The 288,358-nt window shown below is 42.7% G+C and overlaps 2 protein-coding genes and 1 non-coding gene across 3 annotated transcripts; 2 read left to right on the top strand and 1 right to left on the bottom strand.

Annotated features, from left to right (window-relative positions):
- Window positions 1-46,614: 46,614 nt before the first annotated feature.
- Window positions 46,615-82,175, bottom strand: LOC126248820 (uncharacterized). Its single transcript, XM_049950233.1, has 2 exons — window positions 82,004-82,175; window positions 46,615-46,945 (listed from the first exon to the last, which is right to left on the bottom strand). Exons 1-2 carry the CDS (start codon window positions 82,134-82,136, stop codon window positions 46,683-46,685), a joined length of 396 nt encoding a protein of 131 aa, XP_049806190.1. The 5' UTR covers window positions 82,137-82,175; the 3' UTR covers window positions 46,615-46,682.
- Window positions 82,176-94,308: 12,133 nt separating this feature from the next.
- Trnas-cga (transfer RNA serine (anticodon CGA)) lies at window positions 94,309-94,383 on the top strand. The gene has a single exon. It is a non-coding gene; the product is annotated as a tRNA-Ser (tRNA).
- Window positions 94,384-111,513: 17,130 nt separating this feature from the next.
- LOC126249769 (O-glucosyltransferase rumi homolog) lies at window positions 111,514-286,882 on the top strand. Its single transcript, XM_049951456.1, has 6 exons — window positions 111,514-111,876; window positions 133,673-133,841; window positions 147,938-148,139; window positions 173,623-173,901; window positions 191,986-192,218; window positions 286,579-286,882. Exons 1-6 carry the CDS (start codon window positions 111,741-111,743, stop codon window positions 286,766-286,768), a joined length of 1,209 nt encoding a protein of 402 aa, XP_049807413.1. The 5' UTR covers window positions 111,514-111,740; the 3' UTR covers window positions 286,769-286,882.
- The last annotated feature ends 1,476 nt before the right edge of the window (window positions 286,883-288,358 follow it).

The following is a 288,358-nucleotide window of genomic DNA, read 5'->3' as shown; positions in this document are numbered from 1 at the left end:
AAAGTAATGTAAAATGTATTTATTTTAAATTTACTCTCGTGGATTTTTTTTTTGGGTGGGGGGGGGGGGGGGGGCGCACTAAGGCGTCAGTGGCATTATCAGGCCACATCTGTAGCGGGTGGCCATGGACGCGCTAGTGCGTCTCATTTATTTTTCCTGAAAATTTTGACAGTTTAGAGTAATACATTTTTATTTTATATTCAAAAAATAAAACGAAACATACTACTGACAAACGACATATTTATTGAACAAAAAATATAGTGGAAACAGCATTCAAAAACGAACTCAAGGTCTTGAAGAAACTTCTGCAACACAATGTATGTCAAATCTCAGAAAAGATACAATGAAGAACTTTAACGATTACACTCAAACAAATAAAATAAATACAAAGTTCAAGAATAGTACCTACACATAACTGTCGAAAAATGAAAGAAGAACGAAAGTGCTATCTGCCTTTAGAGGTGGTGAATAACACCATTCAAACAATACCCTTATTTATTTGGGCAATCTGGACAATCGTAAATCGTGTCTGTTCGTTGTCCTCGGCTGGCGCATGATCTGCACTTTTTTCTCGGTGGTTTTGATTTTCCAGTTGATTCTCGTTTTACCACAACATGTTGGGGGATTTCTGACTGGCCGCTCTTCGTGCTTTTGCGGCAATAGTGCTCTTATAATACTGTGTCTGAATTCTTGGAGGGGCATTTTTGTGCCAGAATAATTATTGTGTACGGCATGTGCGTTTGTCAGCATCTTTTTCATAACGCGGGATAAAAAAGTTTTTGTACCAGCGTATGGTTTCTCGTTTAGAGAGGTAATATAACATCTGATCGTGCCGATCAACTACCGACATAAATTTATTGTAGTTTACAATGGCCAAGGGCTTAGATTTCTTCTCCTTTCTTTTGTTTTCAAACTCAACCATTTCATTTGTAAATGCATTAGAAATGTAGCAAACCTCCCTCTTATCACGCCAGTTACCTATCCGCAAATCTGGCATGGGCTTCACCTTTTCGTAATTTTGCTTTCTGCATTTCCTTGGATGTATCCTTCCTATTCGCCCTCAGAGTTCCGTGCAGTGAGTCTTTTTATCCAGGAGCAACTTAACCAATGCGAAGCTATTATAGTAATTGTCAATGTACACGTGGTGACCAGCACTCAACTTTTCATCCAGTAAATGAAGAACAATTTCTTGCCCTTGGCCTCTTCCTCCTAAATCGTCCAGCATGCCAGTGTATACCGCGAATTTTAGGACCATTCCAGTGGGAGTTGTCAAAATATATAGCTTTATGCCATATTTGTGCTTTTTATTTTTGATGTATTGGCGGAAAAGTAATCTTTCACGCTAGAGGATCATTGATTCGTTCAGCGACAGTTCCCGTCCAGGGTAGTACACTTGGCACATCCTTTCATTGAAAAAATTGATAACTAGACGTATTTTATGCAACCTGTCGGATAGTTTTGGTCCGCCCTGTTTCGGATTTTCAGAAAAATGCAATGCACGCAGTATTAGAAGAAAACGATTTCGTGAAATACTATCGGCAATTCCTTTCACGTGAAGTACATGGTCCTTTTTCCTATAGTCCTGCAACTTCCTCGTCTTTACATTTCCCATGTGCAGGAAAATTCCCAAGAACGCTAACAATTCGCCAACCGTCACATCTTTCAAACAATTTATTCGTGATTATTCTTTGGTTCCCACAGAAAGGAATAATTCAATTGCGTTTGTATTTGTTCCTTCTACAACTCTGAATAGAAATTCGTCTGTCAGCAAAAGACCAAAATAATGTAAGGGAGTGTTTCCTGTTGGTTGAATTAGCAGTCCCTCATTTTCTATAAACGGGCAATTTACCATTCCAACTGGCTCGCTTTCCCATGCAACACTTGTATCAGCTACGTTACCACTTGTTACCACTCCTTCCCTTTCCCTGTCGCTTGGGTTCACAGCCATTTATAGTCTCATCTAAAGCAAACTCGGCTCCGTCAGACTCCTCACTGGATTCCACGCGTCCTCCCCACTGGCCAATTCCGTTTCCGAATCGCTTGCTTCTAATATTCGTAATAATTCCACATCCGTTAGTTTTTGTACGTTTATTGTGTCCCGTATTTTACGTTTCTCGGGTTCTGAAGGGCCTGCCTTGTCACGATTGTTTTCCATTTTCAGTCCCATAACAGAGAAAAACTGCAGGGTAAAAAAGCGAACCGCACCCGTAAAAATTAAAAACAATACGTTCTTAGAGTGCCTGCGCAATAAACGTTACCGAATGGCTGTGTCCGACTAAACCGAGGTGCCTCGCAACAGCTGAGTCTCTCGCCGCGCAGGTGCGTCCACGGCATGTGCACCAGTATCGGCCGGACGCGCTGGTGCACCGATGGCAGCGAACGTGTTAAACTTCTGCCTGTCTGTCCAACGTAGAGTTTTGGGCATGTATCGCATTTGAGCGCGTATATTCCTGATTTACAGTAGGGACTCTTGGAGGTATTTAGAGCATGGATCACATTTTGTTGTAATTTATTATTTGCGGAAAAGCCGATTGTGGTATTTCTCTTTTTAAATAAGTTTTCTATTTGGTATGACACTGGACTCGCATCCGGGAGGACGACGGTTTAATCCCTCGTCCGGCCATCCTGATTTAGGTTTTCCGTGATTTCCCTAAATCGCTCCAGGCAAATGCCGGGATGGTTCCTTTGAAAGGGTACGGCCTACTTCCTTCCCCGTCCTTCCCTAATCCGATGAGACCGATGACCTTGCTGTCTGGTCTCCTTCCCCAAACAACCCACCCCTCTATTTGGTATGGTAGTGGGATGTATGGAAGGGCAGAATATTTAGGTTTACCTTCTGTGGAACACTGATTTGTTTTGGAGTGCATGTTGTGTGGATCACTATTAAGTGGATCCGTGGTTTTTGTTTGCATTTTGTTGTGGAGTTTTTCTATTATTACGGGTTTACATCTATTACTATGAGCAACTGTCTTAATTACATTGATTTCATTTTGTTGGTCTGTGTCACTGATTGTTAATACTGACATCTGTAGTGGTACGTTTTATGTAAATACTACATTGATGTTGATAGTAACTACTATTACAAATCGTCAGGTCAACAAAGTTTATGCTTTTATTAGTTTCATGTTCAACTGTGAATTTAATATTTGTGTGCATGTTTGTAATGTAACAGTATTCACTCTAAAATTCACAAAATCATTGTCTCCCTGTACTAGTGTAAAATGCGTTTCAGTTGCATAAATGAATGTATGATCCCTTTTCAGACATGGGACATCTTTATAATGTTACGATACATCATAGGATGTTTAACACTCGTGTAGTTGTTAAAACTTTGCGTCTATCAAAATATGTGATGTATGTTAGAAATGTATTCTGCGACAAATCTAAAGTGCTCAATGGTACAAATTTGTGTGTGCAACGATAAGAATGCGTTGAAAACTACGAACATCATTTGTTGGACGAAAACCGTGAAGAACTCCAGACCGACATTTCATATAAGTCACATCCCAATGCAAATCTGTAACGCAAGCATCTGTGTCTCGTGCTTATATTTTAGGACAACTAAGAAATAAAAAAAAACACCTCATGTTCTAATGAAAGCATGAAAGCCGTCTGACGATGAATTTTAATGATTCGAAACGGGTAATGGTACCATTTGAATAAAGGAACTTAAATTTGTGGCTGGTTGCTGTCTCAGCATCAAACATTTGTTTTCAAATAACAGCCACGTTCTCCACCCATGTCATCATATGATGAAATTGCATACTGAAATATTGTTGTGTCATTGGATGTTCCTCTTTTTTCGGAGATCGCGGATGTATTCAGATTTGTTTTAATACTTCACTCGCTTCTTGAAGAGTTATAAGAAGCCATCTTTCAGCTCTTCTGACACTCCACCATGCGAGCAACAGCCCTCCGAACTCCCAGTTTTTTTTTTTTTTTTTGGGGGGGGGGGGGGGGGGACTCGCTCATACTGGTCACGTAACTGGAATTGCTGTGACGCGCCCTGACCCCTGAGCCCGCCATTGTTCTGGCATACAACAATTTCATTTTACGTCATAACAATACTGGACGGCTGTTAAGCGCGCGCACGCACACACGCACACACACACACACACCTCTACTTAATAAAACACATCAACTCACTAACTTGAGTCGCACCAAATGTGACATACTTACGTAATAAAGAAACAACATTTATAAATAAAATACCCTACATGCGTGTAAATACAGTAGTGTAGGTATTTTAGTGGTGGTGTATGAAACAGCATGAACGTCCTGGGATACGTCATATCATCATCAGCATAAATTTACTAAATCTGACAGTAATTATAAAATTTATGACATGTTACTTAAATGTTCAAATCCCCTTAGCCATCTGCGCCGAACGTGCGTCAATCCGCTATCACCATCAGTGCTGAAGGACGATAACTGTCGAAATATGATTGTAGTGTAGTTAGCAATAGTTTTACGGCTTCCCAAGTCCCCATAGATGAGGCACTGAATGCCTTCCCCGGTGAAATTAATACATTCAGAAACAGGATACAAGTACAAATTGATTTAGAGCATAGGCAAAATACATTTGCTTCAGCTCGATATTTTAAATACAATGCCCTTCTTTCCACTAGAAAACACATCTTTTCTGCTATGAAATTTGTTCAACACCATAAATCAAACATTTCTCTACAATTTTCCAAACTCTAATTAGAAATTTTAAAACTAATACTCCCCTGTAAGGAAATCGTCCATTTAACTCTTTCTCATCAGCTGAACGGCACTATAAATTCAACATCCTGCTTTCATAATAAAATAATCGTCCTTAGAATTATTTTCTTAAACATATCACGAAATTCCAGTTTGGAAGGTAGGAGACGAGGTACTGGCAGAAGTAAAGCTGTGAGTGCCGGGCGTGAGTCATGCTTCGGTAGCTCAGTTGGTAGAGCACTTGCCCACGATAGGCAAAGGTCCCGGGTTCGATTCTCGGTCGGGCACACAGTTTTAATCTGCCAGAAAGTTTCATATCACGAAATTGTTCCCAAAATTTTACATAGAAGTAAGACACATCATAGAATTAATCTACATGATATACCCCCAAAAACGTTGCTCATACTTTGCAATTACATGTTTTACTTCCATAAGCAATTACAATTTTAATGAGATCTGCTGATCTCTATGCACGAAATTGTCAGAACAATAATTACAACTGCCGGCCGTTGTGGCCAAGTGGTTCTAGGCACTTCAGTCTGGAACTGCGCGACCGCTGCGGTCGCAGGTTCGAATCCTGCCTCGGGCATGGATGTGTGTGATGTCCTTAGGTTAGTTAGGTTTAAGTAGTCCTAAGTTCTAGGGGACTGATTGTAACGCTACCGCCCTTAAACGGACGTGCGTTAGCTGTATAAAGCCTGTACTGTAATAAGTTCACGGGCTTCACCTTATAAACAAGGATTTTAGTACATAAGTTGACCGCGTGTACCTAATAGAAGCAAGATCGGACTTGTAATCAGTCAATAACTACAGTGGTTCATCAAGCATATGTAAAGTATAATTGCTCGTTCGCATGGACAAGAAGTATACACAGTAGATGCTACCTATAATTAATGATTCGGTCGCCAGCCTACTTAGGCAATGAGTGAGCTTTTCCTTGTACAAGTGGGTGCATGTACAAGCATAGTAACACGTAGTAATGATGCGTTATATGGCAAAGTTTAGACCCGGAAAAATCCACTGAACTAAAGCTTTCTCTTTTTTTTTTTGTACTAATTTGGACGAGCTAAATTCACATAACACCACACAGCAATGATTATTACGAACTGCATTTCGTATATTGATCAGACTGAAATCGGGCATAGATTTTCCTAGAGTGCACAGTTTTGAAAACACACATACAATGTCACTATTGAACTTGGGAAAACAACACTAATACACTTAGGTTCAATAAAGGACTTAAATTTACTGGTCAAATATGATCAGCACATTTCAAGGTTTGAAAGAATGAACAAGAGAAAGGGGGGGGGGGCGGCCTGAAACTGTTATGGACGTTATACTGAAACTGTTAAGTACTAAAAGGCAAATTAACACTCAAATTTATCAATCAATGGATAACTACTCTTTTGTCTTACTTCTGAATAATTTAACTGTCATTAGTTCTGTCTCAAGTTAATTAAATAGCATCGCTAACTCAATTCAAAAAACTCTCTTTCAGTTTAGTCATACTTTTGTCCTTTACCAACATTTGCAATAATTCACAGAACTTTTAAATTTCTTTATAGCAAAAGTTTGACTGCTGATAATTCTCATTTACACTAATTATAAACTTTCAGTTCAGGATACTCGGGTTGCACAATACGAGGTAAGGATCCTGTCTAGGTCAGTGATCAGGATAAGTCATGGCTAAGGCAATTCTGGTAAAAGTCACGTTATTATTGAACGGTTAGAAACATTTTCGACACTGGTCCACACAAATACACTTCTAAAGATGAAATAAATGTTTGACCTGTGCAAGTCGGTGCGGCGGTTGGCGGGCAGCGAGGTAGCGGGCAGCACGGCACACATACAAGCGCGGCTAAGGCTCACGCTACACAGGCACTTTCCATCTTCTTAGAGTCGTAATCTTTCCAATTTTGTGCCTCAGAAAATAGCCATGCCAAGTAGTCGTCGGAATCGGTGTACCCGAGGCTCAATGGAATCCACTTTTCCTAGGTAGCCGCCTCGGTACAGTATGTGTTCCTCTGACCAATTCACCACTCCGACTCTTACTGATGCTCGCCTCCGACTGACTACTGAGCCCGTTGTGCCGAACCGCGCCCAGTGTGCGTCTTCCCGCTCTCGCCTGCCTCCACCTTTTCCCGCTCCCCTACAGGTAGGGTATTCACCACAGGTTTTCTACTACACATATCCTAATGCATTACCTACGTATGGACCAAGTGTTTAAATTACAATTTCCACATTTTACAATAGTTTTAACATTAAGTACACTTTCTTTTGATTATCACATCATTTGAAATCTAACATAATTAATAATATTCATTTCAAAAGTTACTCACAGTTTCTTTAACATCACGAAAAGAGCAAGGAATTAAATCAACCATTTTTCACACTAATTTAGAGAAATTCATAAAGAAAAAAATTATTATATGTACTGTTGTCGTTACACATGCCCCTGTTTCCAGAAAATTTTGCTTAAGTCCAAATTTTATGGGAACACTTAATCTTACAATTATACAGTGGTTCTGAATCTTTACTTAAATGTCCAAAAGGTTTACACTACATATGTCCTTCTACTCCCTGTATATAAGTTTACACTCTTTTAACACTTCCAGAATAATTATTTATCATTTACTCAAGTGCCTTTTGCACAGTCCAACTTCTCATCATAACATTACTAAAATAGTAATTTTATTAATTCTTCTAATTTTCTCAAAGAAATAATTTAAATTTTGGAATACAAACATTTAACTACAAAAACAATTGCATATTTTGTACACACTATAAGATAATTTGTCACTGCTTGCTTTGAATAGCAGTCCATTTCCTTATTTACTAAACAAAATACACACACATATATTCAAAAAAATTAACTACACATATTTGCTGCCTATTGTGCGGATTTGGGCAGTCCTTTTCACTTCATATTATCACATCTCCTGGATCATATTTACAATTTTCCATCGACTATTTCTCTGCCCTCATTGGTATTTGGCAGTCCTTCATATCATGGTTCATACACTGCCCATTTTCATTTTTGACAGTCCCATCTTTTATCTGGCTGATAGCATTTATCCTTTCATTTCAGTCCCTTTCTCCATATCTTTTTACAGTTACAGTACAATTGGTAATCTGAAACTCACATAACTACATTAGCACACTTTCAAGGGTATACAGACATTTACAAAGATTAGTTACATTTAGAATAACTTGGGTTCAGCATAAGATACAGCACATTTACTGCCAGTCGCTTTCTGATTATTCTTATCTCACTCATTTCTAGGAACATACAGTTTCAGGTCCACAATATTTCTTACACCTAAAGGTCTTTTGGATTTTGGGTAGATCAGGTAGTAAGCATTGTCGTGTGGAATATTCTGTATTATATATGGTCCATTATAAATATATTTAAATTTTGAAATTTCATGGTTTAGTTCACTAGACTTTTTGTGGGTTTTTAAAAGAACATAATCTCCAATTTTAAATTTCGGAACTTTTAAATTTTTATTGTGTCTTTTAGATCTAGATTCAGCTTTTTGCTTTGCCCTTTTTATCACCAATTCTTTCTTTTGATCCAATCGCAAACTTGTACAAGGTGGAAACTCTAGTTTTTCTTCAATTAAACTTTTACTACTTCTGTCTAACAAAATTTCTTCCGGTGGAAATCCTGTAGTTTCATGATGTAATGTGTTCATGACATTCTCAAAATCCGATATAAATCTGCCCCAGGCTCTATGATTGTGACTGCAGTATGTTCTACACAATCTCCCGATTTCTCGCATGTACCTTTCAACCGGGTTGCTTGCAGGATGGTAGGCGGCAAAATATTTAACCTCCACACCAACTTTCTCCATTCCCTCCTTCCAAATTTTGGATATGAACTGGAGTCCATTGTCAGATAGTACTGCTTTGGGTTTCCCGATGGTCCTGAAGTATTCGACCATCCTACTAAATACAGCTTTTGCTGTCGCTTTTTTCAAGAGGTATAATTTCACAAATTTTGAAAATACTTCCAAATTCACCAAAATATATGCACAATTTCCCGAAGTCTTTGGGAGGGGACCATATAAATCCACCGATAATAAGTCTAGGGTGTCTTCAGGCAACGTACTTTGCATTTGTCCCCTACTAGTTTTGTTCGGCACTTTGGCCTTTTGGCAGACATCACATGACTTAATTCGTTCCTTTACCTTCTTACTCATATTACCAGTTATCACTATTACATTATTCAATTTATCTGAACACTTCTTTGGCCCACTATGCCCCAATGCTAAATGAAAATAATCTATGACATCGGTGTCAAACTGGGTTGGCCAACATACCCTCCATTCCTCAGTAACTAAATCTTTCTTCCTATATAAAATGCCCTTATAAATTTTGTAATACTTCTTAATTTGAGGATACTGCACACTGTCAAATTTTACCTTCACTGATTTCCAGGTTGAATCCTCATTCTGATGGTATCTCATATTTTTACATATCTGCTCAATTTTCCTCTTTCCTGAAACCTCATTCATATACCTTATCTGAAAAGTACCCTCTTCCCCATTTTCATTTGGCACTTCACTCATACCATTAGGCAATCGAGATAAAGCATCTGCCACATAATTCTCAGTACCTTTGACATAATAAATTTCGTAATCAAATTGTTGTAGGTATAAAGCCCAACGAGTTAGCCTACCATTTAGTAAACGGCAATCTTTAAGAAAAGTTAAAGCTTTGTGGTCAGTATGTATGATGAGCTTATGGCCCCACAGATAATTTCTAAATTTCTTTAGCCCCCATATAATGGCTAAAGCTTCCTTTTCCGAAATAGTGTAGTTTCTCTCATATTTCGTTAGAGTTCTACTTGCAAACGCGATAGTCCTGTGTTCGATTTCTTCGTCATTACAGATTTCTTGGAAAATTTCTATACCAATTCCATAAGCACTGCTGTCAGTACTCATATGGAAAGGTTCTGAGAGTATGGGGTGATGCAAAATACTGTCATTCAAAAGTTCGTTTTTTAATTTTTCGAAATCCCTCATACACCCTTCAGTCCACACAAAAGCACTATTTTTCTTAAGTAGATTATTCAAATGAGGACTATTAAAAACTTGTCCCTTGACGAATTTTCTATAGAATCCACATAAACCTAAAAAGGCTTTCAACTGTTTTCTATTTCTAGGAGCTGGACATCCTGATATTGCACTTAACTTTTCCGGATCCTTGCCAATGCCGTTTGTAGTAATAATGTGCCCCAGAAACTTTATTTCCGATTTTACAAATTCACTTTTCTTCCACTTAAGTGTCATGCCCCCTGCTTGTAGAGCAACAAAAACTTTCCGCAATAACTCGCAATGCTCTTGCCATGTTTCTGTAGCAATTAGTAAATCGTCTACATAAATGGTTAGCCGGGAACTTAGTTCTCTCCCTAACACAAAGTCCAGGGCCCTAATAAATACTGCCACAGATGTGCTAAGCCCAAATGGCACTACTTTATACTGATAGCATTTCCCGGCGAACAGAAAAGCGGTATATTTGCGGGATTCTTTACTCAATGGGATTTGCCAGTATCCGGCGGTCATATCCAGACTGGTTAAATACTTCACGTTATAAAATTTTTGGAGCATTTCGTCCAGATTTTCAGGTCTATCTATTTCCTTCTTTACAATTTTGTTCAAAGTCCTGGCGTCGATAACTACTCTCACTCCCCCATCCCTTTTGTTCACTATGATAAGGGGACTATTATACTCGCTGCTACTTCGTTCGATTACCCCCCACTCTATCATTTTATCTATTTCCACTTGAACAGCCTGCCTCTTTGATATGGGTATCGAAAACGGTCTTACGAAAAAAGGTTTATGCTCTATGGTTTCAATCTGGTATTCAAAATCCTTAACTAGGCCAGGTTTGTCCGAAAATACGGGGCTGTTACTATTTAAAATTTCAAGCAATTCTGCTTTCTGTTTGGGAGATATTCCCTCTAAATTTTCCACCATTCCCTTAAATTCATGCCCTGCTCGTCACTCTCATTCAATATTCTCTGGACATGGTACACCTCATACTTGTTTGTCAACCCATCATTCCCTTGGTCGATCTCCAACAACAAAGAATCGATTTCTGAATCAAACACTTTCCCACTTTCCTCAAAATTTAATTCCACATTCCTAAATGTACTATTAATTTTGATCACTCCCTGGCTACAATCAATAATAACCTTTTCTTTATCCAACCAATCTATCCCCAAAATCATTTCAGTACTCAATTCTGGCACAACCAAAAAATCGTGTTCAAAGTTCTGTCCTTTTATACTAAATTCAACCAAAATCTGGTTCTTTACCGGCTTACTAGCCTTACCAGTTGCACCAACAATTTTTACACTTGTCACTGACATAATTACTAGCCCAGGCTTGTCACAAATGTGTTCGAAAAATGACTGAGAAATTGCACTTATCTGAGACCCAGTATCAAGAAGTACTTGCAATTTCACGTTATAAATTTCAACTGGTATTATAGTTTGTCTAACCGTCGCATGTTTTTCATTATCGTGGTCTTCCTTGAGCAAATCCGGGTCGACGATAACATCGTCCCAAGATATGCTTTTCACATTCACCTTGCATATATCTGGCGGTTTCTTGGGTTCCGGAAGTTCAAAGTTATTAATAACCTGAACTCTCTGCGAAATAAACCCTGAGTCGTCTGGTGGTTCTTTCTTTCTCTGTTCTGTTTCAACGTCTGGATTTTGTTTTGATACGTTGTCATCGTTAGGTACAATATCGACATTAATTGCATCCCCTTTACTTTCACTGATTTTCTCATACCCTCTTTCAGTAAAAGTATATTTACTTTCGTCTACACCTAAAAATTCATCTTCACTAGAATCACCACTACTTTCTTCCTCAACATCAGATTCACTTAAGTACGCTACTTTTGCACAATAGGGAGAGTTAGTACATTCATTTTCGTCCGTATTTGCGTACCTTTCATCATCCGAACTATCGTCGGAATCCGACCATTCCGGATCGCTTTCAGGTTCTAACATAAAAGCTTTTCTGAGACAGGCACTAAGTTCCTCCTCTGTATTGTCGTCAGGCTTGGATTTTAACTCAATCTCCTCTTTTGGCAATACGGCCTCATCCTCAGCTTTATTCACATCCACTGTGACTTCATATTCGGTGTAATCCTCGTGGACTTTGATTACTTTCAGGTAATCATCTGCCCCTTCTCCACGGTGCCTCTCGGTAGCAGCTTGTACCATTGGCGGACTGTTAGCAGAAGTTATTTCTTCGTCAATGCTGAGGATTTCATCCTCCAAATACTTCCTACCCTTAATCTGCGTCCTATTGGCGGCACGCGTACTTTGCGCAGCGCTATTTATTCTCTCTTCTTCCAATTCGGGCCACGTCACCTTATCGACGTCCCTACTATCTCCTTTTCCACTAACTAATTTCTTTGCCTCATACTCCTTCTTAAAATCCTCCCACTCACATTGCTTTAGGCCCTTGTACAGATCATCGATCTGCACACGCCAATCAGTTACTTCTGCTAATTCATCCTCGCCTTTAATTTCATTGCAAACACTGCTAACCGCATTTCTCTGTGTATTCACAGTTTCCTTTATCGTTTCCTTTGCCACGGAATTATTAGTCGCAAAGTTTTCATTAGCTCTGACGGCTATATTCGTATCTACTGCTGCCGTATTTCTAGCGGCTTCTTTCTTAACAGATGTTCTGCTAGGCTGGGCCGTTGCCCTCTGATGCTCCACTCGCCTGTTAACCTGTAGCGTTCTGTGCGGCAGAAATGACTCATTCTGGCTCGCAGCTGACGCTTGTTTCGCCACCACACGCCGCGGCGTTCCATTCCTGTCCCTAGCCTGTCTCATTACATTACGGTCGGTCCAGTATCTTTTTTCAAATCGGGGCCGGTATGTATTGTCCGCTTCCGTTTGGCCCGCAACGTTCGCGGAAATTAGTTTCCCGCGTCGTTATTATTTTGCGCGGTATACCCTCTACCACGACCTGAATTATTTCCTCTGCCTCTTCCTCTGCCTCTTCCTCTCTGTATTATATTGACGCGAAATCCATCGCCGTCATTTCTTTCGTCATTGTTTTGGTTATTACGGTTACCAAAATTTCGATAATTGGCACAACTTGCGCGCCAATGGTCTTCGTCTTCGACCCTTTCTAGAAATGCTTGGAAGCTACGATGATTGCTTCCTACATACCTCTTTGAATCTTCTGGAAGCTTTTTATATAACTCCCAGATAATTTCTGAATCTGATCTTCGGCCTCTTAAATGCGTCAATTTCCGGTACCAATGCTCGCAGAAATCTTTCAAAGAATTTCTGCCCCTGTTATCATGAAGCTTGGCCATGATAAATTCGCGCCATAAATGATCCTGCTTTTGTTCGGACCAATATTCTTCCGTAAATCTCTGCCTAAATTCTTCGAACGTCATTCGTTCGGTATTTAAATTTATTCCCCAGCGCTTAGCATCACCTGCTAAGGCGCTAATTACAACATTTATCTTTTCCTGATCAGACAAGTGCTCAGGAAATACTCTCTCGCAATTTTTGATAAAATCTAACGGATGCCACCCGTTATGTTTCTTGGCTGGATCGAAGCGTTCCTCGCCTTCTAACAGCTTTGTAATCGGTGTGCCATTACAGACAACACCAGGCCTATCTTTAATTTTATTTTCAAGGTCAAAAATTTTGCCTTGAATTTTCGAAGAATTTTGTTCACATTCGGTAACTCTCTCGCCTAAATCTTTTTCAGTGTCTGAAACTGCCCTTTTCAACTGTGAAATTCCTTGTTGACATTCGTTTACGATCTCAGTTTTGAGACCGAAAACTTTTTCGTCTACTTTTGTTTCTACCAGGGGCTCTACTTTCTCTTGTATGTTGAGAATTTCAACATCGAACCTACTGTTAATGTTAACAATTTCCCCCTGCATAGTGTCCATATTTTTGTTAATGGTGTCAATTTCAAATTTCATAGTATTTACCACAGAACTTAAATTACCCACCTTTTGTTCTACCTGTTCTATTTGTTTACTAATTTTAATTCCCTGTCCGTCGACCTGTGCTTTAATTTGATCCACCTGGGTTTTGAGTTGCTCGTCAACGTGTGTTTTAAGCTGATTAACCTGATTGCCGACTTGTTTTTGAAGCTGATCATTCTGTGTTTTGATCTGCTCGTCAACGTGTGTTTTAAGCTGATTAATCTGATTGCCGACTTGTTTTTGAAGCTGATCATTCTGTGTTTTGATCTGCTCGCTCTGTCCTGCAATTTGTTTTTGAAGTTGATCATTCTGTCCTGCAATCTGTTTAGTTAATTGTTCAAATAAATCGTTCATGCTTAAAATGTTCACACTGTTTTGTTCTACGGAATCGGTGTATTCCGATCCTACTTCAAAAGTTTCTTTCGGTTCTTTCTTTATCTGTGGTGACTCAAACATGTCAGTGGATTCATTCACATACCCACTATCATCTACAAAGTCACCCTCTACTTCCTGTTTCATTCCTTGCTGCGTTCGAGGCGATCTCGCCATTTCAATCTGTTCGTTAACGTGTTCGTGGTACTGTATGTACGCCAATTGTCTTCTGCTAATGCCATCTGTTATCTGGCCGCGTAAACTCCGGCTACTGCCAGCCGCATTCTCCATTTCGCTCGGCGCATCTACCCTGCCTACATTCCCGTCCATATTGAATGCCAACTACAACACACTGTCGTACTTGACGTTCACTGCAGTTTACTTTACTGACTTTTATTGCTATTCGTGCCACTGGACATCCACTGATCGATCTTTACGTTAATTTGTAACCGACAACAACTGAAAGTCCTGTCACCGGGAAGCCACGTGTAACGCTACCGCCCTTAAACGGACGTGCGTTAGCTGTATAAAGCCTGTACTGTAATAAGTTCACGGGCTTCACCTTATAAACAAGGATTTTAGTACATAAGTTGACCGCGTGTACCTAATAGAAGCAAGATCGGACTTGTAATCAGTCAATAACTACAGTGGTTCATCAAGCATATGTAAAGTATAATTGCTCGTTCGCATGGACAAGAAGTATACACAGTAGATGCTACCTATAATTAATGATTCGGTCGCCAGCCTACTTAGGCAATGAGTGAGCTTTTCCTTGTACAAGTGGGTGCATGTACAAGCATAGTAACACGTAGTAATGATGCGTTATATGGCAAAGTTTAGACCCGGAAAAATCCACTGAACTAAAGCTTTCTCTTTTTTTTTGTACTAATTTGGACGAGCTAAATTCACATAACACCACACAGCAATGATTATTACGAACTGCATTTTGTATATTGATCAGACTGAAATCGGGCATAGATTTTCCTAGAGTGCACAGTTTTGAAAACACACATACAATTTCACTATTGAACTTGGGAAAACAACACTAATACACTTAGGTTCAATAAAGGAGTTAAATTTACTGGTCAAATATGATCAGCACATTTCAAGGTTTGAAAGAATGAACGAGAGAAAGGGGGGGGGGGCCCTGAAACTGTTATGGTCGTTATACTGAAACTGTTAAGTACTAAAAGGCAAATTAACACTCAAATTTATCAATCAATGGATAACTACTCTTTTGTCTTACTTCTGAATAATTTAACTGTCATTAGTTCTGTCTCAAGTTAATTAAATAGCATCGCTAACTCAATTCAAAAAACTCTCTTTCAGTTTAGTCATACTTTTGTCCTTTACCAACATTTGCAATAATTCACAGAACTTTTAAATTTCTTTATAGCAAAAGTTTGACTGCTGATAATTCTCATTTACACTAATTATTAACTTTCAGTTCAGGATACTCGGATTGCACAATACGAGGTAAGGATCCTGTCTAGGTCAGTGATCAGGATAAGTCATGGCTAAGGCAATTCTGGTAAAAGTCACGTTATTATTGAACGGTTAGAAACATTTTCGACACTGGTCCACACAAATACACTTCTAAAGATGAAATAAATGTTTGACCTGTGCAAGTCGGTGCGGCGGTTGGCGGGCAGCGAGGTAGCGGGCAGCACGGCACACATACAAGCGCGGCTAAGGCTCACGCTACACAGACACTTTCCATCTTCTTAGCGTCGTAATCTTTCCAATTTTGTGCCTCAGAAAATAGCCATGCCAAGTAGTCGTCGGAATCGGTGTACCCGAGGCTCAATGGAATCCACTTTTCCTAGGTAGCCGCCTCGGTACAGTATGTGTTCCTCTGACCAATTCACCACTCCGACTCTTACTGATGCTCGCCTCCGACTGACTACTGAGCCCGTTGTGCCGAACCGCGCCCAGTGTGCGTCTTCCCGCTCTCGCCTGCCTCCACCTTTTCCCGCTCCCCTACAGGTAGGGTATTCACCACAGGTTTTCTACTACACATACCCTAATGCATTACCTACGTATGGACCAAGTGTTTAAATTACAATTTCCACATTTTACAATAGTTTTAACATTAAGTACACTTTCTTTTGATTATCACATCATTTGAAATCTAACATAATTAATAATATTCATTTCAAAAGTTACTCACAGTTTCTTTAACATCACGAAAAGAGCAAGGAATTAAATCAACCATTTTTCACACTAATTTAGAGAAATTCATAAAGAAAAAAATTATTATATGTACAGTTGTCGTTACATGATGACCTCACATGTTAAGTCCCATAGTGGTCAGAACCATTTGAATAATTACAACTAAACTACACATTACACGAGAAACGCATCCAAAATACAGTAACGAATTTAAATAATCCCTTGAAATTTTCCTCCAAGTATTACAAACAATTAATATTCTTCTCTTACATAAATAACGAAATTAATTTTGTTCTGCTGACTTCCTCGAATCAAGATTTATGCGGCCAATTTTAGCCCACTTCTAGCGTTGACTTGTGCCTCCAGACATTTTACAAACATCAAATATTCACAATTTTTACCCTGTACACAAGCAATATAATCCCCAATATGCTTGCGTCTTACACATGAAATTACAGTTTGGAAAAAAAAGTGGAAATTTGTGGTAAGGTCTTATGGGATTAAACTGCTGAAGTCATCGATACCTAAGCTGACACACTTTAATCTATCGTAAACTAACTTACGCTAAAGGAGAACACACACCCATGCCCGAGGGAGGACTCTAACCTCTGACGGGGAAGCCACGCGAACAGTGACAAGACGCCTAGACCGCACGACTACCCCGCGTGGCCGAAATTACAGTTGTGTAGATACTTATACACACCCTGTTGTTCATTCATAAGGTGCAACGCTGCCACCATTGCCTCTTACACCACCTTCCTCGCCAGTGAGAGAATCTTTTAAATCTCATTTTTTCCTCCCCTTTTTCACCTGCTTAAATTCGAGTTCTCTTTCCCCTCTCGCCAACGGACTTTTCCATTTACAGACAAAATTTATGACTACTGCTGGAACATCACTTTTTGTTTTGAAAGACAAACTCTCACTTCATTAACATAGATCATTTCACTTGTATGCTGCACATTTTTAATTTCAACCCTCTTTCAACATTGCCCCCTCAATGGGTCAGTTTCAATGTCCCTTCCTTCTTCCCCCATGTTTATGTGGTACACATTACAACATCAGACCAACTCTCAATCTCATTATCACCATCAAACATTTGATTAAACACTTCCTTTGCTCCAGTTTTGTCTTTCCTTCCTTAAAGACCTCTTGCTACTTTATACATCTCCTGTGCTCACTAGTGAGCAAGTAATGACTTCAGTATTTTTCCATAATATCTCCTAATCACTTACGGATTAGTACTCTCTTTCGTCGATAGGCTTTAAATCATCCTCATCCTTCATTTCATCATTCCGATTAGCATTAAATATACTGTTCCCTTCCTCTGAAGTCTGCAATATTCTAACAATTAAGAACACAACTTAAAACTTCGTCTCTCTTAACCAAGTCCCCTCTCATTACCGCCAAAACATAATCTATCACAGTTAACTCCATTAATATCTGCTGATAACTCACATGCTTCACTTCTTAACACATACATTGCATCTGTCAATACATAATAGAATTCACCATCAATAACTCCATCACTCTTTGCCTATACACAATATAAATTAGGTGTTTGGACAACATGGTCATGGAGTAACAACGATTAGTATAAATTAACATCGTATTACGAAAACAATCTTAATCGCGTTTTTTTTATTTATTTATTTAGTGCCGCCCGGTTAAAGCCCATCGCAGGGGCCATCTTCAGAGCGAACATACTGTAAAATTGCAATATATGTCTTAGACAAGATTAATGATAACTATCTTAAAAGCGTGGATTACGTAAATACGTTTTACCCACTGGTCGACTGCTGGTGGCGTCACATCTACCAAGGTGTGGCAGGAGACTGCAAGGAATTTACCATATGTCTGGGTTTATATAGCAAGCTATGACCACGTGAGCATAAGCAACGCCTCTAGCGGTGACCAATGGTAGAAGTCTAGTATATATGCAATTTGTGTTAAAATTACAGTGTAAGATTAGATTAGATTAGATTAATACTAGTTCCATGGATCATGAATACGATATTTCGTAATGATGTGGAACGAGTCGAATTTTCCAATACATGACATAATTAGGTTAATTTAACAACATACTTAAGTTAATATAACAACTTTATTTTATTGTGTTTTTTTGTTTTTCTTTATTTTTTATTTTTATTTTTTTAATTTTTTAAATATTTTTTGTTTTTTTTTCTTAATTTATATCTAAAAATTCCTCTATGGAGTAGAAGGAGTTGTCATTCAGAAATTCTTTTAATTTCTTCTTAAATACTTGTTGGTTATCTGTCAGACTTTTGATACTATTTGGTAAGTGACCAAAGACTTTAGTGCCAGTATAATTCACCCCTTTCTGTGCCAAAGTTAGATTTAATCTTGAATAGTGAAGATCAACCTTTCTCCTAGTATTGTAGTTATGCACACTGCTATTACTTTTGAATTGGGTTTGGTTGTTAATAACAAATTTAATAAGAGAATATATATACTGAGAAGCTACTGTGAATATCTCTAGATCCTTAAATAAATGTCTGCAGGATGATCTTGGGTGGACTCCAGCTATTATTCTGATTACACGCTTTTGTGCAATAAAAACTTTATTCCTCAGTGATGAATTACCCCAAAATATGATGCCATATGAAAGCAATGAGTGAAAATAGGCGTAGTAAGCTAATTTACTAAGATGTTTATCACCAAAATTTGCAATGACCCTTATTGCATAAGTAGCTGAACTCAAACGTTTCAGCAGATCATCAATGTGTTTCTTCCAATTTAATCTCTCATCAATGGACACACCTAAAAATTTGCAATATTCTACCTTAGCTATATGCTTCTGATTAAGGTCTATATTTATTAATGGCGTCATACCATCCACTGTACGGATCTGTATGTACTGTGTCTTATCAAAATTCAGTGAGAGTCCGTTTACAAGGAACCACTTAGTAATTTTCTGAAAGACAGTATTGACAATTTCATCAGTTAATTCTTGTTTGTCAGGTGTGATTACTATACTTGTATCATCAGCAAAGAGAACTAACTTTGCCTCTTCATGAATACAGAATGGCAAGTCATTAATATATAATAAGAACAACAAAGGACCCAAGACTGACCCTTGTGGAACCCCATTCTTGATAGTTCCCCAGTTTGAGGAATGTGCTGATCTTTGCATGTTACGAGAACTACTTATTTCTACTTTCTGCACTCTTCCAGTTAGGTACGAATTAAACCATTTGTGCACTGTCCCACTCATGCCACAATACTTGAGCTTGTCTAGCAGAATTTCATGATTTACACAATCAAAAGCCTTTGAGAGATCACAAAAAATCCCAATGGGTGGTGTTCGGTTATTCAGATCATTCAAAATTTGACTGGTGAAAGCATATATGGCATTTTCTGTTGAAAAACCTTTCTGGAAACCAAACTGACATTTTGTTAGTACTTCATTTTTACAGATATGTGAAACTACTCTTGAATACATTACTTTCTCAAAAATTTTGGATAAAGCTGTTAGAAGGGAGATTGGACAGTAATTGTTGACATCAGATCTATCCCCCTTTTTATGCAAAGGTATAACAATAGCATATTTCAGTCTATCAGGGAAAATGCCCTGTTCCAGAGAGCTATTACACAGGTGGCTGAGAATCTTACTTATCTGTTGAGAACAAGCTTTTAGTATTTTGCTGGAAATGCCATCAATTCCATGTGAGTTTTTGCTTTTAAGCAAGTTTATTATTTTCCTAATTTCAGAGGGAGAAGTGGGTGAGATTTCAATTGTATCAAATTGCATAGGTATGGCCTCTTCCATTAACAGCCTAGCATCTTCTAATGAACACCTGGATCCTACTATATCCACAACATTTAGAAAATGATTATTAAAAATATTTTCAACTTCTGACTTTTTGTTCGTAAAGTTTTCATTCAATTTGATGGTAATACTGTCTTCCTCTGCTCTTGGTTGACCTGTTTCTCTTTTAATAATATTCCAAATTGTTTTAATTTTATTATCAGAGTTGCTGATTTCAGACATGATACACATACTCCTGGATTTTTTAATAACTTTTCTTAATATAACACAGTAGTTTTTGTAATTTTTGATAGTTTCTGGGTCACTACTCTTTCTTGCTGTCAGATACATTTCCCTTTTCCGGTTACAAGATATTTTTATACCCTTAGTAAGCCATGGTTTGTTACAAGGTTTCTTACAAGTATATTTAACTATTTTCTTGGGGAAGCAGTTTTCAAATGCATTTACAAAAATGTCATGAAATAAATTATATTTTAAATTGGCATCAGGTTCATGGTACACCTCATCCCAGTCTAACTGCTGTAGACTTTCCCTGAAATTTGCAATTGTTAAATCGTTGACTGAACGTACTACTTTGGAGGACTGTTTAGTATTGCTGAATGGAGCTATGTCATATATTGTAACTAGCTGTGCACCATGATCAGAAAGACCATTCTCAACAGGCTGAGCATTTATCTGGTTAAACTTATCTTGGTCTATAAAGAAGTTATCTATCAGTGAACTGCTATCCTTTACCACCCGAGTAGGAAAATCAATAACGGGTGTCAAATTGAAAGAACCGAGTAATACTTCAAGGTCATTTTTCCTATTACCCTCTTTCAGAGAATCCACATTGAAGTCCCCACAAATAATAATTTGTTTCCCCCTGTCTGACAGATAGCACAACAAGGAGTCCAAATTTTTCAGAAATAGATGAAAATTTCCTGATGGGGACCTATATACAGTTACAATTACAATTGTGCCTTTATTAAATTTAAGCTCACAGGCACATGCTTCTATATGTTTCTCTATACAAAACCATGTTCATTTTAAAGAACACTGTTAGATAAATAAACATAAAAAGTATGAGAAAAAACTTTTCAACGTCAAACTTATAAAATAACGTTAGTAAGTTAACTTATCTTCATTCATGATGTATTATGGGAGAAGGATAACAATTTCCTGTCTGTATTCTATTTACTTTGTGCTTATTTATATCCTATTTCTATTATTTAATAACGTAACAAGTTGAAGTGTGCCTATCTGTAATCCTATATACAGAGCCCTCTAGTCCAGGTACTATGGACGCTGTTGCCATGGTAGCGGCCCAACATGGCTGTCCTCTCTGCTACGATGTTATCTGTTGCCTAGTCCAGGCCCTACGGACGCTGTTGTTATTATACAGAGCCCTCTAGTCCAGGTACTATGGACGCCGTTGCCATGGTAGCGGCCCAACATGGCTGTCCTCTCTGCTACGATGTTATCTGTTGCCTAGTCCAGGCCCTATAGACGCTGCCCTATGGCTGCCCCCTTTGCCACGCTGCTGTCCGTCGTCTAGGCAACGACAGGATCGATACATACTTTGGAGGGAATCCATCGTCATAGTGCAAAGGATATTGCCAGCCTACACTGTGTATAAACGCATCCGCCAAAAATACTAACATTTTGCCTTAATATTTAGTATGATTGTATAAACGATATTTAGGGAGTGACGTGTATTGATTTTTATTTTAACGGATGTCGGTTGTCGTATTGCTGTCAGCTGCATTAAAAAAATATATTTTCTAAGTAGTTGTGTTGTTGTCAAACTGTACATTATGCTGAGAGAAATACCAGCTACGTCCATTACTGGGTTATGGTATGGATATCATCATTAAAGCATCGTCGCGCTACATGTCACATATGATTATCATAAAACTATGTAAAACTTAAAAGTAAATGTATTAAGGTCATAATTAGATGTCATGTAACTAGAAAACTTATGGACGTCAGTTACAAAGAAATACATAATGGCAATTGTCGTATATATAGGCTGCTTTTTTTAAATAATTAAAATCAGATTTACAAGAAAGGAAAAGTATCATCCTTACATGCAAATAATACTTTCGAAAAGCTCAAAAAATGTTCCATCGTAAAACTCCACTTGCTCATACAGTAGAATGTTGGTTCCTGTTTATGATGTATGAAGATCTCCAAATTTTCTAAAATATCCATCATCGGCCCTTTTTGGACTACATGTAGTATCTTTAAATCTTCATCAATATTTATTTCAGTGTGTTTGTCTGTATCTAGGTGCTGTCCAAAAACTGATTTACTGCGTGATAATCCTAAAGTGTGTTCTTTAAACCTTGTCTTGAAGTTTCTGCCTGTCTGCCCGATATAAAGTTTCTTGCAGTCCTTACATGTCAATTTGTAGATTCCCGATTTGGTCAGTATTCTACTTTTGAAATCTTATATACTATGTCTTAAACTATTGCCGAGTGTTGGAGTAGAAGACTACTGTGATGTCTGAGTTTCTAAAGAGTCTATTCACTTTATCAGATATGTTACCCGTATCCATTAGTTATCGCTATTTGCTTCAATATATTAATTTCTTTCTGTCTTTGATCTGGTGCTAGCGGTATCCTGTTCAGTCTATTTCTACATCTACATCTACGTGATTACTCTGCTATTCACAATAAAGTGCCTACCAGAGGGTTGAATGAACCACCTTCAAGCTGTCTCTCTACCGTTCCACTCTCGAACGGCACGCGGGAAAAACAAGCAATTAAATTTTTCTGTGCGAGCCCAGATTTCTCTTATTTCATCGTGGTGATCCTTTCTCCCTATGCAGGTGGGTGACGACAGAATTTTTTCGCAATCGGAGGAGAAAACTGGTGATTGAAATTTCATGAGAAGATCCCGTCGCAACGAGAAACGCCATTGTTTTAATGATTGCCAGTCCAATTCACGAATCATGTCTGTGACACTATCTCCCCTATTTCGCGATAATACAAAACGAGCTGCCCTTCTTTGTACTTTTTCGATGTAATCCGTCAGTCCCACCTGATGCGGATCCCACACCGCACAGCAATACTCCAGAATAGGGCGGATAAGTGTGGTGTAAGCAGTCTCTTTAGTAGACCTTTTGCACCTTCTAAGTGTTCTGCAAATGAATCGCAGTCTTTGGTTTCCTCTACCCACAATATTATCTATGTGATCATTCTAATTTAGGTTATTTGTGAAACTTCCTGGCAGATTAAAACTGTGTGCCAGACCGAGACTCGAACTCGGGACCTTTGCCTTTCGCGGGCAAGTGCTCTACCAACTGAGCTACCCAAGCACGACTCACGTCCCGTGCTCACAGCTTTGCTTCTGCTAGTATCTCGTCTCCTACCTTCCAAACTTTACAGAAGCTCTCCTGCGAACCCTGCAGAACTAGCACTCCTGAAAGAAAGGATGTTGCGGAGACATGGCTTAGCCACAGCCTGGGGGATGTTTCCAGAATGAGATTTTCACTCTACAGCGGAGTGTGCGCTGATATGAAACTTTCTGGCAGATTGAAACTGTGTGCCGGACCGAGACTCGAACTCGGGACCTTTGCCTTTCGCGGGATAGTTCTGCAGGGTTCGCAGGAGAGCTTCTGTAAAGTTTGGAAGGTAGGAGACGAGATACTGGCAGAAGTAAAGCTGTGAGGACGGGGCGTGAGTCTTGCTTGGATAGCTCAGTTGGTAGAGCACTTGCCCGCGAAAGGCAAAGGTGCCGAGTTCGAGTCTCGGTCCGGCACACAGTTTTAATCTGCCAGAAAGTTTCATATCAGCGCACACGCCGCTGAAGAGTGAAAATCTCATTCTGGAAACATCCCCCAGGCTGTGGCTAAGCCATGTCTCCGCAATATCCTTTCTTTCAGGAGTACTAGTTCTGCAGGGTTCGCAGGAGGGGTTCTATAAAGTTTGGAAGGTAGGAGACGAGATACTGGCAGAAGTAAAGCTGTGAGGACGGGGCGTGAGTCTTGCTTGGGTAGCTCAGTTGGTAGAGCACTTGCCCGCGAAAGGCAAAGGTCCCGAGTTCGAGTCTCGGTCTGGCACACAGTTTTAATCTGCCAGAAAGTTTCATATCAGCGCACAATCCGCTGCAGAGTGAAAATCTCATTCTGGAAACATCCCCCAGGCTGTGGCTAAGCCATGTCTCCGCAATATCCTTTCTTTCGGGAGTGCTAGTTCTGCAGGGTTCGCAGGAGAGGTTCTGTAAAGTTTGGAAGGTAGGAGACGAGATACTGGCAGAAGTAAAGCTGTGAGGACGGGGCGTGAGTCTTGCTTGGATAGCTCAGTTGGTAGAGCACTTGCCCGCGAAAGGCAAAGGTGCCGAGTTCGAGTCTCGGTCCGGCACACAGTTTTAATCTGCCAGAAAGTTTCATATCAGCGCACACGCCGCTGAAGAGTGAAAATCTCATTCTGGAAACATCCCCCAGGCTGTGGCTAAGCCATGTCTCCGCAATATCCTTTCTTTCAGGAGTGCTAGTTCTGCAGGGTTCGCAGGAGGGGTTCTATAAAGTTTGGAAGGTAGGAGACGAGATACTGGCAGAAGTAAAGCTGTGAGGACGGGGCGTGAGTCTTGCTTGGGTAGCTCAGTTGGTAGAGCACTTGCCCGCGAAAGGCAAAGGTCCCGAGTTCGAGTCTCGGTCTGGCACACAGTTTTAATCTGCCAGAAAGTTTCATATCAGCGCACAATCCGCTGCAGAGTGAAAATCTCATTCTGGAAACATCCCCCAGGCTGTGGCTAAGCCATGTCTCCGCAATATCCTTTCTTTCGGGAGTGCTAGTTCTGCAGGGTTCGCAGGAGAGGTTCTGTAAAGTTTGGAAGGTAGGAGACGAGATACTGGCAGAAGTAAAGCTGTGAGGACGGGGCGTGAGTCTTGCTTGGATAGCTCAGTTGGTAGAGCACTTGCCCGCGAAAGGCAAAGGTGCCGAGTTCGAGTCTCGGTCCGGCACACAGTTTTAATCTGCCAGAAAGTTTCATATCAGCGCACACGCCGCTGAAGAGTGAAAATCTCATTCTGGAAACATCCCCCAGGCTGTGGCTAAGCCATGTCTCCGCAATATCCTTTCTTTCAGGAGTGCTAGTTCTGCAGGGTTCGCAGGAGGGGTTCTATAAAGTTTGGAAGGTAGGAGACGAGATACTGGCAGAAGTAAAGCTGTGAGGACGGGGCGTGAGTCTTGCTTGGGTAGCTCAGTTGGTAGAGCACTTGCCCGCGAAAGGCAAAGGTCCCGAGTTCGAGTCTCGGTCTGGCACACAGTTTTAATCTGCCAGAAAGTTTCATATCAGCGCACAATCCGCTGCAGAGTGAAAATCTCATTCTGGAAACATCCCCCAGGCTGTGGCTAAGCCATGTCTCCGCAATATCCTTTCTTTCGGGAGTGCTAGTTCTGCAGGGTTCGCAGGAGAGGTTCTGTAAAGTTTGGAAGGTAGGAGACGAGATACTGGCAGAAGTAAAGCTGTGAGGACGGGGCGTGAGTCTTGCTTGGATAGCTCAGTTGGTAGAGCACTTGCCCGCGAAAGGCAAAGGTGCCGAGTTCGAGTCTCGGTCCGGCACACAGTTTTAATCTGCCAGAAAGTTTCATATCAGCGCACACGCCGCTGAAGAGTGAAAATCTCATTCTGGAAACATCCCCCAGGCTGTGGCTAAGCCATGTCTCCGCAATATCCTTTCTTTCAGGAGTGCTAGTTCTGCAGGGTTCGCAGGAGGGGTTCTATAAAGTTTGGAAGGTAGGAGACGAGATACTGGCAGAAGTAAAGCTGTGAGGACGGGGCGTGAGTCTTGCTTGGGTAGCTCAGTTGGTAGAGCACTTGCCCGCGAAAGGCAAAGGTCCCGAGTTCGAGTCTCGGTCTGGCACACAGTTTTAATCTGCCAGAAAGTTTCATATCAGCGCACAATCCGCTGCAGAGTGAAAATCTCATTCTGGAAACATCCCCCAGGCTGTGGCTAAGCCATGTCTCCGCAATATCCTTTCTTTCGGGAGTGCTAGTTCTGCAGGGTTCGCAGGAGAGGTTCTGTAAAGTTTGGAAGGTAGGAGACGAGATACTGGCAGAAGTAAAGCTGTGAGGACGGGGCGTGAGTCTTGCTTGGATAGCTCAGTTGGTAGAGCACTTGCCCGCGAAAGGCAAAGGTGCCGAGTTCGAGTCTCGGTCCGGCACACAGTTTTAATCTGCCAGAAAGTTTCATATCAGCGCACACGCCGCTGAAGAGTGAAAATCTCATTCTGGAAACATCCCCCAGGCTGTGGCTAAGCCATGTCTCCGCAATATCCTTTCTTTCAGGAGTGCTAGTTCTGCAGGGTTCGCAGGAGGGGTTCTATAAAGTTTGGAAGGTAGGAGACGAGATACTGGCAGAAGTAAAGCTGTGAGGACGGGGCGTGAGTCTTGCTTGGGTAGCTCAGTTGGTAGAGCACTTGCCCGCGAAAGGCAAAGGTCCCGAGTTCGAGTCTCGGTCTGGCACACAGTTTTAATCTGCCAGAAAGTTTCATATCAGCGCACAATCCGCTGCAGAGTGAAAATCTCATTCTGGAAACATCCCCCAGGCTGTGGCTAAGCCATGTCTCCGCAATATCCTTTCTTTCGGGAGTGCTAGTTCTGCAGGGTTCGCAGGAGAGGTTCTGTAAAGTTTGGAAGGTAGGAGACGAGATACTGGCAGAAGTAAAGCTGTGAGGACGGGGCGTGAGTCTTGCTTGGATAGCTCAGTTGGTAGAGCACTTGCCCGCGAAAGGCAAAGGTGCCGAGTTCGAGTCTCGGTCCGGCACACAGTTTTAATCTGCCAGAAAGTTTCATATCAGCGCACACGCCGCTGAAGAGTGAAAATCTCATTCTGGAAACATCCCCCAGGCTGTGGCTAAGCCATGTCTCCGCAATATCCTTTCTTTCAGGAGTGCTAGTTCTGCAGGGTTCGCAGGAGGGGTTCTATAAAGTTTGGAAGGTAGGAGACGAGATACTGGCAGAAGTAAAGCTGTGAGGACGGGGCGTGAGTCTTGCTTGGATAGCTCAGTTGGTAGAGCACTTGCCCGCGAAAGGCAAAGGTGCCGAGTTCGAGTCTCGGTCCGGCACACAGTTTTAATCTGCCAGAAAGTTTCATATCAGCGCACACGCCGCTGAAGAGTGAAAATCTCATTCTGGAAACATCCCCCAGGCTGTGGCTAAGCCATGTCTCCGCAATATCCTTTCTTTCAGGAGTACTAGTTCTGCAGGGTTCGCAGGAGGGGTTCTATAAAGTTTGGAAGGTAGGAGACGAGATACTGGCAGAAGTAAAGCTGTGAGGACGGGGCGTGAGTCTTGCTTGGGTAGCTCAGTTGGTAGAGCACTTGCCCGCGAAAGGCAAAGGTCCCGAGTTCGAGTCTCGGTCTGGCACACAGTTTTAATCTGCCAGAAAGTTTCATATCAGCGCACAATCCGCTGCAGAGTGAAAATCTCATTCTGGAAACATCCCCCAGGCTGTGGCTAAGCCATGTCTCCGCAATATCCTTTCTTTCGGGAGTGCTAGTTCTGCAGGGTTCGCAGGAGAGGTTCTGTAAAGTTTGGAAGGTAGGAGACGAGATACTGGCAGAAGTAAAGCTGTGAGGACGGGGCGTGAGTCTTGCTTGGATAGCTCAGTTGGTAGAGCACTTGCCCGCGAAAGGCAAAGGTGCCGAGTTCGAGTCTCGGTCCGGCACACAGTTTTAATCTGCCAGAAAGTTTCATATCAGCGCACACGCCGCTGAAGAGTGAAAATCTCATTCTGGAAACATCCCCCAGGCTGTGGCTAAGCCATGTCTCCGCAATATCCTTTCTTTCAGGAGTGCTAGTTCTGCAGGGTTCGCAGGAGGGGTTCTATAAAGTTTGGAAGGTAGGAGACGAGATACTGGCAGAAGTAAAGCTGTGAGGACGGGGCGTGAGTCTTGCTTGGGTAGCTCAGTTGGTAGAGCACTTGCCCGCGAAAGGCAAAGGTCCCGAGTTCGAGTCTCGGTCTGGCACACAGTTTTAATCTGCCAGAAAGTTTCATATCAGCGCACAATCCGCTGCAGAGTGAAAATCTCATTCTGGAAACATCCCCCAGGCTGTGGCTAAGCCATGTCTCCGCAATATCCTTTCTTTCGGGAGTGCTAGTTCTGCAGGGTTCGCAGGAGAGGTTCTGTAAAGTTTGGAAGGTAGGAGACGAGATACTGGCAGAAGTAAAGCTGTGAGGACGGGGCGTGAGTCTTGCTTGGATAGCTCAGTTGGTAGAGCACTTGCCCGCGAAAGGCAAAGGTGCCGAGTTCGAGTCTCGGTCCGGCACACAGTTTTAATCTGCCAGAAAGTTTCATATCAGCGCACACGCCGCTGAAGAGTGAAAATCTCATTCTGGAAACATCCCCCAGGCTGTGGCTAAGCCATGTCTCCGCAATATCCTTTCTTTCAGGAGTGCTAGTTCTGCAGGGTTCGCAGGAGGGGTTCTATAAAGTTTGGAAGGTAGGAGACGAGATACTGGCAGAAGTAAAGCTGTGAGGACGGGGCGTGAGTCTTGCTTGGGTAGCTCAGTTGGTAGAGCACTTGCCCGCGAAAGGCAAAGGTCCCGAGTTCGAGTCTCGGTCTGGCACACAGTTTTAATCTGCCAGAAAGTTTCATATCAGCGCACAATCCGCTGCAGAGTGAAAATCTCATTCTGGAAACATCCCCCAGGCTGTGGCTAAGCCATGTCTCCGCAATATCCTTTCTTTCGGGAGTGCTAGTTCTGCAGGGTTCGCAGGAGAGGTTCTGTAAAGTTTGGAAGGTAGGAGACGAGATACTGGCAGAAGTAAAGCTGTGAGGACGGGGCGTGAGTCTTGCTTGGATAGCTCAGTTGGTAGAGCACTTGCCCGCGAAAGGCAAAGGTGCCGAGTTCGAGTCTCGGTCCGGCACACAGTTTTAATCTGCCAGAAAGTTTCATATCAGCGCACACGCCGCTGAAGAGTGAAAATCTCATTCTGGAAACATCCCCCAGGCTGTGGCTAAGCCATGTCTCCGCAATATCCTTTCTTTCAGGAGTGCTAGTTCTGCAGGGTTCGCAGGAGGGGTTCTATAAAGTTTGGAAGGTAGGAGACGAGATACTGGCAGAAGTAAAGCTGTGAGGACGGGGCGTGAGTCTTGCTTGGGTAGCTCAGTTGGTAGAGCACTTGCCCGCGAAAGGCAAAGGTCCCGAGTTCGAGTCTCGGTCTGGCACACAGTTTTAATCTGCCAGAAAGTTTCATATCAGCGCACAATCCGCTGCAGAGTGAAAATCTCATTCTGGAAACATCCCCCAGGCTGTGGCTAAGCCATGTCTCCGCAATATCCTTTCTTTCGGGAGTGCTAGTTCTGCAGGGTTCGCAGGAGAGGTTCTGTAAAGTTTGGAAGGTAGGAGACGAGATACTGGCAGAAGTAAAGCTGTGAGGACGGGGCGTGAGTCTTGCTTGGATAGCTCAGTTGGTAGAGCACTTGCCCGCGAAAGGCAAAGGTGCCGAGTTCGAGTCTCGGTCCGGCACACAGTTTTAATCTGCCAGAAAGTTTCATATCAGCGCACACGCCGCTGAAGAGTGAAAATCTCATTCTGGAAACATCCCCCAGGCTGTGGCTAAGCCATGTCTCCGCAATATCCTTTCTTTCAGGAGTGCTAGTTCTGCAGGGTTCGCAGGAGGGGTTCTATAAAGTTTGGAAGGTAGGAGACGAGATACTGGCAGAAGTAAAGCTGTGAGGACGGGGCGTGAGTCTTGCTTGGGTAGCTCAGTTGGTAGAGCACTTGCCCGCGAAAGGCAAAGGTCCCGAGTTCGAGTCTCGGTCTGGCACACAGTTTTAATCTGCCAGAAAGTTTCATATCAGCGCACAATCCGCTGCAGAGTGAAAATCTCATTCTGGAAACATCCCCCAGGCTGTGGCTAAGCCATGTCTCCGCAATATCCTTTCTTTCGGGAGTGCTAGTTCTGCAGGGTTCGCAGGAGAGGTTCTGTAAAGTTTGGAAGGTAGGAGACGAGATACTGGCAGAAGTAAAGCTTTGAGGACGAGGCCTGAGTCGTGCTTGGGTAGCTCAGTTGGGAGAGCACTTTCCCGCGAAAGGCAAAGGTCCCGAGTTCGAGTCTCGGTCCGGCACACAGTTTTAATCTGCCAGGAAGTTTCATATCAGCGCACAATCCGCTGCAGAGTGAAAATCTCATTCTAGGTTATTTGTGATTGTAATCCCTAAGTATTTAGTTGAGTTTACAGCCTTCAGATTTGTGTGACTTTTCGCGTATTCGAAATTTAGCTGATTTCTTTTAGTACTCATGTGAACAACTTAACACTTTTCTTTGTTCAGGCTCAAATGCCACATTTTGCACAGTACAGATATCTTATCTAAATCATTTTGCAATTCCTTCTGGTCATCTGATGACTTTACAAGATGGTAAATGACAGCATCATCTGCAAACAATCTAAGACGGCTACTCAGATTGTCTCCTATGTCGTTAATATAGATTAGGAACAACAGAGGACCTATAACGCTTCCTTGGGTAACGCCCGATATTACTTCTGTTTTACTCGATGACTTTCCATCTACTTAACATGGAAAAGAAGAAAGCTCTTTTATATCGGTTTGGGTGGCATGATCCAGCATGAATAATAGCATATGTTGTGGTAGGTTTCCTATAAATACTAAATATATGTTGTCCGTTAACATTGGAAATGGTAAGGTCCAAACTACCGCTGCTGCATAGTTCTACCTTAGAATTCACAGTACACTCGAATTGTTGCGCCAAACTCGGATCTACCTTTGACTCTGTTACATTTTCTCTACTCTCAGAGTGCTCTGACACTCTGCATTCTGGTCTACTACCGAACACATTAGTTTCACATTCAGGACACTTAGAAAATGTAACAGATCTACTAAGGAGACTGCCTACAGTACGCTTGTCCGTCCTCTTTTAGAATACTGCTGCGCGGTGTGTGATCCTTACCAGATAGGACTGACGGAGTACATCAAAAAAGTGCAAAGAAAGGCAGCACGTTTTGTATTATCGCGAAATATGGGAGAGAGTGTCACAGAAATGATACAGGATTTGGGATGGACATCATTAAAAGAAAGGCGTTTTTCGTTGCGACGGAATCTTCTCACGAAATTCCAATCACCAACTTTCTCCTCCGAATGCGAAAATATTTTGTTGACACCGACTTACATAGGGAGGAACTATCACCAAGATAAAATCAGGGAAATCAGAGCTCGTACGGAAAGATATAGGTGTTCATTCTTCCCGCGCGCTATACGAGATTGGAATAATAGAGAATTGTGAAGGTGGTTCGATGAACCCTCTGCCAGGCATTTAAATGTGATTTGCAGAGTATAAAAAAAATGGCTCAAATGGTTCTGAGCACTCTGGGACTTAACATCTGAGGTCATCAGTCCCCTAGAACTTAGAACTACTTAAACCTAACTAATCTAAGGACATTACACACATCAATGCCCGAGGCAGGATTCGAACCTGCGACCGTAGCGGTCGCGCGGTTCCAGACTGAAGTGGCTAGAACCGCTCTGTCACCAAGGCCGGCTGCAGAGTATCCATGTAGATGTAGATGTAGATCCTTCCACATCCACTCATAATTCATGCTTTCATAATGAGGGTTTGGTTCTCTTCCATAAAAAGAAATAACTGCACAAATACCTCCCTCGCAGATATCTAGAATAGTCGCTTCAACCTTCGAACTTCACACTTGAAACATCTCCCTTTAACAGTAAATCACCATATCTGCCGACACATAATAAAATCCATCACCAGCTGACGAGGCTATTGGTATGCCATCCTCACAAATACCTTCACATACTTCTCAAAATTCTTCTCCAGCTGACGATACTGCAGTATCGCCGCTTCACAGACAGCTTCGTGTACTTCTTCCGATACAAAATCATCAACACTACTTTTATCTAAATTACTATAATTGTTGCTACAGACTAGTAGTGCCTCATCAGAATTCGTCATATATTCTACCTCCACCAAATTCCGATCCACCTCAGCCTTTCTTCTGATCACAGAATCTTTCAAAAAACATAGATTCATTCCATCGTTCACTTGTGTTCCACAAAATAAATATTTCAGCCGCATATCCTCATCAAATTTCTTTACACATTTCACAACCTCTGTTGCTCCCTCTTTATGGTTGCGCTGCTTAAAATTATTCATTTTATTCTTACTTGTTATAACCTCCAACATTTGTGGTTTCTTTGCCGAATTTTTGACACCCACAGAATTTTTAAAATAAGGTGTCTTTTTCAACAGCGGTTTATTCCGCCACCTTCGGACCTCAGATGCAGCGATCACTAATTTTCCCAGTTCGCATTCTGACATAGCATTTTGTGAGGCTCCTGACCCTCAGATCTTCGTTCCCGGTTTTGATTTCCGTTGTGGGAATTCCAATTTCCGTTTCCCCTTTGAAAATTATTATTATAGCGATAATTATTTTTGCTATTATTGTCATAATTATTGTCGATATTACTATTCTTCCTGTTCTCGTAACCATTTGCCTGTCTACTGTTCCAATTACATAGTTTGAATTTTAGTGCCTGTTCAAGTTTCTCAGTAAAATCTAAAACCTTGTCAATGGAATTTGTCGGACTGTGGACAAGATCCCATTATTAAAATTCTAGTAGTCGCCTCTTGAGAGTAGTAATCTCCGTCCAAACTCCAAGCAGACATTTTATGTGTGTCAACTTTAGCCAGTTCACACACACGGAAATCCCGCATCGATCTACTACTGTGTCTGAAACTTGGGCCGTTTGGGAACTCATTTCTGAAGTCACGTTTGCTTCGCTTTACTCCAGCATTTGTTCAGGAAAAAAATCTCAAACGCTTAATAAGTAGTAAATGAAGCACTCAGTGAATTTGCCCATGATTGTGCATTGCACTCAAGATGCTTTTAGCAAATTTAATTTTTACCTCTTCCGACATTCCTCTCACAAAACCATCTCCATATGCACCAATAAAATCAACTAGATGGTAGTTTTCGTTGTCTGCAACTTATTTTGTCGTTCCTGAATTACCCTATGGAACACCTGTCACAGTAGTAGCCTGATTTACTGCAAAGGAATTTAATTCTGCCCTCTAGTCTTTAAACTGCTGTTTGTGCTGTACAGCTTCTTCACTTCAAAATGTGCTCTCTTCTTACGCACCTTTTTCTCACATTCTACTACTCTTCCTGATAAATTGTTAACCAAGATAGTGGTCACTTCCTGAAGCGTATTTTGCCTCAGCATACAATTCCTAATACCGTTATCCAGCTCTTCCCATAACTTTTCCAACTTTTCTCCGAAATCTGTTTCCACTGTATCGATTCTGATGTTTACTCGGTCAACATCCTCAGAAATCATGCCCACATTTGCCCTTATACCAGATTTTGAATTAATCATCCCTTCTATGCCAGATTTAATTTTTTTCCACCTCAGCTTTTACATTTTCTGCCGCACTTGACCCTACATTTTTAATCTCCGTGCCTAGTTATGTTTTCACAGGTTGTATCTCAGTTTTTACAGAACCCACCTCAGTACCCAACCCCCATGTTCTAGATTACATTGCGTTCATACTAGCGTATTTTGCCTCAGAATATAATTCCTAATACCGTTACCCAGCTCTTCCTATAACTTTTCCAACTGTTCTCCGAAATCTGTTTCCACTGAATCGATTCTCATGTTTACTAGGCCAACATCCTCAGAAATCATGCCTACATCTGCCCTTATACCTTCTAATTTTGAATTAATCATCCCTTCTATGCCAGATTTAATTTTTTCCACCTCAGCTTTTACATTTTCTGCTACACGTGACCCTATATTTTCAGTCTTCGTGCCTAGTTCTGTTTTCTCATATTGTGTCTCAGTTTTTACAGAACCTACCTCGTCCGTACCCAACCCCCACGTTCTAGATTACATTGCGCTCATACTAGATTGCATTTCTAGCAAAATTTCCATTAATTGTGAAGATGTACTGTCTGAAAACTTGCTACCCATCTTTGATTTTGGATTATTTGCCCTATCAGTAAGTTCCCTTTTGGCACACCCACATTCAGCCGTAGGAGTAAATGGTCCGATGATATTATCTGAACCACTCAGACTTGGTGGTTGCTCATTCATTAAGGCTCAATTACAAAAAATGACTGTGAAGTTTCATGCATCTTAATGCTACCAGTGCAAGTACTTAACTTATTGGTCATGCTGACTGCTACTGCTGTGCTGCTGCTGAAAGCGTAGATGCTGCCAGTGCTGATGCTGATGACTTGAAGTTGCCTCTGGTAGCCTGTGTTGTTATGACTGTCGTCAGTCCCCTCTGCTGCTGACTCGAACCCAGCATGCCTCTGCATAGCCTCCTTCTTCTTTCTTGAAGTTCTGTGTCTAACTTCCCACACCTAACTCTTCCTGCCAATCCTCAGACTCGCAACTGCTGCAATTCGTATGCTCAGAGCCTTCATGAAAACTACCTATCATGTAGTAGTCTGCATCATACAATATTGTGAAATGTTAGAATTACAGTTGTAATTCTAAATCAGGGCTTCACAACATACGTGCTCGCGGAGCAAGCTGTGAGCAGCAAGGCGCGAGCACTGAGCAGCGCGAGCACGCTACCCCCACTACCGGACCAGAGTGGAGAGTAGGGAGAGTCATGTGGGGCACACAACAGCTGCCGCCAGGCAATGTAAATCCGCGGCCAACTGCAGGGATATCACTCACGCATTATTACTGCGGCAAATGAAACAAATAAAGGAGAATGTACACGTGCCACATAATTTTATTAGCTTAGTGTATGCCTCTACATATGTATTAATTTGTGAACTGTTACACAATAAAAGGTGTCACTGAAGTGTGGGATTCTCGGTTATCTTGTACTTTTTGCCCTTTACAATTGCGACTATGATCGGAGTAATTGTTCTTGTGCATTGTAGGCGCAGCGTGCAGTTTAAATTTCGATCAGACAATGCGTTTCTCAGGCGCGTCTTGTTACATTTCATTGCAGAGAACAGTTGTTCACAAACATACGTGGAACCGAACATTGATATTATTGTAGCCGTCAGTTTGTGCAAATGAGGAAATCTATCCTGAGGGAAGTGTCTGTAGAATTCCAAAATGTTTTTCTTGTTCTGAAATTTGTCTCTGTATTCTCTGTCACACTGCAGGTCAATAATTTCTAGTTGCAGCTCAGGACGAATCTCTTCAATATTCTCTGAATATGGAGAGGGGAACATATAAAAATCACTGTCTGGTGCTGTCAGATCTTGAAAGCATTGATCAGATTCTTGCTTAAGGGCAACTAAACTATGTGAATAACGTTCACAGTCTTTGTGAACATCTTGCATGGTTGATAATTTAGGAAAATGAGCTAGATTTCCTGTTGCCAGCTGACTCACCCAAAGTGTCAATTTCATTTTAAAAGCTCGTATGCGATCTATGAAATGAGTAATTAGCAGATCTTTACCTTGTAGTGAAATGTTCAAAGCATACAGATGGCTAGTTAAATCTGCTAAAAACGCGAGATCACAGTTCCATGAAGGCTCTTTCAATTCAAGAACACACATGTTATTTATTTCCATGAACATATTTATCTCATCTAATAGGCAAAAAAATCGATTTAATAATTCGCCACGACTAAGCCAGCGGACCTCGCTGTAATGAGGCATGCTACCATACTGGCTTTCTACATCCTCAAGAAAGATTGTAAATTGCCTGTGTTGTAGCCCATGTTTCCTTGTATAATTAATTGTACGAACAACAACACTCATCACATTTTTTAGAGTGATACTCTTTGCACATAAGTTTTCCTGTTGAATGACACAGTGAACGCCCCTTATTTCATTCGGCACGGTCAGTTTTTGCATTTTCTCCTTCAACTGCGCAACGAAACCTGATTTTTTCCCTGTAATCGCTGGTGCACCGTCTGTAGACACTGAAACTAAAGAATTCCACGACAATCCTATATTTTCAACACTTTCTTCAACACTACTTAAAATATCACCTCCGGTTGTAGTGTTCTTCATCGCTACTACATCGAGGAGCTCCTCCCTCACCTGAAGATCTCTATTAACACCTCTAATAAATATGGCAAGCTCCGCTGTTCCAGTGATAACAACACTTTCGTCCAGAGCTAGAGAATACGCTATAAAATCGTTACAGTTATTTGCAAGCTGGCTCTGGACGTCGTCTCCCATGTCCTGTATGCGACGCATAATGATCATGTTAGATAATGGCACAATACAAAACTGTTCAACTTGAGATGGACACAAATGTTCCGCTGCAACTACCAAACATTCTTTTATTAAATCGCCATCAGTGAAGGGGCGCAGGGATTTTGCTAAAATCCAGCAATTTTGTAACTCACTCTGAGAGCTGCCTCAGTTGATTTTTCTTCGTCGTCCAGATCTTCTTCGGTTAGCTTCCTTTTAAGTTTAGTAACTTCCTGTGCACGATCTGGTCCATCACATTTTCCACTTCCGCAGTCTTTCGCGTGGTACGGCATATAACGTCGCTGCAAATTAAATTTCCTAAAAGAATTCAGCGTTTTGTGACATACTAAACATTTTGCAACACCATCTTTTTCTGTAAACAGACACAATTCCTCCCAATGGGGGTTGAACTGCGAAAGCATGATTGGGGTTACAGAACGGCCACTTGACATGATTCTTAACCATCGAAGTGACTGTTAGAGCTGATCGTAGTACTTTAAACGTTACACAGTCGGCGCGAATTCAATAGGCAGGCTGCGGCCCTATTCAAACGTGCGCGCGCATTTCCCCTCCTTCCCCTCCCTCCCTACTCCGCGACCTTGCACCTGCTCGCGAGCACATGCCTGAGCAGATGCGAGTACTCGCGCTCAAAACCGGCCAGTTGTTAAGCCCTGTTCTAAATGGATTAGATTCATATCCCAAACGAGATAATGCCAACTGCGATGGCACCTAACGGTTTTCTTCTAGTGTAGGTGCTCCTCCAAACAGCATCCCACACAAGTAAACTAGTTGAGTATTTACTTGTGTTACTCAAGTAGTAGGAAAAAGTGGGTTCTGGGACAATTTGTTTGTATGCGTTGCATATATTCATCAGCAAACTTGATTGATTTATGACTCCCTGGGGATTGTCAGTCCTTCTGAGAAACCCTTACTTCTCTCCATGCCCTTAACCTGTTGTTATACTAATTGATGTACAATCCCCTGGGTGTAATCACTCCTTCTCAGAAACCCCAGCCTTCCCCTGCCCCCTCCCTTTACCTATTGTTATGCTAATTGATTTATGACTTCCTGGGGATAATCCATCCTTCTGAGATACCACACACCGCACATCACATCCCCCTCTCCCTCCTCCTTCCCCCTCTGCGAAATCCTCAACTCCTCTCCCCTCCCGTCGCTAATATCAAATTACTTGACTAATTAAATAGACAAATTAATCAAATGCTGTCCCTCTAGGAAATCCCTTAGCCTTCCTCTCCTCTCGCCCATTTTCCCCCTCCCTGCCTCCACCTGTGAATTGGCAGAGAAAAGACTCTATCTGTGATGGAGAAGAAGGATCTCACAACATGAAATTCAAATCAGTGTCAATAAAATTTTGATTTATGTTCTTTATTTAAACCTTTGCAAATTTTTATAATGTGCCATTTGTTGTATCTTTTATATTATGGTTTGTAACCCTTTTTATCCTGTTGTAGGCTTTAAAGGACTGTAAATACAATAAATGATGATGATGATGATGGCTCTTTGTTTAAACAGTTTGTAGGAGACAGGACTCTCCCACTTGAGTAGAGCTTTATCTGCCCCAACCTCTAATGATGTAATACCTGTAAGCACTGAGGAATGGATTGAAGTGTGGTGTATTAGTCAGCATTTGAGGTCACCCATGCACCTGTCTGTCATTCAGGCACGAAGCACAAACGTCTGTATGCCACGGATGTCGGCAGGGGGTGGCATCACCAGACGCTGGGTGGAACACCAAGCTCTGATAGCTCCTTCTGCTGTGGCACCTGTTGGGTGCATCACAGCCTGCTGCAAGTAAGTTATTGTCGGAGGCCTCACAGCTAGCCTCCACATTGGCTGTGACCGGTCTGACTGGATGCATGTGCATCACCCCCTCTCAAGTGACTGCCTCCTGTCGAACAAAGGCAGTGGCAACATTCCTTTCTGGAATTTGGTACCCTCAAAAACCATCTCCTCTCCCCCTCAAGTGGCTACTTCCTGTTTGTACATGAGCAAGCATGTCAAAAGATGCAGACAGAGGTTTTCATCCCTCCTCAGAATACAGCATTCCTATTGGTTAATGATGAAGCCTACCCCCTCCACTCTCGCCCTCATTCTGCTGTTGCATTACTTTGATTGTCAGTTTGCCTGTGTCATTGTTAATTTTCTTACAAGATGAAACTTTTTCAAGCAGCACCAGTGGCAGTGCCACATGCCCGAGGCACAGAGAATTACCAGCTAAGCACACATTTAAGTTCTTGGCACAAGATCAGATTTCATAGTGCATACTTTCGTAAAAAAGATTTGTAGTATCAAATCACAGTGTATTCAGATTTCAAAGTATATATTCATTATAAAAGTTTCGTAGTATCAATTCACTGTGTTCAGATCTTGAAGTATATCTACTGTTAGACATATTATTTTCAAAAAATTTCATTGTTTACATAATATGTTGCTTATTCTTTGTGGTTGTAGATGATTTCGAGTAACAGGAGCAGGGTGGGACAGAGCTTGTGATGCCATCCACATCACAGCTATTGGGTAAGTAGATATTTGTTCATCAAATTTTTTCCTTAGTTTTGTGTGTGTAAGGGTTTTGTTTCTTTAATCAATGCATTGCTGTTTTAGGTGATTTTGGAAGCCTTGATCGATTGATACATGGTGGTTTGGGGGAGGAGATGCCTGATTGGGTGGAGGAGATTGAGAGGAAGCTGCTTTTCTGTGAGGAGATGCTGGTTGGCCTGACAGATATGTCACAGAGACAAAGTGATATACAGAATTTATACATGTACTGATTCTGCTTACAATTAACCAGTATTCTTTCTTTCCTTGCAGCAGCAGGTGATGTCCAGAATGTTGTACTTATTTGTCACTATTTTTTTCCAGTACTTGCACCTGTGGGACAACAGCAATGCGCACAGTGCACTGTAGTGTGGGTACTGAGGACAGTGAAGGAAACACCAACAAGATGTGGTCCTATGTGGCATGCTCCACTGTGTAAGATGGACCCCGTTGTTGGGGAAGCCACTTCAGAGCAAGCAGCCACAGCAGTGGCAACCCCACCCCTCGCCTCACACCATCTCCTCTCTGTATCCAAGATCAACCCTCCATCAGGCAACTGACTCAGGGCAGTGGCAACAACCATCTCTGCAGCCGCAGCCACAGCCAGGCTGCTCACACTGGGGCAATGCATGTTCTCCTCCTCCCCTACTTTCATTCCCAAACCACAATGTATGCAGATCCTCCCTGCTCCACACAGCATGCAGCAGCATCGTCATCAACTAGTTGTACTTATAGTATTAATAGTAGTATTCCTTTGACTAGTGGCAGTTATCTCTCCCATCTTGTCCATGAAGGACATCAGATCAGTAACCACAGTTAGAATACTCGATGATTGCGGACTCCTTTGAGGAGCCAACCTCATTCACTAGGATCAAGGGCAGGAGGGTACTGAGACCCTGTAGGATCTCTGAAAGTATGCCTTCCTGTTCTGGAAAGGGAGCTCCTCAAGGTTGTTATAGATCTACAGTATCCCACCACTAAATTCAGTGCTGTGTTGTGCAATGAGCTGTCGCACCACCACAAACAGGCCTCTGTCATTTGGTCCACACTGAGTTCTACGCTGGACTGGTTTTCGAAGATGGAAGTTAGAGCGTCAGCTAAAGAACTCAGCCAAATACTACGCCTTGATATCAGATGCATGTCTGTGATCCAGTATATGGAGGGGCCAGCTATATCAAGCTTCCTAATGATATAGCTGACAAGAAAACATTGGAGAACCAATAATTTATGAACCAAATTATCCAATACATATTGTAATTCCTGAAAGTATTCAGAATTTAGTAATTACTGTAAAAGATGAAAACTACAGTTTAATTTTCTTCAATGGTTCAACTGTTACAGTTACTTTAAAATGATTTAATAACATTTTTTAAATAAATCATGAACAAAATGGTGAGTTATCAGTTTTACTCTCTCCCAGTTAATGGGAAAACGAAGAATAATTTAAATATTCCAACAAAGAAACAAAAATTCATATTAATGTTGGTGATGGATGGGTTCATCCAAATCACACACAATTATATTTGATATTTGATGTTGTTCATACAGAGGGAACAGATTTTTTAGCATATGATGGTAAATCAAGTCTTAGACTAATACATTATTATGTAATAAAACGGTTTGGTGTTATTAAAATAAAAAAAGGAAACAATAATCTGTCTAGAATATAATATCTATTTATTTCTTCATCATTTGTTGTTTGACTAAGTTCGTCTTTATCAAATGAATTAACTATGGAAGATCATATTCTTCACAACAGTAAAATTGAAAACAAGCAAAATGAAGTACTTTATCTGTTAGAATTATTGGGTAAATTTTTTAAAGATGTTCAAGAAATAATTTGAGAACTATATTTAACACTAATTTTCACTTGGAGCTCAAGTTCTGACGATTCTATTCTTAGATGGACAAGTAATAATGATAATAGTACACTTCCAAAACAAGGTAAAAGTGTCGTAAAAAGTATGGAAATACATGTTCCAGTTGTTAAATTTGAATTAGAATATTCACTTGAATTAGGACAATAAAAAATCCGAAAATTCCAATTTTTTTTCTTTCAACCACAAACTGTAGTGTTTGCAGGACTGAATGGAAAAAGAAATTTTGAACTACACACTACTAATTTTTACAATTATGCAAAATTTTATATGCCTTACTTTAAATGAAAAAAATAATCAGTTCTACATCTACATCTACATCTACATCTAAATTTATACTCCGCAAGCCACCCAACGGTGTGTGGCGGAGGGCACTTTATGTGCCACTGTCATTACCTCCCTTTTCTGTTCCAGTCGCGTATGGTTCACGGGAAGAACGACTGTCTGAAAGCCTCCGTGCGCTCTCGAATCTCTCTAATTTTACATTCGTGATCTCCTCGGGAGGTATAAGTAGGGGGAAGCAATATATTCGATACCTCATCCAGAAACGCACCCTCTCGAAACCTAGCGAGCAAGCTACACCGCGATGCAGAGCGCCTCTCTTGCAGAGTCTGCCATTTGAGTTTGCTAAATATCTCCGTAACGCTATCACAGTTACCATATAACCCTGTGACGAAACGCGCCGCTCTTCTTTGGATCTTCTCTATCTCCTCCGTCAACCCGATCTGGTACAGATCCCACACTGTTGAGCAATACTCACGTATAGGTCGAACGAGTGTTTTGTAAGCCACCACTTTTGTTGATGGACTAAATTTTCTAAGGACTCTCCCAATGAATCTCAACCTGGTACCCGCCTTACCAACAATTAATTTTATATGATCATTCCACTTCAAATCGTTCTGCACGCATACTCCCAGATATTTTACAGAAGTAACTGCTACCAGTGTTTGTTCCACTATCATATAATCATACAATAAAGGATCCTTCTCTCTATGTATTCGCAATACATTACATTTGTCTATGTTAAGGGTCAGTTGCCACTCCCTGCACCAAGTGCCTATCCGCTGCAGACCTTCCTGCATTACGCTGCAATTTTCTAATGCTGCAACTTCTCTGTGGACTACAGCATCATCCGCGAAAAGCCGCATGGAACTTCCGACACTATCTACTAGGTCATTTATATATATTGTGAAAAGCAATGATCCCATAACACTCCCCTGTGGCACGCCAGAGGTTACTTTAACGTCTGTAGACGTCTCTCCATTGATAACAACATGCTGTGTTCTGTTTGCTAAAAACTCTTCAATCCAGCCACACAGCTGGTCTGATATTCCGTAGGCTCTTACTTTGTTTATCAGGCGACAGTGCGGAACTGTATCGAATGCCTTCCGGAAATCAAGGAAAATAGCATCTACCTGGGAGCCTGTATCTAATATTTTCTGGGTCCCATGAACAAATAAAGCGAGTTGGGTCTCACACGATCGCTGTTTCCGTAATCCATGTTGATTCCTACAGTGTAGATTCTGGGTTTCCAGAAATGACATGATACGCAAGCAAAAAACATGTTCTAAAATTCTACAACAGATCGATGTCAGAGATATAGGTCTATAGTTTTGCGCATCTGCTCGACGACCCTTCTTGAAGACTGGGACTACCTGAACTCTTTTCCAATCATTTGGAAGCTTCCGTTCCTCTAGAGACTTGCGGTACACGGCTGTCAGAAGGGGGGCAAGTTCTTTCGCGTACTCTGTGTAGAAACGAATTGGTATCCCGTCAGGTCCAGTGGACTTTCCTCTGTTGAGTGATTCCAGTTGCTTTTCTATTCCTTGGACACTTATTTCGATGTCAGCCATTTTTTCGTTTGTGCGAGGATTTAGAGAAGGAACTGCAGTGAGCTCTTCCTCTGTGAAACAGCTTTGGAAAAAGGTGTTTAGTATTTCAGCTTTACGCATGTCATCCTCTGTTTCAATGCCATCATCATCCTGGAGTGTCTGGATATGCTGTTTCGAGCCACTTACTGATTTAACGTGAGATCAGAACTTCCTAGGATTTTCTGTTAAGTCGGTACATAGAATTTTACTTTCGAATTCACTGAACGCTTCACGCATAGCCCTCCTTAGGCTAACTTTGACATCGTTTAGGTTCTGTTTGTCTGAGAGGTTTTGGCTGCGTTTAAACTTGTAGTGAAGCTCTCTTTGCTTTTGCAGTACCTTCCTAACTTTGTTGTTGAACCACGGTGGGTTTTTCCCGTCCCTCACAGTTTTACTCGGCACGTACCTGTCTAAAATGCTATTCACAATTGCCTTAAACTTTTTCCATAAACACCCAACATTGTCAGTGTTGGAACAGAAATTTTCGTTTTGATCTGTTAGGTAGTCTAGTTAATTGATTCTTCTCAATCCGATCATATTAAATTACAGAATATCTATATAAAGAATGGAATAAACGAAATGTTTCCTCAAGAATTATGGAATTTAATGTCAAATAACTTTTTAAAATCTTTAAGAGATTTTAAAATAATAACACAGTTAAATAATGATGTCAATGTAAGACCATTCAATTTTATTCAACATTACCCTACCTACGTCATAATATGACTAGAATGAATATTTTTACCACACAAAAACAACAATGAAATTATGTGCCACTTTTAATGAAAAGTACCCAATGATACAACTGCATATGTAATTTTCTATGGTGAAGAGAATTTGACTTATGATTCACAGTATAGAATTTTAACTGAAAATTTTTAAGCTGGAAAATTTAAATTTTAAAATATTTAAAATCTAAATGTTTTGTATGCAAATAAAAGCAAACAAAATGAACATGAACGATAGCATTGAAAATCCAATAAGTGAACTTAACAGTTACAGTAATCATTATGCAGAAGTGTACACTAAATTACTTGAACTGAAAAAAATAAATCTTACAATATTTCAAAAGTTGAAATTCTGAAAATTAAATATGGTAAAAAGTTTTATTACTTTTAGATGATCAATTTAAAATTACTCTCGCAGACCATTACACTAAATTCTTTTCAGAAGATGAAGATAAATTCGAGAATATTATTAGATTAAATTTTATATATCGAGGTGAAACACAAAATAAAGACTGTTCAGTTTATGTTATCGAACCTGAATGATTTTTTAATTTTTTCTATTTTTTAAAATTTCAGCCAAATAAATTTACTTTGTTGAATATTTTATTTTAAATGAATAATTTTAGTTTTTTTAATTAAATGATCATTTTGTTCATGGGTATAGATACATTTTTTTAAATGGGGGATACAGTAAAACTAAAATCGTAGTTTCATATCGAGGATTTTTTTTAAAAAAATGTGCTCTTTGGTCCAGAACTCTCATACATACACTACTTACATCTTTATTCCCCATTCCACGCCATATGTACCGTGGTGGGTTCTATTGTTTATGTTTCACCAGATCACTACTGGCGACCGACACATGTACCCCTGTGTCCAATAATAGTACCTCTGCATAGAAGTTCGTAGCATCCAATCTCACTGGAAATGACTGTAAGTGGACCCAGGGTTCCCACTGACGTTTAACACCTTTTTCTTCCCCCGTCCTCTGTTTCTATGACTGTTACATGCTCTTATTTTATTCACATCGCCCTGAGGCTGGCAACACTGCCTGCTTACGTACCCTGTTCGTCCACACCTGAAAATCTCTATACTAGCTGCAAACACTATCCATTTACCCTGCATTCCAGTCGACAGATCGATTTCCTCACATTTTATAGCTAACCATATTACTGTGTGCAAATCCGTCAGGCCCTCTGTCCTTACACCTCTTGACATTTCCACATGGAACCCTCTTAAAAAGCATCAAGCACCCTCTACTCATATTCTTGCAAAATAATTTGATTGACTACAGCATCCTATCCTAATTCATAGGTACATCCATTAATTTTCCTCATTCTATTGGCAAATTGTTTTCAGTTTCCGTATTTTTCTTAGTTATTACCCCTAATTGTGCTCTATAGTTTCTGACTCAATTTCATTGTATATACCTCTGAAATTACCTGTCTTTAAATTTTCTGAATTTTGTGTCTCACTTAAGAGATTTTTTATACCAGACATAAGTTTTAGCTTTCCCTGTTAGTCTCAGTTTTGCAACACTCAATAATTCCTTATCAGATCAACCTTCCATCTCAGCCAGATTTCCAAGGTCTCCCACAAAGATCTAAAGATCCTCGGTTGCCTTACCGGATAAAGTAGCAGTTTAACTTGCAACTGACAAATCTACACTCCGTTGTGACGATTCCGATTCTACCAACCTATGCAATCCTGTATTATCCACTGTTAATTGTGCTACCTTTTCTAACAATATGCCTACAGCTTCCAGCTCTGGCCGGTGGCGGATACAGAAAAACCTCAAGGAGGAGGGCGCTAAAGATATCCTGAGCTACCTTTACTTTTACCATAATAAAAAAAATCAAGTCATATGCAAAGTTTAAGAAAGTTTTGTTTAAACTGATTATACACATTTACAAGACAATGCCATCTTATGATATAAAAAAGTTACAATTGTGATTCTCCTCCTTAAATGATGATTTCTATCCGCCTATTCTTCCTGGAAAAATTGATTAAATACGTCGTCAATAGGACAATCAATGTCAGGGTGAGTGTTCAACAGAGGTAAGCCATTAAGTCGATCCTTCTTCATTGTCGACCTCAGCCATGTCTTTGCACGCCGCAATGTTGAAAAACTTCTTTCTACTGTAGCAATAGATGCAAGTAGACAAGCAAATATTTTGTACAGTGTATGCAAAGTAGGATAGTCAGATCTAGGACAAACAGACAACATTTGCATAACAGAATCACGACCATTAAGGGCGTTTATGCTCTTTGCTTGTACTGAAGATTCTCTCCCATCAGTCTCCTTTTAATCACAAAGTGTGATTCTTCTTCGAAGAATGGTAGTTCGGTTAAGCACTGATACAGTTTATGTGCCAGATCATTACCATCATGTTGCAGTAGTTGTGAGAGGAAAAGTATGTTGAATTTTAAATGATAAATATTTTCGTCAGAAAAATATTCTTTCATGTCAGTCGTAACATGGTCCAGTGTTGGAATAAAAACAGTTCTTTTCCAATATGTCATAGCTACATAGGAAAGCATAACTACTCTATAGCTCGACTCAGTCGAGTCGACTGACGAAAGAAACGAACGAATAGCGTGCGGGCTGACTGGCGAGGGCGGTGTGGGTGGCAATGTGTGCGGCCCCGCAGGTGACGCGGGGGGTGTGGGGTGGGGGCCGTGTACCCCCAGTGTGTATCCGCAACTGGCTCTAGCATATCTTGCATCTCATTTTCTGTCGAAGCTTTGTCCTTGACAACACTCATTTAGAGAACTAACATTCACAAGCCAAGAAAACAAAATACATTAACTTAACTGTTACATGTAATCTTGAGCCTGTATTGCGTAGCCGTATGCCCCCAACGATTACATGTACGACATTTTACTGAAAGTACCACATTTTACTGAAACTGATTCCGTACAAGGTGCTGAGTGGTCCTCATATTACAGTGCGCACATCTAACAGGCACTAACCAGTTGTGACTTCCATTACCTCCAAAACAAGGTAAATCCACTGGTTCTCTATTAACAACAAAATCTACTTGATAAAATGCACGACTGTCAAACCTTTCCTCCATGACTAATATATAATCAAAATTTTTGGACTCACCATATCACAGGCTGTAGGTTCATACATTGCTTTAAGAAGGTAATGTCAATGTTAGGTCTTGCCCACTCGTCTCGTATAGGGTGCCTAAGGGATACTGTGTCCTCCGAATGCTACACAACAATTCAAGCAAATAAAATTAGTAGTTTTATCTCTATAAAGCAGATTGACAATGTTTAACTCTAATGTACAAAGGTGTCGCAAGCGTTGGCCGACATGCAACATAAATCCGAGTCCTGGCTATACACAATGTTCAAACAAGCAATGGATATGGATCACTACAATCTGATATCGTAGCACTCTCTGTTAGACTGGCAGGAGCGGCGCTTATATTCACTTCTTGCAGGCGTCGCTCCTGTCGTGGCGCGGCCCTAATCACAAGCTTCCGGTCGTACCCCGCCATCCGGCCTGCGCTCTTGCGAAAACGTCCCCTGGCAAACGACCAGAAGGGTACGCGTCCACCTCCTGCTGCCATGAACCGGGTACAGAAGGTGGCGACTGCTGCTGTGTGGGCGGCTCCAGCTCCATCGGTAGGACGAGAGGAGGCGAAGGCTCCGTCTCCATGGGGTCGTCCTGCTGTGTCATGCTGACAACCTCTGGCGGCTGCTGTGACCGTGCTGTCTGCTGGACTCGTGAATCTGGGGGAAGAGAGATTGAAAGATCATCGTGGACATGGCAGAGACAAAGTTGAATTTGATGGCGGCGCTGCAACCCATGTGGTCCTGAAAGAAGATACACGCAAGCGCCAAGTCGACGGACGATCTCGCCTCGCACCCACCGTCTGCTGCCGCTAAAAACCCTATAAAAGACAATGTCATGCAGCGTGAAGCGATACTTGCGGCCTTCCTTTGGCTCTAGATGCTGAGGAGGGTGGAGCAGGTGGAGCAGTGTCCGATGGCGGCGACCGTGAAGAAATTCCGCCGGCGATGGGTCATCTCGTGGCAACGGCCTTGCATCAGTGATTACACCGGTTCCCGTGAGATCACCGAAGTTAAGCGCTGTCGAGCGTGGGATGGGTGACCATCCGGGCCGCCATGCGCTGTTGCCATTTTTCGGGGTGCACTCAGCCTCGTGATGCCAATTGAGGAGCTACTCGACCGACTAGTAGCGGCTTCGGTCAAGAATGCCATCATAACGACCGGGAGAGCGGTGTGCTGACCCCACGCCCCTCCTACCTGCATCCTCCACTGAGGATGACTGGCGGCCGGATGGTCCCGGTAGGCCACTCGTGGCCTGAAGACGGAGTGCATGGGCCATCTCGTTGGTGCAGACGATATGAGGCTTGGTCCCTGGTGTGTGCAAAGCATAGTTTAGCCATCTGCTGCTTGAAGGTTCTGACAGAATGTTCCGCTTTGCCGTTTGACTGTGGAAGAAACGGTGCACTAGTTAGATGCTGTATGCCATTACGTCCACAGAATGTTGCAAATTCATTTGACGTGAACTGAGATCCATTGTCTGACACTATTAGTTCAGGTAAACCTTCTAGGTAAAATATCGATGACAACACCTGAGCGAGCGAGGTGGCGCAGTGGTTGGCACACTGGACTCGCATTCGGAAGGACGACGGTTCAATCCCGCGTCCGGCCATCCTGATTTAGGTTTTCCGTGATTTCCCTAAATCGCTCCAGGCAAATGCCGGGCTGGTTCCTTTGAAAGGGCACGGCCGACTTCCTTCCACATCCTTCCCTAACCCTATGAGACCGATAACCTTGCTGTTTGGTCTCTTCCCCCAAACAACCAACCAACCAACAACACCTGAATTGTGCTACAAGACGTCGTCTCGTTCATTGGCAAAGCGAAAGGGAACTTGCTATTCTACTAGTTTGTCAGGATTAAAGTGAACTGAGCAATGCATCTTTAAGATTTTGAAAAGCTACTTGGCACTCATCTGTCCAAACAAAGCGTTGCAATGGAGCCGCGATTTGCGCAGCATTCGGTATGAACCGAATATAATCGTTCATTTTCCCTAAAACTGACTGCAATTCTGTGATATTGCGAGGAACTGGCAAGTCTCGTATTGCTAACAAATGCGACTGAAGAAGATGTATACCTTGACTGTTTATGACATGACCAAGATACTGCAATTCAGGTTAAAAGAAAAAACACTTTTTGAGATTCTTCACCGAGCGGTATTTGAAGATATGTGTCGCGCCAATCAGTTTTTGAAAAATAGCGTCCAGCGCCTAATTTGTCCAAGAGATCCTCTGGGCATGGCAGAGGATCAATAACATGTCCGTTGGTTGACTGTAGACTTCAAGTCAACACAGAGGCGAATGCGACCTGAAGGTTTGGGGAGCCAAACCAGTGCTATTGCCCACTGACTAGCTTGTATGGGCGCAATAACTCTGTTATCTTGCAATTCTTTAAGTTCAGCCACGACTTTGTTCTGTGATCCAATGGGAACAGTTGTGACCCAGCAAAATTCCTGCTGAGCATCGACTTTCAACGTAATATGTGCAACAAAATAGTTAGCTGTGCCTAAATCTTCAGAAAAGAGTTCCAGGAATTCTTTTAGCAAGCTAATTACACTGTCTTTGGCATTGAGAGTAGACACCGACAACACATTGTCCTGAATATTAAAGCCAAACAAATCAAAAGAATAAGAGCAAATACGTATGTTCTCACACTAGCGTGATTATAGCGCTGTAAAAGTTCTGCGCTGTAGCGCAGGGAAAGTACATTTTTCGAGAATGGGAATGTCTTGTCCATTATTAGGCGTCAGTTGTGTGCTAGTTTTAGACAGGGGTGGGGAGTCTAACAGCTCATATATGTGACGATTTAGTTATGTGGCAGAGGCCCCCGTGACCAACTGAAATTTCCCACATTTCCTACAAAGAAGTAAATGAACAACAAGTTTGTTTGACTGGTGTATCACCGAAGACTTGGAATCTTTCTTTCTTTTTTCGCTTACGCCATAGTCCCACAGCGATCGCAGGGTCGGCGTGGTTACAACGGATTTGGCAGTGTTAGTGTTAGGGATGGCCGGATGCCCTTCCTGCCGCCACCCCGTACCCCCCAGGATGGGATCAGTGTACCCCAACTGTCTGCGTCGAGTGTAAATCGTGAAATAATGCGGTCGTGTTTCAAATGTCTGCGACGCGTGTAACTGAGGCGGAACGTGGGGTCCAGCCCGGTATTCACCTAGCGGGATGTGGAAAACCGCCTAAAAACCACATCCAGGCTGGCCAGTACACCGGCTCTCGTCGTTAATCCGCCGGGCGTCGACCCGGGGCCGGCGCGGCTACCAGAGTCCAGGAAGCAGCGCGTTAGTGCGCTCGGCTACCCTGGCGAGTTTTTTGCAGACTTGGAGTATACTACATTAATGTCATGGGCCTTGTGACCAGATTTTTGTGAGTCGGCCGAATTATTATGTGTGTTCCATTGTAAACATACAAATTGTACATGTCCTTTACTACAAGTGTTCTGAGCTTGTCAGGAGGAGCAGTCTTGGCGTTTGTGCCGTGAATAACACAGAGGGCACCACTTACTTCTGTTCGTCTGTGTAGCCGCTTGTTTAGCGAACTGCTGACGCAGCGTGGCGAGGCGTTTACTCGACGTGCGATGGGGCGATCGAAAGCAAGGGACTCAATTCGGCTAATACCTGGTTGCTCAAATGTATGAGCCGACAAGGCACCGGAATCGTACTGATCTAGTATTTGCACTACCTGCTGAAATGATAGATCTTACTGTTTCAAAATTTGTTCTCTGAGTTTGACATCAGGTACACTGTACATGATCGCATCACACAACATAATATCTGAATATAAAGCACCACGGGCATATTGAATTTACATTTCTTTGTCATACCCTGCAAATCTGTTACCCACTCGCGATAAGATGGTTCTGCCGTTTTTTGCAATTTAAGAATTGATATCTAGCTGCTACCACATTCACGTGCTGGTCATAATAGTTTGTTAGTGAGTCTATAACACTGTCATACGCAATTTCACTCAGAGTGGCGTTAGGAAAGAGTTTTTGAATTAATCTGAATACTGCACTTCCTACCTTGAATAATAGATACGGAAGTTTCACAGTACCTGGGATGTTGTAAGCTGGCATATGGGCATCGACCTGGAGCAGCCACTCGAGCCATTCCTCGTCTTGTTTAGTATACTGTCGAAAAGGTGGTATGTCAGCTGTAGCAGGCGGTGCTTGGTCTGTCTGGTGCGCAGCGTTGGCGAGTAGCTGCTGCACCGTGTTGAGTAGTGCAGAAATCTGCTGCGTGTGAAACTGAAACATCTGCATTAGCTGTGTGGCATCTAACGCTTGCGGCTGTGGCGCCTGAACAGGGGGCGGGACAAGATCGGTGGGCATATTGAAAGACACAAATGCAACAAGTAGACAAGCAAGAAATCTAAATAACGACAAAATCAGAGAAAATTTCTGCAACGCCCACCTGAAAACACTGATTAGCAGAAACAAGAAACTGTGAAAGCAATGAAGCGCCCCAGAAAAGTAAGGACAAAACAGAACTAAGGCGCCAGCACAATATACACAAAATGCCGTAGTCGTCAACACGGAGTTCGAAGGAGACTCGTCGCTAGTTGTTGGGTCTTGTCCACTCGTCTCGTATAGAGTGCCTAAAGGATGCTGCGTTCTCGGAATGCTATACAACAATTCAAGCAGATAACATTAGTAGTTTTATTTCTATAAAGCAGATTGACAATGCTTAACTGTAATGTACAACGGTGCCGAAAGCGATGGGCGACATGGAACATAAATCCGAGTCCTGGCTACACACAATGTTCGAATAAGCCAGGCTCATCCAAGGCTCCGCGGGCGCAAGGCGGTATAGTTCAGCGCCCTGTACGCGACCGTATGTCTCTAGTGTCCGCATAGGAACGAGAGAGAGAGAGCTGCGGATCGAGTGAGACCGCACACCACTGCTCTACGCTGGACTGTCCCGCGGTCAGATTCAACGTAAACAAAATAACAGAGGAAGTGCAGCTCTGTAAAAGTGGTCGATGAGCGGTAAAAATGTGTGTGAAATCTTAGGGGGCTTAACTACTAAGGTCATCAGTCCCTAAGCTTACACACTACTTAACCTAAATTATCCTAAGGACAAATACACACATCCATGCCCGAGGGAGGACTCGAACCTTCGCCGGGACCAGCCGCACAGCGTGTAGACCGCTCCGCTAATCCCGCGCGGCTGAGCGGTAAAACAAGCAAACCATTTACTGTTTAGGTAACAATTAGTGTTCGTGTATCAGAATTCCTACGGAAAGCTTTAGAAAACAATATCCAAAGCAACAACCGAAGAACAACTTAGTACTTTTCTGACCAACAGGTTGAGTCTATTAGTATTGCACATGCACACTCGTCATATGTGCAGTAGGCGTCTTTTGAAAGATATATCAGTTTCTTAAATGAACTAGTGTCATAAATATTCTATTTTAGAAATAATTTTACGTAAGGGATTATAGAGTCTCATTCTTACTGTTAGTAGTTACAAGTAAATATTTGTTGTTGTACTTCGTGCTACAGCTGTTTTTATCCGTTTTCAGAGTTTAGACATCGTATCGTTAGTTTGCTGTTTTGTACGCAATAATTTTAATTGACCAAGTTTGAAAACTTATTAAAAATAGAATTAAGGTTATAAAGACATTTAATCCTTACAGTCAACATTGTTAAAAAAGACAATTAACATTTTACACATTTTTCTTTTTAGAGGAAATGATTTTGTCTAGGTTTGGTACAATATTCCGGACTGCTAACCTCTACGAATTAGTCACATTTTCATCACTAAGTAGTGAACGGTGCTTAGCTTTAGCAAGCCTTAAAAGGGAGAAAAAGTGCTAACAAATTTACGTGGAACCAAACACTGAGAGAACTTTGGCCGCATGCTTGTGCAAAAGAGGATACTTCTCTCGTGGAAAACAGCTGTAAAAGTCATCCAAAGCTTTACACTTAAGAAAGCGGTCCTTCAGGCGGATATCGCACTGCAGCTCAATCATCTCTAGTCGAAACACTTGTGAGACGTCCTCTCCCGGAGGGGAAGTGTCCACAATTCTCCTCGCGCGACAGTTTTTCCCACAAAATAATTTTTTTTATTTTTTTAATGCTTGAATCGTCTGCACTAAATCAACAACAGAGTGATTTTCGCCTTGGAGTGAAATGTTCAAAGTATTTAAATGACCAGCTTGGTCACTCAAAAAAGTCAAATTGGCCACCCACTTAGGATCACGAAGTAATTCTTAAAAGGTATTGATCTCGTCCCTCAAGAAGAAAACCGATGGAGGACCTCAGCCATCGAACTTCGGGGTGGTAGGGGATGTCCGGGTATTCCACTTCGATATCAACCAGAAATTCTTTAAATTGGCGTTGTGTGAGTCCATGCGAGCGAAGATAATTAACCGTTCAAACAACTGTGTCCCTTACATTTTTTTATGTTGACAATCTTCGCACAAAGTGCCTCCTGGTGTATCAGACAATGGACTGCCGCGAATAAGAAACAGCCCACTTCAGCCATTTTTGACCTAACCTAACCCAGGAACCCAGTGCGTATCTCTCGTAGCGCAGAGGCTTCGTCCGTTGTTACCCTGGTCAGGCGTTCCCATTTTAAAGGCATTGACTCGAACTCGTTCTCCACGACTAGAAAAATATCAAAACCCGTGGTTGTGTCCTTTAATGGTATGAGGTCGAGAAATTCTTCGGTGACACGCAGATTGTCGTCGACACCTCGAATAAATATGACAAGCTGAGATATATTTGCAGCGTCTGTGGACTCGTCAAGGGCGATAGAAAATGCAACGAAGTTTGCTGCTCTCACCATTAATTGCTGCTCATTATCTGAGGCCATATCTTCGACTCGGCGAGCAAGGTTTGAGGCGAAAGAGCTATTTTTTCTAATTTTTTCAAGAGGTCTGCTGGACAAATGCAAGCAGCCGAGTCGACCAGGCAGTCCTTGATGAGATTCCCAGCCGCAAAGGGTTTCCCTGCTTTCACATTTCTCAGCGAGCATTTGTAACTTGCGCGCAAACTTTGCCCATCTGCCTCCTGTTCCTACCACGGCAAAAAAAATTTAGAATTAATTTTTTACAATCCAGTTTTTAAAACACTTTTATCATTTTAACAATTCATTGTTTTATTCATTGAAAAGTCCGCAGCTCGTGGTCTCGCGGTAGCGTTCTCGCTTCCCGAGCACGGGGTCCCGGGTTCGATTCCCGGCGGGGTCAGGGATTTTTCCTTCCTCGAGATGACTGGGTGTTGTTGTGTTGTCTTCATCATGATTCATTACGGTCGGAGGAAGGCAATGGCAAACCACCTCCACTAGGTCCTTGCCTAGTAAGGCGGCGCGGTTCTCCCGCGTCGCTCCCCTACGCTCTGGAAAGGAGTATGGGACTCATCATCATCATCATCATCATCATTCATTGAAACCTAAATAAAAAAACTAATAAAAAAGGTTGGTTTTATGTGCGTTTTCCCCCAGTTCCACTGAAAAGCGGCCATAGACTCTAGCAAGTACAGCGAAATGTGGTCGTAACATAAATCTTTATATATTGGAATATTTGCGTTTTAATTAGTTGAAAACTTAGATCAAATTACAACATAAGTTTTCCCATCCATCAAAACACAAATACAAAGAATGACACTTAATAGCACTTTGTTGTCCGAGAGAGTTTGTGGCGGCTTTTCAGAAAGTGGCAAAAAATAAGGCACTGGAAACTTTTTTTCATGTCTGTGCGACGTGATTTAGTGCAACCCAAATATAAAAATTAACCGAAATGTTCCTCGTTGCTGACGATCCGATATTCGATAACTGGCACATTGATAACTGACATATCAGATTATAAAATATAGTTTTATTTATCATCTTTATAAATAATAAAGAGTCAAACGATACACAACACTTACTTCACTGTAATGCCGCTTGAGATTTTCTTTCAGTTTTTCAAGCTTTGACTGGCTTTCCTTTTGCGACAAATTCTTGAACTGATGACAGGTATTAAAGTGCCGTTCAGTCGAGTACTTTCTTAAATACGTGAGGTTCCGATGACGTACGAGACATTTGGCATGATTTTCGACACCAGTACAAAAGAAACTAATTTCCCACTCGGGTTTAAACAGTGCGGACGCGCCGCTCCTTCTTCTTTTTTTGTCTGTTGCTGTTGACCATCCATTCCGGTCCACTGTAGTCTCATGTCTGTTGAAATGAAATGTCGTGTGGCTAGGCCTCCCGTCGGGTAGACCGTTCGCCTGGTGCAGGTCTTTCGAGTTGACGCCACTTCGGCGACCTGTGCGTCGATGGGGATGAGATGATGATGATTAGGACAACACAACACCCAGTCCCGGAGCGGAGAAAATCTCCGACCCAGCCGGGAATCGAACCCGGGCCCTTAGGATTGACTGTCACGCTGACCACTCAGCTACCGGGGGCGGTCATGTCTGTTGACTAACGGCTTTGTGTCGTATCAATGCTTTTGTCCGCTGCTGGCATGGCGTCTTCCGTACGAAGCGCGCGTACAGCTGTATGGCGAGGCGCGGCGGGCGAACCACACGGTCAGCTAAGCGACACGGCACGAACACTGCAACATACCAATTCGTCCAGAGCGCTGGCCTCGAGCGATCGCGGGCGCTAGCGCCCCAGGGGCACAGTTTGGGCGAGCCTGAAATAAGCAATGGATATCACTACAATCTGTTATCGTAGCACTCTCTGCTAGGCCGCGCTAATACTGTCCACTAACGTCAGGCCGAGGCTGGCAGGAGCGGCGCTTATACACTCCTGGAAATGGAAAAAAGAACACATTGACACCGGTGTGTCAGACCCACCATACTTGCTCCGGACACTGCGAGAGGGCTGTACAAGCAATGATCACACGCACGGCACAGCGGACACACCAGGAACCGCGGTGTTGGCCGTCGAATGGCGCTAGCTGCGCAGCATTTGTGCACCGCCGCCGTCAGTGTCAGCCAGTTTGCCGTGGCATACGGAGCTCCATCGCAGTCTTTAACACTGGTAGCATGCCACGACAGCGTGGACGTGAACCGTATGTGCAGTTGACGGACTTTGAGCGAGGGCGTATAGTGGGCATGCGGGAGGCCGGGTGGACGTACCGCCGAATTGCTCAACACGTGGGGCGTGAGGTCTCCACAGTACATCGATGTTGTCGCCAGTGGTCGGCGGAAGGTGCACGTGCCCGTCGACCTGGGACCGGACCGCAGCGACGCACGGATGCACGCCAAGACCGTAGGATCCTACGCAGTGCCGTAGGGGACCGCACCGCCACTTCCCAGCAAATTAGGGACACTGTTGCTCCTGGGGTATCGGCGAGGACCATTCGCAACCGTCTCCATGAAGCTGGGCTACGGTCCCGCACACCGTTAGGCCGTCTTCCGCTCACGCCCCAACATCGTGCAGCCCGCCTCCAGTGGTGTCGCGACAGGCGTGAATGGAGGGACGAATGGAGACGTGTCGTCTTCAGCGATGAGAGTCGCTTCTGCCTTGGTGCCAATGATGGTCGTATGCGTGTTTGGCGCCGTGCAGGTGAGCGCCACAATCAGGACTGCATACGACTGAGGCACACAGGGCCAACACCCGGCATCATGGTGTGGGGAGCGATCTCCTACACTGGCCGTACACCACTGGTGATCGTCGAGGGGACACTGAATAGTGCACGGTACATCCAAACCGTCATCGAACCCATCGTTCTACCATTCCTAGACCGGCAAGGGAACTTGCTGTTCCAACAGGACAATGCACGTCCGCATGTATCCCGTGCCACCCAACGTGCTCTAGAAGGTGTAAGTCAACTACCCTGGCCAGCAAGATCTCCGGATCTGTCCCCCATTGAGCATGTTTGGGACTGGATGAAGCGTCGTCTCACGCGGTCTGCACGTCCAGCACGAACGCTGGTCCAACTGAGGCGCCAGGTGGAAATGGCATGGCAAGCCGTTCCACAGGACTACATCCAGCATCTCTACGATCGTCTCCATGGGAGAATAGCAGCCTGCATTGCTGCGAAAGGTGGATATACACTGTACTAGTGCCGACATTGTGCATGCTCTGTTGCCTGTGTCTATGTGCCTGTGGTTCTGTCAGTGTGATCATGTGATGTATCTGACCCCAGGAATGTGTCAATAAAGTTTCCCCTTCCTGGGACAATGAATTCACGGTGTTCTTAGTTCAATTTCCAGGATTGTATTTACTTCTTGCAGGTGTCGCTCCTATCATGGGGCGGTCCAAATCAGCGCACCTTTGGCCGACATCGTTTCACCACCTTCTCTTGTCTCGCTTTCTCCGTCTTCCTTCCGGCGCTTGTGCTTACGCCAGAGCAGTCAATGATCTGACACAGTATTAGATGACCCATCGATTGTCGCCCATGGACGGTGAAATGAGACGTCAGGAGAGCAGTGGATTTGTTTAATTAACTCTTTTATTCCAGCCCTCAGCCACGGCACATCAGGAAAAGCTTGGTGAAGGCGTCCAGTTGCCTCTCATGAGAAATAATAGATGTCTTGCATCGCTGAAAGCGAAAAAATTAGGGCCGAGTGTGTCGTCGCTTGACTGCCACTGTCAGTTACGTCTCCAACTGTGACCGTGGTGACAGCACAGCAGCTCAACTGACGATACTGCTTGGGTGGCTGAGCTCCCTCGAGCCAGCTGAAGGCTCTGTGCTCTGGCAGTGGCTTTCTCATGACTCAGGGCAGGCTGCCCTGTCCCACGGTCGAACAGTGGACCCAGTACTACATTCCAGGATGTCTCTCCAGGTGTCGCAGATTCGTGTCGTAGGCTGTCATACTGAGACAAGAATATTTTAGTACACGAACGGCTGAGTTCTTACATGCTCCAGACTGTATTTGTTTAGGGCTTAAGGCACACACTCTAAACACTTCCATGGTGCCCAGTGAGGAAAGGCTTCCGTCCTTCCACTAGCGTACTGCAGTGTATAACACTGTTTGTTTATAAGTCATCTGAAGTTTTATAATATTTTTGCTTCAAAATTTTCACACATAGGTGTTATATTTTCTGTATATGTAAAGTAAAGTGTGCTATACTGGAGGTTGAAATTCTTTGCACTGTATGTGAGTAATGTACATAAAATACTATGTAAATTGTTTATTACGTTAATTAATTTTCTGATGACATTTTGTATTTAAAATTACACTCCTGGAAATGGAAAAAAGAACACGTTGACACCGGTGGGTCAGACCCACCATACTTGCTCCGGACACTGCGAGAGGGCTGTACAAGCAATGATCACACGCACGGCACAGCGGACACACCAGGAACCGCGGTGTTCGCCGTCGAATGGCGCTAGCTGCGCAGCATTTGTGCACCGCCGCCGTCAGTGTCAGCCAGTTTGCCGTGGCATACGGAGCTCCATCGCAGTCTTTAACACTGGTAGCATGCCGCGACAGCGTGGACGTGAACCGTATGTGCAGTTGACGGACTTTGAGCGAGGGCGTATAGTGGGCATGCGGGAGGCCGGGTGGACGTACCGCCGAATTGCTCAACACGTGGGGCGTGAGGTCTCCACAGTACATCGATGTTGTCGCCAGTGGTCGGCGGAAGGTGCACGTGCCCGTCGACCTGGGACCGGACCGCAGCGACGCACGGATGCACGCCAAGACCGTAGGATCCTACGCAGTGCCGTAGGGGACCGCACCGCCACTTCCCAGCAAATTAGGGACACTGTTGCTCCTGGGGTATCGGCGAGGACCATTCGCAACCGTCTCCATGAAGCTGGGCTACGGTCCCGCACACCGTTAGGCCGTCTTCCGCTCACGCCCCAACATCGTGCAGCCCGCCTCCAGTGGTGTCGCGACAGGCGTGAATGGAGGGACGAATGGAGACGTGTCGTCTTCAGCGATGAGAGTCGCTTCTGCCTTGGTGCCAATGATGGTCGTATGCGTGTTTGGCGCCGTGCAGGTGAGCGCCACAATCAGGACTGCATACGACCGAGGCACACAGGGCCAAAAAATGGCTCTCAGCACTATGGGACTCAACATCTTAGGTCATAAGTCCCCTAGAACTTAGAACTACTTAAACCTAACTAACCTAAGGACATCACACACACCCATGCCCGAGGCAGGATTCGAACCTGCGACCGTAGCAGTCCCGCGGTTCCGGACTGCAGCGCCAGAACCGCTAGACCACCGCGGCCAGCACACAGGGCCAACACCCGGCATCATGGTGTGGGGAGCGATCTCCTACACTGGCCGTACACCACTGGTGATCGTCGAGGGGACACTGAATAGTGCACGGTACATCCAAACCGTCATCGAACCCATCGTTCTACCATTCCTAGACCGGCAAGGGAACTTGCTGTTCCAACAGGACAATGCACGTCCGCAAGTATCCCGTGCCACCCAACGTGCTCTAGAAGGTGTAAGTCAACTACCCTGGCCAGCAAGATCTCTGGATCTGTCCCGCATTGAGCATGTTTGGGACTGGATGAAGCGTCGTCTCACGCGGTCTGCACGTCCAGCACGAACGCTGGTCCAACTGAGGCGCCAGGTGGAAATGGCATGGCAAGCCGTTCCACAGGACGACATCCAGCATCTCTACGATCGTCTCCATGGGAGAATAGCAGCCTGCATTGCTGCGAAAGGTGGATATACACTGTACTAGTGCCGACATTGTGCATGCTCTGTTGCCTGTGTCTATGTGCCTGTGGTTCTGTCAGTGTGATCATGTGATGTATCTGACCCCAGGAATGTGTCAATAAAGTTTCCCCTTCCTGGGACAATGAATTCACGGTGTTCTTATTTCAATTTCCAGGAGTGTATTTGTGTGTATAAACTGTTTATGTTGATATAAACTTGACAGTTGTGAGAAATGGTCGCCGCGCGGGATTAGCTGAGCGGTCCTAGGCGCTGCAAATGGCTCTGAGCACTATGCGACTTAACTTCTGAGGTCATCAGTCGCCTAGAACTTAGAACTAATTAAACCTAACTAACCTAAGGACATCACACACATCCATGCCCGAGGCAGAATTCGTACCTGCTACCGTAGCGGTCGCTCGGCTCCAGACTGTAGCGCTTAGAACCGCACGGCCACTCCGGCCGGCCTTAGGCGCTGCAGTCATGGACTGTGCGGCTGATCCCGGCGGAGGTTCGAGTCCTCCCTCGGGCATGGGTGTGTGTGTTTGTCCTTAGGATAATTTAGGTTAAGTAGTGTGTAAGCTTCGGGACTGATGACCTTAGCAGTTAAGTCCCATAAGATTTCACACACATTTGAACACATTTGAGAAATGGTCACGCTTAGAAACGATGTAAGAAATAAATTTTATGTAAAAGCCAGTGTACTTTTGTTTAAAACGAAAGTGGAGAAGGTGGCAAAGGCGCATTGGCGCGCTACCTAGAGCAAGCGCGGCAAGTACGTCACACAGTCTGTAGGCAGCAGTGATTGAGGAAAAAAACCTTTGTGCAGCAGGAGAAACTTTACCTGCAAATTTTCCCAAAAATGCCTCGGATGAAAGCTGCAAACGGCTTATGGCATAGCTGCGAGTTGTTGGGCTACTGTACGAAGAACTCAACAACGCCAAGAAGAGAAATTGAGCTCGAACAACAAGAGTTGGCAGCCCTGCAGCCAGGCGACTAGCGCGAGTTTTGATGTTCTCGTAAAGATAAGTCATTTTAGATTATAAAAATATATAGTTTAGTACTGATAACGTGGTAAATAGGTGTATTAGTGTGCCTTTTAAGCGTACCATTAAACGTTTCATTTTTGTTTACGTAATACAGCAGAAAACGCAAAAAGATCGTACAGTCGTATTTTATGTTTACGTTTTGCCGCAGCAAACTTATAGAATTCCGTTTAGTCGTTCTTTGCTCTCTCCAGAAATTTAACTGTAGCGTACCTCTTCATTATTTAACTCACATTTCCGGAAAGTAGAGTAAAGTTTAAGTTGTTGTTTCAGAAACTACGCACTGTCGTTTTTGTTTACACATAGTTGCATATAGGTCAAATTTGTGGAACCATATTTTCGTGTTTATCTGTAATTTAACTGACTTATTCTTAATAAACTATTACGTTTATCATGAGTGAAAAGTGCCAGACTTGCAGTAGAATTGTTAGGTCGGGGCTTTGGTGTGATGGGTGCTGTAGTTTTTTCCATGTGGGTGACTGAAGTGGCGTGGGAATTGGGGAAGTAAATGAGGCTCATCTTTGATTTTGTAGGATGTGTAGTAGAGATAGGAAAATACTAGAACAGGAGGGGAAAATAGCCGCCCTTCAGGCTGAGTTAGACAAGGCCAGTGGAGATCTTGATATGTTAAGGAGGGAGAAGGGTAAAGAGAGGTGGGAAGTGGCAACAGGCAACAGGAGGAACAGGCCTAGAACTTTGTCTGACAGCTTCGTGGTGAATGTGGAAAATAGATTTGACCTGTTGCTTCAGTCAGAAGCTGGTGAGCCTCAAGCAACTGCAAGTGTAGACAGGTCACAACAAACTTTCAGCAGCAAATTGAAAAGTAAGAATGTAGGGAAATCAGTAAAGAGAAAGAAAGTTGTTAGGTAGTTCCCATGGAGAAGGTGTTGGCTAACTTTTGAAGGATGAACTACAATCAGAATACCAGGTCACCAATTTTTTTAAACCTAGTGCTGGTCTATAGGATTTAGGATCACTTTGCAAAGATTTCACTAAGGAAGACACCGTGGTTAAAGTGGGTGAGCCAGGTAATAGTACTGAGAGAGATCCTGGGTACAGTATAGAGTGTGACTTGGCAAAGATTGCATCAGCATCGAAGCACATTAGTGTTGAGTTTGTATCTGTTCTTGGGCGCCATGACCGACCTCATTTGAACTCCTCTGTCAAGAGAGTTAATTTGGAGTTGGAATGGCTGCTTATGTCAGGTGCAGGGTCACACACTGGCGTGGTTCCTGTTGATTCTCTCAATAGGTGGGATTATATTAGGCATGGCCTTCACCTCAACAGGAGAGGGAAGGGTAAACTGGCTGGGAAAACAGCAGGAAAGTTAAAGGGGGGAGGCACTGTCATGAGTGGTAAAATACCAGTGGTTATAGGGTTCAGAAAAGGCCCTTTTTAGGGTAGGGAGGACAGAAAGAAACCAAATTTTAAGAGAGGTTAGGACTGAGACAAACCTTCAGTTTTAGAAAGAAACCAAAAACCATAATTCTAGCTTATTACATCGGAATAAACAGCTATTGGTTAACAATTTTCAACAATCAGCAGATATTTCAACTCTACCCAATTTTAATTCAGTCAATGGGAAATGTCAGCTATCTTTATTGCATCAAAATATTCGAGGACTGAGAAATAAAATTAATGAACTAATTATCTGCATACATGAATTAGAGTCCTCAAACTCAGCTGACATAATCTGCCTCTCTGAACATCATGTTACCACTGGTATAGAACTTTTAAGTGTTACAGGGTTTAGGTTAGGATCTCACTTTTGTAGAGCAGAATTGGAGAAAGGAGGAGTTGCCACATTCATCAGGAACTGTCATAAATTTAAGAACATAGACATTCATAAATTTTGCCTAGAACAGCATATGGAAGCATATGCAATGGAAGTAGAATTTGACAAAAAAAATCCTTCATAATATTAAGTATATACGAGCACCTGCAGGCAACTTTAATCTGTTCATAAACCACCTTGAAGCTGTACTGGCCCATTTAACTATCACAAACAAAGAAATAGTGGTTGCTGGTGATTTCAATGTGGATTTCCTTAAAGACTCTCCCAATAAGAACTTATTTGAGTTAGTAACACTATCGTTCAACTTAATTCCCACTGTAAAGATCCCCACTAGGGTAGCCAATTGCTCACAAACAGCCATTGATAATATGTTTATACAAAAGTCCAATGAACAAAATCATATTACAAAACCAACAGACAATGATCTCTCAGACCATGACACACAGTTCTTTCTGTTAAATGTTAATACTGAACAGGATATAAAATCTGTTAAATCTGAGCTCAAGAGGGCAATCAATAAGCCAAAAATTGATTATTTTAGGACACTCCTCAGAGACATTCACTGGACTGATGTTTACAGTGGTCATGGCATGAATGAAAAATATAACACTTCTGCTAATAGAGTGCTTACCTCATTTGAGCACTGTTTCCCCCCCAAAACTGACAGGTTGAAGCAAAGTCTACAAAGAAGTTATGGATTACTCAAGGAATAGGGGTATCTTCTAAAACAAAAAGAAAACTGTATCTGTCAATCTGAAACAGTTGTGATGTTGATGCTATACCACATTACAAGAAATACTGCAAAATATTAAAGACTGTAATACGAATATCAAAGCAAATATATTACAAGGAAAAGATAGTCATATCAGATAACAAAATAAAGACAATATGGGATATAGTAAAGGAGGAGACCAGTAGAACCAGGCATGAAGAGCGACAAATAGCACTGAGAGTAAATGATACATTGGTAACAGATGTGTACAGTGTTGCAGAACTTTTTAACAAACATTTTATAACTGTTACTGAAAATATGGGGTGATCAGGTTCTGTAGGTTCTGCTATGGAATACCTCTGACCAGACATTTCAAGTAACTTCCATAACATGAATTTGACCCTCACTACCCCAGCAGAAATAATGTCCATCATAAAATCTTTAAAATAAAAAAAATCTAGTGCGTATGATGAAATATCAACACAGCTAATTAAAGAATGCGATTCTGAGTTAAGTAACATATTAAGCTACCTGTGTAACCAGTCGTTTATCAGTGGAATATTTCCTGAATGGTTAAAATATGCTGAAGTTAAGCCACTGTTTAAGAAGGGAGATAAGGAAATAGCATTAAATTTCTGTCCAATTTCACTTTTGCCAGCACTCTCAAAAATTTTAGAAAAATCTTATGTCAAATACCATACTGTTAAAGTCACAGTTCGGATTTCTTAAGGGTTCTGATATTGAGAAGGCTATCTACACTTACAGTGGAAATGTGCTTAATTCATTAGATAAAAAATTGCAGGCAACTGGTATATTCTGTGATCTGTCAAAGGCATTTGACTGTGTAAATCACAATATCCTTTTAAGTAGATTAAAATATTATAGTGTAACAGAAAATGATGCAAAATGGTTCAAATCTTATATCTCTGGCAGGAAAAAAAGGGCGTTATTAGGAAAGAGACATGTATTAAGCTATCAGGCATCATCCAACTGGGAACTAATTACATGTGGGGTCGCACAAGGTCCCATTTTAGGGCCCTTACTTTTCCTTGTGTATATCAATGACCTTTCATCAGTAACATTACCAGATGCCAAGTTCATTTTGTTTGCCGATGATACAAACATCGCAATAAATAGCAAATCAAGTGTAGTCTTAGAAAGATCTACTAATATAATATTTGTGAACATTAATCACTGGTTCCTAGCCAATTGTTTCTCACTAAACTTTGAAAAAACACACTGCATGCAGTTCAGAATTTGTAATGGGTGTCCCACGAGTATATGCCTAACATACGATTACAAGTAGAGAGAAGAAGTGGACAGCGTTAAGTTCTTGGTATTACAGCTCGATAATAAATTCAACTGGGAGGAGCACACCACAGAACTGCTGAAGCGTCTTAATAAATCTCTATTTGCTATGCGAATTGTGTCACACCTAGGGGTTATAAAAATTAAAAACCTGGTATATTATGCTTACTTTCATTCCATGATGTCATATGTGATTATTTTTTGAGGTAATTCATCAAGCCAAGCTAAGGTTTTCTGGGCACAAAAACGTGCAGTAAGAGTTATATGTGGTGTGAACTCAAGAACATCCTGCCTGTTTAGGGAACTAGTGATACTACCTACTGATTCCCAATATATTTATTCCTTAATGAAATATGTCATTAAAATATATCATTTTTTCAAACCAATAGCTCAATTCATGGAATAAATAATAGAAATAAGATAATCTTCACAAGGATTTAAAGTCACTTACTTTTGTACAAAAAGGTGTTCATTATTCACGAACACACATTTTCAATATCTTGCCAGCAGCCATAAAAAGCTAAACAACCAATGAAATTCAGTTTAATAGAACCCTAAAGGACTTATTGGTGGCCACCTCCTTCTACTCCATTGATGAATTTGTCAGTGTGTATGTGTGTGTGTGTGTGTGTGTGTGTGTGTATACACCTATTAAATGTTTATTACCTTAATTCAGTGCATGAAGTGTTTGTAAAATGATTCTTTCATATCGTGTTCATTAAAAAAATGACGATCAATCACTTGGGATCTGTGGAAGGTACATTAGCTTTTTTGTTTCAGTTGTAAATATTTGTCATGTATTATTGTTTTTATGACATGTTCTACATCCTGGTGGACCTCCTCACTATGGACCAATTGGAATGAAAGTAAATCTAATCTCTAATCTAATACTTGCAGGCCGCACTGTGTGACTGTAGTTGCTATAATTTTTCGCCATTCTCAAGCCTACAGCCACCAGATAAGATTTTTTTGTATTCTATGTTTGTACAACGTGAACCATTAACTGAAACTGTGAATAATCATTCTTGAACTTAAAAGAAATTGGTTCACACTGTTGTTTCATCCTAATCATACACCTATATAGGGCTCCTTCCTCGTGTTCGATTAATCTGAGTATTCTGTTGTATTCTCGTTTGAGAAATGCAACACCTGGAAACAGTCCTGAGGAGCGATGGGTACTCCACAAATTATATTAGAAGTGTAACTGAGCCAAACACTCGGCGAAGTAAGGAACCAGAAAAAGAAATGTCGGGTACAGCCTTTCTGCCATGCATTCCCAGAGTGACGGACAGAATCGGCCGTATATTGCGCAAACATGGCGTAAAGACGATCTTCAAACCGACAAGGAAGATCAAAGAGTGTCTTAGATCGGCGAAGGAGAAAAGAGACCCACTTGCAATGTCGGGAATATACCGCATACCATGCACATGCGGAAAAGTTTATGTCGGGATGACTGGACGGTCCATTAACACCAGGATCAAGGAGCATAAGCGACATTGCAGGTTGGGGCAGGTGGAGAAATCGGCCGTGGCAGAACACGCACTGAATGAGACCGACCACGTAATAAAATTCGCCGACACGGAAGTTCTGGCTGTAGAGAACCACTATCACACGCGCTTGTTCAGAGAAGCTGTAGAAATACAAAAACACGCGAACAGTTTGAACAAGAAAGAGGAAAGCCTTAAGGTAAACGGATCCTGGCTTCCCGTACTGCAGGTAGCAAGAGAACCGCACCGGAAATGACCGCGGAGAAGCCCTCGGACGTTGGCGCACCAGGTACATATAGTCTGCGCCCCGCGAGCTCGGCTCCAGTTCACCACCGGCAATGGAGGGTGAAGCTTTGACAATGCCAGCCACTCGTGCTGGCGAAACGTCAGAAAAATCATTAGATGAACGTCGGCCGAAGAACCCGAGACAGAAGCCAATAGGCAGTTTGTCAACAAGTGGCCACGAAAGCCTCAACAATTTTGTAACATTACATTTGTATGTTACAGTTCATAATTTTTTTATATCATAGAATGGGTTGGCTACTAACAAGTCATGCAGTGTTATTTTGAATGCTTGTTCTGGTAGATCTTGTTCAGTTTGTGGAAGCTCATTAAAAGTGATATTGACAGTCTGTGGTATGGAGTATAAATACATCTATTGCTTCATGTGTTGTAACAATATGTATTTTCTCTGTGTTATGCTTCTGGTGCTTTGTATAAATTAAAATGTAGTATATATACAGGGTTATTACAAATGATTGAAGCGATTTCACAGCTCTACAATAACTTTATTATTTGAGATATTTTCACAATGCTTTGCACACACATACAAAAACTCAAAAAGTTTTTTTAGGCATTCACAAATGTTCGATATGTGCCCCTTTAGTGATTTGGCAGACATCAAGCCGATAATCAAGTTCCTCCCGCACTCGGCGCAGCATGTCCCCATCAAAGAGTTCGAAAGCATCGTTGATGCGAGCTCGCAGTTCTGGCACGTTTCTTGGTAGAGGAGGTTTAAACACTGAATCTTTCACATAAACCCACAGAAAGAAATCGCATGGGGTTAAGTCGGGAGAGAGTGGAGGCCATGACATGAATTGCTGATCATGATCTCCACCGCGACCGATCCACCGGTTTTCCAATCTCCTGTTTAAGAAATGCCGAACATCATGATGGAAGTGCAGTGGAGCACCATCCTGTTGAAAGATGAAGTCGGCGCTGTCGGTCTCCAGTTGTGGCATGAGCCAATTTTCCAGCATGTCCAGATACACGTGTCCTGTAACGTTTTCTTCGCAGAAGAGAAAGGGGCCGTAAACTTTAAACTGTGAGATTGCACAAAACACTTAACTTTTGGTGAATTACGAATTTGCTGCACGAATGCGTGAGGATTCTCTACCGCCCAGATTCGCACATTGTGTCTGTTCACTTCACCATTAAGAAAAAATGTTGCTTCATCACTGAAAACAAGTTTCGCACTGTTCGCATCCTCTTCCATGAGCTGTTGCAACCGCGCCGAAAATTCAAAGCGTTTGACTTTATCATTGGATGTCAGGGCTTGTAGCAATTGTAAACGGTAAGGCTTCTGCTTTAGCCTTTTCCGTAAGATTTTCCAAACCGTCGGCTGTGGTACGTTTAGCTCCCTGCTTGCTTTATTCGTCGACTTCCGCGGGCTACGCGTGAAACTTGCCCGCACGCGTTCAACCGTTTCTTCACTCACTGCAGGCCGACCCGTTGATTTCCCCTTACAGAGGCATCCAGAAGCTTTAAACTGCGCATACCATCGCCGAATGGAGTTAGCAGTTGGTGGATCTTTGTTGAACTTCGTCCTGAAGTGTCGTTGCACTGTTTCAAGCACGACATACGCTTTCTCGGCTCCTGTCGCCATTTTGTCTCACTGCGCTCTCGAGCGCTCTGGCGGCAGAAACCTGAAGTGCGGCTTCAGACGAGGAAGACTTTATGAGTTTTTCTACGAATCTGTAGTGTGTCGTGACCATATGTCAATGAATGGAGCTACAGTGAATTTATGAAATCGCTTCAATCATTTGTAATAGCCCTGTATATAAGTTTATTACTGTCAAGACTTTTTGTACATAAAACAAATGATATTATGTTTTGCAAAAACGAAAAATTTATTGTTCTGATGTATATTTGAGGTACACAATCCCTAAGTCACCTTGAAAAATAAATTGCTCTTGTCAACTTACCACTAAAATACTGTACATGTTGATCCCAAGACAATTTGTTGTCTACATATACCCCCCAAAAGTTAACATAACTTGTCTTGCCTGATGGAAGCTAGTCTTTTAGACTAAAAACTATGTGATGTGTTCTGTTGATTCAGTAAGAATCCATTTGCTTTAAACCAGTAGGATGCTTGATCAATCGTCTTTGCAACACAAATTTTAAGGCTACTAAGATCATTACATTCAAATTCTTCAGAGAAAGCTGGAACTATAGAAATTCCTTGTAACTTGAAGGTGAGTCTGTATCTCCATTTGTGTGTACTGGAATTACCCTAGAAAATTTAAACTCATCAGGAAAATATCCCTTACATATACTCTTGTTTATACAATATGTTATGGAGTACACAATACAATCAACTACTTTCTTTTGCCTGTTACAAGATGTGTCATATACATCTACACTGATGTTTTCAACTGTTTTACTACTCTTAGAGAGAAATGAGGTGAGACCTTGGAGAAGGTAAATATATTTGTATTTGTTTAGTACCTACAATTTTTTTAAAAAGTAGTCCTGATGGATTGATAACAGGTTTGGTAACAGCATTTCTTACTTCTACAACTGATTTAATAAAAAGATCACCTTCAAAATTTGGCAGCTGATACATCGCCATCTACATTAGCAACATATGGACAATCATCTGAGGATTCAACAGAGACTAGTGGCTACAACACAAACTCATGTCAAACCAGGGCAAGTGTTAAGAAAACTGCATCTCTGGAAAAAAAAAGAAACCAACAATTAGTGTCTTTTTAATGTTTTCACAGAGGGGGAAGATGATTTTCTTCAAAGTCGTGTTGCTTCCCACAGCATCAATTGAACAGATACAATCTTAAAGATTTTTATTTAAATCGCCTGTGCCTTGGAGTTTGTTAATCCTAGGTATGAGGTGGAATAAAGGTTCTATCTCTAAATGTTTCTCAGACGCCGGAGTTTCTCATACAACCGAGGCGGCTGATGGAAGTGGTTCACAGGCCTAGTTTCAGTATCGGCACACATAAAAACTTGTGAATTTTTATTACACGTGGCCCTGCACACAATGCCCGGTTTATAGACTAAATCCTTCAGTTCATCGCCCCCAGCCCAGGCTTCTGCCGGCGCCACGGCAGGTAGCTCAGCATTGTTCTGCTGGAGACCTGTCTCGATGACCGGCTGCCCTGTCTGACCTGTACAGCTGTGGGCCTGTCCAGCAAGATTTACTGAGGGATGGACTCACTGCCAATTGCTTTCAACTCCCAACATGCCCTTTCTACGAGCTATGAACCATAAAAATACCTCTTGCTTTTAGTGCCCTACCAGGCTCCATCAACGTCTGCTCAGGCCATTAACTTCTAAAGTCTCTCTCAAGGTGCGGAAATTAGGTGAGAGAGTAACTTGTCCTCTCTCACTGCTCTGTACCTGTTGTTGATTTCTGCATGGGTGGTGTCTCACTTCAGTATTGTTTAATGTGACATGAACCAGAGGAAATCATTGAATATAGTAGGAGAATCTCATCCTGATATATAAAAGGTAACTTTGCCAATCAGGATTGCCCATGGCTAAAACACATCCTAGCTTGACCTCATTCATTCCGGGGGTCATTCACTCACATGAAGCTGCAAGCCAGCAAGAGTACATGAGAACTTTACTGTGAATAGTATGAATTACATCAGACCCAGGGGGTCATTGCTACATCACAGACTTCCATTAAACATTTGATAGGCGGTTAAAAGACCTTGCAGCAAAGAAATACATCCATTCACACCATATCTTGAGGTCATTTACAATGTTCTGGAGTATGAACTGTTCTCTGCCCATTGATTTACCCCTGCTCTGTCACTCATTTGGTGTCAATCATCAAGTACATAATTCTCAAATTCTCAGTGAACAAGGAAATCGCATGTGTAATCTGTTTGTCTTAGATCCTACATTGTGAAAATTTGTATATTATTTTTTACGGCATGGAAACAAATACAGGCACATAATCATAGCATTAATAAATGTGCAGAAAAATATATATCTGACGATCAAGACAGGTCAATTGATACATACAAGAAAACCGCAATTTGCGCCAGAGTGGAATGGCCTCTCACTCAGCTCATGACACGGAAGAAGTGACAGCAGACGTCTCTGGAGTTACCTCTCATCTCAAGGCAGCATCGGGCGACTGGGCAACAACCGGTATCTTTGGCAGCTTCTGGATCGCAGCTGGACTCTTGGCATCATCCTGATCAGGCAGCTGTTAGCTGTCAGCGACTGGCGTGACAGTATTGCATTTGACATGCAGCCCACCCCCTGGCGTAGAAATCCATTCAGCGTTAGTGGACAGCCCTGCTCTTCCCATTCGTCTCTGCATTGGAACACGCACCTGCAGGCACGGGACATCGGATTAGTTTGCCTTTTGTCGACGGGACACCTTACTCTCAGCACCCCACTGAGTTGGTTAGGCTCAGTGTGCGTGTCGACTGTGGTGGCACGCTACTCGCTTGCCCCTTGATTAGCAGCCTGGCGGGTCGTTGGCTGCTAGGGGGTTGTTGCCGGGGCGAGGTGGCATCCCCCTACCTGCGCTGGCTTGTGACATGCCGCATACAGTGGTAGACGACAGGGCTGGGTGACGTAGGCACATCAGCTGGCAGTGGACGGTCGCAGTGGGCGGTACAGTCCCTGCTCACCTGGGCCGCCACAGCTGATTCATTCCGACTGTCTGCTCCCTTCGCCCCTCAGGCGGGCCACAAGATGAGACGCAGGCCCATGAGGTGATGCAGGGGGGCTGACGCCAAATTCCTCATGGCAGCGTGAGCCACGGTGACAATCATCGCAAGTTGGATCGCAGTTTCAATACGCCATTTGCTGAGGAACTTTGGCTCTGGCACAGATGGCGACTACTTCTGCTATGTTAATAGATATAAGTTCAGAATCGGATTCCGATTCTGAGTTTGAGTTCGAAATGGTGTTTTACATCGCTTTGATGAAACAAAACCCAGAAAAAAGTGCGTACATGAAATCGGGAATTCGCTTTAACTAAGGAATTTGATGATGAAAAATTCACGAACTATTTTAGATTAAGGCGTGGTCAATTCCAAGAAGTGCATGGTCTCATCAAGAATGAAATTGACAGACAGGGATGCAGCTCTACAAGGCCGATTGGAAACAAGGAGAAGCTAGCTGTGTTTTTAAAGTAAGCTATTATGATTAACATATATCTCTCTATATATAGAAATGTTCTCTTGGTTTGTGTATAGCCACTAACGTCCGAAAGCTCTTGACCGATTGCTTTGAAATTTTGACACAACGTTCCATTCTAATACAGGATGGTTTTTAGGTACCTGTTCCTTTAATATATTATATATAACCTATATACATGTATTTTTTCACGATTTTTGGTAACAATAATATAAAATTGTATAAATTCATATATATATATATATATATATATATATATATATATATATATATATATATATATACTCCTGGAAATTGAAATAAGAACACCGTGAATTCATTGTCCCAGGAAGGGGAAACTTTATTGACACATTCCTGGGGTCAGATACATCACATGATCACACTGACAGAACCACAGGCACATAGACACAGGCAACAGAGCATGCACAATGTCGGCACTAGTACAGTGTATATCTACCTTTCGCAGCAATGCAGGCTGCTATTCTCCCATGGAGACGATCGTAGAGATGCTGGATGTAGTCCTGTGGAACGGCTTGCCATGCCATTTCCACCTGGCGCCTCAGTTGGACCAGCGTTCGTGCTGGACGTGCAGACCGCGTGAGACGACGCTTCATCCAGTCCCAAACATGCTCAATGGGGGACAGATCCGGAGATCTTGCTGGCCAGGGTAGTTGACTTACACCTTCTAGAGCACGTTGGGTGGCACGGGATACATGCGGACGTGCATTGTCCTGTTGGAACAGCAAGTTCCCTTGCCGGTCTAGGAATGGTAGAACGATGGGTTCGATGACGGTTTGGATGTACCGTGCACTATTCAGTGTCCCCTCGACGATCACCAGTGGTGTACGGCCAGTGTAGGAGATTGCTCCCCACACCACGATGCCGGGTGTTGGCCCTGTGTGCCTCGGTCGTATGCAGTCCTGATTGTGGCGCTCACCTGCACGGCGCCAAACACGCATACGACCATCATTGGCACCAAGGCAGAAGCGACTCTCATCGCTGAAGACGACACGTCTCCATTCGTCCCTCCATTCACGCCTGTCGCGACACCACTGGAGGCGGGCTGCATGATGTTGGGGCGTGAGCGGAAGACGGCCTAACGGTGTGCGGGACCGTAGCCCAGCTTCATGGAGACGGTTGCGAATGGTCCTCGCCGATACCCCAGGAGCAACAGTGTCCCTAATTTGCTGGGAAGTGGCGGTGCGGTCCCCTACGGCACTGCGTAGGATCCTACGGTCTTGGCGTGCATCCGTGCATCGCTGCGGTCCGGTCCCAGGTCGACGGGCACATGCACCTTCCGCCGACCATTGGCGACAACATCGATGTACTGTGGAGACCTCACGCCCCACGTGTTGAGCAATTCGGCGGTACGTCCACCCGGCCTCCCGCATGCCCACTATACGCCCTCGCTCAAAGTCCGTCAACTGCACATACGGTTCACGTCCACGCTGTCGCGGCATGCTACCAGTGTTAAAGACTGCGATGGAGCTCCGTATGCCACGGCAAACTGGCTGACACTGACGACGGCGGTGCACAAATGCTGCGCAGCTAGCGCCATTCGACGGCCAACACCGCGATTCCTGGTGTGTCCGCTGTGCCGTGCGTGTGATCATTGCTTGTACAGCCCTCTCGCAGTGTCCGGAGCAAGTATGGTGGGTCTGACACACCGGTGTCAATGTGTTCTTTTTTCCATTTCCAGGAGTGTATATATAGGGTGAGTCACCTAACATTACCGCTGGATATATTTCGTAAACCACATCAAATACTAACGAACCGATTCCACAGACCGAACATGAGGAGAGGGGTTAGCGTAGTTGGTTAATACAAACTATAAAAAAATGCACGGAAGTATGTTTTTTAACACAAACCTACGTTTTTTTTAAGTGGAACCCCGTTAGTTTTGTTAGCACATCTGAACATATAAACAAATACGTAATCAGTGCCGTTTGTTGCATTGTAAAATGTTAATTACATCTGGAGATATTGTAACCTAAAGTTGACGCTTGAGTACCACTCTTTAGCTGTTCGATCGTGTGTATCGGAGAGCACCGAATTACGTAGGGATCCAAAGGGAACGGTGATGGACCTTAAGTACAGAAGAGACTGGAACAGCACATTACGTCCACATGCTAACACCTTTTTACTGGTCTTTTTCACTGACGCACATTTACATTACCATGAGGGGTGAGGTACACGTACACACGTGGTTTCCGTTTTCAATTACGGAGTGGAATAGAGTGTGTCCCGACATGTCAGGCCAATAGATGTTCAATGTGGTGGCCATCATTTGCTGCACACAATTGCAATCTCTGGCGTAATGAATGTCGTACACGCCGCAGTACATCTGGTGTAATGTCGCCGCAGGCTGCCACAATACGTTGTTTCATATCCTCTGGGGTTGTAGGCACATCACGGTACACATTCTCCTTTAACGTACCCCACAGAAAGAAGTCCAGAGGTGTAAGATCAGGAGAACGGGCTGGCCAATTTATGCGTCCTCCACGTCCTATGAAACGCCCGTCGAACATCCTGTCAAGGGTCAGCCTAGTGTTAATTGCGGAATGTGCAGGTGCACCATCATGCTGATACCACATACGTCGACGCGTTTCCAGTGGGACATTTTCGAGCAACATTGGCAGATCATTCTGTAGAAACGCGATGTATGTTACAGCTGTTTGGGCCCCTGCAATGAAGTGAGGACCAATGAGGTGGTCGCCAATGATTCCGCACCATACATTTACAGTCCACGGTCGCTGTCGCTCTACCTGTCTGAGCCAGCGAGGATTGTCCACCAGTAATGCATGTTCCGTAGATTCACTGCCCCGTGGTTTGTGAAACCCGCTTCATCGGTAAACAGGTAGAACTGCAACGCATTCTCTGTTAATGCCCATTGACAGAATTGCACTCGATGATTAAAGTCATCACCATGTAATTGCTGATGTAGCGACACATGAAACGGGTGAAAGCGGTGACGATGCAGTATGCGCATGACACTACTTTGACTCAGTCCACCGGCTCTCGCAATGTCCCGTGTACTCATGTGTGGGTTCATGGCAACAGCAGCTAACACACCAACTGCACCCGCTTCTCCTGTGACGGGCCTGTTACGGACCCGTTTGCGTGCTACGACCATACCTGTTGCATACAGTTGGCGGTAGATGTTTTGCAATGTGCGGCACGTTGGATGCTCTCTGTCCGGGTACCGTTCTGCATACACCCTGCAGGCTTCAGCTGCATTTCGTCGACACTCGCCATAGATGAGTATCTTCTCCGCCTTTTCAGATTTCGAATACACCATGGTCACAGTTCCTACAACACTACACTATCACAGACGTCTGATAACACGGTGTACTACAGTTGGTCTGCGTGCGGAGACGAATGCAGAATAACAATAGCAGCAAGCGCTACATGCGGACACTGAGACAGCTAGACCAAACCACAACAGTGCACTACAGCCACACTCGTAAACACGGTCGTCATCGTAAACATGTCCCTGCAGATGCTGCTCGCCGACCGTGGCCCGTGTTTGTTACAACACGCAACTGAACGTCGGAGGTTTCAAGCGTCAACTTTAGGTTACAATATCTCCGGATGTAATTAACATTTTACAATGCAACAAACGGCACTGATTACGTATTTGTTTATATGTTCAGATGTGCTAACAAAACTGACGTGGTTCCATTTTAAAAAACGTAGGTTTGTGTTAAAAAACATACTTCCGTGCATTTTTGTATGGTTTGTATTAAACAATTACACTAGCCCCTCTCCTCACGTTCGGTCTGTGGAATCGGTTCGTCAGTATTTGATGTGGTTTACGAAATATATCCAGCGGTAACGTTAGGTGACTCACCCTGTATATATAGAGCTGTAATGTATGAATTTATACAAATTCTACTAGAATTTACATGCGCGTAGTCCAGTGCAACGTTGTGTCCAAATTCCAAAGCATTGGAACTAGGGTTACTATATATCCAAATGAAGCAACCGAGGGTATTATAGTCTTTATGTGAACACAATGGCTTAATTTTTTTAATATACAAATATAAAAGCATATTTCTCGCTTCCTCGAACTTTCTTAAGTAACTATTCCTTGGATTAATTGTATCATAGATTGGAGAACATGTGAGGTCTTTACATGATATAAAAGGCACTGTCCTGATTGACTGAGTGATTGACTCATAACGCCCAGTCGAAACCATTGACGATAGTGTAGGATGTATACACATTTCCCATCCCTATTTAGCAACTGCGGAAGTATAGCCGGGTCCGCTGATTGCCTATACTTCTGTATGCGATATAATATTGCCATCACCGATGGCAGAGGGTAACAGTTTAGTGTTCATAGAAAACTCTTTATTGAATAAACATTATAATATTCAAATGGCCAAAATATTCTGTAATAACACACAAATACCGTCTGCACAGCAAATGTAAATAGCAAAGTTTTTACTAACATTCAGTTTTCAGAGAAATCATTAATAAGTGTGAGCAGATCATGCCGATTTAAGACCGTAGTAGAAGTGCTTTGTTGCAACAATCATCTTGTGTAGTAAGCGATGGACTGTTGGAATGTAAAGAATGGGATGGAGTTGATGAACTAGAGTAGGATGGACTGGGGGATTGGTTACTGTGGCCGGCCGAAGTGGCCGTGCGGTTAAAGGCGCTGCAGTCTGGAACCGCAAGACCGCTACGGTCGCAGGTTCGAATCCTGCCTCGGGCATGGATGTTTGTGATGTCCTTAGGTTAGTTAGGTTTAACTAGTTCTAAGTTCTAGGGGACTAATAACCTCAGCAGTTGAGTCCCATAGAGCTCAGAGCCATTTGAACCATTGGTTACTGTACAGGGACAACTCGTGATATGATGGCCGCTGAACTGTGTTAGACTGTGGAGTTCTCACAGGAATGTTGAGCAACGAGGCCTCCATTTCTGTAACCACACGGAAAATGTCATTTCTGATGACATACTGAGATGACAGTGGCCTGCATCTGGTCATCTGGTACATTGACATGAAGAAGTGGTACAGAGGATCGTTTGGAGCACTCGTTTGTGCCAACAGATTTCTTCTTTCTTCTGATCTCGATCTTCTTCGTTCTTCATGTTGTTCGATGCTTCGTTTGAGTAATCCAGCAATAGTGTCTTTCTTCTTTTTTTTTTTTTTTTTTTTTTTTTTTTTTCAGATGTCGGTTCTTGTGGCGGAGGTGAAATTTCAGGAAGTGCCCGTGATTGAAGTTCGTCCTGCGCACTTCTGATTACCTGCTGCATGTTGAGTGATTCCTCACCCTCGTCGACTACATCAGTTGGACTACCAGTGATACAATTTTGTGATGTGGTTTCATTATCATCAGTGATTCGTTTAGGTTCCCTTCTCGTGTTTTATTGGCCATATACGATTGTAGAAATCCCATCTGCTTTTGAAATTTCCATTCTTTAACCGATTCAGCCGGTGCCCCACTTTTCATGGATTTTTGCTGTCTTCTGAGAGCATCTCTCAGCGAATGTCTCAATTTCTCCCACAACGCTTTCGCTTCAACACCTGCAACAACGCTGTCAAAAGAGAATTTCGCTATTTCAATTATTCACTTTTTAATTAAAAAATAAACAAATGCAGCTACAAATCTATCACTCCTTTTAATTTTTTTCTTTTATGTTGTAGGTATTTGGCGACAGGAAACACATACAGAACTATTGCATACAGCTACAGAATGGGAGAACGAACGATCTCTAACATCGTATCGGATGTATCTCAAGCTGTATGGAAAGTAATGCAACCAATATTTATGCCAGAACCCACAAAAGAACAGTGGGAATCAATCGCAGCTGGTTTCCAACGAAGATGGCAATTCCCACACTGCATAGGCGCCATTGATGGGAAACATGTAGTAATAAGAAAACCTGGTAAAACTGGATCCTCCTATTTCAATTATAAACACACTTTCTCCATCGTGCTAATGGCTACCGTAGACTACGAGTATAAATTCATTACTATTGATGTTGGGGCACAAGGGAGGTTCAGTGATGGAAGCATTTTCAATACAAGCGTTTTGGCAGAAAGAATGATGAAACGCACTTTACACCTTCCGTCACCTGCAGCACTACTTCCAATACAGGAGGCAATGCCTTTCGTATTTGTAGGCGATGAGGCATTTCCTTTATGTGAGAATTTGATGCGACCTTATCCAAAACGAAGCATCACTGACAATTATGAAAACAAAGTGTTCAACTATAGACTGTCAAGAGCACGCCAAACGGCAGAGTGCGGTTTTAGTATACTTGCTTCGCGTTTTCGAGTTTTTCGAGCATAATTTGAAATTAAAGTAGATAGTGTTATCAGTGTTGTGAAGGCAGCCTGTGTGTTGCACAACTATTTAATTACTTCTAAAGCTGAAATAAGTGGAGACGACACTATGGAGGATATGCCAGAGGATCAAATGCGACCATTATTACAATCAAATTTAACACGAAGTTCACAGAAAGCTTTTACAATTTACAGAACTTCACTATATACTTTAACAGTACAGGAATGGTTACTTGGCAAAGGGAAAGTGTTTCGAAAGGAAAGTGCTGAGAAACTAAGAATATCCATACAGCTACGACATAATGTTTCAAATACGTAAATTAATTCATAATATTTATGTCATGCTTCCCCCCATGAACCATGGACCTTGCCGTTGGTGGGGAGGCTTGCGTGCCTCAGCGATACAGATGGCCATACCGTAGGTGCAACCACAACGGAGGGGCATCTGTTGAGAGGCCAGACAAACATGTGGTTCCTGAAGAGGGGCAGCAGCCTTTTCAGTAGTTGCAGGGGCAACAGTCTGGATGATTGACTGATCTGGCCTTGTAACATTAACCAAAACGGCCTTGCTGTGCTGGTACTGCGAACGGCTGAAAGCAAGGGGAAACTACAGCCGTAATTTTTCCCGAGGACATGCAGCTCTACTGTATGATTAAATGATGATGGCGTCCTCTTGGGTAAAATATTCCGGAGGTAAAATAGTCCCCCATTCGGATCTCCGGGCGGGGACTACTCAAGAGGACGTCGTTATCAGGAGAAAGGAAACTGGCGTTCTACGGATCGGAGCGTGGAATGTCAGATCACTTAATCGGGCAGGTAGGTTAGAAAATTTAAAAAGGGAAATGGATAGGTTAAAGTTAGATATAGTGGGAATTAGTGAAGTTCGGTGGCAGGAGGAACAAGACTTTTGGTCAGGTGATTACAGGGTTATAAATACAAAATCAAATAGGGGTAATGCAGGAGTAGGTTTAATAATGAATAAAAGAATAGGAGTGCGGGTTAGCTACTACAAACAGCATAGTGAACGCATTATTGTGGCCAAGATAGACACAAAGCCCATGCCTACTACAGTAGTACAAGTTTATATGCCAACTAGCTCTGCAGATGATGAAGAAATAGATGAAATGTATGACGAGATAAAAGAAATTATTCAGGTAGTGAAGGGAGACGAAAATTTAATAGTCATGGGTGACTGGAATTCGTCAGTAGGAAAAGGGAGAGAAGGAAACATAGTAGGTGAATATGGATTGGGGGGAAGGAATGAAAGAGGAAGCCGCCTTGTAGAATTTTGCACAGAGCATAACTTAATCATAGCTAACACTTGGTTCAAGAATCATGAAAGGAGGCTGTATACATGGAAGAAGCCTGGAGATACTGACAGGTTTCAGATAGATTATATAATGGTAAGACAGAGATTCAGGAACCAGGTTTTAAATTGTAAGACATTTCCAGGGGCAGATGTGGATTCTGACCACAATCTATTGGTTATGAACTGCAGATTGAAACTGAAGAAACTGCAAAAAGGTGGGAATTTAAGGAGATGGGATCTGGATAAACTGAAAGAACCAGAGGTTGTAGAGAGTTTCAGGGAGAGCATAAGGGAACAATTGACAGGAATGGGGGAAAGAAATACAGTAGAAGAAGAATGGGTAGCTCTGAGGGATGAAGTGGTGAAGGCAGCAGACGATCAAGTAGGTAAAAAGACGAGGGCTAATAGAAATCCTTGGGTAACAGAGGAAATATTGAATTTAATTGATGAAAGGAGAAAATATAAAAATGCAGTAAATGAAGCAGGCAAAAAGGAATACAAACGTCTCAAAAATGAAATCGACAGGAAGTGCAAAATGGCTAAGCAGGGATGGCTAGAGGACAAATGTAAGGATGTAGAGGCTTGTCTCACTAGGGGTAAGATAGATACTGCCTACAGGAAAATTAAAGAGACCTTTGGAGAGAAGAGAACCACTTGTATGAATATCAAGAGCTCAGATGGAAACCCAGTTCTAAGCAAAGAAGGGAAGGCAGAAAGGTGGAAGGAGTATATAGAGGGTTTATACAAGGGAGATGTACTTGAGGAAAAAATTATGGAAATGGAAGAGGATGTAGATGAAGATGAAATGGGAGATAAGATACTGCGTGAAGAGTTTGACAGAGCACTGAAAGACCTGAGTCGAAACAAGGCCCCGGGAGTAGACAACATTCCATTAGAACTACTGATGGCCTCGGGAGAGCCAGTCCTGAAAAAACTCTACCATCTGGTGAGCAAGATGTATGAGACAGGCGAAATACCCTCAGACTTCAAGAAGAATATAATAATTCCAATCCCAAAGAAAGCAGGTGTTGACAGATGTGAAAATTACCGAACTATCAGTTTAATAAGTCACAGCTGCAAAATACTAACGCGAATTCTTTACAGACGAATGGAAAAACTGGTAGAAGCCGACCTCGGGGATGATCAGTTTGGATTCCGTAGAAATGTTGGAACACGCGAGGCAATACTGACCTTACGACTTATCTTGGAAGAAAGATTAAGAAAAGGCAAACCTACGTTTCTAGCATTTGTAGACTTAGAGAAAGCTTTTGACAATGTTGACTGGAATACTCTCTTTCAAATTCTGAAGGTGGCAGGGGTAAAATACAGGGAGCGAAAGGCTATTTACAATTTGTACAGAAACCAGATGGCAGTTATAAGAGTCGAGGGGCATGAAAGGGAAGCAGTGGTTGGGAAGGGAGTGAGACAGGGTTGTAGCCTGTCCCCGATGTTATTCAATCTGTATATTGAGCAAGCAGTAAAGGAAACAAAAGAAAAATTCGGAGTAGGTATTAAAATTCATGGAGAAGAAGTAAAAACTTTGAGGTTCGCCGATGACATTGTAATTCTGTCAGAGACAGCAAAGGACTTGGAAGAGCAGTTGAACGGAATGGACAGTGTCTTGAAAGGAGGATATAAGATGAACATCAACAAAAGCAAAACGAGGATAATGGAATGTAGTCAAATTAAGTCGGGTGATGCTGAGGGAATTAGATTAGGAAATGAGACACTTAAAGTAGTAAAGGAGTTTTGCTATTTAGGGAGTAAAATAACCGATGATGGTCGAAGTAGAGAGGATATAAAATGTAGACTGGCAATGGCAAGGAAAGCGTTTCTCAAGAAGAGAAATTTGTTAACATCGAGTATAGATTTAGGTGTCAGGAAGTCGTTTCTGAAAGTATTTGTATGGAGTGTAGCCATGTATGGAAGTGAAACATGGACGATAACCAGTTTGGACAAGAATCGAATAGAAGCTTTCGAAATGTGGTGCTACAGAAGAATGCTGAAGATAAGGTGGGTAGATCACGTAACTAATGAGGAGGTATTGAATAGGATTGGGGAGAAGAGAAGTTTGTGGCACAACTTGACTAGAAGAAGGGATCGGTTGGTAGGACATGTTTTGAGGCATCAAGGGATCACAAATTTAGCATTGGAGGGCAGCGTGGAGGGTAAAAATCGTAGAGGGAGACCAAGAGATCAATACACTAAGCAGATTCAGAAGGATGTAGGTTGCATTAGGTACTGGGAGATGAAGAAGCTTGCACAGGATAGAGTAGCATGGAGAGCTGCATCAAACCAGTCTCAGGACTGAAGACCACAACAACAACAACATGTCATGCTTCTATTTTGTGAAACAATACATTGGTACATGTTAATTGCAATAAAAGTCTTTATGTTGGGATCAAAATTTTAATTGATTTACTCGAAAAATGCTATTATTATAAACCATCCCGTACAGCCTGCAAATTCAACCACCTCACACTAACACCACCGATTTCCAAACTTGACCCATGGCCATCCCTTTCATATCGCTAGGCCTGCTACAAGTGGGCCACGTAAACACACAGTACCTACTGCCCCAGTGTAACGACTGTACAGCATGGGCCACGTAAACACACAGTACCTACTGCCCCAGTGTAACGACTGTACAGCATGGGCCACGTAAACACACAGTACCTACTGCCCCAGTGTAACGACTGTACAGCATGTGCGCCGACTACGTGCATGTGCCAGTGCCGGAGCAACCACAAACATGCCGCACCCACAACATTTTTAGTTTGATAAAAATAAAATGAATATTTCTCACTTGCCTTTATAAAAAGTAGAGAACTATTATACCACTGAGATAGAAGTTAAAATTTCTGACCACTAAACAATGTCTTTTTTTTTCCCAGAAGGGTTTGCACATAGCATGGAATCCCTTGTTTTCGGCTTGCTTTCATTTCCTGATAAGTGATACGATACAAGACGCCTGATTCCATTCGTCAACAGTTGTTTTTAAATATGTCCTTGCCAATATTGAGCAATAATAAAGAATAATCCGAAATACAAAGAAGCCGATTACTATTTTTTTAAACATAACAGCGGTGTCGTTTAAGATTTCAGTGCAATTGTTTTCACCTAATATGGATTGTTATCGTTTTGTTTGTTGAGACCATGGTTTGAAGGATACCGGAGCATTTGTTGTTGACTGACGTGGTTGTAAGCCCTTATGTGGGAGAGATTTTTATTAAATTTTCTTTTTTCCATGTTTAACAAAGTTTGGTAAGAATGGCTGACTAGCTGTCTGGCTACAGGTTCTCACGCCGAAGAAGGCACGAGGAGGACCATATGGCGTGAGTCAGAGTAGCTGGTGAGAAAAGCCCTTGCTGTCGCCAGGACTACTGTATATATAGCGAGAAGTGGGCAAATTTCATTATTATCAATTAACAGAAACAGTATTTTCGCATACAGACATTAGCAGAAACAGACTCCTATTAGGCATCAGGACTATCCAACAACAACTCAATTTAAACAGTGCTCATAGAACTTCGTGTCATTCTCTTTATATATCAGAAATGTACTCGGACGACAGTTTCGATTCTATATTGATATCAAAGACGTCGTTAAATCCATCTATTCCGTTTTCACTGGTAGATATGGAGGGCTACACGCTAGTAAGGAATGATATTGTAAGGAAGCCAGGCATCTTTTTTGATAAACATTTAACCAGGACAGAGCACATCACGAAAATTTGCTACAGAGTTTTAACAATGTCAATGTAGAATGTTAACAACTAATTACAATGCAACTGACCATTTCGTATGTCCGTTTCCTTGGCCACTTCCTTCCACTTCTCAGCTTTCAGCTTCGTTTTCAAGTAATCTTCATGGCTTGTATCGTACAGAACTTTGCGAAAACGTACGGCTTCAATTAGCTTTTCCTCCATTTCGAACTACCAACAGTCAGAAGCACCGTGAGCCTCGCAGTAAACTGCGTACAGGAGACTGCGGTCCGCAGGGTCACCAAGCGCAGGAACTGCGTCACGTCACGCTGCGCTCTAACGTGCGCCGGACCATTCAGTTGTGTGGTTCGCAAAAACTCACCGTGAGTCACCCTGCGTCACCTCACGGACCTGCGTCTCATCTGAACTGGCTGGCGTGGGCAGTAACGTCCTGTCTGCCATGTTGGTTCCGGAGTCTGCACAATCCTCAAGTGTGGTCAAGTGCCGTATTCCCTTGCAAATGTCATTACATCGGTGTAATCCATTTACAGAAAAAGAAAATAATGATGAATACAATTTTTTTCTTTACTTAATATATTTATTTATTTTATTACTAAGGACACAGATCAAAAAATAAATTTAATGACTGCAGGGTAGTGTTAACGTTGTATGTACGTAAATTTTGTGGTGTGAGGTGTCTATACTTGTGTGTGCTCGTGATTCTGTTAGGTTTTTGGTTAGTTCTACTCCTGTCATGCACTCTAATTTTACGCAGGCGTTTCTTCTATACCTCCACCAAACGTACAGACTTCTTCCAATACTAAATACTAACTTATTGTACTACCCTATGCCTTTGCTAATACTACCAAAGCGAATTTTCATGCATTTTTATTCCGTGTGTACTCCTCCTTTATTTTTCGATGTCCGGCGGTATTGTCGCTGACGCTAAGTGGCCAGGAAGTGCGTCTACTCACGCAGGTGTTGGTGACTTGCCTGAAACCTTTGTAGCGGCATTTATGGTTATATAGTACAAGGATGCCTCCGGTCTCCTGTGTCAGGATCGCTGCTGCTGAAATGAAACACAAGCATACTTCATTATATAGATACACTACAGGCCATTAAAGTTGCTACACCACGAAGACGACGTGCTACAGACGCGAAATTTAACCGACAGGAAGAAGATGCTGTGATGTGCAAATGATTAGCTTTTCAGAGCATTCACACAAGGTTGGCGCCCGTGGCGACACCTACAACTTGCTGACACGAGGAAAGTTTCCAACTGATTTTTCATACACAAACAGCAGTTGACCGGCGTTGACTGGTGAAACGTTGTTGTGATGCCTCGTGTAAGGAGGAGACATGCGTCCATCACATTTCCGACTTTGATGAAGGTCGGGTTGTAGCCTATGCGATTGCAGCTTATCGTATCGCGACATTGCTGCTCGCGTTCGTCGAGATCCAATGACTGTTAGCAGAATATGGAATCGGTGGGTTCAGGAGGGTAATACGGAACGCCGTGCTGGATCCCAACGGCCTCGTATCACTAGCAGTCGAGATGACAGGCATCTTATCCGCATGGCTGTAACGGATCGTGCAGCCACGTCTCGATCCCTGAGTCAACAGATGGGGACGTTTGCAAGACAACTACCTGCACGAACAGTTCGACGACGTTTGCAGCAGCATGGACTATCAGCTCGGAGACCATTGCTGCGGTTACCCTTGACGCTGCATCAGAGACAGGAGCGCCTGCGATGGTGTACTCAATGACGAACTTGTGTGCACGAATGGCAAAACGTCATTTTTTGGGAGGAATCCAGGTTCTGTTTACAGCATCATGATGGTCACATCCGTGTTTGGCGACATCACGGTGAACGCACATTGGAAGCGTGTATTCGTCATCGCCATACTGGCGTATCACCCAGCGTGATGGTATGGCGTGCAATTGGTTACACGTCTCGGTCACCTCTTGTTCGCATTGACGGCATTTTGAACAGTGGACGTTACATTTCAGATGTGTTACGACCCGTGGCTCTACCCTTCATTCAATCCCTGCGAAACCCTACATTTCAGCAGGATAATGCACGACCGCATGTTGCAGGTCCTGTATGGGCCTTTCTGGATACGGAAAATGTTCGACTGCTGCCCTGGCCATCACATTCTCCAGATCTCTCACCAATTGAAAACGTCTGGTCAATGGTGGCCGAGCAAGTGGCTCGTCACAATATAAGTAGGCGGTTTAGGTTCTTATATTGGTAACGCCACGTAGCGCTCTGTATGAAAATCACTGGCTGTGCTGTGTGCAGTCTGTGGCTGGGTGGCATTGTTGGAATTTGCTATTGTAGTGTTGCGCAGTTGGCTGTTAACAGCGCGTAGCGTTGCGCAGTTGGAGGTGAGCCGCCAGCAGTGGTGGATGTGGGGAGAGAAAGGGCGGAGTTTTGAGAGAGGATGATCTGGACGTGTGTCCATCAGAGACAGTAAATTAGTAAGACTGGATGTCATGAACTGATATATATATTATGACTTTTGAACACTATTGTTTGTTCTTTATCAAAATCTTTCATTTGCTAACTATGCCTATCAGTAGTTAGTGCCTTCAGTAGTTAGAATCTTTTATTTAGCTGGCAGTATTGGCGCTCGCTGTATTGCAGTAGTTCGAGTAACGAAGATTTTTGTGAGGTAAGTGATTTGTGAAAGGTATAGGTTAATGTTAGTCAGGGCCATTCTTTTTTAGGGATTATTGAAAGTCAGGCTGCGTTGCGTTAAAAATATTGTGTGTCAGTTTAGTGTTGATCAGAATAGGTGAAGAGCGAAATGTCTGAGTACGTTCAGTTCTGCTCAGCTGTTTGAAAATCAAATAATGTAAGAGGTTTATCAGCACAGTACTTCATTAATTTTTCTAAGGGGACGTTTCAACAATGCGCCAGTCACTACTCTTGATGAACTTTGGTATCGTGTTGAAGTTGCATGGGCAGCTGTACCTGTACACGCCATCCAAGCTCTGTTTGACTCAATGCCCAGGCGTATCAAGGCCGTTATTACGGCCAGAGGTGGTTGTTCTGGGTACTGATTTCTCAGGATCTATGCACCCAAATTGCGTGAAAATGTAATCGCATGTCAGTTCTAGTATAATACTGTATATTTGTCCAATGAATACCCGTTTATCATCTGCATTTCTTCTTGGTGTAGCAATTTTAATGGCCAGTAGTGTACATATATTTTTTCTAATATAAGTCTCATCCATGGACCATCATTTCGTCTTTGCTTCCTATTTCCGGGTCTGGGGTTCGCCACTCTACCGTGACTTGCATTTGTCCGTACTAATTCCCCATACACAATGTTTCGCCGATGGCGCTCACACAGCTCTGGCAAAATGCCACCACGAAACAGGCTACAACGCACGACCGGCGATGGCTCATATCGCAATGAGTCTTAGCGTCGACACGCGCCAAAATTGTGGACCGCTAACACCATACGAAACACACCCGAAAATCGAGACGCACGTGCTCTATGGTACGATTTACCGTCTTGGCCGGCCGCGGTGGTCTAGCGGTTCTAGGCGCTCAGTCCGGAACCGCGCGACTGCTACGGTCGCAGGTTCGAATCCTGCCTCGGGCATGGATGTGTGTGATATCCTTAGGTTAGTTAGGTTTAATTAGTTCTAAGTTCTAGGGGACTGATGACAACAGATGTTAAGTCCCATAGTGCTCAGAGCCATTACCGTCTTGACACTACGAAAAACATAAAGTGACGTATATCCGTCCCTTGGGCAGTGTACAAGAAGCCACGGAAAGTAAAGAGAGACAATTTCATCGACCATGGTGATAATTGTGAAGGCTCTTTTACGAGAATGCTATGACAGAGTACGATGCTCAATTGGGGAAATCGGACAACAATTGTAAGGTATAAAGAAATAATAACAGTACCCAGTTGTTTGGAGTATTCAGTATTGCAACTTGCATGGTTTGGCATGCCACAAAAAGTGGCAATTGTTGATGACATATCACTTACAACGGAATTTTAATTCAACCTGCCACATGCCAATGAATGATGGCGGGAAGATGTCACAAATACGCCACTCATTTGACCATGTTCAACAAGGACTCATGATGAAAACTAATCGAAATGACAAATAAACAAAATAATACAGAAATAGAACAAATTTAAAATTACGCCAAACAACACAATATCAGTATTAAATTACATTAAAGAATTCATCCGTGGAGACTATTTACATACTGTACCTTTTCTTCCCGTTGCAGTTCTCTTGTATCTTCGTACTCTAACAGATTAATATTACTCGTTCCGATAGTTTCTGCGGCATTGTATTGAGATGTGTCCACAGCAGCTGTGTATCAGTTCCTGTTCGAATTTTCTCTGCGTGACCCCTGCGATGGGTTAGGTGGACTCAATTCCACACATTCTCTACGTTGGTCATTCCATTGACCTTGATCCTTGTATTCCTGACATTACTTTGGTGTTGGTCCCTAGAATCCTGTTGGCCCTTGTTCGAGTTCTGTTGCTCTCTCCAGTTTCTGCTTCGTCGGTAGTAGTAGTTGTTGTTATGGTTATAATTTCCTCGTCTTCCTCTATTTTCCCATGACGGCTGGTTATTCCCATTGAAGTCTGAATTTTTGTTTCGATTCGATCGATGTTTTCTCCCATTTCGTCAATCGTCATTCCTCTCTGCCGAATCTGACCAGTTACGGTCATTATTTTTACTTCTTTCCCGAGAGTTGTGAATTTCATTCACGTACTCGAGTTCGCACAGCGCACTCTTGAAAGCTTCAGTTAAATCGCTGCATCTACCAATGAGCAGTTGCTGGTAACGTAAAGGTGATTTAATGTAGCAGTGCCTTATAATTTCCTTGGGACTGGACGGTTGATCCAAGAATCGGTTCTTTTTGACCAGGGATTCGAAGAATTTGATCGGACTGCGGAACCCTGACGCTTCTAAGTCCTTTCCTAACATGATCCCCAGATTTATCGTTTCCTGTTTGTCCTGCGACCAGTATGTGTTAAGGAATGCGTCCTTAAGTTCTTGGTAGGAGCGACAATTCTCCGCAACTCCAGGCATATGTTCTGCAGTCGACCCTTCTAAGAAACCACAGTTAAACTGGAGCTTCTACTTCAGTGACCAAGATTCTGGTAGCACGTGATCGTACTGTGCCATCCAGGTCTTTGGATGTAATGCGTTGTTTGCCTCCTTGTAGACTTGAAAATTCTGGGTGGTCAAGTAAAGTTTGTGGTGGAAAGGTTCGACGTATCCGCCGTACGAATTTTCCCTCTCGTCTGCAGCGCGCGATTCCATGTATCCGTGGCCGTACGATCCTCATGTACTGTTATGGTATCCCCTCGTGTTGTCAGATTCACGTAATAACGTTTCTGACTACGGTAGACGTGTACAATTCGGGCTCGGTCTCTGACATACTGCGTGATGCCGACGGAGCGTGTTCTATTACGCGTTTCGCCGCGGCAGGAGCATATTCCTGCTGCGTTCGCCCATGTGCAGGTGGTGTGTTCTCATATAGCGGTTCGGAGAGTCGCAAAACATTTTCTGCACTCCTGTGATGCTCGCGATGGCGCTCTACCGGACGAGACTGTGTTTGCAAATGCGCGACCCGCTCATGTGCCTGCCGTTCGTCCTTTGCCAACTCGTTTTGTTGCGCGGCGACTCGGGTCTGCTGATCTTTTAACTTCAGAGGTTTCGGCCTGTTTGATTTCTATTTGTTCGATTCGCTTCGTCGCCTCACTCATTTTTTCCTGGGTTTCTTGATCAATTTTTTTGCCTTGCTTTTGGAGAGTAGCAAGTGCCTTTTTTCTCATACACACCTCAGTTCTTGCCAGTGTTATTTGTTCTTTGGCCAAATAATGCGTCCTTTCGTGCTACTTCGCTACCAATCGCGCTGTTTTGGCATCGTGCTTCGCCTGGTCCGCCACCTCACGCGTTTCTGCAGTCGTTTTCTTGACATTCTTTAGCTCTTCCTGGATTCCTGCGGTCTCTTTCTCGACTTCCGCCTGTGACCGTTCTTATGACTAATTTGTGCCATTTTCCCTCTTCCTCCCCCCTCTTTTTCCCTGCCTCATGCATGAATTGCAAGAAAGCCTCAAACTGAGATCCACCACTAACACATCCAGGACTAAATGAACGAGATTCCATCATTCTGTGACGTTTCGTTCGTGATTCTGGTCTGCCAGTCTCACTCATGGTGCGTCTCGTACCAGGAGCGCCTACATTTCGTTCTGCTGCGGTCTCCCGCTCACTTTCGTCGTGTGCCTGAGCCATGTTGTCATACTCTGCAGGTTCTACGTTCGACATTTCGGTCCGGTCTGCAACTGCATTTACCTGAGAATCCCGTGTGATATTCACCTGGTCACCGCCAATAACTTGACGTGGATCCATGGTTAACAAAACACAATCACTTTCGTGTTCTGAAGCAAACGTGCCTTGCTTCTTGTAAGCATGCACTTTAATTCTGACCCAAACGAATTTAAAAACTACACATTCCTGTGCCACACATATTCTACTCTAAAGTACGCTCCCTTGAGCTACTGATTCCTAGTTCCTGACAACGAAATCAAATAATAGCACGCTTGTCTATGCTAACAAACAAAAATCTCAATCTATCCTATCAAATCAGCACAACGCCGTTCGCCGTCAGAAACAAACAATCAAGTGACACAGAAGTCACAACCAAAACATGAAAATACACACATACAACAATTAAATATTAGTACTATGTCTAGGCAACAGCAATGCGGATCTACTCTACCCAGTACACCACATTAAACATGGGAAACAGAAATTTCACTTGGCAACACCATCTACGATCTGACGGTCACAGAAGGTGCCATCAATTCAAAATTCTGCACAGTGGACGTCAAATTGAATGTCTACGCTAGGCGACTCAGTCTGTCGGTCACAGAATATGCCATCAACCCGAGATCCTGGCAGGGGATCCTACAATGAAAGGTAACCCTGTGGGGATTATATAAGTGATTGAGAATGAAACAAAATTTACTAACAACATTTATTTTATTAAACCAGAAATAAATTACGCTGAACATGTTATTGATTGAATACTGTAAACAACTAACAGGTGGTTTGAGTATACTGGACAAGGATCCAGGGTGGTAGAAGTGAGTCAAGAACTCTGGCCCTAAAAAATGAGGATTACGCAATCTGAATTTATCTGACGCTGAGCAGACTTTGATTGATCAAATCTACTGTAGTTTCACTGCAGAGGTGCAGCTGAGATTAAGTGGCGATTGAGATCTGTACACCCTGACAATACTGGAATGGCAGTACATTACCCTGTTTCCTTCGTGCAGCGATGTAGCTTGCAGCTGGCGAGATGTGTGCGTTGGAGGTGAGACGTCACGCGGCACCTGTGAATCGATCACGGCCACGAAAGAAATGCAAAAGTCTCACGGTCTACCAGAGCCCTGAAGTCATGGTAGATTTCAGTGCGTGACACACCCGTTCGCTGGTTGTACGAAGGACCAATTTGACTCACTTATACGACAGAGCACACAAGTACACCAAACCTCAAGAATGGTAAACCAAAAATGAATAAGTGTGCCCTCGGCAAATGAGTAGTCCTAGACGTTTGAAGTCACACTGTCAGTACAATATGAACTTCACCACAGGCTCCCCAGTCTAAACTACTCGCAAGTGAAGTCAGTCTCAGGACAGGTCCCAAGCACCAACCACACATGCCAGAGCATCGACAAGAAGTCCTTCCCGACTGAAGTCCCACACCTGAGTGCTTCGCACCTCTTCAGAAAAAAAAAACCGTTTTTCCACAAAGTGCATGAACGACACCGCCTTCAACCCATCTTGAACCAATCACAGGGCTCTAGAGGCGCTAAATTTCCCTTCCCACATGACAGCACTGACTCATGTCAAACTAGGGCAAGAGTTAAGAAACCTGCGCCTCTGGAAAAAAAGAAACCGCCGATTACTGTCTTTTTTAAATTTTCATAGAGGAGGAAGATGATTTTCTCCGAAGTTGTGTTGCTTCCCACAGCAACAAACGAACAGATACAATCTTAAAGGTCTTTATCTAAATCGCCTGTGCCTTGGAGCTTGTTAATCCTAGGTATGAGGTGTAATAAATGTTCTATATCTAAACGTTTCTCAGACGCTGTAGTTTCTTATAGAACCGAGGTGGCCGATGGAAGTGGTTCACAGGCCTAGTTTCAGTATCAGCAAACACGAAAACTTGTGAATTTTTATTACACGTGTCTGTGCACACAATGCCTGGTTTATGACTCCACTGTGTAGATGCATTACTTCAGTACGTCGCCCCCAGCCCAGGCTTCCACTGACGCCACGACAGATAGCTCGGCATTGTTCTGCTGGAGACCTGTCTCGATGAGTGACTGCCCTGTCTGCCCTGCACAGCTGTGGGGCTGTCCGTCAAGATTTACTGAGGGATGTGCTCGCCGACAATTGCTTTCAACTCCCAACATGCCGTTTCTATGAGCTAAGAACCATAAACGTACCTCATGCTTTTAGTGCCTTACCAGGCTCCGTCAACGTCTGCCCGGGCCGTTAACTTTGTAAAGACTCGATAAAGTACGTCAGGCTGTAATAAAATCTTTAATAATTTTCCGAATGCGGAAAATAGGTGAAAGAGTAACTTGTCCTCTCTCAAAGTAAAATTAAATTATGGACTTACTGTGTGTTCCTGATCCCTCATTAATAGCACTGTCTTGCAAACTGTCAAAAGCTCGCTTCCTAGGTAGAGGTTGTAATATTTTATATTATTTTATTTATTTATTTATTTGTAATTGTGATGGAAAAGTAAAGATAGATGGTACCGCTTTGACAAAAAACGTCTCTGGTCATTCGTCTGATACGTATGTTTATGGGCGAAGTGAATTGAAGAGAGTTAAGGCCAGTATTATACTATCATATTTCTTTGACAAAGAAACATGATCAAATATTCGTAAATTTCTGTGACAAAGAGCTTTGACGCGGCGCTGAAAGGGGATATTACGCTGTCGTCATGTTTTTCATCAAATTTCAAGATGATTGAAGACAACTTGTTATTATGCGCTGCAGTTCCTAGTAAAACAATTGCATTGTATGTTTATTTGGAAGAAAAGCGGCTGAAACAAAGGAAACATACTTTGATGAAGCCCTAGGTATCATGTAGAGATAATAAAAGCATTCAGCAAAATTTGTTACAAGAGCTGCAAGTCGTAATATATAAATTGCTTACAAATGGATGAGAGTGTATTTCAATATTTGCTCAGTAACGTGGCCCCTCATATTACAAAACAGAATACGTTCTTGAGAAATGCTATATGTGCACAGGACAGGCCAACTGTGACACTGTGATTTCTTGATACACGAGAGAGCTACTAGTTTACAACACTGCATTCGAATATCACATGGCACATTAATCAAAATAATTCCAGAAACATGTGAAGCGATTTATAAAGCACTGAAGTGGGAATATGTGAAGGTAAACAAATGTTTAGTGCACTATATAGGCAATAAGAACTATTTTTAATTTTTAATAATGTAATTAATGGAATTAGTGCTCCAACAACTACAAAATTAATAAAAAGTACGAAACAAATGAAGTGCTTTTTAACTTGTGGCATCCAGAGTCAAAAATAGACAAAGCAGAATGGAAAGGTAAAAGAATATGTTTTATTTTAGTGTGACAACATCCTCTATTCCGGCTTGCTGAAAAGCCACCGGAATGTTTCCAGATATATAGAGGTGGATGGCTGTAGCTGTGATTGTCGACATGAAGTCGCCTGCAGGATATTCCACCTGCCCACCAACACACAATTAATGGCATGCGCTGTGCCCCTTGTTCACCTCCAACCTTGGTCGATGCAAGTTTATGAAAAAAAAAAAAAAAAGGAACAGACCAACTTTCAAGCCATGTATACAAACATACTACAGAGACGTCAAATAGCTGTAGCGATGCCAGCGCTCGAAGCAGTTACGTTTCATATTGCAATACTGCAGTGAACAGAAGACAAACCACTTTTATGGTCAAATCTACGGCGAGGCCCTAGATTTGATCATATTTATTTGACGATAGACGATATTTGACAAAGTTTCCTATTACACAATCAAATTTCTTTGACATAAATATTGGACATATCAACTCTCACAAAGAAATATGACAGTACTGGCTCGAGCAGGTAGCCAGTTGTCTCGCTTCATATTTACAACTCATCTTTCTATAAGCTCCTTTTCATTTAAAGGAAAACTGTAATTATTTAAAACCAAACTACTTTCATGCATTTCCCTTAGCCGTGATTACAGCTTCCGTTAGAACAAATGACTCTAAACGTTAAAAAAACATGTGTCATTATTGTAGTTGTGCTAATATACTTACTTGTAATATGAAATGTTTGTTGTTTCATTACTTCGATTTGTGCTGAACACACTGCAAGCATGTTTACTTAATATTCTGTCACACAAATATTACAGAAATGTTAAAACTTGCAATAATATCATAACAGCTAAAGGCCCATACACATGTAATCATTTGTATACACAAATATCTGCACCATCACATCCACACAGACACTTCGTTGTATGTGAACAGGACATTGGTGCAGACATGAAATATGTGCAGACGAAGAATGTGTGGGAGGCATGCGTGTCTATGGAAAATTAAAGCAGGGAATATGGCGATAAGGCTAAGGAAGCAGCTGCTTATTATTCTTTAACAGAGATATTATGAGCAGTTGACCCTATGGGGAAAGGTAAATAAAAAATATCGTTGTGGACCCCCTACAGCAGGGAGCTAAACAATGTAACGAAATATATTCGATTTGATGCAGGGGAACTGCTAGCATACTTTCACTCAGTACTCTCCTGCATCAAACTCTAATGTGAGTTGTGACAGCATAGAAAAAGAAGTAGACACTGTTTGTTCTAAAGAAGAGTAAAGTCAGAATATTGTGTTAAACTGTTAATGGAAGATTTTTGAATGGAGCCTTCAGGGACATTGTTATTATTACACTTCTTTTCCTTCTCAATATAATATGTGGTTGATAACAAGAATGATTTAGAGGCGAGCTGTAGAGTTCACTACTACAGAACTACAAGTCAGACTTTCCAAATACGGTATGAACCCCTGTATAGAGTTTAGAATGGAATTTTGTGTTTTGGTGCAACAGTTGCTGACTTCTGGCAGGGAGTTGTAAATCACGACTTAGAAATAAACTGAAGTACAGCTCAGTTGCCACGTTTATAACTTCTAAGAAGATACTATGTCTCAAATATGCGTAAAACTGCGAAAATATGATCTGCAAATTCTCAGAATCGAGGTACAGTACTTCACTTGCCTTCATGAAATCTTCCTTCAGAACAGCATAAGTAGCTTACATGTGTCAGGTATGATTTCACTCAATGCTTGTTTCGAAATTGCAGTACCAAATTCTAGACCCTTGTAGCTCCTATTACAGGAATCTTAACGTCACCATCAGTCACTAACGTGGAAAAATTGCTCTTCTCATACAAGCTTTTTTCCGTCTTATACTAGGAGTTATGAGGGTCAAACGATAATTATTCTGTTCTAAACTCATCTTCAAATAATTTTCCCGACCATCGAGTTCGCCCTGCAACTTGGAAAGTAAAATTAAGCACGAAAACGGCTTTTGCTTAAGCAGCCATTTTGGCCTGAATTTCTGTTCCTGGTATTTTATTTCCTTTTTGTTTTTTGGAACACATGTTGTGAACATAGGCCGTAATAGTATTTCCTACATTTCTGAATAAATGAAATAAACTTTGAGGTTACTGCATGACAATGTAGCCTCTCATCATTGAATTTTTTTTCTGCGCGGAGATATGGCGGTCAAGCAGTAGATTGGAATTTGTGTCATGTGAACATTCAACATTTGCACTGATTTATTGCATCATCAGACATCTGTGCAGATATCTGCACAGACAGAACGTTGCATGTGGATGGGCCTAAATGCATCGAACACAAACAGCAGACTGGATTTCATAATAAAACTTCCTGGTAGATTAAAACTGTGTGCCGGACCGAGACTCGAACTCGGGACCTTTGCCTTTCACTGGCAAGTGCTCTACCAACTGAGCTACCCAAGCACGACTCACGCCCCGTCCTCACAGCCTTACTTCTGCCAGTACCTCGTCTCCTACCTTCCAAACTTTACGGAAGTTTTCCTGCGAACCTTGCAGAACCTGCAGTTTCATATCAGCGCACACTCCGCTGTAGAGTGAAAATTTCATTCTAGAAACATCCCCCAGGCTGTGGCTAAGCCATGTCTCCGCATATCCTTTCTTTCAGGAGTGCTAGTTCTGCAAGGTTAGCAGGAGAACTTCTGTAAAGTTTGGAAGGTAGGAGACGAGGTACTGGCAGGAGTAAGGCTGTGAGGACGGGGCGTGAGTCGTGTTTGGATAGCTCAGTTGGTAGAGCACTTGCCCGCGAAAGGCAAAGGTCCCGAGTTCGAGTCTCGGTCCAGCACACAGTTTTAATCTGCCAGGAAGTTTCATAAAAGTGCACACTCCGCTGTAGAGTGAAAATTTCATTCTGGATTTCATAATGTTTAGATTTAGAAAAATATGGCGGCCGAGTTAGCGTTGGTTGCGGCAACAAATGCTGTATTAAACGCGCAAACAAAGTTGACACTCAGTACAGTGTCTGATGGGAGCGACTGCAAATGGGAAATGCCTTTACGCTCACTCTCCTCAACCACCGTGCCGAGTGTCAACTTTGTTTGCGCGTATAATAACTAGTGTCTCTTAACGCCAAATCACAATGGACGCATGGCACCATCACGCCACGGCACCATCACGTCAAACTACACTCCTGGAAATTGAAATAAGAACACCGTGAATTCATTGTCCCAGGAAGGGGAAACTTTATTGACACATTCCTGGGGTCAGATACATCACATGATCACACTGACAGAACCACAGGCACATAGTCACAGGCAACAGAGCATGCACAATGTCGGCACTAGTACAGTGTATATCCACCTTTCGCAGCAATGCAGGCTGCTATTCTCCCATGGAGACGATCGTAGAGATGCTGGATGTAGTCCTGTGGAACGGCTTGCCATGCCATTTCCACCTGGCGCCTCAGTTGGACCAGCGTTCGTGCTGGACGTGCAGACCGCGTGAGACGACGCTTCATCCAGTCCCAAACATGCTCAATGGGGGACAGATCCGGAGATCTTGCTGGACAGGGTAGTTGACTTACACCTTCTAGAGCACGTTGGGTGGCACGGGATACAAGCGGACGTGCACTGTCCTGTTGGAACAGCAAGTTCCCTTGCCGGTCTAGGAATGGTAGAACGATGGGTTCGATGACGGTTTGGACGTACCGTGCACTATTCAGTGTCCCCTCGACGATCACCAGTGGTGTACGGCCAGTGTAGGAGATCGCTCCCCACACCATGATGCCGGGTGTTGGCCCTGTGTGCCTCGGTCGTATGCAGTCCTGATTGTGGCGCTCACCTGCACGGCGCCAAACACGCATACGACCATCATTGGCACCAAGGCAGAAGCGACTCTCATCGCTGAAGACGACACGTCTCCATTCGTCCCTCCATTCACGCCTGTCGCGACACCACTGGAGGCGGGCTGCACGATGTTGGGGCGTGAGCGGAAGACGGCCTAACGGTGTGCGGGACCGTAGCCCAGCTTCATGGAGACGGTTGCGAATGGTCCTCGCCGATACCCCAGGAGCAACAGTGTCCCTAATTTGCTGGGAAGTGGCGGTGCGGTCCCCTACGGCACTGCGTAGGATCCTACGGTCTTGGCGTGCATCCGTGCGTCGCTGCGGTCCGGTCCCAGGTCGACGGGCACGTGCACCTTCCGCCGACCACTGGCGACAACATCGATGTACTGTGGAGACCTCACGCCCCACGTGTTGAGCAATTCGGCGGTACGTCCACCTGGCCCCCGCATGCCCACTATACGCCCTCGCTCAAAGTCCGTCAACTGCACATACGGTTCATGTCCACGCTGTCGCGGCATGCTACCAGTGTTAAAGACTGCGATGGAGCTCCGTATGCCACGGCAAACTGGCTGACACTGATGGCGGCGGTGCACAAATGCTGCGCAGCTAGCGCCATTCGACGGCCAACACCGCGGTTCCTGGTGTGTCCGCTGTGCCGTGCGTGTGATCATTGCTTGTACAGCCCTCTCGCAGTGTCCGGAGCAAGTATGGTGGGTCTGACACACCGGTGTCAATGTGTTCTTTTTTCCATTTCCAGGAGTGTATATTCACACTTCCCATCACATCATGGCACATCAAGTTAATTCAAGTCACGTGGTCTCAAATTCTATCACCATCCGCAATTGTTTTTTTTCCAGGAATTACTAAACATTTAGTAAAACACTTATCAGAAACAAAATACATTAATATAGGGGCTCCGCAAGGTAGCATATTAGGACCAATACTACTCCTGATATACATCAATGACTTTTCCAGTAGTGTACTGATGATGAAAACATTCTCTTCACTGATGACAGCAATATTATAGTCACTGAGAAAACAAGAGAGCTCCTTGCTGACAAAGCAAATGAAACTTTCAAGGAAGTTTAGGTTTGGTCAATAAGCAATAAAGTGACATTGAACATAAAGAAAACTAATGCCATGAATTTCAGTTTGAAGAGGAAAAATGACAATGTTAAATTAAATGTAGTTGGCACCTCTATAAACTGTGTAATAAATGCAAAATTTCTAGAAATGAATATTGATTCTCAGTTGAAGTGGTGTGAACACACAAACGCAGTTGCAAACAGAATGTCATCACCATATTATGTCCTTAGAATCCTATCATCAGTGTGTAACTTGCAGTGTCTTTTAGTTACATATTATTCATATGTACACTCAATTCTTAGCAATGGCATTCTTTTTTGGGGAACAAATGCACAAAATAACACAATTTTCTGACTCCAGAAAAGAGCCATAAGAATAATAACCGAAAATACTAGTCGAACTCATTGTAAAGATCTGTTCAAAACACTGGGGATTTTAACTGCTCCATGTGAATACATTTACCGGTCAGTTGTACACATAAAAAATAACATTGGTAATTACTGCACAAACAGCTCTGGCCATGACCATACAACAAGAGATAGACTCAACTTACCAAGAAAAAATATGAATAAAACTCAAAATAGCATTTTCTACCAAGGAATAAAACTATACAATAAATTACCAAAAAATATTAAAGAAATTGCAAAAAATACACTTATTTAAAAAGGCAGCTAAAAAGTACCTGTTATGCAATATATTTTATACACTGACAGATTACTTAGATCAAACAGAATAGGGGTTTGATAAAAAATGTTATACAAATAAATAACAATAATAATGATGATTATAAAACATTCAGCATTCCACATAACACCTTCACTTTATGTTATTTTCCTTCTTTTTTCCTTTCTAAAAATACTTACCCCCAAGCTATGCATAGCACAATACTAACACCTCTTCCTCTTTCTGAGCTGAACATTTCACTCTGAGAGGCTGTTGACTCAGTTTTTCAGGATAACAAATGGGAATTTGCAGTATAGAAAATCGCCCAGAGAACACCAGTCTGTGTGTGTGTGTTTGTGTGTGTAGTGAATGAAGTGTTATGAAACAATGTGTGTATAGTGTGTTCAGTGACTGATAGTGAGATGTGAGTTAACAATGTGGCATTACATTATTTAATAAGTTATTTGTAAAAAAAGGTATTGTATACCAGGAGTAAATCTAATGATTGTCTCCGACTAGAAATCTGTAAATATACACTCCTGGAAATGGAAAAAAGAACACATTGACACCGGTGTGTCAGACCCACCATACTTGCTCCGGACACTGCGAGAGGGCTGTACAAGCAATGATCGCACGCACGGCACAGCGGACACACCAGGAACCGCGGTGTTGGCCGTCGAATGGCGCTAGCTGCGCAGCATTTGTGCACCGCCGCCGTCAGTGTCAGCCAGTTTGCCGTGGCATACGGAGCTCCATCGCAGTCTTTAACACTGGTAGCATGCCGCGACAGCGTGGACGTGAACCGTATGTGCAGTTGACGGACTTTGAGCGAGGGCGTATAGTGGGCATGCGGGAGGCCGGGTGGACGTACCGCCGAATTGCTCAACACGTGGGGCGTGAGGTCTCCACAGTACATCGATGTTGTCGCCAGTGGTCGGCGGAAGGTGCACGTGCCCGTCGACCTGGGACCGGACCGCAGCGACGCACGGATGCACGCCAAGACCGTAGGATCCTAAGCAGTGCCGTAGGGGACCGCACCGCCACTTCCCAGCAAATTAGGGACACTGTTGCTCCTAGGGGTATCGGCGAGGACCATTCGCAACCGTCTCCATGAAGCTGGGCTACGGTTCCGCACACCGTTAGGCCGTCTTCCGCTCACGCCCCAACATCGTGCAGCCCGCCTCCAGTGGTGTCGCGACAGGCGTGAATGGAGGGACGAATGGAGACGTGTCGTCTTCAGCGATGAGAGTCGCTTCTGCCTTGGTGCCAATGATGGTCGTATGCGTGTTTGGCGCCGTGCAGGTGAGCGCCACAATCAGGACTGCATACGACCGAGGCACACAGGGCCAACACCCGGCATCATGGTGTGGGGAGCGATCTCCTACACTGGCCGTACACCACTGGTGATCGTCGAGTGGACACTGAATAGTGCATGGTACATCCAAACCGTCATCGAACCCATCGTTCTACCATTCCTAGACCGGCAAGGGAACTTGCTGTTCCAACAGGACAATGCACGTCCGCATGTATCCCGTGCCACCCAACGTGCTCTAGAAGGTGTAAGTCAACTACCCTGGCCAGCAAGATCTCCGGATCTGTCCCCCATTGAGCATGTTTGGGACTGGATGAAGCGTCGTCTCACGCGGTCTGCACGTCCAGCACGAACGCTGGTCCAACTGAGGCGCCAGGTGGAAATGGCATGGCAAGCCGTTCCACAGGACTACATCCAGCATCTCTACGATCGTCTCCATGGGAGAATAGCAGCCTGCATTGCTGCGAAAGGTGGATATACACTGTACTAGTGCGGACATTGTGCATGCTCTGTTGCCTGTGTCTATGTGCCTGTGGTTCTGTCAGTGTGATCATGTGATGTATCTGACCCCAGGAATGTGTCAATAAAGTTTCCCCTTCCTGGGACAATGAATTTTCACGGTGTTCTTATTTCAATTTCCAGGAGTGTATGTGTATACAAATTAGCTTATTTTAAATTGGTCTAAACTTGAAATACTTTCATATATCCTATATCCTTGTAAAAAGAGATCTACAGATGAATAAACCTACTACTGCTACTACTACTACTAAAATGATTTTCAGCTTATTTAAGAGTGAAGTGCACATACACAATGTGGTACATTACATATTTGCGGATGCTGGAGTCCACATTTATACGAAAATAAACTTTATTGGACTCACGTGGTTCACAGTCTGTAGGGACAGCTTGTATGTTAGAGAAGGGAGACAGTAGTGCAAAAAACACAAAAAAAGAGCGTGGATCCGAAAAATGTCGTTATGTGGTACACAAGGGGAATCTCACACACTATATAAGTATTTAGAGGAAGAGGAATCTGTCTTTTATATTTTGGAAAGTCGAAGCATCTGTTTTTTCATTTGTTACATCAAACTGCACCCAGAAATACTAAAAGGAACACAGTGTTATGAGCTGTCATTTCATCCCATGAAAAACTGGTTTGTTTAAGATTAACTTAGGTTGCTAGTCCAGTGCAAATTTTTGTGCAATAATCATAACTTCCTCACTACCTTTCCCTTCAAGATTTGTAAGTTTTATTCAAATCTTGTGTTTGGCTTTTAAAAGTCCAAGTGCCTTAGTTCTACTGGAGTTAGCGAGTGAAAGCACAGAAATATTGACCACTGATGATTGCAAAACTGTTTCACATACAATACAGAGAGATAGTTAACAATAAATAAGCCTGCCACAAACACATATTTAAACAAAGAACTTGCGGTTCATTTCTTTGCAAAACGCTACAAATCCCTGAAAACATACAAATAAAATACCACCTACTAACCAATTTGATTCTAACCACGGCACTTTTTTCACCTCAAGTTGCAGCCATGTTGCAGTCCATCTCATTGTAAAATGTTAAATACAGTACCGGCATGTATAAAAATCCACCTTATAAATGTAGTAGAAGGCAAGTAATTTAGTATGCTCATGTCATACAATTCAGGCTGGTGTCTCACTGTTTCTATTAATCTTTCCTTATTTATTATAAACATTAACCAGAGAAATAACGAAACGAACCAATTTACAGCAAATATCGAACAATAAAAAATTGATATCGACCACAGAAACCATGACAAAACAAACATGGAGATTTGTGCATAGTCATGTATTGGGAGGAAATGAGCTTTGGAATCAAGTGATCAACTGATGAACAACAGACAGATAATGACATGCATCAAAAGTTTCCTCCAGTGAGACATTGATGGTGCCGTTATGTGATATGACGGGATGGGACAGCCAGTTTGGATGCCGCCATTTGAAATGCATGGTAGAACATTTCGATGGGACAGGACAAGACGTGATGTGATGGCCAGTGTGAATGAGTCCTTAGCCACTCTATGAAATCAGAATCAAGGGTGAATTGAACGTTGGTTGTGTGCCGCTGTATCCAACTTTTTTTCACCTCCACTTTTTTAAAAACGTTGTGGAAGTTTCCTATGATATTAATAGAAATAATTTCTACAATATTTGATATTATGTAAATACTGAGCTGTGTCAACTCCTTTTCCTTTTATAAATTGCCTGCCTCATCCACATGAGTTCATGGCCATAGTATACTGTGTGCTGTTTACCTAGGGTGTGTGGTGGTGATGTCGTATCGGGGAACCAAGGGGCTTCCATGGGGAGTAATTGGCTGGGCCTGGTAGCGCTTGGTCTGCAACGTCCACCTCTCTCAGTGTCAAGGGGGTCACGTAGCTTGAATTTGTGGTGAGGTATACTGACTTTGGGCAATGAAAAGTCCGTATGTGTACAATGGCTTTCTTGGTGTAGAGCTCCCTCAAGTCTTCCAGAATTGATTAATTCGCCATTTCATAATCTAGTTGTACATGGTAGCTGAGTCATGGATGTAGAATTAAGCCCCCTTGTTACTTGTTCGCCTAGTGTGAATTTTGGCTCCAAGGTACTCTTGGTCTCAAAGGATAGAGTGAACTTTTACAGCGAGCATGATTGTTCAGGCTGTGCAAGAGTCTCACTGCCCTGCCTGTCTCATTCTCGGTGCCTTTGTAAATAGGAGAGGAGTCAAGCTGGATTGCAAATTTATGGCTCTTTAGGTTTCTTAGTGCGTACTCGACAGTACTTGTTGAATGATTTTTCTATTCTATCATCCTTTGTGATACTGACAACTTGTGTGTACTTTAACCTTCTCCCTGAGTGCTGTAACTGAAGCAGCCCACTCATTACATAACTTTAATCTAGTAACTCTATTATGCAACTGATGTTTTTCTCATTCTAAGGGCCTAAGAGGCCAGTATTCTGTACCAGTTTAGTATACCTTTTAGAACAGTGTAATATGTTTTAAAACAACCTACACTTCTTAAACAATCACAGACAGTGTCGGTTGTCAACTTATGGGGCTCTTGGACCAAATTGCCTTTGCAGCTGTGGTTCTACACACATTCCACCCTGGACGATCTTCCCTGAGGAGTTCGCCGTATGACAAGTTAAGTAACCTTAATCTGTTAACTGTTTTATGTAACTGCTATTTTCCTCATTCTAAAGGCCTAAGTAGTCAGTGGAGGTGGCCACTCGCTAACTTACACAATTGTAATCTAGTAACTGTTTTATGTAACTGCTGTTTTCCTCATTCTAAAAGCTTAAGCAGCCAGTCATTCTGCTCCAGTTTGGCACCCTTTGATTTTAAACTTGGCAAATTTCTTTTAATTACTATGGGAAGCTACTCCCATTATAAACTGCTCATCCTTTTGGTTTAGTTGTTTATTTAATGTGGCAGCCCCACTTTTTTATGTCAGAGGCTGTAACAGCACTAGTTTTAGGAACCTTACACTTGATTTGCCCACATTTGACTGTATTTTGTAAATAAGGAGCATAGATACCAATAGATTGTTTTTAGTTTGGTGTTAGCAGTCGAATCTTGCAAGAGGAAAAGCATCTAATCTGCAGTGCATGGCTTAAACCTCTTGCTTAGGGGATTCATCCCTGCCAGACATTCTGGTCATGGGTTGTTAACTGTGACCTGTCTTGCATAGGGTAGAGTTCCTTGACACTGTACATATTATTAAAAAAAAACAGGGGAATGGAGAAATGCCGGAACACCAAATATTAGATTTGTTTCTTCACTCACTGAATTCCAGCGTTTGCCACAGCGCTGGGATTTGTTTCTCGCTGGAGATATAGAGACAGCAACTAGTACTGGCATTTCATATTTGTTATATTTTAGTAATTCTAAAATGCAGGTTGTTTCAATGGTGACGCAGCTCAGTGGAGCAAGTTTGTAATGTTGCTGTCAGTGGTAATGGAAAATTATATTTAACTTATTTGAGTCCATTCTGTTCTTCCAACTGTATCCTTTGTTAAAATATATACAGTCTGTGGTTTAAATGATAACGAAATTTGTCATGATTTGACATTAAAGCTTTACAGTTTGTGGTCTTGTCTAGAAAGAGTTATTCAAAAGAATACAATGGAGATTCTATAAAAAGGAACACGGCTAGGACACGTTCTCAGTGCCATGAAATAGGTCATTTGGTGCGTGACTGTCCTGTTAATAAGAGGGACAGACTGAACAGATAATGCCATTGGAAACAGAAGGGGGTAGGACACCCGCTTCCAAAATGATATTGCAACATTACAGCTATGGTAGGGGACCCCTTACCTTATATTTGCGCTCACCTTAACAAAGAGTCTATTTGCCCACTTATAGATTCTGACAGTTCAGTTTCCCTTCTTGACTATGAGGGCGAATTCATTTTAAATCATACAGGTCAAGACTGAAAGTGTCACATCACTATTTCAAAGTTTGCTGTAGAAAATATATGTTGAAGCTCCACATGATACCTCCCAAAACAACAATATTTTGATGTTCTGATTATTTGTTAAAACGCTACTGACCTCTCTACATTAAGAGTATTTGTGAAAATGTCATAACGAAAGGGAAAATTGAAAAATTGTAATAAAGTAACAAAAAGTGATATAGATCTGAATTTATTTTCAATAAATACTTTGTTCCCAATAGTATGAGACATGATTAATACATACACACTTCTAAGCTTTTTTAATGTTTTTGTTTGAAACATGAAGTATGAAAAATTGTAACTTTTTGCGAATTTCAAAATTATGTTTGGAAAATATAGATAATCACAGGAGGTTAACTGTCTAGAGAGATCATAAAAAGGACTGCTCATTGTCGGCTATGACATTAATGCATGAAATTCTTATACTGTCAAAATATTTGTACATAAATATGAAAGAATCTGAATTTTCTTGATTATTTAGAATTTATTTTCTCCAAAACACTCCCCCTAAATGTTCTAAAAATTTCATGGTACATTAGCTAGTCATTATACTTAGGGAATGTACAATAAGAGTCAGCAATACTTACCTGTACAAAATATGAGAAATTTTTTTGGTTGACCTAGCTCTACTCTCAAGGTCAAAAAGTCATAGAAACATTAATATTTAAATTGATCAATGATTATTCGTAAATGTCTTAGATAACTGGTATTTTTGAGTCAAAATAATTACTTTACAACATTATAAGTGAATGGGAAAACAATTCATAATTTTGTTCAAGAGCATTTTATAACAAAAATGAGATATAGAATATTTATACCCCATTTCCTCTTTATGATATTATTAACAAATTATTATTTTCTTCCGTCACGATTTTACTTTTTCATGACTTTCCTTGAATTAAAATTGTCTACAATGTAACAATCAACACTGTACTGTTGAAAGGAGTTCATTTTTTTTTCATCTTCTTCTCATTGAACTTGTATAACCATACTGAATTTCCACATGGACAAGGATGATCCAACAAGAGCAGTACTTTGGAAATGGGAACTGCACACTGATCGTTTGATGATGGCCATTTGAAAGCATTAGCAGGACCATAAGGTGTGATAAAGGAGATGGTTATATCTTTCAGCTCATGAGAGACACTTACTAATAGTCCCAGCTACCACTGACTGTCATACACAAGAAATGAAATGGCTCACTACAAATTCTCCTAATGTATACTGTGGTCTCTGCATTTCAGACACAGTAACAGGCTGTATTTCGTGGAGAACCAGTCTTGCAATGTATGTGCCACTTCAGGATGCAACCCAGTAGTGACCTGATTTAATTCTTACCACATGCTTCTTCATAGCCGACCACTCTTCTCTCTTCTTTGAACAAAATTTCCTTTATGTGATTTCTTTTAGATCTAAGAGTTTTATGTTTGTTACTAATGTTGATGTGGTGTGTACAAATCCAGTAGCCTATCTTAAAGCATCGACAGCTTCATGCTGGAGATTAAATGCTGTTGCAAGATATTATGGAGACCTCCTACCTCATCACATGCACTTTTTCTATTATGTGTTGCTGAAAATATCCATTTTTTGCCTTAATTCCTGCACTACAGTGTTGACCAAGCTCATAAAGCTGAAATTGTTTTTTAAAATGAGATGCTACACCATCTGCCACATACTCATGTTTAGGAAATGCATGGCCCTTAGATGTTATATCATTAATTTTCATGCTGACAGTGTAGCATGCATATGCATTATCATGAATGAAATCATCAATGACAATAGCAAAACAGTGTGATGTTCCAAGGAAGTGAACAACACTTGTGAATATTGATGCCTGTGGTGTGCCTGTGGCAACTTTGAATTTCGTTCTGCGGTGCAACAGACCAGTTCTCAGCAAAGTCGAAATGAAGAACTAATGTGTCAGTATTCTGGGATGTGGCTGATTTTACTTCTCTGTGGCCTGTCTCTGAATCTTCTGCCTATAGTGGTGAGCTATTCCTTTCATAACCCAATGCCTAACCTCTGTAACAAACTTCTCTGGCTTCACTGTCTTCTTCACCAACTCTCCTCCCTCCCACAATGCATAGGTTACGTCATTGCCAGTATCCTGCGGGTGTCGTACTTCAACAGTCGTCACTTCAGTACCAGGACACATTGCACACTTCTGCAACCAACATTTATCTTGAGGCTCTTGACATACACACAAAAGCATCAGGTCCATCTTTGTGTGCTTCTTTCTTGTGACACTGCTTATGGCGAAACAAACAAGTTTTAAATTAGTGCAGTGAATACATGTGCATACTTCCTTCACTGGCTGGCGTTTTACCCATTTTGGTCGTAAGAAGTAGAATTTTATGAAGCCAGTTTTTAAATTCTGATTCTGATTTTTCATTAGGAGATACGCTTCTCTTATTGATCTTGTCGTATATATTTTTACCTTTTTAACTTTTTCATTAACAGGGATACCTTCAGCCTGGTTAGGACTTTGCCTGCCGCAGTATTTGTAATCACTTAGGTAATATTCCACAGTAACAGTAAGCATATCATCTTGCAATGGATGTCCACAGTAAGAACCTGCACTTGCCCAAATACCTTTCTTTTTACCCTTCGCAGAAGATGTCGAAGCACGAAGAGTGCCGTCCACATTGACAAGTGATTTGTAAATCAGCATTCGCCGGCGACGACGAAAACAACGTTTACGCATCATTGTAAGAAGCAGTGCCTCAGTGGCTATTCACTCAAACCGAGTGAATGCGCTAGACAGAACAGTGTGCTATTTATAGCATCAGTCCTGGCGCACGCAGCGGATGTGGACTCTTATCAGCTTACACAATCGCACCGGAAATGAATTTTCCAGCAACACACCATCAAGTAATACTAGTGGCGTGTTGCTCCAACGTAATTTGAATCGCGCGCCAAAAACAAGACAACCAATCAGAGACTGTGCTCGACATCTATTGAGCAGCCCAGAGAGCATCCCAGAGTGCCCCAGAAGCATCACAGAGAGCTACAACACTAAGAAGAATCGCTTCTCGGCTTTTGGCAAGATCAATGCGTAGTATTTGTGGCCCTTAAAAGGGCCGTTTATTGACAACTGCTTTCAGTGATTATATAGAGTACAATCACCCACAATGCGACAATCTTCCAAAGAAGAAGGACCACAGGAGCTCAGTCCGTCAGTTCACCCGATGATGGCGACATGTATGATCGCCGAAATATTGTGCCCGTTGGACACTGTAGACCGGCAGTACACCCGTGGATATTTTGATTACCTTTCTCATTCTTTGTTTTATGAGCTCCTGAATTCAAATAATGTGAGGAAGTGGGTGTGTATTTCTGTACTTGCTGCTTAAGGTAGCTACCTAGAATCATTATCAGTAAGTGTACCTTCTGAGTATAGGTGACTACTGAGATAGCAGTATTTAGGTTTTGAAACTACGCATCACATTTTGTGCACATATCACTATCTTCAGGTTCTGCGCCAAGTGCATCTACATTATACACTTCACAAAGTTTTGAAGATGTTGCTTGTGTAAAACTTGTTCCAATTTCTTACACATTTCTTTTTATGTACTATTTTCTTCTTGTGCTTCTTACCTTTCCTGACGTTTAAGGGGGATATAGTAGGGGCTACAGCAGAAATGCTAACATTCAATGCATCAACAATTTCACACCCAGGAATATAGACATCTGTACTGTCATCTTCAGTTTCATATTCGGGTGATGGTGATCATTCAGGTGGGTTGTCACAAATTCTTTTCTTGTAGTGAGTGTAGCAATGCCTGCACAATGGATGTGATGCTAATACTGTTACCTGAGGACCAAGCTATTTCTGCAATACCCCTGACAGACTTCCAACAACTGTGAAGTGTTTTTCACTTTTTTTAAGCACCACCTTCTTGTGACTTTTTTCGTAGTCCACACACCTCACTCTTTCACTTCTGTATTTCCTCACTGACGTTGTATCTAACAAAAAGTTCAAGCCAAATACAAAACTCGATGTAGAATGCCTTATGTGCAAGTTGTCATTCGTTTGTTATAAACAGAAAAGCGATGTAAACAGTGTTGCCAACATGCATGTTTTACACTAGAAAATCAGTGATCAAAATATGCAGGATGTTGAAAAATTGTTAACACTTTACACAGAAAAATACTGCCTGCTATGTTTTCACTGACTACTAAAATACTAACCATTAGAAGTTAGTGAGGCATTACTATTGTGGTCATAAAGAGTTTAAAGGTAAAGTAGGGGAAGGAGCTTTTGTGCAGAACCCTCTGCCACACACCGTCAGGTGGCTTCCGGAGTATGGATGTAGATGTAGATGTAGAACCCCAATGCCTCCTTAAAAAGGGAGGCAGATTACACCAGCAAATTGGATCTGCCGTCCCTCGGTCCCTTTGAGATCTTGCAAAAATTAAGTCCTGTTACTCTTCTTTTGCACACTTTCCGCAGGGGTAGATTGTTGCAGGCTCACATGAGCCAAGTCAAGGAGAATTAGTTTGTTCTATAAAAAAAAAGGGAGGGAGAGGGCCCTGTTTTGGTGGGGCAGGTTGAGCCTTTTACAAATTGCCTGCGCATGAGTTCGGGGTCACGGATAGAGTGCACTGTGACCTAGGGGGCGTGGTGGTGGTGCCCTGATCGAGGAAGTGTGATGTTTCAATGGGGAGTAGTAAGCTGGGACCACTGGTGCTTGGGCAGCAACAACCACCTCCCTCAGTGTCAAGGGGGTTATGTGGCTCGAATTTGTGGTGAGGCACACTGACTTTGGGAATGTTGACGTGTACACACATGGAATATGTCACATCACGAGACACAATGCGGTCATGGAACTGGTTGTCATCATTTTACGTTCGCCAGCAGTTGTCGGCTTTATTTGGCTCACAAGCCATACAGTTGCCCACTCAGTTAGCCGTGTGCTCTAACACACTGTTTTCCAAGAGGGAAGGTGTACCAGTTCCCAGCACGAATCCTCCTAGCGGATTAGTGTCAAGGTCCAGTGTGCCGGTCAGTCTGTGGATGGCTTTTCCATCTGCCCCAGCGAATGTGGGCTGGTTCCCCTTATTCTGCCTCAGTTACACTATGTCGTCGATTGCTGCACAAACACTGTCTCCATGTATGCATACACCATAATTACTCTACCACGCAAGCATTTGGAGTTACCATTGTCTGGGTTCGGTGTGTGGCGGCGGTGGGGTGAGTGGACTGCTGTAGCCTGTTGTGGGGTTGGTTGTGAACCACTGAGGGCTATGGTGGAGATGAAGCCTCTCTGTCGTTTCTAGGTCCCCAATTCAATACAGTACAATACAACCATACAGTTTGTTCACGAAAATGGATGCATGTAGAATTACTAAGTTAGCTCTATTAAAACGCACATTTCCTTTCTTGACCATATGTTAGGCATCCTGTCCTGTCTGTTACATTCATTAATAAAAACTTCAATATCTGTGAATATGTAGATGTGCGCTCAGGAAGAACATCATCGTAAAGTTCAAAAAATCGAACAAACTCATTCGTGACAGAGAGTGCACTTGTATTTAAATGTCACCTTTCAAGGGTGTGGTTTAACCATAATCCAACATGTCAAAGGACTGGGTCAGCGTTTATAGTTCACATCATTCACCATTTGACAAACTGTATTACCATAAAAAACACTATATATCCTAACAGAAAAAATATTTGAGATCAGCAGCACTTACACTAAACAACGATTATAGAGTGAACAACAGTTTGGATATGACACTGGTTATAAAATTAAATAGGGCTTTTATGAAATTATAATTCTTCATAGTCAAGCTCACAAACTGGAAAGCGTTAATGTCAAATCATGATGAAATGTTATCATCATTTAAGCCACAGACTGTATATATTTTAACAAAGGGCACAGTTGGGAGAACAGTAATGGATACAAATAAGTTAAATTCAATTTTCCATTGCCTTTGACAAGAACATTACAAACTTGCCCCACTGGGTTGACTCAACATTTAAACAACCATGAAACTAGGACGACACAACCTGAATTTTAGAATTACCAAAAAATAACAAATATGAAATGCCAGGACTAGATGCTGCCTCTGTGTTCCAGTGATAAACAAATCCAGGCGCCTTGTAGCTAATTCACTGTTAACAATGCACAACCAGAATATTTGGCAGGGATAAATCCCTTAAATATGAGGTTTAAGCCATGCAGCACAAATTATGTTCTTTTCCTCTTGCAAGATTAGACTGATAACACCAAACACAACAAACAGATACAACATGGCGATGACCTGACAAAATAATGAATAACTAAAAACAATCTGTTGGTATATAGGCTCCTTGCATACGAAGTTCAGTCAACTGTGGACAAACTAAGCGCTAGATGCGCAAAGATAGTGCCGTTATAGCCCCCAACATTAAAAAAATGGGGGATTGCCACATTAAATTAACTACTAAACCAAAAGAACGAGCAGTTTACAATGGGAGTAGCTTCCCATAGTAATTTTAAAAACCTTCGACAGTTTAAAAACAAGTGGTACCAAACTGACACAGAATCACTTAGAATGAGAAAAACAGCAGTTACATAAAAGAGTTACTAGATTACGCTTATGTAAGTTAGCAAGTGCCGACCTCCACTGTCTGCTTAGGACATTAGAATGAAGTAAACATCAGTTGCATGAAACAGTTAACAGACTACAGGTATATAAATTGACGAAATGCGACCTCCTCAGTGAAGGTGGTACAGGCCGGCGTGGCTTGTAGAAGCACTGCTGCAAAGGCACTATGGTCAAGAGTCCCATAAGATGGTATACCACGCTGTCCCTAACGCTGTATCAGATTAAAGGCGTGTCTAAGTCGCGGCCACCACTACACATCAACACTCCCGTAGTTATGTCACTCAGCGAGAAGACTAAAGTTGAATAATCTTTATAGTACAGAGAAACTGTGGGTATCACAAAAGATGATAGAATAGAAAAATAATCGCAGAAGTACTGCCGAGCATGGACTACCAAACCTAAACAGGCAGACTTTTTCTTCTCAATTCGACTCCTCTCCGATTTACAAAAGCACCAGGAGCGAGAAGGGTGCGTCAGTGAGTCTCTTACGCGGCAAAAACAATCACGCTGACTGTAAAAGAAAAATGTATCCTTTCAGACAAGAAGTAGGTTTCTCAGAGCCAAAATTCGCACTACGCGGACAAGCAACGAGGGAGCTTAATTCCATGGCAAGAAATCAGCTACCATGAGTGACCAGGTTACCACATGGCAAATTACTCAGTTTCGGAAGACCTGAGTGGGCTCTACACTAAGAAAGCTATTGTACACTTCCACTTCAGCACTCGGTACACGGGACGATGATGGTTCTACGCGATCGACTTTCTTGTCTTAATCGACTCTCGAGACAGGGGTATGTACTGGAGTGCCCCTGGCGTTTAATCCATGTACTTAATCTCGACTGCTTCGAGTGGCCACTTTAATTTACACATCAGAGCCAGAACTGTGCAGTTGAGCGTCTGAATGGTGAATTTTTTTAATGAAAAAATTGAAATATAGTAACAAAATGCAGGAACAGGCAGCGATAATAGTGTTTATTAATGACAAAAGCAGATCTGACAGTGGAAGTTCCTCTCAAAGGTCGTGTGTAAATGCTTTACACGTCTAAGAACTGACAGAATACGAAAAGTGTCATCCTAACGTTTCAGAATATATACATTTATTTGCTCGAGAAAATATGTATTTGCAAACACGTTAATCAGTATCAATGACGCAGTAAATAGCGCCTTTTGGGTTTATCCTATGTGCCGGCCGAAGTGGCCGTGCGGTTAAAGGCGCTGCAGTCTGGAACCGCAAGACCGCTACGGTCGCAGGTTCGAATCCTGCCTCGGGCATGGATGTTTGTGATGTCCTTAGGTTAGTTAGGTTTAACTAGTTCTAAGTTCTAGGGGACTAATGACCTCAGCAGTTGAGTCCCACAGTGCTCAGAGCCATTTGAACCATTTTTTGTTTATCCTATGTATTTTGTTTTCTTCGTAAGTACCCAATAACATCGAACATTATTTTTCTCGTCAAATAATTCTGACTTTATCACTGTTAAAATAATGTTCATTAAAGCACGTTTATCTATTTACGGTCTTACTTATGCGTGGTGCAGGCTTTCTCCCTGTAAAAAGAAAATACCTTTTCTGGTTTAAGATATTTCGTATGACCAGAAGGAAAAGGAAGAAAATACCAGGAGCTTATTAACTTTTAAGTGTGCCACAAAACAAAGCAAACAACGAAATAAGAATTAAGAAGACACGAAAGAACAAGATCAATTTCTATAACAGGAACCAGATGGACTACGATGGGTTAACTTCCGAGCAGAAGGCGCGTGTTGCAGTACGTATAGTCGTACTGTGGGAGATTAGTAAACACGGCGCCTTTGAAGCTATCACATGCCGCACACTACATCAACGAACGGAAGAGAGATCGCATAACTCTTTCATAATAATAAGAACGTCATGTCATATATTCAAGAGCGTTTCATAAAATAAAAATGTTAATTTAAATGAAAGTAGGTAACTGCGAAACTCGCGTCAAAGATATTATACCCCCATCTGGCGGCTTCTATGTGTATGTACTATGGAAGAGGGAATTTTGTCGTGTGCTACGGTGGTTACTTTGCTGTCAAATGTTGTATGTCAACAGTAATGTGACTGAGTGGTCTCGCGTTTGGGTACTTCTTGCAGGTTATTGCGTGTGATAACGTTGGTTTATTCCCGTTGTTATAACATAACGGGACTGTGTCGTGTTGTGGCGTAGTGTTTGTCGCTTTGATGTTAAACGAAATAGTACGAGAGAACGTTATTTCTTTGATATGAATTGGGTTTTCATGCTGTATCTGCTATTTACTGCCCTTCATGTTGTTTCATTGGATAAAAATGGCTACTGTTCGTCTGACAGATTTGATGACGATGACAAATGCCCGAAATTCCCATCCTCCAAGGTTAAAGGTACGGTATTTTAGTACTTTAAGGTACTTTATTTTGAGCTGTTAGCCAGGATATGAGGATTAGTGTAGAAGCTGTATGCTTCCAGTTCCACGCATTTTTAAGATATGTGCAGTAAATTTCGTCCGTAACATAAATTGATAAACTGCTTCAAAAGTTTCGGCGTTTTATTTAATCTTGGGTTGTTACTGTGAGATGGACGTCTCAGTACTTTGTACGTTTTAATAACTTTTACGACGATAATAACAAGAAAATGCAATTTGTACTCTTGTCTATCTTTATATCCTCATTTTGTGTCTTAAATAAAACGAAAATATTATTTGGAAATTGAGAAGCAAAGAAAACAACTGCCGTTCAGGAGAAAAAGTATGTTTTTGTTATCACTGTATGCTGTAGAAATATTGTGATCATCCCGTTGGATATTCAATAGCTATGTTGTTGTCAACATGACTGCCAGTTACGCGAAAAAAAATAAAGTGATTGTAAACTCTATAAAAAATCTTTACCCTTGCGATACACTCTTTTGTACTAGTACGAAACTATAGCTACAACATCATAATATATTTACTTAGCACTTTCTCAACTGTATTTGTACATTATTCTCAGTAAACCATAACGATACCAAGTACCCTTTATTTGCATCTTTTCACCACCTGTGTATTGTACTGTCATTTCATAAACAAAAGGAACAATTTTCTGAATTCCTCCATAAATACCATATTTTTTCTTGTTTTGTATTCGAGGGAAAACGGCAATTTGTAAGTTACAGAAGTGCACAAAATTGTGATCCTAGTCTTCACACTGAAGTAGTGCCACCTGTCTTGGTGTACCTCTATTTGATTGTCTTTAATACTCTTTTGCCAGTCAGTCAAATCTTCCATTAATTGTAAAGTTGACATTCAGACCTCGGTCTCCTGCCCATATACAGTTGGCAAGTATAACTCATATAAGTGGCTGTTAAAAGTAAACTACAAAAAACTTTTTGTGTAATCTCCATCACATGGTCAACATTACATCTGCTTTCCTCTATACACAAAAAAATGCTGCATAGTGGAGGACACGTGGTGCTATTATAACTATTATACCTCATCACAATTTGTGCTTCGTTCATGATACTGGGAAAAAGCAGTTGCTCACATTCCTTTAAATGTTCCCTCGTTTCACTGATGTTTGCCATTGTGGTACTTTCATAATTTGTGTGATGTAGTAAAATGTTCATAAGGTTGCTCAGTGGTGCCATATTCCCGAAATTTTAATGGTACATAGTTCCTTTCTTTTAGTGTCTTGGAATTTGTTGTGCATTTCTATAATCCTGTGGGACTGACAAAGAGAACCACCCATAGATCTTTGCTAAGTAAAGGAGTTTGGTTAAATTCATGGTACTCCCTGGGAATTTTCATTGATAGGTCTGTAAGGGTAGTGCACACAGTCTTGTAAGGCCTCTTAATGAACTACTTTGGCCTGAATAAGTAGGGCTAGCTCCATTGTTTGAAAAGCTGACATCTAGATGTTGCCATTAGCACAGGATTCCCTTTTTCTGTTGAAATTCTACAGACATCCTTCCTTTGCTCATATCTTGAATGGCATTAATAACAATATGTTTTTGTGATTCATTGTGAACTATACATGCTTTCTAAAGAAATATCTCAGTGCTTGTGCAGTTCTCTTTCATAATGTAAAGACAGATCACCACAGGTTATTATTTGTTTTTATTGTTATGAGGGGCTCTTCACATATTCGTGCAATAAAAAGCAGTATTACTTGTTTCGCTCTGCCAGCAAGAGAATGACTTCAAAAGTTCTCCATCTGATTGTAACACACCACCAGGCTACGAGTATCTAAAGATGCTCTTGTTGACAGAGCGAAACTGGTAATAAAAAGCAGACAATAAGCCATCTGGGGGCGACCGAAGCGTCGGATCCCACCCGTCACCTTTGACCCGTGATGTAAGGTTGTTGTGGTGTGTATCGTCACGACGGCGCGGAATTTAGTTTGTGAGAGTGGCGTTTGTAGGTGTCATTTTGATACGATCAGTGGTGTGTTAGGTGATGTTTTTGGTTTAGTTTGAGAGTGTGGTGTCGTGTGTGAATTTTGGTAAATTGCTTTTTTTATGTCTTTGGTAGGTATGGCTATGACTGACAGGGTCAACAGTTTTCGGTTGTTGGCTATGATGGGGGACAGTGCATTGTCTCTAATAAAATTTCTTCAACTATTCGGATTTTTGGATGAGTTGTGAAGGGTTCAGTATGTCCTGAAGAAATGAGGCTTACTTAAAGTTCTGGCGTCTCGCAACAGGGATGGGTGTATGTGGAGATGTCGTAAGGATAACAGGTCAAGGAAAGTGTTCGATCCCAATGTGTGGTTTTTTGTATTGGTGTTGGGAGATGTTTTTGAGCTATATAGGTCAAGGGAAGTGTTCGATCCCAATTTATGAGATTGGGAGCTGCTCTTGAGCTATATTGTTCAACTATATAGGCCAAGGGAAGTGTCCGATTCCAGATGATACTGTGTTTAGTGGTATTTGGGGAGTTTTGTGATGTCGGTTTTTATCGTCGTTTTGCGTGGTTTTGTATGGGGGTGGATGTCTAAATTTGTTTATATTTAGTTTGTCCCCACCTGAAAACCCCCTATTTCCCGCACTTGTCCCGTTAGTGTCATTAGGCTTTTTGTGGAATGTGTGTGTGTGTGTGTGTGTGTGTGTGTGTTTGTTTTTCGATGTATTTTCGTCCTCATAATGTGTACGTAACGACTTTATATGCACCATATTGGAATCGTGGTTTGTGGTCGTTTCCGCCATATTTGTGACGTCGGGTCAAAGCAGGCGGGCGGGATCGGTCGCTTCCGTAATTCCGCAGTCTGTGGTGGTTTGCCTCTCCAATAAATCCTGACACTTGCTGTTTTTCCTGCGGGTGGTGCTTCTGTTTGCTAAATTTTCTTATTATTGTTAGTTACTGTGCCATCTTCATTTTCAATGAAATTTGATGTGTATCAAACAAAAATTTGTTTTATCTTCATATTTTTTATTTCTCACTTGTTTGAAAAACATTTCTGTATAGTTTTTTCCATTTAAATATATATATATTATCACTTTCTGGTTATCATTTGTTTTAAACACACGTTTTTTCTATAATACTTATATTAATATCAGCATTTTAAGGTTTGTAGCATTTACTACATTCAATTTAAAATTATCAATAACACATCAAATGAAAGAGTAACCAAAACAGTTTTAATTACAAGTGTTCAATGTGAGTACCATTCACCATACAGCACACATTGAGCTGCTAGGCCAGTTCTTCCCTAACATTGATCAGTGTTGCAACAACTGCTTCAGTCCCGTTTGTTTAATTGGGTAGATCAGCAGGTAGTGGAAGCACATATGCGTGATCCTTTATGAACAGCCAAAGGTATCGCAGGATGTCAGATTGAATGAATGTGGAGGCCATGCAAAACAGACTGTGTCATCCAGCCCATTGCAGCCAATCCGATGGTCAGGTACTTCACCATTTAACCAGTTGTGTACTCAGTTATGTGAGTCAGGTGTGCACATCATGTTGCTGCCAAATAAGGTTCTATGGTTCAGCTTCTTCTAATTGAGGAAAGAGCCATCAGCTACAGTTGCTTCACCCTTAAACTTTCTGTCAAGATATGGCACAAATAACATTCAATTTAGGGGTGTCTCGTTGCAACTATACCGTGTCGTGGGGATTTGTATTGTGTGTGTTTACATTTCGACTTAGGTGAAGTGTCAATCACTGAAGATGGCACGATTCAGATAATATTCATCATCATGAAGCAACATTTCATTTTCAAAATTGGCACACTAACCATAGGCTGTAGGTTTAGAACTTTAACAACTGTAAACGATAAGGACATAGTTGTAAGCGTCTCCATAAGTTTCCACACTCACGTCACTGGAATTTCAAATTCAGGACTAGCTTTCGTAACTGATTTCATAAGACTGACTCACTTGTTCAGCGTGTCCTTCAGCCACTCTTGGTCATTTCACACTGTTTCCTTTGCAGAGACAGCAGATCTCTTCAGGCTCCGCCGTGCGGGTCCGAGGGTTAGAATAGGCCCGAGGTATTCCTGCCTGTCGTAAGAGGCAACTAAAAGGAGTCTCCCACTTTTCGGCCCCTAACGCTTTGTGGGACAGGTATTTGACGCCCACTTAACTTAGCTTCCCCATCTTTGTCACCTTAAGGAAAAGCAGTGGCGGCACCTTAATATTATTTGATGCCTGAGCCACACCAACTGGGGTGCTGATCTTCTTACACTACTGCAGCTGTACAAAGCCCTCATACAATCTCATATTGACTGTGGTTCTACATTGCCCTCCACTCTGTGCTTGCTGGACCCTATCCGCCACTGTGGATTTTGGCTTGCAACGGGAGCCTTCCGAATGGGGCCCGTTAATAGCATCCTTTTGAAAGCTGGCTTTCTTCCATTGCGGCTCCAGTGGCAACTATTGCTTGCAAATTATACCACCGACATTCATATTTTGCCTCGACATCTGAATTAGGCCTACCGTCTCCTTTTTTCTAACACGGCAATCCATCTACCGCAACGGTGGCCCAGAACTGGGAATCCCCTTGCCGTCCGTGTCCGTTCGCTTCTTAATGAACTTGACGTTTTCCCCCTACCACCTTTCCTGCGGGTCCATTTCTGTACAGCTTCACGGTCCATACCTTAGCCACGACTTTGGCTAGAGCTATCGCAAGGCCCAAAAGACTCCATTCAACGTGAGGCCCTCTGCCGGCAATTACTCTCTCTTCTCGGTGAGTTCCAGGACTCAGAAATAGCCTACGACGAGGGATCGATGGTCGACAGTTTTGCTGGCTTCAGTTACCTTCACATTGGATGTACTGAACAGTGCTCCTTGCCGGATGGCTGCAGTGCTTTCACTACAGAGTCGATAGCCATCTATTGTGCCCTTGAGCATATCCGCTCTTGCGCTGGTGAATCTTTTTTCATCTGTAGTGACTCCTTTAGCAGCCTACAAGCTCTCAACCAGTGGTTCCCTCGACATCCTTTGGTAATGACTATTCAGGAGTATCTTTATGCCCTCAGGAACAGTGGACATTCAGTGACTTTCATTTGGATCCCAGGAATCTCGACATACCAAGTAGTGAACTTGCTGACAGCCTGGCAAAAAAAGACTACCAATAAACCAACTCTGGAGATTGGCCTGCTGGAGATTGATATCTGATCGGTCTTCTTCTGCAAAGTTTTCGCGATCTGGGATACTGAATGGCACACCCTCAGTACCCCAAACAAACTCCATGTTATCAAGGAGACAATGAATGTGTGGTGGTCATCCATGCAATCCACTTGCAGGGACTCTGTTGTCCTTTGCCAGCTCGGCACCAGCCATACTTGGCTAACACATGGTCACCTCCTCCGTCGCGAGGACCCACCTTGCTGTCGTCGCGACTCCTGTATATCTGTCGTCTGCCTCTTGTTGGATTGCCCAATTTTAGCTGCTCTGCAGTGGACTTATAACCTTCCCAGCACTCTACCTACAGTGTGGGCAACAATGCCTCAATGGCCGATTTAGTTTTACTTGTCTTTTAGTTTGTCTTTTCCCTATGTGTGTTCTTCTCGCGTTGTCTTTTATGCTGGTGATTTTAGTATGTTGCAGAGTGACTGGCTCATTGTTTTTTATCCTTGTGATCAGCCAGCCCAATCCATCTGCTATGTCATTTTACTGCCTTCCTGTACCTTTCCTTTTAGTGTATGTCTCCCCCTTTTGTTTCGCTTCTTTCTTTTCTCTTTCAGTGTGGATCCCTGTCTGTTTTACCTCCGTTTACTTCCCTCAACTCCTTTGTTTTTAATTGTTTTACCTTGAGACTTGTTTTCTTGAGGAACAAGGGACTGATGACCCTGTAGTTTGGTCCCTTTATACCCCAAACCAATCAATCTCTTCAATCTGATGATACCATCTACAGATGTTATCACTTGGAGGATTACAGTGGAACGTAAAATGGAATGCATGTTGCACTGTAACTACAGATTCACCCCTTACAAACTGTAAAACACAAAAAGCTTTCTTTTCACAAGTAACTGTTTTTGCTACTAGCACTTGCTAACAGAATACACAGGAAACAGTGCACGCACTCTGGCACGATGATACAAACAATACTGTTTTACCGTTCTTTCATTTGAGCTCCCTGCCGCCATTGGATAAGCAACAGCCAGCAGCAAATTGTACTCTTAGCTCACTTATTTGTTTCATAGTTTAATTCTTAATATCTTTGCATGTTTTTGGGTACTTGTATAGTTTAATTCACAAATTTCAGGCGTATTATAGTATTTGAGAGTTTTAGTACCTGTATAGTGTAAATTTGCATAGTCATCAGTCATCTGTTTGTTTTTGAATGGCTTTTGAGATGAAAGAGATGGAAAAAAAATTGTTAGGTATGGATAGGGACTGCACCTGTTGTGTACGGATTCAGGGGGAATTGGCCACAGTCTGTAAACAGCTGGAAGCTGTGGTGGCCGTGGTCGACAGGCTCCAGGCTGTTGCCCTGGGCCGCGGTGACATTGGGACACCCAAGGCAAGCACTTTGGCGCTTCTGGAACCTGTAGCATCACCTGGGATCTCTGATGCCACTGCACCCTCAGATTCAGACGTCCCTGCCAGTCGACACGTGGCGGGGTCGCAAATCCCTGGGTGGAAGGTGAAAGTTGGTGCTGGCCGCAAGGCTGTACCCTTACGCCTCTGTAACAAGTTTGAGGTACTGCCCACTGCTGGAAGTACTTCTGAGCCAGCAAGGGTGGCCTCGCCTGTTGCGGTAGTGGCCGGTCTTCCTGAGAGGTTCGGACAAGCACAGAGGGTGGGATTGCTTGTCATTGGGAGCTCCAATCTTTGGCGGGTGATGGAGCCCCTGAGGGATATGGCAGCTAAGGGTGGGAAGAAAGCCAATGTGCACTCAGTGTGCATACCGAGGGGAGTCATCCAAGATGTGGAAAGGGTCCTTCTGGATGTCATGAAGGGTACAGGGTGCAGCCAACTGCAGGTGGTGGCTCATGTTGGCATTAATGACGTGTGTCGCTATGGAACAGAAGAGATTCTCTCTGGTTTCTGGTGGCTATCTGAGTTGGTTAAGACTGCCAGTCTTGCTAGCAAGATGAAGGCAGAGCTCACCATCTGCAGCATCGTCGACAGGAACGACTGTGGACCTGTGGTACAGAGCCGAACGGAGGGTCTCGGACACTTTTGCAGCCGTGTAGGCTGCAGATTCCTCGACTTGCGTCATAGGGTGGTGGGGTTTCGGGTTCCGCAAAATAGGTCAGGTGTCCACTACACACAGGAGGCGGCTACACGGGTAGCAGGGATTGTGTGGCGTGTACTGGGTGGTTTTTTAGGGTAGACAGTCTTGGGAAAGATCAAAAAGGGCTCCAGTCTCGAAGGGTACATGGCAAAGAAACGACAAGAATTGACCAAGCAACAGTTGGTATTGTAGTTGTAAATTGTCGTAGCTGTGTTGGAAAAGTAACAGAGCTTCAAGCGGTGATAGAAAGCACTGAAGCTGAAATTGTTATAGGAACCAAAAGTTGGCTAAAGCTGGAGATAAATTCTGCCGAAATTTTTACAGAGGCACAAACAGTGTTCAGAAAGGACAGATTAAATAAAGTAGGTGATGGTGTGTTTGTGTATGTTGGTAGTAGTTTATCTTGTAGTGAAGTTGAAATAGATGGTTCCTGTGAATTACTATGGGTAGAGGTTATACTCAACAGCCGTACCAAAATAATAATTGGCTCCTTCTACCACCCCCCAACTCAGATGATACAATAGCTGAATGGTTCAAAGAAAACTCGAATCTCATTATAAATAAGTACCCCACTCACACAGTTATAATTGGTGGAGACTTCAATCTACCCTCGATTTGTTAGTGAAGATACATGTTCAAAGCCGGTGGTAGACAGAAAACATTTTCCGAAATTGTACTAAATGCTTTCTCTGAGAATCACTTTGAACAATTAGTTCATGAGCCCACATGAATTGTAAATGGTTGCGAAAACACACTTGACCTCTTAGCCACCATACAGGGATTAATGAACAGAAGGTCATTGTAGCGGGGCTCAAAACCATATCAACCAAAACCACTAAAAATAAACGCAAAATATATCTATTTAAAACAGCAGATAAAAATTCACTTGATGCCTTTCTAAAAGAGAGTCTCCATTCCTTCCAAACTAATTATGTAAGTGTAGACCAGATATGGCTCAAATTCAAAGATAAAGTATCGACAGCAATTGATAGATTCATACCGCGTAAGTTAATAAGAGACTGGACTGATCCACCATGGTACACAAAACACATCAGAACACTGTTGCAGAAGCAACGAAAAAAGCATGCCAAATTTAGAAGAACGCAAAATACCCAAGACTGGCTAAGTTTCACGGAAGCTCGAAATTTAATGCAGACATTAATGCGAGATGCTTGTAATAGTTTCCACAATGAGACATTGTCAAAATATGGTAGAAAAGCCAAAGAGATTCTGGTCATATGTAAAGTACACCAGTGGCAAAAAACAGTCAATAGTGTCACTGCGCAATAGCGATGGAAGTGTTACCGATGATGGTGCCACTAAAGTGCAGTTACTAAATACAGTTTTCTGTAATTCCTTCATGAAAGAAGACAAAGTAAATATTCCAGAACTTGAAACCAGAACAGCTGTTAGCATGAGTGGCATAAAAGTAGATATCTTAGGTGTTGCGAAACAACTCAAATCACTTAAGAAAGGCAAGTGTTCCAGTCCATATGGTATACCAATCAGGTTCCTTTCAGAGTATGCAGACACAATAGTGCCTTTCTTAGCAATCATATACAATGGCTCACTTGACGAAAGGTCTGTTCCTAGAGACTGGAAAGTAGCACAGGTCACACCAATATTCATGAAAGGAAATAGGAGTAACCCACTGAATTGCAGACCCATATCACTGACCTCAAGTTGCTGTAGGATTTTGGAGCATATACTGTACTCGAACATTATGAATCACCTTGAAGAAAATTACTTATTGATACATAACCAACATGGATTCAGAAAATATCATTCTTGTGCAACACAGCTAGCTCTTTATTCCCATGAAGTAATGAGTGCTGTCAACAAGGAATCTCAGATCGATTCCATATTCCTAGATTTCCGGAAGGCTTTTGATACTGTTCCTCACAAGCTACTATTAATCAAATTGCGTGCATATGGAGTATCGGCTCAGTTGTGTGACTGGATTCGTGATTTCCTCTCAGAGAGTTCACAGTTTGTAGTGATAGACGGTATCTCATCAAGTAGAACAGAAGTGATATCTGTTGTTCCACAAGGTAGTGTCATAGGCCCTCTGCTGTTCCTGATTTACATATATGATCTAGGTGATAATCTGAGCAGCCCCCTTAGATTGTTTGCAGATGACACTGTAATTTACCACCTAGTAAAATCATCAGACAATCAATTGCAATTACAAAATGATTTAGAGAGAATTTCTGTATGGTGCGAAAAGTGGCCATTGGCACTAAACAAAGAAAAGTGCGAGGTCATCCACATGGGTACTAAAAGAAATCTGATAAATTTTCAGTATACGATAAATTGCACGAATCTAAGGGCTGTCAATTCGACTAAATACTTAGGATATATAATTACAAGCAACTTAAATTGGAAAGACCAATAGAAAATATTGTAGGGAAGGCGAAACAGACTGTGCTTTGTTGGCAGTACACTTAGATGATGCGACAAATCCACTAAAGAGACAGTCTACATTACACTTGTCCATCCTCTGCTGGAATATTGCTGTGCGGTGTGCGATCCTTACCAGGTAGGATTGATGGAGGACATCGAAAAAGTGCAATGGAGGGCAGCTCGTTTAATGTTATCGCGCAATAGAGGTGAGAGTGCCACTGATATGATAGGCGAGTTGGGGTGGCGGCCACTGAAACAAAGGCGGATTTCTTTGCGGTCAGATCTGTTTACGAAATTTCAATCAACAACTTTCTCTTCCGAATGTGAAAATATTTTGTTGACACCCACCTACGTAGGAAGAAATGATCATCATAGTAGAAATAAGAGAAATCAGAGCTCGAACAGAAAGATTTAGGTGTACCTTTTTCCCACGCGCTATTTGAGAGCGGAATGGTAGAGAAGTAGTATGAAAATGGTACGATGAACCCCCTGCCAGGCACTTAAGTGTGGATTGCGGAGTAACCATGTAGATGTAGATTATTTCTAATTGTAAGCATGAATGTAATAAATGCTACAAATCCTCCACACCCTGATATTCATTTTGAAATGCCTGGTACCTGTGGCCTATTTGTGTGTACCTGTATAATCCTCATTTTCTAAGCTGCTGAATTTATACCTTAATTAACCCTCGTATTATTCCGTATTCTTCCAAGGTTTGATCTTACCAGTTCCTTTTCCTATTGCTTTTTTGTGGAAGAATGTGTGAAGGACAAACATGTTGTAGAAACTTCAAAAATGTGATGCCACAGAACAGTACTGAAGGTTAAGTGAATTAGCTTATAACTGAAGAACAGTTATTGAATCAAATCAAGGAGTAAAGAAATTAATCTTGCTATTTTTGGATTTATATAGTCTTGATACCAAAATTTATGCCTCTTGATCTCTTTCCTCAGTTATGTCTGTAGTTCTCTTATACTACAGCTACACAACCTGTGCACTTTAAGATCACATGTGTTCATTTTGTACTTATTTGCTACTATGTGGGGGACTTCAAAAGGTAAGTTACACATGTCACCCCACACTAAGACCAAAGCGCAACAAGAGTGGCACAGTTTTTTATTTTTTGTATTAACTCATCAAGTTCCGTAGGACCAAATTGAGTAGCAAATCTCCAAGGTCATGGAACGTGTCAGTACATGGAATTACAACATAAAAGTAATAACAGACAAAAATAAATGTTCATGAACCTTAAAAAAGTCAGTCCATAAGTTTAAGTAAACACTATCAGGAATACAGTAAAAATCAGCTTAATTTTTCAAGGAACTCCTCGACAGAATAGAAGGAGTGACCCATGAGGAAACTCTTCAGTTTTGATTTGAAAGCGCGTGGATTACTGCTAAAATTTTTGAATGCGAGTGGCAGTATTGAAAATGGATGCAGCAGTATACTGCACGCCTTTTTGCACAAGAGTTAAGGAAGTCCGATCCAAATGCAGGTTTGATTTCTGCCAAGTATTAACCGAGTGAAAGCTGCTTATTCTTGGGAATAAACTAATATTGGTAACAAGAAACAGAATAAGGAATATACGTATTGAGAGGCCAATGTCTAAATACCCAGACTCGTGAACAAAGGTCGACAAGAGGTTCGTGAACTAACACATCTTATTGCCCGAACCGCCCGTTTCTGAGCCAAAAATATCCTTTTAAAATGAGAAGAGTTACCCCAAAATATAATACCATATGACAATAGCGAATGAAAATAAGCAAAGTAGACTAATTTTCGTGTCGAATGATCACTCACTTCTGATACCGTTCGAATAGTAAAAATGGCAGTATTAAGTCTTTGAACAAGATCCTGAATGTCGGCTTTCCACGACAGCTTACTATCTATCTTAACACTTAGAAATTTGAACTGTTCAGTTTCACAAATCATACGCCCATTCTGTGAAATTAAAAGATCAGGTTTTGTTGAATTGTGTGTTAGAAACTGTAAAAACTGAGTCTTACTGTGATTTAGTGTTAGTTTATTTTCTAGAAGCCATGAACCGAGGTCATGTACTACACTATTTGAAACCGAGCCAATGTTGCACACAACATCCTTTACTACCAAGCTAGTGTCATCAGCAAACAGAAATATTTTGGAGTTACCTGTAATACTAGAGGGCATATCATTTATATAAATAAGGAACGGGAGTGGCCCCAACACTGATTCCTGGGGCACCCCCCACTTGACAGTACCCCACTCAGACCCCACATCACAGCCGTTACCAACATTGTGAATAATGACCTTTTGCTGACTGTTGCTAAAGTAAGAGGTTAACCAGTTATGAGCTGCTCCCCGTATTCCGTAATGGTCCAACACCTGGAGCAATATTTTGTGATCAACACAATCAAATAAATGCCTTAGTTAAATCAAAAAATATGCCAAGTGTTCGAAACCTTTTGTTTAACCCATCCAGTACCTCACAGAGAAAAGAGAATATAGAATTTTCAGTTGTTAAACGATTTCTAAAGCTGAAGTGTACATTTGATAGCAAATTGTGTGATATAAAATGATCAATTATGCTTACATACATAGCCTTTTCAATAACTTTTGCAAACACTGATAACATAGAAATAAGTCTAAAATTATCTTCATCATCCCTTTCTCCCTTTTTATAAAGCGGCTTTACTATTGAGTACTTTGATTGCTCAGGAAACTAACCATTCCTAAAGGAAAAATTACAAATATGGCTAAATACAGGGCTAACATGTGCAGCACAATACTTCAATATTCTGCTAGGCACTCCCTCATAACCATGAGAGTCCTTAGTCTTCAGTGATTTAATTATTGACTCAGTCTCTCTCCCTTGTCTGTATCACAGAGGAGTATTTCAGACATCAATCTCGGAAAGACATTTTCCAAGAGTGTTATATGATCCCATGTAGAAGCTAAATTTTTACTTAATTCACCAGCAATGCTCAGAAAAGTATTGTTAAATACTGTACCTATATCTGATTTATCAGTAACAGAAATATTTTTACTATGAACTGACTTTATATCATCGACCTTGTGCTGCTGACCAAACACTTCCTTCACAACTGACCATATGGTTTTAATTTTATTCTGTGAATTAGCTATTCTCTTTGCATATCACATACTCTTTTCCTTCCTAATAACATTTTAAGCACCTTACAATACTGTTTGTAATGGGATACTGCAGCTTGATTGTTTTTGTATCATTCCTGCTTTGTTCTGCGTGATATCCTTATCCCACTAGTCAGCCACCCGGGCTGCCTATTACTGCTAGTATCCCGTTTAGAACGTTCTAATGGAAAGCAAATTTCAAAGAGCACGAGAAATGTGTTAAGGAAAGCATTATATTTATCATCTTATGTTATCGGCACTATAAACATCGCGCCACTCTTGTTTCTTGACAGGCTTAAAAAAACTCTCTATTGCTGTTGGATTAACTTTTTTATGTAGTTTGTAACTACATGTGATATTTGTTTGAGTAAAAAAGCCTTTTAGTGTTAAAATATGTGCATCATGGTCTGAAAGGCCATTGACTCTTTTACTAACAGAATGCCCATCTAGTAATGAAGAATGAATACAAATATTGTCTATGGCTGTGCTACTGTTCCCCTGCATACTAGTTGGAAAAAACACAGTCTGCATCAGATCACATGAATTTAGGAGATCTACCAACATCCTTTTTCTTGCACCATCATACACAAAATTTATATTGAAGTCCCCACATATAACTAATTTCTGATACTTCCTACAAAGTGAATCAAGAGCCCTCTCTAGCTTGAGCATAAATGCTCTGAATTCAGAGTTAGGGGACCTATAAACAACAACAATTAGAAGTTTAGTTTCATTTAATTTAACTGCCCCTGCACAACATTCAAATATTTGTTCAGTGCAGTGCCGTGATAGGTCCCTGGACTTAGAAGAAATACTGTTTCTTACATACATAGCCACTACCCCACCCTGCAAGGAACTCCTTGAAAAACAGTCAGCTAATCTGTATCCTGGTAAAGGAAGCCTCTGAATTGTTAAATTATTAAAGTGGCGCTCCGACATACCAATAATTTCAGGGTCAGCATCTGTAAGCAGTTCACTAACTTTATCTCTAATACCTTTTATATTTTGATGAAATATGCTAATTCCTTCTTTACTTGGAAACATGACATCCTCTGAAGGTGATCCCTTAGTTCGAAGGACTTCCTTTAATCAGGTTTACCGATCAGCTGACTTCAGTCTGAAAAAGTGCACCTCTAACATCAACTACTACAGGAATTTTTCTATGAGTGATCCCACTGTCACCTATAAGCTTTGCCGGCCTCCCCTTCCCATACCTATTGAGGTGCAGGCCATGCCTAGTGAAACCCAATCTACTGATAGACCCAACTGGCACCACTGAGATGTGACCCATGTCCTCTGCCATCAGCGCCCTCCCCAGCCCCATGTTAACGCGCCTAACAGCCGCATTAACGTGAGGTTGATCATGACGCTGAAACAGTTGCACGAAGTGCACATTAGTGCCACCAGTTTGGGTAGCTATCTTTACCAGGTCACCACCTACATCATATTTCCCGTCCCTATCGAGACTGTTCCCTGCTCCACCCACTATCACTACCTGATCCTCCTCCGTAAAATTCTTACATAACTCCCCTATGCTGTCAGTCACCTGAGCCAACCCTGCACTAGGCTTCAAAATGCTGGTGACCTGGTACTCACTCCCCAACGCTTCCTGCAACTGCTGGCCCACACCTCCACCTTGAGAAATACCTAGCAGCAGAACCTTCTTCTTTCTGCTAGACTTTGCGACTAACCTAGGCCTCCTAATTGTTGAGGACTGCTGCATGTTCCTTACATCTACAGCTACACAAGGCTCCTCTCCACTCAACTCTAACTGTTGGTCATATCTATTGCATGTACGCAAAGTAAAACTGTCTGAATACCTCCTCTTCCTAGCTGCCTTCTTGCCAACTGCCAGTTCCCATTCCCCACCACCCTTCACTCTCCTCAACCTATCTAGTTCCTCCTTTGTGCATTGTAACTGCACTTGAAGGGCACTGATCTTACGCTCCTGCTCATCTGTCAACTTATTTCTACTACAGATTCTGCATTCCCAGGAGAGGATCTCGCTAAGATGACCACTGGCTTCCCAACTACATTCCCCCCAATGAAAATACTTTGAACAAATCCCACACCGTAACCCACTACTCACAAACCTACGACAGAGCCCACACTTCTCACTTATGGTAAAATTTTACAGTTCTGAAAAAAATATACGTCTACGTTACCAAAGTTCAGTTACACCAGTAGAACTATTTAAGAACTAACAATAATGGTCTCGAAATTCTCTGCCTATTGAGAAAGCAACTACTCGTGTTAATACTACTACACCACAGCTAATACCAGTACCAACAAAATTTCACAAAATTATTAGCTAAAACCAGCTACACAGTGTTAGTATAGAGTACATGTTTTGGGTTTCCTGCACACACACACACACACACACACACACACACACACACACACACACACACACACACAGTTCTGTTGCGATACATTTAACAGGTGCCTCACAGTGTGGGGCTGAAATGGCACAGGAACTGGAAATGTACTCCAAAGTTGGAGTAGGTGGGACAGTGCAGTTCTTGTGGGGAAAAGTCTAAATTGCACACAGATGCACCAGCGATGAGTATGTTCACGCAGTGGTTCTCAAATGACTCCATGACCAAGGGGCAGATTTCTATCATCAAGAAACTGAATGCTCTGCAGAACTATCTGACTGTTGGTCACAGAGACTTGGTGATGTTGAAAAATAGTGTCATATATTTGTGTCACTCTGAAATGTAGTGCAGCATTCAATAACAGTTGCATCACTTGTCATAATAATGTGCAAGTTACCTCTTGGAGTCCCCTCAAATTTATGTAAACTGTAATTTAACACTCTTGCATCTTTGTGCTGTCATTAGGTTACCATTGGATTAAGTAACACAGTGTTTGTATTATTAATTTATTTATCCAAGGATCAGTTTACAATAATATAGGGTTTTTCATCTTACTACAATTACAATTTAACTATTAAATTCTGTGTGCACGTTTGTACGTAAGAGGTGTAACATCACGTTTTAGTGACTGTAAAGTGTAGATTTGCGCAGTTTGTATAGCATAGTTGTCATTTCTGTTGAACAGCCAGCTACACAGTTCAATAAGACATCAGCTTCTGTTGTTGACATGTCAGGAAGGTAGAAAGTTTCATATTTAGCTTTCTGTGTGTGCTTTTATAGTTAATTCATGAAGACTTTGGTTTAGAGCTTAATGTGTAAGTCTTTTCATTTTGCCTGTCTGCAACTCAGTGTATCATCTTTATGGTGAATTGCAATCTATCCTTTCCATAATTGTTCAAATTCCATCGTTGACTTTCCATTGTACGGTTAATATTGTTATGGTGGATAGGATGTGTGCATTCCGTGTGTGGACGCAGGAAAATCTGGCCGCAGTTCCCGAACAGCTGAAGATACTTTCAGCTACCATCAGCTGTCTTCAGACTGCTGCCTCAGGGTGAAGCGGGGGCAAAGAATCTGGCACATTACATGGGACACCTCAGGTGTCACTTGTTTTTCACACGGGCTCAGCTGCTGAGGCACCTTGCAGTGTACCCAACACAGTGGATCTGCCCCCACTGCAGGGTGAGTGGCAGGTGGTAAAATGTTCATGTCTCTTGGGGTGGAGGGCCAATGTGGAGGCTGGCCGGCTGTCCTCGCCCATTAACCTGTGAAAGGACAGGTGTCCATTGCTTCAACATTGTCTGAGCAGGCGCACGAACAAAGGGAGGGGGAGGTTGGTAGTCATCGGGAGCTCCAATGTTAGGCGCGTTATGGAGCCTCCTAGGGCTGGAAAGAAATTCAGTATGCACTCGGTATGTCTGCCCGGGGGCATCATCTGAGCTGTGGAGGCAGCCTGTAGCTGCTGGGTGTGCAGGGTGTAGTGGTTTGTGAGTTATGGCTCAGATCGACACCACTACTGTTTGTCGCTTGGGTTCTGAGGTCATCCTAAGTTCATACGGCCAGCTGGAAGAAATGGTGAAGGACTACTGGCCTTACACACAGATTGCAAATGGAGCTCACAATTTGCAGCAACATTTACAGAATTGGTCGGGGTCCTCAGATTTGAAGCTGAGTGGATGGTCTCGAGCAAAGGCTCCGTTGATTCTGTGTCGGTCTTGGCTGCAGATATCTGGAAATGCATTATCAGGTGGAGAATTGGATTACTCCCATTGACAGGTCAGGATTGTACTACACAAAGGAAGCAGGTACTTATGTAACACTGTACTTTTGGAATGCACGTGGGTTTTTTTAGGCTATGGAGTAGTTTGAGGTCCTCTGACGAACGTACGCGAATCGGTATGCAGAGAGCGAAATCAGACTGTATACAAAGTGGGCACTTAGAGTGAAAGAATTTTAACAGTAAGTTGTTGAATTATTTGTAACAAAGTTAATGGATTTACTGTCCTCCAGGGAAGTTGTCATGCTGAAATTGTTCTCAGAACTGAGAGCGGTTTGAACCCAAACTAAAAAGCTCTGAAATATTTATCAAGGCATGGATTTTATGTCAAAAAAGACCCAAGGAAATCCAGTATCTGCAGCAGTCCTACTTTCAGTCTTGCTCTGCTGCATCGGTGAAGAAGAAAAGTGTTCAGACGAAAGAATATTGTTTACATCAGACCTGTGTTAGTTTTGTGCTAGTTTTACATCCAGGTACCACACATGAACTTTCATGAACAATACTGAACACTGCTACACTCCATAGAGGAGTAGATTTTCTTCCCTCCCCAGAATTACTAATGTGTGAAAGGACACTCAGGATTCCACAACTGACATTTTGTAAGGGTTTTCATTCAGGGGAGCGATGGTAGGGTGTGGGCTCATGAAGGGACTAGCATCTGATGATACTCATATCCATAGTCCAATTAATTGAACATATTTATTCTTACTGCAATACATGTGTACACACTTGCAGTCAAGGCCCCAGCTGCCTACTGGCTTAAATCTGGTGCAGATGTCACTGGCAGTGATGCTTTGTGTCATGCAGTCATGAAGTGTACACGAGTGGGCCTTCAGCTCCGAAAGCCTGTATTGATGATGTTTTGTTGAATGGTATGCACACTGACACTTGTTGATGGCCCAGCATTGAAATCTGCAGCAACTTGTGGAAGGGTTGCACTTTCCTGATATTCACGGTACACTTGTGAAATGGTCTTACGGGAAAATTCCTACTTCATCACTACCTCAGATATGCTGTGTCTCATTGCTCATGCGCCGACTATAATTCCACATTCAAGCTCACTTAAATCTTCATAACTTGCCATTGTAGCAGCAGTAACCGATCTAACAACTTCACCAGTCGCTTGTTGTCTGATATAGGTATTGCCGACCACAACACCGTATTCTGCCATTAATACATATAGACTGGATGCTGTTTTTTTTTTTTTTTTTTTTTTTTTTACAGACACGGTCAATTTGCTGCACTCATGAAAGTCATTTGTCTATGTAGAAACCCAAAAATTTACATTCCAAACAGGATTTTGATAGAATTTCATCCCTCAAAATGTTGTGCCTATTTGAATGACTTGGCTTAAAGTGAATAATATTTGTTTTTCAATGTTTACTTTTAAGTTATCTCTTTCAAAGTGAGCTCTAGCCTTTTCAAAAAAGTGTTGATTTTCTTCGATTAGGCTGAGCTCACTGTCTGCACAACAGGTACCAGATGTGTCAGCGGCACACACAGTGATGAAATGCTTATTTTCAAAAGAACTTGGGTTATTATTTACATAACACATTAAGAGCAGTGGATCTAAAATGGAGCCCTGAGGAACAGCAAAATATATATCTCTGATTCTCGACCGTTTCCAGTGTTTTTCTGTTATGTATATTTCCTGTCCACTGTCATAAGTATATCATATATAATTTCTGTAGAGTGTCATCAGTAGACCTTGGGAGTTTTTATTTATTCTCTGTAAAGTTTTTATTCCTTTTTTCCAAATTTCTCTTTTGTTTCCTCCACTGTTTGCTTTATGTATAGATTGAATGGATTATTGGGTTGGCTGTAATTCTGTTTCACTCTCTTTTTACCTACTACCTTCCTTTCATGTACTGACACCCTTAGAACTGCAGTCTGGCTTCTATGACTGTGAAAGTCACCATTGGCGTGTGGCAAAACTCTTCTTGGAGTCCAACGGTATTTCGCCCATCTTATGTGTTTTGGTTACCTCACTGATCAGCTTTGACATAACTGGTTGTCTAAGAGCTCTTAATAATTCCAAGTGAATGTCATCCACTCAAAGTGCCTCATTCTGACTTAGGTCCTTCAGTGCTCTGTCAGTTCTTGTCACAGTATCCCCCCCCCCCCCCCCTCCCAATCTCATTTTCATCTACAACACTTCCCTTTCCATAATATTGTTTTAAAGTTTCTTGCTTTTATGTATTTCTTCTATATATTCCTTTTGGCATTCCATTCATTGCTTAGTACGGACGTACTATCTGAGATCTTGATATTAATACAGCTGTTTCTTTTTTCACAAAAGGTTTCTGTAATCTCTCTGTATGCAGCACCCATCTTTGTCATGGTTGTACATGCTCTACAGCTTTACATTTCTTATCTAGCAATTGTTTTGTCATTTTACACTCTTTGTCATCCTCAGTTTTTAGATGTCTGTATTCATTTTCCATGATTCATCTGTTGCATTTTTGTATTTTCTCCTGTCTTCTGTTGAATTCAGTATCTTCTATACTATGCAAGGGTATCTACTGTACCTTGTCTTTTTGATAATGTAATCCTCTGCTGCTTTCATTGTTTCATCTATAAAAGCTGCCCATTTGTCTTCTATTGTATTCTGTTCCAGTATTTTAGTCAATAGTTGCCTAGTGTTCCCTTTGAAACTCACAACAAGCTCCATTTCCTTCGACTTAACTAGGTCCCATCTCCTTAATTACCCACTTTTCTGCAGTCCTGTTTTAATCTGCATTTAATAAATGATAAATTATGGCCAGAGTCCACCTCTACTCCTGGAAATGTTTTGCATTTTAAAAATCTGGTTTCTAAATATTATCTGTATTACCATTATGTAAATCTGAAACCAGGTCTCTTCCATGTTTAGTCTTCTTTGGTGATTCTTAAACAAAAATCTGAAACCAGGTCTCTTCCATGTTTAGTCTTCTTTGGTGATTCTTAAACAAAAATCTTGCTGTGATAAATTTTGGTCTGTGGAAAATCATAGTAGGTGGCTTCCCTTCTCATTACTTTCCCCCAGTCCGTTTTCTCCTACTATTTTTCCATCTCTTTCCTTTCCTAATCTCGAATTCCCCACATCTATCACACACACTGGAAAAAAGCACAGGTGATGCCTGTATATAAGAAGGGCAGAAGGACGGATCCTCAAAATTACAAACCAATATCCTTAATATCGGTTTGTTGCAGGATTTTTTAACATATTCTCAGTTCGAATATAATGAATTTCCTTGAGACAGAGAAGTTGCTGTCCATGCATCAGCATGGCTTTAGAAAGCATCACTCCTGCGAAACTCAACTCGCCCTTTTCTCACATGATATATTGCGAACCATGGATGAAGGGTATCAGATGGATGCCATATTCCTTGACTTCCGGAAAGCATTTGACTTGGTGCCCCACTGCAGACTCCTAACTAAGGTATGAGCATATGGGATTGGTTCCCAAATATGTGAGTGGCTCGAAGACTTCTTAAGTAATAGAACCCAGTACGTTGTCCTCGATGGTGAGTGTTCATCAGTGGTGAGGGTACCATCTGGAGTGCCCCAGGGAAGAGTGGTCGGTCCACTGTTGTTTTCTATCTACATAAATGATCTTTTGGATAGGGTGGATACCAATGTGCGACTGTTTGCTGATGATGCTGTGGTGTACGAGAAGGTGTCGTCGTTGAGTGACTGTAGGAGGATACAAGATGACTTGGACAGGATTTGTGATTGGTGTAAAGAATGGGAGCTAACTCTAAATATAGATAAATGTAAATTAATGCAGATGAATAGGAGAAAGAATCCCGTAATGTTTGAATACTCCATTAGTAGTGTAGTGCTTGACACAGTCACATCGATTAAATATTTGGGCATAACATTGCAGAGCGATATGAAGTGGGACAAGCATGTAATGGCAGTTGTGGGGAAGGCGGATAGTCGTCTTCGGTTCACTGGTAGAATTTTGGGAAGATGTGGTTCATCTGTAAAGGAGACTGCTTATAAAGCACTAATACGACCTATTCTTGAGTACTGCTCGAGCATTTGGGATTCCTATCAGGTCGGATTGAGGGAGGACATAGAAGCAATTCAGAGGCGGGCTGCTAGATTTGTTACTGGTAGGTTTGATCATCATGCGAGTGTTACGGAATTGCTTCATGAACTTGGGTGGGAGTCTCTGGAGGAAAGGAGGCATTCTTTTCGTGAATCGCTACTGAGGAAATTTAGAGAACCAGCATTTGAGGCTGACTGCAGTACAATTTTACTGCCGCCAACTTATATTTCGCGGAAAGACCACAAAGATAAGATAAGAGAGATTAGGGCTTGTACAGAGGCATATAGATAGTCATTTTTCCCTCGTTCCTTTTGGGAGTGGAGCAGGGAGAGAAGATGCTAGTTGTGGTACGAGGTACCCTCCGCCATGCACCTCATGGTGGATTGCCGAGTATGTATGTAGATGTAGATGGTTCGTATGGGTGTATATAAGCTACATAATATTTCTGGGCTGTGACAAAAAGTCGAGAAAAAAAATTCCCCATTTGCTATCCATATTTCAGAGTTATTATGTTAGTTCAACACACTGTTCTGTTTTGAGGATGGGAACCAGGTGATAAGTATTTATTGTTTCAGAAATCACATAATGTTGGACACACTATCCAGTGTGATTCTTTGTAATGCCTGTGACTCTATCCTATTGATATTATTGTAGAGGAAACTTCACACTGGAAACAACAAATAATTATGTTAATTTCTCAATCCTGCTCTTTAGACATAGCATCTACCTTGTAAAATTCAAAATATGAGACATGCTATAACGAAGTATTCCATCAAAACTAAAGAAATGTCTTCTTTGCTTTCAGATAACAGTGAAAGCTTCAGTCACTATAAGACGCTGATAAGTGATGCAATAGAGAACTATGTTCCTTGTAAACAGGAAAACTGCAGTTGCTACTTAACAGTCATTGATGGTGATTTGAAGAGTTTTGCTGGAGGTATTTCAAAGCAGATGGTCGATTCCGTTGCAGATCGGTGAGTATTATTAACCTCTTTCTGTTCTTCATGTGCAGGGTTTTGCGTGTTACAGGTTTTTATGTTTGACAGCTACACTACCATTTTTCCATCTGACTTTGTCTCATATTTGGCGTATTAATTGTGTTATCACGTTGTCTATCATTCTTGCAGTGTGATGTGTCCAGTTACTTATAAGCTGCTGAGATAACTTTGGCACCACTTGCATGTGTAGAATCGTGTCTGAATTTAGGTTTGTGTAGAGCAACTAATGAAAGAATAAGCCTCATAAAACTAAAAAATAACTTTACTGTGAAATAAAAAGAAAACAGTAACTAAAATGAAGGCTGTCTGTTTGAAAGAACACATGTGAAATCAAAGCCTGTTGCTTGGTAACAGCCCATTCTCTGTTTTTCTACTACACAGATTCTAATGTGCTTTTAATTCTCCTTGTGTGCTGTCCAGAAGACACTGTTGCTCCAGCTCGACTTGCTATTTGATGGTAGCACTTTTGAGGTCATCCACTGTGTGGCGACTTGAATTCTACAGGCACTGTTCGTACAATGTGTGTGGTGTGCACTCGAAGAAGTGTCTCAAAAGACAAACAAATTCACTGAAATGTTGACTGTAAGGGTGAACAATAATTTGGAGGATCCTGTATTTATGTTCAACAGCCCTCAGTGTACCCTCAAGAGCGACGAGAAGCATTCAACATCTATGCATATTACTGATCCAAAATGTGACTGACACACCTCTCTGCTGAACCAGTTAGACTGCATGCCTGAGATATGCATTAGTACTTGCCTGACTCTTCTCCCTTCAGTGGTGATCATGAAGCATTAGACAAGTCTTGCATTTGTCAGTGAAGAGAACCAAATGCTGATGAACCAGGTTAAGTTACAGATACATCCTTGCCCAACTTTTTCCTACATTACAGTCCTTAGGGGAAGGAGGGGTGGCTTGTAATGGGCATGTAAAGATCAAACTGATCATGTGGGAATGGCTGCATATTATCTGGGCTGTTATAGCCCTCTCAGTTGCCTCCATACTGGTAGTGCACAATTGTGTTGCATGCTGTATTGCCCCATTCACAGTTAGAGTCTCAGCACAGTCTGCTGAACTGCTCTGAGAATAAGTATGTAGTGTTTTCCTGTGGCCAGAAGACTACTGAAAAGGAGATTTCTGAGGCTGCATTACTTTGCTTGCTTCCATGCCTTACGATCTCTGGCTAGTCACCCTCCTTAAAAACCTCATAGTGGTAGTTCTAATAACATGTTCATTTCCTAATGTTGCTGCCCCAGTCTAGTTGCCATGTATCAGTTTTGTTATTATTGACATCAGTTGCTGTTCAGAGTTATATATATGACCCACTGATGTAACTGAATCATTGTGGATTCTTTAAATTTATTCTTTTCTTTGTAATTATGAGACGCTCTCATTAAGTAATGTGACAATTTTTTTCTGAAAGCAGGTTGGTTTTTTTAGGATACCAATATACTATATTATTCCCCCATCTTTTGACTACAAAATCATATTTTTTTAGTGAAATCTCCATTCGATGTGATGGCCTTACACCACCTTTCTGAGATGGCCTGTATGCCCACACAGTATCCTGTACACCCACACAGTAGTCTGTATGCCCATACAGTACCCTGTATGCCTGCATAGTACCACTCTACAGTTCAACATTGGAGCTGACGTCTTACTGCGTAAGTAACCTCCCCGTCATCCACGTACTGCTTCCCGTGGAGTGCATCCTTCATTAGGCCAAACAGATGGCAGTCGGGAGGTGCACTTTTGTGGTGACGAACATGTTGAAGTTGTTCTGAGATTGCAGGAGTCACAGCTGTGTGCAGCTGGTTGGCATGCAGGAGGTTTGACAGGTTTGCACGACCTAGTTGTGATGATGACAGATACCTCGTCCAGTGATTCACCATGTTTTTGTTCACTGCCAGGTCTCAGTAAACATTCTGCGAGCACCTACGAATATCTGTGATGCTGTTGTTTTCTGCCAAAAGAAACTCAATGACAGCTCTCTGCTTGGAATGCACCTCCATTACAGATGCCATTTTGAAAGCTGTGTATAGTGCTGCCACGTATCGAAACTTTTGTGAAACTGAAACTGTAAGGGTGAAGCAGGAGTATTCCACAATGTCCCACTGCATATTATGCATTTTTTCAACCAAAATTGGCTGAGAAAAAAATTTATTACATTACTTATTGAACACCCTTTGTATAATGTGACATAAATATTAGTACAAAACAGGAAACAGTTTAGAGTTTCTGTTATATTATGTGTGCCAGTGTTCTTCATGCAGTTGAAGTATTTAGATAATAATGTTTGCAACACCTATAGGCTACATGTAGAGTGTTTTAAAAGCTTACTAGCTATAAATAATTCTGTATACTTGAGGCACTGAGGCCCTGCATGAAGTGTGACACATTATTTGTTTAAGTACAGAATTAGTGTGTTTCAAGGATGACTTTTAAAATTTGGAGAATTATTGGGTTCTGATCCATTGTTACACTGAAAGGAGAAGTGTTTTCTGTAGTAAATTTGATTCTTTTTGGAATTGCATGCAATATTAAAATGGACGGAGGGCCTCCATAGTCCAGCTTTGCAAGGTATTCATTTACTATCAGCTGAAGAGTTGAAAAGAGCATTTCTGCTATGTGGCTTTTAAAGATTTCAGTGAGGAATTATTTGAGTGTGTGTTTTGGGCAGTTGTGTTATCCCCTCAAAACCTTGTGCACAATTTATTTGAAGAAACACATAGGTTTATCTGAGTGCCCAGTGACAAATGAAGTAAACCTGTCCTGTGCTTGGTGTCTGATTGCGTTGTAGCCCCATTGTCATATACCAGTGCACCCCTGGGATTCTATTGGAAGTGTCTAAGATCTTAAACATGTTTTTGAATCACTTGGGTCTTTCAACAGATGACTGCTATACAGTCTAATTAATAGTAGACTATTGGTTCAAGTTTTTGTCAATAACTCCCTGATATGTTTAATATGGTATCGTCAGAACTAATATTCAAAATGGTTACACGTGGCTATACAATTTGTCTCTTACGTGAAGTGGCCTGGAATTTTTTTCCCCTGATGATGCTCATCCAATAAAACTGGTGAGAATGGGGGTGGGGGGACTTGGGTATGTCTCCGTAAGTGGTTTGGAAGAGTAGGGAAGTGGCCATAGGCTGGGCTCCATAGAATCTTGTTGTACCATGAAATGTGTTAGCACAAAACAACGTAGTCACAAGCATTTCAGCAACCACCTCTCAATCCATCTGGTTTTTCTCTCCCCCCCTGTGGGTCCGGGGGCTAGAATAGGCCTGAGGCATTCTTGCCTGTCGTAAGAGGCGACTAAAATGAGTCTCACTTTTCAGCCTTTGTGTGATGGTCCCTTGTAGGGTTTGCCCTCCAGTTTTCAAAATTTTCTCGAAGAGTGAGCCAATTGGGGAAGGACACCTTACATGGTGCATAGTGTCCATCATGCGCTGAGACAGCTCGCATCCTTCGTTGACATGGATCTGCACTTCCGCTCATTCTCCAGCTGTTGGGTGGGGTCACCCTCCTGGGTGTGTTTTGCTCCATCCGCTGTGCCATATCGCTTTCTGTGCTGTTGACAATAATGGACTTCTTGGCTCATTTGCACTTGATTTCCAGCAAGGTAGCCAGTCTGTTGTGGTTGGGCCTTCATGTACCCTGTTGGTTGTAGCCCCCCGACCACACAGTGATCACTCTGCTGATGCCTGCACAGTATGCCAAGGAGTAGGTGCTCATCACCCTTGGGCATCGGGACTCCCCGCAATGGCCCTCCTGCCAGGTGACCTTTACTGCGGCTGGTTGGCACCCGTGGGGATGGCCCCTAGTCAAAGTGGGTAGCATCAGGATGGATGACACGCCATGAAGTGTAGTACGTCATCTCCTGCTGGTGGTCAAACACCAGCAGTCTCTAAGCAGTCAAGGCCTAACTCAGTGCTCAGAAATACGATGCCAGCCAAATCATCCCCCCCCCCTCCCCCACACCCCAGCCAAACCATGGGAGGAACGCTAGGCTAAGAATGGCAGCAAAGCTTATTCGCCCCCGGTACCTCATATGTACGAGAGTTGATGGGGAATCTTTCTTGTCAATGAAACCTCAGTTTTTTGTGGAATATTTAAAGGACAAGTTTGGGGAGGTGGAGGACTTGTCCAAAATGCGGTCCGGGTTGGTCTTGATCAAAACAGCATCCTCTGCCCAGTCACGTGCACTACTTGCCTGTGACTAGCTGGGCGATGTTTCTGTTTCCATCATGCCCCATAAGAGCTTAAATATGGTCCAGGGTATCATATTTCACAGGGACCTTCTTTTGCAGTCTGCCGTTGAGCTGCACTACAGTTCAGAGCAGCAAGGTGTCCATTTCGTTCAGCGTGGACACCGGGGTCCGAAAGATAATTAAGTTGCCACCGGTGCTTTCATCTTGGCCTTCGAGGGTGACACATTACCCGAGAAGGTCAAGGTGATGGTCTACCGCTGTGACATAAAGCCATATATCCCTCCCCCGATGCAGTGCTTTTAAGTGCTGGAAGTTCGACCATATGTCTTCCCGCTGTACTTCCAGCGTCACCAGTCCTTCACATTCCAATACACCATGTGCCCCACCTCCCATCTGTGTCAACTGTGGGGAGCACCATTCACCTTGCTCGCCAGACTGCAAGATCCTGCAGAAAGAAAGAAAAATAATGGAATACAAGACCCTGGACTGACTGACCTACACAGAGGCTAAGAGAAAATATGAGAGGCTACATCCTGTGCACATGACCTCAACCTACGCCACCATTACAACAACAGTTCTACCATCTTCCGTTCTGCTGCTTACAGTTGGCTCTCAGAGCCATCAGACTCAACTTGCCCCCTTGATGGTGGTGGTGGTGGGGGGGGGGGGGCACTTCCCTCCCTGTTGCTCCTGCACAACCTACTTCAGGAGCAACAACCCCCCCCCCCCCAACCATCTCAGCCGGAGAAGCTTAAGTCTTCTTTGGCTCCTCTCATCAGGAAGGGATCATGTTGGCGACTCCCTTCCCAGGTTCCTACCAGTGGCAAAGCTGCCAGTGGCTGAAGCAACCACAGGTAGCTGGCCGTTGGGCTTCACGGTCTTCCTCAGTCCCTGAGACTGAATCAGTGAAGCCCTTCCAGCTGGACAAACCTAAGGAGTCACAAGAGAAACATAAAAAGAAAGACCCGCAAGAACAACAGCATTGCAGTGGCACCCACACCACCCCTACAAGCTCTGTATCTGAGGATGAGGTGGAGATTCTGGCATCCAATGAGAACCTAGATCTTGCTGGGCCCTCATACATAATGGCTGTTGATCGCACAGGTACTCATCCAGTGGCAGCAAGTAACCGCGAGATGTAGACTGTCTCATTGAGTGTTTCATGCCTTCCCAGTCTCATGATCATGTAATCCTCCAGTGGAATTGTGACAGTTTTTTCCACCACCTGGCTGAGCTATGGCAACTGTTAAGCTTTACACCTGCTTTCTGCATTGCCCTCTGGGAAACCTGGTTCCCGACAACGCGGACCCCTGCCCTCCATGGCTATAAGAGATATTACAGGAACCGTAGCGACTATAATAGAGTGTCAGGTGGAGTTTGCGTCTATGTCCTGAACTCCGTATGTAGTGAATCTGTGCCCATTCTCTCTTGAAGCTGTGGCTGTCAGGATAAGGATGACACAGGAAATAACTGTCTGCAATGTATATATTCCTCCAGATGGTGCAGTACCCCTGAACATATTGGCTGCACTGATTGATCAAGTCCCTAAACCTTTCCTACTTTTGGGAGATTTTAATGTGCATAACCCCTTGTGGGTTGGTGTCATGCTTACTGGCCGAGGTAGGGAGGTCTAAAATTTACTGTCACAGCTCGACGTCTGCCTCTTAAATACAGGTGCCCCCACACATTTCAGTGTGGCACATGGCACATATTCAGCCATTGATCTCTTGGTTTGCAGTCCTGGTCTTCTCCCATCTATCCACTGGGGAGCACATGATGACTTGTGTGATAGTGACCGCTTCCCCATCTTCCTGTCACTCCCCCGACGTCATGCCTTCGGACGCCTACCCAGATGGGCTTTAAACAAGGCAGACTGGGAAGCGTTCACCTCTGCTGTCACCGCTGAATCTCTCGCACATGATGCAGGTCACTACAATGATTGTTTCTGCAACGGGAAACACGATCCCTCATTCTTTAGGGTGGCCCCAGTTAAAGACAGTCCCTTGGTGGTCGCCAGAAGTTGCTGAGGCAATTAAAGAGCATCGGTGGGCTCTACAGTGACATAAGTGACACCGTTCCCTAGAGCACCTAATAGCCTTTATGCTGCTCTGTGCCCGCTTACACCAGCTTATAAAACAACTGAAACAGGAGTGCTGGAAGAGGTACGTGTTGACCATTGGGTGCGATACATCATCTTTCCAAGTCTGGACGAAGATCAGACATCTTTTTGGGTACGAGACCCCAACAGGTGTCTCTGGCGTTAACATCAACAGCATGTTATCTACTGACGCAAGCACAATTGCCGAGGACTTTGCTGAGCACTATGCTCGAGCCTCTGCATCGGAGAACTACTCCCCAGCCTTTCGCACCCTCAAACGGCGGATGGAAAGGAAAGTCCTCTTGTTCACTACAGCCACAGTGAACCCCATAACTCTCCGTTTACAGAGTTGGAGCTCGTCCCGGTCAAAACCCACTTGATGCTGATAGCTATTGGCTCATCAGCCTCATCAACTTTCTTTGTAAGCTGCTGGGACATATGGTGTTGGCGGTTGGGTTGGGTCGTGGCGTCGCGTGGCCTACTGGCTCTATGTCAGGGCAGCTTCTGCCAGGGTCGCTGTACCACTGATAATCTTGTGTCCCTCGAGTCTGCCATCTGAACAGCCTTTGCCAGACGCCAACATCTGGTTGCCATCTTTTTTGACTTACATAAAGCATATGTCATGACCTGGCAACATCATATCCTTGCCACATTGTATGAGTGGAGTCTCTAGGGCCTGCTTCCAGTTTTTATCCAAAACTTTCTGTCGCTCTGTACTTTCTGTGTCCAAGTCTGTGCCTCCCATAGTTCCTCCCGCATTCAGCAGAATGGCATTCCGCAGGACTCTGTACTGAGTGTCTCTCTTTTTCGTGGCTATTAACTGTCTAGCAGCAGCTGTAGGGCCGTCAGTCTCATCTTCTCTGAATGCAGGTGACTTCTGCATTTCGTACTGCTCCTTCAGCACTGGTGTTGCTGAGTGGTGCATACAGTGAGCCATTCACAAGGCACAGTCATGGGTTCTCACCCAAGGCTTCCAGTTTTCAGCCACAAAGTTGTGTCTCATGCATTTTTGTCGGCGTGGCACCATTCATCCAGAACCAGAACTTTACCTTAATGACAATCCAGTCACTGTAGTGGAGACACATTGATTCTTAGGACTGGTTTTTGTCAGCTTAAGCGGAAGTGGTGGCAGCACCTGAATGGCCTCCACTGCCTGAGCAACACCAACTGGGGTGCAGATCACTCTACACTGCTGCAGCTTTACAGAGCCCTTGTTCAGTCCCACCTTGACTATGGAAGTTAGGTTTATGGTTCAGCGGCACCTTCAGCGTTGTGTTTACTCGACCCAGTGCACCACTGTGGCGTTTGCCCAGTGACAGGAGCTTTTAGAATGAGTTCAGTGACCAGTGTGTTGGTGGAGGCTGGTGTACCTCGATTGAACATTAGGCATGCACAATTACCTACCAGTTATGTTGCACACGATCATTTTTCTCCTGCGCATCTGAATTACTGTCTCCTTTTCCCAACCATGGCAGTTCACCTCCCACATCGGTGGCCCAGGTCAGGGCTTCCGACTGCAGTTCAAATCTGGTCCCTTCTGTCTGAACTGGAGTCCTTCCTGTTACCACCTCTCCTCGAGATCCATTCACATACACCTCCGTGATGTACACCTAGGCCGCAAATTCTTGTGGACCTTTTGCATGGCCCTATGGATGCTGTTAACTCCGCAGCTCTCCGCCACCACTTCCTCTCGATTCTCAACATGTACCGGGGCCATGAAGTGGTTTACACCGATGGCTCTATGGCTGACGGTCACGTAGGCTTTGCGTATGTTCTTGGAGGACATATTGAACAGCACTCCTTGCCAGATGCCTGCAGTGTTTTCACTGCAGAGCTGGCGGCCATATCTCATGCTCTTGAGCACATCCGCTCATGCCCTGGGGAGTCATTTCTTCTGTGTACTGACTTGTTGAGCAGCCTACAAGCTATTGACCAGTGCTACCCTCGTCATCCTTTGGTAGCGTCCATTCAGGATTCCATATATGCCCTGGAACGGTCCCATCGTTCAGTGGTGTTCGTGTGGACCCCAGGACATGTCGGAATCCCAGGCAATGAACTTACTGACAGGCTGGTCAAACGGGCTACACAGGAACTGCTTTTGGAGATGGGCATCTCCGAAACTGACCTGTGTTCTTTCTTACTCCACAGGGTTTTTCAACTTTGGGAGATGGAATGGCTTAACAGTACGCACAACAAACTGCGTGTCATTAAGGAGATTACGAATGTGTGGAAGTCTCCCATGCGGTCCTCTCGCAGGGAATTAATTGTCCTCTGCCGGCTCTGCATTGGCCATACGTGGCTAACGCATGGTTACCTCCTCCATCACGAGGACGCACCTCGGTGTCACTGTGGTTCACAAATGACAGTCATCCACCTCTTGCTGGACTGCCCACTTTTAGCCGCTCCACGGCAGTCTTTTAACTTTCCCAGCACCCTACCTTCAGTGTTGGGTGACAATGCCTCAACAGCAGCTTAAGTTTTATGTTTTATTCGTGAGGGTCGGTTTTATCATTTGATATAAGTTTTAGCACTTGTCCTGTGTCCCTCTGTGTCCTCCACCTTAGTGCTTTTAGGATGGGGGTTTGAATGTGTTGCTGAGTGGCTGGCTTCTCCTTTTTATTCTCATGGTCAGCCAGCCTTGCGTATCTCTGTGGTTTTCTTGTCCGATTTTGTCAATTTTAGTGTTTGTTGCCCTTCTGTCATTATTGTGGTTTTCTCCTTTCTTCCAGCTGTGTTTTGTATGTCTCGATAATTTTACTCCCATCCTTGTGGAATCATTTTAATCGGAACGAGGGATCAATGACCTAGCAGTTTGGTCCCCTCCCCCTCCTCTTTTAAACACACCAACCAACCATTTTGCTCTATTCCCAAAATCGAAAGAAACAGTCAGTAACAGTCTGAACTCTTGGAAGCAACCACAATTTCAGACAAAGCATTTATTAATATACCTCCCTCAGAGATGCATTGAGGGCTATTCGCTTAGTGGTTTCAGAAAAGTAACATGTGCTCACAACTTGAAGGAAACTGTATTCGAAAATGCTGATGCAAGCACTCTGAAAAGCATTAATTTAGTCAGCTTTCAGGATTGGCTGTCGTTGATAGTACCTAAGCATTCACTTACTATGTTGATTGATAATTTGGACTACATCTACATACGTACTCCGCAATCCACCATACGATGCGTAGCGGAGGGTACCTCGTACCACAACTAGCATGTTCTCTCCCTGTTCCACTCCCAAACAGAACGAGGGAAAAATGACTGCCTATATGCCTCTGTATGAGCCCTAATCTCTCTTATCTTTGTGGTCTTTCTGCGAAATGTAAGTTGGCGGCAGTAAAATTGTACTGCAGTCAGCCTCAAATGCTGGTTCTCTAAATTTCCTCAGTAGCGATTCATGAAAGAACACCTCCTTTCCTCTAGAGACTCCCACCTGAGTTCCTGAAGCATTTCCGTACCACTCGCATGATGATCAAACCTACCAGTAACAAACCTAGCAGCCCACCTCTGAATTGCTTCTATGTCCTCCCTCAATCCGACCTGATAAGGATCCCAAACGCTCAAGCAGTACTCAAGAATAGGTCGTATTAGTGTTTTATAAGTGGTCTCCTTTACAGATGAACCACATCTTCCCAAAATTCTACCAGTGAATTGAAGACGACTATCTGCCATCCCCACAACTGCCATTACATGCTTGTCCCACTTCATATCGCTCTGCAATGTTATGCCCAAATATTTAATCGACGTGACTGTGTCAAGCGCTACACTACTAATGGTGTATTCAAACATTACAGGATTCTTTTTCCTATTCATCTGCATTAATTTACATTTATCTATATTTAGAGTTAGCTGCCATTCTTTACACCAATCACAAATCCCGTCCAAGTCATCTTGTATCCTCCTACAGTCAGTCAACACCTTCCCGTACACCACAGCATCATCAGCAAACAGCCGCACATTGCTATCCATTCTGTCCAAAAGATCATTTATGTAGATATAAAACAACAACGGACCTACCACACTTTCCTGGGCACTTCAGATGATACCCTCACCTCTGATGAACAGTCACCATCGAGGACAACGTACTGGGTTCTATTACTTAAGAAGCCACAGAAAAATAAAGTAAGTTATGTACTCTACAATAATGGCCAACTTTTGTAATAATAGTACGCATAATAATCACTTTGATTTTTGGAAGAGTTCCTGAGATTGACTTTTAAACATTCACTCAACAAATTTTATGAGCATGAAACAGAAACATAACACCAGTTGCTATTTTTTCCTAGCTATACTAGGCCTTTCACTACATTTTCCTATCAAAATTGAGGTCTATGAACCTAATGCTGTAGTTAACAAATGAGCCATGTCATACTAAATTAAAAGAAGATGTAGGGCTCGCTCCCTTCTGGTAGAAGTCATTAATGAACTGTACAAGGTTCAGTTCTTGTATACACATTAATGAGAATTTAAATAAAAAGAAAGCATCTTCTTAAACAACACAGTTCGGCACTTTCTGCCACTGGTGCCATTAAACGTCTCAGAGAAATAAATCGGTAAAATAAATTATTTTCATTCAGTAATTCCCACTGTAATTATATTCTAGTGATAACTCATCTCAAAAACAGAACATATTCTTTGCACAGAACTATGCAGCAAGAATATTATTGAGTGTCATCTTGTAGACAGTTTTTAAGTAGACATTTTAGCTACTACTTCACAGTATTATACAACTAGTCCAAATATAGTCACTACCATTACAGAAACTAAGCTTGGTCATGTGACAGGTTAGTTGTACAAACTGTTACTTATTTGTATAATCATAGCAAGTGATAACAGAAAGTGTGTTCATGAACAGATGCAGTAGTTTCCCATTATGTTACTTACTCAGTTGATATCCAGAGAAAGAGAAGAGAGAGTGGGACAAAAAATGTGGTGGGATGTGCCTCCAACATGAAAGTATTGTGAGTTGACAGAGATGACAGTTTGTAGAGGTAGGTAGGGGGAGGGGGGGGGGAGAGAGAGAGAGAGAGAGAGAGAGAGAGAGAGAGAGAGAGAGAGAGAGGGAAGGCGAGGGGGGGGGGGTGATCTGATGATTATAATGATGGAAACTGCTGGATTTAAGTGTTCTGTTGACCAACTATGTAAATATGTTGTGAAGCAACTGTCTCTTCATACTGTGAACCATACGATCAAGTACCAACTCAATGGAAACTTTTGTGTCTCTTGTACCGATGACTTCCAACGACAGCAAAGAAACAATGAGAGAGTTTTTTTTTTCCTTTGGGGTTCCATGCTAATAGGCATTGTAATATCCAAGTTTTGGAGTGCAGGACATAATTGCCAGCATGGACTTTAGCAACGAAGCAAAACAGCCAATAGTTTACACAAGGGGCACTCAATAAGTAATGTGACACTTTTTTTCTGTCGGCCAATTTCCATTGAAAAAATGCATGCAGAATTTGCTGTAGGACCTCATGGAATATTCCAACTTCAGCCCCTATAATTTCGTGAAGTTGTGGAAGTTGGTGGCACTATACATAGTCTTCAAAATGGTGTCTGTAGTGGGGGTGTATCCCAGACAGAGAACTATAATTGAGTTTCTTTTGGCAGAAAACTAGAGCGTTGCAGATAATCATAGGCACATGCAGAATGTCTACAGAGACCTGGCAGTGAACAAAAGCACGGTGAGTCATTGGCCAGAGTGTCTGTCATTGTCACAACAAGGTTGTGCAAACTTGTCTGATCTCCCACTTGCTGGTCAGCTGCACACAGCTGTGACACTTGCAGTGTAGAAACCTGTGAACACTCTCATTCGAGGTGATAAACAGCTCACAATCAAACAACTTTCTGCGCAACTGGATGTCTCTGTTGGTATTGCTGACACTCTCTTCCACCAGTTTGGGTACTGAAAGGTGTGTACCCACTAAGTTCCTCGCCATCTTACAGAAGACGATAAAGAGCAACAAAGGACCATCTGTGGGGAACTGCTTGCACGTTATGAGGCTGATCATGACAATTTTTGTTGAACATTGTTGCTAGTGATGAAATGGGTTCATCACTTTGAACCGGAAACAAAACGGCAATCAATGGAATGGTGCCTCACCACCACTCCTCGAAGAAAAAGTTCAAAGCCATACCCTCAGCTGGTAAAATCATGGTGACTGTCTTCTGGAACTTTGAAGGGGCTGTTCTCTTTGATGTCTGGTGCAATGATCAACTCTGGCGTGTGTTGTGGTACACAGAGGAAATTGAAGAAATGACATCAGCATGTTCATCACCACAAAAATGCAAACGAACATCTCCTCCATGACAACACAAGGCCTCCTACAGTTCTGCACATCCAATGTACTAAGTCCAAGGCTGCCCTTCATTGAGAGTGTCTCCCAAATTTCATTGAGCCATCAGAACACTAATATACTCCCACACCTAGTTGGAACACCATCTGTTGTTCTGTATATCACACCATAAAATGAACTGAGGATGATTGACTTGCCACCTTCTACAGACTGGAAAGTTTTATATTTATTTTTATATCACCTAATCTTTAACCACTTACTCTTACTGCATGTTTTATTTAATTTTGACTGAAGATGTTTCATATCCATGAATTACTTTGGAAGTTTGAGTGCATATATAAATCTAAACTCCAGAGTATGGTTATTGGTATTAATTTATGAGCAGCTGTGAAAATCCGTATAATTTCCAAATCCTTCAATATTAGCATTCGGCAATTAGTGAACAGAGGATGGAAATGTTGCCAGTTAGAGAAATTTATTAAAAATAAATGTAATGGAATGAATGATACAGAGGGTAATTCAACCTGCCGTGCACTGCTGTGGCATGTTTTGGATGGACTGCTGCAAAGTTTTATTGCTTCATGTTAGTTTTCCCATTAACACCCAACTGTGTGGCTCAGTTCCTGTAGCACACGGTGATCTTGTATCAGTTCATTTCTTTAGAATTTTTTGCAGTGAACTGAAATGAAATGTCTGGTCCAGATTTCATTTTCCGTTGTTTCCAGGCAACACTCATTATTAAACCACTTTAAAGAATTTAACATGTACTAATGAAGCACTCTTTCTCTTAAAGCTTTTGTTGTTTATGGATTTGTATTTCAAAAGTTTTCACTTCCTAAGCAGGTACACTGGAGTCCCATTTGAGAAGAGCAGGGTTTAAATCCATGCCCAGCCAAACATATTTAGTTTTTTAGTAGTTTCGTTAAATAGCATAAGGCAAATGCTAAGGATGAAGTAAATTTTACTCACTATCCTTTCATATACGCATGTTTTTCATATCTAATGATCTTACCACCAAAGGGATATTACAATCTGTTCATCATCTTTTTACGCTAAGCAGGCATAAAATGTCATCAGATCATCTGCTAGTGATTTGACTGTATACACACACATTTAAAATTTAAAATAAGAGTATAAGGTAGAGTATCATCTTGTTTTGTCAAATCTGAATGATTAACTCATATTGCGTTCTTATTTAGTTTTCTTAATTGTCTTAGGATTAGCATAGTTTTCTTAATTGTATTGGGATTAGCAGCTCACTAGGAATGGGGATTCCTTATCTTGTGGGTACTTCTGAAGAATGTTGGCTCTATAACAATTACAAAAGTCCCATTGTCCTACTGATTCTCTCCCTTTCCTAAATCATCAAATTTTTATTGCATCCATACTTCATTGCCCTGTAATGTATGCCATGAATTTAGCAAATAAATAAGTTATAATTTCTTCTTAATTTTTATTCTTTTCAGGGGCACAAGGTACCAAGTGATAAACCATCATTTGTATCGTGAGGAAACGTGCATGTTTCCAGCTCGCTGTGCAGGTGTGGAACATTTTCTTCTGGAGCTACTTCCAAAAATCCCAGATGTTGAATTTATTCTGAACACCCGAGATTGGCCACAAATAAGCAAGAATTTTGGTGTGCCGAAGCCAGTGTTTTCTTTTAGCAAGGTTTATTTATATTTAAAATTATAGTGGTTGATGGGAGTAAATGTGAAAAAGTTTATATTGGGTGTACTAATTGTAAGTAGAGTGCTCATAGCTGTGCTCTTGGTCCATTATACTGAAATTTATTTATGAGTTTTCACAAAAAAAATACCTCTATTTTTACAACACTTTTGCTATGGTACACAATTTTGTTACTTTTTAATTTGGATATGTCATAGTTCCTGAATATGAACGAGTGAGTGTTTGTTGCAGAACTAGGATCAGTCATCACGGAGACTTCTTTTTCTCTCAGCTTTTTGTGTGGAGTTCTTCAGAATTCTACATCTATGTGACTACTCCGCAGTTCACACTTGAGTGCCTGGCAGAGGGTTCATTCAGCCATTTTCACACTACTGCTCTATTCTTCCACTCTTGAACAGCACACAGAAAAAATAGGCACTTAAATCTTTCTGTACAAGCTCTGATTTTTCTTATTTAATTAAAATGATAATTTTCCCTATGCAGGGGGGTATCAGCAAAATATTTTCACATTCATAGGAGAAAGTTGTAGAAATTTTGTGAGTAGATTTTGCTGCAACAAAAAACGCCTTTGTTTTAATGATTGCTACCCCAATTCACATATTGTACCCATGACACACACTCCCCTATTTTGTGATAATGCAAAACTAGCTGCCCTCCTTTGAAAATTTTGATGTCCTCCATAAATCCTATCTGGTAAGGATCCCATACCACACAGCAGTACTCTATCAGAAGTCTACTTAGTGGATTTGTTACAGCTTCTAACTGTTCTCCCAATAAAACAAAGTCTTTGGTTCACCTCCTCACAACATTATTTATGTGATCATTCCAGTTTTAGTTGTTCATAATCGTTATCCTTAGGTATTTAGTTGAATTAACAGCCTTTACATTTGTGTGATTTATCATGTAACCAAAATTTAATGGATTCTTTTTAGTACTCACACATTTCAGTATTTAGGGTCAATTGACACGTTTTGCACCATACATATATTTTGTGTAAATCATTTTGCAATTAGCTTTGCTCTTATGATGACTTTACTCAATGGTAACTGACAACATAATCACAAACACTCTAACGTGGCTACTCAATTTGTCTCCTAAATCACTTATATAGCTTAAGAATAGCAGAGGACATAGAATACTTGGGGAACACCAGATATCATTTATGTTTTAATCGATGACTTTCCATCAGTTACTCTGAACTATGACCTATTTGACAGGAAATCATGAATCCAGTCGCACAACTAAGTTGATACTCCTTAGGCACACAATTTGATTGGAAGCTGCTTGTGAGGAACAGTATCAAAAGCGTTCTGAAAATATAGAAGTATCGAATTAATTGTAGATCCCCTCTCAATAGCACTCATTTCACGAGAATAAAGAACTAGCTGTGTTGCACAAAAACAAAATTTTCTGAATCTGTGCTGACTATTTATCAAGATAGTTTTCTTTGCGATATTTTATTGTGGCTCTGAACACAATAAGAGAGACAGTTATAAGAAATCCATTGCTTTTCAGTCATCGTGTGAAAGCTTAAACATAAGTAGACAATATAGATACTGGACACACATCGACTGTTTGGCAACATGTACAGGCTGCCAGCTGGAGCCAGTGCACAGCAATATAAAGAGCATTTGCCCGCCAGAGACCACTAGCTATCAGCTGCAGACAGTTGAAGTGCCAGACTGCATCACTGGCCTCTGGTGGGGCTCTGGAGTAGCCGAACCCCGCAGTGCTCAAACTGTCTGGTGTGCACTGGAGTAGTGGCACTGAGGGTGTAGTAATGTGCAGGTTACTACACCCCCTCCTTCCCTGGGGGTGCGGGAGGAGAGAAGAGCGACCAGATGCCTGTGCCTCCACAATGTGCTGATAGTTGACACATCCATAATATCTGAAGCAGTTTTCCTGGGCTTGCACAGTTCCAGGTCTGTGTTAACCAGTGAGCAATGACGGAAGTGGAGGTAACGTGAACCTGCACCTTCCTCCCCCTCCAGAAAAGCAGGCACACTACCCCAACACCCTGTAGGCAGAGGCAGAACAGTGGCATACTCATCTCCAGATGCTGTGAGCTGGGGAGTCACAGTGTCTGGAGGAAGGATAGGCGGTGCCGGCAGGAAAGCTGCATGTACCAGCATCAGTGTGGTTGGTGGCTGCATCCGTGTGGCAGCATTTGTGTTGATTCAGGAGAGGCCTGTCAGTGTGGGCGGTGCTGCGTTAGTGCAGGAGGTCCCCGCATTGGTGCAGGAGGTGCCTGCATCAGGATGGGAGATGCCTGTGTCAATACAGGAGGCTCCTAGGTCTGGGTAGGAGGTGCCTGCATTGTTGCAGGAGCTACCTACGTCGGTGCAGGAAGTGCCTACATTTGTATGCCAGGTAGGAGGCACCCGCATTGGTGCAAGAGGTGTCCACATAGCTGCAGGAGTTGCCCACTTTCATGCAGGCAGCACCTTTGGGCACGCCAAAGAAGCCTCCTTGCTCCCTCCCTTCAAAAAAAGGAATTATGAGTTTATTGAGAGACTGATCTATGCCGTCCGCATGGGGGCGGTCCTCCAGCTGGAGGGTGGACTGGCACGGTGTGGTCAGCATACTGCCCACGACGAACTGTGATGCCAATGAATGCCATTACTGGAGGAATAATCTTGAAAGGAATGAGCCAAAAATTGAGCTCCAGTGTCCAAAATCACTGTGCAAGCTAGGCCTGTGACAGAAAAAATGTTTGACAATGTCATGAAAGTCACTTCTGCTGCTGCAGATCAGCAACAAACAACGTAGAAAACTTGAAAAAAGTGTCAACAACCAATAACTGCCTAAGAAAGGTCCAGCAAAGTCAATATGGATTCTGTTCCACAGCAGTATGGATGTCAGCCAAGGGGGAAAAAACAGTGTGCATAACCACTTGTTGATTTGAACACTTGCAGCAGAATGCAACAAGGCATTCCACGCCGTAATCAGTGTGTTTAAGTGCTGAATCTGCAGCTACTGGAGATGCAGTCCTAGAGCTGGTGAACATCAGTATCCTGTTTTTCTTTTGCGTCAAGGTGAAAACACAATATTTTATCGTGAGCAAACCACAGGTCGGACAGCCTGGGTAGCCAAGACAGTACGTTCGTATTAGTGTGCCACAGTGTAGGGCAGAGAGACAAAGAATATGTTGCAATAACAAAAAATCGGAAAGTAACAAAGGTGTTAACCAAAACAAATTCTCATTATGAGGATCATTAACGTTAAACCAAACAAGTGCCAGGACAGATAGGACAAGCTACAGTGTTGGAAGCCGTGGTGGCTCTAAAATTACCAAGAGTAAGAATATGTTGTTTAGTGTAGCTTGTCAGACAGTGTTGACAGGAGCCAACATTTGGGAGCACAGCCATGCGTACAACTGAGAGTAGAGGGGCAAAATAGCTGCTGCAGTATACACAGGGAGCCCTCTCGTGTCACACAGAGCAGGTGGGGCATGACAGAAATGCCGCATAGTGCCCTCGTTGCTGCTGACTGGGTTGTCCGTGGCGGCAATGTTTCCTGGTGTGAATGGCAGCAACTTCCTCTTCAGCTGATGGGCTTGTTGTTATGCACCGACGTGATTCACTGACGACAACTGTGGCATCCCCTCCCACTTTGATTCGATGTCTCGCTCCATGGAAAATGGCATTGTAGGACAGATCCTGACAGTAAAGGGTGCGCTGATAAAATACTTCATCAAAGTTAGGCAGGATATTGCATCCCTGACCACAGAGTCTGCATAGAGCAGCAGTGACACGGGTGCACATGCAATGATAAGACAACAAACTACACGTGACAGCAAAGGAAAGTGAAGATTGTCCCTGCAAAGGGGGCTAATCGACACAACAACAAAGGGAGGGGGCCTGTTCCAGAAAAGGGGGCCGAGTGGCACAGAAGCTAAGAAGGGAGGCCAGCTCATGAAAAGGAGACCAAATGACACATCTGCTAGTACATGCGAGGAGGAATCTGTGGCAAAAACAAAGAGCCTTAATAATATCTGTGACTGTTTCCTGAAATGCGAAGTGCTAGTGGAACCATTAGTCAGAAGCTTGCCAATCTCCATCAGAGTTGTCAGATGGCAGAAAACTGTGGTGATACACCAAGAGACAGTGGTGCCTGTGCTGTCAGTATACCAAGAGGTGGTCAAGATGGCTGGAAGATGGCGCCATTGCTGTAGAAGTGATGGGAGTACAGCATCCGTGGAGAAGTACATGAGAAAACATCACTAAGTTGTGCACACAAAAGTTCTTCTCGTCACCACATTTGGTTCTGAACACAGTAAAATACACAATTATAAGACATCCATTCCTTATTAGGTCACATTGTGACAGCCTAAACATAAGTAGTATAATACAATGTAAGGACAAGTATTGGACAGGTATAGAATGTAAACATGCTGGGCTCGATCAGGATGGGAAAAGGTGTTGGACATGGGGCATCTGATGGTGTTAGGAGACTGAAAAGACTGTTTCCAGTCACCAGTGGAGGTTTTATTTCGCCAAAAGCATATGCCTAAGGGGTACACTAAACTCGAACTCAATACGGCAACAGGAGGCTGCCGCTGTTAAATTGAGAGGCATTACGCCCCCAAAGGGAGGAACTAGTGGACACATCCCGTCAGGGACCCAGCTGGCAGATGAGAGATCATTCTCACCCACCCATCCAGTGTGCCCCATGTGATCAGCCCCCAGTCCTCCCATGGGTGGGCAGAGGGTACTTCAGTGGGCGTCCCTCTGTCAGCGGTACTCGACACTGTGTCCATAGTCAGTGGTGCTGCTGTGGGTCGATGTTCATGTGGACCGAATGTGGGTGTTACGCAAAATATTCAGTACTGTGCTGGCTCAGACTCAGCTACTGTCTTACCAGAGATGCAGTACCTTATGTCACATGAAAGACAATTAAAATGAAAAATTTGAAAACCCATTTTTCCTCTGAATGAAACTGCTCACCATGCACATTTCTTCCCCCTTCTGATAGAGCCATTTTATGGATTCCAAAAACGATTTACAAATTATAAAACTGAATGCAAATTTAAATGGCTCCCACAGAAAGTCCTGCCTACATTTACGGTAATATGGACCCTTAGAAATATCGGGGGGATTGAATTATAACAAATCATTTAAAAGGGGCATAGTTTACGAATTCATTAAACTGATTTGGTTTTGACATTAGTGAAAGTCATGTGTGGAATGGCTACATAAACTTTCTACAAAATTTTAAAAACTTACAGAGAAGTGCCCTTGAATTAGGTCTCGAAGTGGGCTCGATGGTGCGATGCCATCATTGTGAGGGTGGTGTCAGGAGGTCAACTGTTGTCAGAGCTGGTGGATGGCATGGGAGTGTGGTTGAGGCGGTGAATGGGACAGCGGCTGAGCAGCACACGACACGGTTCTGGGGCTGTGATGTAGGGTTGCAGTCGAAACCGGCAGGGCTTGTGCTACTGTAGGGGGTCGGCAGGCTCAGTGAGTAGGCCTCACAGATTACGGGCAATTGTAATACTCGAGGACAGGGCTCACTGAGTGAAAAACCCTCGGAAGAATTCAGGGTGCAGGGCCATTTAAAAAGTAACAGTAGCACAGTTATTATTAACATAAATGCCATGGAATGGTCTTTGTTCGACAAAAACAGGCCATGTCTGTGATTCCAGTTTACAAAAATGTATAATCATCTACATTTCTTAATAAAAATTGTCAGATAACCCTTGTGCCTGATATGCACGGCTTTTAATGTTCAAATACAAAATTCTTTGATACACAATTATTCACTATAGTGACTCTGCGTGACCCTGTTCCAAGACACAAAATTTGATCATTTAAAGGGAACATCAGTATAATAACACAGACCACTATTTTGTTAATCCTAATATAAAGGAGGGCCGTGCCTGAAGCGTGCCAAAGGAGGGGCGTGCCTGAAGCGTGCCAAAGGAGGGCCGTGCCTGAAGCATGCCAAAGGAGGGCCGTGTCTGAAGCGTGCCTAGGTATTAACCACGATATTCGCCAGATGGCTACTGCTCGGGTACTGGTTGAGGTCATGGCTTAAAACATTCATGATAGCCAGGGGTATACGAGATCCATACAATGAGGCAAACAAGGATTAGAGGTAGAGGGACAGTTGTAGCACTGGGAATAATCCCTCGGTGTGTGTAATCTTTGTCGTTCCGTTCATTGACGTGCACTATTACACGATTGAGAGTGATTTGTGAGTGTTCTTTAGCTAATAATTTGTAACTGAATCTAAAAGTCATGTCTTAGAATTGTTGGGTAACCCTGGCAAGCTTTCTAGCCATGTTAACACAGTAGGTACTTCAGCTAGCAATACATAAACGGTTCATGACTAGCATTGTGGGAGTAAGTTAAATGAGCAGAAAGCTTAACATTGGGCATAACTGTGTCACAAGAAGAATTGTTAAACAACAATCCACTGTTAGCTATAACAACCCGATAGGTCTGAGACTTGAGTATAGACTAATACCAGATCTAAACTACTGAGATAGGCTGTGGCACAAAGTACAACAAACTATTTCAGACAGGGCGAACCAATGTTAGAGTAGTGTAAGTGCAGTAAAATGGCAAATAGGGGTTTTAGTCTCTTCTAGTAATAAAGCGATTTCACAATTCCTTATCCCAGTAATTAAGTCATTTATAGAACATGTGATAATTAGTGTTGGTACAAGACCGAAAGACATTAAGAGATATTACTGCATGTGTTTGATCATCTTTGCTAATGACTAGGACATCCTGGGTTTGCCAGAGGATGTGTGTGCAAGAATACGAGGGCTATTCAGAAAGTAGGGAACGTATCCATCTGATGCCGCTAGGCGCACGACGATCGTGTATATTTTGGTATATGCATGCTCGGCAGCTCAGTCGACATCCATCTGTGACAGCAGGAACGTCTCTGCGTGTCTGGTTTTTTCGATATTCAAATTTGAAATGTGCACTGCCATTGAAAATCCCGCTAGTTGTGAGGTGCGATCTGTGATACAGTTTTTGTTGGCAAAAAACCTAAAACCTACAGAAATTTATTGTGAACTGTGCGAAATGTACGGAAACAACATAATAAGAGAATGTTCTGTCTGGAAATGGTGCATTCCATTTAAAAATGGCCAAACCAACGTTCATGATGAAGAGAAGAGTGGACGCCCGAGTTTTGTGACTGACGATCTTGTCGCTAAAGTTGACGAAACGATTCGTGAAAACTGTCTCTTCACAATAACGGAGTTTTCGCTTTCTTTTCCACAAGTTTCACAGACTTTGTTGTCACTCAAAAGCTAAGCTACCACAAATGTTGTGCTGAAGTCTCAGGCGGCAGAATTTTATGTTGACGATCTTTCAAAGCTTGTCCACCACGATGATAAGTGCCTCAAAGTGTTTGGTGACTATGTGGAGAAGTGACTTAGTCTTTTTTAATGCCAAAACGATCCCTAACTTCTCAATAGTCCTCGTATTTTAACGGGTAATAAGTGAGGGCTAAGGTTTTGTTGTAAACCTATATGAATAATAGCGTGCAATGTAGTAGCATGTAATTGGGTTGCGTGGGTGTTACACAATAGAATTCGTAGTGCCTTAGTTACTTCCGGGGTAGCTGTTAGGTTTTGACAGCTGCTGGTACATAGTAACCAATTCAAGCTGGATTGAATTCCTCATATTGTTGTATTAGTTCATTTAACTGTGAATTTGTCTGGAGGTAGACGGAAGGTTGTCCTCAATATGCACAATCCGCTCATGCTGGCGTACAAGGATTTCATATTTTTTTGGCATACAAGGATTTCAAATTTTTTGGCAGTAAAAGAATTGACTTGTCGAAGAGTTTTCTCCCAATGATCAGCATCAGCTTGGTTGGGGGTGCCGAATATTATTTCCAGCACAGCACTGCTCACATTGAACCAAGCTTGTTTGGTGCGTTGCAGTGGCACGGCAACCGAAATGCTTTTCAATTGTTTCTGGGTGGTAGTAAGTACCTGTTTAATGTCCCATAAGGTACGAAGCATTCTGCCTTGGCCTGGCCCTTTCAACAATGTTTTGCATGCCATTAATCAATTGGTAATTTGTTGTAGTGCTAATTCTTTTTTTTTTTAAAACAGCCTAGTCCGAGCCAGCCACTATACTGACTTGGTGGGCGGTGTACAGAACATTATCCAACCGCTCAAACATAAATCCGATGACAGTGGGTGGTTGTGGAAAGGTTGGGCACCCGCAATACTATTAAGTAGGCCAAACATAATACAGCACCTCAGGGCAAGGATCAGCAGCAGCTGACAATAGTGCGATGATACTGATCTGTCTCAGTGAATGTGGTTGTCAATTGTTTATAAGGCTTTAGTAGCAGCACTATCTAATACTAGCCCAGATGCCTACACTAATAAACACAGTGTTGCATTAGAGCAAGTAAGTTCTGGCACTGTTTCAGTTAATCAGCTTATAACGCCAAAGATACATAAGATAAGTGGCAGCAGGGGGAATGTTGGTAAGTAGTTACCTGTACGTCGTTGAACGAACTGGTGAAGTATGCTATGTGGAAAGTGACAGTGTAAAACACCAAATGTGGGCAACAGCCAATGGAACGAGCCACGGTCGCACGTGTAATTATAATACTTAACCCAGAAGTGGAAAAGTGGGAGGGGGGGGGGGGGCGGCATTTAGGGTTCTGATTTTCACAAATCACATGAGTTGCTGTTCATGTGGAAACAGGTGCAATCTGATGCCCAAAATCATTTGTCTTATGACCAGTGCATTCAGTCCGCAAAATCAATCAGAGTGCGAGAAGTGCTGATTCAGATTGGCAAGTAATGGAAAAATCCAAGCAGTCTCAGCTGCAAGCTTGGGTGTATAGTTAGACAATAGTGTATATTTCCTAACAGTGACTAATAGAGAGGCAGGACACTGATACAAGTAGTTCAGAAAAATTGATACCAGGTGTAGCATGAGAATCCATTAGTGGTGGTGTTTTAACCTTGAGGAGCCAGAAATTCAGTTTTCTGTACCCTTAGCAGTAGAATTATAGCAATAAAGCCAAATTATTTTCTATGAACAAAGTGAAATGACTTGTTGGTGTAAAGTGTTGTGGTGTGTACAGTGTATTTGTAGTGTACCAAGGAGGTGCGCATTAATAAGACAGCCGAATAGTGCTACATGGTATATTAGAGCAAGTCCAGATGACACTCCCGCTTCAGACTGCCACCAGTTTTGCAGAGGATCTAGCACAGGTGCACCTTATTGTATGGCAGCAATGTGCCTTTTAACATTCACAATACCAAAATATTTGAAGACAGAAAAGTCTTCACACTGCATTATCATGTAAGTGTCCGAACATAGGGAAAGCATAAAAAGGAAGATGTGTATAGCAGTAAAACAATAGAGAAACCTAAGGGGCAAGACATTGAGCTTGTGCGAATAAGTCGCATGTTGCGCTTGAATACAGGGCGCTGATATGTGGCTGAAGACCACCTAGTGCATTCTATGTGTAGGTAAGGGACACGGCATGTGGCAACTTGGTCGTTGGTATGCTGACTATGTTTTCCTCTGTCTTTTATGCCCAGTAAATTGGTGAATTAACAAAGGGGTCGTTACCCTTGAGCAAAAGAGTGGTACCATGTTGGTAGGCTATCTCTACAGAGACAAGGGCTCAATCATTAGATTATTGACAATAGAACTAGGGGTTCACCAAGATATGGAGCTAGCTGGAAGTCTCAGCTGGGAATATTGTTATGTGTGTGTGTAGTCACTATCTAGTGAAAGTGATACAGCATAAAGTTGAGAACAGTGTGCGAGGAGTTAGACAAGAAGCAAGAAGAGAGATCACCTCAGGACAAACAGTGTTACCACAAAACAAATACAAATGCCCTTGAGGGGATATTTTCTGCAATGAGTAAATAAAGCAAGTACTGCCTTCAGAGCAGATTATGCTCTTTATGGACATTTCCTCGGTTGAGATCACCAGGCAAGTGCCTCCTGCACCTAGAACCAAAGGCTGCACACCCAACTAGGAAGCAACTTAAATAAGTTGGTGCAGAAGGTAATGTAGGCAGTGACTGGGGGAAATTCGTTCATTGCTTGCAGAATAATTGTTAGACATAACAAAAGGTCACACAGATGCGTTAAACCAATGTATCATGTTAGCGGTCAATGGGCAACAGTGATGTGTAGAGGTAATGAGAGAGACCAGGGACACAAACACATGTATATAGTAACATTTCTGGTGGTCTGAAACCAAATTTGGACACAAAAAGGATTATCAAAATATCCACAGGTGTACTGCCGGTCCACAGTGTCCAACGGGCATAATATTTCGGCGATCATACATGTCGCCATCATCAGGTGAACTGACGGACTGAGCTCCTGTGAACGTGCCGGCACGGAGATCCGTACACTATGGCTGCTCAGGGGGAACTGGGTTCAGTCGCGGCGGCGGCTGATTTAAATACCCTCCGCCCGCGGCGCGCTCACTCCGCCGTCCGCGCCCCGCGCCTCGGTCGCGCAGTGGAACAAATTGCGACGGCGTCTGAAATGACGTCGGTGTGATGACTCTGTCCGCCGTGGTCGTCACAACTATACATTTGCTCGATTTACTCTTGATTAACCCAATCGCTGGTTCCCAAGCCTTGCTAAGATTATAGCCACAGTCACGGTTTATGAGGTCGTCATTGGTGCGAATTTCGATGGCCTCTCTAACAACGCTGTCCCAGTATCTCGACGTCTGTACCAGAATCCTCGTGCGTTCATACTCCATAGCATGATTTTCCGACAAACAATGTTCAGTGACCGCCGACTTGCTTGGATACATCAGTCGAGTGTGCCTCTGGTGTTCACGGCATCGATCCTCAACGGTACGCATCGTCTGACCAATATACGACTTGCCACATTGACACGGAATCTGGTACACGCCGGCCTTCCTCAAACCGAGGTCATCTTTGGCGCTTCCCACCAGTGCACGAGTTTTATTCGGAGGGCAAAACACAGTTCTGACCCGGTGTTTCTTCAAAATGCGGGTGATTTTCCCCGAGAGTGCGCCTGTATATGGGATAAACACAGTGCCTACCTCCTCCCTCGTGATTTCATCCATCTCCACAGGTTGTGCTGTAGTGGGTGGGCGGAGAGCACGTTGAATCTGCCACTCTGAGTACCCATTTTTTCGAAATACAGTTCTCAGATGTTCCAATTCCTGGGGTAGACTCTCTGCGTCAGAGATAGTGCGCGCCCTATGTACTAGAGTTTTAAGCACCGCATTCCTCTGTGAAGGGTGGTGGCAGCTGTCTGCGTGCAAATACAGATCAGTGTGCGTTGTCTTCCGATACACCCCATCGCCTAGGGTGCCGTCAGGCCTTCTCTTTACCAAGACGTCAAGGAAAGGTAGTTTACCCTCCGTTTCAGTCACCATAGTGAATTTGATGTTGGGGTGTATGGAGTTTAGATGTGTAAGGAAGTCAAGGAGTTTATCCATACCATGTGGCCAGATGACGAACGTGTCGTCCACGTAACGGAAAAAGCGTTCGTCATCTGGCCACATGGTATGGATAAACTCCTTGACTTCCTTACACATCTAAACTCCATACACCCCAACATCAAATTCACTATGGAGACTGAAACAGAGGGTAAACTACCTTTCCTTGACGTCTTGGTCAAGAGAAGGCCTGATGGCACCCTAGGCCATGGGGTGTATCTGAAGACAACGCACACTGATCTGTATTTGCACGCAGACAGCTGCCACCACCCTTCACAGAGGAATGGGGTGCTTAAAACTCTAGTACATAGGGCGCACACTATCTCTGACGCAGAGAGTCTACCCCAGGAATTGGAACATCTGAGACCATGCTGCACCCTGGCAATGATACTTGGCACTTTTGATGCAGGAATATAAATTATTTGAGATGCACTACAATGTGGTGCATTTTTCATTGTCGTATCTACTGTGGTTTTTCTCTCCTGGGGTCCTTGAAATCAGGGAGATTTGAGTGTGACACCCTGTATAATGCTTGAGCGCTCTATGATGACAGTGTATCACACTGGTGAGGTGGAGTAGTCACCAAATTTTAGGTGATAACTGAAGGGCTGCAAATGCGGCAGTGGTTGTTATGGCCATGCTAACAAGCATTAGTCAGCAGAGTGGTATACTATCTTTGGATCTTATTGATTACACAGATGTCAACTGCAGCCAAAGGGTTGCAACCAGTGAATACTGACTAATGAGACTGGAAGAGGTAGCAGACAAAACTGATAATCTTTTTTTTTTTTTTAAAAAAAGATAGATGTGTACGGGTTACGTTTGTGTTGAATGCAAGTGGAGCCACTACAGCCTGCTAAGTGTGGCATAGCGCACAGTGTGATTGGAAGGAAAGTGTGAACAGCAAGACAACAGAGGATAAATGGGTCATAGTATGAAGACTAAACATAAGAATATACTATGCCATAACATGCCCCTGGAGGATGGGAGAGTAATCAGTAACCCCCTATTCATTTCGTGCATAAGTGATTCAGTGAAAGAAGTGATGCTTGTTACTCATTACTCAAACTCAATTCTCCTTGAAATTAAAATGGGTGATGAGAAAAGCAGAGATGTATGACAAACATTCATGTGTAATTATGAAGGTTAGAAGATAGAGTAACAGGTGTAGTGTCAGCAGGAAGTAAGTGAAGATAGCAAAAGATGTGTCTGAGGCCTAATGTGGGCCACAGTAAAAGGGTTTTCTCCCTAAGATTGCCCAAACTCATAGTGATGGATCATCAGTACATTGTTTTGTGGTTCAAAACATTGGTCATCTGCTTCGTTGACAGACCGAGACATCACCTGTGCCTTATGCTAGACCAGGGTGAAACTAATTATGAAATATTGCGACAAGAGAGGGGCAATACCTCATTGCTGTTGGATGGAAAAAGTGAGATAGATTAGGTACTGTCAGAGCAACTCAGTCCCGATTATCCTGGGATGGCCACTCCTCGACAGAAGAAGGAAGTATAGAATAGAGTTGGTAACGTCATGGTAGGATATGAAATACAGGGGGAACTCAAAAACTTAATGCGTCAGCATGCGATTACGGGTACCCACTGGGTTTTCACTGTCAGAATGGATACATGCATACTGTACCCTGTCGGTAGCTTAAGGAACCACATTTTCAAAAGTTCATTCCATTTTACCCGCTAGACCGCAGGAACAAATGAACGTTCCCTCACATGTCAGTCAGCAAACACGATATCACCAAAATTGACCATTCCCTCAATATTGTGCATCATTGTCACTCAGTGATGTTACGGTAAGTTGATATATCCTGTATGCTGCCTCTAGCACAGTAATATTGTTAATGGTATCACCCATCATAGACCTTCCTTGTCACAGTTAACAACTGCCAGTTCTTCTGGAAATAATGTACGCTACCTCGTGGTCAATTAGAACTGTTGCTGTAACCCAGATCAGAGAACAATACAGCAATTCACCGTAGTGTGTGCACCTTCCATTTCAAATCCAACACCCTAGCAAGGTATGTGCTCCCAGAAGGGAAAATAGTAAATCACTGAATCAGTCACAGCAGTGGAAGCTACATTAATGTTAGAGGGAAACTTATCCCTGACAGTGTTATTTTTAAATGAACAAATAGGAATTGACACACACTACCTACTTTTATTAACACATGTTCGTTCGTATTGAGCTGCATTGAGGCAGTTCCTTTTGTTAGTTATCATTATACACGACACAAAATGCACTTAGGTCTATGACTGAACTCAGAGGGAGGGGGAAACTGTCACTCTTTATATAACAAAATCATAAAATCTAACCGACACAAATTCAAAAACAACAACGAAGAGCTCAATAACCGTATGCTAAACACCGCACTCATTATTAGTAGCTAGAGCAACAGTTGGCATAGTTAACTCTTCCACTATTAATTCTAATGCAATTTCCTCTTATCTTTTATTTCTCAAACACAAACTTGTGAAGGTATTTTGAAAATGTCTGCCTCCAAGAGGGTAGTGATTGACATCTTCACATCTCGTGTTATCATTGCTTCTTGAGTCTTGTTAGTAAAGAAAAACTGTTTGCTTGGATCTGTTTAAACTGTTACTGGCTCTCTCTTATATATGTGAATCCTCGTGTGTTTTTGCACTTCAGTCACTTGTGCTCAACTTACCTGCGAGTACAGCAGTTGACTCTCATTGGTGGCGGCGACAACCCTTCCGTGACAAACTTAAGTGTGTAGATCGGAAGTTTCATACCGATGCAATGAATAATAGAAGCTCAGTAATAAATGTAATATGCAGAATGTTCAGAATGTATCGTGGTACTAACAGTAAAATAAAAATCAGTTTTTTACTATTGGGTTTATATGTAGTGCTGCAACATGTGATTCATCCTCAGCATTTGTAGTAGTTATGTAAGTCTTCCCATTTCATATTGTACGATGTAATAGGGCAGAATATATGAATGCGAGGAGTATCTCCAGTGTGGTGGGATACAGTAATAATTATCAAACATTTCTAACAGCTACGGTACTGTGTTTGATTGCTAAATCTCTCTGCGGTGTTGGGGACTAGACTACACCTGTGGCCCTTCCTTGCCTGTTGTAAGAGGCAGCTAATAGGAGCCTTCTTATTTGGTCTTAAGAAGGTGTAATTAGATGAATGACAAACACTAACTTCACTTAACAAAGGTTTATTCAGCACTATGTATGACGGTAGTATCTGTTCCCGAAAGAACAGTTACCGTGGATGACCATGCAGCTTTGCTAGAAATGAAATGATAATTAAATGGACACCCTAGCTGCAAACAGGCGTTGATGTACTTCATTGGGGACATGTTGAAAAATGTGTGCCCCGACCGAGACTCGAACCCGGGATCTCCTGCTTACATGGCAGACGCTCTATCCATCTGAGCCACCGCGGGCACAGAGGATAGTGCGTCTGCAGGGACTTATCCCTTGCACGCTCCCCGTGAGATCCACATTCCCTACATGTCCACACCACTACATTCGTAGTGCGCCTAATAGATGTTTGCCCATCATACTCATTACTCGTGGTAGATTAATCTACCAAGTCCCGTACGAGTTCGGGCATAGCGTGTGCGTTCGCACAAGAAGGTCAATGGCCTGTTTGCAGCTAGGGTGTCCATTTAATTATCATTTCATTTCTAGCAAAGCTGCATGGTCATCCATGGTAACTGTTCTTTCGGGAACAGATACTATCGTCATATATAGTTAAAAATATGGCTTCCCGGCCATTGACCTTCTTGTGCGAACGCACACGCTATGCCTGAACTCGTACGGGACTTGGTAGATTAATCTGCCACGAGTAATGAGTATGATGGGCAAACATCTATTAGGCGCACTACGAATGTAGTGGTGTGGACATGTAGGGAATGTGGATCTCACGGGGAGCGTGCAAGGGATAAGTCCCTGCAGACGCACTATCCTCTGTGCCCGCAGTGGCTCAGATGGATAGAGCGTCTGCCATGTAAGCAGGAGATCCCGGGTTCGAGTCCCGGTCGGGGCACACATTTTTCAACATGTCCCCAATGAAGTACATCAACGCCTGTTTGCAGCTAGGGTGTCCATTTAATTATCATTTCGTTTATTCAGCACTTGCACATACAAGAGCGCAGAGCGAACTGCCTCTGGCCAGAACACATACGGTATATATAGAGCTACAGAACATTCCAGTACAATGATTCTTGACATTTGTGGATACTTCTAGAATGTACTCGAATCGAATATAGAAATTAAAATTTTACAGTTCAGGTGAGTTTTGAACTCACGACCCTCCATGCAACAGTCTAGTATCATAACCACTACACTACAGCTACTCAGCTTCTTCTGCAACATTGCTCCCTCCTTAAGAGAACAGTGTCGTGGTGTTACGTCCTCCTAGGCTGGGAACGAGTCATCGGTCCTGCGTACTCCATCTCCCGTTGACTGATGTTTGCCCTGGCAGTGATCTTCTTAGAACTTCCTTTGCCGCTACACTCTTCGTCACCTTTCTGGTTGTTGCCTGTCGCTGGAGCTTCAAATTTACCCTGGGTTCCAGGATCCTTATAGGGCTTCATTCGAAGGACGTGGACCGTATCTCTGATCTTTCGTCATCTTGTGTCACGGTCAAAATCTTCAATTTCATAAGTAACATCAGACAACTGTTTTACTACCTTATAAGGTCCAAAGTAGCACCTGAGGAGCTTCTCAGAAAGATTGAAGGATTGAAGATCCAGACGAGGTCACCAGGCTTCTAGACAACAGCCCAGTGGCTCGCGTCATACCTTCAGTGATCGTTTTCTTGAGCCTGCAGCGTGCGGAGTTGAGCTAACTGCCGAGCTTCCTCAGCTCTGGTTAACACCTGGCTGATGTAGTCATTGTCCACGTCATCAGGTTGTAATGGAAACACAGTGTCCGTTGTCATAGTCGCCTCACGCCCATGCACCAGGAAGAATGGCGTAAATCCTGTGGTGTCTTGTTTGGCGGTGTTGTAGGCAAACGTCACGAAAGGTAGCACCTCATCCCAGTTGCTCTGCTCAACATTGACGAACATTGGTAACATGTCAGCCAAGGTCTTATTAAGGTGTTCAGTAAGCCCATTAGTTTGCGGATCGTAGGCAGTCGTCATGTGATGAGTAATGTTGCACCGATGGTTTATCTCTGACACAAGATTCGATTGAAAAACTTTCCCTCAATCCATAATTAATGACCTTGAGGCACTGTGTTTTAATACAATGTCTTCCACGATGAATTTGGCTACCTCTAATGCCGCGGCTGTTTTCACGGCTTTTGTAATGGCATGGTGTGTCAGATAATCAGTGCAAACAATAATCCATCTATTGCCACTAGCAGACGTTGGAAATCATCTGAGGAGGTCAATCCCAACATGCTGGAAAGGTGTTTCGGCTGGTGGAATTTGTATGAGTCGGCCAGGTGATTTTTGAGGAAGTGTCTTTCTCCTGCCTGGCACTCTTGACAGTGCGACACATAGTGACGGACACTCCTTAATAAACCTTACCAGAAAAATCTCTTGCGGATCCTATCATATGTCTTAATAAAGCCTACATGTCCGGCCTCAGGTATGTCGTGGAATTTCTGTAGAACATCTAAGCCCATGTGTTTAGGAATCACTGGTATTCACATCTTTCCAAACAGATCAAAGTTTTTCTTGCAACGTAATCCATTAACTACCTTAAATTGTCCTTTCACATCCTCTGACCAATTTAAGGCAAGCATAATTGGAGATCTTGGCGTCCTTCTGCTCAGCAGAGAGATCCTGGAGTGCAGCGAGACAGTCACTATCTTCATCGAAGTCTTGATGGTCTTGCACAGGGTTTCTTGAGAGATAGTCGGCATCTTGGTGTTTTCTTCCACTTTTGTACACTATGGTAATGTCATACTCATGAAGACGTAGTGCCCACCTGGCGAGTCGTCTTGTTGGATCCTTAAGACCTGTCAACCAACAAAGTGAATGATGGTCTGTAACAATTGTGAATGACCTTCCATAGAGATACTGTCGAAATTTGTACATGGACCAGATCACAGCAAGACATTCTCTTTCTGTAGTTGAGTAGTTTTTCTCGGCTTTTGTAAGTGTCCTAGAAGCATAGGCTATAACTTTCTCTTTTCCATCTGAAATTTGCACCAGAACAGCACCAGTCCCATACCCGCTGGCATCTGTGTGTAGTTCTGTAGGTGCTCTCTCATCATACAGACCAAGTACCGAGTCAGTCGTCAGAGCTTTTAGCCGCACATCGAAAGAATCTTGTTGAGCACCACCTCAGATAAATTTGGCATCGGCCTTTATCAACTCTTGAAGTGGCCTGGCTTTTATAAAAAAGTCTTTGATAAAACGATGGTAATAAGAACATCATCCGAGGAAGCTTCTCACATCTCTAATACGTTAGGAAACTAAGTTATAGATCTAACCTTTTCTGGGTCTGGCTGCACACCTTGGTTTGACACAATGTGTCCAAGCATTTTGATTTCTTTTGCTCCAAAGAGACACTTTCTTGGATTAAGTTTCAGTCTGCTTTGTTGGAGACACTTAAGAACGGCCCTCAGTCTTTTTACGTGTTAATCAAATGTCTCTGAGAACACATTACACAAACCGAACGGTGTTACCTTAAACTCATATAGGCCCCCAGGGCTGATGAATGGAGTTTTCTCATGATCAGCCTCATCTACTTCGATTTGCCAGTATCCCGAGTATATATCCATGGCTGAGAAAAACTTAGCCCCTTTCAGACAATCTAGTGTATCATCAATTTGTGGAAGAGAGTAAACGTCCTTTTTAGTTATCCTATTAAACTTCCTGTAATCAACACAAAAGCGCCAACTGCCATCCTTCTTCCTGACGAGAACCACTGGTGATGACCATGGGCTATACGAAGGCTGAATGATGTCATTCTTCATCATTTTCTCTTCCTCGTCACAAATTATTTGACGCTCCATTGCTGACACACGGTATATTCTCTGGCTTATTGGTTGATGGTATCCGGTGCTAATCCGGTGCGTCTCCATTGACTTATCTAATTTGCTATCCACCTGTGGATTTAAGCATTCAGAGAATTCTTGAAGAATGGCAAGTAGCTTCTTCTGTTGTTCCTTAGTAAGGTCTGGTGATAGTCAAGCTAGAAGATCTTGTCTCGTATTGGTAGCCCACAGACTCGGCATGGGAGGTTTCTATGACACTCAGCTGTTCGGCATATAACGGCTCAGCTTTTGCTACGCACATGCACCTTGGAAGGATCTGCGATTCTCGGAGACAGTTAACTATCCACAATTCACCGAATCCGTTCTTAAACGTGACGACAGAGGCTGGGATGACCAAGTTATTCTTCAGTGGTATGCTTCTCTTACATTCCACTACAAGATCCATGTGTTGGTGCATAGCATGACACATGACAGGTAACTTTATAGAGCTGACTGCAGGAATGATCACTTCATCCAGCATACAGTCTCCACACACTCGGATGCACATCTTCCTGTCCACAGTATCTCATCTCGTCCAGCATAATCTTTGAGCGACCACAATCTATAATTGCCTGAGAAACTTTCAAAAAGTCTTGTAAGACAATGAATTCTAAGGGCTGTGCATGGCCACTTATATCAACACGAATGACAAATCTTCCTGTAGGTTTTACATATTTCACACTAGCTACCTTCAGCAGAGATGTTTTGTTGTCGACAAATACGGTTTTCTGCAACTGGCGACAGTACTTCTCTGAAATGATTGAATATGATGCTCCAGAGTCCTCAAGAGCTTGGGCTGGTCAGCCATCCATGAGGATATCGACCTAGTTTCCTATCATTTTTGTAGTGATCAGTGGCGGAGGATTTTTCTTTTTGGTGGCCTCACCTCCAAGGAAGGTCGCACCATTTAGTTTTCCAGGTTGCAGCAGCTAGGTGATCGGCTGGAGCTTCTAAATGGTGATGGAGACCTTGATCGGCGAGTTGGGGAGCATCCTCTCCAGTGACTGGCATGCAGCGATGGTGACCTACGTTGTCCTGCACCCACATCTTCTTGTTCATTTCCATCATCCCGGTCTACTGTCTTTCGGCACGGGCGTCATCAAATATCTTCCGCCTTTCTTGACAATAGCACACCACATGTCCTGGTTGTCCCCAGTGGAAACATACTGGTTGGTTATGCTGGGTCCCCTAGGCGTCAGTCTTACATGGTGCCCAAAAAGGTTCCTCATGTGGCATTGTAGGAATGTAACTTCACCTGGGTCTCGACTTTTTTAAATGGAAGTGAAGGACGAGAGATTGGGTTCAATGTCTGTTCCACTTCCTCCCTTATGACCTCTTGAAGTGTCTTGGTTGTTTGCTCGCCGTGCAATCCAAGTGCCTTCTGAACTTCCTCTCTCACTATCTGATGAAGAACACTTGTGAAATCAGTTCCTTCCTCCATCACAGACATCAATACGGCGTTTGGAAGCCGTTCAAACTTCTTGCGTGTAATTCTTTTTTGGTGCATTGTCTCGATATACTGGCACCATTTTATGAATTCGTCTGCTGTCGAAACCTCCTTCAGGAGTAGGGCTTGATACATGTCCTCAGCAACACCCTTCATGAGATGTTCAACCTTATCTTCCTCCTTCATTCTAGGATAGTCTATTTTACACAGCTCCAAGACGTCTTGAATGTAGAATGCTGTGGTTTCTCGTGGACACTGAGCCCTGTACTTTAATTTACCTTCTGCCTTGCACTTTTTTTGTCATTGTGTGTCGCTGAAATACTTGCGCAGTTCCACCTGGAATACTTCCCAGCTTGTGAACCTCTCCTCGTTGTTCTCATACCATTGCTTGGCAGTGGCCTCCTAGTAGAAAAATACGTTATCCAAACACATGGTGTCATCCCATTTTGTGACTTTGTCACTTGTGTGGATCTTGGCCATCATCACCAGAGAACCCGGAGGGATGTCTCACGTGGTGGCACACAGTTGCTGTTATTGTAACGTCCTCTTCTTCTTCTGTCTCTGGTAGATTGCGATCTGTTGAATATGGCTCGAACTCTGGTTTCTTGCCACGTAAACAGCGGCTCTGTCGTGACCAAATGTTATGTAGAAGAAGGTGTAATTAGATGAATGACGAACACTAACTTCACGTAATGAAGGTTTATTCAGCACTTGCACATACAAGAGTGCAGAGCAAACTGCCTCCTGCCAGAACCCATACCATATACGTACAATTACAGAACATTCCACTGCAACGATTCTTGACATTTGTGGATACTTCCAGAATCTACTCGAACCAAATATAGAAATTAAAATTTTACAGTTCAGGTGAGTTTTGAACTCGTGACCCTCCATGCAACAGTCTAGTATCATAACCACTACACCACAGCTACTCAGCTTCTTCTGCGACAATATCTTGACTGTTCTTTGGACTTCTGAAGGTTTTCACTCTTTTAAAAATTTTTTCCATCATCTTTTTTGGTTTTTTAAATTCTAGTCCCAATTTTGGGTTTGACTTCCACTTTGCAAATTTTACAGAAGTGCTGTTTGGGAAAGGACACCTTACTGTGCTACATTAACTCTCCACTGTGTGCTGTTATCTTTTGCACCTACCAATCAAGTGGATCTACCTCTGCACCAAAATCCAGCACACTAGCCAGTCCGTTGTAGTGGGGTTGTCATGAACCCTCTCAGTGGTAGCCCAGTGACTACGCAGGGTTCGCACTTCAGATGCCTGAGCTGTAACCCCCCCCATGTCAGTCAAGGAGTTGGTGCCTGTCCACTTCGGGGTACCAGGACTCTGGGAAATGGCTACTGTGCCAGGTGGCCTTTGCCTTGGCAGGGTGGCGTCCACGTGTAGAGCCTCTGATTAGAGTGTGTGGCATAAGGCCGGATGATCCACAATGAAACGGATCAAGCTTAATGGTGGCCATGTCAACACAGCCGTGATGGCCGTGCCGACACAGCTGTCTCGTCAGTCAAGAATAGCGATTTTAATGCAGAAGTTTACAATCCTATGGCATTTCCGTCTTTGCCTCAAGACGAGAGCCAGGTAAGCAGAATTGGAAGTGGACAGTTGCCGAGTTCTTGGTTTGTTCCCAAAATGATGGTGAATCTTTTGCAATGAAAAAGCCACTATTTCTCATTGAAAATACCGAAGAACAGTTTGGATAGCTTGTGGCAATAGAGAAAATGAGAAATGGATCTTTGTCGATCAAAACATCGCACGCCAACTGATCGTGGGCACTTTGGGCCTGTGTGAAGTTGGGAGATATACCAGTCACTATTTCTCCTCATCACAAGCTCAATAAAATTTGAGGTCTTGTCTTACATTGAGACCTAATGCTACAAACTGATGAAGAGCTGTATACTAATCTGGTGTGGTGTAGAGTCCGTTTTACTTGCCGCATCCAGAAGGGACCCAAGGATAATAAGAGTGGACAATGGAGCTTTATTCCTAGTCTTTGACAGCAACATTTTACCTAAGAAAGTTAAGGTCACAGTTTATAGGTGTGATGTCATGCCTTATTTTCCTCCTCCGATGAGATTTTTAAAGTGCCAAAGGTTTAGACACATGTCCTCCCACTGTTCTAATGAGGCTATCTGTAGGGCTTGTGAACGGGCATCTGATGAGGGCAGCCCTTGTGGCCAATCCCCTCAATGTGTCAATTGTCCGGAACCGCAATCTTTCGTTCACTGCAATGCTAAGTGTTCAAGAGGGAGCAGAAAATTTAAGAATATAAAACACTTCACCGCCTGTCTTATCAAGACACAAAGGAAAAGTTTGAAAGACTTCATCTGACTGATATGGTCTCAGATTTTGTGACTGTTGTGTCACAGTCCGTACCTCACAAGATTACAAGGTCTTGCACAACACCTCCTGGTCCTGGTCATATTCCAGGACATGCCGTACAGTTGGGAGTGGGAATGTTGGCTCCCTCGCCCCCTACACCTATAACACTAGCAGTTCCACCACCATTGGTGTGGCCAGAGATGCCTGGTCATCCTCTGGCATTGTCAGGGACAAGGACACCGGTCAAGGTGACCCCCATCCCCCTCTCCAGACAAGAACCAGCAGCAACAGGCTGTGGACCAATGATAACAATGGTCCTCTTCACTCCCAGAAGATAAAATGGGGAAATCCTTGCAGAAATCGAAGTCTCACAAGGATAAGAAGGATAAGCAGAAAGATAAACTACTTTCTGAGGCTTCAGATGTTCCACTCCCCAACCCTGGAGAGTTGGAGCCTATGCACACTGATAATGGATCATGCAGTCAGGTGGACCGCAACATGGTAGCGAAGTAATCACTCCCATCTTTTCCATTTGCCACTTTCTCAGACCTGACTCCAATGCTCCTTCAATGGAACTGTAATGGCTACTGTCACCATCTGATGGAACTCTCTTATTTGTCAGATACTTACTCTGTATTGGCATAGCACTTTAGGAAACATGGTTTACAGCAACCCAACTCCCTGCTCTGAACAACTGCAAACCATACTGTACCAATCCTGTTAATGTCGAGAGAGTATCCGGTGGGGTCTGTACTCTCATATGCTCCGATATTTTCAGTGAGTAGGTGCCCCTTACCACTGCACTAGAGGCCGTGGCCATTAGTGTGTACTGTCAGTTGTGATGACAATATGTAATGTTTACTTACCCCCAGACGGACCTTTCAGTTATCATGAGCTGCTAGTGCATTACATGCTGTCAATTGGACTTATTTACAACCATCTTGTGATACTTGGCTATTTTCTGGACATTAACTTGGACTTTTTTCCTTTCAGTTTACGTTTGGGTTCCACACCGACACATCTATTTCGTTAATGCGATGCTGTCTTTATTCGAGTCGTGTTGTGACTTCTGTGAGGAAACAGAGAGCGTGGTTCGTAGTCGTGTACCTCTCATTCAATACACTGTCAGTGTTCTGCAGCACTAACATTTGAATTATTAAGTAAATCTCCAGAGTGCATTAATGGCCAAGAGGCCTTCAAAAGTCTTTATTTCCGTTTAGGTCAAGAAGAGTCAGGCTCTGTTATATACTTTAATGTATTTGACTGTAATTGGTGTTGAATAATGCCTGTGTTGTTGAGGGAGCAGACTTAAAACATACAAAATGAGGTGTAGATGGAATCGTGCTTTCTCATGTGTCGAGAAAGAGGTGTGTGGTAAAATGCACATCTCTTACTGCATGTGAGGCAAGTATAGGTGCACAGCAACTGGGTACGGAAGAACTAAGTGTACCTTCAGATGTGGGAATCGGACTAGGAGGGGGTTGTGGGAGTGAATAAAGTTGAACAATTCAGAACTGCACTAAAATTACAGTATATCAACCCCTTTACTTTGCGCAGTGGAGCGCCTGCAAATACGTATCTGTATGTGCCGTGAACTTGAATCTCCTAACAAAATGAACTTGGTTTCCAGAAAATGAACCGATGCAGTAGTTTGCAGTGCAAAAGTGTGATGTAGAGGGTCTGTACAAGGCCAGTTCAGAAAACAACCTGACTTTTAGTATTCAGCTTATAGATGTTTAAACCATGTCTCCTTCAGAACACTCCTGTTTTCTATTCACACTCTTAGCCTAGTAGAATTTCTAATTTATCATGCACTTCTGGAAAGCTTACGCTGGACTGTTCTTCAATGCCCATCACAGATGTTTCTTAATGTCATGAGTGGTGTCAAAACTGTATCTCTTCAGCACTGATTTTAATTTTTCAAACTGGAAAAAGTCACTTGGAGTGAGATTTAGTTAATTTGAGTGTCTAGGGGAAGACAGTCATCTGATTTCTGATACTGAACTCGCATGTAAACAAATGTGAGTGGGGAAGCACATTATGGTGAAGTAAATATAATGGTTTTGCCAGAACTATGGACTCTTTTTGCTAATTTTGTCGAGCAACCTTTTAAAAATGCTTGCATAGTAATGATAGGTGACTGACTGGGGAAAAAAAAATTGAAATGCATAATTCCATTGAAACCCCCCCCCCCCAAAAAAAATGAAGAAAACAGTAATAAACACTATAAGCATCACTCAGTCATTATATTTAGGCTGTTGCGTTTTCTTTGATGTGGAGATCTTTCGCCAACCAGCACTGATGACTGAACTTCTCTCTCGATGTCGTAGCAGCAACCCCACACTCTTCTCCTTTGATGACCCTTTACAAAAATGTTTTACCATTGTCAGTCTGTTCGATGCATTCCTTGAATACGTATCACTCAATGTTTCTTCTGCTGTGCAGTCATCAACTGTGAACCTTCGCTGCAACTCATTCACTTTTCACGTTTTTTTTTTTTTTTTTTTTTTTTTTTTTTTTTTTTTTTTTTTTTTTTTTACTTAAAATCCAATAACATAAACAGATTGAGATTTCAGGTTCTCTGACAGGTAGAAGATGGTATATGTTTGCCAGATCCTCAATTTTGCAAATGCAAGTGGCACCAGTTGAAGTCTTGGCTTTCCTGGTTGAGGGTCATCTTTGAGTTATTATTTGAGAGAACCGTACTTGAAGATTGTGGTCATCACTGTAAGCTTACTTCAGAAGTTCAAATGTTACTGAAAAAGTTTGCTTCACTTTTTCAAAAAATTTCTTGTCGCATTGCTAGATTTGTAAATGAAACATTACAAGAATAAAAACAAACTAACTACCATATTTTACTCAAATAGCAATAGTTTGTAAACTCAAATAGCAATAGAGAAATCAACAGTGTGGTTTCTTGGGCTACTGCGATGGATGCTACCACCGGCAGATTTCTAGGATATGTAATTCCTCCTCAAAAAAGTTTAGGTATTTTTAACAAATCTTTTATGCTTATATAGTTACTAAAAACCATTGTCATTTTGATTTCATTGAATCATTTCGCTGTCCAGTAGCCACATTTTGCTTATTTTCCACATATTAGTCATCAGTGTGAAACTTTATTAGTGCCACTGATAAGCTTATCAGTTAACTTGCCCCAAAATAAATCTTTGTGCCAGTTTGAGTACAAAACTGTAGTTATTTTAAAGAAAATATCTTAGTTGGAAATAGATAACATAAACAGTCACTTAAAACATGTTTGCAGACCAGCCATTATTATGACATAATGTATCCTGCATGGGCATTTTGGGAAGGTGGACCAGCAATACACTTGTATCCAAGAGGCCTAGGAAGATGGGATCTTCATCGGGAATCTTTGGTGAAAGCTGCTGCTAAATGGCCTTGGGAAAAGAAGAAACCAATTGGCTTCTTTCGTGGTTCACGAACTAGCCATGAAAGAGATGAGTTAATTATGTTATCACGTGAACGTCCTGATTTAGTGGATGCACAGTATACAAAAAATCAAGCTTGGAAGTCAGAAGCTGTAAGTATTTTTCTTTATTTCTAACATATAATTTGTGTTTTCAGTATCTTGCACATGTTTCCTTTGGCTCCATTGTAAGAGTGTAGCGGCAGGAAAGTTATGTTTAGGTACATTAACATAAATGTATATTAGGCATTATGGTGCCTTGGGTTGCATATAATAATCTTTCCTCAGTGCAAAAAATGTCTGAAACACATTTGATTAAAACATTTCAGAAATGTGAACCGTAACAAAAAAAAAATCAGACAACAGAAAAAGCATATTTTATTAATCCATTATTAGATTACAAAAGGAAACAAACATTACAAGAATTTTATGTTCCATTGAGCCCGCAGCATAATACATCAGTGTAAGAATGAGCATTCATTTTCATTGTCATAAGAATTGGGCAGAGCATTGTCAGCCATTTTAATGATGAGTAAAACATGAAAATCTTTCAAGACGAAGAATCAAACATTGATTTTCTGCTTGTTATGAGCTAGCACATTAGTCATTAGGCTAGATTGAATCAAGTGCTCATTGTCACTGAGGGTTCCCTCTTAGATAAATTAACACAGAACAAGAATTTTGTGAACTAATAACTTCATTCTTGAGTTATCAGACAGGTTGTAAACCACAGTTCCTTGCAGGTAGGCTATTCCCACATAAGGTAGCTCCTGCATACATGTGTTCAGATGTTAGAAGAGGATATTTCTGAGTGACAGCAAGGTTTGAGCTCAAATTCCATGTATAAATTTTACCAAAGTTGTTAGTCACTCTGTACGAGATTTAGTAGTGGAATTATGAAAAGGTGAGAGAAGATCTGCTACAAGATTTTTTTTTTTAAGGATTGAAATTTGATTTCTTGATTTTTTTTTCCTTCAGTTCTTCTGAATTTTCTGACCCAAAGCTCCTCTTTAAAGGAATGAGTTAACTTTTGCATAATTACCAGAATAAAGACTTAAAAAGGAAGGGGGCTCAAAAACAAGATTTGCAGTAGTATTTCATTTGTTTACTAACTTTTGGAGGGGCAAAAAAGTTGCTTATAATGACATCAAATTTGAACGGAATAATATTGAAGAAGGGCAAAACGTTATTGGGTGGGGGGAGGAGGACCGTAAATGCACTGTAAGCATCATAATGTGAATGGGTTCTGGCTACAAGTGCCAGATGAATCGCAATACAGTGGCTAAGATGTGAGTTGCACACTAAACCAAATGTATTGTACAGTGTGCATGACCATACAACTTTGGCATTCTACACTTAACACCTACACGTACATAAATACTCTACATCCCACCGTAAGGTACATGTTGGAAGGTACCCTGTACCACTATGTGTCATTTCCTTTCCTGGTCCACTCGCAAATAAAGCAAGGGAAAAACAACTGTCTATATGGCTTCATATGAGCCCCAATTTCTTGTATCATACCATTGTGGTGCTTATGCACAGTGTATGTTGGCAGCAATAGAATCATTAATCCTAGTATTTCCAAAATGCCTCTGCAGTAGCTGCTTCACTGGCTGTGTAATGTGTGGTGGAGTGCCATCTTGCATAAAAATGAACCTATCCAGACTTCCATGCTGATGAAGGGTTGGAATAATGGTGTGGACACTCATAGTGTTTGCCAGTGACAGGGCAGGCAACAAAAACCACAGAACCCACCTCCTCAAAAAAAATATAGCTCTATTATAAACGATACCTTAAACCTCCACCGCACAGTTCTCTTTGCAGAATGAAGTAGTATCGGTTGATGTGCCAGCAATTTTTCCATTGCCCTTATTGTGCAATTCTGTGTATTGACATGTCCTTGGAGATGGGAATGGGCTTTGTCTATCCACAAAATGTTCCATAGTCATTCATTGTCCACTTATATGTGAACAATAAATTCTAGAGCAAATGTTTGTCTTACTGATAGGTCAGCACGAAGCAACTCTCAAAAATGAGTAATTTTATATGGATAGCAATGCAGGATGTTTTGTAGAATTTTATGCACGGTGCTCACTGGCATCTCCTAAGTTCAGGTGATTCCCTGTGCACTACACCTTTGCACACCAGCATTCAACTCCTCATCTTGTACTGATGTCAGATCAGTTGTTTCCCCCTCTTCCACGCTGCACTTCAAAATAACTTGTCTTTTCAAATTTTGTAATCATTTTCTCCAGACTCTTAGTATACATTGGACCAATGCCTTTTTTCATACCTTTAAGTGTCAGGAACTTGTGCAGAGCTATCAGCTCACAATCACAGTTCATGCAAAAGATCCATACCAGCAGCACACAATTCTCCATTGACACAGTTATGCCCAGCTTCTCAGGCACAAACTGAGGAACAGTCAGTACTCTGCACCTTTTATTCTGCATATTCTGCCACTTACAGCACCACCTAGTGGTAAAATTTTCGTGTTTTTAATATTTTCCCCTTCTTTGATAATATTCCGTTCAAATTTGATGTCAGTCTGAGTCGTGTTCATTTTTTACAGTGTTTTGGAACTGGAATTTAAATTATAATCACCCTGTACATTCATTACATTGAATTTCCCTACATAATGTTATATTCATCATTCATAGCTACTATACTGTAACATTACAGGTGGAAGTTTCACAGTAATGTCTAACTCATGTAGAAAACAAAAGGACAGTGCCACAAGAAGCCCTTCAACTTTAATTTGATAATCTGGGGCTTACTGACTAAATATTTCAGTCTTCCTGAAACCTTATTGAAGATGGAACCTACAGGATAGTACACGCGATTCTGTACAGTGGCTAAGAAAAATTGGTTTTGTCTTGCGTTCCTTAAGTGGACACTATGGTTCCTTTTCAGTGAGTCTGCAGTTTGTTTCTGTGAGCATGATGCAAACTTTTGGGAATGAGGGAAAAGGGCAAATATATAAATTCAAGATAAGGCACCCTAGTCTGGAAATTAATAGTCAAAGGTTGTGGTTTTATGGGGTTGTGGAATAAGCAGAGGCACTTTACGTGTATATATGAACAAATAGAAGGGTACGGAAGTTGACATGTTGTATTGGGTCAAGTGCCTGTATAGAAGAGTTCAAACTCTCACTGGTGTCTCTGAGTGTGTTCAAAGTGTTCAGTGAATTGGAGGAAGTGGTACCATAGTATAATGACGAAAGATGACAACCAACTGTACAGACTTCTAACTTGTATAAAATGGCAGTGCTTGCTTGAATGGCAGAACATTTGAATATAACACTCACTTCCCTGATCATTTGTCAGGAGATTCTCAAAAATATGTGAGTACATTACAATAAACTGGAACTGCTATTTTTACAGAATTAACACGCTGTCAGAATGAAACATAGTTGTGCACTTTTAACAATTTTATCATACACAAAGCATCTAATCTTGACTGTTGTGATGAAGTTCTGTCAAAACTGAAATCTAACAGACTTTTTAGTTAAGTTGGTCCAACAGTCCCTGTTAAAATATTCATCTGTAGAGTATAAGAAGCTGCCTATCAAAATGTTTCTCGAACTCTGTTTAAACTGTGCTTTACCTTGAGTGATTTGTTTGTTCAGATCATTTCTTTAGTCCATTTACTTAAATTTTTGTTGGAAATCTAGTTGTGTAGCAGTGACAGACACATTACAGCTTAAGACTTTCACATACAGATGTTTTTACATCATTCGGAAGAGTCTTAACTGCAAAACTAAGCCAGTTTCAATTGGTAAGGCAGTAGTTTACAGTGAAGATGCAACCTTGTCTGCCTAGATGTATTTATCTTATGGCATGTATTAGATAATATGATTACTTGGTAAAGAAAATTTTGTGTTGTTAAAGACAATATTTTCAACAAAATAAGCGTTCAGCATGGGAAAGTTTTTGAAGAAATTAATATTGTTGGATTCTAGCTCATGATTTAGTACCATGTTACCCTGTACGGTGCCATGAATGATAATTTGTAAATCTTTATATAGGTTGCTGCATAAGTTTAGCTTTTTTGTTTTGCATGTTGGTATACTGGTTGCCATGGATTTATTTATTGATTATCATTTTTTATTTGTAGTTCACTGTTATTATTTGAAGTGACATATTGTCATTTGGAGATAGTAAGTGCTGTGGGTGCTATAAAATGTAGTGGCAAGTGGAGAAATTGGAACATTTCTAACATATTCTTCTGTTTGAGTTCAGTAGGAGGGTGACCATGCTTGCTCGTCATCAGTTGACTCGTGAACAACACCAACTATTCCTGTCCTGTTGACTATTCCTGTCTTGTATCATTATTGGTGATGACAAGTGGTGTCTTTATGCTAACATAAGGAAAAGAAAGGAATGGTTCAGCTCAAACAAATCAGCAACTCCCCGTACAAAGACGTGCTTGCATTCATAATTGATAATGTTGTGCATCTGGCAGGACAGCGGTGGTGCGGTGTACTGTGAATTGCTTCCTGAGGTGTAACTATCACTGCTGACGTTTATTGTCAACAAATGAGATGTCTTTCAGACGCAATCCAAGAACAGTGACCAGGAAGACTGCGTGAAGTAATGCTTTGCCATGATAATGCCCACCTGCATCTGCTAAACAGACAAAAAACACCATACAAGAGTTAGGTGGGGAAGTCACTCTGCACCCACCTTATTCATATGAAGTTGTGCCCTCAGTTTTTTACATTGTCCATGCTCTATAAAACGGCCTTCAAGGCACTTCCTTTCCAGATGAAAATGGCTCGAGAAGTTCTTATCCTCAAAACCACACGATTGCTAGAGTCATGGAATTGAAATTTACCCCAGCATTGGCGGACTGTTGTAAATAGTGAAAGAGAATATATTATTGATAACTAAAGTCTCTATTATGTGTATCTGTTGTGTTTATTAAACATAGAGAAAAATGCTACAAACTTATGCACCAACCTAATATAAGTCCATTTGGTGTCCCTTCTCCATTTTATGTAATATATGAAGATCTGATTGAGTTTGTTAATTCTGTAATCTGGGCTGTTCCTTGAGTTCACAATCAGGCAAATTGGACAACCTTCTTCATATTTCTGGTTGTGATCTTAACTTTGATACCTGAGGATTCATAATCATTTTACATTTCTTCTCACTAGCCGAGACATGTACCATATTGACCCGATTATAAGACGAGGTTTTTTCCCAATTTGTCATTCCAAAAATACAGAGTCATGTTCTATTCGCAGATTAAACTGTTACTGCTGTGGTTAACATTTCTAATCTTGTTTAATAGAGTATACAGAGGTAATGTTACTTTTGCAGGTGAAGCTGTGGGTATTGAGGTCACATGCAGATTTATTTTGAGGAATTTGAAAGGATAGGGCTGGGCAATTGGTCTTGTAACAGGCTCAAGATTTCCCAATATGCCAGAGCGCTCAGTACAGTATCAATGTTGCTGGAACATTCACATGACATTTAACACACGCAGTCACACAGCACTAGTGCAAGGGATACATGAGAAACTATGACCTAGCCACTACAACAATGTATTGCTCTACTTAAAATTTGACTATATTGTGAAACACGGGAGGAAACAGCACCAAATTGTATGTTATCAACTCTTGTTGTATTTTATCGCGTTTGCAATAAAAGGTTGGAATTGAATTATCTGTAAAATTGGATGAATGCTCAACAACAGTTTTCATTTCTGCAGGAGATGGTAAAAGTCTAGATTTGGGTCAGTGGCATACGTATGTGTTTCATGCTACAACATTGTCTACACTCACCATGATGTATGACGAGAACAAAAGGGGGCATGTCAGCTGCTGGTTCTACGCAGCCAATGAGAGAGTGACGGGTAGATGATATTTTTGGAAGCAAGAGACAGTATAACATTATCTTTTCAGAACAGAAGTGAAATCCAATGCGTATTTGGATCAAAAAATCTGTTATCAGGTCCCACCATAACCACAACATCAGAAATGACAACATATCCAGATAAAACTGCCAAATATTTATGACAACAAAGATTTAAATTTAACAGCTGTACTATGAGGAGTGATGATTAAAAATAGTGATACCTCAGATGACAGGATTAATAAGTGAACATATAGAAAAGAAAATGGTTTGCCAAGTAATGTAAACCATTTCTTTTCATTTATTTTATTTCCCCTTATATTATCAGAATGTAGATAAGTCAATAAATGACAATAATTTAGAACAGACATAATGTTAACTTTTTAGGCAGATACCTTATGCCATTGAAACAGTTTTAATTTTGATAGGTCAGAAAATGTTAAAAATAAATTTTTCACAAGAAGCCTCTTGAAGAAAAGGGGTCATTTTATAATCAAGGTCATCTTATACTAGAGTAAATGTGGTACATACACTAAAAACTATGCAGTAAAAAACAGTGAGCAGCTAATAGAAGAAATTAAAAATAACAACACCCCCATTCAGCCCAACTAGTATCATATGATGTACACGTATACACAAATATGCCCATTACACAATCACTCAAAAGTCATCAGGTGAAACATCATAAAACATAAACTATCATTGCTTGAAAGTGTTGAATTCATGGACGCTCTTGACCTAGTACTAAACTACAACTATTTTACATTTAATAATAAAATGTACATGCAACATAAAGGCGGAAAAAAAATCCCTCTTGCAATAAAATCACACTTTATGGATAAAATTATGAACTATGTTGATAATACATTGCTCTGGGTAGGTGGTACACAAATGATTTTAACAACATTCTTGATATACCCAATAAACAGGACAGAAGTGTGAAATTCACTTGTGAATATGAAGCAATCATAGCATCAGCTTCCTCGACTTAAACATCAGTAAAATAAAAATTTACACACCTTCTAATTCCACAGAAAAACATCAGATGACACCAACACACACAGGTCATCTTGCAACCTCACGACACATATACATGCTGCATACAGAGCACTAGTTCACAGAGCCAACAGGATACCATTTGATAAATATGTGAAGCTGAATGAACTCGGTACAATCAAATAAATAGCTGCAGCAAATGGATATGGTGAAACTCTTATTGAGAACCTCACATAGAAAGGAAGAAACAGTAATAAACCAACTGCTACACAGAAAAGGAGAAGAAACCGCTGCCCTTCACAAGCAAAACTCTGCTACAAAACGTTTTCAGACTGCTAAACGTTAACATTGCCTTCACAACACAACACTGGGACACAACATAAACACACAATAACAGGCACCTATAAAATAATATATAATACATGCAAAGCCCTCTATGTAGGCTAAACTGGGAGAGACTCCCAAAAAAGATACAGTGAACAAATAAATGCATACCATATAAACAGTTATAATAAATCAACTATAGCCACACACATTAAGGACAATGGCCTCCCATGATATTGTGAATGATATTCAAGTTTTAGGTAAAAAGGAAAAGGGACACCAAATGAACTTATTAGAAATATTCATTCACGGCACTGCGGGAGTTGCTGCTGTCAGGGAGGAAACTTCACAGTACATTGTGAAGTGTTGTGCTTTGGAGAGAACAGAGTTGATAGTTCAGTTACTCTGTGGTTTAAATAAATTTCCTCATTTTTGTAGTAGTGATTTTTTTTTATTTTGTTGGTTGAAAACTAACAAAAAAGTTTATTGAAACATTCTAGCTGGTGTGCATCATTTGATTAAATGCTAAAGAACTGGAATTTCTATAAAGTGGTGACCATACAAGTGAGTAAAAACAGTAAAATGGACATGTAGAACCGAACAGTATCATCAGCTTGAGACATGACTGTAGGGCCGTTGAGAAAGGAGTCGGCAGCCTTCTGGGACAATTTTCAGAGACAAATCACAGACGTGCAATTTGCTATGTCAGAGTGAGGAGGTGTCTGATGACCAGTCTGTGATAGCATTAGTGGACAAAGTTTGTGCAACATTAAATATCTCACATACAGCGAGTGTTGCGTTAGTTGCTGATGAATTTGAAACATGAGAGGTGGCAGCTATCCAGAGAGGGCAACAGTCAGGTGTAAGTAAGCAGCTGCATGAACTGCAGAGACAGATGTCCTGTTTATTAGAGGACGATAAGAGCTCACCCAGGTGGTACACAAGGAATGACAGTGGGATGAACTGGAGCAGTTTTCAGCTGCAGGTCTGTTGGTATCACAGGCAAAATGGCAACGGAGCTGTGAGATGCATGGCACCACGCACCTACCCAAATGGCATTGGCAGCCAGCAGTGGGCACAGTGGGCTGCAAGACTTGACAGAAGCTCTTATAGCAAGGAAGTGAGTAACTTATCTTGCAAAGGCAATGAGGTGGTCATGAGCAGGGTGAAGCACCATGCTGGCCGCAAACCATGCAAGTGAATTGGTATCTTCAGGGTGGAGCACTGCCAAACTGTCACCTGTACAACAAGTGTACACTGCATAGTGCACCATATTCAAACAACACTGAGACAGTCGCTGTCGCAGGACCATGGAAGTTAACAACAGACTGTTTTGTAATAGTGAAGGCGGAGTTCGAAGACTTGCTGCAAATGGGCGTGTTACACAGGTCCGACAACTGGTGGACCTCACCATTGCATTTGGTGAAGAAAAAGTGTGGTATGTGGAGTACTAGTGGTGTCTGTGGGGGACTTCAAACCAGTACAGTCCCAGATCACTACCCGATGCCCAGTATCAGGGATTCTACCAACTTAATGGCAGGGATGACAACATTTGGTGTAATTGACTGCAAAAAGGCAGACCATCAGATTTGATTGCAAAAGATCACATACCAAAGACAGTGGTGATAAAACCTTTCAGTTTATTTGAATACATGCAGATGCCTTTTGATCTGAAGAATGCAGCGCAGATACGGCAGTGGTTTATCGAGGTACTATGAGAATTACAGATGATATATTAGTATTCTTGAAGTTGGCACGATTGCATGAACACCACCTTAAGGCTGTAGTCGAGCGCATAAATAAACACCGTGTTGTGATTAATGAGATAAAATTTATACTCTGGTGGCACCAAGTAACATGTTTTGTCAGGATTATCTGTTCTGGAATAATGACTGCAGTGTGCCAGGAAATATTTTATATGTGCAGTTACACAGCTATGATCTATCTTATTGGCTGAGATATGTTTTCCACAGTTATCTGTGACTGAAAGAACTTCCTTTTTTTATATACAATAGTAAATTTGACCCAAGATGATGTGTAATATACCAAGAAAATACGTATTGCAAACGTAATATTTTCCTCATTGAGGATTATAGTTGTAGGTGTAAGATTTTGATGTTCCACTGCCATCACTGCGATGGGATCTAATAGCTCTGTTTACTTTCACTCAACCCTAAAGATAAATGTTCTGTTTCAAATAATCCCCCAGTTTCCAAAATGAATAGCGTACAATTTTACTTCGTTCATTAGGAAATTTCTCAGGACACTGTGTGGGGCAATGGCAATCAAAATATTTTAGCAGGTACCTTCCATTCCGACTGATACTTTTCACCACTGTTTTGCAAATGTTCTTAATATTCTTCTTTCGGTTATGTTTGTGACTTCTCCACTTTCTTCCACTTCCATCATTTTTAGTTAGCTTAGACTGTGAATTTATGTTGGGATATTATACAACTGGTGAACATGCTCCTTCAGATACCAAAACAAATAAAAACAAAGTAAGCTTGGTACAGAACTCAATACCTAACAGTAATGATATTTATGAAGTAATAAAATGCAATTATTAATTTATGAGAATGCAATGGAAGCAGATTATTATAATCATGCACATACCATCAGTAGAATCACAAGCAAAATCTCTACTTCTTGCACTGCAAACTTTACGCTTACTGCTACTGAGTTTGCAAAGAGTATCTGTAAAAAATATAAATTGTGTAAGGTTTAATTCAAGCCTCAGTTGTACAATCAGTTTTGAAGTGCTCTCCTAAATGACAACAACAAAATAAATAAGTGACATGATACACTTGAAATCAGTTTTTTGGTGTATAAAACATAACCTCAAAATGAACAAAGCTGTGTTTTCATTCTATGAAGTAATAAAACTAATAATAATTTTGGTTGACTTACCTAGGACCGAAACAGATGATGTGTTAGACAGTGAATTAGGAACATAATCTTCTTTGGTAGACATGCTATTGAACACACAAAATGCACAAAAAGAATGGGCTTGGTTCACTATGGCAATGAGAGTTTCTTATAGCCCGCTTCACATAGGATGGCGCTTCCATGCATAGAGGCAGAGCGATAGGAAGCCGTGGAGGGGATAAGGTTTGCGAATGCGTGGCAGTGGCAGAGAGCGGGCAAACAAAGTCTGTGTTGTCGAACTGTGTTGCTGTGGACAACAATCATGTTCATTTGCCTTTGGTACATTCTATTATATGTTCAAATCTCTGAGGGAGTAATACATTTTAAAACTGATTTTAATCATTCGTCTACATGAGAGAAATCTTACTTGTGAGTCTTGAGGTTGTGTACACTGCTCCACAGCAATTTACTGTGTGACATCAGAAGGTGAGAACAGCTGATACAGCTTTGTGAAGACGTTAGGAACAATTTTTCTCAAATCAATTGTCTAATGACAAGACCATTGGAAATAGTTGCAATAATTGCCATTTATTGTGATTTGGACTGTATTATAATGAAAACTGTTATACATGGCAAAATAAACTCAAACCGAAATCATTATATCTGTTTGACATCTGGTTCTGCCTCATATAATTTTTTAAATCTATGTAACGCATATATGTAGGTGTGTTTCACTGCTGTTCAATGTAAATCACTATGCATGAAAAAGAATTACTGGTAGCAAACACTAGTGGAAAAGACTATCTTAAAAATTGTCAGTATGTTGTCATATTTTTCAGTGTCAACAGGCATTATAAGTTTAAACTAACTCATTCTACATTACAGTGGGAGAATGTATTTATGATCCATTGAACAAGCTAACAATTAACCATCTTCTGTGAAAAGCTCGATGGAATGCTGACCGATAATGTCGAGAACCACCAATATTGCGACAGGTAACCCTTTCATTTTAAGGCATTTTCCAATTCGCGCCATGAAAATGATAGGGGTTTACGTGTCGAAATATGCGAGCTTTTGACGAATTTGTCCAGCCGCCTTCTCACAAGTAATACAACAGGCTGGGAAAAGCTTAACTTCCCCTTGAACAATGTGTTGAACGTTATGGTCTGAATGCTTCTCAGGCTATATATTCCTAATCAATAAAAGTTAGGAAGTTCTAATGTACAGTGTATGCAATTGATATGTTGTCAAAAATGTTTTTAAACCATGAGTCTTTTAAAACCAAGAAAGATCATTACTTTACTTTGTTTCAAAGTTTAATCATAATACCATCTGCTATCTGAGTCCATGTCCGAACCATGTGATTCTAAATTTAGGATGATACGTTCAAGGCTTCTATGAATCTTCACCTCCATGTGGAAGTCTTATTTTCGAAACTTTTCAGCATGACACACACAGTGTGCCCACACTGAAGTGGGATTTGTGTGTTGCTTCATGCCCAAGCCTTTCAGTGTGTGTTATCTTGGATGTTTTTTTCCATCCACGTAGCTTGTAACCTGTGCGCAGATTAATTCTATCAGATTATTCTGACAGTAATATGTGGATAAACTCAAAACTGTGTGACCACATTCTCATGCAAGAAAGTCAAATTTGTACATTCTGTCACATGACTTTTATAAATTAACGAGCTGCAAGAGTTCACCATGAGTCTGGCTAATATTGTCCAGAATATTTTTATTTTTCTGCCAGAGCTCAATATCCCCTCTCCTTGTGCTCTGTAACATCTTAATGATAACTGGCATGGTAATTATAATGACCGACTTCTAAGCTAGAAGTTGCAAGAATTGTTCAGTGAATCACTTCTTGAAAGTGACAGTGTTCATTTTCGAATGGTGGTCACTACTGATTTTTTTTTTGTTTTTTTTTTAACTAAATACAAGTTTACTCTCGGGAAACAAATCAGAAGAAGAGCCAGCATGCAGAATAAGTATCTGAGAACCTTTTCCTAAGGGAACATTAAAACTGCCAGTACCATCACTCATTTTCCAGCAGGTATTCATGGAATGATTCAGATCCACGTATATTTCATCAAGGTAACACACTGTGGAACTAGCTCCTCCTCTTGTATTGTGCATCTTTATAATGGACATGCTTTGTGCTGCTTCTATGTAACTTCTGTCAATTAAAAACTCTCTTCTTAACATGCTTAAAACCACTGTATTTTAAAATTCTCTACATTGATGAAGCATTACCCTACTCAGGCATAATTGTAACAAGTTTTTGTGATGTTTGGAATTCCCTTCTTATATACATTTCAAACACGGAGCGCTTTAAAACGTAGTTGTCAAAACCATATATTTGTGTTACAGGTTTCTTACAATTTTGATGATTTTCAGGTGACATGAAAACAAATTTTCCTGAGATTTCTACAGCTCTGACATTTTTGTTTGCTATTCTTTGTACAGTTCTCTTGCCGATATGTGCTTCTGCAGTTCATTCTTGAGTCTCCAAAATGTCAAAAATAGAAGTATTGCTTTCAGACTCACATTTGAAGAAGTTATAAATGTGGTATATAAACCTCCTCGACTGCTTGTGAAGCACTCCCTGTTCTGCACTCATAGGCAGCACACCGCGCTTGGTACACGTGGTGCTTGGCGACCACAGCACAGCTACGACACCTGAGGATGGGCTTGTAAAAGTCCGAAACCGATCCTGTGAAAATAAAGTAATTTACAACTGAAGCAGTATTTTCAACCTCTGCTTGTGAATCATCTACATCTACATCTACATGATTACTCTGCAATTCACAATTAAGTGCCTGGAAGGGTGTTGATAGAACCCATTCAAACTATTTCTGTACTGTTTCCCCCCCTCGAACAGCGCCCAGGAAACACAAATGCTTTTATCTTTCCTTGTGAGCTCTAATTTCTCTTATTTTATTATGATTAACATTCCTCCTTATGTAGGTGGACGCCAACAAAGTATTTTCACACTATGAGGAGAAAGTTGGCAACGGAAAGTTCATGAGAAAATCCTGCCACAACAAAAAACGCCTTTGTTTTGATTATTGCCACCCCAATTCGCGTATCATATCCGCGACAGTCTCTCCCATATTTTGTGAAAATACAAAACGAACTGCTCTTCTCTGAACTTTTTCAATCAATTCTATCTGCTGACACCAATACTTGAGAAGAGGGCAGAAAAGCATAGTGTAAGTAGTCTCTTTATTAGACCTGTTGCATTTTCTAAGTGTTCCACCAATAAATCACAGTCTTTGGTTTGCTTTCCACACAACGTTATCCATATGATAGTTGCATTTTAAGTTCTTCGTAGTTGTAATCACGAAGTATTTAGTTGAATTTACAGCCTTTAGAATCGTCTGTTTTATCCTGTAAACCAAATTAAGCGGATTCCTTTTAGTACTTATGTGGATGACTTCAGCCTTTTCATTATTTAGAGTCAATTGCCACTCTTCTCACCATACAGATATCTTGTCTTAGTAGTTTTCTAATTTGTTTTGATCTCTATTGACTTTATAAGATGGTAAATCACAGCATCATCTGCAAACAGTTTGAGAGGGCTGCTCAGATTTTCTCCTAAACCATTTACTGGATTGGGTAGAGAGAAGCACCTGTAACACTTTCTTGCAAACACAAGGTATCACTTCTATCACACTCGATAATTTTCCTTCGATTACTACATACAGTGATTTTTCTTTCAGGAAATCATGAAACCAGTCACATGACTAGTACGATACTTCATAGGCATGCAATCTAATTAAAGTTGCTTGTGAGGAACTTCACGTTTATTGCTGTCACATGACATTTTCGTTTAAAAATCACACCAAGATGTCAAGATGTTTTGATACACATTCACAGCTATACTGCTACAAGAAAGTAACATTGACATATGAGTAAATAATTTGGTCGCTCTGTGAATGAAACTGCATTGTCGCAAAATATGGCAACAGCGCACTATCCCCTGAACTTAGCTCACAAACAGATTTCCCACACTGTATCCTCTCACACTCCTAACCTCTCACTACCCCCAAGAATACGCTACAAAGGAGCATGCCCCTATTCACAAAATACCATCCCCACTGTAGTGACTGAACCATATCCTTCACCGGGTCTTTGACTATCTGTCATGCATGGAAATTATTCCCACTCCTCCTAGAGTGGTATTCTGCTGCCCACCTGACCTATATGATATCTTGGTCAGTCCCTGTGCCACAACCAGCCTTGTCCCTTTTTACACAGATTTTATGCTCATGGAAGACCCACATGAGAGACCTGTCCAAATTGTCCACCTAGCACATCTACTCTAGTTCAGTCATGGGCTTATCCGATCCTGTAAGAGGCAGGGCCTCCTACAAAAGTAGCCATGTCAGATACCAACTCTGCTGCAATTTTGCACAGCATTTTACATTGACTTGACTACCAACTGACAAGCCACTCGAACAAATGGCTCCACTAAACTGTGGCCGTGTGCAGAGTTGACCGCCTGATGGCAGAATACACTGTTGAGAATGACAAGCTCGATTCCGACAGCCGCTTTACAACTCAGGCCATCTGGATTCTTTCCCCTGCCACCAACTTTTTGTAACTGCATACTTGGGAGCTATCTTTGGAACACATCCTTCATTCCTGTAATCCTCTTGGCTTCAATCTCAGCTAACCCCCAGCACCTGCACTCTCTTCCCCATGGTCTCCTCTTCCACAATTCTGTCACCACTTTCCAACCCAAGCTCCTGTACCGTCATCAGTACGCACTGAACTGTGCACCTACTGCCTCCCTCTGATCTTTCAGCCACTCTTCACTAACTTTCCCTCTTGCTCCCCGCCTCCATTTTCTTCCCTTGTCCTCTCAACTCAACATAACTCTACATCACCCAGTCTACGTGCCAAATCACGGTATCGACAAATTTGTGTGTGCGTGTGTGTGCGTGTGTTTGTGTTTTCCCTAGCTTGGAAAAGAATTCGTATGAAAGCTAATGAAGTTTGCTTGCTGTTGTCTTTACTCCTAAATTATATACATTGTGCCAGAACTTTCCATACCATATTAAGCAAAGGTCATTTGATAGATCACTGATAACCCTTATTTCAGATTCTTCCTCAGCTGAAGTATCAGAAAACTATTTCTAGGGATGCTCAGACTAGTTTAGATGATACTGTATCTCCGGGCTGATTACTCCTTCAGTTCTGAATGCCCCACTGACCTGATGAAAGCTAATGATAGCTGTAACTTTGACATATATATTTATTTTCTTTGGACTCTTCGAGATGACTAGAACAAATGTCCACCCTTCTCAGCCAAATTGGACATGAGGTCTGTATGTGTGTACTGTGCATATGCTTTTCAATAAACCAAGCTTTTCACTATTTTTGTATGATATTGTGGTCACAGTTCAGTTGTACTGCAAACTCACTGATAAGCGTGATATGTCTGCCTGTGGAAATTTACATATCTATTTGCTCATTATTAGTGACCGGAAAATGTAGCATCTATCTTTGGCAAAATTCACATCTGCTTTTGCAAAATTCACATCTATTTTTGTCAAAATTCATATTTATTTTCTTTGTTTGTAAATGATTTGATGCACAAATTTGAAAGGTTGTCACGTTATGTGAGTGTAGACAAGCAAATTATTAGTTCTTTGAAATTGACTATTAAAAAAAGTGCTCATTGGAAACTTTTTGACTGGAATGTTTGCGTTTGCAAAAACTTCAACACATTTTTCTTCTGAAATGGCCTTTGTTTTCTTCATTTTGCTGTATTCAAGCTTTCAAAAATAATTGTTCAGTTAAAAGACAGCAGCATTTTCCCTCCAGTTAAGTGAGAGCGTCTCCAATATAAGTTTGGTCCGTATCACAGTTTTCCTCTTTCAGCTACGTAGTAACACCTTCATCATTAATTCCTTCTCCTCCTGGAAGGTTGTGGAACATACAAAGTAATTGATAATTCTGAATTGACTGGCTTATTACTGTCACCCACTACTGGATCCAACTTGACATCAATGGATGGCCACAATTTTCTCCAGCTCTTCACCATGGTAGCACTCTCCGCTTTGTCCCATGTTTTGGCTGCTTGGAAAACAACATCACGTATGTTAGTTGCTTTCCATGCTTTCGGCATTGTCTCGATAGTGTCGTTTTCACTTTTGTTCAGCAAGGAGATGAGAAGTGAATGTCGATAATGACGTTTAATTTATTCCGAAATTCCCTGGTCCATGGGTTGAATTAGGGCTGTCACATTGGGTGGCAGAAAGAGTGCTTGCATATCATGGGACTTCAGAGAAACATCTTGAGGATGACTGGGAGCATTGTCAGTTATAAGGATAGCTTTCAGTGGAAGCTTTTTCTTCTTTAGCTCTTTTCTCATTGCTGGTACAAACGTTTCATGGAACCACCGAGAGAATATTTGTCTGTCCATCCACACTTTCTTCTGAGTGCAATACTGCACTGGTAGAGTTTATGTCAGTGTGTTGAAAACAACTTGGATGTTGGGATTTTCCAATCACCATAAGCGGTAGTCTATAACTCCCATTTGCATTAGAACATGCCATTAATGTTACGCACTGTTTCTGTTACTTGTAACCACGAGCTTCCTTCTCGTTCTTGGCATCTAATGTTTTTCAAGGAAGCATTACTTGTTTTTAGTTTTATTTTTCACTGGAGTTATTTGTGTATCACCTGTTCATGCATTTGTTACATTCTTAACATTAGTTTTATGTCTATCTTGTTATAGTACTTACCAGAGTTCTGACACCCACTGCTCTTTGACCATTTGTATAATTATCAATAACTGTGTAAGACTGAATGATAATCCCTCACTCAAAATTAGACATGGTTTTCCAAGTGTTCTTCAACATTCAAGTTATTGTCAGTAGTGATGTAAGCATGTAACACACAATCTATTTGCAGGATAAAATATTTCTCAAAAACAATAAAAAATATAGTAGGGGCTATTGCAACAAATGAGAGTTCAGGATGTGGAGACACCTGAATGCGTAACAGTCACTAGGGCGTAGCAGCATAGTTGGACTGCCATAGGACGAGGCATGTTTTCTGAAATGGAAGCCAAATTCACAGCTGTGGTTTGGTGCTAGTAAAGCTCGCTGTGCCAGAGCAGGATATAGTTTCTGAGAAAAAGGTGACCAAATCTGTGTTTATCGCATAGCAAATGCTGGTAAGTAGCATCACATTCTAAAGAGCAGCATGCCAGCATCCAAACTGACATATAAGCTTGGCAGTAACCAGCATCAGCATTAGAGAGCTTGGGTAGTCCCGCAGAATAGTCATGTGATTTCTTGTGATGGGTGAGTTGCTGTGTACAGTGCCTTCTCACCAGATAGGTTACAACTACACCAGGTGGTGTATCATTGGTGAATTTATAGGATACTACCAACAGCTATGCTCTTTACAAACATTCAGAATGGATTAAGTTTGTTTGGTGATTTTTTATATGAGGAGTGGTGTAATAGAACTCCAGAACTAGAAAGAGCTGGATTAAATTTTATTGTACGTTCATGCATATAGAAAGAAGCTTGTAACACAACTTACATGACAAAACTTCGTTTCACTTCCATAGTGCATACAGGAGGTCTGTGGCATAACCTATGAAGCTTTGGAATGATCTGTCCAAGAGACGTTTTCTGCAGTTCCATTGGAAGATGATATGTGAAAATTTTTAATGAACTTTCAGATTATTAGAATTGTGTCTTTATTTCATTGTATTTGTGACTGGAATAAGTAACTAGTTTCTTTCAGTTCCTGTATTGTGCAACTACTGTCTAATTTGGAAGAAGCAGTTGCACAGTTTGTCTTATTCATCTTGACTGCAAGCATCAGTGACTAGTTTCCTATATGTCTTTCTAAAACCTATGCTCTGATTGTTTCTGTGGTATATTTAATTGGACATGTCAATTCAGTTGATTGAAAAATTACCTAGAATTGAAATGACATATAAATGAAACAACAATCAGATCATTATTCACAGAAAAAGTGTCTACTTACTAACAGCAGCAGGGAGAGATACATAGGAAAATATCCCCTGCATGACTTCTTGTTTGTACTGTCTGTGCTGCTGTCTATTATGAATGTGATGCTATGTAGTTACTTTTATAAAGTGAGGCTGCTTCTTTTTCCTTCAGGACACCCTGTACGCAGAGCCAGCTGAAGAAGTATCACTAGAAAGACATTGTGAATACAAGTATCTATTTAATTTCCGGGGAGTTGCAGCCAGTTTTCGATTGAAACATCTCTTCTTATGTAAGAGTTTAGTGTTTCATGTTGGTGACAACTGGATTGAGTTCTTTTACCCAGCTCTGAAGCCGTGGGTACATTATATACCAGTTAGTAGTACAGCATCAAGAGAAGATATCAGGTGAGTGCTGTTTCATATCTTTCCTTTTATTCAGTTTATTCACATTCAACACTTTCTGGATGTGTGCCACCTCTAATTGACATAAACAGAACATTAAATTTCAACCTTGAATGTAAGTGTGTGTTCGTGGCTGTGAAGTGTGGGTGCTGTCATTTTGCTCTTAGGGTCCTTAAGATTGTGTATTCATACACATTTCTATCATGTCACTGTTCATATGGAAGCTGTTGTACTCCTTGGCTGCATTAGATTGTTACAAAGTGTTGTGAAAACATTACTCAGATTATTTCTTTCACTAGAATGTTCTTCTGTTGAGAGGGTTATTGATGATTTTGTTGATAATGTTGAATAGTCAGTTGCAGTGGATGAGCTATTTTAGTCACAATGATGACCTGTGGTCTATACAGTATTGTGGCTAGGTGTTAAATTTTCACAATGTTTGACCCTGTCATCACATTGTTTTATCATAGAAAATAACAGTTCCTCATAATAGGCTATCTGACAAGAAAAGTGAAGCACCCAGAAAGGGAACAGGAAATGAAATGAACTGAAATGAAACTCCACAGGTTGAGAGAATATGACAGTATGAGCCCACTTATCGGTATTACATTACATCCCCTTTGCCCTAGATGTGTGGACTGCTTTGGTTAGCATGTCATAAAACTGTTGTATCCTCTCCTGCTGCGAGTTGGCCCACAACTGTTGTAGCTGATCCTCGATATTTGGCACTGAGATGAAGTTTACACCTGAGGTCGTCACATGTGTGTCCTATTTGGGACAGATCTGGAGATCTTGCTGGTGTCCTATTTGGGACAGATCTGGAAATCTTACTGGCAATGGGATAGCCTCAGCATCATGCAGACAGTTCATAGAGTCATGTGACATGTGTAGACAAGCATTGTTGTGTTGAAAAAATGGTACCACTATACTGTCACACACAGGACACCTTTGATCTGCCATTGTGCCATTAGAGTTACCTCAATAACTACCAGTTGTGAGTCATACCTGATTGCTCCTCACACTGTGATGCCAGGAGTAACATCACCGTGTCTTTCCAAAGTGTTGGAAGAGTGGCACCTCTCCCCAGGTTTCCGCCATACTCATTGACGGTGGTCGTCCGGAGAAGTGCAGAACTGTGATTCGTCGCTGAACAAAATGCAACTCTGTGCGTCGTCAGTTGTTACTTCCTGGTCACAGCACCATACCGAAAACAGCAGTTTGTGTTGTAATGTTAACAGCAGTCTACATACGGGATGGTAATTCCCTAGTCCAGGTGCTGTTAGTCTGACCAATGATGGAGAATGACACGGAATGTTGCAGGGAGTCCATTACTAGTTCTCAGAAGGCAAGTGCACTTATGAAGGGGTTACAAACTTCGATATTGCAAGATTTGACGAACCAGCCAAATTGAGATCAACAATGAGGCTCCTGTCAGACACTTTCGTGTGCTGATAAAGCTGTCTCACATTTGTATGCAGCATCTCCCTGTCCTTTGTAGTGATCACTCAACATCTGATACTGTTTGGCATATCCCTTGCCAGGCACAGTGAAAACACAGCCCAGGTAAAAATGCAGAATAAATTAATTGAAATGCACATAAACAAAAACTCCTCCTTCCAGTATTTTTTTTTTACAATAACTGTTTGTAGTAGCTCTTGGTAATCGCTGATTTTACACAAGTTCATATGCAGGCAGATGGCCCTAATAATGGACAAAATTAAAGTCTGAGTTCACTATGAAGTGGAACAGCTACAGTGAAGACAATGGCACCAGCTAATACCAATGTCTTCTGCAATCTCCAGGTGTATAGGTCACTTCATGGCAATGTCTGAGGTATCACTGGCAGCTCCACATTCGTCAGTGACCTTTTCCTTAGCGAAAGCTCTGATTGATGGACTGCTATTGTGGCCACTGCCTGGCCCAGAAAATTCAAAGAAAAAGAGTTGTTAGATAGCTGAGACTGCCATTCCATGGTTGCGTACTAACATAAATACTGTTGTTGCACACGGATACGGCACAACCTGTTATTGGGTGTATGATGAGATGCAGAAAAATAGTGCCTTTAATCACAGCGCTGTGGCTGTGGAAAGTGTGCTATGCTGGCAATGGACCGGAGACCTCTCTTGGTGGCTGCCTGGGACTCAGGGAACACCAGGTTGGCACATTGCTGTTGTCCAGAACATTTACCAACATACGAAGCGACCACAAATTGGTGTGTGTGTGTGTGTGTGTGTGTGTGTGTGTGTGTGTGTGTGTGTGTGTGTGTGTTTGTCATCTTGTACGAAGGACACAGCACTGTTCACACCCTTCATACACCTTATCATGCCTGGTAACAAGTCTAATGCAATCTGGTGGGTGTTCTACCTGTCCTAGAGAATTGCAACTCTTAATAATTTACATGCACACTAATTGCATGTCCATGTACAAACATAAGTTGGCATTTGGCCGTTTTTAGTTGGTGCTTCACCTTCCCTTTTTTTCAGGCCATGTATAAACCTTCCAGCTGTACTTTCAAACACAGGGATAATATACAGTATAATATTGTTTATTTGGGCATGAAGTAAGTGCTTTGTTTTAATACTTTAATGTGTGATCTGTAATGAACTAACATACAGTATAATGATTAATCGGGAAGTAAGTTTCCTTGTGCTGTAAATAGAAAGAAAACATTATGGCCTGGAAACATTTATTTTAAGAGATGTTGACATACTTTTGTGTACTTATCTCGGTAACAGAAAATGATCATACTACAGTAACGACTTGTGTACTTATGTGCCATATAAGTCTGTCACCTAGGCTTCACACTGGCTTTTCATAACTGAGAAAATGTTGATGGACAGTACTTTCTGCAGTTCTTAGAACAGATGGAAACTGCTGGTAGCAACATATGCACAGTGAAATTTTGACAAAACAGTGCGTCAGGTGGAGAGGAGGTGGGGGAAGTTGGGGTAGGAATAAGATTGTAGCAGGTATTGCTGTGAATTTAATTCACATGGAACTAGAATGAAAATAAATTGTCCCTTGCAAAAGCAATCTGGACTTCTTTTGCTACTATCAGGAGAGACTCATGTCCTGTACTTTAAAAATCATTTGTTAAAACTTTTAAGCTGCTACTGTAATTATTTTATGGTCGAGCTTCAGAACCTTCCTGGCTTATTTGTAGCTTTCATATTTGCCTTTTTAAAGGCAATCTTGGAGGGTTTGTTATTAAACTATGAAAGACCTTAGCATTGTAGCAAATGAGGAAGTCCAGGCAGTCATTAATGTTGAAGCATTTCAACTTTTAGATAATCAACTTGTGCAGGTTAATTAGTGTTGCACAGACAGGGGGCTTTCTGCATATAGTCCGGTTCCAGGTCCAGATCAATAGTGATGTTGGAGAACTCTGGAGAACTGGGAATGCCAGGTGCCTATCACCTGGGATGTTGTCTTGGAACGGGATACCACATCTGCTGTTGTTGATCATTGGGCTGGGCGAGATGGGGTGTTCTCCTTAAAAGATGTCACTGCGGTCACTGCTTCTTCTTCTTCATCTTCTTGTACCAATGGACACTGTAGCTGATACAGCAAAGAGACAATGAGGGTGTCCATGCAAGAGTTCTACCGGGCTTCTATAGTGGATCGGTGTTGCTCGGTAAGAGAATAAAAAGAAAGCAGTCAAGACTCGATAGGTGTGGATGTCAAACAGTTTTTCCATCAGTGTTTCAAATGTTCTCACAAAACATTCAGCCATGCCATTAGACACAGAGTGAAATAGCGGCGCGGTAATAGTTTGATTCCATTCTGGGTGCAAAACAACTGAAAACTGGTGAATGGAAACTGTGATGTATTATTGCTGATAAGCTCTTTGGGCTCCTTCCATAGAAAAAACAGTGGTGAGGCCTTAGTGATATTCCCCTTTGTGATTTGTTACATTTTTATGACTTATGGGAAATGAGAATACACATCTATTAAAATTGACCACGTGATCCTGTGGAATGTCACCACAAAAACTGTATGCACTCGTTCCCACAGTCAGTTAAGTTTAAGCGATGGCTGGTAGGTTTAGGGTTGTGCTGGTTGTGCCTCTGACAAGTTTGGCAATGTTGAACCACAAGCCTATTTATCTTTATTAATCTGTGGCCAGTACACGTCACCGGGCCAGATACTTCCTTCTGGACTGATGCAGGAGCTGCAATATATGAGAGCACAGGGCTTCCTGAATCACTCCTTGACCTTGGCAATCATCTTGATTTGACAAAAGGATAACTTTGAAAAGACGAAGGCCACAGTATCGCAAAAAGCGATGAGGAAGCTCCTCAAAGACTGCTGAAAGAAGGGCCTGTGGCCAGTCATTAGTATGAACTGCCAAACCTGTCTCGAGAGTGGATCATTACGTGTGGCTGCTGCAGCGTCTCTGGAAATTCTTCCACTGACTTTCCCAATTGTGAATCATTGTGAAAACAAACAGTTATCTTGTTCATCAAATTCCTCATCAGCATCCATAAATAGCCGTAAGAGCATGTCCCCTGGGCCAGTGTACGATCGTGAGTGGAATAGTGGTAATTTGATAAGAAAAGTACCCAGAATTATAAACTCTGAGTTATCTGTTCAGACAACTTTGGTTTAGGGTCAAATGCAGACAGTAGTAGCTTATGATCTGTGACCAGATGAAATTGGGCCATACAGAAAAATTCTGAATTTCTGGATACTTAAAATAATTGCCAATGTCTCCTTCTCTATCTGCAAATAATTTTATTATACCATCATGAGTGTCTTAGGGGTGAACCTGAAAGTAGTTCCAAACCATTTGGATACTTATGCGATAGACTGGCCCTGTCATTTGTGGCCACCAAGAGAGGTAAATGAGGCTGACATAAAATCACGTAAGGAGCAGTTTAGAGACATTGCTTCAGCTTAAACGGTGCTCGGGGACAGTCTGCAGACCTCTGGGAAGGGGCCCCTTGTTTCCACAATAGATTAAAAACAGATGGGCCTTCATTGCAGTTTCAGGAATAAATTTAGCATAATATCTAACCTTGCCCATAAAAACCAGCAGGTCCTTTACATTTTTTGGTGTAGGAATATGGGAAATTGCTTACACATTCTCTGACATCCATTGAAGGCCATCCTCGCTAACGATATATCCTATTTACTGTACTGGACTCCTGACAGGAGGACTGTTTCTGTAAGTTATACTTTAACCCAGCTTGCAAAAGAAAGGAAAGTACTCACAGTAGACTTGACATATGCTGCTCCTGAATCCGTCCTGTGACCGCAATATTATCCAGATATGTGACACATTGTAGAATGCTTAACAGTAATTTGTTCTAAAATTTCTGAAATATTGCTGGAAATTCTAGCTATCCCAAAAGATAACTTGTTGTAGTGATAGATGCATTATGGAGTATTTAATACCAGAATTGCCATGGAAGACTCACTCAAAGGAAGTTGAAAAAAAGGTTCCGATAGATTGATTTTAGAGAAATGCTGACCCCTGCCAATTTTGACAATAATTTACCAAGATGTGGAAGGGGTATGAGCTCACAGTCAGATGAGTGTTTACCATATTTTTTGAAGTCCCCACAAAGACGTAATGCATAACATTGTTTGTTATCAATGGAAGTCATTCCCAGGCCTGTTGAAAATGAGACCATAACAAATACATAAAAAAATCCATTTCTGCATATGGAATAGTATTCTGAATTACTTGGACTGACTGTTGTATAGAAAACCCAAAGGCTGTATATCCATCCAGGTCAAAAATATTTTCCACTGAGCATTATGCTACTCCAGAAAAAGGTAGGGTGTAGTTCCTTGTCTATACTTTTAATTCCAGAACTACCTAGCATAGTATTGGAATTTCACGATGAGTGTAAGCCCACAGCATAGTTGATACTGAATTTAAAGGTGGAGATCCCAGTTGGAGAGACATAGACTGATTAATACACTCCTGGAAATTGAAATAAGAACACCGTGAATTCATTGTCCCAGGAAGGGGAAACTTTATTGACACATTCCTGGGGTCAGATACATCACATGATCACACTGACAGAACCACAGGCACATAGACACAGGCAACAGAGCATGCACAATGTCGGCACTAGTACAGTGTATATCCACCTTTCGCAGCAATGCAGGCTGCTATTCTCCCATGGAGACGATCGTAGAGATGCTGGATGTAGTCCTGTGGAACGGCTTGCCATGCCATTTCCACCTGGCGCCTCAGTTGGACCAGCGTTCGTGCTGGACGTGCAGACCGCGTGAGACGACGCTTCATCCAGTCCCAAACATGCTCAATGGGGGACAGATCCGGAGATCTTGCTGGCCAGGATAGTTGACTTACACCTTCTAGAGCACGTTGGGTGGCACGGGATACATGCGGACGTGCATTGTCCTGTTGGAACAGCAAGTTCCCTTGCCGGTCTAGGAATGGTAGAACGATGGGTTCGATGACGGTTTGGATGTACCGTGCACTATTCAGTGTCCCCTCGACGATCACCAGTGGTGTACGGCCAGTGTAGGAGATCGCTCCCCACACCATGATGCCGGGTGTTGGCCCTGTGTGCCTCGGTCGTATGCAGTCCTGATTGTGGCGCTCACCTGCACGGCGCCAAACACGCGTACGACCATCATTGGCACCAAGGCAGAAGCGACTCTCATCGCTGAAGACGACACGTCTCCATTCGTCCCTCCATTCACGCCTGTCGCGACACCACTGGAGGCGGGCTGCACGATGTTGGGGCGTGAGCGGAAGACGGCCTAACGGTGTGCGGGACCGTAGCCCAGCTTCATGGAGACGGTTGTGAATGTTCCTCGCCGATACCCCATGAGCAACAGTGTCCCTAATTTGCTGGGAAGTGCCGGTGCGGTCCCCTACAGCACTGCGTAGGATCCTACGGTCTTGGCGTGCATCCGTGCGTCGCTGCGGTCCGGTCCCAGGTCGACGGGCACGTGCACCTTCCGCTGACCACTGGCGGCAACATTGATGTACTGTGGAGACCTCACGCCCCACATGTTGAGCAATTCGGCGGTACGTCCACCCGGCCTCCTGCATGCCCACTATACGCCCTCGCTCAAAGTCCGTCAACTGCACATACGGTTCACGTCCACGCTGTCGCGGCATGCTACCAGTGTTAAAGACTGCGATGGAGCTCCATATGCCACGGCAAACTGGCTGACACTGACGGCGGCGGTGCACAAATGCTGCGCAGCTAGCGCCATTCGACGGCCAACACCGCGGTTCCTGGTGTGTCCGCTGTGCCGTGCGTGTGATCATTGCTTGTACAGCCCTCTCGCAGTGTCCGGAGCAAGTATGGTGGGTCTGAGACACTGGTGTCAATGTGTTCTTTTTTCCATTTCCAAGAGTGTAATTAAGACCCAGGTCCTTGTATAAAAAAGGAATAAAATGGTAATACTAGGAACCATCGCTCACAGCATAAGATGGCATGGTGCTATACTTGACTCTGTGATGTCATTTATTTGCATCAGTGCACTCGATTGCCACCATGGGCCCAATGACCGAGGGAAGAATACTGCTGATAGACACCATTAGAATGTGAATAACTACATATAACATGTATAGAAAAACAATTTGGACAACTGGGCAGTCCATAAAATTATATTGAGGCCAGGTGGAAAAACAGTTATGATGGTGGATTTGACTCCCATTCACCTGAATGAATTGACTCCTGTTCAGTTGAATGCAGCCACTCCACTGGACTGATTGATATTTTTGCAGTTTCACCATCAGACAGACTAGGTCATTTCGCAGTTGCTGATCAAAATGACAGTTCTGACATCTCACAGTTCATGGAAATGGAAGCCTGGGTTGTTTGAGATATTTTGAAAGCCCTAGCAATAAATGAAACTTTTTCTAAAGAAGGATCTGACAGCTGTAACACCTGAGCACATACTTCACTGACTAGTGGTAGTGTAAGCACCATGTCATGTATTAATGATTCTGCATATGGATAGTCCACAAGAACATGTAAAATTGCATTGCATTTTCTACTCGGCCCTTGTATGCCTGTGATCCTTGATGCGTAATTGTCTTACATTTCCAAACAATGTTGAAGGAACTCTTTAAACTTCAAACGAGTGGCCATCACAAGTACATTTTGTATCAAAATGTTCACTTAAAAGTAAACAAATAGTGCTGAGGCACAGCACTGAAGGGTCAGATAAAGGGTCTAGTTTTGTCACAGATGATAGAACTGGGGGATTGTAGATAATAGAAATGCTCACTGTTGCTCAGAGCACTTAATGTCACTTGCCTGGAAATGAAGTGCTAAACATTTTTTTGGTACTCTTCCCAGTCCTCTTGACCTTAATTAAACGGCTGGAAAGCCAGGATTGCTGGAAGTGATTGTAGGTGTGATGGATCCATCAGCTTCTACATGAGCTTGTGCTGCTGCTCAAGTTGTTATTTCCAGAACTCAAAACACAGCTTATCCATCGTGGTTGAATGATTCGACAAAACAGGCTGACAGGTCATATTCTGGCATGGGATGCATCACAGTTCAAGAAAATCCTTGTTGCCACTTTTGTAAATCTGTTTAATCAAAAATACAGTTTTTATTACGCACAAATTATTTACAAATAAACCACAGAAAATAGCAGGTTTGACTTTTTGGAAATACACAAAAATGAAAAACTTCTGGAGGTGGATACTTCTTAGCCAATGCAGTACTCTGGAATGTCAACAATTTATGGGAATACAACCTGGTGACATCATCTACAACCACCAATATTTTGATAGGTGCATGCACTGCAATTTTAAAGGCCTAACTGCCACAAGTAAGCGCTGTGCAAGGGAATTTAAAACCTAAGTTTGCAAAGATGAGCAATGTCAGAAGTTATCGATAGTGAATTAGTAATTTACGGGTGAAGTAACATTAATTCTATCCCTCTGTTTTTTTTTTTTTTTGACAAGGGAGGGAGCAGGATTCCATGCAGAGTTTAAACAAAAGCCATCATTTGTATTTAATAGGTTACTTGTTAATTTCATTTCCTTAATAACACTATCCCAGTAGCTGAAAGTGCGTGCCAGAATCTCCGTGTTGTTATATTTCATAGGATGACCTGTGCCAAGACACTGTTCTGCAATAGTGGATTTGCTCGGCTGTTGTAAGTGTAAGTGATTCTCAGTACACTGGTTCTCCACAGTCCTGATAGTCTGACCAATATGTGATATGCCACAGCTGCAAGGAATACAGTAGACACCAACCTTATGCAACCCAAGATCATCCTTTATTGAACCTAAAAGAACCCTGTTCTCAGATGCTAATGAAAAATACATTTCACATCAAATTTCCACAAAATACAAGCAGTCCTGTTCAAAATGCTCCTTGTGTAATGCAAAAAGACTTCACTATAATCATTCTGATGAAAGGCTTCTTTAAGATGGTCCAACTCAGCTGACAAACTCTCAGGGTCTGAGAGGGACATGAGCCCTGTGAACTGAGGTTTGAAGCACTCCTTTACACTGAGCTGGACAACAATTGGCAGCCTGTAAATACAAGTCAGTGTGAGTAGACTTCCTATAAATGGCATGTCCCCATGTATCAACAGCCTCCCTTCTGACCAACGCATCAAGGAAGGGAAGACAGCCGTCCTTTCCCACCTCCATTGTGAAACAGATATTCTGGTTCAAATTCTGTGCTGTGAGGCCAAACAATAAAAGTATAGTCTACATATCTGGGGGGGAACCATGCAGCTTTCAAAGCTGCCGACACAATCTGTCTGCTCGTAGTACTAGTCATTCAATATAAATGAAATGGAAGTGAACACATGTCAAAATAGGTTCGTTAATTCAACACCAAACCTAACCTCAATCAACCATAATGAATCAAACACAGGAACTTGAGTGAAGACAAAGACCATGACAAAATTTACTGGAACGTCAGAGTCATTCAAACAAATACCCTCTAATTTGTATGTCTTTGCAGGGCCTCATATCTGTCTTTGTATGACATTCGCTAATTCTCATACAATTGTCATCTGCAATCAGTTTACCTGACATAACTTCTGAAGTACTATACATACAGTGAAGGTCTTACTACTCATAGCTGGCATAAAATTTTGTGTTGAAAAGTGTCTGCAGACTTTTTTTTTTTTTTTTTTTTTTTTTTTTTTTTTTTTTTTTTTTTTTTTTTGTAGGGCTATTGGCTGTATTTGTAACCCTTGTGTTCATAACAATATTATGAAAAGCATAGGTTGCTACTCACCATATAGAAGAAATGTGCACAGCAAAAAGAATGCTATACATTTCCGCTTTTGGCCAAAGGCCTTCTTTTGAAAGAGAAAAACCACATACATTCACACAAGCATTACTCACACACTCATGACCACTGCCTCAGGGTCATATGTCTTGGGGGTAAGTAGGAGGCATGGGTCAGGAAGGGGAAATTAGAGCAGGATAGAGGTGGGGGTGGGGGTGTATTGTTGCTTGTGGGAGCTTGTAGAGACATGATGGGGACAGGGTAGCACTGCTAGGTGCAGTAGGGAGGTATGGAAACAGTGGAGGGGGGGGGGAGGGGGGGAGTAAAAAAGAGAGAAGCGGGGAAGGGAATAAGACTAGTCAGTATGCTGGTGGAACAGATGTCTGTGTAGTGTTGGAGTGGGAGCAGGGGAAGGGATAGGCAGGTGTAGGATTAGGGACTAGTGAATGTTGAGGCCTTGGGGTTATGGGAATGTAGGATATGTTATAGGGAGAGTTCCCACCTGCGTAAATGAGAAAGCTGCTGTTGGTAGGAAGCATCCAGATGTCGCTGGCTGTGAAGCAGTCACTGAAGTGCAGCACATCATGTTTGGTGGCACGTGTGGCAACTGGGTGGTCGAGCTGTGTCTTGGCCACAGTTTGTTGATGGCCATTCAAGCAGACAGACAGCTTGTTAGTTGTCATGCCAATGTAAATTGCAACACAGTGGTTGCAGCTAAGTTTGTGAATTGCATGGCTGCTTTCACAAGTAGCCCTGCATTCGATGGGGTACAGGATGCCTGTTAACAGACTGGAAAAGGTGGTGGTGGTGGTGGTGGTGGTGGTGGTGGTGGTGGTGGTGGTGGGAGCATGTGTGGGACAAGACTTGCAGCAAGGTCTGTTGCAGGGATATGAACCAAGAGGCAAGACATGGGGAGCAGGGGTGGAGTAAGGATGAACTAGGAAATTGTGTAGGTTCGGTGGCCAGTGGAATACCTTTGTGACTGGGATAAGAAGGGTAGTGGGTAGGATATTCCTCGTTTCACGACACAATGAGAGGTAGTAGAAACCTTGCTGGATAATGTGATTCAATTGCTCCAGTCCTGGGTGGTACTGAGTCATGAGAGGAGTGCTCGTTTGTGGACAGACGGAGGTGATAGGTGACTTGAGAGCGAAGGCACATCAGATCTGCTTCTGTACAAGGTTGGGAGGGTAATTTTTGTCTGTGAAGGCCTCAGTGAGACCATTGGTATATTTGGAGGACGACTGCTCATCACTACAGAGGTGACGACCGCAGGTGGCTAGGCTGTATGGAAGGGACTTCTTTGTATGGAATTGGGTGCAGCTGTTGAAGTGGAGGTACTGCTGGTGGTTGGTAGTCTTATATGGGTGGAGGTACTGATGTAGGCATCCTCGAGATGGAGGTGGCCTGTTGGGTTGAGGAGAACAACATTAAGTGAATGGGGGAGAAAGTGTTCAAGTTCTGGAGGAATTTGGATGGTGTGTGCTCACCCTCACTCAAGATCATGAATATTTCATCAGTGAATCTCAGTAATGTGAGAGGTTTGGGATTCTGTGGGGTTAGGAAGATTCCTTTATATTGCCCATGAATAGGTTGGCATAGGATGTTGCCATGTGGTTTGCCATTGCTTTAACATGGATTTGTTTGTAGGTGATGCCTTCAAAGGAGAAGTAATTGTGGGCGAAGGTATAGTTCGTCATGATGACCAGCAAGGAGGTTCTACATTTGGAGGCAACCAGGCATTGGGAAAGATAGTGTTCAGTAGTGGTGAAGCCATTGGTGTTGGGGATGTTAGTACAGAACCAGGTAGCATCAAGAGTGACAAGCAGCGAGCAGTGTGGTAAAGGAACAGATACTGTGGAGAGTCAGTTGAGGAAAGGGTTGATGTAGTTTTATATAGGAGAGTGGGTTACGGGTAATAGGCAGAAGGTGTTAGTCTGTGGGAGCAGAGATTCTGTCTGTGGGAATATAGTAACTGGTGACTGGTGACAATGGGTCATCCTGGGTGGTTGGGTTTATAGACTTCAGGAAGCATGTAAAAGGTAGGAGTGCAGGGAGTGGTAGGGGTGGGTGGGTGGGGGGGAGGCATTTGGTAAAGTGAAGGTTCAACAAGTTTGTGTGGCACATGAAGGTATGGATAATAACATGAGAAGCTGTATGAGAGTGAGGCAAGAAGTTATTTAAACTGCCTTGATTAGGGCCAGCAGACCCTTCTTTACACTGAACCATGGTTTCACGCAAACAGTTAACTTTTTACGTCATAATACATAAGAAACAACAATTCTAATGCGACAAATACTATTAAAATGATTTGAGTGTCTATAGTGACAATGTGAGTAAGTAATACTGACTATGGACTAATAAAGTTAATACTGACAGTAATTGTACTACTACTACTACTACTGCTGCTGCTGCTGCTGCTGCTGCTGCTGCTGCCACTAGTAGTGATAATTCTAGTAGTAGTAATCTGATCTAGCGAGTTCTGGGGAAAGGAAATTTAAGGAGACTACACCAGCTAAGAATAATAGGAAATGAGGAAGATCTGATGGGAAAGAAGGATGTGTAAGGGGAGTGAGTGCATACAGAGGCAGTGGTAATCATTACTGTTGCTCTGGTAGATATGTGATAACTATCTTCTGATGCTGGAGATGTTATTCAGTTCTCTAAAGTAATTTGAAATGAACGTGTTTGTATGGGTTTCTTTTTCAGGTTGAGAGGGAAGAGCTTTTTATATTTTTGTAGGGCCTAGAGAGATGCTAATGCCGTCTTGCACATTTCAGTTAAGTGATTAGTCCAATTTAGATTTTCATCTATTCTTTCTCCTAGAGTCTTTGCTGAAGGAAGGAAGTTGATATTTCTCCCATTTAGAGTTGAAGATGGTTGGGATTTACAATATTTTGGGCTAAGAACTTAGAATGACCAACCAGGCATGCTGATTTACCAAACTTGTGAAATACTGGGTTTGAGACAGGTCTCAGGCAGAACTGTTACACGGATGCCTATGTCTAGAAATATATGACAGAACTTGTTGAGATGAGCTCGCAGAGACTGGATATTTGCACGTGCAATGTGGAGCTCGGTATGTTCGAGTACAAAGCTTGCGAGGATGCTGCTGCTGGACTTCAGAGGGTCTGAGTCAGGGCTGGCGATGAAACAGTGCATAGTGAAGCAGACTTATGTAGGGGAGCATGGGTTCCTGGAAGTGAAAGTGGCTGGTATCTCCAGGGAGGAGGGCGGTTTTGTTGCCAAGACCAGCGGGCTTTGTAGTGGTTCTTAAATAGCCGACTGGTGACATGAAAAGAAACTCACTAAATGGAGCTAGAATAGTCTGTGCACCGCAGTATTGAAAGCAAGATAAATGGAATAAAACAGTGTTTTCTATTAATGTCACCAATGACGAGTAACAGCAACAACAATAATATGATATTAAATTGCTAGATAAAAATGGAAGTAAGACTAAGTTAGTACAGTAATTGACAAATTGTAAAATGTAAACTTTCATGGCCAGAATTGTCACAGTTAATAAACTATTCCGGGCTATTATGCCGTGGTCTAAGGGATTTCACTTCAAAACCTGTCGTTTCGTCCCCATCTGCAGAGGACATTTTCAAGGGGGATCGTAGCATTGTTGAATGTCCAGTTCACACCCTGGCTCACTACTGACTAAAGTGAGATTCTGCTTCGGTGAGATTCTGCTTCGGTGAGATTCTGCTTCGGTGAGATTCTGCTTCGGTGAGATTCTGCTTCGGTGAGATTCTGCTTCGGTGAGATTCTGCTTCGGTGAGATTCTGCTTCGGTGAGATTCTGCTTCGGTGAGATTCTGCTTCGGTGAGATTCTGCTTCGGTGAGATTCTGCTTCGGTGAGATTCTGCTTCGGTGAGATTCTGCTTCGGTGAGATTCTGCTTCGGTGAGATTCTGCTTCGGTGAGATTCTGCTTCGGTGAGATTCTGCTTCGGTGAGATTCTGCTTCGGTGAGATTCTGCTTCGGTGAGATTCTGCTTCGGTGAGATTCTGCTGAGTGGCATGACGTCACATGTTTTGAATATGCAAGTGCAACTGGCCGTTGTCAACTGCCGTCGTACACTGTTACTATCATCCAATGGTGGAAGACTGGTACACATCATCTTCAACACCGGAATACAAATTTGATTTAACTTCACACCATCCTCCTTCCTATTAAAATTCCTTGAGTGTTTCATAATCTCTGTGGCCTCTCTGTGTAGCCTTTTGTGGTATCTGTTTGTGGCTGCCAGTACTTGAGTCCGGTCAAAATGAGTGTGTTGGTCTCCTGGCTGTAAAGCATGTTCTGCAACAATCGATCTGTCAATCTCCCCTCTTCTGCAATTACCTTGTGCTCTTTGAGTCTTTTTTTAACATTTCTTTTTGTAGTACCCTCTTACACCTCACCACAACTACACAGAATCCTATAAATTCCAGCTTTTTCCAGCACTTGCCAAGCATCCTGGGCCGATTTTAGATGATCTTATATCTTCCATGCGGGTGTGTAAATTACCATGATGATATGCTTTCTCAAGATTTTTCCTACGCGGTCAGACACATCTTTAATGAATGGCAGGAAAACTTCCAATTTCACCGGTGCTTGAACATCATTATTATTTCTGCGCAGTGGTCTCTACGCTCTTTTCACCTCGGTGAATGAATAGCCATTCTTGAGCAATGCATTGGTGAGATGTTTCAATTCTGCATCAAGCAGCTCTGGTTCACAGATTTTCCTTGCTCTGTCTGCAAACATTTTTATGACGCCTCACTCTTGTTGTGGATGGTGGTACGAATCCTCGTGTAGGTAACGGTCTGTGTGTGTAGGTTTTTGGTAAACTGTGTGGCCCAAGCTACCATCTTCTTTCTTGAAAACTAGTACATCAAGTACCTGCACACAGTGAGAATTTTGTCTGCTTGTCTTCAAGCTTGCCAAACCCTACCTTGCCAAGGAAGGTCACCAGATCTCTCCCCAACTGAGAACATTTGGAGCTTAATGGGCAGGGCCCTCCAACCAGCCCCAGATTTTGACAATCTAACATGCCAATTGAAACATAATTTAGCAAGCCGGCCGTGGTGGCCAAGCGGTTAAAGGCGCTACAGTCTGGAACCGCGCGACCGCTACGGTCGCAGGTTCGAATCCTGCCTCGGGCATGGATGTGTGTGATGTCCTTAGGTTAGTTAGGTTTAAGTAGTTCTAAGTTCTAGGGGACTGATGACCTTAGCAGTTAAGTCCCATAGTGCTCAGTGCCATTTGAACCATAATTTAGCACGATATCCATCAGGAGGACATTCGACAACTTTGTCAATCAATGTCAAGCTGAATAATTGCTTGCATAAGGGCCAGAGGTGGACCAACGCATTATTCACTTGCTCACTTGTTTAAAGTTCTTTCTTTTAAATGAATCATCCAATTTTTCTGAAATTGTAATAATTTGTTTGTCTGTACATATACAACACATTTATCGATTACTGTCCCATTCTGATAATTCCTTCATGATGCGTTCTCCCCCCCCCCCCCCCTTTTGCGTGAGCGTGTGCGTGGGTGCAGGTGCGTGGGCGCGTGCACGTGCGCATGGTCGTGGGCTCGGGCGCGTGCGTGCGCTCGCGTCTCGACTACAGCTGCAGACTGAAACTGCACCTGACTGGAGTAGCAATCTGGTGTGGGTGCTAGGGGGGCAAGGAGAAAGCACAGAATGGGGTGGGGGAGGGATAGCAGGGTAGGGGTAAGGGAGTGTGTAGTACTACTTACAGTGAGAGCATGCAGGGCTATGGTAGGACTGCTAGATACAGTCCAGAGGTGGGGGGGGGGGGGGGGTTGAGAGAGAGGGCAGAAAAGGAGAGAAGTAGAGAAGGGGAGAAAGAGTAGTTGGCGTGTTGGTGGAATACAAGGCTATGTAGTGCTGGAGTGGGAGCAGGAAAGGGAACAAGTAGGTGGAGGACAGGGAATGGTGGAGGTTGAGGCCAGGGGGGTTAGGGGAATGTAGCATAAGTTGTCATCATATTACCAATCACTGGCTGCAAACCCTCCTTCCGCAGTGATTTATATCTGTTTAAATTCTCTCAGTCCATAGCCCTCACCAACCTAGCCCTGCAAAACTATGTAAATCAGGCTCAAACCAATTTGCAATATCTCCTCTCCATTTGTAAAATTATCCTGCTCTGCACTCCCAAATTCCAGCATCCCATCTCTTACAATGAAACTCTTGCGCTCCAGGAACTGGAGCAGCAAGCAAAATGCCACCTCAAAATAACTCTCCAATCTGTTCACCACCTCCTCCTGGTGTGGACTGCAACTGTCTTATCACCTATACAACAGACTTGAGACTTCCTTCACATCCCGTCATGCCTGACAAACCATGCCTCACATTTACTACACCATCAGAAACTCCCTCTCACTGCCATGTGCCATTCACAATCCAGAATGTAAACAGACCCAAAATACAGTTGTGAACCTTTCCTCCAAGAACCTCACTCCTTCAGAAGTATCAGTCCCTTCCAAAGGCCTTACCTTGTGACCCACTCCCCAATGCATAATGCTGGACTTGTTATAGCCACCCTCTCCCTCTCCTGGTCTCTACAGTGAAAACGCTTTTTGACCACCAACCCTACCAGTTATACTCAACACAAAACCTATATTGAACCATGCCTGACTCAGTGCACTTTTCCATCTAACTGTGATCCCTGCCCCTGCCCCTGCCCCTGCCCCTGCCCCTGCCCCTGCCCCTGCCCCTGCCCCTGCCCCTGCCCCTGCCCCTGCCCCTGTTACTATTTCGTAGCTTCTTAACCTTGAAACTCGCCTCACCAGGGATTCCCTCCACCCCCCCCCCCCCCTACCCCCAGCCCACCAATCCCCGCTCTCCTACCTTATGCATGCTTCCTAAAGGTCATAAACTCAACCACCCAGGACACCCCATTGTTGGTGGCTACTTTGTCCCCATGGACAGAATCTCTGCTCTCGTTTGCCAACACCTTCGGTCTATTGCCCATAACCTATTCTCCTATGTAAAAGACATCAACCATTTCCCCCATTGACTCTCCACAGTTTTTTTTCCTTTACCACACAGCCCGCTGCTTGTCACTGTTGATGCCACTCCACGTGGCTCCACACTAACATCCTCAATCCTCATGGCCTTGCTGCTATTGACCATTCCTTTCCCAATGCCTGGTTGACTCCAAACCGAGAACCTCCTTGCTGGTCACCATGACCAACTGTATTCTCAATCACAATTACTTCTCCTCTGAAGGCAAACCTACAAACAAATCCATGGTACAATAGTGCGAAATCGGATGGCACCACCCAACACCAACCTATTCATGGACAGTCTTGAGAAATCCTTCCTAACCTCACAGAATCCAAAACCTCTCATCTTGTTGAAATTCATTAATGAAATCTTCGTGATCTGGACACACCCTATCCACATTCCTCCAGAACCTCAACACCTTGTCCCCCATTCACTTCAACTTGTCCTCCTCGCAAAATATGGGAGAGAGTGTCACAGAAATGATACAGGATTTGGGCTGGAAATCATTAAAAGAAAGGCATTTTTCTTTGCGATGGAATCTTCTCACGAAATCCCAATCACCAACTTTCTCCTCCGAATGCGAAAATATTTTGGTGACACCGACCTACGTAGGGAGGAACGATCACTACGATAAAATAAGGGAAATCAGAACTTGTACAGAAAGATATAGGTGTTCATTCTTTCTGCGCATTATACGAGATTTGAATAATAGAGAATTGTGAAGGTGGTTTGATGAACCCTCTGCCAGGCACTTGAATCTGATTTGCAGATTATCGATGTAGATGTAGAACCCAACAAGCCACCTTCTTTGATGTTGACCCCCATCTCAAGGATGGCTAAATCAGTACCTCCCCCCATATGAAGCCTGCCAGTCACCAGCGGTACCTTCACTTCAACAGCTACCACCCATTCCATATCAAGAAGTCCTTGCCATACAGCCTAGCCACTTGTGGTCATCACTTCTTTAGTGATGAGCAGTCCCTCGCCCTCTCTGAGGCCTTCACAGACCGAAATTACCCTCCCAACCTTATACACAAGCAGATCTGCTGTGCCTTGTCTCTCCAGCCACCTATCCCCTCCCACAGTCTGGCTATAAGGGAGCACTCCTCTCATGACCCAATACCACCCATAACTGGAGCAACTTAATCACATTATCCACCAGGGTTTCAGCTACCTCTCAGTGTGTCTTGAAATGAGGAATATCTTACCCACTATCATTCTTATCCCAGTCACAAAGGTATTCCGCTGGTCGCCGAACCTATGCAATTTCCTAGTCCATCCTTACTCCGTCCTTGCTCCACACATTGTGCCTCTTGGCTCATATTTCTGCTTCAGAAGTAGCCGCAAACCTGCTCCGTACAGCCTCCCACCACCACCACCTTTTCCAGTCTGTTAACAGGCATCCTGCTGAAAGCCATTAAGGGCAGGGATACTTGCGAAAACAGCCACGTAATTTAAAAACTGAGCTGCAACCACTGTGTTGCATTCTACATGGGTATGACAGTTAACAACCTGCCTATCTGCTCAAATAGTCACCAACAAACTGTTACCAAGAGACAGCTGGACCTCCCAGTTGCTGCACAAGCCACCAAACATGACATGCGCATGCGTGCGAGTGAGCATGCATGCTCCCACATGCAAGACTTTTTGACTGAAAGCTTAGCAATCTTTTCATTGGTTCCTTCCTGGACTTTCCGTTGTGTGCTTTATGTTACTACATGTACGTTGCAATATCTGACCACCTTTAGCTCACCAACTGAGTCAGTCATTATGGTTTCCCATCTGACAGTTAGGTGAGAATTCCAGCAACTGTCTGTCAGACTCACTTGCATCCTTGCCACAGCTGAGAGGCTATTACTTGCTAGGACCCTCCAATAGGATCACCAGCTTTCTGCGGGGCTTCATTTACATCATAGTTATTTGAAAAAAAAAAAAAAAAGGTATTTCCAATTCTTTGCACTGACAGTGTTGTTGCTCAATGTGCCCGAACAACATGAATTGCATTCTGTCTGATTTGCATGGAGCCCACATAATGTAGCTGTCTTGCAGGTCCTCTAAACTCTTTTCTCTATAGTCGTGTGACTTTACTAAATGGATACCACAAGAGACCACTGTTCTGTGTGGCAATCAGTGATGTAAAATAGCACCATTGGGAAACATGTTATTAGAGATTGAGACAGCCCTTAATGTTTGTAAATGCAACTTAATTATAATAGGTGAAATTTAAAAAGTGTTACCAGACTCATCAGAATTTGAGACTACTCACTCTGTCACAAAAATCATATAGTAATCCATAGGCAAAATTAAATATCATTACGAACAAGAGTTTTTGAGACAATATCTGGTCTCCTTAATTTCTATGACAACTTGAAGTAATTTTGCTCTCTGAAAGGCTTTTACACTCCTGCTGAATGTCATTCCTGTAGCAAGTTGTTGTGCATAAACTGGTTGTTGAACTAATATTAAAAACAAATGTGATTAACAGAGCAAGCGCTCTAAGCGAACCTCGACACTAACAAAGTATTGCCAGTAATTCACTATACTCATGATTCGTGAATAATTACTCGTAAACTTGTCTTAACTTTAACCACTTAACATATTGATTTCTTTCTTTTTTTTCAAATTATAGTCCAAAAAATATGTTTTTATTAATGAAAAACATCCTATAATGAATTATATTACATATAGACATACAAAGCTACCTTGTAAAGCTCAAAATAACGAGTTACAAAATTTTGAAGATCACCAATAATAAAATCCTGAGTATACACATGCACCAGATTTTGACTAAAATATCCTGAAACTTGAAGAAATTTCTTAGTTTCTGTGTTGTTACGAAGTCTAACCATGTAATTCATTATGGTTTCCTATGAACATAAATGTTGGAGGCTCTGGCTGGAGCACAGTGGATGTAGGCCCTATTTATCTCGTGCCTCAGTTGAGTACTTTCACTCAACTGACAAACTGTCATCACTTTCAGTCTCTAATGAAGTAACATCACATCCTTCTTCACTTTCTGAGCTGCTAAATTCAATGTCAAACTCAAGATCACTATAGCTATCCTTTTTTGAAAGCATTAAACATGAATATAGGATAGAGGCTGAAAGTGCGTATTTCATTGTCAAGTATCCAAAACTGCACACAGTAAAGACAATATCTAGTGGCAACCACCTCAACAAAAGCATGACAGCCAGGCTACAAATCTAGGACCACATACTCTCTAGTGGCTGAACATTAAACTATCAGTGCTGCAATCGACATAAGCTGGGTTTTATTTTTTTGAAGGTCTTCTCTTAAGTCGGCTGAGTATACTCGGGCTTTTAAGTTTGTCAGAATTTAAAAATGGATTAACTTGGGGTTTTATGTTAAAGGGTTAAATAACATGACAAACTTGTTTGTTCTGGATATGGACTGAGACCCAGCACCTATAGCCATTGCTAACTGAGCAAAGCTTTCATGACTGATGGGGTCTCAATCACAGCAATAACTGTCATTGCTGACTAGACATCAAGAGACATGAAATATCGAAGTTTTCACTAGTATCAGTTAGAAAATCTGAGCTTAGAAATAAGTCACAACATTTTTTTTTTTTTTTTTTTTTTTTTTTTTTTTACTGAATCCTATTAACTAACCACGAAAGACATTTAATATACACTGCCTTTTGTGAAAAGTGAACACCAAGAAGGAATTACCCGAATAGCGCCACACTTGGTGGAAGTGGCAATGGGTGTGCAAGCAATACGTGATATGTTTTGCAGTGAGATGGGGTACACATAGGCCGAGCAGAGCCCTCTCGTGTCAATGCGACAGGGTTGGTGTTCTGCCTAGTGCAGAGCTGTCACACAAGGTGGAAACAATACAGTGAGTGCCAGTATGCCTCGTCGACATCAAAGGGAGCCATATCAGCAAGTGAGCATTTCCACAGATCACATTTCAGCAGGACAATGCCCGGCCACATATTGTGAGGAATGTACAGGCCTTCTTTGAAGAGTGACGGGTACCATTGCTTCCCTGGCTTGCACGTTTGCCAGACATGTCGCCCATCGAACATGTCTGGGATATGGTCAGTCAGCATCTGGTGCGTCACGGTCCTCCAGCAACTGGTGTCACGCATTTGTGGGCTTGGATACAAACTCTATGGAGGGAAATCCCTCAGAACATATTCAGAACCATCTTCATTCAATGCTACAGTGTATAGCAGCTATAATTGCAGCGCATGGTGGCCACATGACATACTGAACAGTAGAGCTCAAAGGACATGTACATATTTGGAAAGATAATCATTTGTTACTTGTGGTATTAAATAAATTGAATTCATGTGTTTCCTTCTTGGTGTTGCAATTTCCACAAACGGTAGTGTAATTTCATTCACAAGTATGTTTAAATTTGAAATGCCATGATGTAAAGTTTTGTGATGGGGATTCATACCCAGCACGTAATCAGCTTGTTAACTAAGTAAAATCAGATGTTAGATATGATAATTTTTTTTTACCAGCAGTGAGATTTTTTAATCTGAAAAGAGTATACAGTTTTTTTTTTTTTTTTTTTTTTTTTTTTTTTTTTTTTTTTTTTTTTTTTTCTCCTCCTGACAGGGAATCAAACCTAGCACTTACGACTGTTGTTTTCTATCCATTAATAGACATTAAGTATCAATTGTTTGCTCACCACCAAGAGGCCTATTATTATTGTTGGCAAGCACATGAAGAGACATTAAAAATGAAAATTATTTTTCACTAGTAGTCCATAGTGCACATGCAAGGACTTGAAATGAAATTATGAATATTTTGTGCTGGACCAGAATTTGAAACCAGGTACAGATGGCTTATGATGCAGAACTTCTCTTAAGATTTCATTAATATTGTAACATTACACAAACACAGTGTCAAAATTCCAACCATCCAACTTTCATTTTCCTTCATTAGGGAAGGATATACCAAGACACTGGGTAAAATAGTAATCAGTACCAACACGTTTAACCGTAGAGTACCTTAAGTCACAGTCATACAATGAAGCATATATTACTCACATAAACAAGAGACTGCCGAAGGGCCGAATTGCCAGCTTATATCTGGCTGTTTTGGGCATGGCGCAGTGCTTGCTGTGGTGATGTGCAGCAGACTCTAGGCTGGCTTTGGAAGTACATGCTGTTTAATCATGTGCACTCCCTATATAGGGTTACGACATTCCTTTCCCCATGGGGAAAAAAGTTGACTGTGGAGATGTCTGTGTTGTCATCAGAAGGGGACAACTGCTGGAGCATCACAGGAGAATACAATCTGAAATGGCATAGGCGTGAACATGCGCAGCCCCCATTTCCCCATGAGAGTCTGTAAGGGAGCACTGACGATGGAGGTGCCATATCCACGTCCACATCCAGGCAGGCACTCGGCGACAAAGGCACCAGAGAAGACAGAGGCAGAAGAGGCAACTGGCTGTGGAGGTGGAGGTGGAGGCGATTCCGGCACTAACTGTCCCACCTGGTTGTGGTGACACCTGGAATGGAGATGGCTCAGGAGCCGAAGGGGGCACAGACTGCACTGTGAGGTCTAGCACGGCCACGGGGGGTGCAGGGTCTCCAGTGCACAGTCAGTCACATGTGGTCGGGTCTGGTCATAGTGTCACGATACTGAGCTGTTGGAGGTGCGCACAATGTGGAAGCGGTGGCCTCAGCAGTGGTGGATGACCACTGATATCCACTCGGTGTGCTAGTCGGATCCATGGGTCCTGATGGAAGAGCCCAGTCAGAATTGCAGCGAGGCAGGTGCCGACAGGTGGGTGGGTGTCGGCTGGAACAGATGCAGCAGTGTATGGGGCTAGCAGCTGTGGAGCAGCTCTGCGCAGCTACACACCATCTGTAGTGAACCTGTTTAAGCTCGAGAAGAGTCGATGGCTTGCTCAGGAGAAGATTGCATGATACATTTTTCCTCTGAGTTTTGAAGCTACAGACTAGCCGCACTGCCTCACCATTGGACTGGGGGTGAATTGGAGGGGCCGTAATATGCTGGATGCCACTCTTTGTATGAAAATTTCCAAAATCCTGAGACACATCGTTAGTCACAAGCATACACGGCAATCCTTAGAAGGAAAAATGTTTTGCAAGGCTGTGACCGTAGCCACTGTGGATGTGGATGCGATATGAACCACATATGGAAATTTGGGGAAAGTGTCAGCTACTACAAGCTGAAAGGAGTTAAGAAATGGACCTGCAAAATCAGTGCAAATACGCTCCCAGGGGCATTGGGGGACAGGCCGTGGATAAAGAGAGGCCTGTAGTGCCGCTTGATATGTGGTGCATTGTGGGTAGGCTGATACAACATGTGATCTCATTGTCAATACCTGGCCAAAACACGTGGCGGTGGGCCAGCAATTTTGTACCAGAAACACCACAGCTGTTGAGGTGGAGAAGGCACAAGACATCCTGCTGCAACCCAGATGGGTTCACAACCATGGATGCTGACTCTTTAGTAGCCAACAGTAACACACCATCAAGAAGAGAGAGGCGATGGTGGAGAGCATAATAATTGCGCAAGGGTTCCTATGCTCAGCCCAGTGGTATAAACCACTGGGCAGCTGTGGTGGACAAATTGAACAATCTGACGTAATACAAGATCGGCCGCTACAGCTGCCGAAATCCAAGACCTGATAATGGAAAACCCATCTACGGGGTTTTGGGCTTCGATGTCTAAATGGAAGCACAACAGTTTGTCCTGATCAAATGCTGGATCAGGGCTAATTGGCAATCGAGAAGGAGTATCCACATTGATGTGTTGTACATTGGGGCAGAAATAAATCTCATAGCTATAGTGACAAAAAGCAGAGCCCAGCATTGCAGGCAATAGGCCACTTGGTCCGATAAAGATGCAAAAGGATGGAAAAGAGAAACCGGAGGTTTATGATCAGTAATCCAATGAAATTTAGAACCATAGAGGAAAACATGAAATTTTTTGAGTGCATGCATGATAGCAATAGCTTGTTTTTCTACGTGTGAGTTGTGCTGTTGTGCCCGATTCAGTGTTTTGGAAGTGTGCGCAATTGGGCATTCAGAACTGTCCACATATTTGTGCATGAGAACAGCCTCAAGGCCTTGCTGGTAGGCATCTGGCCAAAACAAGATGTTGGCCTGGTTGGAATGTAACTGAGCTAGGTGCTGAGTGTAAATTTGACTTCAACATTGTAAAAGCACACACTCAGGTGGGCAACCAGTGACAAGGAACATCTTTACATAAGAGAGCGTGAATGAACTGAACCACTGTGGCCGCATCAGGGAGAAATTTATGGTAATATGCAATCTTTCCAAGAAAAGCTTGCAACTCCTTGACATTGGTAGATGCAGCAAAGCCATAATGGCATTAACCATGCTAGTGTAAAGTCTTGATGCTATCACGCAAGACTTCATAACCAAGATAGACAGTAGACTGCTGAAAAAATTGTGATTTGACCAAGTTACAGTTCATGCCAGTGGCCTGCAGCACTGTGAACAAGGCACAAAGGTTTCGCAAGTGTGGATCTGTTGAGGAACAGGAGACTCCAGTATCATCCAGGTAGTTAAAGCACCCTGGCATGGAGGCTGTGAGTCACTCCAAAAATCATTGGAAAATAACAGGGACACTAGTGGCACCAAATGGCAGACACTGACATCAGTCTAACCCAAATGGGGTATTCAGTACGAGGATACATTTGGAATCATCATCCAGAGGCAGCTGCATGTAGACTTCTGACAAGCCTATTTTGGAAACACTGGAAACGTATTGCCCCCTTGAAAGCCATGCTTAGAGTTCATCCTGACAGCGCAAGGGATAAGAGTGAAATTATAGACTTTTTAAAATCATCACAGAGCCGAAGGTTGCCTAACATTAGGTTCTGTGACAGTTACCAATGGAGTAGACCATTCATTCGAGGAGACAGGCTTGACAACACCCAAGGCTGTAAATCAGTGTAGTTCTAATTTGATTTTCTCCCATAAAGGTGCTAAGATTGGTTGGGGGGGGGGGGGGAACGTCAGTTTCATTGTGATGTGAGCCTCAAAATCGGTTGCACCCCCTAAACCTTCTGAAAACAGTGAGGAAAATTCCAAGCAGAGTGCGTCTAGTTGTTGGTACGGAAGTTGATCTCTTACCATATACACTTCATCAGAAACAGAGAATCCAAAAATTTTGAAGGCGTCTAATCCAAATAATTTTTCAGTGTTGGCATCATCCACCACTCGAACGTTCGAAGGCCAAACAACTGCTTTATACACTACAGGAATAAAAAAACTGTCCCAAAATTGGTATCTGTTGTTTGTTGTAACTCACTAACCTCTGAGACACTGGTGTCAACACTGCTGACCCAAGATCCACATAGGTTTGAGAATATAACAAAGTCACTGCCACACCCATATCTACTTGCATTTTTAACATCTTGTCTGTGACATGTCCTTCAGTATAAAGTTTGTTAGGGCTGCTGTCATTTGGGAAACACTGTTCACAATCATGTTCATGTCTGGTGAATGAGGTTGAGAGTTGCACACAGAAACAATATGTCCCTTAAAAAAAAAGTTGCATGTCAACCAGCGCTTTGGGGATGCAGCCTACTGATGTTGAGCAAAACAATAAGGGCAAGACAGGAGAGGAGCACGCAGGCACTGTCGTGATGCAACCCCCCCCCCCCCCCCCCCCCTCGTCCTCTTCCCCAATGATAGAACTTGGCACAAGCCACAATAATTTGAGTATGTTTGCAGCGATACAGTGCAACTGACACATTTCAGTGCAGCACTTGCTGCACTAATGTGCAGCAGCCTATTAGGCTGGTCGTGGAGGCATGCACTGTTTAATTAAGCAGACTCACTGTATAGGGTTACAACAGTTACTGAATTTCATTCTGGCCATTTGCCGATTGAATAAAGAAAATGAGAAAAGGGCATACAAACAGCAGCATTTCTCCCACGAGATCCGAACCGATGTGTAAATAGCCAGTGCGTTAGAAGTCAAGTGTGTTACCGCTAAGATAAGACGGTACTGTAGTGTCCCTTCTCTTATTACTTCTGTGTTGCCGAAGGTAAATTGCTCGGAATGTGAAAGAAAGAGCAATTGCAGCTTAGGTGCCAAACATCAATCCTGGATTCAAACAATGTATTTTACGTACTCAATGTTACATTTTAAATGGAAGCCATCCAGAATATTTTATCGAAATGACAAAAACAAAGTATAAGTGAATGTAGATGGATTGTTCAGTGCACACCCAGAAGTAAGTGCAAGGATCAAAGCATTGCCACACTTTTCCTGCATTGTTGTCAGTTATTGTCTACACTAGTATCTAAACTGTAGGGATGGCTCAGAGAGCCTCACATATGGTCGGTGACAGAATTCGTGAGACACCTCATCTCCTCATTATGCTGAACTGCACAGCTTTACTGTCTGTTGACACAGTGTAACACACGAGGTGATGAAGTGCTACCAACATATTGTCTATAGTCGTGAATTTGAAAAATTATCTGAACGTTGTGAGACTGTTTTAGATTATGTGTGTGCTATATTACTGCTTGTTTATTTCCCTCTTATGTTTATCTGCTGTATTCTATAAATTAACACAAAAATTCTATTTATTATGCACTGTACTAATACAAATGAATTACAACATATCATGTTAATGCTATGAAAAAAGAGTTTTCAAACAAAACAAAAATCCAAAATTGTCACTGATTAGCAAGATAATACTTTAGACTTTAAAGTCAATCTCTGCAGCTCATAGCATACTGATGTAGCATTATAGGATTACCACAAAAGTATGCAAATGTAGCAGTAGGGGTTGATACATAATCAAATCTAGTTAGAATATCATTCAGTGCCACAATTAAGTCAATACACTTGACAGAAGTAGAAAAAGCAAGCACTAACAAGTGTGCAGTTAAGCAAGTTTTTCACTGTTAGATCTACAGGGTACAGAATCGAGGTAGCGACAGAACTTGTGGAGGTGAAGTTGTCTCAGAATTTCTATATTGATTCTCAATCTGCCCACTATAGTAGCTCTTTCACAGAAGAGGCAAAAATTAAGTCTCCAGCGAGATTAGAGCCAAAAAATCACAGTCTTAGGCTTGAAGGCCAAACACATTACCACAAAGTTAAAATTCAACTGTAGCAGACAGTGTTCCCTTGTCATCATAATGATGGCTAAGATGAACAATTCACAATGTACAGGGCTATTACAAATGATTGAAGCGATTTCATAAATTCACTGTAGCTCCATTCATTGACATATGGTCACGACACACTACAGATACGTAGAAAAACTCAAAGTTTTGTTCGGCTGAAGCCGCACTTCAGGTTTCTGCCGCCAGAGTGCTCGAGAGCGCAGTGAGACAAAATGGCGACAGGAGCCGAGAAAGCGTATGTCGTGCTTGAAATGCACTCACATCAGTCAGTCATAACAGTGCAACGACACTTCAGGACGAAGTTCAACAAAGATCCACCAACTGCTAACTCCATTTGGCGATGGTATGCACAGTTTAAAGCTTCTGGATGCCTCTGTAAGGGGAAATCAACAGGTCGGCCTGCAGTGAGCGAAGAAACGGTTGAACGCGTGCGGGCAAGTTTCACGCGTAGCCCACGGAAGTCGACGAATAAAGCAAGCAGGGAGCTAAACATACCACAGCCGACGGTTTGGAAAATCTTATGGAAAAGGCTAAAGCAGAAGCCTTACCGTTTACAATTGCTACAAGCCCTGACACCCGATGACAAAGTCAAACGCTTGGAATTTTCGGCGCGGTTGCAACAGCTCAGGGAAGAGGATGCGTTCAGTGCGAAACTTGTTTTCAGTGATGAAGCAACATTTTTTCTTAATGGTGAAGTGAACAGACACAATGTGTGAATCTGGGCGGTAGAGAATCCTCACGCATTCGTGCAGCAAATTCGCAATTCACCAAAAGTTAACGTGTTTTGTGCAATCTCACGGTTTAAAGTTTACGGCCCCTTTTTCTTCTGCGAAAAAAACATTACAGGACACGTGTATCTGGACATGCTGGAAAATTGGCTCATGCCACAACTGGAGACCGACAGCGCCGACTTCATCTTTCAACAGGATGGTGCTCCACCACACTTCCATCATGATGTTCGGCATTTCTTAAACAGGAGATTGGGAAACCGATGGATCGGTCATGGTGGAGATAATGATGAGCAATTCGTGTCATGGCCTCCACGCTCTCCCGACTTAACCCCATACGATTTCTTTCTGTGGGGTTATGTGAAAGATTCAGTGTTTAAACCTCCTCTACCGAGAAACGTGCCAGAACTGCGAGCTCGCATCAACAATGCTTTCGAACTCATTGATGGGGACATGCTGCGCCGAGTGTGGGAGGAACTTGATTATCGGCTTGATGTCTGCTGAATCACTAAAGGGGCACATATCGAACATTTGTGAATGCTTAAAAAAACTTTTTGAGTTTTTGTATGTGTGTGCAAAGCATTGTGAAAATATCTCAAATAATAAAGTTATTGTAGAGCTGTGAAATCACTTCAATCATTTGTAATAACCCTGTAAATGCCGAAGTAAGGTGCAGTTTCTGTAGAAACAAGCCTTCTGGATTCAAAAACATAAATTGGCAACGTCTGTGTCATCCCTGAAGTGAGAATATTTAATCTAAATGACAAGAAAATGAATTTACCAGGATAATTCTGAACCAAAACAGGAAGTAAATCAATGGTTACATTGTTGCCAAACATATTTTATAATGTTGCTGATTAGACAAGTGACAGGCAGACAATGTTCACTCATCTGATGTGAATCTGGAACTGACTGACACTGCTGAAGCTCAACCTCCGAAGACGCAGTGTCACCAGCTGTCACTGTACTGACTAGGAGCAGAAATACCTAACGTATGCCTGTGATTTTTGTTCGCATTTCTGTAATTATGATTTGGGTCTAAAGCAAAGTTACAAGTAATATTCAGGTGTACTGACTTAACTCGAACATTATAACTAAGCAACAGGGAAAATTATTTTGTTGGTTCTCTTCCTTAGCTGTCGTAGGTGTTTTTATGCTGCAAGCAAACTGGAAACTAAATATCTTATTCATTGGAAGTGATAGGCTTGTTTGGCATCACCAGATGCTGTTAACATTATGAGTAAATAACATTCATTTTAACATTGCATGCTTGCAGTGGCATCACTAATACATAAAACACAAATGAAAATTCAACATAACACTATCTGTGGATGTTTGCATGTGGTAATCAAAGTTTATATGCTGTGAATAACATATAGTTAAAAATCACAAAAGCAAATTGTCAAAGGGATTTTTTTGCAACAACCAAAATATAGAACTCAGAAGCTGTGAAGATAATTAAACAAGTGAATCAATGTTGTGTCATTCTTACGTAAAACTGTCATTCATTCTATAAAAATCCAAGCGAAAGTATTGTGTACTCACAGTGATTGTGATGTAAGTGCTGGTGATGCTTTCTCAATAACAGCAAAAAGTGCGCAATGAATGAACTACTTAATTTTCAGGCAGCTTAAGACAGAGAAGGGCAAAAGTAACAAGAAGTAGTTACCCTAGGTAAGCATGGGACACAATGCCAGTGCAGTATATTACAGCTGGCACATTTTGCTCGTCGTCTATTTCTAGGTTGGTACACAGTAATGACCCCTCCAAGCTATCACAAAATTCATATGTGAATTATCAAGATGTAACTGTTTAAACAGACTGTTTTTTGAAATATTTCAGCACTTGTGATCGAATCTGACTCTGTGTAAAACACCAATTATAATTTACTTTCGTCCTAGAGACTACTGGAAAAGATTAATAATACTTTCAAGATAGACAGTGCACACATCAGAGTGACTCCCGAGACAATTTCTCATTGTATCATGAGTAACTAAAAAGTTGGGGGTTACATAAATAAGGTAAAAAAAAGACCAGTAGGCACGGATACTAAACATATCACTCATTACATTACTGCAGAATAACTTTAAAAAGGTTTGCCTTCAGGAGTCAGCATTCAATTGAAGGGTGCAGGCTTGGCAACCCTGGGGTTCCTGAGCTACGGATTGGTAAGGGCATCTGTTACCATTAAGTCCGGGCAGGCTTTAGCAACCACTGTGCAGTGCGCCTGTGGAATGTTTTGTATCTCAGGGACCAGGGAATCTTGGCTTAACTGCTCAGATTGCAAAAACCTCTATAAAAAGCCCCTCAGTCTTGAAGTGTGTTGAACACTGAAGAGATGTGTGACTGTTGAGCAGGAACAGAAACTTGCAGGCAACCCCTTGAGAACCTGCCACACCTCAGTTGTATATGGCTTACCCAGGCAAGTGGGACTCTGTAGGGATGGACTTCCTTCAGCAGCTGTTCGTGGGAATTCCATGAAGCCTAGATCTAATGTTTCTTCTCCCAGTAGTTCAGCTGTTGTGTTGAACAGTATTAATACCCAAACTCCTGAGAGGCCTAATGTGGCCGTTCCACATAAGTCATCTCTGAATGTCAGGGAAAGTATTAACAGTAACTGACCACTTCCTGTGGTAGATAATGACTTTGTTGTGATGAAACATGTGGATGATTCTGTTGAAAAATTATCACCCTTCTTTAGCCATAAAGCTCTGGAGGGACTTGCTGGGCAACTCATATCTATCAAGGAACTGCAAAACAGTACCCTCCTGCTCGAGACGATGAAGGCTCCCCAAGTGAACAAGCTGTTGAATGCCAAGCTAGTTTGAGAATATCACATCAGCTGTGAGCTGCACACTGAATTATATAATGTTAAAGGAGTTGTAACATGGCGGCACATTATGGATACAGATAGAAACAAACTGCAGAAGGATTGGGAAAGTGCATGGGTGACTGAAGTCCAGAATGTTATGAAAAGGGTTTATGGTGAACTTCAGAAGTCAGCATCTTTTATCCCGACATTCAACCTGCTGAAGCTGCCCAAGTGTACTGCTGCAGGCTTTCTCCGCCTGAGGATTAGACCTTACGTCCCAAATCCAGTGCACTGCTTCAGACACCATTATCGATTTTAACTGTCAGGCTGTATCTGGAAGATATGACTGTCTGGAAGATATGACTGTCTGGAAGATATGACTGTCTGGAAGATATGACTGTCTGGAAGATATGACTGTCTGGAAGATATGACTGTCTGGAAGATATGACTGTCTGGAAGATATGACTGTCTGGAAGATATGACTGTCTGGAAGATATGACTGTCTGGAAGATATGACTGTCTGGAAGATATGACTGTCTGGAAGATATGACTGTCTGGAAGATATGATGCTGTGGCCTGCAAACCTGGTTTCCAATGCACTGCCCCACCCATACGTGTTTGCTGCTCCGACGCCCATCCAGTTTGGAGCAAGCATTGTCCTGTCTTTGCCGAAAAAGAAGAAGACTCTGGAGATGAGTCAACCAATGTGTCTTGTACTCTGACATGAAGAAAGAATTGGAAGCCACTCAGCCATCAAGTTTTGTGAATGTTTTGCCTTGGTGTTAAAGCAGTCTGTCCAGAAGATCAGTGTTAGCACTCAGGGTGTGACAGTTGAGCAGGGCACACCTGTCTGCACCTGTAAATGCAGGTGCAGCCTGTGCCACGTGTCCCACAGCCCAGCCTTCCTGTCTCTGAAATATTAATAGTTGCCAAACTTAATGTCAGACAAGATAGCAAACTGTCACGGCAGACATCAGAGGAGATCCAGAAGAGTGTTTCTGTTACATCGGCCTTGTCACATTCCCCAAAATCCAAGCTGGGAATGATGACTAATAGGCCAAAGTGATCCACACCAATCTTCATCTTGTCTCATTGATCTGAGTTTTACCATTCTGTTGACGAATCGAACATCAATGTTCATATGAAGGGACCTGCGAGTCCCTGAAGTGATCTCCATCTGCTGCAGTCTCCCCATCGTGGCGAAATTTTGCCAGTCTGTTCTTCTACTCTTATTATGAAAAGGAGTCACCTTTATTTTTTTTTTCCAGTTGCTTGGGACTTTGCACTATATGAGAGATTCGTGGTAAATGGAAGGAAGTAATGGGCCAGTGCTGTAGACTATTTATTGTAAAACTGAATTGGGATTCCATCTGCACCTGATGACTTACTTCTTTTCAACTCTTTCAGTTGTTTCTCTGTGCCATAGATGCTTATTAGTGTGTCATCCACCGTGAAAGACTACACATGCCTGGTTAGTTATTTTAGTGTTGCCCTCACTAGCTGCCCAAGGAAGGCCTGGAGTGGATGGTCAACCACCGCCTTGTCTGGATCGTAAAATTCAGGCAGCTCCTTAGTTCCTTTCAGTGTGAGTTCAGGAGGTATTGCTCCACTTCTGCATGAACAGTTCGACGATGTTTGCAGCAGCATGGACTATCAGCTCGGAGACCATGGCTGCAGTTACCCTCGACGCTGCATCACAGATAGGAGCGCCTGTGATGGTGTACTCAACGACGAACCTGCGTGCACGAATGGCAAAACATTTTTTCGGATGAATCCAGGTTCTGTTTACAGCATCATGATGGTCGCATCCATGTTCGACGACATCGCGGTGAACCCACATTGGAAGCGTGTATTCATCATCGCCATACTGGCGTATCACCCGGCGTGATGGTGTGGGATGCCATTGGTTACACGTCTCGGTCACCTCTTGTTCGCATTGACGGCACTTTGAACAGTGGACGCTACATTTCAGATGTGTTACGACCCGTGGCTCTACCCCTTAATTCGATCCCTGTGAAACCCTACATTTCAGCAGGATAATGCACGACCACATGTTGCAGGTCCTGTACGGGCCTTTCCGGATACAGAAAATGTTCGATTGCTGACCCGGCCAGCACATTCTCCAGATCTCTCACCAACTACAAACGTCTGGTCAATGGTGGCCGAGCAACTGGCTCGTCACAATACGCCAGTCACTACTCTTGATGAACTGTGGTATCATGTTGAAGCTGCATCGGCAGCTGTACCTGACACGCCATCCGAGCTCTGTTTGACACAATGCCCAGGCGTATCAAGGCCGTTATTACGGCCAGTGGTGGTTGTTCTGGGTACTGATTTCTCTGGATCTACGCACCCAAATTGCGTGAAAATGTAATCACATGTCAATTCTAGTATAATATATTTGTCCAATGAATAACCGTTTATCATCTGCGTTTCTTCTTGGTGTAGTAATTTTAATGGCCAGTAGTGTACGATAGTTAAGTGTCCTGTGCAGTGGTCATCATTTGTGGATGATCTCTCTGTCTTTTGTTTCTCTTCAAGCCTTACAACAACACATCAGTTGCAACTAACTATTCAAAGGGTGAGTGAATGAGTGGAGAAGAGAGGTTTTGAGTCTTCAACTGAGAAGTCTGTGTGCATTCTTTTTATCCATTCTTACTCTGTGACTACGAAGGCTTTCCCGGCGTAATAATTGATAATATTCTTCTCGGGTATGCAGCCGGATCATAACGTCTTCATGACACAATATTTCCGCGGTCCAACTGGCCGCCATCTTCAGGTGACTGTGCTGGTGCACGATCTCGCCGGAACTGACTTCCCAGCTTTATAAAGGATGGGGCCCCTCCACGCCCACACCAACGTGGTGACCAAACCAAAAGTTCTACTGTCACCTCCGTAAACATGTTAGTTTTTGAATCAGGCGTCAGAGGATGCGGGCTGTGATGTTATCCATGCGTCTGGGTAAGATTACTCATTAACATGGTCCATCAGGAGATAGAAGTGGACGAAAGCGATTGAAGGGTAGCGGTTGTAAGGGCAGAGGAAAAAAAGTGCCAAGGCCAGCGCCAAGGGAAAGAAACCTCTGCGGCAGTAGGACGGGTAGTAAGGGCAGTAGTGGCTTGCTAGCTGCGACAGAGCATGCAAGGTGAGGTAAGGTTAGCGTGAGGTATCGTGCGTCGTTACCTATGTGCTGCGTGTTCGTTAGCTGTGTCAGTCCGGGTGCTGCGGCTGGGCTCGCTTGTAGTCTCCTGGGCCGGCCGCAGTGGCTTCCTCCCTGTAACATAAGAGTTCGGCGCGGCCGCCAGCTCAGGCCGCTCTCGACAACGGTGACTTCCCAGCGCAAGCGGCGGCCGCTATATAGGCCGCAGAAGACCCACAACGAGTGCGCGAGAAGATGCCGTAACTGCCCTCTAGCGCAGTAAACATACCGCGCCGCCAGTGGTGGAAACAGGCGAAATCGAGATATCGCTGTCAAAAATTAAAAGATTTTTAAAAATTTTTATTCCGACGTGCGCCTCCACGGAGTAACATCTCCTCTCTCGAAAGGGCAGCAGTCCAGTCCATTAGAGAAGACGAAGATCTGATAGTTCTACCAGCGGACAAAGGCAACGCAACGGTTCTTCTGTCACGTGAAGACTATCTGGGAAAGATGGATCTCTTACTTGAGGACTCAGCATACAGAACATTGCAGGACGACCCAACTGAACGGATAAAACGGAAGACGCTTTCACTGCTGAAGAAGAGTTCTTTACCTGACGACGTTCTCAAAAAACTTCGTCCTGGTGCTGCCGTGCCACCGAGGCTATACGGTCTACCCAAGATTCATAAGAAAGGGGTCCCGCTTCGTCCGATCGTGAGTAATTTGGGTGCTCCTACCTACAATCTAGCCAAATATTTAGCATCTGTTCTTGGCCCTCACGTCGGTAAATGCGAACATCACATTCCCAATTCTATGGTGTTTATTCAGAGATTGAAGTCCTTGTCTCTTAGTCCCTGCGATTTGCTTGTGAGCTTTGATGTCGTGTCGCTTTTTACCCGGGTTCCTCTGGAAGAATCCTTGCAATTAATTGGTGAGAAACTGGATGAGGAAACAACCAGGCTTTGTCGCCACGTGCTGACGTCGACGTACTTTTGATTCAATGACAAATATTTTGAACAGACTGACGAGTGGCTATGGGGAGCCCATTGTCCCCAGTAGTCGCCAACCTTTTTATGGAAGATTTGGAGGACATGGCGCTGAAGACGGCGTCCTTAAAACCAACCTGTTTCTGGAGGTACGTTGACGATACGTTTATGGTGTGGCCTCATGGGAGAGAAGCTCTTGACCGCCTCCTAGATCATTTTAATTCCCTGCATCCTAGCATCAAGTTTACCATGGAGGTGGAAAGTGATGGAAAGCTTCCGTTTCTGGATGTTCTGGTGTACAGAAAGGATGATGGGACACTGGGACACAGTGTTTATCGAAAGCCTACGCACACGGACCGTTACCTGCATGCTTCTAGCTGTCATCCATCGTTCCAACGTACGTGGGTCGTGCGGACGTTGGCGAGAAGAGCTTATGCCATTTCAGACGGAGAAAGCTTGACACAAGAATTGGACCATCTTAAGGTTGTGTTCAATCAGAATGGCTATACAGATAAACAGATCCGTCGTGCTTTCCAGTTTGGACCATCGCCTGAACCACCAGAAGACACCTGCAAATCGGTGGCTTTTCTGCCTTTTGCTGGGAGCATTTCCTCGAAGATAGGAAGAATTCTGAAAAGATATATCAAAAGTATTTTTCGTCCGCCAGCCAAGATTAGAGCGCTTCTTGGCTCTGTTAGGGATGACTTGGGTTTGAGGAAGCCCGGTGTGTACAAGATCCCTTGCCACTGTGGGAAGGCTTATATTGGTCAGACAATCCGGACCATTCAGGACCGATGTGTTGAGCATCAGCGGCACACACGGCTGCTTCAACCTGAGAAATCCGCAGTGGCGGAGCACTGTCTCACCGAGGGACACAGAATGCTATATGACGCGACACAAATGGTTGCCCCTGCATCTCGCTATTGGGACTATGTTTTAAAAGAATCCATAGATATTCGTTTATCTGACAATCTTATTAATAGAGACAAGGGTTATCTTTTAAGTAAGACTTGGGACCCGGTGTTATCTGACATTAAAAAACAACGGTCTGTGTTTCGCACGTCGGAATAAAAATTTTTAAAAATCTTTTAATTTTTGACAGCGATATCTCGATTTCGCCTGTTTCCACCACTGGCGGCGCGGTATGTTTACTGCGCTAGAGGGCAGTTACGGCACCTTCTCGCGCACGCGTTGTGGGTCTTCTGCGGGCTATATAGGGGCCGCCGCTTGCGCTGAGAAGTCAGTTCCGACGAGATCGTGCACCGGCACACTCACCCGAGGATGGCGGCCAGTTGGACCGCGGAAATATTGTGTCATGAAGACGTTATGATTCGGCTGCATACCCGAGAAGAATATTATCATTCTTACTCTGTTTTAAACTAAAATTTTGTGGCCACAATTCATGGGGACAGACAGGGCATGTGTTCTCCCGTTGCATAGAGCATTTGTGCGATCTTGACTTGATGTTGGAAGTATGCACCATGAAGAGATCCTGGGGTTTGCCAAACGAACCCCATACCGAGCCTCTGTGTTGAGGCTGATGAGTCGCCACTTCGCATCAGGCAATGGCTGCTTGTAGTGTGTCAGACGTATAACACCCAGTCCACAACACACATCTGCATACCATAGCACTGCGCCTTCTCCATGCCTATACCATTTTCTCAGCAGAGCTGCAAGCGATCCTGCAAGCACCGGGGCAGATGTGGCGTGTTCGGGGCACACGGTTTCTCATGTGCTCCAATTCCCTTAGTGTGCTACAATGGTTGCAGAGCCTGTATTCAGCTGATATGTGACCAACTGTACTTCCTCCAGCGTCAGTGGAAGCAGATGTCATTCTGCTGGGTACCAGGGCATGTGGGGATTTGTGGAAATGAACAATCCTGTCAGGCTGCCAAGGAGGCCTGCAGTGACCATGACATGATGTGACACGTTACACTATTCCCCTGCAGTCTGTCGTTCCTGTGTTACATCGGAGATCCGTGCAGTGTGGTTAGAAGGAATAGTTGACAGTGACAAACAATGTGCTGTGGTTGGCGAAGTCAGGTATCTGGCCTGACATCCCTTCTCACAGTCTCTTACGCGAGATGAAATGATCCTTACGTGCCTCAATTGGGCACTGTCCTGTTGCACACAGCTTTTTACACCAGCGAGAGGGCCCCTCTCCCTCCCCCCAATTCTGTGATGCCTGTGGCATACAAATCACTGTACGCCATATTTTAACTGAGTGCATACATATCATGATGAGAGGACGGAACTGAATCTCAGTGGGAATGTGCCCTCTATTTTATCTGATGACAAGGCGAGTGTGGTCAAAGTTTTAAGGTTTTGTGACGTCCAGACACAGGCCTCAGCTTTCGGGCCGGAGGTCTTAGTGTGTTGCAGAGCGGCTGACTCATCCATTTTCTTCCAGCGATCAGCCAGCCACGGCCATCTGCTACATTGTTTTAAATCCTCCTACCACTTTCTGCTGTATAAATTTTAATCTTGACATGATACCTTCTTTTCGAGCTTCCATGTGGCTGCAAACATGGGTTGCCATAAATTTGTTACTTTTAATTTCAGTTACCATTTCCTGGTCCTTTTTACAGTATTTTGCTGCCACTCGTGTTTTACTATTTTCGTCCAGGGACTAGAGATCTTGCTATCATGTGCCCAAACCCCACCCTATCTATTGAAAAAAGTTAAGCAACTAAGTCAGATGAAAAGAGGTTGGTGAAAAAAATAAACATTTCGAGATGAAACGTTAATTGTTTCTTCCATAAATAGTTCCATTCAGAAATTGCCCCTACACAGCTAACAGATGCCAAATACACATAATTGAAGATCTCTTCGAGTCGTTCTAAATACTTCGGTAACTCAGGAGGGCAGTGGGTAGTGCCCCCCTACCGATACTCTGATCATCCCAGTCCCAGTGCAATGCAATCAGCACCTAGCATCTCACAGTTTCAGTGAAAAGACAACAATGATATAGTTTCAGGAAGAATATTAAAAAAGTAAAAATAAAAAAGTCCAAAAATTACAGGAAATGAAACGTGTCAGTTTCCACGGAATCAGTACAGTTTAATCTTACTTTAACAAACCTGAATACATCATAATAGATGGATGCGAGACATGGTAATTACTTTCAGTAGTATATTAGGTTCTCAAGACCGACATTTGGGCTCCATAGGGTTTGGCCGATTTATATTTCTGTTGTGGAAATACTGCAAAGAACTCCATGCTCCAAGTGCTGGTGTGGAGTTACTTCAGCAATTTCCTGAAATTATATCTTACAAGGAGGAGTCACAATAGGTTGCTCTCTGACACAGTCAAAACGTTGTTCGCATAGATGGTGTTCTATCGAGCGAGTTGGTTCGAATTTTTGCACTCTGTGCTCAAATCGAATCATATGTTATTTTTTTCTCCCTTTACTTTTTACGGATGAATACAACATAAATTACATAATATTTTTGTGAGATGGAGACATGAAATGAAATTATTTCTAAAACAAGTAAGCATTTTAAAAATTGCTAAAATTTGATTTTATCATCACAGATCTTGTATAACTTTATGTAACTACGCTAACTGAAAATAAAAAGATATTAATTCTACGATATCAGTTTTTGCTTTGAATTTTACTTCTATGCCACAAGAGAACCAGTGTCTTCCCCAGGCGGCTAAGTGCCTTCAAAATATTCAGAGTATAAAAAATCGAAGCCCCGCCATCAATGTGCGAATGCTAATATGCCACAGTTACATTCTTTAATGTGATTATGATTAGGAACACCAACTTCGTTAAAGCTCCAGATACCTCGTGATGGAGCGACAATTTTGTGGCACACCAAGAATATCAAAGCATTTTCTCGAAAGCTGGGACTGTAATTGATTACGAACCGAGACTTATATTTTATTGGTTCTACTTGTTATTTCCGTTTGCTGTGCGATGAGACTGGGGCACGTTTTTGGGGCAAATGTAATTCTTCACCTGTCAGCGAAAGTATTCATCATAGGGTTGACAGAACAGCATAGACTTTGGCAGAATTGCTTGTCACGAACATATCGATATTCTGATTTTATCGATAACTAGGCCGTGGATAAGGAGTGTAACAGCCCCATCACCAAGGGACCGTGCACCATAGAACCTGACATAAATTTCAGTTTGTTACCTCTTCCCGTTCCTGAAAAAAGGGTCTAAACAATTGGACAGACAGACGGACAACATAGTGTTCCGTTTTTACTGATGTAGGACACCTTGAAACTGGAGCTACTTCTGTTCGTTATTGACTCCTGGGGACTGCAAAGCTGTCCCTCCTCATGTGATGGTCTGGTTCTCGATGAAATGATAACATTGACGTATTAATTAAAAGTGACTCCATTAAAGTTTATCCCATTCTACATCGTATACTTTCAGTGACAGGTGAAGAATAACATTCGTCCATCTATCATGAAAGTTCCCTGTTCTCATAGCACAGCAAACGGAAGTCATAAGTAGAAGGCAAGAAACTAATAAAGTAATCGCCTCGAACCGTAATCAGTTGCAGCTGCAGCTGTCGAGAAAAATTTTTGATACTTTTGAGATATCAAGAAATTATCGCCAGATTGCGAGGTATTTGCAGCGTTAACAAAGGTGCTTTTCCTAATGAACATCACATTAAACAATGTGACTAGCATATGTGGCTTCGCATGTTGCTGGTGCTACTTTCATTTTTCATGCTTTGAATGTTTTTATGCTAGGTAACGCCCTGGGGAATGAAGTGGGTCTCTTGTATTCAGTCCCGGATCTACGGAATTTCCGGTCCGGGGCAACCCCCAGCCCCACACCCCAGGCTCTCACCCCTCGCCTTCCCACTTGAGCGTTTGACACAGGACGTCAAAAAATTTAAAAAAATCGATTTTTTAAAAAATATGTTCATTTTGTGGTGCACGTCTTTCTGAAGAGGTTGTGCCAAAGTGCAGTTGCACGCCTATTCATACCACATTCTTCTATCGCACGTCACTGCATTCCGGTCTATGGAATTCAAACGTGTATATTTTGAAATGAAAGCCACAAACCTATATCCAGGACAGTGGAAATTAAAATGTCATGTGGTGCCTCTCTGGCTTCCAGTCGGCCGGTTTGACATCCTGTCCTCCCCCCCCCCCCTTTTTTTTATTTTTTTAATAAAGCTTACAGTTAATACAGGTTGCGATTATTTGCCATCAGGAAAATAAGAACTCTTTAGAAACTTTGCATTATTTTGCTGCATGAAAACATAAATATGTCGTTGTCTGATACTGAAAAAGCTGTTAATACGAATAGTACCCAAGGATGGTGTGGCTTCTCGATTTGATTACGTCTATTTTGTCACTGTCTGATAGAGAAAACGAAGTACGCCTTTCTAATATTGCAGCAATTATAACACACAACAAATACGTGAGACTGTTGTGGCACAAATGATCAATTTTATGTACCTCATTTACATAAATAACACGACAGAATATAATTGAGCTACCAATATCAAATGCCTATTACGCCTACTACAAGCAAAAAGTTTTATGTTAGGAAATATGCTCTAGTTCTCAAGCATGAGATCTAAAAGTAGTTGTACGAAATTTTTATATAAATTTAGAATCGTCATATTCTTCCATATAATCTGTGTGATGTCCCCGTCCACAGCTCGTGGTCGTGCGGTAGCGTTCTCGCTTCCCACGCCCGGGTTCCCGGGTTCGATTCCCGGCGGGGTCAGGGATTTTCTCTGCCTCGTGATGACTGGGTGTTGTGTGCTGTCCTTAGGTTAGTTAGGTTTAAGTAGTTCTAAGTTCTAGGGGACTGATGACCATAGATGTTAAGTCCCATAGTGCTCAGAGCCATTTTTGTGATGTCCCCATTTCTTCTCCTTCCTCGTTCTAACAAGCAATTTTGTCATCAGTAATTCACTAACTATTCCTGCTTCTGTCAAAATTTACTCTCCGGGTAGGCGTTTTTACGGTTTCGTGCAACGCGTTTTCCGCGCTATTCCGAGGATAGCACCTGTGTTGTTGTTGTTGTCTTCAGTCCAGAGACTGGTTTGATACAGCTCTCCATGCTACTCTATCCTGTGCAAGCTTCTTCATCTCCCAGTACCTACTGCAACCTACATCCTTTTGAATATGCTTAGTGTATTCATCTCTTGGTCTCCCTCTACGATTTTTACCCTCCACCCTGCCCTCCAGTACTAAATTGGCGATCCCTTGATGCCTCAGAACATGTCCTACCAACCGACCCCTTCTTCTAGTCAAGTTGTGCCACAAATTTCTCTTTTCCCCATTTCTGTTCAATACCTCCTCATTAGTTATGTGATCTACCCATCTAATCTTCAGCATTCTTCTGTAGCACCACATTTCGAAAGCCTCTATTCTCTTCTTGTCCAAATTATTTATCGTCCATTTTTCACTTCCATACATGGCTACACTCCCTTCAAATACACTCCTGGAAATTGAAATAAGAACACCGTGAATTCATTGTCCCAGGAAGGGAAAACTTTATTGACACATTCCTGGGGTCAGATACATCACATGATCACACTGACAGAACCACAGGCACATAGACACAGGCAACAGAGCATGCACAATGTCGGCACTAGTACAGTGTATATCCACCTTTCGCAGCAATGCAGGCTGCTATTCTCCCATGGAGACGATCGTAGAGATGCTGGATGCGTTCGTGCTGGACGTGCAGACCGCGTGAGACGACGCTTCATCCAGTCCCAAACATGCTCAATGGGGGACAGATCCGGAGATCTTGCTGGCCAGGGTAGTTGACTTACACCTTCTAGAGCACGTTGGGTGGCACGGGATACATGCGGACGTGCATTGTCCTGTTGGAACACCAAGTTCCCTTGCCGGTCTAGGAATGGTAGAACGATGGGTTCGATGACGGTTTGGATGTACCGTGCACTATTCAGTGTCCCCTCGACGATCACCAGTGGTGTACGGCCAGTGTAGGAGATCGCTCCCCACACCTTGATGCCGGGTGTTGGCCCTGTGTGCCTCGGTCGTATGCAGTCCTGATTGTGGCGCTCACCTGCACGGCGCCAAACACGCATACGACCATCATTGGCACCAAGGCAGAAGCGACTCTCATCGCTGAAGACGACACGTCTCCATTCGTCCCTCCATTCACGCCTGTCGCGACACCACTGGAGGCGGGCTGCACGATGTTGGGGCGTGAGCGGAAGACGGCCTAACGGTGTGCGGGACCGTAGCCCAGCTTCATGGAGACGGTTGCGAATGGTCCTCGCCGATACCCCAGGAGCAACAGTGTCCCTAATTTGCTGGGAAGTGGCGGTGCGGTCCCCTACGGCACTGCGTAGGATCCTACGGTCTTGGCGTGCATCCGTGCGTCGCTGCGGTCCGGTCCCAGGTCGACGGGCACGTGCACCTTCCGCCGACCACTGGTGACAACATCGATGTACTGTGGAGACCTCACGCCCCACATGTTGAGCAATTCGGCGGTACGTCCACCCGGCCTCCCGCATGCCCACTATACGCCCTCGCTCAAAGTCCGTCAACTGCACATACGGTTCACGTCCACGCTGTCGCGGCATGCTACCAGTGTTAAAGACTGCGATGGAGCTCCGTATGCCACGGCAAACTGGGTGACACTGACGGCAGCGGTGCACAAAAGCTGCGCAGCTAGCGCCATTCGACGGCCAACACCGCGGTTCCTGGTGTGTCCGCTGTGCCGTGCGTGTGATCATTGCTTGTACAGCCCTCTCGCAGTGTCCGGAGCAAGTATGGTGGGTCTGACACACCGGTGTCAATGTGTTCTTTTTTCCATTTCCAGGAGTGTACTTTCAGAAACGACTTCCTGACACCCAAATCTATACTCGATGTTAATAAATTTCTCTTCTTCAGAAACGCTTTCCTTGCCATTGCCAGTCTACATTTTATATCCACCCTACTTCGTCCATCATTAGTTATTTTGCTCCCCAAATAGCAAAACTCATTTACTACTTTAACTGTCTCATTTCCTAATCTAATTCTCTCTGTTTCCCGCCATTTTCCCCCCACCATTTTGGGTTACGTTACAGAATGGATGACAGCGCCCTCTGGTAGTGGTACTGTGTACTAGGTCAGTTGGAGTCTGGACCTCATGGTGAATACACTGGATGGCGGTAGTGCCTCAAATTGTTTAACTAAAGACCGGTGCATGATTTTGACAGTTGATTATTTGCAAGCATGTTTGCAGTCTTTTAGATGGATTATTATTTTGATGGAGTACGAGTTGTTTGGCTGTCTGGACATAAATATATTGCATCATTTACGAGTGGTTTGTAGGTCTGTAGGCTGTGTGGTGTGACCCCAAGCATGTCAGAGCGTGTGTTCTGTATCTTTCAAAATCCATCCCTAAATAAATTGTTCCAAAATAAATAAGGTACATTCCTCCCTCTCTCCAGCTGCCCAGCACAGGCTCAGCCCTTTTACCACCAATCCCTAGGAAGAGGTGGCGGTCGGATGACTTAGGTTAGTGGAGGTAGCCCAAGTGACCTTTTTTTCTGCTATTTTCTTAGGGTAGTAGAGGTGTGTTGCATTGTCCTGATGGAATTTGAACTTCCTGCCATTTTCTGGGGGAGGGGAGGGGGGTTAGTTTAGTGGAGGTAGTCCAATTAACCTATCTTCCGCCGGCCGGTGTGGCCGTGCGGTTAAAGGCACTTCAGTCTGGAACCACGTGACCGCTCTGGTCGCAGGTTCGAATCCTGCCTCGGGCATGGATGTGTGTGATGTCCTTAGGTTAGTTAGGTTTAAGTAGTTCTAAATTCTAGGGGACTGATGACCACAGATGTTAAGTCCCATAGTGCTCAGAGCCATTTGAACCTATCTTCCCGCCAAATTCCGCCATCTTGAATGATGTCACGGCCGCCATCTTAGATGATGTCATGCATTGTTGCGAAGTCTTAAGGCTGCCATCTAGGATGAAATCATCGCAGCCATCTTGGATACATCTTTCAACAATGGAGAATGGGGTGGTACATAGGTAGCCCTACAACTTAGGAACTGTGATTGGTGTTTTCAGATGTGAGCTCTATGTGGCATTGGCTTTGGTGAGGCAGCTGGAGGCTATTTCGAATGGGCTTCACTGTCGGGGGGAGGGGGCGGGGCTGGCTGGGCAATCTGAGGGATGTCCAGCACGACCCATTCGTTTGCGTGTAATGGGACCCCTTAGGAATACGGCTCCGAAGGACAGGAAGAAATCCATTGTGCACTCCCTGCGTTCATTCCAGATGTGGAATGGGTGCTTCTGTGTCTTTGGATTGGAAGAGATTCACTCCGGTTTTGGCCGGCTAACTGAAGTAGTAAAGACTGGCAGTCTTTGTTTTCGAAATGTAGATGGAACTCACCATCTGTACTATCATCGACAGCACCGACTGTCCTCCTTTCTTACAGAACCGAGTGGAGGGTGTGAATCAACCTTGTAGGTTGCAGATTCCTTCTCTTGCACTATAGGACGGTAGGTTTGCAGGTTCTGCTAAATAGATCAGGAGCCTATTACACGCACTATCGTAGCTGTGTTGGAAAAGAATCAGAGCTTCCTAATCGTTATAGTTACAGAAAGCTGGCTAAAGGCAGAATTAAATTCAGCGGGAATTTTTTCAAATGACCTAACTGTGTTCAGAGAGGATAGATTAAATAAGTTGTTGGTGGAGTGTTTATTGCTGTCAGAAGTAGTTTACCTTGTAGTGAAACTGAAATAGAAAGTTCCTTTGAGTTAGTATGGGTTGAGGTTATACTTGACATGTGGCCGTGCGGTTCTAGGCGCTTCAGTCTGGAACCGCGTGATCGCTACGGTCGCAGGTTCGAATCCTGCCTCGGCCATGGATGTGTGTGATGTCCTTAGGTTAGTTAGGTTTAAGTAGTTCTAAGTTCTAGGGGACTGATGACCACAGATGTTAAGTCCCACAGTGCTCGGAGCCATTTTTTATACTTGACAACCGGCATAAATTAATAATTTGTTCCTTTTACCACCCCCACCTGCCCGGTGTTGCAGTTGCTGAACAGTTCAAAGAAAACCTGACTGTCATTTTAAATAGGTAGTCCCGTCATACAATTATAGTTAATGGTGATTTCAATCTACCGTCAATATGTTGGTGAAAGTACATTTTTAAAGTCGGTGGTAGGTATAAAACGCCGTCTGAAATCGTACTGAATGCCTTCTCAGAAAAGTATTTTGAACAACTAGTGAAGGAACTAACTCAAAATTGTAAATTGCTGTGAAAACATATTTAACCTCGTAGCAACATATAATCCTGACCAAATAAGGAGCATCATGACAGGTACAACGATTAGTGACCACGAGGTTGTTGCAGCTAAACTGAATATAATAATAAAATAAACGCTAAATACATCTATTTAGAAAAGGAGATAAAAATTCTCTTGGCACCTTCCAATCTGACTGTTTAAGCGTGGACCAGATGTGGTTTAAATCCAACGAAATAGTAGTAAGGGCGATTGAGAGATATACTGTGGTGTCACCGCCAGACACCACACTTGCTAGGTGGTAGCCTTTAAATCGGCCGCGGTCCATTAGTATACGTCGGACAAGCGTGTCGCCACTATCAGTGATTGCAGACCGAGCGCCGCCACACGGCAGGTCTAGAGAGACTTCCTAGCACTCGCCCCAGTTGTACAACCGACTTTGCTAGCGATGGTTCACTGACAAAATACGTTCTCATTTGCCGAGACGATAGTTTAGCATAGCCTTCAGCTACGTCATTTGCTATGACCTAGCAAGGCGCCATTATCAGTTGCTATTGATATTGTAAATAATGTACAGACAAGAGCTACGTTCAACATTAATGGATTAAAGTTAAGTATTCCACCAGCTACATCCTTTTTTTTTCTAGTCTAACTTCCTTGTCCTGTTCCAGACCTCACGCAAGCCTGCGTGAGCTTAAACGCGCGCCTTTCGGCTTCCTCCAAACTCCGTGGGTTGGCTCCTGCCAATCCACAACATATACCAAATAAATTACTAAGAGATGGTACTGATCCGCCATGTTACACAAAACAGATCAGAACCTGGGAACCAGCGCTGGCGGTACTAAGGCATCGTCGGCCGCAGACGAACGAATCCGAGTCAACACAGATGTAGAATCAAAGTTGGCACACTTAAACAGGGCGCCAACACTGTACGCGCGCTGGGCTGCTATTTGCCGCCGCGCTTTTCCCGCGTCGCCAATGAGAAGCCCGTGGCCCGTTCGCACGGCAGGGGGCACTGGATGTCGCCGTGTTCTATGATTCGTCTGCGATGACGTTATAGCCTCAACCCTTGGCGCCTTCACTTTTCTAGCGAGTCAGCGTATGTTCGCGAGCCATTGCAGCAACAAGTCAGTAAGCACCTGAAGATGACGAGCAGCTGTCTAGTCGAAATATTGTGCAGCATCTACAACATTATCTGACGCGACGCTCGTGAACCAATGAAGCAGGTCGAAACACAATTGCAGAAGCAACGAAAAAAGCATGCCAAATTTAAAAGAAAGCAAAATTCTCATGTTTGGCCAAATTATACAGAAGCTCGCAATTTACTGCAAACTTCAATGCGAGATGCTTTTAATAATTTCCCAATGAAACTCTGACTCAAAATCTAGCAGAAAACCCAGAAAAATACACCAGTGATGAGATGCTATCAATACCTTCACTGCGCGATGATGATGATGTTATTGATGACAGCACCACTATACCAAATTTCAGTTACACGATAAATTATAAGAACCTAAAGACTGTAAACTCAACTAAATACTTAGGAATTACAATTACGAATAACTTAAATTGGAATGATCACATAGATTATGTTGTGAGTGTGTACATACACATATCGGAACTCAAAAGAAATCTGCAGCTAACCGATATGTTGGTCTGTAATTTTGCTGGTCTGTTCGTTTATCCTTCTTATTTACAGGAGTCATCTGTGCTTTTTTCCACTTGCTTGGGACTTTGCGCTGTATGAGATATTCACGATAAATGCAAGCTACATAAGGGGCCAATGCCGTAGAATGCTTTTTGTAAAACCAAATTGGTATTCTTTGTTTCCAGCTCTTTCATTTGTTTCTGTATGCCAGGGAGGCTTATTACTGTGTTGTCCATACAGGATGACACGATGGTCAAACAACGGTATGTTTTTACAGTTGTCCTGCATTAGTGATTTCTTAACAGCGAAATTTAAAACTCCGGCTTCCCTTTTGTTATCTCCTAGTGACGCACTAGAATGGTCAACGAGTAACTGAGAGGAAGCCTTGGACGCACTTATTTTAGAAAGGACGAGAATTTTCTCGTGTTTCTGGACAGAACTTTTGAAGCAGTTTATGCTTCGCGCATAGCTCTCTCTACTAACCCTTACCTGTCGTCGTTTGCGCATTCTCTTTTGAACCGAGAGTGCAACAGCCTTTACTTCCTAAGCATTTCCAAATTTCATTGTTAAACCGCGTTGGGTCTTTCCCATCCTTAATGCACTTACTGGGCACATACTTCTCCAGAGCGTGATTTACCATTTGTTTAAACTTTGCCCATAATTCCTCTACGTCCGTCACACTGGAACTAAATGGAATTTCATTGTCTAAGTGAGATGATAACAACAGCTATCTGCTCTTCTTGGGAGAAACACTCTCCTAGCCTTCTTGAATGATTTATTAACTTTTGTAACCGTAGTCACTATGATATCATGATCACTAATCCTCATCTGTACTGATGCTGTCAGCAAGATGCATCCTGTTTGTAGCTACAATTTCTAAGATATTTCGATTGCATTTGGGCTGCCAAACTAATGGCTCAAAACAGTTTTCAGAAAACTTGTTTAGAAGTAATTCGCAAAACTGACAGCCTACATCCACTGCAGTGAATCCATAGATGTCCCAGTCTATACTCGGTAGATTAAAGTCGACTCCAACTAGTATAAAGTGATCTGGGTATTTGCGTACTACTGACTGTCCACTTCCTTTGCATGACTCTAAAACTGTCGCAGCGGAATAGGGTGGCCGGTAAAAACATCCAACAATCAACTTGGTTTCATCTAGATCTCCTATATGCAACCAGATAACTTCATTGTCACACTCAATTTTGACTTCAACAGAGACAATATCTTTGTCAATTGCAAGTAACACTCTCCCTCCTACGGCATCTAACATATCTTTCCGATATACGTTCCATGAGTCACTAAATATCTCGGAGCTTTGTACTTCAGGTTTCAGCCAGATCTCGGTCCCTAGAATAATTTTGTGCACAGGAACTTTCCTGGAGGGCAGTAAATTTGGGAACTTTATTATGAATACTTCGACAATTTACTGATAAAATTTTGACAGTCGAAGCGTTTTTACTCTGAATGCGGTCTGATTATGCTATCTGCATTTCATCTAACAAGTGTTCATCAGAGAACGTCAACCTACCGCCAAGCCTAAAAACCCGCTATGTGCACTCCACAAGTAGTCTGCTACCTGAGTTACCGCTTCCTTTGTGTAGTGCACCACTGACCTATTAAGGGAAGTCCTGCAATTCCCCACCCGATTATGCAGGTCCAAAAATCTGCAGTCAGGACATTCACAGGGATGACAAAATTTTTAGTTGAGGCCCGCCACACGGCTCCAAACCAAAGGACTCGATTGAATCTGGGTGCAATATCCGCTTGCACTCAGTACGCGAGGCCAGCGGTCTTCACCACCTCTGCAAGCTGTCTGTGTGAACTGAGGGTGACCTCATAACCGAAGCAACAGGCATCGTCTGTGCCGATGTGAGCCATAGCTTGCAGACAACTGCACCATGCACTCTCGATAGCCGCACACGAGCTCGTCTCCACACCCCAGATGAGGAGCTTCGGATAACTACCAAACCCCTTCCCACATTTGGCTGCTCGGACCCTGATGAAGGAATTGCCACCTGTTCACTAACAGGGCGAATGGGCAAGGCCAGACGACCAGTCTCCACATTGGCCCTCCACCTCGAGCGATACAAATTTTTTATCAGATGTCACTCAGCCTGCTGTGAAGGCGGATCCACCGCGTCTGGTACTCTACGAGATGTCTCTGCATTAGAGCCCGTGAGTGAAAGAAGTGACACCTGAGATGTCTCGTGCAATGCACCAGATTCTCCACTGTCGCTACACCCCACGCAGCAGCCTGAAGGCGGCAGACCATAGCCAAAAGCCCATTCAGCTGTTCGCAAACTGTGGCCAGCTATTCCTGCGTCTCCACACAGTGTGCACACATCGTACCCACCCTAGCAAGATTAACGGCAGAAGCAAACTGTAAAGAGCAGACAGGAACGTAAATATGCAACTTCCTACCCTCCAGACATCTCACCAATGGACACTGATGCCTTAATGAGTTGTGTATCTGTCTGTTCGGAAGAAATGATAACTGTGCTACAGACTGCTTGATTTGCACTTGTAGTTAAAAATGCGAGATTTAACAACCTCAGTGGGAAAAACCTGAGCGAAATTTTAGAAATACATTACTAAGAAACCACAGGAAAAGCTAAATAAGTAACTTACTGCTCTGGCGATGTGAACGCACGACAGCTGAGGGTCTGACTAACTGCAGCAGATGATGATCTGACTGACTGCAAACTTTACACTGAGATGACAAAAGGCTTGGTATACCTGCAAATATCGTGTCAGACTTTCTTTTGCCTGGCGTAGTGTAGTAGCTCGATGTGACATGGACTCAGTAAATCGTTGGAAATCCCATGCAGAAATACTGAGCCATACCACCTCGGTAGCTGTCCATAGTTGCGAAAGTGTTGCTGGTGCTGGATGTTGTGCACGAACTGACCTCTCGATTATGTCCCATAAATGTTTGATGGGATTCGTGTTGGGCAACCTGGGTGGCCAAATCATTCGCTCGAATTGTCCAGAATGTTCTTCAGATTAGTTGCGAACAGTTGTGGCCAGGTGAGACGACATCATTGTTCGGGAGGATGAAGTCCGTGAATGGCTCCAAACAGTGTCCGAGCAGCCGAACATAACAATTTCCAGTCAGTGATTGGTTCAGCTGGAACAGAGGACCCAGTCCATACCAAGTAAACACAACCCAAACCATTATGTAGGCACCACCAGCTTACACAGGGTCTTAATGACAACTTGGGTCCGTGACTTCGTGGCGTGTGCACCATACTCGAACCCTGCCATCGTCTCTTACCAACTGAAATAGTGACTCCTCTGACCAGGCCACGGCTTTCCAGTCATGTAGGGTTCAGCTAAAAATGGTCACAAGTCCAGGAGAGGCGCTACAGTTGATGGCGTGTGAATAGCTAAGGCACTCGTGTTGATTGTTTGCTGTCATAACCCATTAACGCCAAATTTCGTCACACTGTCCAAACGGATATGTTCGTCGTATGTCCCACAGTGATTTCTGTGGTTATTTCATGCAGTGCTGCTTGTCTGTTAGCACTGACAGCTCTACACAAACACAACTGCTCTCGGTCATTAAGTGAAGGCTGTCGGCCACTGCCTTGTCCTTGGTGAGAGGTAATGCCTGGTCTAGGCCATAATCACATTAGAAACCTTTTCATATGAATCCCAGAGTACAAATGATAACTTCGTGAATGCACTGTCCTTTTGTACCTTGTGTGCCCAATATTACCGCCATTTGTGTTAGTGCATATCACTGTCCCGCATCTTTTGTCATCTCGTCACTTTTTTTTTTATCTCAGTGTACGTTGTGAATTCTTTATCTTAGCCATCACTAGTAGACAAGGGAGTACTGTGTGCTGCAGTGGGATGTTACCTTTGCGATAATGTGTTCGCCCCTCAAGCGGAAGATTGTGATATTTTTCGGCTCTAATCCCACTGGAGACAAAATTTTTACATCTTCTGTGAAAGAGCCACTAGCAATCAGATTGAGAAACAGTAAAGAAATCCTAAGATAAATTCTCCCCCGTAAGTTTTGTCACTACCAATTCTGTACCATGTAGATCTAAATGTGAAGTACTTACTGAACTGCACAATTGTTAGTGCCTGCTTTTCTTACTTCTGTAAGTTGTATTGACTCACTTGTGGCATTCAATGATTTATTAACTGAATGTTGTGCCGGCCGGAGTGGCCGAGCGGTTCTAGGCGCTTCAGGTCTGGAACCGCGCGACCGCTACGGTCGCAGGTTCGAATCCTGCCTCGGGCATGGATGTGTGTGATGTCCTCAGGTTAGTTAGGTTTAAGGAGTTCTAAGTTCTAGGGTACTGATGACCTCAGATGTTAAGTCCCATAGTGCTCAGAGCCATTTTTGAACTGAATGCTCTTATGCAGCAGGTGGTTATAATTAAACTTTCCCTATTTAAAACATTATAACACGAAAAATAATTATTGTACGAGTACCAAACTTGGTAGCATTAATGTCCCGAGTATGGGGTGCATGATTTCCATGCGTCACAGTGCCACTGTCCAGTTCGAACTATGGCCACCAGGTGTCATTGTGATTCATAGTCACACACACCTGACCAGTCATAGTGCACTTGTTGGTGTGTCAACATGAGCTTGGACAAAAGGAGCAAGGCATTATTGGTGAAGCTATATTATCAAAACAACAGTAATGCTGCAGCTGCACTTTGAGAATATCGCCGGCTGAAAGGATTATGGAAGGGTTCTCTTTCTCCACCTGTGTGATGAAGTAGTTCGAATCAACTGTAGAGCAGGGCGTCGCTCTGGGGAGAGGCCGATGATCGGTTGCTCCACAAATGGTTGATGAAATCACTATCACTATGGCAGACAACGCCGCGTGCAATTGCCGATCGTCAGGCAGTGCGCGTGTTGTGTCACGACAGTTGAACATCCCGTGGTCCACTGTACGGAAGGTGTTCTGAACCATTCGCAAATTGTATCCGTACAAGACCCATATCGTACAGCTACAGTTGCTTGCACCACAGGACGCACAATGGTGTGCTGACTAGAGATGGGCAAAACTGTTCTTTTCAGAGATTGGATCAGAACTGTTCACTCCCTGAAATGAATTAGCTCTTTTTCATGACTCACCACTCATTTACAAAAGAAAATAAATGAAAGGCACATTGCCCTTTAAACTTGGTTTATTCCAGTACTATACCTGTATTTTGATCTTATTTGATCCTATTTTGAAGTAACACAGATAATGAGTAAGAATTTTGTATTGTTTATTGAAATTTCCACGATATGACAGAGTTTTTGATTCTCTCTCTCTCTCTCTCTCTCTCTCTCTCTCTCTCTCTCTCTCTCTCTCTCTCTCTCTCTGCCGTGGGAAACGTTTGGAGCTACCGTTCTTTTTTTCTGAATCACTGATTGTTCACTCCTTTGAAAGATTGAACTCTATGAATTAGTTCAAGAGCGGATCCCCCATCTCTAGTGCTGACTTCGCTCTCCTTTTTCTCGCAAAGAGTGAAGTTGACGAGCGCTGGCCCTGGACCATCCTATGGACAGATGAATCTCATTTTTCTCTGACGGGTGAGGTGAACACACACAGTTTGCCGAGTGTGGGGATCTTCACCTCCAATCAATGTGCATGAAGTTCCTCTGTACGGTGAATGTGTCACCGTATGGCGTGGCTTCACGGCTACGTTCATCATTGGCACATTTTTTTTTTGAACAGGTTGACGCTCAAGGGCCAAAGACGTGCAGTTAACCCCTCCGCCACAATCCGTGCATTATGAGCAGGGGCTCGATCGTGTTGAAATTTGCAATCGCTATCCCCGAATTGCTGCAAGAAGGTGCTTAAAACATCAGTGTAGGCCTGTGCTGTGATAGTGTGGTGGTGGTGGTGGTGGTGGTTAGTGTTTAACGCCCCGTCGACAACGAGGTCATTAGAGACGGAGCGCAAGCTCGGGTTAGGGAAGGAAATCGGCCGTGCCCTTTCAAAGGAACCATCCCGGCATTTGCCTGAAACGATGTAGGGAAATCACGGAAAACCTAAATCAGGATGGCTGGAGACGGGATTGAACCGTCGTCCTCCCGAATGCGAGTCCAGTGTGCTAACCACTGCGCCTGTGCTGTGATAGTGCCACGCAAAACAACAAGGGGTGCCAACCCCCTACATGCAAAACACAACTACACCACACCATAACACCACCGCTTCCGAATTTTACTGTTGGCTCTGTACACGCTGGCAGATGACGTTCACCAGGCATTCGCCACATCCACACCTTGCCCTTGGATCGCCACATTGTGTTCCGTGATTCGTCACTCCACACAACGTTTTCCACTGTTCAATCGACCAATGTTTACGCTGCGTACACCAAGCGAGGCGTTGTTTGGCATTTACTGGCGTGATGTGTGGCTTATGAGCAGCCTCTTGACCATGAAAACCAAGTTTTCTCAAAAAATGGCTCTGAGCACTGTGGGACTTAACATCTGAGGTCATCAGTCCCCTAGAACTTAGAACTACTTAAACCTAACTTTCCTAAGGACACCACACACATCCATGCCCGAGGCAGGATTCGAACCTGCGACCGTAGCGGTCGCGCGGTTCCAGACTGTAGCGCCTAGAACCGCTCGGCCACTCCGGCCGGCCAAGTTTTCTCACCTCCCGCCTAACTGTCATAGTACTTGCAGTGGATCCTGATGCAGTTCGGAATTCCTCTGTGATGGTCTGGTTAGATGTCTGCCTATTACACATTACGAGCCTCTTCAACTGTCGGCGGTCTCTGTCAGTCAACAGACGAGGTCGGCCTGTACACTTTTCTGCTGTACGTGTCCCTTTTCTTTTCCACTTCACTATCACATAGGAAACAGTGGACTTAGAGATGTCTAGAAGTATGGAAATCTCGCGTACAGACGTTTGATACAAGTGACACCCAATCGCCTGACAACGTTCGAAGTCTGTGAGTTCCGCGGAGCGCCCCATTCTGTTCTCTCGCGATGTCTAATGACTACTGAGATCGCTGATATGGAGTACCTGGCAGTGGGGGGCAGCACAATGCACCTAATATGAAAAATGTATTTTTCGGGGGGTGTCCGGATTTGTTCACATAGTGTAGATTGTTACTAATGTAGCCCCTGTTGTTCATATGAACGACGTTTGTAAGCTATCACAATGTTCATATGAGAAGTGACGGTACAGATGGACAGACCTTTCTGTAATTTGCGGAGACTATTTATACGTCGCTGATTCATAACGCCAGCTACCACTACGTCAGGGTAAAGCCCAGACTTCATTACAGCCTGTGAAAGAATTGCCCTCAGGGGGCTCAGCATTCGTTTGCTGGGTACGGGCTTGGCGAACCCGGGGTCCTCGAGCTGTGGACTGGTGTGCGCCGCCAGTCTGCAGATACCGTCAGCTCTGGGCATGCTTCAGCGACCACCGTGTGGCGCAACGGTGGAAAGTTGTGTGTCGTAGGGACCGGGGATCTTGGCTTGATTGCCTGGATCGCGAGGACGGTACATACCTCTATAAAAAACCCTTCAATCTTAAGGTCTGCTGCGCGCCGACAAGATGCATGGCTGTTGAGGTGGAACAGTCGCTAGCGGGCAACCTCTGGGGAACCTGCCGCACCTCAGTTGTACAAGGCTTATCCAGGCATGCGGGGCTCTGTCTGGATGGACATAAGTTTCCCTAGCTGCTCGTGGGACGACCATGGATACCACGAATTCTTCCTCTTTTCCTCCTTCTAATTTTTCGCTGGCCAGTGAGATTGGTGGACCGCTGGTAGGCACTACCGCCCAATCCAACAAGAGGGCTCGGTTAGCCAGTCCTCCTGACTCAGGCGTCAGCAAACGTACAGCAGTTCAGAGTAACAGAGCACATACTGACAATCAGAATGTGTTTTTAATAATAAAAAGGAAAGAGGGTTCCTTTGAAAAGGTTTCGCCATTCTATATCCAAAAGGGTCTAGAAGGAATAGCTGGCACTTTAAAATCAGTGAAGCGTTTACGGAATGGGACACTGCTTGTTGAAACATCAACTGTTCAGCAAGCAGTTAACCTTCAAACAGCCAAAAGCTTGGGGCAATACACGATCGATACAGAGCTTCACAGCACCCTGAACTCCAGTAAGGGTGTTGTTACCTGTAGGGATCTTGTTAACATTCCTGTAGAAGAATTAAATAGTGAGTGGGCTCAGGAGGGAATTGTTGACGTTCAGAACATCATGAAAAGGGTGGATGGGAACCTGGTGAAATCTGACTCCTTCATTCTTACTTTCAATACCCCCAAACTCCCAGAACACGTCAAGGCAGGATTTCTTCGACTAAACGTCCGGTCGTATGTCCCAAACCCAATGCGCTGTTTTAAGTGCCAGCGTTTTGGGCATACAACTCTAGGGTGTAAAGGAGAAGCGATGTGTGGCAACTGCAGTAAGGCTGCCCATGACTGAATTAACTGTTCGTCGCCTGTCAGATGTATAAACTGTTCTGAAAGCCACCCTGTTTGGAGTAGGGACTGTAGAATCTTCGTAGAGGAACGTAAAATACAAGAAATAAAAACAACTAAGCGTATCCCCTACAGTGAAGCCAAAAATATCTTTAAGGCCATGCAGCCACCCACGTTCGTTACGTCTTTTGCTTCCATTGTTCAGAAGCCGCCTCCAAAAGTCGATGCATCTACACAGACGGAGGTTGTTAATGTTGGCACGAACACCTGCACGTGTCAGTGCACTTGCACGGCAGCAAGTGTATCAGAGCCTGTAGCCCCTCCTCGAACAGCAGAGAAAGGTACAGTAGCTAACATTGAAGAGCCCCAGGCATCTCCGATTGCTGAGGCTGTTCCAAAGCCCAGCGTGGTCATAAACACCCCTGATCCAGTTCTAGCAAAGCCGCCTAAACAAAGGAAAGCACACATCAAGCAGCACCAACAGATTCAAACGGCTGGTAAACCCTCGGATCATGTTAATGTGGTCCCACTAGACGCTTCATCAGACTCTTCCCCAGAGCTGATGGAGTCTGAGAATATGGGGCAATCATCTCGCCCCAAGACTGAGCCTCCACCTGCTGCAGTCTCCCCACCTCGGCGGAAAGAGAGGCAGAAAATACAACCACCGTGATGGCTCCCATATTGCAATGGAACCTGCAAGGGTTCAGGACACATGTGGAGGAACTACGTCTATTGATTCAGGATAGACCTATGTGTGTATGTCTGCAAGAGACAAATTTCAGTGAAACATACACCCCTGAGCTACGTGGTTATCTCCTCCACGAAAAGGACGACCTGAGTGGACAGAGAGCTCGAGGAGGAGTAGGTATCTTCGTCAACACCGACTACCACTCCTCGCCTCTCTCCCTCACGACGAACTTACAGGCAGTTGCAATATTAGTACATGTGCGTCATATGCTAACAGTATGTTCGCTTTACCTGCCCCCACATGATGTGCTCGACGAAGAGGCTCTCAGTGATCTTCTTACACAGCTCCCCCACCCCTTCATCCTCTGTGGTGATTTTAATGCACACAATGTGCTTTGGGGCTCTGTGAGTACTTGCCCCAGGGGTAGAGCAATCGAGAGGCTTCTTCTGTCTTCCAGTGCCTATTTACTAAATACAGGTCAAAGCACGCGTTTTTGCATTGCAACTGGGTCGTTCTCTGCCATTGATCTATCGCTTTGCTCTCCAGCCATCGCCCACACTGCTGCATGGGAAGTGGTTGATGACCTACACGGCAGCGATCACTTCCCCATCTGGATTCACCTGCCACATGCAGTGGCACCGGAAAGGAAACCGCCTCGGTGGGTGCTCCGTAGAGCCAACTGGGCACTGTATAGTCAACTAGCCCAGTTTGAACATCGGGTCAGTGTCCAGGAATGGGTGGATCATATTACTGAAGTGATCCACCGCGCCAGTGAAGCGTCCATCCCACAGTCCATGGGACAACCGAAGCGGCAGCCTGTCCCTTGGTGGAGCGACGAATGCCGCTCTGCAGTCAGGGCTAGGCGGGCAGCTCTGCGTAGGTTCAAATGCCGGCCAACTGTAGAGAACCTTGCAGCCTTTCGGGTGGCGAGGGCAAAGTGTCGTCGGGTTATACGAGAGAGCAAGAAGAGGTCGTGGCAGCAGTTCCTGAACACCATTAATCGTTCTACACGAAGTTCCATTGTATGGGAGACCATAAGGAGGATTTCTGGGAGAGGTGGGAGGTGCCCTATGGCTGCTATAATGTGAAATGATACTCTCCAAACGACCCCAAAAAATGTTGCCCAGTCTATGGCGGCTCATTTTGCAGCTAGTACTGCAACCGCCAGTCAGAATCCAGCTTTCCAGCCCCACAGAGTGGCTGCTGAGAGGAGCAGTTTTGACTTCCGCTCACCCAATACAGAAGAGTACAACTGCCCATTTTCCATGTGGGAACTGGATTCTGCATTGTGTGGGGCTCGTGATACATCCCCTGGTCAGGATAGAATCCACTATAGCATGCTGCGGCACTTCACAGGGAGAAATAAAGAAATCCTCCTCCGACTTTTTAATCTAGTTTGGATGTCTGGTCACTTCCCCGACTCGTGGCGTGAAGCAATTTTAATTCCTCTTTTAAAACCTGGGAAAGACCGCACGTGCCCGGGTAGTTACCGTAGTGTTGCCCTCACTAGCTGCGTGGGGAAGACCTTGGAGCGGATGGTCAACCGCCGCCTTGTCTGGATGTTAGAATCCAGACAACTCCTTAGTTACTTTCAGTGTGGGTTCAGGAGGTATCGCTCCACCTTTGATAACCTGGCCCTCCTGGAGGCGGCTATACAACAGGCTTTCCTGCGCCAGCATCACGTGTTGGGAATATTTTTTGACATTGAAAAGGCATACGACACTACTTGGAGGCATCTTATCATCAGGCAGCTCCACGAATGGGGTTTTCGTGGATGTCTTCCCAATTTTATTCGGTCCTTCCTGTCGCCACGTTATTTTCGGTACCGAGTCGGAGACGTACTGTCTAGTCGCTTTGAACAAGAGAACGGTGTCCCTCAAGGTAGTGTTTTAAGTGTGACGGTCTTTGCTATTGCTATTAACAGTATTACGTCTGTTGTGAAAAGTCCTGTGCAGTGTTCCTTGTTTGTGGACGATTTCTCTGTATTTTGCTCTTCTTCAAGCCTTGCAACGACGACTCGTCAATTGCAACTCACTCTGCGACGTTTGGATGAATGGGCACAGAAGAGTGGTTTTAAGTTTTCAACTGATAAGTCGGTGTGTGTTCTTTTTAACCGTTCTCGTTCCATTTTTGACTTGCCTGAGTTGAGGATGAGGGACACCGTTCTGAATTTTAAAGACACGGTGAAGTCTCTGGGCCTCACTTTTGATTCTAAGCTTACGTGGCTGCCACACATTAAGGAACTGAAAAAACGGTCTCTTAAGGCGCTGTCTATTTTAAAATGTCTTAGTCACCACACATGGGGAGCAGACAGGACTTGTCTGCTCCGTTTTTACAGAGCCTTCGTGCGGTCCCGGCTTGATTATGGATGCACGGTGTATGGGTCTGCAAGACCCACTTATTTGAAGCTGTTGGATGTGGTGCACCATGAGGGGATTCGGTTGGCCACTGGGGCGTTCAGAACCAGCCCCATACCGAGCCTCTGTGCAGAGGCAGGTGAACCGCCACTTCACCTCCGGCGGCGTCTACTAATGGTGCGCCAGGCCTATCAAACATTATCCACACCATACACACCTGCATACCACACTGTTGCTCGGCCTCCACTGGAAAGGCTTTTTCGCAACCGGCAACGAGCAACAAGGCCCTATGGGATTCGTGCGAAGGATTGCCTTTTAGAGATGGGTGTGGCCGGTTTTAATGTTTCACGTCGAGGTTGGAGCAGATATCCACCTTGGCTCCTCCAGAGACCCACACTGATTTTAGATTTGGCAAATTTTAAGAAAGACAGTACATCAGATTTTACTTTCAAATCTTTGTTTTTTAACATTTTAGACAGGCATCATGATTTTACAGTAGTCTACACTGATGGATCCCAACAGGGGGATCTTCTTGGCTGCTCAGTCGTGTTCCCCGACCGTGTCATCAGGATTCGCCTTCCCCAGGAATACACTGTTTTTTCCGCAGAACTTCACGCGGTCCTGAAGGCATTGGAGCAGATACGGTTTACTCAGGGCAAACACTTCCTAATTTGCTCTGACTCACTGAGCGCATTGCAGTCACTGCAGAACCTGTACCCAGCGGAGAAGTTGGAACAGCTGATTTACGACCAACTGTACATCCTCCAACGACAGGGCAAGCAAGTGTCCTTTTGCTGGGTGCCAGGGCATGTGGGCATACGGGGAAATGAACAAGCTGACAGAGCTGCCAAGGACGCCTGCAGGTTACCGGATGTGACACAATGTTCTATTCCTTTGCAAGGTGTCGTTTCTGTGCTGCGGCGGAAGTATATGCAATTGTGGGAGGAGGAATGGCTGGCGGTGAGGGAAAATAAGCTGCGGTTGGTGAAACCCACCGTCCAGCCGTGGTGTTCCTCCTGCCGGCCACCTAGGCGTGACGAAGTGACCCTTACACGTCTTCGCATAGGGCACTGTCCTCTTACGCATGCCCCCTTACTACGGCGAGAGGAACCCCGTCTGTGTGATGCCTGTGGCGTACGAATCACTGTACGCCACATTTTAGTTGAGTGTGATTTATATCGTTTTGTCAGGGCGGAAGTTGATATTAGTGGGGATCTGCCCTCGATTTTAGCCGATGACGAGGCGAGTGTCAAGAAAGTTTTAAGGTACTGTGATGTTTCTGGGCTTCAGCGTAGAATTTTAGGTTGGAATTTTTAGTGTGTTGCCGAGTGGCTTACCACTCCTTTTTTATTCTTGTACTAGGCCAGTTCCAAACATGCGCTATGTCTTTCATTTTACCCCTTCCCCTCCGTTCTCTTGCAGTTCTCCTCATTATGTGCTGCTTTCCTCTTTGCTACTGTTGACGTGCAAACTGCCTCTGTAGACTTTCACCTATAATTTTAATCCTATTTCTGCACTTGCTGCATTTTAGTGACACTCGTCCGTTGTTGTTTCCGTTCGGTCGCTAAAGACTACACTGTTGAGCGCCCATAACACCATATCCATCCATCCTGTGAAAGAATTACTCAACAACACAAAACCGTACAGGCCGACCTTGTCTGTCGACTGTAAGAGGCCGTCGACAGTTGATGATGGTCGTAATGTGTAATAGGCAGACGTCTACCCAGACCATCACACAGGAATTCCAAACAGCTTCAGGATCCACTGCAAGAATTATGACAGTTAGGCAGGAGGTGAGAAAACTTTGGTTTCATGGTAGAGCGGCTGCTCATAAGCCTCACATCACGCTGGTAAATGCCAAACGACACCTCGCTTGGTGCAAGCAGCATAAACATTGGACGATTGAACAGTGGAAAAATGTTGTGTGGAGTGACGAATCACGGAACACAGTGAGGCTACCCGATGGCAGGGTTTGGGTATGGCGGATGCCCGGTGAACGTCATGTGCCAGCGTGTGTAGTGCCAACAGTAAAATTCGGAGGTAGTGGTGCTATGGTGTGGTCGTGTTTTTCATGGAGGGGGCTTGAACTCCTTGTTGTTTCTCGTGGCACTATCACAGCACAGGCCTACATTGATGTTTTAAGCACGTTCTAGTTTCCCATTGTCGAAGAGCAATTCGGGAATGGGGACTGCATCTTTCAACACGATCGAGGCCCAGTTCATAATGCACAGTCTGTCGCGGAATGGTTACACGACAATAATATCCCTGTAATGGACTGGCCTGCACAGAGTCCTGATCTAAATCTTATAGAATACCATAGCAGTAGGAAGTTGGCGGCGCAAACACGCTTTTGATATCAAATTGATATGCAAAGTCATTAATTGATCAATTAATAACACACATCCCCGTCCACCCCCGATGCCCCCAGGGGCTCAGCATTCATTTGCTGAGTACGGGCTTGGCGACCCCGGGGTCCTGAGCTGGGGAGTGGTCAGCGCCGCCAGTCTCCTGTCACCGTAACCCCCGGACATGCTTCAGCGACCACCGTATGGTGCGGCGGTGGAATGTTGTGTGCTGCGGAGAATGGTAATCTTGGCTTGACCGCCTGGATTGCGAGGAAGGTAAACCTCTATAAAAACCCCTCAATCTTACGGTGTGCTACGCGCCTATAAGATGCATGGCTGTTGGGGTGGAACAGTCGCAAGCGGGCAACCTCTGGGGCACCTGCCGCACCCCATTTGTATACGGCTTACTCAGGCACGCGGGGCTCTGTCTGAGCGGACCTTTCGTTCCCTAGCTGCTCGTGGGACCGCAATGGACCCTTTGACCTCTACATTTCCCCCTACCAGTGGATTGGGTGGGCCACTGGTAGGAAAACACACCCCATCGAAAAAGCGACTCCGTGCTGCGAGTCCTCCAGCTCCTGGTGTTGCTAGAGATTTATCAGACTGTCGTAACAGAGCACATGCTGATAATCAGAATGTGTTTTTGATTATTAAACGGAAGGAGGGTAGCTTTGAGAGGGTTTCTCCCTTTTACATCCACAAGGGTCTTGAGGGAATTGCAGGTACACTGAAATCTGTTAAGCGACTGCGCAATGGTACTCTGTTAGTTGAGACTTCTAGTTCCCATCAAGTCGCTTCTCTTCGGAAAGCAACCTGTCTCGGAGAGTACGCTATCGAGACCGAGCTCCACTCCACTCTGAACTATAGTAAGGGTGTTGTGACATGTAGGGACTTGGTGGATATCCACACAGACGAGTTGAAATCTGAGTGGGCTGACGACGGTATTGTTGACGTGCAGCATATTATGAAGCGAGTCGATGGGGACCTAGTCAAATCCGACTCGTTTATTCTCACGTTCAGTTGCCCGAGACTCCCAGAGCATGTTAAAGCGGGGTTCTTACGTTTGCCAGTACGGCCATATTTCCCCAACCCAATGTGCTGTTTCAAATGTCAGCGCTTTGGGCATACTACTTTGGGGTGCAATGGGATAGCCACTTGTGGTAAATGTGGTCAGCCTGCCCATGAAGGAGCCGATTGTTCATCGCCTGTGAAGTGCGTGAGTTGCTCTGGGAGTCACCCTGTCTGGAGCCGGGTCTGCCCCATCTGTCTCGAAGAACGGAAGATACAGGAGATTAAAACATCTAAGCGCATCCCCTATGGTGAGGCCAAGAAGCTATTTAAGGCCATGCAGCCTCCTGTGTTTACAACATCTTTCGCTTCCGCTCTGAAAAAACCGGTACAAATGGCCACTGTTGCTACGCAAACGGAGGTTGCTAGTGTTAGCACTAATACCTGCGTTTGCCAGTGCACTTGTGCTGCTGCGGTTGTTTTGCAACCTGCGGCTCTCCCCGCAACGTCGGACAAGGCCGTGGTTGCTGACATTGGGGTACTTCCTGCCTCTCCCCATATGGCGCCTTCTGCCCAGGCGAGTAAAGCTCCCACTGTTGAAAAGGCTCTGCTTCCTAAGGCCCCCCCCCCCCCCCCCCAAGGCAAAGACGCCGAAGGTGAAGGTTTTGCCACCTGAGGAGACTAGTCAGGGTCGGTCCGATGACGAGGCCATCGTACTGTCTGACATCTCCCGTGGGTCGACATCGGAGCTGATGGACATTGATGTTGACCGGGGGCGATTTTCTAGCCCCAGGAACAAATCCCCGGCCAGTACGGGCTCTCCTCCAAAGCACGGAGGCAGGGTGAAAGTTCAGCCACCCTGATCACTGGCTCCCATATTACAGTGGAACCTGAATGGGTTCAGGACGCATGTGGCCGAATTAAAACTCCTTGTACGAGAGTACCCTTTGTGCTTATGTCTCCAACAGACACATTTTCGGGCCACTGATGCTCCTTCTTTACGGGGCTATACCGTATATCGAAAGGATGATCTGACGGGGGAAAGGGCAAAGGGTGGTGTTGCGATTTTTGTCCGTGACATGCACCCCTCATCTGAGCTCCCTCTCGTTACAGACTTGCAAGCAGTTGCAGTTGACCTTCTTGTGGGTCGGAGGCTCACAGTCTGTTCAGTTTACTTACCACCTCAGGATGCGATAGACTCTGCGGCTCTCACAGACCTTATTAGCCAACTCCCCCGCCCATTTCTTCTTCTGGGGGACTTCAATGCTCATAATGTCTTATGGAGCTCTCCGACTACTTGCCCCAGGGGTCGCATTCTGGAAGGCCTCATGATGTCTGAAGAACTGTGCATCCTCAACTCTGGTGCTCCCACTCATTTCTGTACTGCTTCTGGGTCGTCATCGACTATTGACCTTTCCTTTTGCTCTCCAGCACTCGCGGATTCTGCTCTGTGGGAGGTTGCTGCTGACCTCCATTCTAGTGACCACTTCCCCCTTTGGATTCGCCTCCTGGATGAGGCTGTGGCATTACCAGTGCCGCCCCGGTGGCACCTCTGCAGAGCTGACTGGACACTTTTCAGTCAACTGGCTGTTTTGGAACACCGTGCCAGCATCCACGAATGGGTAGACCATGTTACAGCTGTGATCTCCCATGCTGCTGAATTGTCAATCCCACGGTCATCCGGTCATCCCAAGAGGCGTCCTGTCCCTTGGTGGACCACTGAGTGCTGCTCAGCCATCCGAGCCCGCCGTGCAGCTCTGCGCCGCTTTAAGTGCCGTCCCTCAGCTGACAATCTTGCGGCCTTTCGGGTGGCAAGGGCCAAAGCGCGGCGAGTGATTAAAGAGAGCAAACGACGGTCATGGCAATCGTTCTTGAACTCTATATCCCGCTCCACTAGTTCTACGAAAGTATGGGAAGCCATCAGGAGGATTTCCGGGAAACTCAGCCAACTACCTGTCACAGCATTGCTGCATCAAGGATGTCTCCTCACGGCGCGGAGAGACATTGCCCAGACACTGGCCATGCATTTTGCGGAATCTACCGCCACTATTAACTGTGATCCAGATTTCTGCCGCTACCGCACTGCAATCGAGAGGGGTCACTTGGACTTCCGGTCTCCAAATTCTGAACCCTACAACTGCCCCTTCACAATGTGGGAACTGGATTCGGCGCTGTCTGTGGCTCATGATACTGCGCCTGGTCATGATCAAATCCGGTACAGCATGCTGCAGCACTTGTTGCTGCCATCCAAGGAAGTTCTCCTGAATTGTTTGAATAAGATATGGTTATCCGGCAAGTACCCTGACTCGTGCAGGGAGGCGATTTTCATTCCCCTCCTCAAACCGGGGAAGGACCGAACGCATCCCAGTAGTTATCGAAGTATTGCATTGACAAGCTGTGTCGGGAAGACGTTGGAACGCATGGTCAACCGTCGCCTGGTTTGGCTGCTCGAGACCAGGCAGCTCCTTAGCCCCTCTCAGTGTGGCTTTCGGAGATGTTGTTCCACTATAGACAACTTGACCCTGCTTGAGGCGGCCATCCAGCAGGCCTTCCTACGTAACTAGCATTGTATAGGTGTATTCTTTGACATTAATAAGGCGTATGACACTACTTGGCGCCGCCTTATCCTCAATCAACTCCATGAGTGGGGCTTTCGTGGCTGTCTCCCCATCTTCATTCGGTCCTTTCTTTCCCACCGCCTCTTTCGATATCGGGTTGGTAATGTGCTATCTGATTTGTACGTGCAGGAGAATGGTGTTCCTCAGGGAAGCGTTTTAAGTGTCACCCTCTTTGCCGTCGCCATTAACAGTATCACGTCCACTATCCGGAGTCCTGCCCAGTGCTCCTTGTTTGTGGACGATTTTGCTGTTTTCTGTTCTTCCTCCAGTGTTGTCAGTGCTAGTCGGCAGTTGCAGCTTACGATAAAGCGCTTAGAGGCATGGACTGCGAAGACGGGTTTTACCTTTTCTGCAGACAAATGTGTGTGTGTTCATTTTAATCGTTCTCGACGTCTATTTACCTCCCCTGAATTGCGTCTAAGGGACACCGTTCTTCCTTTTAGAGGCACTGTGAGGTTCCTGGGCCTCACTTTTGATTCCAAGTTGTCGTGATTGCCTCACCTTAAAGACCTCAAGGTGCGGGCCCTGAAGGCACTGAATATTTTGAAGTGTCTGAGCCATCGGTCCTGGGGAGCAGATCGGGCGCGTCTGCTGCAGTTTTATAGGGCTTTCGTCCGATCGCGTCTTGACTATGGTTGCACCGTGTATGGGTCAGCAAGGCCTTCGTATCTGAAGATTCTTGACGCAGTACACCATGAGGGTATCAGGCTGGCCACTGGTGCCTTCCGTACCAGTCCCATCCCCAGCCTGTGTGCTGAGGCAGGAGAACCGCCGCTCGCCATCCGGCGGAAACTCCTCATGGTGCGCCGGTTGTGTCAATTCCTTGCCTGTCCTACCTCCCCTGCGTACCCTACCGTTGCCCTACCGCCTATGGAACGTCTCTTTTCCAGTCGTCCCAGGGCAATGAGACCATTTGGGATTCGTGCCAAGCATTTGCTTGAGTCCCTTGGTGTGGAGCGTGTGGCCCCCAACGACAAGGTTTTACCCGCCTGCCTCCCTGGTTGGTCCAGAGGCCCAGCGTCCTTTTGGACTTGTCGGAGTACCGGAGGAACTGCACTCCTGCGTTTGTTTTTACCTCCTTATTTTCCGATAATTTACACCAGCATCCCGACCATGTACCAGTATTTACGGATGGCTCTAAACAGGGGGACTCTGTTGGTTGTGCTGTTGTTTTCCCTGATCGAGTCGTCAAGTTAAGACTTCCTGCGGCGTTTACCATCTTTGATGCCGAATTGTTTGCGATCTTGCGGGCATTGGATCAGATGAGATGTGTTCCCAGTCTTAAGTTTCTCATCTGTTCTGACTCCCTGAGTGCCCTTCAGACCATGCAACACTTGTACCCAGCGGATACGGTCGTCCAGAACATCCATGATGCCCTACTCCACCTGCAACGGCAGGGGAAGGAGGTTTCTTTCTGCTGGGTGCCGGGGCACGTGGATATTAGGGGAAACGAACTGGCGGATGTGGCTGCCAACGATGCACGTTCCCTCCCTCACGTTGTTGAATGTGCCGTCCCCCTCCATGCTGTTACCTCCCTTTTGCGTTTTCGTGTTATGCGTCAATGGGAAGAGGAGTGGCTGGCAGCTGGTGACAATAAGCTGCGTATGGTCAAGGCCACCACGCGGCCATGGCGTACGTCCTACCAGTCATGCAGGCGGGACGAGGTTCTCCTTACTCGCCTCCGCATCGGGCACAGTCCCTTAACACATGGTTTTTTACTCCGGCGGGAGGATCCCCCAATCTGCAGTGCTTGTGGCGTCCAGATTACTGTCCGTCACATTTTACTTGACTGTCTTTTATTCTCTGACCAGTGGGCGGTGGTTTCTTTGCCACCGGATTTGCCCTCTATTTTGCAAGACGACGCAACGACGGTTTTGTGTCCTGTCCAAGTTGTTGCCTCGGATTTTAGGGAGAGGGTTTTAATGTGCTGCTGGGTGACTGGCTCACCCAGGTTTTAGGTAAGAGGTCCGCCAGTCACGATTACCTCCTAGTTTCCCGTCGGTTTCTGTTCTCTTTTCCTTGTGTTTCCTTTCCTTTTTTAGTGCGTTTCTTCTCCTCTTGTTTTGCTTCTGTCTGTGAGGATGTGGAACTGCGTCAGGTCTTTGTCTTTTAGCCGTTCTCCTTGTTTGCTGTCCGTCTTAGTCCCTTCACTGCATGTGTTCCTGTTTTTATGCGTTTGGGCGCTGATGACCACGCTGTTTAGCGCACGTAAACCTCAACCCCCGGACGAACTCATGTGTTTTCTCAGCTGCACGTGTGCACCAGCCCCCTTCTACCCCTCTCTCCTGCCCCCAACCTATCTTATTGGCGGATATTTGAATTTTGGCGGGAATTTCTTTGCCCAGGGCTGTGCTGACTCCCCCCCCCCCATCCAGGAATTGGTGGGAAATTAAAATTTGTGGTTCCCCTTCTGGGACTCGAATCCTCGTGGTCCTCCTGGGCGGAAAGCCCAACTGCACCTCTCTAACACAATTAAACCACCAGAGGTGCTTGAATTGACAGGAAATTAAAAATAGCTGTGCCCATTCCGGGACTCGAAACCTGGTCGCCCTGGGCGTATAGAACTATTGCAGCCCCCCTAACGCAAGTACATCAACAGAGGCGCGTGAAATTGATGGGAAATTAAAAATGGCTGCGCCCTTTCCGGGACTCGAACCTTGATTCTACTGGACGGAAAGCCGATGTGCACCCCCACACATGGAAACTATCCAGTTGCGGGAGAGGAAGGTTAGATTAGTGTACTTTAGTTATTTTGGTCGGGAAACTGACGCAAAGATCGATACTAACTACGTAATTAATCACAAAGATCGGGACTAATTACACAACTATATGCATAGCGCCACACACGGACGGCATAAAAGCGCAATACACCACAAAACTGACGATACCATATAACTGGTGTTATCTTGCTGGGAAAAAAATTTCGCAGTACCACACGAAACTAATGACAGACACACTCAAACATTACCCTACACCTACAAGCTGACGGGAAAAAGGCTGGGGTGTAAGGTGCGATGTTTAGTCTTTTTGGCGGGAAATCTGGCCACCGCCTTAAGGCGACGCTCCTACGCCGACACAGTAGGAGATGAAAGGACAGTTGACTCAAGTGCAACTTGTTCACCTAAAATATAGCGACAGAGCCCCCCCCCCACCCTCCTCCCCTCGGGGACAGAGTGCGGTTGCGTCCAGTGACCGCCACAGCAGACACGCCCCATCGACCCCTCGAATGCAGCAGCCCGCCGTTTGGCGATGGAGAACAATTGTATTTGACATCAGCGCATCTATAATCAAGCATCTATTTAAAAAAAGCAAAACACCTTTGCGACCGTAATAAATCTCTTTCCACGAAAATAGGTAAAGCACATTTTCTTTTAGTTTTATGAGCAAAATCGGTATAGTTTTTTCATTCGGCTGCAGTCGCATCTCATTTTTTTTTTGTGTCGTCCAGCGAAGTGTACCGCCACCGATCACAAATGATCAGCAGAGACACACCCATCCTGCGCAAAATCAGGAAAAAAAAATTCCGACTATTTTGATGTGAGAACTACCAATCACTGCAGAATGTCTTCGTTGTTTCGAAACCGTCATCAGAGTAAAGAAAAAGCGAGTATTGAAGCTCCAAAGAAAAAAAATCTATATTAAGTAATTTTTTCCAGCTTGTTGAACAAATTACACAACCTTAGAGCGTCTCTCGCGTTCAGTGTCTGTAAATAAACTGTAATGCACGTGTGTAATACAAACATTTCAGACAATCTTACACGCCATTGGCACACATGTCGGGGAAAAAAACACATTCATTTTACTTTTGACAACAAGAGACAGTAATTCAAGAGAACGTACACCATGACAGGGCTTCTTTTACCAGTGCGATGCTATGTCATACTAGCGTTTACGAAAGAAATCGTGAGAGCCTGTCTCTCCCTGTGAGGTTGGGAGATTGAAATTTCGTTCAAAGATATCGCCGCAACGAAAGAAAAAAAAACACGCTTGTCAAGAATCGTTACGTGGTGTCCTAGTCATCTCTTATACCGGTCAGGCGGCACGTCATTGATATCAGTTTGATAGTCTGATCAGGAGAGTTACTTTGCATTACGATTATTATTATTAGTTTTTTTTTTTTTGAGAGCTGTCGGATTACACTCACCAGCTAGGACAACTGGGATTCCATGGAGGCAATACGATGTTCCTTTCGAGGAACACTATTGAGAAATGACATTTGAAGCTGACAAGAGTGGGATTCTACAGCCCACAACATACATTTCGCATAAGAACTGCGCTATTAAACACCATCATAACGCCTATGTTACTGTCACCGTGCATAAAAAGCGGTCTCGATTCTACAGGCGCGCGCGCCCACACACACACACACACACACACACACACACACACACACACACACACACACACTAATCGCTGATAGTGTTACGCTTTCAAGTAGAAATGCCGTCAGCGATTTGGAATCAAGACTATCCAATCTACCGCGTACCCAAGTTGTATCTTGTAGAGACGTCTTTTAATGGTTACAGCCACTGGTGAATCATATTTGTGCCACTCTCGTATCTCGAAACGAGTCACCTTTATTTTTCGAACCTATCTGCTAAGAATCCCATACACCAAGAACTCCAGCGCTGTTTTTAGACAGCCCCTCTGCATCTTGTAACTGCTCCTCTTCATGTATGCGGTCACTCGAGTGAAGGACGGGCTGAGTTAATGCGACAGAAGCACGTTTTGATCACTCGGTGGAAATGGGAACATGGTATCATAGCTCAGTTAACCGTGTACAGTGTATAAATCCAGTGCCAAACGAAGCTTTCCCATGCAACACGAGGTAGTAGAAGAGAGAGTACGGTCAGTTAGACACCATCGCTGTTCTGTAATAATAAGCATCATAGTTGACAGTGCGATCAATTTTAGCGTAATTTCAACACCGGCCAATGACGCGGCAGCATGCTCACCAGTTGCTGTATCATCGCTAAACAGCCCCTCTACTACTTTCGAGTACCATCGCGAACGTAAGTAGATGACTGTGCAGTATGTAATGTTAATCCTTGAACATATACACCAAAGTATACTAGACAGCGACCTACATATATCTAGCACTTCGATCATAGTGCGTAACTTACGATCTTTCTCTATGTGAATGGGAGTCACAGGGCATTATCGCATTCTTAGGATAAAGTTAGAGACCGAAAGATCTCGCATTGTCTTTGAGCAACGCTCCCTGCAGCTGACTAGAAGTAGACCACTACATTCCACGTTTTGGTTCATACTGTTCCTACATGCAACGTGGACTGTAGCGGTCTACTTCTGGTCAGCTACAGATTCGTCGTATTTCCAAATGCTGCGATACCCTACACTTGTTTTTATTTTTATTCCTTTTTTCACCAATGAGATAACAGTACTTCATTTTATTTGTGCTACCTCACGTATGTTGTGAACACCACCTTCCGGCGCTGGTCAACACCGGTATAGTAATCATGTACATGACTGCAAAATGAAGGAACAATATATTTCGAAACGGAGCACCGAGAGATCCGCTTCCCTTTCTATGGGAAGATGAGATTAACTGTACATCACCGCTGGAAGCGCCCTACAATACCGCAAACTCTTCCAGATTCCATATGTTGTAGTGTCTTCCACATTTTTGTCAATGAGAAACAGCTTATCTGTTTTATTTCTACCAGCCTCTGGTGTGGTAGCTGTATAGTTGATGCCATGCGATGTTCAGTTTTCTGTGAGAGCCAGATGTTCGAAACGTGTTAACGTCGGTTTAGCAGCAGCTGACACGGGTCTCTAAGTCATGGTAGAAAAAACAAAGTGTATGGCGGTGAACACTGATTGGGTGTGTAACAACCGAAAAAACAATGTATTAAACTGCTTATGAAGGGTAAATACAGGAACCCTCTCGTGTGATTGATAGTCTGTTTGATATGGTCATCCTACAGTACAGGTGATGAAACTTTACATTGGTCTGTGGAATCGACTTCGATCATCAACCACCTGCTCCAATAAACCAATACCTGTATATTTAATAGGATCGCCACATATGTTTGGGTGATAGACATGAATGCACCCTGAGAGACACAGATCTCCTTCGGACTACCTGTATGTAGTTTGGAGGTGTGTCGCAAGGACGAAGGCGGCGTGTGGGGGCTCTCTCGCTATATTTTAGGCGAACAAGTTGCACTTGAGGCGACCGTCCTTTTATCTCCTATTTTTTAGTCCACTAGTAGCAGGCGTAGGAGCGTCGAGTTAAGGCGGCGGCCAGATGGTTGAAAGCTGAGTGCGAGCAGCAGCCTTAGAGTGTGGTAGTGGGCGCGTGGGACACGGTGGAGCATCGTAGAGGGGGAGGGGGAAAGGTGGGAGGGGAAGTGAGGAGGCCTTGGTTTTCGGCAGTTTGTGATTGTACGGTGAGAAGAACGCATATTTAACTACAACCCTGTCTGCAGTCCTTTAGGACAACGATTTTCCCCCAGTACATGAGCTGCATTATGACTCGTTCATTATGAGTGCTGGTTTTATAACGACAATATTGAAGTGTAATTAGAACTGTGACGATTTTTTGTTTTCGTCAGTTGTGGTAGTGTGTATTGGCTCCGATTACCTGGACTGTAGGATGGTTTTTGAGCAGGCATCTGTAGCGAACTCTGGCATCAAACAGTGATAGATACTCTACGCTCACAGGTAATACACTTTTTAAACTCCTCTCTGTCCAACACCAGTGTCTTGTCAGTTGAACATACACTCCTGGAAATGGAAAAAAGAACACATTGACACCGGTGTGTCAGACCCACCATACTTGCTCCGGACACTGCGAGAGGGCTGTACAAGCAATGATCACACGCACGGCACAGCGGACACACCAGGAACCGCGGTGTTGGCCGTCGAATGGCGCTAGCTGCGCAGCATTTGTGCACCGCCGCCGTCAGTGTCAGCCAGTTTGCCGTGGCATACGGAGCTCCATCGCAGTCTTTAACACTGGTAGCATGCCGCGACAGCGTGGACGTGAACCGTATGTGCAGTTGACGGACTTTGAGCGAGGGCGTATAGTGGGCATGCGGGAGGCCGGGTGGACGTACCGCCGAATTGCTCAACACGTGGGGCGTGAGGTCTCCACAGTACATCGATGTTGTCGCCAGTGGTCGGCGGAAGGTGCACGTGCCCGTCGACCTGGGACCGGACCGCAGCGACGCACGGATGCACGCCAAGACCGTAGGATCCTACGCAGTGCCGTAGGGGACCGCACCGCCACTTCCCAGCAAATTAGGGACACTGTTGCTCCTGGGGTATCGGCGAGGACCATTCGCAACCGTCTCCATGAAGCTGGGCTACGGTCCCGCACACCGTTAGGCCGTCTTCCGCTCACGCCCCAACATCGTGCAGCCCGCCTCCAGTGGTGTCGCGACAGGCGTGAATGGAGGGACGAATGGAGACGTGTCGTCTTCAGCGATGAGAGTCGCTTCTGCCTTGGTGCCAATGATGGTCGTATGCGTGTTTGGCGCCGTGCAGGTGAGCGCCACAATCAGGACTGCATACGACCGAGGCACACAGGGCCAACACCCGGCATCATGGTGTGGGGAGCGATCTCCTACACTGGCCGTACACCACTGGTGATCGTCGAGGGGACACTGAATAGTGCACGGTACATCCAAACCGTCATCGAACCCATCGTTCTACCATTCCTAGACCGGCAAGGGAACTTGCTGTTCCAACAGGACAATGCACGTCCGCATGTATCCCGTGCCACCCAACGTGCTCTAGAAGGTGTAAGTCAACTACCCTGGCCAGCAAGATCTCCGGATCTGTCCCCCATTGAGCATGTTTGGGACTGGATGAAGCGTCGTCTCACGCGGTCTGCACGTCCGGCACGAACGCTGGTCCAACTGAGGCGCCAGGTGGAAATGGCATGGCAAGCCGTTCCACAGGACTACATCCAGCATCTCTACGATCGTCTCCATGGGAGAATAGCAGCCTGCATTGCTGCGAAAGGTGGATATACACTGTACTAGTGCCGACATTGTGCTTGCTCTGTTGCCTGTGTCTATGTGCCTGTGGTTCTGTCAGTGTGATCATGTGATGTATCTGACCCCAGGAATGTGTCAATAAAGTTTCCCCTTCCTGGGACAATGAATTCACGGTGTTCTTATTTCAATTTCCAGGAGTGTATTTCCCACCAAAAAGAATAAATATAGTTCCTTACACACCTGACTTTTCCCCCTCCATCTTGTAGGTGTACGGTAATGTTTGAGTGCGTCTGTCGCTAGTTTCGAGTAGTATGCGAAATTTTTTCCCGGCAGGATAACACCAGTTGTATGGTATCATCAGTTTTTGTGGTGTATTGCGCTTTATGCCATCCTGTGCATATACAGGGTGTTACAAAAAGGTACGGCCAAACTTTCAGGAAACATTCCTCACACACAAATAAAGAAAATATGTTATGTGGACATGTGTCCGGAAACGCTTAATTTCCATGTTAGAGCTCATTTTAGTTTCGTCAGTATGTACTGTACTTCCTCGATTCACCGCCAGTTGGTCCAATTGAAGGAAGGTAATGTTGACTTCGGTGCTTGTGTTGACATGGGGGCATTTGAAAGCTCTTGTCTACGCAATCCCGTACCAAATGTAGAGACTCTTCATGCTCGTATTGTGGACGGCTGTGATACAATACGCCATTCTCCAGGGCTGCATCAGCGCATCAGGGATTCCATGCGACGGAGGGTGGATGCATGTATCCTCGCTAACGGAGGACATTTTGAACATTTCCTGTAACAAAGTGTTTGAAGTCACGCTGGTACGTTCTGTTGCTGTGTGTTTCCATTTCATGATTAATGTGATTTGAAGAGAAGTAATAAAATGAGCTCTAACATGGAAAGTAAGCGTTTCCGGACACATGTCCACATAACATATTTTCTTTCTTTGTGTGTGAGGAATGTTTCCTGAAAGTTTGGGCGTAGCTTTTTTGTAACACCCTGTAGTTGTGTAATTAGGCCCAGCCTTCGTGATGAATTACGTAATTAAGATCGATATTTACGCCAGTTTCCCGACCAAAATAACTAATATAAGCTTCAACTGCTTGGGGTTTGGTGATGATCTTGTTCTCCTAGTCAACAATGTTCAAGAAACGAGGCAACAGGTTAAATCACTAGAGGAAATACCACAGAAAAATGGCCTCGGAGTATCATTTGAAAAAACAAAGATTATGCAACTGACCTACCACTTGGAAACAAAATTACAATAGGAGAACAAGAAATAAAAATTGTTGATAAGTTTAAATATTTGAGTGAAATCATAACTTGCAATCTAAATGAGAAACCGTCATGGCAAAATAGAATAAAAACTGAACAACACATACAACAAGAAAGCCTATCCACAGATGCAAAACTTCCTCTCCCGCATCTGGGCAGTTTCCATGTGTTGAGGGTGCACTTAGGCCTTCCATCCAGTAGATTGAAGGTTCGAGTCCCGGAAAGGGCACAGCCATTTATAAATTCCCGTGAATTTCAAATGTGTCTGGTGATTTAATTGCGTTAGGGGGGTACAATAATGCTTTCCACCTAGGAGGACCAGGGTTGGAGTCTCGGAAAGGTCACCGCCATTTTTAATTTCCCGTCAATTCCAAGCACCTTTGGTGGTTTAATTGTGTTAGAGGGGTGCACTTGGGCTTTGTGCCCATGAGGACCAGGGTTCGAGTCCCTGAAAGGGAACCACCAATTTTACTTTCCCACCAATTCCCGAAGGGGGGGGGGGTGTGGTAGGATGTCAGCACAGCCCTGGGACAAAGAAATTCCCGCCAAAGTTCGAAATTCGCGTCAAAATTCAAAATATCCGCCAATAGGGTAGGTTGCTGGAGGGGGAGGAGGGGGCTTGGGCACAGATGCAGCTGAGAAAACTCGTGACGTCATCTCGGTGTGAGGATGGGCATGGTCGGGGGTGGGTTCTGGCGGGGGTGATTAATTGATCAATTTCATTACTTTGCATATCAGTTTGATATCAAAGGTGTGCTCGTGCAACCAACTCCATACTACTCACCTTTGGTATGTTTTGGAACGCTGACTTAATGCCAGGCCTCACGGACCAGCATCAATATCTCTCCTGATTGCAGCACTCCGTGAAGAATGGGCTGCCATTCCCAAAAAAACTTTTCAACACCTGATTGAACGTATGCCTGTGAGAGTGGAAGCTGTCATCAAGGCTATGGGTGGGCCAACACCATATTGAATTCCAGCGTTACCGATGGAGTGCGCCACGATCTTGTAAGTCATTTTCAGGCAGGATACTTTTGATCACATAGTGTATTTTGAGCAGTATTGTTCTCTTAGGTGATAACGCGGTTTCTTTTCAACTGATGATTTGCACAGCTACAGGAACACAACTTAGGGTATCTCTTAGTCAAAACACTTATGCATTGGTATCAGACAGAAAGATTGACCTGGCTCAGATTGTGTGGAGTTTGTTTTTAATCCTTTTCCTGCTTACACAATGAACTCTATTCAGGAAATATGTGAACGTCGTTGGTTAAGATGTTTTAAGAAGAAACTAAATTCCTTCACCTCTGACAACGATAAAAGAAATCTTCGTAACGGTAATAAGTAACGGTTTGTGAATCGATTGCTGGCCGCATTTTACCGCATTTCGCTTGTTGTAAGGGAAAAAATGGAGAAAAAAATATCTCCCGGAAGGAAAGGAAGAACGAAATTAAACTTCCAATGTGAGTTTATTTCAGTGATCACAAAAACAAGTGAAACGAACAATGAAGTTGGCAGTATGGACACACTGCTGGTACCAGTATGATGTTCCACTACCTGGCGTCTGAAATGGCGCAGGGTCGGTTCAGCTCAGGTCTATACATAACTGGGAGCTACCGTACTATTAAGTCCTGCAATCCATTTGCATTTTCTGGTGAGAAAGGATATTGGCAAACAGTCTTAGCTACATTGGATTACTGAAGCCGGTGCTCTGCAGAGTTAGAATTTCAGGTTAGCAACAAATTGTAAGGTCACGGGGTCGGATGTGAGCTTTGCAACTGTGCAATATTTTTCTACTTTTTTGAAATGGATACTAGATTTACTCTAATTCCACGAAAATGTGAACTTTAACCACTTAACATACTAAAATTTGAGTTTATTGAAACGAGAACATTGATCTTCTACAGTATTTTCTTCATTATACTATTTGAAACCGATTACGTCGACCATGTCATCTGGAAAGAATGACCGTGACATTTAACGGAGGACATTAACATCCCTTGGTTTTTGAAGTGGGAATTACCGCCAGTTTTAGCATTATGTGTCGTTGCTAAGCCGAAGCAAATGAAGTAATGCAGTATGATTTCTGATATAAAGTAACGTCTTCATCGATTAATTTAGTTTTAATGTAATCAACGAATAATTGGAGATGTCCGATAGTAACGTGAAAAGTATTCCGTAGACACGGAAAGACTATATACATCTTCTTCTTCTTTACACGTGGCTAAGGCCTTATCGACCATACACCTGCTCTACGAGCCTCTTCCAATTATTTCTATCCAGGGAAATTGTTGTCCAATCAGAGTTGATGCCCATCCTAGCTGCATCTTCCCGGATATTCTCCATCCACCTAATTCGAGGTCTTCCTCTTCTTCTCTTTCCTTCTAATTTCTTAGTGGATGCTATTTTGGGTAGTCTGTTCTCCGGCATCCTTGCTACATGACCAGCCCAGTTCAGTCTTCTTTTCTTTAACATATCCACAATGGTACTATGTTTGTACAGCTCCCGTAGTTCTTCATTTTTCCTTATCCTCCACTCCATGACATTTTCATCGAAGATTGGTCCAAATATTTTTCTTAGTATTTTTCTTTCAAATATCAACAGTTTTTCTTCATCTTTTTTCCTGAATGTAATAGCTTCACATCCATATAATGCTACTGGTACAATAGTTGACTGATAAAAACGGATTTTGAATTCAGTACTAAGTGATCTCATCCTTAAAATTTTGATACAGCTGTAAAAAGTTCTATTAGCTGCTGCTAGACGGGCGTCTATTTCTATTTCTGCTCTATTGTCTCTGCTAAAAAGACTCCCTAAGTACTTGAAGTGGTCAACTGCCTTGAAAGTGAGACTATTTACGGTCAGTGGTGTATTCTTTTGGAGTTTTTTACTTATGACTAGATATTCTGTCTTTTCTTCATTCACATGAAGTCCAGCTTTCTCAGCTATTTTGTAATAATTTTGCATCATCCTGATTAATTCAGCTTTTGAAGTGCTTATTAAGGCTACATCATCTGCATAAGCAAGTCTAGTAATGTTCTGTCCCTGCAGTTGGATCCCTTGTGGATTAGTTTTGGTGAATTCTCTATCAATCTTCTCTAAGATAATATTAAATAGAATAGGTGAGATGGCATCCCCTTGTCTCAGTCCAGTGTACACCTTAAAATTTTCAGTCTCTCCTGCAGGTGTCTTAACTTTGCATATTGTTTCTTCCAAACACATTTTAACTAATTTGATTAATTTTAATGGTATTTCAAATTCTTTCATGGTGTTTAAGAGTGTCTGTCGGTGTATGCTATCATAGGCCTTCTTGAAGTCTATAAATAGAATATGGATATCTACATTAAATTCCCATGCCTTCTCATTTATTTGTCTCAATGTGAATAAGTGATCCAAAGTGGATCTGTTAGTGCGGAAACCACATTGGTAGTCCCCAATCAGTTCTTCGGTTATGGGAATCAGTCTGTGTAGTATACACATCGACAAAATTTTATACGTGACATCGAGTAGGGCAATTCCTCTGTAGTTATCACAGACAAGGGGATCATTCTTCTTAAAGATGGGGCATATAATTGCAGTTTTCCAATCGGCCGGTATGTTTTCTGTCTCCCAAATTGTTTCAATTAAGGAATGTAATTCTATTTCCAATTGTGGTCCTCCATTTTTTAAAAGCTCAGCATATACCTGGTCTTCCCCACAGGCCTTGTTGTTCTTTAATTTCTTTATTGTTTGTCTTATTTCATTTACTGATGGTGTGGTGACTTGTATATCAACTGTATCTGGTTCTTCAAATGTAAAGTAATATTGTGGATCATTGCAGTTGAGGAGCTGTGTAAAGTATGTCTTCCATGTTTCTTGAATGTCATTCTTGTTTGTAAGTATTTTCCCATTATGGTCCTTTATAAACTGTTCCCTTTTAGTGAATTTTCCCAAGGACTTTTTTATATTCTGGTACATCTGCCTTGCTCTGTGATGCTTGAAATCATCCTCCGCTTCTCTTACCATGTTGTTGTAGTGTTTTCTCTTCTCTTGTCTTAGAGTTCATTGTGTTTCCTTGCGGATTTTATAGTATCTCTCCTTTAGTGTAATATTGTCCATGTCTTGTAACCATGCCTTCCTCGCATTTTGCCTCTCCAGTACTCTTTCTTGGCACTTTATATTAAACCAGATTTTGTTAGTTCGTTTTCTTTTACCTATAGTTTTGGAAGCTACATCTTGAATACTGTTTCTGAGGTGTCTCCATCTACTTTCCACGTCTTGCTGGTCACTATGTGTCAGTCTAGATTCCGATAGGTTAATTTCCATTTCTTTCCTAAAGTTTTCTTTTATTTTTTCTTCTGCCAGATTTTCTACATCGTACCTTTTAATTTCAACCCTATTTGTGCTTTGTTTCTTTTTTAGCTTTATTTTCATTTGGGCTATGATTAACATATGATCTGTCTCACAATCTGCTCCCCTAAAAGTTCTAACGTCTTTAATACTGTTTTGAAATCGTCTTTGGATGGCGACATGGTCAATCTGGTTCACTACTTTTCCATCTGGTGATATCCATGACCCTAAATGAATGCGTTTGTGTTGGAATTTTGTGCTGCTTAATGTGAGACCATTTGCCATTGCAAAGTTTATGAGTCGCACACCATTCTCTGAACTTTCATCATGTAAGCTGTAATTCCCAATGGTTGGTTTGTAGATTTCTTCTTTTCCTACTTTGGCATTAAAGTCTCCTAACACTATTGTTACGTTATGTCTACTTATTGAATTATATGTCTGTTCCAGTTGACTATATACATCGTGTAACAAAATTAATGGATCACTTTTTCGGAACCCCATACTTGTCTCGCATTGCGACGGCAAAGTTTGAAATGTGACGTAAAGGTGCGTAGAACCTTCCTCTGTAATGGAGCAGTAGCATGGCGCCCTGTGACATCACCATCGCACTCGACGATGTTTCAGACGGCAAGGTTTCCGCACGTGCGAAAGAAAGGCCACAGCTCAGAAGTTCGTGTCAGGTGTAAGGTGAGTTAATTAAGTCATATTGGCACCAAATCTCCCCAGCACCACCGAGTACGTGTCAGACGATCAGAAGGTCATCACAGCCCCTCTTACCCACATTTCGACCCTCCTTTTGACATCTCTACGATTTGAGAACAGAACCGTGACACTTGGCACTAAAATCACGCGGTTTTCTCATCAGTGGACGAGAAAAACGTCTCAGACACACCACTGCTCAGAATCACCGTAAAAAGGCCTCAGGGAGTCACATAAACGGCGTCAATGAAACCACCCTTTTCGCTCAGGTATTGATTCCCACAGATTTTGCGGTCAAAAACGACAGTTTGCAGTGTGACGAGCAACAGGAAGATGTTCTAACGGCCGCATCGCCACGGAACGCGATCGCATCCCTTTGGAGTACAGCGTGACAGCAATTTTTTCTCTCATGTACAGGTTGAAACCACTAGGTACATTCAAAACCATTTTTAGACGATCCAAAGCAGCAAAATGTCCTTATGCTGTTCCAGCCCTCCTGTTTTTTGCCTTCCTGTGATCACAGGGGAATCCAACATCAACATGTGTGTGAATAAAACAGCAAAGGGTTCCTGTAAGACCCTCCAGTTTGGCAACACCCTCGGTGCCACCTACACACATTACAAATTTACCTGTCCGAAACTTCGACACCAATACAGCCTGGTGCCTGCTCTAGCACCTAAGAGTCAGGCAGCCCTTTCGACACCGCTCGTCTACCTTCGAGCGGCAGAGCAGCCGCCAGGCCCAAGTGGTGTCGAAGCTCCTGACAGGTATATTTGTAACATGCCCAATAAAGATGTGTGAGTGGCACTGAGGGTATTGTCAAACTGGAGGGTCTCAGAGAGACCCTATGGCACTTTATGCATGCACGTGTTAATGTTGCACTCTTCCTGGATCACACCACAGGAGGGAGGAAAATGGGAGGGATGCAAAAGAGTAAGTACCCTTGGTCGCTTTGGATCGTCTTCAGATTTCATCGAACGGTTTTGAACAGTATGTAGTAGTTCCGACCTGCACACGAAAGCAAAAATTACAGTCGCACTGCACTCCAAATGGGTACGGTCGTGTTCAGCAGGAATGCAACTTTACAGTGTTGTTAGAGAAGAGCTGAAACGTCTGAGGGTGTTAGCAGTGCCAAAGTTTCTCGAGAATATCTTCCTGTTAATCACTGCTCTGCAAACTGTCAAAATGTGTGGGAATCGATGCCCGAGAAAAATGGGTCGTTTTGTTGACACCCTATAGGCCACTCCCTGAGGCCTTTTCATGTCAGTTCTTAGTGGCAGAGTGTCTGAACATTTTCCTCGGCCACCGATAAGAAAACCGTGTGGTTTTGGTGCCAGATGTCCTGTTCTGACCTCTGTTGCAGATGTGTCAGAACGCGTTAAATGTGGGTAAAAGAGGCTCTGATGACCTTACCCTGGTGTGAGACGTCCACAGTGGTGTCGGGCAGATCTGTATTGAATTTTGGTATGAATATGGCATCATTAACCTACCTTACATCTCACGTGAACGTCTGAGCTGCAGCTCATTTCCACGTGTCGACACCTTGCCGTTTGAAGCATTGTTGAGTCTGAGGTTGACATCTCGGGTCATCGCACTTTTTCGCTATTGCGGAGGAAGGTTTTTAAACAGATCAGTAACAAAAAGTGTGTTGTGTCACTTACAGTTAAAACAAATGCACAAATAATTATTAATGAATCATGAGTACAGTGAATTGCTGGTAATACCCAGTTAATGTTGAGGTTCCCTTAGAGCACTTGCTGCTGTTAATAACCTTTTTTTTTTAGTTCAACAAGTAGTTTGTGCAAAACCACTCACCTAGGGAATGACATTTACCAGGTGTGAGGAAAACATTTGAGAGAGCAAAAATATTTAAAACTTTCATAGAAACGGAGGAGTCCAGTACTTGTCTCAAAATCTCTTATTCATAACGATATTTAATTTTGCCTAAAGATTACTGTATGATTTTTGTGACAGAGTGGGTTGTCTCAGATTATAATAAATCTGGTAATGCTTTTTAAATGAGATGTATTCTAATAAAGTTAAGTTTGCAATTGTCTCATCTTTAATAACATGTTTCCTAGTATTTACATATCATGGCATTATTTTACATTCGGATTGAAGTAAGAGAGGCAGTATGCCACACGAAGTGGAGGATTGGGTTAGATGGGGAGGGGAGGGAAGGGATGTGGGAGAGGTAGAACAGAGGAAGAGGGAGATGATGGGGTGAAAATTGTGAGTGTAGATTAATGGAGTAAAGTGAAAGTTACGGGGGTAGGGACTTGTGGAGGTTGCCACCAGGAAGAGTGCAGGTTCGAAAGATGTTTTATAATAATATCCATCTATATAACTCAAAGAAGTTGGTATTAAGTAGGAGGATCCAGATGACATGGGTTGTGAAGCATTCGCAGAAGTTGAGCGTGGTATGCTCACCAACATGTTCAGTCACATTTCGGCAATGGAGATGATGGACAGCTGGTTGGTTATATTAGATTAATACAATTTTTTTTTTTTAGTTGTAAGATTACTAATTTATACCTAGAAGTTCATATATTGAGTAGAAGCAGTTGCCATTCAGAAATTTTTTAAATTTGTTTTTAAGTGTTAGTTGGCTATCTGTCAGACTTTTGATGCTATTTGCTAAGTGACCAAAGATATTTGTGGCAGCATATTCACCACCTTTCTGTACCAAACTTAGATTTAACCCAAAGTAGTGAAGCTCAGCCTTTCTCCTAGTGTTGTAGCTCTGCAAATTGCTATTGCCTTTGAATTGTGTTGGGTTATTATTATTATTATTATTATTATTATTATTATTATTATTATTATTATTATTATTACTTTTATTTTATGGCCTTCGTTGGACCATTCTAGTCACTTAGACAAAAGTTTATCTGGGTTTTGTTATTCTGTAATACAATACAGTTCAAAAATAATACAATAAGACAATTCAATAGTGTAGTGATTATACAGGGGTTATTATAATTTATTATTATATGAAGGGTGTTTTGCACTTCTGTCTGCCCAACACTTCTCCATTTTACAGATGTATTCTTTCCTTTTTTTTTGTACAAGATCACTCTTTGTGTAGCCCTGTTATTGATCTTTGTTTTTAGTCTGGTTTGTGTGTCTTGCAGTATTCTTGTTTTCTCTGTTCTGTTTTTTGTAATTTGGAGTTCTCTTATAAATTCATTAATTTCTGTGATCTATTTAATGTTGCTCTTATTATTCCACAATTTTTCTACTATTCCCTTATTAATTCTGTTTTCTGGTGTTCTCATCAGATCTCAAGAGAATGAGATGCACTTGTTCCTGTTTGTGCTCATTATTAGTTCTGATTTCTTGTACACTGTTTCATTTGAAGGTATTCTCCAGTGCTCATTGTTTAGTTATGCACATCCTAATTATTCTTTGTCTATATTTAGTATTTTGTCAGTTTCTGCTGTATTAACTGTTTTCAAGACCGTTTCAGCTGCGTAAATTAATTCTGGGTGTGTAACTACTTTATAATGTTTTAGTTTTGCATCTGTGGATAGGCTTTCTTGTTGTATGTGTTTTTGGTAATGTAATTTGCATTTTTCAGTTTTTTATTCTATTTTGCCATGATGGTTTCTCATTTAGATTGCAAGTTATGATTTCACTCAAATATTTAAACTTATCAACAATTTTTATTTCTTGTTCTTCTATTGTAATTTTGTTTCCAAGTGGTAGGTCAGTTAGCATAATCTTTGTTTTTTCAAATTATACTCCGAGGCCATTTTTCTGTGGTATTTCCTCTAGTGATTTAACCTGTTCCCTCGTTTCTTGAACATTGTTGACTAGGAGAACAAGATCATCACCAAACCCCAAGCAGTTGAAGCTTATATTATTTTTAGCACTTCCAATTTTATGTTCTTTGGGTTATCCTTGTACCATTTCTCATTATGTATTCCAGTGCACAGTTGAGCAGTAATGGTGGTAGGCAGTCACCTTGTCTTAAGTCTGTTTTTATAAGGAATGGTTCAGAAATGTCTTCTCAAAACATTGCTTTTGATTTGGTGTTGGTTATAATAAGTCCTTGTAATTTAATTAGTTTTGGGTGGAGTCCTAGATTCCTTAAAATTTTTAGCACTGAAGGTCTACGCCTTCTTAAAATCTACAAATGTTATTGCAAGAGGTTTGTTCCATTTCATGTAGTATGCCATAATCAGTTTGAAACTAATGATTTGCTCTGCACAGATTCTTTTTATTTATTTATTTATTTATTGTTCTGTGGGACCAAATTAAGGAGAAGTCTCCATGGTCATGGAACAAGTCAATACATGAAATTATAACACAATAGTAGAAACAGATAAAATGAAATATAAGTAACATATTCAGGCGACAATTCGTAAGTTTAAATAAGGAAAATCAACAATGTAACACTGGAATTTGCTTAATTTTTCAGCTCTTCCAGGAGCTCCTCGACAGAATAGGAGGAGTGAGCCATGAGGAAACTCTTCAGTTTAGACTTAAAAGTGTTTGGGCTACTGATAAGATTTTTTAGTTCTTGTGGTAGCTTATTGAAAATGGATGCAGCAGAATACTGCACTCCTTTCTGCACAAGAGTCAAGGAAGTGCATTCCACATGCATATTCGATTTCTGCCTAGTATTAACTGAGTGAAAGCTGCTAACTCTTGGGAATAAGCTAATATTGCTAATAACAAATGACATTAAAGGAAATATATACTGTGAGGGAAATGTCAGAATTCCCAGATTATTGAATAGGGGTCGACAAGGGGTTCCGAACTTACACCACACATAGCTTGAACAGCCCGTTTTTGAGCCAAAAATACCCTTTTTGAATCAGAAGAATTACCCCAAAAAATAATACCGTATGACATAAGCGTATGAAAATATGCGAAGTAGACTACTTTTCGTGTTGAACTGTCACTTATTTCAGATACTGTTCTAATGGTAAATAAAGCAGCTTTTAGTTTCTGTACAAGATCCTGAACATGGGCTTTCCACAATAGCTTACTATCTATCCGAACACCTAGGAACTTGAACTATTCCGTCTCACTTATAATATGCCCATTCTGTCTGATCAAAATATCGGTTCTTGTTGAATTGTGAGTTAGAAACTATTACAACTGAGTCTTACTGTGATTTAGCATCAAATTATTTTCCACAAGCCACGAACTTATTTCATGAACTACATTATTTGATACTGTTTCAATATTACACACAAGATCCTTCACTAGCAAGCTGGTGTCATCAGCAAACAGAAATATTTTTGAATCACCTGTAATACTAGAAGGCATATCATTTATATAAATAAGAAACAGCAGTGGCCCCAGCACCGACTCTTGGGGAACGCCCCACATAACAGTGCCCCATTGGGACTGAACATCACTACCACTCTAAATATTGCGGAGAATAACCTTCTCCTTTCTGTTCTTAAAGTAAGAGGCGAACCAGTTGTAAGCTACTCCCCTTACTACATAATGGTCCAACCTGCAGTCATACTTTGTGGTCAACACAGTCAAAAGTCTTCGTTAAATGAAAGAAAACACCTAGCATTCGCAAACTTTCATTTAATCCGTCCAAAACCTCACAGAGAAAAGAGAATATAGCATTTTCAGTTGTTAAACCATTTGTATAACCAAACTGTACATTTGACAGCAAATTATGTGAATTTAAATGCTCCAGTAACCTTGTATATACAACCCTCTCGATAACTTTAGCAAACACCGATGGCATAGAAATAGGTCTATAATTGTCAACATTATCCCTGTCTCCCTTTTTATAAAGTGGCTTCACTACCGAGTACGTTAATCGCTCAGGAAACCGACCACTCCTAAAGGAAAAGTTACAGATATGGCTAAGTACTGGGCTGACATACATAGAACAATACTTCAGTATTCTGCTAGATACCCCATCATATCCATGAGAGTTCTTGGTCTTTAGTGATTTAATTATTAACTCAATCTCCCTCTTGTCAGTATCATGGAGGAGCATTTCAGGTAACAGTCTCTGAACACTTTTTTCTACAAGCGCTATATGATTCTCTGTTGGGACTAGGTTTCTATTTAGTTCACCTGCTATATTCAGAAAGTGATTATTAAATACTGTACATATATGCGACTTATCAGTAACATGGACATTCCCACTACGCACTGATTCTATATCCTTGACCTGTCTCTGCAGACCAGCCATTTCCTTTACGACTGACCATATGGTTTTAATTTTATCCTGAGACTTAGCTATTCTATCTGCATACCACATACGTTTTGCCTTCCTAATAACTGTTTTAAGCACCTTACAATACTGTTTGTAATGGGCTGCTGCATTTAGATTTTGACTATTTCTAACGTTTTGATATAATTGCCACTTTGTTCTACAGGATATTCTTATCCCTCTAGTCAGCCACCCAGGCTGCCTGTTTGTGCTAGTACCCCATTTTGAACGTTCTAACGTTCTGAAACCTCCTTGGTATTCCCCTAACTTCTGTTCTAGTTGTTACTTGATTCTTCCATATAGAATCTTGGATAAAACCTCGTATGTGCAGTGTAGGAGAGAGATTCCTGTGTAGTTGTCTGCTTGCTCTTATGCCCCTTCTTGTGTAGTGGGCATATGATGGCCACAGTTCACTGTCCAGAGAATTGTTCTGTTACCTAAATTTTTGTTAGTAGCCTTGTGTAAGGGGGTTATTAATAACAAATTTCATAAGTGAATATATGTATTGCAAAGCTACTGTGAATATCCCTAGTCCCTTAAATAAGTGTGTGCAATATGACTTGGCTGAGCTCTAGCTGTTATTCTGATTACACACTTTTGTGCAATGAATATTTTTTTTCGTTAATGATGAATTAACCCAAAATATGATATCATACAAAAGCAGTGAATGAAAATTGGAGTAGTAAACTGATTTATGTGTATGTTTATTGCCAAAGTTTGCAATAACTCTAATAGCATAAGTAGTTGAACTCGGTTGTTTCAGCAGATCGTCAGTGTGTTGCTTCCAATTCAATCTCTCATCACTGCACACACCAAAAAATTTGGAATGTTCTGCCTCAGCTATAGACTTCTGTTCGTGCTATATTTATTAAAAGTGTTGTGTGATATACTGTACACAAATGTATGTACCGCATTTTTTTTAAATTTTTCGAGAGTCCATTTACAGAGAACCACTTAATAATTTTCTGGAAGACATTCTTTACAATTTTTTCAGCTAATTTTTGTTTGTTGGGTGTGATTACTGAAGTTGTATCATCAACAAAAAGAACTAACTTCACATCTTTCTGAATATAGAGAGGCAACTCATTAACATATATTAAGAACAATAAGGGACCCAAGTTTGAACTTTATGGGGCCTCATTCTTGATACTTCCCCAGTGTGAGGAATCTGTCAATTTTTGCACATTATGTGAGTTGTTTATTCCAACTTTCTGTAATCTTCCAGTTAAATATGAATTAAACACTGTCCGCTTAAAAGGCTGTGTGAGAGCTAAGGCGGAGTTGAGGCATCCCAACCTCTGATAGGGAAGGATATGCCTATGTATGACTAGAATAAAATTATTAAAAGACTCTCAGTTTACTTCTTGCATTAAATCTGGGTACAATCTTGAATTTTCAATGAAATCCTTCCTTGCCTTCATCATAAACGAACAGTAGTTGCAGCTGCTGTTGGGGTGAATATTTATAGCTCATAGATGGCTTTTGATTGGCCAGCATATATCATTTTTATATTATGCTGACAGAGATTGTATCACCGTGTGCACTGGTGGTGCCAGAGGTCTTGTAAGAACATAAACAATTCAGCACATTTCTCTGAATCTTATCAGTGTCGAGAGATCGCTTCTGTGTGTCTCTGAGAATGTAACCTCTGTCCGAGTGAAAATTATTCTTGCACATTCTAATTCTACTGCTTCTTTAGTAAAAGAATCCTAGCATGAGAAAGCGTGCGTCAAGATTTTGGTTTTATTAAACATTAATGTGTGTTTATTTGTGGGACTGTGTTCAGAAACTGCTTATTTCTCAAATCCTTCCTGTTTAATGTGCCTTTGGTTCTCTGCACAGCTATTGGTAGTGGTACGATTAGACTGACAAATGTAGTTACTTCTGCACACACAAGGAATCTTGTAACTTTCAGGGATCCCGAGATCGAGACTGTCACTAACCGGATGCTGCATCTCCTTTTTCACAGGTGTTTGGGAAGTGGCTTCTATGCTGCTTCTTCCCAGTAACTTACCTATTTTTCTAGATGTGCAACAGAAAAACATCTCTCTTCTGGACTTGGTGGTGAAAATTCTGTGTGCCAATATATAAATCGGTGTTGGTTGCCCTGCAGTATACTGAGTTGCTGAGATGTCCATCTGATATTCATTAAATGGAAAGATCTAAAAGTAGAAACTTTCCTTCTCTTTCTGTTTCAACAGTAAACTGGATGTTTAAATGGATGCTATTCACATGATTGACAAACTGCTTCAGAGATTTGGTGCCATGTCATCAGACCATAAAATATCATTAACATATTGTTCACTCCAGTCGATTTTATGTTATGTTTAACTATAGAAAACTTGAGCTCAATCTCTCTGTCTTGGCAGTGTTGCAGAAAATCCAAATTGCTCCACACCTCATCAAGGTGGTTAGGGAAAATCTTGCACTGGATATTCCATGGGGATAGGACCCCATTTAGCAAGGGGTGTAGGAGCTGGTCTGGCACAACGATAGTCTAGATATTGTATGGATTAGGTGGGAGAAGTTGGGAAGGATTATCCTCATTTCAAAGCACCGTGAAAGGTAGTCGAAGTGCTAACAAAGGATGTGGTTCACTTCTGCACAATGTAGGATGTAACTGCAGTAATAATAGAAAACCATACAAAATTTATAGGTGTGTATGTTAAAACAAACTTGGATTGTAAATCACAAGTTTATTTCATTTTACATACACAGATTTATCAACTTAAGCTTTGCATGTGATATTAATGTTTTAATCCGCTATGTTAGTTAACTTTGCTTACTCTTTCATTAATGCCATACAGAATAATGTTTTAAGGTGTTATTTACATCAAGTTGCAAAATTATTATTATTATTATTATTACTACTACTACTACTACTACTACTACTACTACTAATACTACTAATGGTGCATACAGCCATAGTTCCTGTAAGCAAATGTTAAAGCATTTCAGTATATTAAGAACAGCCTCACAGTGTATTTACATCTTTATGGAGTTTATCATTAATAACTGCTGACAGTTCAAAAACAAGAACAACAGCACACATAACACTGGGAATCAAAATTTCCCTTGTCTGTTACAGAAAGGGGGGAAATTATGTAGTGATGCAAGTATTTCAGTACATCCAAAGTGAATTAAGGACATGGAGTACTTTTTAATGGTCAAAAAATCATTCTTGTAACATTATTAAATTCTATAGTGTTTCCTGATTACAATATACATTATTGGATTTAGAATGAAAACTAACCACTATTTACCAAATTTTAGAGTTAATTTCAATTACAAAAAACTCGCAAGACAACCGTCAAGTTTTTGTTTCCAGCAATTCTGTGTGCGATTTATTGTGTTTGTTGGTTTCAAGTATCTGCAAATGATCATCTTTACTCCTCTTTACTGCTGGAGTGGTTTGTTTACATCCTACTGGAATTTTGTTATACAGATTTTTCTTTTTGTAAATATTCACTAGTATGCTGTAAATACTAACAGTGCCACACATCAGTGAACTTGATAAAAGAAAATTAAGGGGTAATCAGTTTACAAACAGAGCAGTCCATACTATTGAGATCAACCCTCGTATCAGTTATTCGGGAAACAAACACGCACATGGCTTATCTCCCATCTGTGTAGTTCAGAAAATCTGGTGGTGGAGATAGGGATCCAGATGGCCCGGGTTGTGAAGCAGCCATTGAAATCGAGCATTTTATGCTTGGCTGCATGTTGTGCCAGTGGATGCTCAACTTTTTTCTTGGCCACAATTTGGCTGTGGCATTCATTCTGATGGACAGCTGGTTTGTTGTTCAGGGATTACATGCCAAATATTACCATGGACTGGAACAACTAAGCCATATCCTACTCCAGGGTTTTGATTATCCATCATGGTGTGGAATGAAGGACATCTTATCAAAGATGCTTCCCACCTCTCCAAAAGTAGTATTCCCTCACCAACCCAACCTGCATGATATCCTGGCTTGTCACAATGGCACTCTCACTCCCATTTCTACTCCCAACCCCTTCCCACAGGGATATGCTCACTGTAGAAGACCCAGGTTTAGTGATGTCCAGTCCACCCACCCAGCAGTTCCTACTCGAGTCACCTCACATGCTGCTTCTACCCCTTTAGAGGCAGGGCCACCTCTGAAAGCAGCCATGTCATAAACTAGGCCTGTTCAGGAGGTGGCTCATGCTCACTTGCCGTCTGGGTAGTGATTGCTCATGGAAAAATGTGCCTGTCAAATGTCATTATGTTGCGTGGGCAAAGTCCAAACTGTACTGTCTTCAGAGGAATGACTGTGTGTTACATTCATTATAGTCTTAGACACTAGTGTATATACCTGTACATAATAGTGCAGTGCTTTTAGTGGAGAGTACCTCTTCATAAATCTATGAGAAGTGGTGTTGTGACTGGGTTAGGAACTTCAAAGTGATGGTCAGACACACCATCATCAGTCTACAAGACATCAGTGCAAGATAGCTACCTACAGTTATATCTTTTAGGTATATAGTGCTACAGGCAGTTGCTTGTTAAATTTTGTAGTAAAATTAGTCTTATAGAATCATTAAAAAATATTTCCTCATTATAAATTTCCACAGGTTCACAGGTTTGCAACTATGATTAATAATTAGAATCCTTTGACATCCAGTGTTTTTATGTTTAACATGTGGATACAATAATCATGAGATATAAGTGGATGTCAATTTAAACTTCATCTGAAAATAACTTTCAGCATAAGGGGTTTTTGGCCCTGTAGACCACGTGCTGCATCAACGATCTGCTTCCACCGCCTTCTATCTCTCCCAGCCTCTCTCCACCCTGCGGAAATTCCTAATGCTGCGATATCCTTCTCTATGTCATCTTTCCACCTTGTACGAGGTCGGCCCAATGGTCTTGTTGCCTGGAGAGTTCCTTCAAATGCTTTCTTGGTGACTCTGTTGTTTTCCATTCTGGCCACATGTCCAGTCCATTGCAGTCTCCTACTTTTCAATTTCTGGATGATAGTGGGTTGCTTCATTAACTGATAAATTTCATTGTTCTTTCGAATTCTCCATACGCCATTCTCCAACACAGGTCCCAAGATTTTTCTCATCACTTTTCTTTCGAAAACATTCAGTTTTTCTCTTTCATTCTTTGTAAGTGCCCAGATATCTGAACCGTACAGTACTATGGGGCAGATAATAGTGTTGTATATATTCATCTTTGTGGTGACTGACAAAGCTTTATTTTTGAGTGGGTTGCTTAGAGAGTACAGACATTTTGACCCTGAGGCTATTCTTTCTTTTATATGCATTGTTATGGTCCAAGGTATTTAAACTGGAGAACTTCTCTGAATTTAGAATGTTGGTCAATTTCAAAGTAAGGATTTGGGTTTATGACTCGACCTATTTCCATATATTCGGTTTTCTCTTGGTTAATCAAAAGCCCGATTTTGCTGGCACTGTGCCTGAGAGATCTGTACATGTCTTTCAGTTCTTCTTCAGTTTCACTCAGTTGTATAGTAAACGTATATCATCTCCATAAGCCAGGAGTTTTACTTCACTGTGTTCCAATCAGAGACCATTGTATAGATGTAAATTACTCTACCGAACCACTTTCTCTAATGCAAGGTTAAAGAGGACACATGAAAGAGCATCTCCCTGTCGTAAGCCTCTTTTAATTGGAAAGGTGGGGGATATGGATCCTCTGAACTTCACTACTGCCTGGGAGCCATCCATGCACAGTTGTATCATCCTAATGATTTTACTGGGTATACTAAATTCTCGCAATGTGTTGTAGAGGCTACTTCTGTGGATGCTGTCATAGGCTCGCTGGAAGTCAATGAAGAGACAGTGGATGTTTTTGTTAAATTACCAGTATTTCTCAAACATCTGTCGTATAGTAAACAAATTATCAGTTATGGAACGGTTTGTTTGAAATCCAGCCTGGTAATCTTGAATAATGTTTTCTGCATAAGGTTTAAGTTTTTCCAGAATGGTCATTGACAGGAATTCATATGTTATGTTCAGCAAACTGATTCCTCTAGTTTTCCAATCTTCAGGCAGTGTTTCAGTTTTCCAGATCATTGTGATAAGGTTATAAATTTCTTTGTGTAGTTTTCTTCTACCCTCTTTTAACATCTCTGCTGATATCTGGTCCTCGCCTGCTGCCTTGTAGTTTTTGAGCTTTTGAATGGAGTGGGTCACTTCCTGTTCTGTGATTCCACATTCGTCATTATTAATGCTGTCACTCTCAGACATAGCGTAATTGAAGGTTATGTGTGGATCAGTGCAATTTAACATTTCTGAGAAATACTCTTTCCATCTTTCTAGGATACCTTCCAGCTGCATTTAGCATATTTTGATTTTTATCTTTTATGAATAGGTCTTCATTTTGATAACCTCTCTTACTTTTCTTTGTATACTGAAACAACTTCTTTGAGTTTCCATTCCTGCTTCTATAGGTTCTAGGACTCCAGTTAGATATTTCTTTTTCTCTGTTCATAGAACTCTTGCTGTTTCTCTTCTAACCGCATTGAACATCTCCCACCTGTCCTCACTCCCCTTATCATGCAGCCATAGCATCCTGGCTTCTTTCCTGCATTCTACTGCTCTCTGACACTTTTTGTTGAACCATTTCTGTTTCTTCGTTTTCTTTTCTTGCCCAGTGTTTTTTTTTTCCTGCATCTGTTACTGCAGTCTTTATTCTTTCCCAAGCCTTCTTGATACTGTTTTCCTCCTCAGCTTCTTGCAATGCTGTAAACCGGTTATTTATTTCAATCAGATAGGCTTCTTTAGCAGACAGTTCCTTTAGTCGTTTGATGTCTAAATTAGGTTTTGGTGTGGCTTTTGGTTGTTGATTCCAAATCAACTTAATTTTCATCTTTTCTGCCACTAGGAAATGATCTGAGCCAATTTCAGCTCCTCTGTACGTTCTGACATCTCTTATAAATGAAGTGAAACGTTGATCTGTCATAACATGGTCAATCTGATTTACTGTTTTGCCGTCTGGAGAGCACCATGTGAGGGAACATCCTCGAGCTAATTCTCATATTCTTTGATAGTGCAGAGTTGATCATTTTTAATCCATTTTCGTTTGTGGTCGAGTGCTTGCTATGTTTTCCTATTGTGGGGATGAACATGTCCTCTTTAATGGAAAAATAGGTAAAGCCCACTAAGATAATTCTCATATTTCTTGTTGGAATACTTTAGACTACTCTCTCTAATTCTTCATAGTACTTAGCTTTCTCATCCTCAGTTAAATCTTCAGTCAGTGCATGGACATTTATGAATGTTATATTGTACCACTGGTGTTTGATTGTTATGTAAGACATTCTATTGTTAATGGAATGGAATTCCTTTAGCCAATTAACAATCCTTTTCTTAACAGCAAAACCAGTACCAAATTCATGATGTTTTTCATCCCCCCCATAAAAAATGACACTATTGTCCTCCGTGTGTATCTCTTTTCCAAGCCACCTAACTTCCTGTAGAGCTACAATATCTGCTTTGTATGATTTTAGTTCAGATATCAAAGTTGCTGCTGCAGCTGGTTTATTAAGACTATGAACGTTCCATGTCCCTGATGTGAAGCAGTGTTTCTTGTTTCTATCACACAAATTCCAGTTCCATAGCCTATGTCTGTTTCCTTTGAATCCATTATCCGAGGCAAATCGTTGATGTGAACCAGTAGGTATAGAATCCCCTGGCCGCGTTATGAGCACTGTGCAGGTTAAGCTTGGCGATGGGGCTGCCACTTCACAGCTTCCAAGCTTGCTAAGTAACATTTTGGATTACCATTTCCTAGGCTGATTGCCTTTCCCAGGCTCCGAGCTCTGCCTGCCCCGTAGAGATGCCTTCCGCCTCTTCTACCATTGATATATATATATATATATATATATATATATACTCTTCCAGCATCCTTCCTCTTCACTGGTTTTGGTCCACCCTGGGTATTTTATTTGCCCGGTGCCCACCATATCTGGTGAGCATTCTCCTATCCGCTACCTGGGGAGGTGCCCGATGGCGGACCAGCAACTCCTCACAGGAGGACTAATATTTTACAAGGACTAATATTAGTGTTCGCAAAATAGATTCATTGACATTAGTTTATCCTTCCAAGCTGCCTTATTCTGATTCCTCTTCCCCTTCCCCCACTTTCTTCCCATTCCCCCACCATTGCTCGCTCACCCAAGCAGACCAGTAAACAGGCCTGTCATATACGAACTCTGCTGCAATCACTGCATGACATTTTATGTTGGTAAGATAACATGATGTCCACCATCACAAATGTCCACCAACAAAATGCATTTGAGAACAAAGTTGACCACACAGTGGTACAAGATGAAGCCAAGCACAACATGCTCAATTTCAATGACTGCTTCACCACCCACACCACCTGAATCCTTCACTCCATCATCAGCTTTTCTGAATTACGCAGATGGGAGTTATCCTTGCAACACGTTCTTTGCTCCTTTAATCCTCCTTTTCTCAATCTTTGTTATCCCACTGCCCCCACACCTCCAACCAACAGTTTCTCCTTCCTCTGTCCTGTCACCTCTCTCCACCAATCCATGTTTGTCACCTCCATTATGCACTACATTTCACCGGCTCCATTGTCCATATGTCACATGTCTAGCCTGTGCACCTGTCACCCCTCCCTCCTGCATTCATAGCCAGCAAACACAAGGGGCAGATTAATGAAGTTTGGTTGGTGGGGCAGTTGCCTAGAAGAGGAAGAAGGCCCAGGAGTCCTCTCCTTGACTGTTGAATGGAAAATTATAAGTGTAAAGCATGCTGCTATGGCAGATCGGGAAGCCCTGCTAGTATTTAGTGCCCATAATTCAAACACAGAGGAAGCACAGGTCACTAGTACAGGTAGTATGTTCTCTCAGGTACGCAATGTAAGATGGCTTGGGGAATACTGAATTAAATTACTAAATCCACTGACCAAGACTCTAAATTCGCATGCTTAACTTTACAAAAATTACCATTTGATTTTAGTTTAGTTTCAACTCTCAAAGGGGGTGATTGTCCCCTCCACCCTCCCCCTGTTTAACCGGCCCTTGCCGGACACCTGCTGCCTTCCTCTGAGGTGCTAGCTACCCACCCTCAACTCCTCTTCCTACCTCCCACCAATCTCTTACTCTACCCACCCCACACTAGTCCACATGCCAAAATGCAATCCCAGCATTGTGTGTTCAGCCAGCACGATGTAAGACTCTGTGTGGGGGCTGTGTGTGTGGGGGAGGGTGGTGGTGGATTGGATGTGCATGCTCTAGTTCAAGTTCAACACAGGATTTATACTGAAAGTTAGTAAGTTTTCTTTCTCTTTTCTCTGTGACTGTCGATGGCTCAATGCACCTGCTATTTGGTGAGGGGTCTCTTTTACTCCTAAATTATAAATATAAATTGTGTAATAGGTGAATACAAATTATAACAATACATACGAATGATCAACATGTATCCATATTTTCACTTGGAAAACAAGGTCTGGAGAACTTGAAAATAACTAAATCCTTAACTCAGTGGTAGTATATTATGGTCACAAATATTATGCTGGACTTTATTTTACATCTTTATTTAGCTAAATATAATTTTTGTTTCTTTTAAACAAGAGAGACTTTTCTATCTTTCAGAAATCTTCTGGAATTTGCAGAGAGTGAGCCAGATTTAATGAAAAATATAGCAGAGAGGGGTCACCAGTTCATAGTGAACAATCTAAGAATGAAAGATGTACTGTGTTACTGGGAAGCTTTAATGAAAAAGTATGCAAAATTATTGACATTTCAACCAAAGAGAAATAAGTCTCTGAAGGAAATAAAATGAATGTGTATATTCTTGCTGGTATCTTTGCAATTTTTGTAATATGTTCTCCAAATAGGGGAAGCCCTGAGCAGCAGACAAGCATGTAGAATATGCATTGCTTTTGGCACGTGTGTGTGTGTGTGGGGGGGGGGGGGGGGGCACATAGGTGCAAGCACACACACATTTTTTTAGCTCCAGTGAAAGTCTTTGTCTGAAATCTAATAAGCATTGCCACCTATTTTTATTTGCCTATCCAATGCTCAGTGCATTCTCTATTTGGTGAGTGACAAGTATTTGACGAGTAGTCATGTATCCTGTTATACATTTTATCTTCCATCCTGGATGTATTTTTTTTTGCAATTTTTGCTTTTCCTGTCTTGCAGTTTTTGTAATGCAATGTTAAGTGTCTAGCATGTTTTATTGTATTAGTAGCTTGTTACTTTTTGTGTAACAAGTTTAACATATCTACATGTTCCTATGTATAAGTTACTTTGATAGGTGTGTGAGATTCAGTTTGCAGTTTTGCATAAACTAGTTTGAAAGATATACATATTGCTGTCCACTGTGTATCCTTTATATTTCATGTAATAGAGTTAAACTGTATCATTCTTATTAGTCTAGTTGTTTGCCAACTAATACATACTTTAAAAAATGAATTTTCTCACAATGAAGTGGATATAATAGTTTTCCACTGTGTTCATGAAATGAATTGCTCTCTTGGGGTAATTGCATAATTTTTTTCCACATTATACACTATTGTTCAGAGACACATACACATTCTTTCATGTCCATTTTTCCAAAAACAACCAAGAAATGAGTGATGAGAATAGAAAGTAGATTTAGTATTGATAGAGGTCTGTAGGTTTTTAAAACTTAACTTAAACTCTGAATAAAATCTTAGAGGAATTAGTGTTTATAGTCACTTGTCAGTATGTTGAGTATTCAGTAACTGATGTTTAATACTAATAATTTATGTAAATGTGTTTATTGTTTCTTTAAACTGGACTAGAAGTTCTGCTCTCACTTTGTTATTCATTGACAGCACAGTTGCACACCACTACTCAGAAATGACATTTTCTAAATATATGTTATCATTCTCATGTATCAAATATAATGCATTATAAATACAAGGTGTTTAAAAAAGAATGGTGCAGTTTTAAAAATGAATAATAAGTAGATTTATTATTTTATGTTGTCAGACCTTACAGCATGAGCAGTGGCAGCTGTCCAAGTTTTTGATGCATTAATCACAATCCTTCAATATGTGCACACTTGGTCACATGACATGCGTTTACACAATAATTAAATTCTCCCCACGGGTCATTCTCATGAAAAAGAGGTCTTTTGACAAACAAGTTTTTTAAAAATAAAATGTATTAAAAACGTTTATTTAAAAAAAATCGTAGAATAATACGTATGTTATGAAACCGCATAATTTCTCCAGTTCAATAAATCATCTTGTGGCAGAAAAAAAATTATAAAGATTTTCCATTTTCACAGCCATGATAGTGTAGTTCGATGGACATGATATTTTGGTCTACAGACATCACTATAAATTAGATAATCACTTGCACCTCTTTTGTTAAATAAAAATGAGCTTAAACTTCAGTT

This window comes from Schistocerca nitens, chromosome 3 (genome assembly GCF_023898315.1).
Source record: "Schistocerca nitens isolate TAMUIC-IGC-003100 chromosome 3, iqSchNite1.1, whole genome shotgun sequence".
Classification (NCBI taxonomy): domain Eukaryota; kingdom Metazoa; phylum Arthropoda; class Insecta; order Orthoptera; family Acrididae; genus Schistocerca; species Schistocerca nitens.
This window is presented reverse-complemented; position numbering and strand designations above follow the sequence as displayed.

What these genes read in the sequence shown, in the direction of transcription:
- LOC126248820 (XM_049950233.1), bottom strand. Translation starts at nt 82,136, where the DNA reads ATGGAGGAAAAGCTAATTGAAGCCGTACGTTTTCGCAAAGTTCTGTAC. An exon ending in GGAAACGGACATACGAAATG is followed by an intron (nt 46,946 to 82,003) that starts GTCAGTTGCATT and finishes CTCTTCCCCCAG; the next exon opens with ATTCACGAGTCCAGCAGACA.
- LOC126249769 (XM_049951456.1), top strand. Translation starts at nt 111,741, where the DNA reads ATGAATTGGGTTTTCATGCTGTATCTGCTATTTACTGCCCTTCATGTT. An exon ending in CCCATCCTCCAAGGTTAAAG is followed by an intron (nt 111,877 to 133,672) that starts GTACGGTATTTT and finishes CTTTGCTTTCAG; the next exon opens with ATAACAGTGAAAGCTTCAGT. An exon ending in CAGTGTTTTCTTTTAGCAAG is followed by an intron (nt 148,140 to 173,622) that starts GTTTATTTATAT and finishes ACATGTTTGCAG; the next exon opens with ACCAGCCATTATTATGACAT.